We start from the raw sequence: 288,358 nt of genomic DNA, 5'->3' as shown, positions 1-288,358 counted from the left end.
ATATCAGAAATCTATTACATTTCTATTCATGAACAATGAAATATCAGAAGAAGAAATTAAGAAAACAATACCAATTACCATTGCATCACAAAAATACCAGGCAACAAACCTTCCTAAGGAGGCAAAAGGCCTATTCCCTCAAAACTGTAAGATATCGATGAAAGAAACTGAAGACAACACAAACAGATGGAAAGTTATACCATGTTCTTGGATTGGAAGAATCAATATTGTTAAAGTGACTGTACTCCCCAAGGCAATCTACAGATTCAATGCAATCCCTATCCAAATGCCAATGACATTTCACAAATGTTTTACTAGAACAAAACAATGTAAAATTTGTATGAAATTTTAAAAGACCTAGAATGCCACAGTAATCTTGAGAAAGAAGAATGGACCTGGAGGAATCAAGCTCCCTGACTTCAGACTATGCTACAAGTACATCAATCAAAACAGTATGGAACTGGCACAAAAACAGATATGTAGATCAATGGAGCCGAATAAAGAGCACCAGAAGTTAACCCACACATATTAATTTACAACACAGGAAACGAGAATATACAATAGAGAAAAAAGGCTCTGCAGTAAGTGATGCCAGGAAAACTGACAGCTGCATGTAAAAGAATGAAATTAGAACATTTTCTAATACCATATACAAAAATAAACTCAAATTGGATTAAAGCCCTAAGTATAAGGCTGAATGCTGTAAAACTTTTAGAAGAAAATAGGCAGAATGCTCTCTGACAAAAATCTCAGCAATATTTTTTTGGCTCCATCTCCTAGCATAATGGAAATCGAGACAAAAATAAACAATTGGGACCTAACTAAACTTAAAAGCTTTTGCACAGCAAAGGAAACCATAAATAAAATGAAAAAGCAACCTATGGGCTGGAAGAAAATATTTGCAAACAATGCTATCTACAAGGGATTAGTTTTTAAAATACACAAAGAGTTCTTATAATTTAAAGTTAAAAAAAAAAATCAAAAATGGGCAGAGACCTAAATAGATATTTCTCCAAAGAAAACACACAGATGGCCAACAGGCATGTAAAAAGATGCAATAGTGCTAATTATTAGAGAATTGCAGGTCAAATCTACAATAAGGTATCACCTCAGGCCAGTCAGAATGTCCATCATTAAAAAGTTTACAAATAAAATGTGTACTTTATTTATACATAGAACAGATATATTTTTATTATACATAATCTGTATTAAATTATAGACAAAGTAGATATTACATATTATGTGCAAAATATGTATATTCATTTATACATATATACATACACATGCATATATGTATGTTTATATAGGTATATATCTTTTGCCTTAAATTTTCATGTTAAAAAGAGGGTAGAAGTTTACTAAAAACACAAATAGATTGGCATTTAATTTGTAGGTTACATTATCTCTTTTTATGTTGTTATAGCATCACTTCTGCTTATTATATAGGAAAAAAGATAAAAACATAATAGGTAATAATAGACAATAGATGAATGTATGTAGATTGAATTGTTTTTCTTTAGTCTTTACCTGCCTCATTCAGCCAAATGACTCTGCTGGGCCCCAGAGTAAGTGGACTAAAATTTTATTTAATTGATTTTTGAGCTTTGCCCATAGGACTTAACTTTGATAAACAGAATATTAAGGGGCATGACTTACAGAGATCTTAAACAAGACTGAATGGTTTGGCTCAGATGGCTTGACCTGGGTAGCTGCTTGTCCAAAAATACATAGAAACACATGCAGCATGCCTGAATCCATCCTGCAGCCTCAGGCTGGAACCTAGCATGTAGCTGGTTTACCATGAGCAAAAATTAAAAGCTTGCTATTGTAAGCCATCAAATTTTGGAGAGTTTCACTATGCAAACTTATTTCTGTGTTAGCTGACCAATAGAAAATGGTATCAGAAATAGAATGGTGCCATCAACAGAACTCCAAAATATGTGCCAAGAGCTGACTTTACAATTGGGTAGTGAATGTCAAAGAAACTGTTATACTGGGCTGAGAACATGAAAATCTCCATTATACTGCAGCAAAATGTTTGGTAAAAGTGTCATCTGTGGTAACCTGGAAGTCAAAAAATGTACCCGAAGAACTTCTGGTATTGGGCAAGCTGTGAGGCAGAATGTTGATATCATGAGTGCATTATTGCTAGCAGCATGTATGTGATAAATTCCCACAAGAGAGATATACTCAGAAAAAAGAAAAAACAAAAAAAACTGGCCAGTTTGCAAGCAGAATTTAAAGGTACTATGGAGATCCCTCTTTCCCAGATAGCTTTAGAATAGACAGCCTTAAGTTGAGAGAGTCATGGAAGAGAGAACGCAAAGAAAGAGCTTATTCATGAAAACTAGTTCTAAGGAAGGACTCCTGGCTTGGTTATTCATGAGAAACAGACCAGAAGCCGAAGAAACTTTTGAGTAAAGTGTATTCCAAAGAAGCCTTGCAAGCTTGGGTTTCAAAGTCGTTTGATTATTTGAAATTTAAAGCAAACATTAGGTGCCCAGATTTACAGGACCAGGATTCCTGCTGTGAAATTCATTCAGTACCCAAGATGGAATACTTTCCAAACCCACTTCAGGAAATGATCAAAGAAGACTGTCTTAGAAGATGAATAGGACTCATGTAAAACCACAGCCAGTGGAGTTAATCCCTGAGAGCAAAATCTGTATTTAATCCCAGTCCTTTTCCCCACCTACAACAAGGGCAGAACCACAGTGTAATTGATTATTATCTATTTTCTTCAATATCTGACTAATAGTCACCTATATACGCCCTATCTTAGAAACCAAATAATACAGTAACTTTGAGTAAGATAAGGAGAAGTGGACTTTCAAGTGCTAAGTAATATTTTATTCATGTTAAGCTCTTATGTTTAATTGCATTTCCCCCTAGCCATAACTTTCAGTCTAATTTACAGTAAGCATGTAAAGGAAAACAATGTTATTTATGAGGAAGAAAGTCTAAGTAAACCCTTATTCCTAATGAATACATGTGATTTATCTAATAGCCTTCTAGAATCTATAAGTATTATAATGTAAAGAGATTTTGTTATTGGAATAAATGTATAAAATACTTAAATTTCCTAGTTTCAAAATTAACTTGGGTTTCTGAGTAAGAAAGACTGACTCGATATTCACACATGGCTTTGAAATAAAAAGTTAATAGACTTCACTTATAATTCTTTTTAAAAAGCAGGTTAATTTATTAATTATTATACAGAGATTATAGACAAGGTATTCAACAGAATGTTAATTGTCCTTTTTTGATGTTTTCTTGCAAGCTAATTTGTATCTCAATAGCTATTTTCTCCTAGAATTTCTATAGCTTTTTTTTTGTTTCACTAAGTAGATTCAAATGAGAATTGTTTTTGTATCTACTTCTGTCAAAAATAGTCTCATAATAGATATAAAAGTCAGAGAATTTTGCATAATAGGCCATAAGAGAAAGGGGTGTTTTCATTTTAGCCTGGAGAAAATTGATTTGAATGAAGTCCAGTTTTTCTCATACTGTATTCAACTAAATTGATTCTAGTTTAAATAAAATCTTATCCTTCTTGTCTCAGTTTCCTGCACATTTACATAGACTTTTATAATGCTGATTAATTTCAGTGCTTGCTAAATTCTGTGGGAATTAAAGTCCATGAAATCTCATTTTAGCTTTTATTTGTTTTGTGTGTGTGAGGAGGTGGGGGTGGATCTAAGATTCCTGTTCTGTACCCATACACATGAGTGAGTGAGTGACATTTTAAAAAAAGAAAAGTCATTTCTTTGGATAACTTTGAGATTCCTTCCTCAAATGTTTTCATATCAGGGAAAGGGGATGTGAATTTCTACACTGATAATAAAGTGCTAACTGTAGGTACATTTTGCTGCATAGTAGGCCTTTACTTTTCAGTCTAACTTCATTAAGTAGAGAATACATATCAGTGATGAAAAAAATGAGAATACTTTCTATAGATATTTTTAATATTAAGTAGCTAATTATGTATTATTTTATTATTTCCCTCTGAAATGTATTTGAACCTCAGGTTAGTAAGCTACGATAAAGGTTGTTGAAATTTTGTGCTCGAAAGTTAAGTTACAGTAAAAAGAAATGAAAAGCTTTTAAATGACTAGAGAGGAGATAGATGGCTTCAACAGAAGGAAAAAATGTATACAGTCTTACAATTTCTTATTTTCAGTATAATGTTTTCTGATAAGTCACATGCTTTTAAAAAGTTTAAAATAATGTTTTGAAATGCCTTGTAAGATATTTTAAAAAACCTACCATCTATATTATTTCATTCTAATTCATTTTATCACTGGAATGTATCGAGAAATGTTTGTCCCCTGTTAAACTATGTTATTGGTCCTGGGATTGAAAACACACTATCTGCAAGATTTTCCTTAAAAATGATCAGAAAGATGTCTTAATCTCAATTTGGGAGTGTTTATGTTTACCCAACTATTGAAGTGATTTATTTTCAGTGGTTATCAATCAAGTCTGTTCAAATTGACACTGTGTACACGCTAATGAAAGGACAATTGACAACTCTGATAACCCTTGGAAAGAGCTATCTTCTTTGGTTGTGTGGTCTTGCATTTGTCACTTGGATTGTGTTTATGATTTTGAATCTTCCATTGGTTTGAATTTCCAAATAGAAAATAGATGGGAAAACATATCCTCCCCTTTTAAAGAAGTTATTTTTGTTATCTTTCTGATCTGAATATAATTCATATTCTCTGTGTATGTATAAGTATATATAGAAAGAAATACTTTATTGATAAGAATTAATATAATCACCTGCTTATTTACTTAATTTAATTGTCTATAAATTAGAATTAACAACATTGAACTTTAAAATTTACTTTTAAATTGTTTGGAAAATAAAAGGAGACTGAATGTGTTGTAGGAAGGGGGGCCCCCCTCCGGGGCCCCAAGAGTGGGCTCTTGTCTAACAGTCAGAAAAGAATTGTCCGAGGAGACATGTGCTGACAAAGTAAGAGACTTTATTGGAAGAAGGCACCCGGGCGGAGAGCGGCAGGGTAAGGGAACCCAGGAGAACTGCTCTGCCACATGGCTCACAGTGTTGGGTTTTATGGTGATAGGATTAGTTTCCAGGTTGTCTTTGATCAGTCATTCTGATTCAGAGTGCTTCCTGTGGAATGGACATTGCTCCATGGACAATGTGGGTGCGTGTGATGGCACACGCATTGCTCAGCCGAGATGGATACTAGAGAGGGATTCTAGGAAGTGGACGGACACACTGTGTCTCCTTTTGACCTTTCCCAAACTCTTCCGGTTGGTGGCGGCTTATTAGATCTATATTCCTTACCAGGACCTCCTGTTGTAAAACAACTCATGCGAATGGTTACTAGCGAGCCTGGCCAGGGCGGGTGGTTTCAGTCAGTGTGCTTCCCCTAACAACTGAGACCAGTTCTCCTGGGTTCCCTTACCTGGCTGCTCTCTGCCTGGGTGCCTTCTTCCGAAAAAGTCTCTTGCTTTGTCAACACGTGTCTCCTCAGACAATTCTTTCCAAGTGTTAGACAAGAGCCCTCTCTTGGGGCCTTGGAGCACCGCCCCCCCACTTCCTACAACAAATGGTCTGAAAAATTTTAGTTCTACATATCAATAATACATAATACTGACCAGTAATATTCTTAAATTTCAGAATTTGTACTTAAGTAAAATCTTTTATAGTTATCTCATTATGGTATAAAATGGTGAAGGCAATGCTATAAGGTAAAAATGCAGGTGCTTATCTATAATACACCAGAAAGAAGTAAGAAAATCCCCACACTAATGTGCTTGGGATTGTGGAGGAATACCAGCAATAATTCAAGAAAGCTGCTGGAAGGTGTTATAAATCATCTTTCTATAGCATAGCTCTGACATAAATTTGAATAAAAATAGCAAAGTATTCCACTAGATAATTTTTTATGCATGAGAACCTGCTCATAGAAGGAGGTTTGTGTTAGTCAGCTCAAGCCACCATAGCAAAATAGATGGGGCAACTCTAGTCCAAGATCAAGGTTCCTTGCTAATTTGATTCCTAGTGAGATTTTTCTCCTGGCCTGCAGGCAGCTGTTCTATGTCCTCACATGAAGGAAAGCAACAGCTCTAGTCTCTCTTCCTCTTCTTTTTTTCTTTTTCCGGATTTATTAAGATAAACTTGATACATAGTATTACATAAGTTTAATGCAATACAATATATTATTGTGTAATGTTAACACACATGAACAACATATTGATTTAACATACTAATATATTACAGAATTGATCACCACCATAGCTTTCGCTAATACCTATATCACATCACATAGTTACCATCTTCTTTTGTAGTAAAAACATTTGACTTACTCTCTTAGCAACTTTCAAATATATAATACAGCGTATTAACTATAGTTACTATGCAGTATATTAAGACCCTAAAAGTTAATCACCTTATACTGTAAGTTTATGTTGTTTGATCAACAATATCCCCCCCAACAATTACCTCCTCCCAGTTTCCAGCCCTTCGTAACTACCTGGTAACTAGTTTCTGTTTTTATGAGTTTGGCTTTTTAGATTCCACCTATAAGTAATACTATAGAACATTTGTCTTTGTCTAAACTTATTTCACTTAGCATAATGCCCTCTACGTCTATCCATGTCATATCCAAATGGCAGGATTTCTTTCTTTTGTAAGGCTAATTAATATTCCATTATGTATTGACTTCATATATTAATATAATTACATGTGTTAAACTCACATCATTATAATCTGTTCATTCATTGACAGACACTTTGATTGTTTCCATATTTTGCCTATTAGGAACAATGCTGAAATGAATATGGGAGTGTGATTATCTCATAGATATCCTGTTTTCATTTTCTTTGGATATATAACCTGAAGTGGGATTGCTGGATCATATAGTAGTTCTAGTTTTAATTTTTTGAGGAATCCCCATACTGTTTTCCACAGTGGCTATACCAGTTTACATTCCCATTCTCTTCTCTTCTTATAAAGTTACTAATCCCATCATGGGGCCACACCCTCATGGGCTAAGCTAAACCTAATTACCTCCAAAAGGGTGTACCTCCAAATACCATCACATTGGGAATTGGGGCTTTAACATAAGAATTTTGGAGGACACAAATATTCAGTCCACAATAGTGTTGAAATATATTACTTGATTTTAAATATGTTCTTTTTTTCTAAATTGCTCTTGGACTATTAAAAAGTACTAACATAACAAGCTGATAAAGTTAAAATATTTTGGAGACTTTGGATTTTGTAGAAAATAGCATGAATCCCAAGCTTAAGTGTGCCATAGAGAGATTAGGGAGGTTAATTGATCTCAGTGCCATTCTTACCAACACTCTTCAGCACTAGGGAAAATCATTAGGGTGGTCCAAGGTGCTTTGGATGTGGCATGGGAGGATCTTCAGCAAACAACAAAGGGGGACAGGGTTTCAGATACAAGTGCTTTTTTATTTCCTTATGCTTGCTAAGTCGCTTCAATCGTGTCCAACTCTTTATGACCCCATGGACTGTAGCCCGTTCCTCTATCCTTGGGATTTTCTAGGCAAGAATACTGGAGTGGGACCCTGCTCCAGGGGATCTTCCTGACCCAGGGATGAACTCACATCTCTTATGTCTCCTGCATTCGTAGGTGGGTTCTTTACCACTAGTGCCACCTGGGAAGCCCTGTTTCCTTATGGCTGTTCCTCATTTGTCCTGGGAAAAGTAGAAACATGTATTAAATCCAATAGGAAAGTGAAAGTGATACAAATTCACAAGTAATCACATATGTGTAAATTAAAATAACAAATACTGCTATAAACTCAAAGTAGAAAAATGCTCCAGAATTCAGGGTATCCAAGCATTTTTACCTTTAGATATACAACACAGAGAAACTTTCAAGCAGTTCAGACAGAAACATAGACAAAGGTACTTATCCTATTGGTATTTGTGGAATAAAAAACTATCTGGGTTGTTAGGATCAGGGAAATAGGAGAATCAAGATTGTTACATGCATGTGCTGGAATACCATTGTAAAATTCACAGTCAAGGAATATGACGTATATCTCAGCATTACAGTCTCAAAATATTTTCTGTGAAAAATAGTAAGAAACGTGTGTATAATTTATGCAAAGTAAACTTGCACAGATACAATATAGTTTATACTATACAAAAACTCTAAATATGTAGAGTAGATTGGAATCATGTTCATTTAATATATTAAAATAGGCATGTGGAGTAGGTGGAGAAGTGGAAAGTTGTTTTTAAGAAGAATATAACCAAGATACCAAAAGCAATGTATCAATAGTTAGATTGTCCTCAGTGAATAGCTCTTTATTATTAGTAAATTTTAGAGGAAATTGAAAAGGAGAAATTCCTTGCAGAATTGAAATTTACTTTAATTATCTCCTTATTAATCAAGTATTGCTGCAATAAGGATGTGAAACAAACCTCTGCAGAATCTTAGTAGCTTGCAATAAGAACATTTACTTTTGCCACTCACAAGTTTTTAATTTGAATAGGATGGCTCTGCATCATTTAACATAACAGCTCAAGTTGAGCCCAGGCTTCACGCTGGATTTCATCCAGCCCACAAGTATCTAAATGCTCCTGTACCTGCAGTACTCCAGGGCATGTTTATATCATGATTATCAAGTAGAATACAAGAGGCAAAGCCATGCCATGCAAGCATTTTAAAGACCTTTTTTGCATCATATTCCAGTAAAATTTCTTTAGCCAAAACTGGTCATGTGGCCTTGCTCAGTATTAGTGGTATGAGAACATATATACCTTTATTCTAGAGACCTGAAAGATCCTATGGCAATAGGAATGTGGAGAGTTGTGTGGGAATTTCATCTACCACAGCAAAATTCACTCTCCCTGTCCAACTCCCAAATTCTTATGCAGTCACATCATCAAGCTTGAAGTCCAGGATCTAATGATTTACCTTAGAGCTAGATGAGGAGCCTCTTGATCAGATGACTGATGAACTAAAAGATAAGTAAACTGTCCTCTACATACCATTAGTACCAGAGAACAGCTGTAATAAACACTCCCATGTAAAAGGGGGAGGGATGAGAATCATACAGTAGCTATTATTTCATGGTAATTCAGCAATTCTGAAATTCTAGAGGCCAAATGTTACATGGTTCACCTTACGTAGTCACGGTATGTCCCTTCATCAGACCCTTATCTACCTCCTGGGAGTAGTTCCTTAGTTCCATTTTTCTCCATGATTGTTGCCTTACTACATGACGTGTCCTTCTTTGATGTCAGTCACCTTGGTTATATTGGAAAAGGGCATTGAGGAACAAAATCTTGGTTGAGTAACTTTCTAAGCCCACTTTGTACCTGTATAAAGTTATATTTATAAAGTTATTCATATATCTTAAATTTTAAAGTATTTTGTTGTTAATAGAGCTAACAAATTCTATAGGTAGTCTGTCTTTATGATTCATAACTAATAACTCTTTTTGACCTGTACATTTCCTCTAGACTTATTTACTAATGTTTTGGACATACCAGATTTCTGCACACTGTGAATTTCATCATTCTTAGGATTGGTTTCTTCATGTCTGACTCAAAGTATCTACCTTAATCCTTTCAGAGACCTAACAAAGGTTGTGCCAGTCACATCCTTAAGTAGATCATGTCCTGGGGCTTTGTCATAAAGGTTATACCCTGGGTTTCTTTTGAGGCATGTTTTAATGACATTGGTTTATTTTTCAAAGAAAAAAGTTTACATAGAGTTATTCTCAGTGGGATCAAAATCTGCTAGTTCCCCTCCAGCTATTACAGAAAATTTTTGCTTTGCATATGATAGATCATCAGTTTTCCAACCTTGAGTAACTATTATTTTTGCCATTTACAACTTAATGTCTTGGCCCATGACCTATAAGTTAGTTTTTTTTTTTAATGATTGTACCTTCTTCAAGGTACTAATTTCGGTATAAGTTAGGCACTGGATGCCTGAAAAGATTTCCTTAATTTGTATAGAAATGAATTTCCATTTAAGGAGCAGGAACTTGTTTTCTTGACCTTCAGTTCAATGGCTAAATGTATTGTTGCTTCTCCATGCTCTAGCATAGAACAATTCTAGATGTGGTAGCATGGTCTAAAAATATCAGAAGGCCAAATAAGGATATGATAAAATGCTTATCACTAATTACTAGGGAAATGAAAATCAAACCATAGTGAGATACCACTTCATACCTGTTCGTATAGCTGTTGTCAAAAATCAGAAAATAACCAGAGCTGGGGAGGATGTGGATGAATCGGAACACTTGCTCTTTGCTGATGGGAATGTAACAGGCTACAGCCATTATGGAGAGCAGTATGCCGGTTCCTCAAAAAGTCAAACGCAGAATTAGCACATAATCCAACAGTCTCTCTACCGCATATGCACCCAGAAAAATAGAAAGCAGGGTCTTGAACAGAGACTGTGTACCAGTGTTCATAATAGCATTATTTTACAGTACCTGAAAGGTGGAGACAACCCAAATGTCCACCGATGGGTGAATAAACAAAATATGGCCTACAAATACAGTGGAGTGTTACTCCTTTTTAAAAATAAGTGAAATTCTGGTATATGTAGCAACATGGATGATCCTTGAAGACATTATGCCAAGGAAATAGCTAGACACAATAGGACAAATGTTGTACAATGTTAGTTTTATGAAATATCTAGAGCAGTCAGATTCTTAGAGACAAAAGTAAAAGGGCACTTTTCAGGGGCTGGGTGGCAGAGAGAATGGGGAATTATTGTTTATGGGTACAGAGCTTCAGTTTGGAATGTTGAAAACCATCCGAAAATGGATTGTGTTGATGATTGTGCAATAATGTCAATGTCTTTAATACCATTGAACTGTACACCTAAGAATGGTTTAGATGGTAGGTTTTATGTACATTTTACCACAATAAAAATTATTTTTAAATGTCAGAGGGCCTGCAACAGCAAATCTAAAGGGCCAGTGGTGTGGACCAGCATGTATGAGATACTGTGAAGGGAGAACACCTTGCTGAGAAAAAAGAGAGACAACACCTATAAAGTGTGGAGGGAGAGAGATATCAGCTCTTGATATTATATCTCTAAAGTGATTGCTAAATTCAGCCCCCATTCACTAGTATCTGAGCCTTAGCAGAGAAGGAATACACTTAAAGTGTAACTTTTGTAGTTTATAGAATCCAAAAGAGTTCTTGGGAGCATTGTGAGACCCCTTCCTAACAGGAAATGCTTAAAATAGTTGGGTAGGCTTCAGTGGTGCTAGTGGCAAAGAATCTGGCTGCCAATCCAGGTGACTCGAGATGTGGGTTCAATCCCTGGGCCAGGTAGATCCCCTGGAGTAGGGAATGGCAACCCAACCAGTATTCTTGCCTGGAAAATTCCATGGACAGAAGGGCCTTGCGGGCTCCAGGACATGAGATCACAAAGTTGGACACGACTGAGCATGAGGATCTGAAGGAATCTGTAATTCTCACAGTTCTATAGTTGGGCTTGAACCTTTTTCATTATGATTATGACACTGTTGAGTCCTTAGCTTCCTGTGCTGGTCTAAAGAAATACTGGTTACACAAGCTGTTCGCATTCCAACTTGTGTAAGAGTTGTCATCAGTCATACAATACCTTCAAATTTCAACTGGAGGGGTAAACAAGAGTGGACGTGAACCTTCCTGAAACTGTTGATAACTGCAAAATTACTGGTTCCTTTCTCTCATGACACCAGTAATTTCCACCTGGAAATCATAAATTGATTCTTTTCTCCATCTGTAAATTTTGCAGAACATTATAATTGTAATGTTTTAGCAGAAACAATATAAATGTCCCTCTCTGAATTACAAGTGCTTTTAAGCTAGCTGCTGGAGGCAAATGCACTCCTTGCATCAACAAGTCAGTGAAAGTTGATTGAAAGAGAAGTAAAGCTAAGAGATTCTCTCAGTGATAACTGCAACACCTGTATTAAAGGGCTAGCCGCTAAAAATTATGAGAAGTAATGAAGCAGCAGCAAATCTTACATTTGCTCTTGATTCCTTGACAACATAATTGTGTCTTACTTGCTGTTATTTTAATCATAGTATTGGAGAACACCCCGTGAAACCAAAATCAAAGAATCGTGAAGACATCTGTGTCCATGTTTTTCACCTACAATGGTATATGTGTCTTGGTTTATAGAGAAAGTTGTAGTAACCAGTGAGAAGTATGCAACTAAATATATCTTTTGCTTCCGTCTTGTTTTAAAACCATTTCCCATGGAACTATTTTCAATAGTATCATTATAAAAACAATGAAATAAAATTTAAGGTGCCAAAGACATATGACATACAATGTAATAGAAATCATCTATTCTTGAGGTATCTTTGGGCAATAAGTAGATTGTCTTTAGCCATAAATCTTATGTTTTATTTTTACTGTAAATACACACAATGTGAGGAATGTTCAATTGCTCATGACCTATTGGATTTCCCATGCATTCAACTTCTTTTTTTTTTTTTTTTTTTGCATTCAACTTCTTGACTTTTCCTGATTTCATAAAAAAATAGACTACAAAAGCCACTGTAAATTAAAAATATTAAAAATTGCCTGTAATGTCTTCATTGAACAATTATTTTGCTGGGGACTGTAGCCATTCTCAAAATCCACTCAGATTCCACAGACACTTAATGATATAGTCAACTGCTAATAACACATCTACTTTAGTATTCCTTCAGGATGAGGGAAAAAGAGGAAATGGAACCTGCTCTCTATTTGCATATCAATAACTAGCATTGCATTTTCAAGCCAAATTTCTATCATTTATTATTCAAGATAGAAAACTTCTATAATTATCAAATTAATGGCATTTTGTGAAACCTTTTATTTTTCTAATTTCTAAACTTCATGGCCTGCAAATAATACTCCCCTAAGAATAACTTGTTGTCTTCAACAAAAGAACATATTATAGTAGCAATGAACAGTTCTACTCCTGTTTATATTTTTCTTGCCCTTATTCAAACTGAATCCCCAGTGTCTTTTTCTGTACCTCTTATAGCATTGCCAAAATGTTAACAAAGGCTTTCTGGACTATATTTTTCCCAAATGCAACACAATCCTAAATTTGGCATATAGCTGTTTGGCCATATTTTCTTTAAATACTATAAAATCCAGTTTAGCTTCATGGTGTCATTTTGAATACTGTTTCTCTCAATTGTATAATAATATGGTCCCATCAATTATATGATTAGTATTATATTCTTACTTGTGACTGTTTCTAAATCCAGTACCTTGCCAAGGTTAAATAATAATAATAATCATCTTAACTATAGCTTTCTTATTTCTATGTACCATTTGATAGACATCCAGAATTTTTCTAGTTAAAAGTGAACTTCTGTTACCTCTGTTGCCTTCAATTAAACCCAGATTTATTAATTATTGAGTGCACTCCTTATATTTTAACATACATTAACATTTGTTGGAACATTTGGGGAAAAAACTAGAAAATTTTAATGAAAAAATGTTTAAATGATAGAATATCCATCTTGTACTAATTAACTTCTTTAAGACTTCAAAATACATGGTACAAAATCAAGGTATTTTTAAACACTCTAATATTGCTTTTGAAAAAATTAAGATTCCAATTAAATTATTTTGACCCATTCAGATTATATTTCCACTTGGATACAACTAATTTTTTAATGAATTTTTATTATGTGGTCCCATGGTTGATTTGCACCCTCCTCCTGTTAAATGATGCAGCATACTTTGAAACTGAGATGTTATTATGCCTCACACAAATCCAAAACCAACTAGCCACAGGTGTCAACCATGTGAGCTGCTGAAAACAGGGCCATGAGGATTGTGGTGCATCAAAAATATGTTCATCTTAAAGTGAAGCTGGGCACTGTTTATACATCAAGGTATTTTTACTAGTAGCCTTTGAAATATTTAGGCAGGTGCCTCTGTATGATTTTGGTCTGTGGAACAGATGTGTATCTATCTATACCTAACAGATCATAAAAGCCTAAAGGTTAATAAAGGAATAAGAGGTATGACCAAGAGGAGGGCTAGGTATGAGTCCACAGTATAATTTAACTGTGAAGTTGACACAGTGTCTAGAGAGGCACACTAGAGATAGCATTTCCTTCCCTCCAAAGAGATACTTAAATGTTTCCATCTCCCTTAGACGTGGTGAGATGTAGCCCTGTGCTAGATTATTTTCAGGTGGTGTGGCGTTTTCATGAAATGAGTGGTGTGTGAGTGAAATTTAGAAGTCAATTTTTCCCTTATTAGAACAATAAAAATCTGATAACACGGAGGATTCATTCCACATCATTCTGCAGAATATAGTATTTCAAATGTAATTCAGTATGAGGGACATTTGAGTTTGCTCTTGAAAATTATAGTTTCTTTTAAAAATAAATTTATAGGAGATGAAATCCAGTTTTAGAAGGCTATAGTTTTGTGTTAATGTTATTGTCATGTGAAGTGTATAATTCTCAATTTGAGTTGCTTTAAGAATCATACTAAGTCACTAAAAGTAATTTATGGAATGCAGTTTGAGTTCATAATGTGAAAGAAGGTATTTATATTAGAATACAGGAATTATTAGGAAAGGCCTATCTCTGAAATTCTTTTAAAGTGGAATAAGCATCTGTTATTGAAGCAAGTATGATCTGATAACACGCAAAAAAGAGCCAATACAAGAAATATTATTTTATTAAAATAATTAGTAATTAGTACAGATTAGCAGGATCAATTCTGAAATTATAGATTGAGGACAGGAAGTTAAAATGATCAACATAATTCTTATGCACTTAAAATCACTTCTTTTCAAAGTTTGTGCAATAATTGAGATAAACTTACAAATATCCAGCACACACACACATATGAAACACTCAGAAATTCATGAATTTGTTAACATGTGTAAAAGTATTACACATTTTGGTGTTTTAGGAATTATTTGTAATCTTTGAAGTTTCTTTGAAAAATATCTTCTTTCAGATATTCAACAAAATATAAAGCAAGATTATAGAATTGTAACACCGGTTCAAGTCTAGGTTGGTCCTGCATAGTCTGTTGGTTTGCTTCGCTTGTAAACATAATGTTTGAATTTTGTGTAGAATTTGTATGAGTATCTCTGTACGCAAAGTGTAATATTGGGCAATCTGCTAAATGATATAAAGATTTTTCAAAAGGTAAACCTAAACTCACACTCAGTTTCAACAGTCAGTGAGGAAAATGCTTTCCACATGGCTTTTAACATGCCACAAACCAGTTCTCTGCTTTGAAGATCATTCTCAATGGCAGGAGAGGGAACACACCAAGGGCAGAGTGATTTTAGGTCCAAATCCACTGGCAGTACTCTGCAACTGCAGTCAACAAGGTTCTGGATCCACAATTCAGTCTTTCTGATCGATTTCTTAGGTACTGCATACTGTTTCTATTTTAGTCCCTCTCAATCAAGTTTTAGAATATAGATTTGCTAACATGCAACGTTCACCAAAAAACAGTTGGGGAAATTGTAATGACAGTTGGTAGGCAGAATTTGTCTGGATATTTAATTTTTAGTCTCATATTGAAAGCATGAGCTGTAGCTGTCTTTCACACAGAGTGAAACCTACAGAAAACTTATAAAGAGAACCTCATCAAACTTCAGTTTCCCCAAGTCTGAGAAATGAGATTGAAGTAAAGATTAAATGAGGTGATGCATGTAAAATACCAGTCATATGTGTGTGGTTAACAAATATAAGGTTTTAAATATTATTGTCATCATAATTTTTTAAATCTGGAGCTCTACCTTCATTTCATAATTCAAAATTGCAGTAGGCAACATATTTAAATGGTTTAAAATTTAAATTAAATGATTTAAAAATGAAGATTAACAAAGAGTATATATTGGAGACTCCTCATTCCTCCTCCTTTCCAACTAGTTGGTTTCCTGTCAGGAGAAACTCATGTGATCAATTCTTTATGTATCCTCCCAGAGATATTTTGCATATATGAAGGTAAATATAAAAATATTATTTACTTTTGTACATGTTGCTGCAGAGTATGCATAACACATTTTTGCACCCTGCTTATTGTTGGGTATATTAATCAGTAAATTTCCCCTCTCTTTACTCAACCTCCCTGGAATTGGCCACTAGTTTGTAGCATAGTTAGCCTTGTTGGCTATCTCTGGGTCAAGCAAGCTCCTACCTTGTCTTCTCTTCTGATATATACAATAGAAGTTTTGCATCCCATCCTAGAAGTTCCCACAATCTACCTTCCCTTACCTGGGGGCGGGGGTGGAGGGGGAATATATATATATTCTAAGGAAAACTTTGATAAGTAAATCATCCCATCATTTCTTTTTAATATTCAACTAACTGAATATTCATTGCAACAAAATGAGTCTGCTTTGGTTTTATTTCTCTCTTCCCAGATATATAAGGACATAACAGATAATCAGAGAAGTCCAATAAACAAACCTTTTCAGTCTAAAAATTAAGACTACATAAATCTGTGAGAAGTGGGTAAATGGGGGACTGCAACACAGTAGTCAGGCTTCCCTGGTGGCTCAGACAGTAAAGAAACCCCCTGCAATAAGGGGGACCTGGGTTCAATCCCTGGGTTGGGAAGATCCCCTGGAGGAGGTCCTGGCAACCCACTCCAGTGTTCTTACCTGGAGAATCCCATGACAGAGGAGACTGGCAGTCTACAGTCCGTGGGTTCACAAAGAGTCAGACACCACTGAGCGACTAAATACACAGTACAGTAGTGGGGGTCCTAGTTTTTCTAAGTATCTGCCAACACCCATCAACTCATCATCTTCTGTGTGTCCACAATATTATCTCTAAAATAAGGGAGTTGAGCCAAGTGATATTCTAAGTTTCTCAGTACTTACATGATGGTTCTGTTTTATGTTTGCAAAGACCTTTTTGCTCTCATCACACAATACAAATATCAGCAGAAACATGGAGAAATAATGAGAATTGTAATAAGTTCAAGACATTTTAAAGCCAACTGGTACCAGTTACCCCACATTTTTCTGAAGAATGAGGCATTATGCTTTGGGTTGAATCATTGGCATCCCTGGTTTATACAATAGAAATTGCTAAAAAGGTGCTTTAAAACCATTACAGTATTTTCTTAAGGTCAAATTCAAAGGTAGAATTTCTTTTATCTTTGAATTGTTTATAACTGGTATAAAATATCCTATGGAAATAAAATTCAAACATGGAAAGGAATGATAAGAGGATTTAAAGGAATGAGATGAAAATAAAATTTAAGTGAAAAATTTTAAATGTTAGGTTCCATCCCCATACCCAGCCACCCAGAAATATCTGCAGATCCCCTTTACTCGATGGATCACCCATCCCCCATCTTCTGTGAGTGTTAGCTGCAGAAGTTTCCCAACATTCACCAGGTCCATAGGTCAGGGAACATATGTAAGGATTCTACTAGTTACTAAGTTTGTTTATTCCAGCAAAGAATCCCAGAAGTGAATTAAAAAACAAAAACATAAACCTGGAGTGTATTTATGGACCAGCAGGACTCACCCTGAGATGGACTTGAGCCAACCCTCCATTGATCATGTAGCTTCCATATAACTCCAACTCACACTGCTGGGCTAGTGTTATTGTTTGGTGTATCCAGGAATTAGGGTCAGTTCAGAGCCAGTGCTCAGTAATCCATGAGGAGTTTGTTTATTCCCCCTTCACAAGTGCAGTCACTCTGAAAAATGACCAGAAGTTCTTTGAAAAAGGAGGAAGATTTATGGTATATTTTTGTCATTATAGCAAGGTCCTTCTTCCAGAGGTCTTGCCCTCTCATATAGGGGGTTCTGAGTCTGTGAACTGGATCAAGTATAGGAATTGGTGGAGGGATTGTAGCTCTCTATTTTGTTAATTCAAGTCAGACTTCTATTAACATTAACCAGATTTAGAACACTTTTACATATATAAATCAAGTAAGATTTTTGTAGAATGCCATCTATTTCAGTTACAGGGAAACCAGGGCCAATTAGCCAAAGGCAACAACGTCAGCTGGTAAAGCCATTTTAATTACTGCCTTGATTGTGATGCCCATCATGGTCACCACAATCACCTTTTCTGTGGTCATTAAGTGCCACTACTTGGCTTCTACCATCAGGGCACATCATCCATAGTGAATTCATGGAGTCCAGTTCAGTGGCATTCTGAAAGTATCCCTAGCCAGTGCAGAACAGCCTCCACAGAACTCCTATAGGATGCCAGGACTCTCCTCAACACCGTAGTCCTATAAAACTTTGTAAAGAGAGTGTCCACTAGACACTCCCAGGGGACATATTAAGAGGATGGTTGAAAGAAAGTGAAGTCACTCAGTTGTGTTCAACTCTTTGTGACCCCATGGACTGTAGCTTACCAGGTTCTTCCATCCATGGGATTTTCCAGGCAGGAGTACTGGAGTGGGTTGCCATTTCCTTCTCCAGGGGATCTTCCTGACCCAGGGATTGAACCCTCATCTCCTGCATTGTAGGCAGATGCTTTTACTGGTTGAGCTGACCTTAAATGATAAATCTACTCTAGGCTTCCAGTCTCTGTGAGCTTTTGCATACCTTCCTCTATAACATACCAAGAAAGATCTGCAATTTCAAATTCGTTTGGTGTAGACCAACCAAGAAAACTGTCAGGATCATTCTCTTTGCTTGAGTTAACACCTTAAATCCAGAATCTCTGCTTAATAATATGAGAAGGCAGATTACATTCCTATCAGACTAAGCTTTATTTGTTCCACTACCTTTAGACTTTAGCAAATTCTTCACGAATTCACTCCTTAGTTGGGACCTGCAAATACCCAGTTTTGTTACTGTCTCTTTCCAGCTGCTAAAAGCTTTTCTGGGATTTTCTTTCCCCTCATAAAGGCTACTTGCTAAGTCCATTCTCAGAATCACCAGATAGCATGGAAGGAAATAAGCTGCTTCTTGTTAGCTTATACGTGAATGGCGAGCATATTTCTGGAATTTTAGCCAGTCAGGACTTCTTTCATTCTACAGATCTCTCATGCCTTAAAAAGTAATATGAACTTTGTAATTTAATCAGCTTTTTCTACCTGTTGTAATGAGAAATTTGGTCTTGCCTAGACTTATTATTGGAGAAGGCAATGGCAACCCACTCCAGTACTCTTGCCTAGAAAATCCCATGGATGGAGGAGCCTGGTAGGCTGCAGTCCATGGGGTTGCTAGGAGTTGGAAATGACTGAGCGACTTCACTTTCACTTTTCACTTTCATGCATTGGAGAAGGAAACGGCAACCCACTCCAGTGTTCTTGCCTGGAGAATCCCAGGGTCGGCGGAGCCTGGTGGGCTGCTGTCTATCGGGTTGCACAGAGTCAGACACGCCTGAATTGACTTAGCAGCAGACTTAGCGGCAGGCTTATTATAACTTACACAGCAATAGAATTCCCCATTTGTTTGTGCCAATTAGAAACAGTTCATATTTATCTGGCACTCCTCAGATAAATATAGGAGGGCAGAGAGTTGGTTATTATTGTTTAAAGTTCAAAAACCCAGACCTTTCTATTTTGGGACACTAGATCCCTTAGATCGCTTGGCAAAATTCATTTAGTTTCTATAGAAAAAAAAATTTTTTTTTTCTGAGTATAGGACCATTTATTAAGGCCTTTGTGACTTCAGAGAAACATGCTTCTTCCATTCTATACTTGACTATAGTGTCCTCCACAGTGCCCATGAAGTAATTTACCTAGTCTTTTAGAAATCTACCGAGATACCTTGTCTGCTAATGCTCAGTAACCATTCTCTTCATTGACGGAAGTTCATTTTAATGAGTGGTCATGGAAAGTAGATGATGCATGTAATCAATCTACCACTGGCCCTAGATACCTCCTTCAGGATATTATGAAATATTTTAAATATTTAAAAAATTAGAATACAGTGTTCTGCTATTACATTTTTCAGTGAATATTTAACATACCTTGTTTATAGAAAGATGTGTGGTAGAAATAAATGAGGACCACCAAATGAGAACAAACAGAGGCTACTTATTCAGAGCTTGCTATTACAAAGGAGTTGGCCACCATCACCTTGGTTTGGCAGAGACCCAAAGACAGTTTTATAGTTTAAAAAGGGAGAGGGAGGCTTTATACGATTGAAAGTTGTTGGCAAGGGGAAGCTAGATGAGGTTAACTATAGTGCAGAATTCTATATGGTTTGTTGAGGAGCGCGTTTGACTTTCACTGGTTGATCACGAGTTGGAAGCAGGGATAAAAACTAGGGAGGCTGGCACTCATTGACCAACTGTTGTCTGTTCTGGGCTGCAGAGACCATGGTTTATGGATTGCCTTTCCTGCTGATCATTCGGATTATGAGTCAGGAGTCTTTGTCATATATGATCTGGCCGCTGCCCATTTGTATATCCACTTTCTTGAGATAAAAGTAGTTCCAGGTTTGTTCACTGACAGTTTGGTGAAAATATTACTTTCCTCCATATTGTATACCATTAAGCAGGTAAATTACTGCAGAGAGAGTGCCAGCTCCCACTTTTCCATAATTCAATCTTACTAGAAAGTGGCTTTCTAAATTAAAATAAATGAGAGGCTAATAACAATTCAAATATTGTTGTTGTTACTTGATTGCTATGTTGTGTTTGACTCCTTGCAGCCCCATGGACTGCAGCATGCCAGGCTCCCCTGTCCTTCACTGTCTCTGCTCACCTTCATGTCCCTTGAGTTGGCGATGCTATCTAACCATCTCATCCTCTACCAGCTCCTTCTCCTTTTGCCTTCAATCTTTCCTAGCATCAGGGTCTTTTCCAACAAGTTGGCTTTTTGCACCAGATGGCCAAAATACTCAAGCTTCACCTTCAGCATCAGTCCTTCCAATGAATATTCAGGGTTGATTTCCTTTCGGATTGAGGGGTTTGATCTCCTCAGTGTCCAAGCAAGGGCCTCTCGAGTCTTCTCCAGCACTACAGTTCAAAAGCATCAATTCTTTGGTTCTCAGCCTTCTTTATGGTCCGACTCTCACATCTGTACATGACTACTGGACATATTCAAATATCACTGACAGCTAAAGGAAAAATCCTAGTAAGTTACTGCATTAAGTTAAATATCCTTAGGGTTTTGAGTTGATGATTGACAGATGGCTTTATTTTGGAAATGTTTGATTGATAGAAAATTACTCCAACCCTTCATGCCTGGACAGGAATTTAAATCATTGGCTTTTAAATTTTGTTGTGCCTTTTATTTTTTTTCATAATTCATTGTCATTCCACCTGGCCAAACCTGCACCACACCTCTTTGTTTTCTACATGCTACATCAATAATGTGTTTATCATCCATGCACAGATGAATGTAGGCTTATTACTTTGTCACTGAAGACTTTTAAAAAATTCTGATTTATTTATATGTCAGAATAACTTTCAATTGATGTCGAACTTGGCATTGTACCAAAATATATAATGAGAAATATTGTCTGTTTATGATAATTCCCTAAGTATACTGTGTATTAAGTCAAATATAAATTAATATAATGCCTTGTCCTTCATCTAGCAAGAAGATTCATACACTCTTTCAATAGTATACTGTGCAGAAAGAATTTTTTAAAAAGATTTTGATGGTTTATGGATTCTATTTTTGGAAGTTTTTTGTGATTTTTCTTGGAGACTTTTTTTCCTCATTCTGATACAAAGACATCAACAAAAAAAACTTAGAGTCATCAGTTCAGTTCAGTTCAGTCACTCAGTTGTGTCCAACTCTTTGCAACCCCACGGACCACAGCACGCCAGGCCTCCCTGTCCATCACCAACTCCCAGAGTTTACCCAAACTCATGTCCATTGAGTCAGTGATGCCATCCAACCATCTCATCCTCTGTCGTTCCCTTCTTCTCCTGCCCTCAATCTTTTCCAGCATCAGGGTCTTTCCGAATGAGTCAGTTCTTAGCATCTGGTGGCCAAAGTATTGGAGTTTCAGCTTCAACATCAGTCACGCTTAGTAGTAAAACATTGAAAACCATAAGATGAGAATAAGGCAAGGATGAATACTGTCTTTCTTTATAGTCCCCTTTGCCTCACATCCTAGGCAGGGACACATGGGAGGTGAGGGGAAGGGTTGCAGGGAGCCAGAAGGACAAAATGGGTTGAAAAAAGACTAAAATTTGTACCAGGATTACAGAGGGGCTTAAGTTTTAGTCAAGTGATCTGTTTCTCAAATTGGTTGGTAGGTACATGAGGTTGATATTCTTATTACAGTTTAATATGTAGATGTAATGTTATAAACTATTGTTCATATCAATGTATAGTTTTGAGATAAAGTTTAATCCAGGAAAAACAACAGAGTATTTAATTTGGGTAAAGGTGAGGAAATAACCTTAGGTTATATAAACCAATTACTTTTTTAGGCAGGTGATAATTTAGTCTCATTAAAATGACCACATGTGAAACTACATCATACAGAATGTTGAGGTGTCACTTCTCCTATGTTGTCCTCAGATCTTAAAATAGCTGGAAGAGCACGCATTCCCTTCTATTTAGTGAATTCCCAAATGAAAGATTTAATTCCAAATTTCTACATTTTATGTCCCTGTCTACTCAAAACTTTTTGAGAAAGCAGTTGTGAAAAGTCTTGGACAGTTGGAAATATAAAGGGAATACTGCTGAAGGAACTGGCACCCCCATCACTATATCATTTAATGGTTTACAAATGATTGAGCAGTAATACCACCAGGCTTCTCAGAGTTCACAATTTCCATTCTCACATCTGAAAATAGATCATAGTTCTGCTAACAGGCCACGCCATTTTTCAAAATAGGTCAGCAGAGCCTTTAATATCCAGTGTTTAAAAGGCATCACCACAAATGCTGTTCCTGCCTACACTTAGATAAAGTGGGGTGATTTGTGAGGTGCAAAGGAAATCTCCCAAAACAGCATAATCACTTAAAAAATAAACTTGGATTGCGTGCTTGTCTTACAAGATGCTTAAAAACTTCATCTTCCTATTTAATTGCAAGGAAAATAAATGTAGAGAAATTCAAGTTTAAAGAGAGATGGAGAGGAGGAAACAGAATTAGAGGGAAAGAGAAAAAAAATGAGAGAGTGCAGAAAAGAGTGAAATGGAAAGGACAGAAAGCTAAAGAGACAGGAAATAAAAAAGAGAAGGGCAAAGAGAGGGAGATTCGGAGACCAAGAGAGTAAGGCAAACTAGGGAAGGGAGGAAGGACAAGAAAGTGCAACAGAACCCCAGGGAAAAAACAAATGATATGCAGCAGATAAGACACACACAGTCACAGTGTGTGAGTCACATGGCTAATTCAAATTCCAATAATCCATTCAACCATTGTTGTTGTTTGTTATTTGCTGTTTATTGCTAAGTCTAAGTTGTGTCCGATTCTGTTGCTACCTCATGGACTGTAGCCCAGCCGGATCCTCTGTCCATGGGATTTCCCAGGCAAGAACACTGGAGTGGGTTGCCATTTCCTTCTCCAGGAGATCTTTCTGATCCAGGGATCAAAGCCATGTCTCCTGCATTGACTGGTGGCTTCTTTACCACCGAGCCTCTAGGGAATTCCCAATCCATTCAAGTAATCATTGGAAGAATGATGATCCAGAGCTGACTATTGTGCTAGAACTTATAGCAGTTTTTGGACGGTGGTTGAGCAGGAGGCAGAATCTGCACGGTGAGAGTCAGGGGAGGTAGGAAGAGGAACTGAGTTGACTGGATGAGATAACAGGAATGGATGATGTTGATTTGTGAAATTTATGTTGGAACACGTAGATTGAGTGTACTAATTTTTCCAGAAGTGATTTCCACGTCCGTGATGACTGTGAAGCCCCTCTATTAGTACAGAGAGGGGAAAAAAGACAGTATTTCATATACAGGGAAGGGAATCTGTCTCTTAATCCCCATTTTCTATGAAGCTTCCTCTGAGCCTGCTGACCCTTCCTGGACTGCCCTGTTACCATCACCCTCCTCCACACTGGAAAACATGAAGACTGTTTTTGATTCTGACATGAGACTGAGCCCCTGCACTGACATGATTAATATACAGCACAGTAGAAATTACTGGAACCATACTCTGAAGTCACGCCAAACACATGCTCTGTAGACATGATAACCTTCAATAAAGATCACAAATGAATGTTTTCATTTTCAAGTGAGAGGATTAACTGCAGGATTACCACCCAGAGAGCTCCATTCACGTAGCTGAGGCATGATTATTTTGAAATATGAAAATAGAACTCCTTTCAATCATGTCTTAAATTCCATTCAACCTGGTATGAAAGCAACTATAATACACAGAAATACCTCGAAGGGTGCAAATTAAACCCACACAAAGAGGGATTTGGGCCAGATTTCTGGGAGGATATTCGAGCTTAGCTCATGTCACTGTTGTGCAAACATAAATTAAAGAAGAGAAAGTGCCAATATCCTGACCAAGTAACAGCATGAATCTAGCCTCAGGCCTAAAGTCTAAATTACCCATTAATAATATTTTCAGTTTTATTCAAACTGGGCATGATCCTTGGAGCAATTCAGAAGAGTCTAATGCATGGTGAGCATTACTAGCTCACATAAGTGAGGGAATATCAATCTCTCATGGTAGAAAAGAACAGAGGTAATTTACCAAATGGTACCCTACTGACCCCAGAAAAAATGATTTACCTCTTATGGAGGTTTCAGTTTAGAGGAGATTTTATTTACCAGGCTTCATTGTAAGACTGACATATTGTATGCTGATTAAGAATGTATTAGAATATTTTTCTTCCCTATGGTCATTTTTTGAAGTGAAGGTTGATATTTAGTTGCAGGTTACAAGGTGCTGAGTTAATATTCTAGAAAATCATTGGTGTAAAATATGAAAATCATTGGTGTGCTGAAACATATTGGGCTGTATTCTCATCTGCACTGAGTCAGGATGATACTTATTATGGAATTATTAAAAATGCAGACTGTTTAAAACCCTGAATCACAAAGGAAATTCTTTTCTCCTTGACTTATTCAAAATACACTATTTCAAATTCTGAGTTACTCTTTACTGTATGTCCTTTAGAAAATAAACGCAGTTAAATGTGATATATTAAAGGCTTCCAAGTCTGTAATTTAGGGTCAGGTTACTAAACATGATACTGTTTCTTTTACTAAATGGAAAGAGAAAGATTTTGGACAAGGATTTCAAGCAAAGAATTCATATTCTTAGATTCTTAGAAAGGTTATCACTTATAGTGCACCGTGTCACTATAATTTCTGTTTGACAGAATCATTTTCAGGATAATGTTGAGACCTCTCCAAATTTCTACCATCATAAAAACCAAATTGCTTATTAAGCCCACAAAGTGGAAAACTCAATTGCCTTGGAGGAGTAAAAGGGAGAAATAATTATTGAAACACAATTCCAAGTGCTGTGAGTATGGCATATCATATTTTGTCCTGTGGGTCTCTGAAGGACTCAACTGACAATAATGCTGTTGCTGGTCCCTATGATACTCCCATGGCATCATTTAGAGCTCACTCATCATTAAATAACAGACATTTTGTGGAGCTGATAAATATAGTCTTCAACATTAACTAAATAATCCTCCAGATAGTCTGGTAAAACAGATGGAGAAAATAAAACAGAGAAGTTGTTAAAGGGTTTAAGTCAGTCCATAGAGACAATCCCATGATTTAGTTAGTACTGGACCTCCCTAGTTTAACTTTATGACACCTTTTCCATTCTTACTTATAAATAGGAACCTAGTCTCCAAACCACAGCTACCCCAACCCCACTCCCTCATGCTTATCCTTCTTTCCATTTAATCAAGAACAGGACATAGTATTGCTGTAAAGGGAATTACAACTTTCTCATGTATACATTTTTTTGTGTATACCTTTAAGAGCCTTAAAATTGCTTTTAATAAGATATTTTTTCAAATGGATAAATATTTTATGTTTTCCTTTTTTTTAAGGAGCAAATTCATTTGAAGCACATTATTTCTATCAATTTCTGAATTATTTTTATTTCTTGTTCTTTGACATAATCAGCTCCTTTTTAATTAAGTGGAATAAGCTGATTATTGCATTTCTTCTTGATGACAAGCATTTTGTTGGCCACTTGAGGGGCATAAATGAGTATGATATGGCTGCCATCTTGAAGGAAAGCAGGATAGGGAAGGAAATTGATGACTAAACAAATATAATGGTCATAGTAATGATAATAATTCCTGGGAGTTTAGTATGTTCCAGACCCTGTGCTGAGCATGCCTTCCTTCATTTGAGCCTTTGATGTAAGAGCTATTTCTATTCTCATTTTTCAAAGACCATGCAACTGAAGCTTGCCAGGTTAATGATCTTACACATTGAACCCATGTAAAAAACAAATACTCCATTCTCCCATTCAAAGTTTATCAAACAATCTTTTAAGATTTCAATTTTTCATATAACTTTTCCACATAGAGCTTGTCTGACAGTTTTAGTTCTCAATATAATTAATACTTTTCAGTCTGGTTTATATTTTTATGATTTTTCTTGGCTTGAATTCTATCCCCAAGTCTAATCAATTCTGGGTCAGTGACAAATAGCATTTCAGAAACTGCAAAGTTGAGAACTATTTTGACAATTATTTTTAGGTCATTCTACCATGTCAGTTTTTGTGGTTAGTGGTTTTTCTCTCAAATACCAGCTAATCTTTGGAAACTTTCCTGAGTTTCAGAGGGATGTGAATATTACTTTCTCCTGCTCTTTTAAAATATCCCTACATTGCTATATTTATTTTTATACCTTATTCATATGATATTCTTTATTTTCAAGTGATAAACATCTTCTGAGCTATAAGGGAAGCCTTAAGACAAATTAAATATTCTAAATTTGGATCCTTCAGAATCTAAGTTCAAAGTCTGATATATAGTAAATCTCAGTGTTTGTTGAAGTGAATTTTGTTTTCTTGAGAAGAGACCTCTATGAGGTCTTCAGTCTTTCTTTGCATTACCTAATCAATGTCTATCTCTTTTACCTCTCTTTCATTTGTTTCTTCATGTTTCAGAGAAGTAAAGTTCTCCCCTCTTTTTCAAGTATGATCCCACCAGTTTTACATCATGGTTGTTATTGATCTATTTTTCCCCAACATCACTAGTCACTCAGTATCTATGCCTTCCTTTCAGAAACTTTCACGGCCATCTCTTCCTTCCCTTTTGATTATAAGTTTTATTTTGACTTGTCACAATACCTCCCAAAGAATACAGTATGCAAAGGAGGGGGAAAAAGAGTAACTTAATAGTGGGGAAATACTACCTGAACCAGATGATCAAGGTCAATATCAGCAGTGATAAATCATGTTGATAGTAAGTGCATTTGATACACTGTGTACTTTATCTCTGTGGTTTTCCTCCCAGGAATGCATATCCCCATTTTAACGATGAGAAAAACATCAGCCAAATTCCAATAGAGGGCATGTGAGGAAAAAAACCTGACTGGTACTGTCAAAACTGTCAAAGTCATTGTTTTAATTTCTCAGTGAATTGGCAGTGCTGTTCTCCCCAAAGAGGTTCTAGGAGATATTCTGTCCCTTGACTTTTCCAGCTTCTGCATTCCTGTGCTTGTGGTGGCGTCACTCCAATCTCTGCCTCTGCGATCACATTGCTTCTTCTTTCTCTATTTGTGTCTTCTTTGTTTGCCTTACATAAGGACACTTGTCGTTGGATTGAGGGCCTGCTCAGATGACTCAGGAAGCTCTCACCTGGGATCTTTCACTGGTGGTTGTTCAGTCACTCAGCTGTACCCAGCTCTCTGAGACCCCGTCTACTATAGCACACCAGGCCTCCCTGTCCTTCACTCTCTCCCAGATTCGCTCAAACTCACGTCCATTGAGTCGGTGATGCCACCCAACCATCTCATCCTCTGTCATCCACTTCTCCTCCTGCCCTTACTCTTTCCCAGCATCAGAGTCTTTTCTGATGTCTCTCTGCATCAGGTGGCCAAAGTATTGGCGCTTCAGCTTCAGCATCAGTCCTTCCAATAAATGTTCAGGGTTGATTTCCTTTAGGATTGACAGCTTTGACTCCATACTACCCAAGGGACTTTTAAGAGTCTTCTCCAGCATCACAGTTCGAAGGCATCCATTCTTCAGTGCTCAGCCTACTTTATGGTTCACACCTCACATTCATACATGACTACTGGAGAAACCATAGCTTTGACCATAAGGACCTTTGTCAGCAAAGTGATGTCTCTTTTTTCGTATGCTGTCTAGATTTGTCATAGCTTTTCTTCCAAGGAGCAAGTGTCTTTTAATTTCATGGCTGCAGTCATGGTCTTCAATGATTTTGGAGCCCGAGAAAGTAAAGTTTGTCACTGTTTCCATTGTTCCCCCATCTATTTGCCATGAAGTGATGGGACTGGATGCCCTGATCTTAGTTTTTTTTTGAAAGTTAAATTTTAAGCCAGCTTTCTTACTCTCTTCTTTCACTTTCATCAAGAGGCTCTTTGGTTCCTCTTCACTTTCTGTCATTAGGGTGGTGTCATCTGCATATCTGAGGTTACTGATATTTCTCCCTGCAATCGTGAGTCCAGCTTGTGCTTCATCCAGTCTGGCATTTCTCATGATGTACTCTGCATATAAGTTAAATAAGCAGGGTGACAATATACTGTCTTGATGTGCTCTTTTCCCAATTTGGAAGAAGTCTGTTTTTCCATATTCAGTTCTGACTGTTGCTTCTTGACCTGCATACAGGTTTCTTAGTAGTAAGGTGATCTGTTTAAGAATTTTCCATAGTTTGTTGTGATCCACACAGTTGAAGGCTTCAGCGAAGTCTATGAAGCAGAAGTAGAAGTTTCTCTGGAATTCCTTTGCTTTTTCTATAACCCAGTAGATGTTGGCGGTTTGATCCCTGGTTCCTCAGCTTTTGTAAATCCAGCTTGTACATCTGGAAGTGCTTGATTCATGTACTGCTAAAGCTGAGTATGAAGAATTTTGAGCATTACCTTGCTAGTAGTTGAAATGAGCACAATTGTATGGTACATTGAACACACTTTGACATTGCCTTTTTTTGGGATTTGAATGAAAATTGACCTTTTCAAGTCCTGTGGCCTCTGCTGAGATTTCCAAATTTGCTGGCATGTTGAGTACAGCACTTCAACAGCATCATCTTTTAGGGTTTTAAATAACTCAGCTGAAATTCCATCACCTCCACTAGCTTTGTTGGTAGTAATGCCTCCTAAGGCCGACTTGACTTTGCATTCCAGTATGTCTGTCTCTAGGTGAGTGATCACACCATTGTGGTTGTCTGGGTCATTAATACCTGTTATCTATAGTTTTTCTATGTATTCTTGCCACCTCTTAATCTTCTCTTCTTCTGTTAGGTTCTTACAGTCTCTGTCCTTTTTTTGTGTCCATCTTTGCAGAAAATATTCCCTTGATGTCTCTAATTTTCTTGAAGATCTCTAGTCTTTCCCATTCTATTATTTTCCTCTATTTCTTTGTATTGCTCACTTAAGAAGGGTTTCTTATCTCTCCTTGGTATTCTTTGGAACTCTACATTTGGATGGATAGATCGTTCCTTTTCTCCTTTGACTTTCACTTCTCTTCTCAGCTATTTGTAAAGCCTCCTCAGATAACCATTTTGCCTTTATTTTTCTTGGGGATGATTTTGATCACTGCCTCCTGTCCAGTGTTATGAATCTCTGTCCATAGTTCTTCTGACACTCTGTCAGCTCTAATTGCTAAAATCTATTTTTCACTTTCACTGTATAATCATAAGGGACTTGATTTAGGTCATACCTGAATGGCCTAGTGGTTTTCCCTACATTCTTCAATTTAAGTCTGAATTTTGAAATAAGGAATTCATGATCTGAGCCACAGTCAGCTCCTGGTCTTGTTTTTGCTGACTGTATAGAGCTTCTCCATCTTTGACCACAAGGAATATAACAGTCTGATTTTAGTATTGACCATTTGGTGATATTTATGTATAGGGTCAGCTCTTTGTTGTTGGAAGAGTGTGTTTGCTATGACCAGTGTGTTCTCTCGGCAAAACTCTGTTGGCTTTTGCCCTGCTTCATTTTGTACTCCAGGACCAAACTTGCCTATTACTCCAGGTATCTCTTGACTTCCTGCTTTTGCAATTCAGCCCCCTATGATAAAAAGGACATCTTTTTTTTTTTTTTTTTTGGTGTTAGTTCTAGAATGTCATGTAGGTCTTTGTAGGACCATTCAACTTCAACTTCTTTGGCACTGATGGTTGGAGTGTAGACTTGAAAAGGCTATTCTTCCAGTAAAGACACATTCACAGATTTCAGGAATTAAAACATGGAAATTTATTTTTGAGGACCACCATTTCGAGGACCACCAAGAATGTCTGAAAGACTGTGACATCCAAGAAGAACCTAAGTAGACATGAGCACTAAATATAATCTGATATCCTGAATGGGGCCCTGGAAAAGACAAGGACACTAGGAAATAACTAATGAAATCTGAATAAAGAATTAGTTTAGTTAATAATGATATACAATCATTAGTTTATCCATTGTAACAAATGAACCATTCTAATGCAAGATGTTAATAATAATGGAAATTGGGTATGGGGCATATGGGATCTAAAACTGTTCTAAAGCTCAAAGTCTACTTTAAAACAACTCTATGATTAATCCCTTATAACAATTCTGTCAAATAGAAATATAATGTAAACCACATATGTGATATTTTTTCCTAGAAGTCAGTTCAAAAAGTACAAAGAAATAAGTGAAATTAATATTAATAATACATTTCATTTTATGTAGCCTAATATATTCATGAAGCTTCCCAGGTGTCTCAGTGATAAAGAATCCACCTGCCAATGCAGGAGTCACAGAAGATACCAGTTCAATCCCTGGGTTGAGAAGTTCCCCTGGAAGAGGAAATGGCACCTCACTTCTGTATTCTTGCCTGAAAAATCTGATGGACAGAGGAGCCTAGTGGACTACAGTCCATGGAGTCACAAAGAGTCAGACATGACTGACTGAGCACATACGCTGAGCTCATACACTGAGCACATACACACACATACACACAATATATGTCCAAAATAATATCATTTCAATAATTAATTGACATAAATATTATTAGCAACATTTATCACAATCTTTTCTTGGTAATATGTGTAGTTGTAGATGACACAGGTCATGATAGAACTACAATCTAATAACAATACTACAAATAATGCTCAAAGTGAAACATCACCCTAACTAAGTGAAGTTGTGTTCAGTGGGGGAAAAAAGTACATTGCTACAGCTTTTAAGTTTAAATTAATTAGATTATAAAATTCAAAATTATCCATATTTAAGCAATATTATATGATATTTGTCTTTGTCTGACTTACTTCACTCAGTATGACACTCTCTAGATACATCTGTGTTGTTGCAAATGGCACTATTTCATTCTTTTTAATAGTCCATTGTATATATGCATCACATCTTCCATATATGTGTGTGTGTATATATATATATATACATATATATATACATACACAGAATAAAAAATGATAAGTGAACTTATTTGCAAAATAGAAACAAACTCACAGACTTAGAGAATGAACTTACAGTTATGTGTGGGAGAAGTATAGACTGAGTTTGGGACTGACATGTGCACACTGCTATATTAAAATGGACAGCCAACAAGGAAGGACCTGTTGTATAACACAGGGGACTCTGCTCGATATTATATAACAATCTAAATGGGAAAAGAACTTGAAAAATAGGTACATGTGTGTATATATATACATATACACACATATATATGTGTATGAATCACTTTGCTGTACATCTGAAATTAACATAACATTATTAATCATCTATTTGTTGTTCAGTCCAAGTCATATCCAGCTCTGCAACCCCATGGACTCCAACACACCAGGCCTCCCTGTTCCTCACTATCTCCCAGAGTTTGCCCAAGTTCACATCCATTGAATCGGTGATCCCATCCAACCATCTCATCCTCTGTCACCCTCTTCTCCTCCTGTCCTCAATCTTTCCTAGCGTCAGGATATTTTCCAATGAGTCAGCTGTTTGCATCAGGTGGTCAAGGTATTGGAGCTTCAGCTTCAACATCAGTCTGTACAATGAATATTCAGGGTTAATTTCTTTAGGATTGACTGGTCTGATCTCCTTACTGTCCAAGGGGCTCTCCAGCATCTTCTCCAGCACCACAGTCCAGAAGTATCTCTTCTTCAGCCCTGAGCCTTCTTTATGGTCCACCTCTTATATCCATACATGGCTACTGGAAAAAATATAGCTTTTACTATATGTACCTTTGTTGGCAAACTGATGTTTTTGTTTTTTAATACTGTCTCAGTTTGTCATAGCTTTCTGCCAAGAAGCAGTCGTTCTAATTTCATGGCAGCAATCACCATCCACAGTGATTTTAGAGTGCAGGTAGAGGAAGTCTGTCACAGCTTCTACCTTTTCCCCTCCTATTTGACCTGAAGTAATGGGACTGAATGCCATGATCTTAATTTTTTTAATATTGAGTTTTAAGCTGGCTTTTTCACTCTTTTCTTTCACCCTCATCAAGAGGCTCTTTCGTTCCTCTTCACTTTCTGTCATTAGAGTGGTATTGTTTGCATATCTGAGATTATTGATATTTCTCCCAGCAATCTTGATTCCATCTTGTAACTCATCCAGCCTGGCATTTGGGTGATGTTCTCTGCATGTAAGTTAAATAAGCAGGGTGACAATATATAGCCTCTTTGTACTCCTTTCTCAATTTTAAACCAGTCAGTTTTTCCATATAAGTTTTTAACTGTTGCTTCTTGACCTGCATACAGGTTTCTTAGGAGACCAATAAGGTGGCCTGGTATTCCCATCTCACTGAATTTTCTACAGTTTGTTATGATCCACATAGTCAAAGACTAGCATAATCAATGAAACAGAAGTAGACGTTTTTCTAGAATTCCTTTGCTTTGTCTATGATCCAGAAAATGTTGACAATTTCATCTCTGATTCCTCTGCCTTATCTAAACCCACCTTATACATCTGAAAGTTCTTGGTTCACTTACTGCTGAAACCTGGCTTGAAGTATTTTGCACATAACCTTACTAGCATGAGAAATGAGTACAATTGTCCAGGAGTATGAATATTCTTTAGTACTGCCCTTCTGGAAAATTGGGATAAAGGTTGCCTTTTTCCAGTCCTGTGGCCACTTCTGGTTTTTCCAAATTTGCTGACATAATGAGTGCAGCACTTTAATAGCATCATCTTTTAGGATTTTAACTCCAGCTCTGCTGGAGTTCCATCACCTCCGCTATCTTAATTGGCAGCAGTGCTTCCTAAGGCTCACTAGACTTCACACTCTAGGATGTCTGGCTCTAGGTGAGTGACAACACCTTCATGGTTTGCCAGGTCATTAAGAGTTTTTTTGTACAGTTCTTCTGTGTATTCTTGCCATCTCTTCTACTTCTATTAGGTCTTTACTGTTTCTGTCTTTTTTTCTGCCCATCTTTGCATGAAATTTTCCTTTGATATCTCCAGTTTTCTTGAAGAGATCTCTAGTCTTTCCCGTTCTGTTGTTTTCTTCTACTTCTTTGCATTTTTCATTGAAGAAGGCCTTCTGTCTCTCCTTGGTATTCTCTGGAACACAGCATTCAGTTCAGTATACCTTTCCCTGTTTTCTCTTGCTTTCTACTTCTCTTCTTTCCTCAGCTATCTGTAAAGCCTCCTCAGACAACCACTTTGCCTTCCTGCATTTCTTTTCTTTGGGGTGGTTTTGGTCAGAGTCACCTGTGCAGTGTTACTAACCTCCGTCCATAGTTCTTCAGGCACTCTTGTTTACCAATTCCTTGAATCTATTCATCACCTCCACTGCGTACTCATAGGGGATTTGATTTAGGTCGTACTTGACTGGACTAGTGGTTTTCCCTGCTTTCTTTAACTAAAGCCTGAATTTTGCTGTAAAAGCTGATGATCTGCAATCATCAGCTCATCATGTCAGATCATCAGATTATTAATCATCTATACTCCTATATAAAATAGAAAATCAAAAAGTAAAGTGAAGTGCAATTTAAAAAAATTCAAAATTTCATTTCTCAGACTTGCAAGCTACATTTCAAGTGCTTAACCTCACTGAACAGGATAACTCCAAATGTGTTCCTTGTTGTTGGTTTCTATGATCTACTGTATAACAAACTACCCCTTCCCCCCAAAATTATTGCCTTAAAATAACAATAGCTTGTTATATCTCATAATGCTTTGAGTTGACCTTGCAATAATTTTCTCTCCTTGCTTTATGTCTCTCATGCTGATGGTGTTAGAGAACCACTGGGGCTGGAATATCCAAAATGGCCTTATCACAGGTCTGGCTCTTTGGCTGGGAGAGCTGGAAGACCAGGCTGAACTAGGCCTCTCTCTCCTGCCCTGAAGCCTCAGGACCTCTGCTGTGGTCTCTCCAGTAAGATGGCCAGATTTAATATATCTGTGGTTCAGGGCTCCCCAGAGCTCAAAATAGAACCTTCTAGACCTTCTTAAGGATTAGATGTAAGACTTGCCACAGTGTCCCTTGTGTACTGTTTCAATGTTATTGTTTAAAGATTTATTATTTAATGTGAGTCATGGAGCCAGCAGATTCAAGATGGGAGGAAAATACACAATGGCATAAACACCAAGAGACTTGGAGACTAGTGTTCTTGAGTGTTGGTTCAGTCTTCAACAAGTATTTATTTCATGAGGGTTGTCACTATTAATTCTCATAATCATGTACTATCACTCCAAAGTAACAGAGATACAGAAGTTAAGAAACATGCTCAAGCAAGGGTTCCTCAGCAAGTGGGGAACATGGGCTACAAACCCAGGCACTTTGGATTCCTGAGCCCCTGCCCATTTTGTTCACTGTTTCAGTGTTAAACTTTTTTATATAAACAACTTTTAAGGACAAAAATTTAGTCCTACTAAGAAATATTTTAAATGCTTGATGTTATGCTTGTTATGCTTAAAGAAGTTCTCGTTAACTGAAACTTCTTATGGTCACAGGATTATTTACATTTGCGGTGGAAAGATCTGACTCTCTCTTCTATCTCGTGCTTGCTCTTGTTCTCTTTCTTTTCATGGATAAATTGTGATGGTTGTGTGAAAATTTCTGCTTGCTTTACACAAACTTTTCACTTAGAAATTTCAGTAAAATGCATTTTTATCTGATCACCCAGAGCTCTTTCTGCTGACCCTAAATTCTTTCTTATCCTTCATAATCACTGAAGACTCATCAGTGACATTACTATTTCCGTGTAATATAATATGTTTGCATTCCATATTTTCCTTAGGCAGAGAAATCAACTATGACAAAGTAATGACCTTAACATAACTGTCATTAACAAGAAGGTTACAGTGTTCTCACCAGAATAATAGAGCCAGAAATAATCCTCTCTTGTAATTCTACATCTTACTTTGCTCTGAGCTCTTTAAGCATAACAAATAATCATGCCTTATTAAGCACCTGCTCAGTGAAGTTGGGGAATCAGACTATGGTGACATTAAATCCTGACCTTTGACTTCTTCTGTCAGATGTCAGAATGATTATTTCTACTGGGTCTTGGTTTGACGTTAGGGAGCAATTGGCTAATCCTCAGATTCTCCAAACTTGCTCTCTGGTCTCTTGCTAATGCTCATCTTGTTCTGAGTCTTAGATTTATTATGATTTACTCACCTTGTGGAGTAACAGTATCTCCTTTTATCTTAAAGGGAGCAGCATCTATATTGTTTTGAGTCCTAGTTCTCAAGAGAACTCAGGGGAAAACTTTAAAAGCTTATAAGTGGGTTTTTATCTCTTCCCTTTGTTGACTTTCCTAATATAGGATTTGGACAAGTGGCTAAGTGAAGAGATGTGTAAAAGGAAAAGACTCTGTGCCTAATTAGTTGGAACAGCTTCCACAAGGGGTGAATATTAGAATAACATCATATCCAGAAAAAGAACTATGGATTTGATAACTTTTCCAAACAATGGGCCTAACATTTGTTTTAAAATGTAATCACTGGGCCTTTAGTATTTTAAAAGCATAGTTGAAGTTGGCATTGCCATTAAATTACAAATGTGATGAAGTCCAGAATTGTGAACAATGTCAGCCCAGATTATATACAAAAGGAAGTGTGAGGAAAAGTATGGGAAAAAATTTGGTAGACTAGATAGGAGAGAAGAACCTTGGGGAAAAGATCTACTCAAGCAGAAAATTTAAGAAAAGTGAAACTCACCTTAATTTATCATCTATTATGTGTCAGACACTGTATTGAGCATGTCATAAATAAACAGGAAAATGGGCAATAGCAGTAACATCCCACTAAAAGGAGCTAGAACAGAAAGAGTAGAATAGGAGAGAGCAGCATTGAAATAATGAATTTATATCTGGAATTTGCTAAGAACACCTGAACTTCTAGAGCACAACTTCTATTACAGAAAACCCCTAAATAGGACACAGTGCGTGTATGTTTGTATGCTTAGTTATGTCCAACTCTTTGCAACCCACTGGACTACAGCCCGCCAGGCTCCTTTGTTCAAGGAATTTTCAGGCAAGAATACTGGAGTGGGGATCTTCCTGATCCGGGTTGGACCCACATCTCATTGTGTTTCCTGCATTGGCAAGCAGAGCCTTTACCACTAGTGCCACCTGGAAGCCACAGGGCACAACAGAAATCTACATCCAGCTATAAAAATTTCAATAGGGCCAAGCAGCCCTTCTCCTACTTTAAGGCACTTTACTAAGCTTCATCAATCTGAATTTGCTTACAGTTCACTCATTCCTTTTTTACGGAAGCTATACACAGTGTTTCTCTTCTTTGCTGCCATGAGCTGATGCTTGTTTGCCAGTAACAATTTTAGGAATTTTGTGGGTTGTTCATCCATGTATCTTAATACAATCCTTTTAAGGAACTGAAGTGAAGGCTGCTAAAGAAAGAGTTCAGGGCTTCCCCGATGGCTCAGTGGTAAAGATCCTGCCTGCCAATGCAGGAGAAACAGATTTGATCCCTGATCCAGAAAGCAAAGATCCCACATGCCAAGGTGTAACTAAGCCTGTGTGCCATGTTACTGAGCCTGTGCTATAAAGCTGCTGAAGCCCATGTACCCAGAATCTGTACTCTGCAACAAGAGAAGCCACTGCAGTGAGAAGGCTGCTCACTGCAACGAAGAGTAGCACCCTTTCGCCACAACTAGAAAAAGCCCGCGCACAGCAACAGAGACCCAACACAGCCAAAATTAAATAAATAAATAAAATTATATTTATAAAGAGTCTAGGTTCCGTACCTAACAAGATTCCTGAAGAGGAGGGAGAAAAAGATAGAAGACAAGAGCTGCATGGTAGTTGGAGAGACGGTAGCAGGAGAAACAATAGGGTTTCCCTGGTGGCTCAGCAGTAAAGAATTTGCCTTCAGTGTAGAGATGCGGCTTCAATCCCTGGGTTGGGAAGATCGCCTGGAGGAGGGCATGGCAGCCCACTCCAGTACTCTTGCCTGGAGAGAATCCCATGGACAGAGGAGCCTGGTGGGCCACAGCCCATAGGGTCACAAAGAGTCAGTCACAAATGAAGCAACTGAGCACACAGGCAGGAGAGACGATAAAATTGGAAAACTTGAAGCGTCCTTAGTGGTTTTGTCCAGTTCTACAGAACTAAGTGCGCCATGATCAGTACTGGTTACTGAATAAGTCAAGTGTTCAAGGCCAGTGACTCCATATCTTTTCATGTCACAGCTGGCTCATGAAATGTATGGCAAGGAGGGATGAATAGATGTGGTTACTTGCAGCTGGAGAGGATTGACTTTCAGGGTTCCAGCCAACTCTAGATCCTAGGGGTGCCCAAAGGATGAGCAGTTGAGTTTCTGACAACCTGCATGTGTTGTGGCCCACTGCATGGGAAGCACTAACCTAAATCATGAAATATGCCTGACACATACTTTTCTTCAGGTCTGTCATTAACATATTCTAACCTTTATGTATTCTGTACAGATGGTGCTTTGAAGAGGGGGATGGTGAAAATGCTTCCCTTCTTTAGGTGGAGTCAGCTTCTTAGAACCTACTGCTTGGCACAGGTTACAGGTGCTGGATTCAATCCCTGCTCATTCATCCACTGTGTGCTTTATATCATTATGTCTGCTCAGCATTCCACTGTCTTCTTTCACTCAGCTGATTTTAGGCAATCTCCAATCTAATGGTCACTGACCACCTTTTACCTTTACTTTTGAATTTATGGATTCTGCTTCTTGTCTTCATGAAATCTACTTTTGGCTCAAATTTCTCTTTATCAATCTGCTCAGGTTTCAGAGTTCTATATTCTCTTGAATAAACTTGAAAAGGAGAAAAATAAAAGAAATCTGAAATTTTCTCTTCCCCATTATCTTTAGTGTTGCCATTTTTGTTTTGATTTGTTTTTTGTCCAACTAATTCATGTAATATCACAGCCTCTGATGAGTCAAACTGGGATCAAAGCCCACCAGCCATGACATCCAAAAACAGACTTTATTTGCCTTGCTATCAACATGTGGATTTTCTGGAGAAGTTTTGGGGGATGGGTGATGCTTATTGTAATATTAGGGTTTGGCCTATGTGATTCCACAAAAGGATGGGGAAAATGGAAGTCTATTTTGGAGTGATTACTCTCAGGAAACAGAGCAGTTCAGTTATAGTTGTCTTAGTCATTTTTATCTGGAAAGAGAAAGGATTAAAGTCAAGCTCAAGTTGTCATTGATAAAGAAGCCGTTGTCCCTTGTGATAATTAGCAGAAGGGCTGTTATTTTTATAGTTCTGGGTATCCTTGTCTCTGTTTTGTTTCAGGCATAATCACTGAGTGGCCTCATCTGTCTTGTCCACCATAGTCACCAGGTGGCCGGGTTTGAGTATTGTTTATACAGACATACCTTTGAGATATTTCAGGTTCCTTTCCAGACCACAGCAACAAAGTGAATATTGCAATAAAATGAATCATATGCAGTTTCTAGTTTTTCAGTGAATATAAAAAGGATGTCTGTACTGTACTATCGTCAGTGAAGTGTGGAATAACATTGTTTAAAAAAAGTATGTCTGTACCTTTAGTTGAAAAATACTTTGTTGCTAATCATCATCCAAGCCTTTAGCAAGTCATAGTAGTAACATCAAAGATCACTGATCACAGATCACCATAATAAATATAGTAACAATAAAAAAGTTTGAAATGTGAAAATTGACAGATTGTGACACAGAGACGTAAAGTGAGCAAATGTTGTTTGAAACATGGCACTAATAGACTTGCTTAATTGTCATGAAATTTCAATTTGTAAAAAAATGTAATATATGCTGAAGGCAATAAAGTGAATCATAATAAAATGAGGTACAGCAGTATTCTGCAAGCATAGTTTATGCACGGTTGGAGACATTAGATCTAGCTACCAGCTCATAACTGCCAGACCTCCAACTTTTTCAGTGCAGAATCCTTTTATTCATATGATTATAGTTCTTGTTCCCCTGTTATTGTTTGCCCCTCCCTTTAAGCCTCCCTTTAATCAGACTACTGATTCACAATCAAGTCAGAAGATGAGAAAATCCTGTCATATATTGATGGGTCTCTTCCTGAAATCTTCAGATCTATCTAAAGAGAAAAGGAAAACAGAGCTACTGTGAATTTACTTTGTAATGTCAGAGCTCTCACTTGGGGAATGAAGACAGAGTCAAGAGTCAGAGAAGTCACAGCATGGAATCTCCTATGAAGCTATCCTGTCCTGTGGCATAAATGAGCCTTGTAGGGTCTGCAGTCTGGCTTGGCTGTACAAATCGACAGCCTCCAATTATCTACTTTTTGGATTGATAATCCTTCCCACCTTAAATTGCACTTGTTGTTTCTATTATGTGTAGGTGATATTAGTGGAGTTTGTCAGTACTCTGAACTTCAGTAATAAAGGGAAAATCCCAAGTATTTTTACCATGCTCTCCTTTAAACTTATCCCATCTGTCTAGATAAAACAGTTTCTGAAATTTCTGGGAGGTCTTCAGTAATAGACTTCTTTAGTTTTCTATACTGATGTAACTTTTTCTTCTTTTTATATCCTGTTGGTAATTTCCATGGGAGGTGGTGGGGAGAGAAGAATAATTTCTTCAGGAGATAGTCATCACACTCTGTTATCTGGAGAAATGTTTGTGATTTCTAGAGAATGAAAGAGAAAAGATATATCTTCCAGGAGTATTTTTTTTTCACATGCAAATGGTTGTAGTTGCTGCAAAATTTCATCACCCAAACTTCTCAGGCAAATTTCCCTTTTGAAATAGGAGATGAACTGATTGTAATAAATAGACTTAAAAAAGATCTCAGTACCCTTATGGAAGCCTCAGTTGTCCTGCCATGGAGCCCAGCATTCCAACATACACTAATCTAGTGACAGCCAACTTTTAAACCTGCTGACCTGTTCTTAAGGAAGATTTTTATCAATAGAAGCTAAATCAAGTTAAAGCTAAATTGCCAACATTTGTTGGATCATCGAAAAAGTAAGAGAATACCAGAAAAGCATCTACTTCTGCTTTATTGATTACTCTAAAGCATTTGACTGTCTAGATCAGAGCAAACTGTAGAAAATTTTTCAAGAGATGGGAACACCAGAACACCTTACCTGCCTCCTGAGAAATCTGTATGCAGGTCAAGAAGCAACAGTTAGAGCTGGACATAGAACAACATACTGGTTCCAAATCGGGAAAGGAGTACATCAAGGCCGTATATTGTCACCCTGCTTATTTAACTTATATGCAGAGTACATCATGCGAAATGCTGGGCTGGATGAAGCACAAGCTGGAATCAAGATTGCCGGGAGAAATATCAGTAACCTCAGATATGCAGATGACACCACCCTTATGACAGAAAATGAAGAACTAAAGAGCCTCTTGATGAAAGTTAAACAGGAGAGTGAAAAGCTGGCTTAAAATTCACTGATTCATGTCAATGTATGGCAAACCATTACAATATTGTAAAGTAATTAGCCTCCAACTAATAAAAATAAATGAAAAAAAAATTCAACATTCAAAAAATGAAGATCATGGCATCAAGTCCCATCATTTCATGGCAAATAGATGGGGAAACAGTGGAAACAGTGAGAGACTTTATTTTTGTGGGCTCCAGATGGTGCAGATGGTGACTGTAGCCATGAAATTAAAAGATGCTTGCTCTTTGAAAGAAAAGCTGTGACCAACCTACACAGCATATTAAAAAACAGAGACATTACTCTGCCAACAAAGGTCCATCTAGTCAAAGCTATGGTTTTTCCAGTAGTCATGTACTGATGTGAGAGTTGGACTATAAAGAAAGCTGAGCCCCGAAGAATTGATGCTTTTGAACTGAGGTGTTGGAGAAGACACTTGAGAGTCCCCTGGACTGCAGGGAGATCCAACCCGTCCATCCTAAAGGAGATCAGTACTCAGTGTTCATTGGAAGGATTGATGCTGCAGCTGAAACTACAATAGTTTGGCCACCTGATGTGAAGAACTGACTTATTGGAAGTGACCCTGATGCTGGGAAAGATAGAAGGCAGGAGGAGAAGAAGATGACAGAGGATGAGATGTTTGGATGGCATCACCAATTCGATGGATGTGAGTTTGAGCAACCTCCTGGAGTTGGTGATGGACAGGGAAGCCTGGTATGCTGCAGTCCATGGGGTTTCAGAAGAGTCAGACATGACTGAGTCACTGAAATGACTGATGCTTCAAACTTCCTCCCTTCTCCCATCCCCAAAATCCTAATCACTTGTCCTTGATCCCAGTGAATGTTATTAAAAGAATGTAGGCATTTCCGTGACATGCTCAGAAAAACACAGTTTACAACTAAGATAGGGAGGCCGCAATTTCCACATCCATCAGTGCCTGATCAAAGCAAAGTACCTTAAAATCATTTCTATTCTTGTCATTGTTCACGAATTTAGATGTCATTGATAAAGACAGATTTCTTTTAACTGGCGTGTTATCTAAATGCTCTCAGAAAGGCAATCATGGACTTTAAAAAAATGAGGAAAAACTTTGAAAGTCATCTGGCTTATAAATGGGTCTAAAAATAACATGAAAGATGTGTTTCATGCTCAACTAAACTTGTTAAACACATGATCCCTGAAAGTTAAATTGCAGCCTTTATTTAGAGTCTCATTTATAAATATACACTGTGGATTTTCAAGGCCTGATATAAAATACAGTATTTCTCAAACTTATATGATCACTCACCCTCTTTCAGTTTCATACCTGTTAATATTTTTTAGAAGAATATTCTAAAAAGTACTGTTTGGAAAACTCATATTTATCCACACATTCTCATTTTTCTGAAAGAAATCTGGTAGAATTAATCTATTAGAGTCAGTTCCCAGAATAGCACCCAGGATCATGATTTCCAACCTAATTTCCACTATATCACACACTTCAAAGATGTACACATATCAACACTAGATAAGCATTGTTGAACACACTTATCTATATAAAATTATATTGTATCTTTACTATTTTCTAATTTATTAAACAGTTGTTTCATTGTCTAATGAACTTCCAGTCAAGTAAAGAGTCCAAAATTGCCAAAGCTGCTATGTTTTATTCAGCAGCTTTGTTTATATTTGACTCTCTTTTAGTATAAACCAAATGATGCAAGTGATAGGAATCAATATAAGTTGATTGATTTTGTTTAAATCTTTGATTATAGTCAGCAAAATATGGTCAAATAGCTCATGTTAGTCTATAACATGTTTCTCTTCATTCCCACAACTGTGCATTTAATCTGAGTCCAATGTTTATATATCTACTGCCTATTTGGAATAAAGCATTGATTGAAGCCCCGTTTATAAATAAGCAGTTTTGCTATTAGTCAAATTTTACATTTCAATAATATACAGACTGTATTAGTTTCTTGGAGGAAAGTATTGATGGAAAGCCATTATGAGAGCACTTAACTCATTAAACAGAACTAGGTATGTTTGTAACTGTTAAAGACTGATTCAGGGAAAAAAATAACACTGTTTTTATGCAAAGATTTTTTGGAACTTTCTTCTAAAGGCTTTTAAACTATGTGGTATATTGAATTGTAAGTGAACTTTTATCAAATTGGTAATAACACAGAAAGTAAAATATGCTTTAAAATCTGATTATTTCCATTACAGAAAATTATTTTTTCAAATCAAGATAACATTTGGATTAATATAACCATCTTGTGCAATAATTACATTGTTGTAGTGCTTTCACAGGGAATGCTTCAAGATTATTTGTTATAAAAAAGGGAGTTTTTGATTTCAGTATCACAAACACTATAGACGAAATTATCAATTTCTAGTGTACATAAAAGAAACCTATTTATTTTTCTTGCTTGTGATTCTCACACATGGATTTCTTGGTCTTCAAGAAACCTGATAACCTGTGGTGTAAAGAAACAGAAGCTTCCTCCCATCTTTCTCCATGTATGTTGCTCCTTAGCATGCTTCTCCTTTCTATGTAGTCAAAATCTTTCTTCAAGTTCCTACCTGACTCCCAGGTAAATACAATGTAAAGCTAGTTCTAGCCTTTACATGTTCTTTTTCCCTGGACTCAGTCTTTAGTTATTCATCCCTATGAAGAATCCCACAGTGAGCCATCACTGCCCGATGATTAGGATGGCCAAACTGTGGAACAGTGACACCAATGCTGGTGAAAATGTGAAGTAACAGGGAATCTTACTCATTTATGGTGGGAATATAAAATGGTACAGCCACTTTGGAAAATAGTTTGGCAGTTTCTTACAAAACTAAATATATTTTTACCGCATAATCCAGTAGTCACACTCCTTGGTATTGACACAAAACAAAGGAGTTTAAAACTTAAGTCCACACAAAACCTGCATGCAGATGTTTATAGCACCTTTATTCATAATTGCTAGAATGTAGAAGCACCCTAGATGTCCTTAAGTAGGTGAATGGATAAATAAGAGATAGTACATACAAGCAGTCAAATATTATTCAACAGTAAAATAAATGAGCTATAAAGCCATAAAAAACAAAGAAACTTAAATGCATATTACTAAGTGAAAGAAACCAATCTGAAATTAATTGAAGAATTTGCTATTTTAAGAATTCACTATTTTAGGAATTCACTATTTCAAAATTCAAATTCAAAAATGCAAAAATCAGAATTCCACACAATCTGAAATTAATTCAAGAAGAATTCACTATTAATCATCAGTGTCAGAGTTGGTAGAAAGAGTAAATAAGAAAAAATAATGAATGTATGTTGGAATTATCACCTCTTACATTACAGGTTATCATAAGAAAACTAAGTGATTTGAGGAATACAAGGAAATGGAAGAAATATATACAACAATTATAGCAACATCATCTTGAACCATGGCTGTAAAAGAAAGGAGACTTGAAGAGATGTAACCAGAGAATATAGTCAAGAAAGAAGTAATGTTGAAATTTGATGCTGTAAGTTCTTGGTGACTGGAATGCAAAAGTAGGAAGTCAAGAAATACCTGGAGTAACAGGCAAATTTGGCCTTGGCAGATTGAAGCAGGGCAAAGCCTAACAGAGTTTCGCCAAGAAAATGCACTGGTCATAGCAAACACCCTCTTCCAGTGACACAAGAGAAGACTGTATACATGGACATCACCAGATGGTCAATACTAAGATCAGATTGATTATATTCTTTGTAGCCAAAGATGGAGAAGCTCTATACAGTCAGCAAAAGCAAGACTGGGAGCTGACTGTGGCTCAGATCATGAACTCCTTATTGCCAGATTCAGACTTAAACTGAAGAAAGTAGGGAAAACCACTAGACCATTCAGGTATGACCTAAATCAAATCCCTTATGATTATACAGTGAAAGTGAGAAATAGATTCAAGGGATTAGATCTGATAGGCAGAGTGCCTGAATAACTATGAACGGAGGTTTGTGACATTGTACAGGAGACAGGATCAAGACCATCCCCAAGAAAAAGAAAGGGAAAAAGGCAAAATGGTTGTCTGAGGAGACCTTACAAAAAACTGTGAAAAGAAGGGAAGCAAAAAGCAAAGGAGAAAAGGAAAGATATTCCCATTTGAATACAGAGTTCCAAGGAATAGCAAGGTGAGATAAGAAAGCCTTCCTCGGTGATCAATGCAAAGAAATAGACAAAAACAATAGAATGTGAAAGACAAGAGATCTCTTCAAGAAAACTTGAGATACCAAGGGAACTTTTCATGCAAAGATGGGCTCGATAAAGGACAGAAGTGGTATGGACCTAACAGAAGCAAAAGATATTAAGAAGAGGTGGCAAGAAAACACAGAAGAACTGTACAAAAAAATCTTCACAACCTAGATAATCACGATGGTGTGATCACTCACCCAGAGCCAGACATCCTGGAATGTGAAGTCAAGTGGGCCTTAGGAAGCATCACTACAAACAAAGCTAGTGGAGGTGATGGAATCCCAGCTGAGTAGTTCAAATCTTAAAAGATGATACTGTGAAAGTGGTGCACTCAGTATGTCAGCAAATGTAGAAAACTCAGCAGTGGCCATAGGACTGGAAAAAGTCAGTTTTCATTCCAGTGTCAAAGAAAGGTAATGGCAAAGAATGTTTAACCTACTGCACAATTGCACTCATCTCACCTGCTAGCAAAGTAATGCTCAAAAGTCTCCAAGCATAGGCTCAACAGTACATGAACCGTGAACGTCCAGATGTTCAAGCTAGATTTAGAAAAGTCAGAGGAACCAGAGATCAAATTGCCAACATCTGTTGGATCATGAAAAAGTGAGAGAGTTCCAGAAAAACATCTATTTCTGCTTTATTGACTATGCCAAAGCCTTTGACTGTGTGGATCACAGCAAACTGTGGAAAATTCTGAAAGAGATGGAAACACCAGACCACCTGACCTGCCTCCTGGGAAATCTGTATGCAGGTCAGGAAGCAACAGTTAGAACTAGACATGGAAGAACAGACTGGTTCCAAAATAGGAAAGGATTACATCAAGGCTGTATATTGTCATCGTGTGTATTTAACTTATATGCAGGGTACATCATGAAGAAGTGCTGGACTAGATGAAGCACAAATGGAATCAATATTGCTAGGAGAAATATCAATAACCTCAGATATGCAGATGACACCACCCTTAAGGCAGAAAGTGAAGAAGAACTAAAGAGCTTCTTGATGAAAGTGCATGAGGAGAGTGAAAAGCTTAGCTTAAAACTCAACATTCAGATAGTTAAGATCATGGCATCTAGTCCCACCACTTCCTGGCAGATAGATGGGGAAATAATGGAAACAGTGATAGACTTTATGTTTGGGGGCTAAAAGTCAATGCAGATGGTGACTGCAACCCTGAAATTAAAAGACGCTTGCTCCCTGGAAGAAATATTATGATGAACCTAGACAGCATATTAAAAAGCAAAGACATTACTTTACCAACAAAGGCCCACCCAATCAAGCTATGGTTTTTCCAGTAGTCATGTATGGATGTGAGATTGGACTATAAAGAAAGGTGAGTGCCAAAGAATTGATGCTTTTGAACTGTGGTGTTGGAGAAGACTCTTGAGAGTCCCTTGGACTGCAAGGAGATCCAACCAGCCCATCCTAAAGGAGATCAGTCCTGGGTGTTCATTGGAAGGACTGATGCTGAAGCTGAAACTCCAATACTTTGGCCACCTCATGCGAAGAGTTGACTCATTGGAAAAGACCCTGATGCTGGGAGGGATTGGGGGCAGGAGGAGAAGGGGATGACAGAGGATGAGATGGCTGGATGGCATCACCGACTTGATGGACATGAGTTTGAGTAAACTCTGGGAGTTGGTGATGGACAGGGAGGCCTGGCGTGCTGTGATTCATGGAGTCGCAGAGTCGGACACAACTGAGTGACTGAACTGAATTGAACTGAATAATTATAGAAGGTAATATTTATTTAATGCAATCTTCATTAAAGTCTCTTAACAATACAATAAAGTAAATACTATTTTAACTTTATTAATGAAAAAACTAAGAATTCCAGAGATTAAGTTTTCCAATGATATTTTCTTTTACACATAATTTTATAGACACAGTTGGTACTAGTTAAAAGGACTTGAGAAATACTAATTTGTTTAACTCCCATAACCTCATGTGAAATGGACTGTTTTCATCCAGATTTTACAGATAAGGTAACTTAAGGCGCAGAGAGATGATATAACTTGTCAAAGCCACACGAAGGCAGAGATGGGGTTTAAAGCTAAGCCAATTGGGTCTAAATCATTCTGTGTTCCCTTGCAGCTGCAAGTTGATAAAAGCAAGCTAGCCCTGATGCTAAAGCCCAACTCTTAAACTATGCTCTGAGAACATCTGTATGACATTATTTCAGTGAAGAAATTATACTTAGGATAATTTAGGTAACAAAAAATTAAATAGTCATACTAATTTTCATGTTGCAGTATAAGAATTCTTATTAATTGAATTTGTTTTTTCTTTTCTTCTGAGATGATGTCCATCCTTCTCATTCTTTGGATTAATCTCAAAGATTTGGAAAATGCCTTCATGGAGTTAGGAATAAACTGGGTAGTAGCTGGGACACAGGTTAAAATATTCATGTTCATAAATTCAGTTAGTAATGTTACAGTTATTTATTCATATTTGGAAAATTAAAACCTTCCTTTTTATAAATAGTTACTTTTGTGTTTTAACATTACCCTTTCAGCTAAGATCAACTGTGGTTTTTAAAGTATCAAGTAAATATCAAATGAAGATTCCTTTTTACATCTGAGAGAGTCTGTTGGTCAAAAGTTAAGGCTCTTCTGCTTAGAAGTAGAACTTAGGTGAATTATGGCTCCATTTTAGGAGGGATATTAGACAGAAAACCTTTGCTGGAAGCTCAGAGGATTTCAATCCATTTTTCCTTTTGGCACAGATTGCTTTTTTCTCCAGGCAGCCAAGTCTGTAATCAGGATATATGTCAGTAACACTATCAGTTGGAGCAGGCTGTGCTTTTCTGCAGAACAGCGTTTGTGTATATTCTGTGCTGACCAAGGTGCAGGACTGGTTACACCCAAACATTGAGCACAGGAGAGTGGAGCGGATTCCAAAAGAAAGTTGCAGGCAATTACTATCATGACTATTTATAAAGAAAATGAACTAGAGAGAACACCTTGTCCTAAAATTTCAACTGACTAGGAACAAATATAGAAAAAAATAAAAGATAAGGGAGGGGTGAATAATAATGTTCTAAACTGTAAGTTTCTGGTGAATGAAAGCCTGACAATTTTACACCAATATTTTATGTTTTTTTTTTTTAATTTCAAATTGTCTTCTGTCATTTTTTTTAAGAAGGGTTTATTATGCGAACACATTGTGAATTAATATGTGCTACATAATCATCCAGTATTACAAATAAAGAGTAAAATAATGCAGTTTTATTAACTGTGTTTTATTAACACAGTTTTATTTGTATCTTTACTTTCCCCTTGGACCTTACTTTGAACTGGAGATATCCCGAAAGCAATAGGATTAGACATATTTCATCAGGAAAAAATCTCCTCAGAAACAGAATCTAAACTCCTCAGATGTGTGTGTGTGTGTGTCTGTGTGTGTGTGTATGTAGGGAATCTTTACTCATTATTCTGACTTATTGTGTTTCGAAGATGTGTGAGGTAAGAAATAAATCTGGCCAGGGAAAAGAAAGCAAAAAGTGCATGAAAATGTCAATGCTTTTCTAAGAGGACCTTAGTATGCTAGGATGTTAACAGATACCTCTCTCTTGCTCTTCCTGAAATCATCTCCCATATGATTTTCAGAGTTCTTTCTAGCCTAGTAAAACTCTACAATATCCTTCCTGGCGATGAGTCCACAGCTTAGCCACAGTTGTTGAACCTCATACTTATTTGACTGAGTAGACATAAAGACATGCAGTGAGTAGTAGGCATCAAGTGTATGTTTAGCTGCATATCACACTCATAGACATAAAACATGCCCACGTCCAATAGATGTTATGGGATTTTGACACAAAAAGAATTAAAAGAAGTCTAGTGATCAGAGGAAGGGCAATGGGATAAGATAATAAGGAAGATGGAATTGATGAGACAAACAATAGTAGAGATTATGGCTAGAAAATTAACATGGAATAAAACCTGGATGAGAAACCAAGTGTAAGTAAGGCCAGAAAGTGTCTCATTATATGGCCCTCAAGTTCTGAGATTGATTTGGAAGTGATGTAAACACCAGAATCTGGGGCTGTAGGTGTGAGATAGAGAGAATTACATTACATAAACTGTAGGGAAAGAATCTGCTTGCATTGCGGGAGGCATGGGTTTGATCCCTGGGTTGGCAAGATCCCCTGGAGGAGGGCATGGCAACCCACTCCAGTATTCTTGCCTGGAGAACCTCCATCGACAGGGGAGCCTGGCAGGCTACTGACCATGGGGTTGTATAGAGTTGGACACGACTAAAGTGCTAAGCACATAGTGGAGTTAGAGTGAGAAAACACTTCTTTCTTCTCCAGGAAAAGAAATAATCCTCAGCTGGAAGGATCCCAGGGATGAAAACTAATATGTAAATTAAATAATGGTACCTCTTACATCCAGGGGACAGACCTGGAGTGACTGTGCTGAAGGTGAGAAAGAAGGAAGGATGGGGCTACAGCCATGGAGATGACAGAGATCCTAAGTCCTCTCCTTCATCACTGTTAGATTCAGACTCAGTTTTTCTAGGAAAACCAATTGAAACATCTCTAGAAAGTTTGCCTAGCACTAATTTTTTTTTCCTGCAAAATAACCAGCTCTAGTCAAGTTTCCACTCATTTCCAGGTGTACTTAATGGTCTTGACAGTGTGATATGGAGTTGTTAGAAACTCTCCTCTGACAATAGACCAATTCCTGTCTTTCATCCACTATGATGTTTGACACTTCTGTTTTTAGAAATATGAAGGGTTTTCCAAGAATAAATACTTCTATCTCTTTTTAAATTAAAATATGTTTTATATATTTCTCAAAGGAAAGAGACTCAGCTGCAAATTTATTCAACCTCCCCCTTATCTATATTACACCTCTACTTATTCTTATCCATTAAAACTGTATCTTAAAATTTGAAGCTAATCTGTCCATTTATGCTCTTGACCTCATCCACTTCTGTCTTCACCAAGAAATTCAGTCACTTCAGTCGCTCAGTCGAGTCCAACTCTTTGAGACCCATGGACAGCAGCATGTGTTTGAACCACAGGTCAAAAGCATCAATTCTTGTGCACCAGCTTTCTTCACAGTCCAGCTCTCACATCCATACCTGACCACTGGAAAAACCATAGCCTTGACTAGACTGACCTTTATTGGCAAAGTAATGTCTCTGCTTTTAAACATGCTATTTAGCTTGGTCATACCTTTCCTTCCAAGGAGTAAGCATCTTTTAATTTCATGGCTGCAATCACCATCTGCAGTGATTTTGGAGCCCAAAAAATAAAGTCTGACACTGTTTCCACTGTTTTCCCATCTATTTCCCATGAAGTGATGGGACCAGATGCCATGATCTTTGTTTTCTGAATGTTGAGCTTTAAGTCAACTTTTTCACTCTCCTCTTTCACTTTCATCAAGAGGCTTTTTAGTTCCTTTTCACTTTCTTCCATAAGGGTGGTGTCATCTGCATATCTGAGGTGATTGATATTTCTCCCAGCAGTCTTGATTCCAGCTTGTGCTTCTTCCAGACCAGCATTTCTCATGATGTACTCTGCATATATGTTAAATAAGCAGGGTGACAATATACAGCCTTGACGTACTCCTTTTCCTATGTGGAACCAGTCTGTTGTTTCATGTCCAGTTCTAGCTGTTGTTTCCTGACCTGCATATATAGGTTTCTCAAGAGGCAAGTCAGGTGGTCTGGTATTCCCATCTCTTTCATAATTCTCCACAGTTTATTGTGATCCACATAGTCAAAGGCTTTGGCATAGTCAATAAAGCAGAAATAGATGTTTTTCTGGAACTCTCTTGCTTTTTCGATGATCCAGCGGATGTTGGCAATTTGATCTCTGGTTCCTCTGCCTTTTCTAAAACCAGCTCGAACATCTGGATGTTCACAGTTCACATATTGCTGAAGCCTGGCTTGGAGAATTTTGAGCATTCCTTTACTAGCGTGTGAGATGAGTGCAATTGTGCAGTAGCTTGAGCATTCTTTTGCATTGCCTTTCTTTGGGATTGGAATGAAAACGGACCTTTTCCAGTCCTGTGGCCACTGCTGAGTTTTCCAAATTTGCTGGCATATTGAATGCAGCACTTTCACAGCATCATCTTTCAGGATTTGAAATAGCTCAACTGGAATTCCATCACATCCACTAGCTGTGTTTGTAGTGATGCTTCCTAAGGCCCACTTGACTTTGCATTCCAGGATGTCTGGCTCTAGCTGAGTGATCACACCATCGTGATTATCTGGTCATGAAGATCTTTTTTGTACAGTTCTTCTGTGTATTCTTGCCACCTCTTAATATCTTTTGCTTCTGTTGGGTCCATACCATTTCTGTCCTTTATCGAGCCCATCTTTGCATGAAATGTTCCCTTGGTATCTCTAATTTTCTTGAAGAGATCTCTAGTCTTTCCCATTCTTTTGTTTTCCTTTATTTCTTTGCACTGATCACTGAGGAAGACTTTCTTATCTCACCTTGCTATTCCTTGGAACTCTGCATTCAAATGTGAATATCTTTCTTTTTCTCCTTTTCGTTTCACTTCTCTTCTTTTCACAGCTATTTGTAAGGCCTCCTCAGGCAGCCATTTTGCTTTTTTTCATTTCTTTTCCATGGGGATGATCTTGACCCCTATCTCCTGTACCCGAATCCGTCCATAGTTCATCAGACACTCTGTCTATCAGATCTAGTCCCTTAAATCTATTTCTCACTTCCACTGTATAATCATAAGGGATGTGATTTAGGTCATACCTGAATGGTCTAGTGGTTTCCCCTACTTTCTTCAATTTAAGCCTGAATTCGGCAATACGGAGTTCATGATCTGAGCCACAGTCAGCTCCCGGTCTTGTTTTTGCTGACTGTATAGAGCTTCTCCATTTTTGGCTGCAAAGAATATAATCAATCCGATTTCAGTATTGACCATCTGGTGATGTCTATAATTATTAGCTATTAATAAATAGAAACAAAGTTAAATTTCCATGTATCAATAATGAGAATACTTATTATAGACATTTTCAATTTAGAAATGGGTCAAGAGACATGACTGTTACTGTTAACAATTTGGAATTTAGAATCAGACAGAGTGGATGTAAATCTTGGTTCTGTCACGTACCAGCTTTGTAATATCTATAGTGACATCAAATCACACTTTTATTCTCTGCTAGTGTCAGCTTCTTCTTTTGAAAAATGTGAATAATAATTCTTGCATCTAAGTGTTTTTGTGAACATTAACTGAGGCCATGTTTGTAAAGTAGCTGGTACTGTGTGTGCATTTAATAATTACTTGGTATTAGTAACTTTCATATTTATTGGGTTCCACAGTTTGAAACTCAATTCACATTTTCCCCCAAAATACTATATTTTCAGGTTGTGACCAGTATTTTGGAAAAGTATAGGTAAAATATGTATATATATATATATATATATATATATATATATATACACATATTTCAAAGATTAAGTAAAAAAAATAAAAAAACTGATTAGCTAAAACAAAAGCCATATTCCAATGAAAACCTAGCAATCTCGAGAACCCTCTGAGGAAATCTGGACCACGAGTGCCTTCACAGGAGGCAGCCGTCTTCTCCAGTCACAGTCACGGCAGGGTGTTCTTGTCCATGAAGCAGCAGATGCTCTTATGGACCAGCAGGCAAGTGACTATTCTCTAGGTCTGCACAAACGCAACCCTCCTTCTCTCTCTTGTACCTTCAGCTACAGAGACTTGAGTGGGTCATACACACAGTGCATCACACATTATCATCACCGGTTCATTTAAATTCTTTCTCTTTGCTTACTCACTTGTTTATTTTATCCCCACATCTAGGCTGTGCCTGCTAAGTCATTTCAGTCATGTCCGACTCTTTGCGACCCAATGGAGCATAGCCTGCCAGGCTCCTCTGTCCATGGGATTCTCCAGGCAAGAATACGGGGATCTTCCTGACATAGGGATCAAACCCACGTTTCTTATGTCTCCTACATTGGGAGGCAGGTTCTTTACCACTTTTGCCATCAGGGAAGCCCAATATTTGCTGGGTTGGGGCAAGAGTATAAATGGAGGCCTCAGGCCCATGATTCTGTCTGCTTCCTGAATTTCAGGGAACCTCAAGCAGATGCACGTGAATGCCACAGGCTACACATATATATTCCATCCTCCTTTACTACCCCACATCCTCGGCTTGGGGATGCCACACTAATAAAAAAAAACGCTTTCCTTGAAAACCTCAGTCAGGCTCCTTGAAGGCCTCTTCTGAACTGATTTAATCTTGGACCTCAGTGTCCATCTTTGTTGGATCTGTGTCACCCTGTTTTAGCAAAGATCCTGTCAGGTCAGTTAAGCCACTGGTTTGTCTTAGTAGCTTTCTATCCCCTGAACCCAACTCTCTTGTTTCTTGGCTATAAATCCCCACTTCTTTATGTTGAACTTGAAGTGGAGCCCAGTTCTTTCTCTCTCTCTCTCTTTCTTTTAATATTTATGGAGGTTGTCCTTAAGCCAATTAATTCACTGTTACTGATTCCTTACTCTTATCAATATCTTCATTTTCTACCACTAATACAAGAATTGAGCACACTTTTATTTCCTTTTGGTCCTTTTCTTCCCTCACACCATAATATTGACGTTGAAAAGCATGAATCAAACCTGAACCAATTTGCCATCTTTTTGAGAGATGCAACAAACCACTTCATATCAGTTACTCCATTGGTGAGGTCAAGTGGAAAACAAAGGAAAATTTCTAAACGTGTTTGGTGTGGGGTTCCTATTGAGATTCCCCAGATATGCATCTGTATCATATAAAATTTCAGACAACTCTTTATATACTCAGAAAGAATTATTTTTTAATTACATTTCTTCACTAGAAATGTAAAATACTGCTATATAAATGTATTTATGAATAGCATTAATGAATACTAACTGTCCAAAAGAAAGGATTGTTGCTTGCTTCTGTTTTTATATAGTCAAAGAAAGCAAGTAGTTCCAAGCTTTGCCAGCGTCAATGCTTGTTTTTCTGCTGGTTTTCTGTTGGTTTCTGCTCTAGTTACATATATTATCCTTGGTCCAAATAAAAATCATATGTCAGTAATTCACTTTTTAAAAATATATGTATGATGCATCTTAAGCAATACATCTTAATAGTTCTAAGTCAAAGAAACTTTTGCTATTTGATTGATAAAATGTATAAATGTAACCAATATGCCTAATTCAACTATATTTTTGAGAAAATATAAACAGGATGGAAAATGGATAAACGAGGTTATAAGTTTGGTTGACTCTCATTTAATGCTGGGCTGTAAAGGTCTAGTAGAATGTTTTTCCAAGAAGATTTCACTTAGGACTTATGTGTTCTTTCATGTAAACAGTACAGGAAATGCTATGGCACAAATAAAATAATTTAAAGTATTATTATCAAAGAATATCTGTCAGGTAAATCTATATTCTTGACTCTCCCATTAATTTAAATCTTTAAGGTTTTCTTCAAAGACCTCTTCAAAGTCCTTGTGTTTAAACAAACCATCTATTACAAATTATATGGACCTTCTTTCTACCAGTTTAAATCTTGTAGATTATGGCGAGTCCACCTCACCTGAATCAAAGAAAAAGAAAAAAACCCACAACACCAGTTTGTAATCATTTTGTTTGAAACAGATGAACATTCAAAAGTGAAAATAGACCTTCTTCAATTTACCAGTTTGATTTTAAAAGAAGTACATGGGGTAGGAATTTTAGAAAATGCTTGCAGTAATGAATCATGAGAGTTTTACAGAAAAGTTGTTTCACAAGTTTCTAGAGACCACACCAGATATGAAGAATAGAGACTTTGTCTTTCAGAAATTAAGTTTCTGGTGGAAGACATAAGAAAAATTCATAAATTTTAAGCTGTTTGATACCTTAGAGACACCTCATTAGAGAAATTAATGGTAACTCACGTCAGGATACACACTAGCTTAGGCCAAGTTGACCACCAGCTCACTTACATTCACTGCACTGCCTACTACACTTCTTTCATCTGAAAGACTGTTATTGGTGGTTACCAATAACCACAAATAACCTCAGCTTTCATTTGTCCTGAGCAGCAAACCCATATATCAAACCCTCTACCGTTCACTCCTCAAATCATCTGAAACTCAGTGTTCAGTGCTGAAACTGTGATCTTCCCACCCTAACCTCCTTTCCTCACTATAATTCCTGGTTTCGTTTTGCTTTTAACTATCCAGTTGTAAAACATAGAAATTTAGGGGTCATTTATCACTTTTTTTTCCCCCTCAAATGCTAATTTGATGAAAATATCATTATATCATGTCAATTAAAAATACCAAAATGTCATTCCCTGACTCCAGGATTAGATCTTCATCTAGTCAGAATCCTAAAGTTTCTAAAAGTCAGAACTTTGCCTTCTTGGTCAGCTTTCTATAATTTCCACACTTGAGTAAGATATGGTTATTCTCACGCTTAATGTGGCCTGTGAGCACTGAAACCTAAGACTGCTTCCAAATGTCTCTAAAAACTAATTATAACACAAATTACCACAGAAGATTCGACATTTTATTTGTTTTTCAGTAGTAAAAATGACCTGTAGGAAAGGGCCTCAATTATAACTAAACTCGATAATTGGAGATAATTGCCCAATAGTAATTTGTTTCAATATATTAAAAGCTTAGAGGGATATGGCCCATGAAACAACCCCTTTCCTGATGCTAAAGGATAACTTCCTACCTGGTAAATTGGTCTCATTTTCTTCTTATTCAAGTTTATGTACTTTAAATTAATACTCTCCACTATGCCCCCTTGTACTCCTACAGTGCATATGTAAATATACTAGCCCCTCATTAACAGGGTCCATTAAAACTGAGAAATTTGCAAAGGGCAAAAATGTTGGGCCAAATTTTGGCCTTTCTCTACACATGAGCAAAACATCCACAGTAGATTAAAAATGTATATTATATTGATGTAGAACTTTTCCTAAACAAAATAATGATTTGTGGGATCATTTAAAGGCATTTTACAAGACATAAATATTTCTTCAGGTTACCTAAAAAGCATGAGTTGGTTTATAAATTTTGATATGTAAGCCAGAAAAAAGAAACTCTGTATTTTAAATATCGACCTTGAAAAGTGTTCATTCCAAGAAAGGCCAACTCAGCTGTTTGGAGTCCTTTGGCGCATTAAGCACAGGGTTCGATATCCTAGATGCCTTAGGCATTTCCATAACAATAAGGTATTGCTTTGAAAAATAGACATTATTCCAGGGTCCCTGAGGCCAAACAAGGTCCTCACTGTCACATTTTTAAAATAATCAGGGTGTCCAAGAAAGTCCATAAGTCAGTGGAACTGGAAGGTTGCATCTATTATGATGGCTGCATATCTAGTATTTCTATATGTTATTCTTTTCTCTTTCCCTCTCTTTTTAGATTTTACTATTGAGTACTTTGTTCTTTTACTGCAATTTAAATCTTTCATCTACTTTTTGTTATGAAGTATTTCAAGCATGTAGAATTATGATGAGCAATACATTTAAATTATAAATCAACACACAACTTTGTGAAATGCTAACACTTAAATTTACTAGCTACTGCAAATACATGTAGTATATAATATGGAGTTTTTATTTTTTTAGAGAAATAATACATTATTGAAATAGCCAACCTCCCTGTTTCCTCATTCTCTTATTTCTTAGAGAAAAATATATTCTGAATATAGTGTTTAACTTTTCCAGAAATGTTTTTTATATTTTTACTGCTTACATATGAATGTATGTATCCATAAGCAGTATCATTTGCTTCTTTCAACTTGAAAACCCAGTATAATTCTTTTTGTGTTCCTATACTCTGGGATTCTGTTTCTTTAACACTGTTTCTTAAATTTTTCTTTAAAGATGCACACAGCTCTTCCCCACCTCCATTTAAACTTCTGTATCCATCTAGTGACTATACTTCAGTCACTTCTGTAGAACATAGACATTGTTCTCTTTTTTCTATTTAATCTTATGATAAATATTTTTTAAAATGTCTATTACTGCACATGTGGAGAAGGTACTCAAGGATATACTCAACTGTGAAAAACTGGTTCTTGGTGTATGTGCATTTTAAAGTTCATCGAGTATTGTCAAGACACAGTTTTACCCAGTTTCCCCCTCGGGAAGACTCTCCCATCAGGAAGCTTCCATAAGCCTCTTATTCTTCTCCATCAGAGGGCATACATACTAAAAACCACAATCACAGAAAATTAACCAATCGAATCACATGGACCACAGCCTTGTCTAACTCAATGAAACTATGAGCCATGCCGTATAGGGCCACTAAGACAGAGGGTCATGGTGGCGAGTTCTGACAAAACGTGGTCCACTGGAGAAGGGAATGGCAAACCACTTCAGTATTCTTGCCTTGAGAACCCCATGAACATATGAAAAGGCAAAAAGATAGGACACTGAAAGATGAACTCCCCAGGTCTATAGGTGCCCAATATGCTACTGGATATCACTGGAGAAATAACTCCAGAAAGAATAAAGAGATGGAACCAAAGCAAAAACAACACACAGTTATGGATGTGACTAGTGACAGAAGCAAAGTCCGATGCCGTAAAGAGCAATATTGCACAGGAACCTGGAATGTTAGGTCCAAGGGTCAAGTCAAGTTGGAAGTGGTCAAACAGGAGATGTCAAGAGTGAACGTTGACATTTTAGGAAGCAGCAAACTAAAATGGACTGGAATGCGCGAATTTAACTCAGATGACCATTATATCTACTACTGTGGGCAAGAATCCCTTAGAAGAAATGGAGTAGCCATTGCGGTCAACAAAAGAGTCCAAAATGCAGTACTTGGATGCAATCTCAAAAACAACAGAATGATCTCTGTTCATTTCCAAGGCAAACCATTCAGTATCACAGTAACTCAAGTCTATGCCCTGACCATTAATGCTGAAGAAGCTGAAGTTGAATGGTTCTATGAAGACCTACAAGACCTTCTAGAACTAACACCCCAAAAAAGATGTCCCTTTCATTATAGGGGACCAGAATGCAAAAGTAGGAAGTCAAGAAATACCTGAGTAACAGGCAAATTTGGCCTTGGAGTACAGAATGAAGCAGGGCAAAGGCTAATAGAGTTTTGCCAATAAAATGCACTGACTATAGCACACACCCTACTCCAACAACAACAAGAGAAAACTCAACACTTGGACTTAACCAGATGGTCAATACTGAAATTAGATTAATTATAGTCTTTGCAGTCAAAGATGGAGAAGCTCTATACAGTCAGCAAAAGCAAGACTGGGAGCTGACTGTGGCTCAGATCATGAACTCCTTATTGCTAAATTCAGACTTAAATTGAAGAAAGTAGGGAAAACCACTAGACCATTCAGGTATGACCTAAATCAGATCCCTTACAATTATACAGTGGAAATGAGAAATAGATTCATTGGATTACATCTGATAGACAGAATGCCTGAAGAACTATGGACAGAGGTTTGTGACATTGTACAGGAGACAGGATCAAGACCATCCCCAAGCAAAAGAAAGGGAAAAAGGCAAAAGGTTGTCTGAGAAGACCTTACAAATAGCTGTGAAAAGAAATGAAGTGAAACGCAAAGGAGAAAAGGAAGTATATTCCCATTTGAATGCAGAATTCCAAAGAATAGCAAGGAGAGATAAGAAAGCCTTCCTCAGTGATCAATGCAAAGAAACAGAGGAAAACAATAGAATGGGAAAGACTAGAGATCTCTTTAAGAAAATTTGAGATACCAAGGGAACTTTACATGCAAAGATGGACACAATAAAGGACAGAAATGGTATGGACCTAACAGAAGCAGGAGATATTAAGAAGAGGAGGCAAGAATACACAGAAGAACTGTACAAAAAAGATCTTCATGACCCAGATAATCACAATGGTGTAATCACTCACCTAGAGCAAGATATCCTGGAGTGCAAAGTCAAGTGGGCCTTAGGAAGCATCATTACGAACAAAGCTAGTGGAGGTGATAGAATTCCAGTTGAGCTATTTCAAATCCTGAAAGATGATGCTGTGAAAGTGCTGCACTCAATATGCCAGCAAATTTGGAAAACTCAGCAGTGGACACAGGACTGGAAAAAGTCAGTTTTCATTCCAATCCCAAAGAAAGGCAGTGCCAAAATGTTCAACCTTACACAATTGAATTCATCTCACACACTAGCAAAGTAATGCTCAAAATTCTCCAAGGCAGGATTCAACAGTTCATGAAGCATGAACTTCCAGATGTTCAAGCTGGATATAGAAAAGGCAGAGGAACCAGAAATCAAATTGCCAACATCTGCTGGATCATCAAAAAAGTGAGAGAGTTCCAGAAAAACATCTATTTCTGCTTTATTGACTATGCCAAAGCCTTTGACTGTTTGGATCACAACAAACTGTGGAAAATTCTGAAAGAGATGGAAACACCAGACCACCTGACCTGCCTCCTGGGAAATCTGTATGCAGGTCAGGAAGCAACAGTTAGAACTAGACATGGAAGAACAGACTGGTTCCAAAATAGGAAAGGATTATATCAAGGCTGTATCTTGTCACTGTGTGTAGTTAACTTATATGCAGAGTACATCATGAGAAGTGCTGGGCTAGATGAAGCACAAATGGAATCAATATTGCCAGGAGAAATATCAATAACCTCAGATATGCAGATGTCACCACCATCATGGCAGAAATCAAAGAAGAACCAAAGAGCCTCTTGATGAAAGTGAAAGAGGAGAGTGAAAAAGCTGGCTTAGAATTCATTGTTCAGAAAACTAAGATCATGGCATCCAGTCCCATCACTTCATGGCAAATAGTGGAGAAACAGTAGAAACAATGGCTGACTTTATTTTTCTGGGCTCCAAAATCACTGCAGATGGTGACTGCAGCCATGAAATTAAAAGACACTCACTCCTTGGAAGAAAAGTTATGAACAACTTAGAAAGCCATATTAAAAAGAAGAGACATTGCTTTACCAACAAAAGTCCATCTAGTCAAAGGTATGGTTTTTCCTGTGGTCATGTATGGATGTGAGAGTTGGACTATAAAGAAAGCTGAGCACCAAAGAACTGATGCTTTTGAACTGTGGTGTTGGAGAAGACTCTTGACAGTCCCTTGGACTGCAAGGAGATCCAACCAGTCCACCCCGAAGGAAATCAGTCCTGAATATTTATTGGAAGGACTCATACTGAAGCTGAAACTGCAATAGTTTGGCCACCTGATGTGAAGAACTGACTCATTTGAAAAGACCCTGTCCTGGGAAAGATTGAAGGTGGGAGAAGGGGACGACAGAGGATGAGATGATTGGGTGGCATCACCGACTCAATGAATATGAGCTTGAGTAAACTCCAGGAGTTGGTGATGGACAGGGAGACCTGGCGTGCTGCAGTTCATGGTGTCGCAAGGAGTCGGACACAGCTGAGCGACTGAACTGAACTGAGTATTGTCAAATCCCTCTTCCAAGATCCATTTGTACTAATATATACACAAATGACAGGTGTGTGAGCTTCTGAAGCAAAAAATAGTTGCTTACATTTTCATCATCCTAGGCATGAGTTTACTGGACTAGCAAATCATATTAATGCAGGTACCAAGTTGTGTGGTTATAGATATTTTTGATTCTCAAATGCTAAACTTCTGTCTCCTTTTTTCTCAGGATCACTCCCATTTCTTACTATAGTCAAACAAATACACGTGGAATTTTTTCAGTTATTAATCTTAGGTTGTATTTTTATTTATAGTAACAGCTTGGGCGTGCTCTTTACGAGGACCCTATATAATTGTTTCTCTTTTTAAAATTTTATATATACACATTACCATAAATTCTCATGTTTGAAGCTTGTGAAAGCACTCAGAAAATGACATTTCTTTATATAACATCCCTACAAGTTATTTCATTACAGGTTTGGGATATTATAATATTATCTATTTGCAAATATAAAATATCCTACATGGGTGTACCAAATCAATAAGAAATGTAATTTTCTCTAAAAGAAATTCAAGTAAATTCTTTATAAAACAAAATCAGAAGCCTCAACTATGCCTTTAAAAATTTAAATTCATACAGCTAAGCATACAGATGACTATTTTTAATTTTCACTTATAGAATGGTAATTAGAAATCTTAAAAGTTGTTACTTGAGTAGTAATATTAATTCAGTCTACTCAAGTCTAAATTAAATCACAGTAAAGCTTAAGTATATAATTATAATGATTGGGAAGAGAAAATTATTCCTTTTTTTTAATAAGGGAAATTATCACATACTTACAGTGCAAAATATATCTACTAAAATTTTTTAGGAGATATTTTCCTTTGTATTTGATTCAGTGTGATTCTATGTGTAAAATTTGGTTATCATGTTTAGGGTATGAAAACAAAACTTGCACACAAACCAACATTCTGTTTATAACTATAAAACACTAATGTTTGTATTTTATTATAATACAACCAAAATATACATTTAGCAACTTGCAATTATTTTAGATTACAAGACTACATTTCTTTTAAAATAGCAAAACTATAAATTCAATGTAGATTGCTAACCACTTACAATTATTAAGAATTAAATTACACAATTAACTGACAGATTTTTTGCCCTTCCCCCCCAAATCACCTATTTCAAACATACCATAAATACTTTAATATGACAAAATATTTAAATGAGAGGTATAAATCATGTATATGTTCCTGTCTTTGCACTGTCAATGTGTCCAATCTTGGAATTTTAGATCTTTTTTTAACCGCAAATGTAGATTAAATTATTTAAATATTGTCATTTACTGTGAGAAAAATATTTCTATAAAAACATTTTAAATATCTCTTTTTTCTAAATTCTCCATTCCCAATAAGGCTAATGAATTCCAACATTTTGTCCAAGACAAATTGGAAAGCTGTTTCAGCTTTCATTTCCACTTTTATTTATGATTTTTCATGAGATATATTTAAGTTTTAAAATATCAGTGTTTAATGCTCTTGTTCAATTTAACATTATATAGACATCTGGAGGCTGTCTAATTGTCCTTGAAATTTTAATTTTCAATATAATGTAGAAAAGCAGGCACTGGCAACTGTAAACTTATCTTTTGCTTGAGTTTATACAATTCAGCAGAAACAAAAGTTAATAGCATATAAAGAACTGAAACATAGACCAAAGGAACAATTCAAGAGTAAACCCATTTTGCAGGCAGCATATTGTAGGTAAGCAGTATTTAGCTAACATATTTGTGAGGTATGGTGTGAGTTATAATTCTTTCACTACTGTTGTGGCTTTTGCACATTTCTAATTTTCTCTATTTTCCATTTCTTAAATAATTTGGTTGATTTTCAAAAAATTTTTTTAATAATGTGAATGTGGTGTTTTGAGCTCTTTGGGGAAAAATAGGTTCTACATTAATTATTTAGACTATCCATTTCTAAACAAACTTAAAATTCCCAATACATTGGATGTAAATGAATGCACAGTCAGGATTTAGCAGCATGAAATTCAAATTTAGCTGGAATGAAATTCAAATGATGAATATGCAAGTCAGAGACATGTATTCAAACATGGGGGAAAAAAACCCATAAAACTAAGGCTAAACACAGACATTTTAAGACCTCTCCATAAAAAGCTGATTTTTTTAGCAAATTTAAAAGTATTAACTATAATTTTATTTTGCATTATTTCAAAGAAAATTTGGTAAAAACTTTTAGTGGTGAGGAAGTATACATTGTGTCTTATCTCTAGACTTAATATATTCACACTGTTCCCCTAAGTGTTAGGGGCACTTTGCCCCTACACTTAAAGCGTAGGCAATTAAAAGATTAAAAAATTAAATGTAGCAGCTTAGATGTCTTGTTTTTATAAATATACATAAATCTTTGCCAATAAAACTTTTATTTATTACATGACTTTTTTACTAACAATATTTCAAACATATTTAAGTCATTATCATAAATTAGTAGATTTAGATTCAAAGCAGCCATTAAAATTTAGCTGTCCATCAAAATTCCTAACTTTTTTCTGAATAAGAAAGAATTAATTAAAAAAATGGCTTGGACATTCATATTTTGATGAAAACCAAATTTATGTTCACAAGCCAATCCTAACACTTGAGTTTCATATAGTTCTCTCAAAGCTGTCCATAATTTGATCATTACTGTCTAATATACACATATTTGGAAATCTTTTTAAAAAACATACTCATATGCTTTGAGCTTATTGTGAGTTCCGGGAAGATTTTAAGCCAGCAAATCAATAGTTTTAAACACTCTTGTTAGCAGTCTGATCTTTCTTGAACTATTCTTATGGATTACTTTTTAATAGAGTGACTTGTTCTGGTTCACTTTAAAAAACTATCTTCCTTAAGTTTTCCTTATAATAAAACATCTACAAATGTTTATGAGTATCCTATCAAAAGGTGACTTAACATCATAGATCAGTGTGACTTCTTTGAGTAGGTAAGCAATGCAAGTACAATGAGTGTAAGAATGTTTTGAGCATAAAGCCAGGAACAGACATGATACTGAACTCTGTAGTAAGTTGCCTTCTCAGAGGCTTTTACTTTCAAGACACGTACAATGCATGAGAAACAAGCAATGTCTGCTATTTAGTTTTCTGAAAAGCTGCCTTCTGTGTGAGGAAGTGACTAATTTTTCATTCCACACTAAAAAGGGCGTGAAAAGGCAAAACAGAAGAAGGCGAAGGGTTTTGTGTTGTGTGAAGGAAAGGTGAGTCCTAAACAGGCAGGGAGCGCCGTACACATTCGGGGGTCACGTCGGAAACCTTTGAAAGCGCTGGCAAAACGGGAAAGATGTTAACGCGAGTTTGTTTTCTTTACATGCAGTAGACTTATTTATTATTAAATTACTAAAACAGTGAGATTATACAGCATATAATCTCAGAAATGCAAAAAAGGTTGTGAAGAAAAAGATGTCAAAGAGTTAATTTAACCCTTTCCGTTGTAAAAATTTTTGCATTTCGTTATTTAACAAATACATAGTATTCCCACTCCCCACGACTGTTGTCTATCTAATTCTATCTCTCTATATATGTATATATTGTTTTTTCCTATTCACTCAAATAAAATCTAGTAATCCATTATTTAGGAGAGAATAAAGACACTAAATAGAAATAATTTATAGAGTATGATGAAATTTTTAGAAAAAAGAGAGGCAGTACACACTGAAATTCCATTGGCTGTAAATAAATTTGTGTTCTTTCTTCCCATGATCCTTTAGAAAATGTAACTTTTCCTCGGCTTTTGCTTACAGTTTCTCATATCTAAAGTTTTTTTTTTTAAACAGATGAATTACAAATTGGCAGCTACTTATACTCCAGTGCATAAAGCCACATTACCTTTCATCCACTGTATTTGTGATTGTTCTTCCTTTTCATGGGGATAGGAGTTTTCCCCAAAGCCAGAATTTATGGCTGTCTTTCTTTCTCTTAACAAATCCCATCTGTGTGCCCTTCCATTAGGATGCAGTATACTCCGTGATGTTTTCTTTTATTAAAATGCTTTCCCATATCCTATTAAAATATTTATTAAGCATTCTATCCCTATATAGCTCAGCATATATTCTAAAAACACATAACTGAGCACCAAGCTTTCTCTATGAACCTGTTATCCTGACAAGTCACAAGGAATCCTGGGAGGAACATTTATGCCCTTCAGTAAATCAATGCTGCAGGACACTAAATTGTAACCCCTGGGGTCTGAAAGGAGTAACCCACCTGTCCAAATTTCCAAACCATACACCAACAGCAAATGGCTCACTGGGAAAGTTCCTGTTGATACTGTGAGCTGTATTTTGCATCTTCCCTCCAATCTGACCACCAGGTAGCCAGTTCTAAAGTAGAATGATATATCCGTTCATAAGAACATAAAGCAACAACTGCATGGTAAACTCCATGCTTAAAGGCCATGCAAAGGACATAAAGCACCTTATTTCAATGTCAAATTTGATGCTTTCTTAGCTCAGTTATTTACATAATAAATTCAAAAACTCAGAATATAAAACATTTACAAGTGTAAAGCCCCTGTTTTGAGGATAATTCTGATACTTTGCAGGTATAAGTTTTAGTTCTTGGAAAACTGGTTCAGATGAATGATTCACCCTTACTAATGCCATATCCATCATATAGTCTTGTTCAGATTACTGTTCTTGTGCTTTAGCAAAACTCCATGGAAAGCTCTTATGAGTTAGTATAAGGATGAATAAAACAGACAACAGTGTTTTTGCAGGTAAAGAGTTCTTTTCATTAAATTAAATAGAAAACTATGTGGCCACAGCTCTGGGGAGGTCCTCCAGGTCTCTGTGATGTCTCCGATTCCGCTTCTTCTTCATTTCCTGCATGTGCTTCCACTTCGGGCTGCCCTTGTTCCGCTGTCTGCGCTTCTCCCGGTGCCACATCTGCTCACAGTACTGGTCGAGGCTGAAGTTTGGGCTGCTCAGGATTTGGATGTAGTCTTTGTATCTCAACCTTGACTCAGCCAACAGATCCTTGACCCGCCCCTCCTCATGCTCTGCCCTCTGGGTGTTTTCCATCTGCTCATTCTCAATGACATTCAAAGTCAGCTTCACTATGGTGTGGATAAAAGTGTGCTCCTGTGCTTTGCAGTAATACAGCCCAGAGTCCTTCTTCTGCAGACTTCGAATCAGTAGCCCATATTCTGTTTTGATGATCCTTTCATCGGGTTTTACCTGCAGAGTTGAAAAAAGGTAGGTAATAAATGAGAGCCAGAGAGGCTGCTTAGTTTTACTTAGATGAATCCAAAAGGTCTAGTCCCCATCTCTCTGTCATTAAGCATAATACTGTCAGCCGTCGTGGAAGAGAGTGAAAAATTCAACTCAAGTAGCTGCCCCCAGAAATGTACGGTTGCATCTGATCATATCTAACTGAGTCTTTGGAATATAATTAGTTTTTCCTCCCAATCTACAGATAGGAATAAAAAGTCATGAAAATGAGGTAAACCTGGAAACTATCAGCTGACCATCTTTACAAGAGATTCCACATACTAATTGGTATTCTAAGAATACCGATTTGTGTCTGAATTTTAGAACTAGAATGTAACATTGGTAGTCACTGTGTAGAAAAAGAGCTTTAGTGCACACTGCTACCTATCATGTAGAAGAGAATGATGATTCTGAAAGTAATTTACTCTTTTTTCTAGATATTGCCAAATAAATGAGCTGAATAGCACATGGAAACTATAAGTGGTGACTTGTTAAAAGTCAAGTCGAAAGGAACGGAGGACACAGTCTTTGGGATGTTAGAGCTGTAACTGAGCAGGACCATACAGGCAGAAGGTTAGCAACATTTAAAGCTGAGTTTCTCTGTTTACTATGAACTGAATTTTGATAGTGTGTGTCTGTATGATACTTTAGACTATGTCATCTGTGAAAATACTTCTCATACCTCAGCATACTATAACATTGTGATGTGACCTCGAGTGTGAGAAAGCTCAATGAACAGAAAGAACCTCCCCTGGAATGTGATGCTCTTTGCCCTTTGAAGCAATAGTACAGAAAGACAATTCAAATGTTTAATCTTGCCTGGCCCCCAGTCTGGTGTGAATAGTGAACCTATCTTCAATAAACTAGAGGCATGTTTACCAACACAAGAGCCTTGTTTAATGTGGAGTATTGTTGAGCGGGCTCGGCACTGAGTAGAATAACTGAGTAGAATAACAACAACAAAGAAGTCTGGAAGATTTCCCAGTTTACACATCTGCCCCTGTATTGTGGACTTTGAGCTGATGGAAATCAAAGAGGCATCAAGACGGCTAAATTAAATTTATTCACAGTGGGTAGACTATACTTTGCATCTTTATGTGAAAAATATGTAGGAAAAAATCCCCCTATTCTGGAAATATGAGAAAAGGAAAAGAAACATCTCTGGCTACCAGCCCAGTTAGCTCACAAGTATATGGCCAGCCACCCTCTGTGCCAGAGAAGTGCAGCTGGCGGGGTACCACACGAGGCCAAAGGCAGGTCACAGCTCAGATCCCTGGTTAATGAGGCTGAAGGGTCTCCAGCCCTGCCTTTGCTCTGAATCCACACCATCAGGGGTTTGCTTGTGTCCCTTACTTTGCCTATTTGGTTGAGTTGATGTGTAGTTTTTTTTTTTCCTAATGGATTTATTCTAAAGGCCCAGACATTTTAAAATGCTACTGTAATAAAACTCATGTTGAATTCATTTACATTCTTAGAAACTACAGAAATCTCCTGCCTAGGGTAAAAGTTGAATTTGAATTGGTAGAGCTCTAAAAGATTAAACAAAAATAACAATCTCAAATTTAACATGTACTATATTTTATTTTGTTTTAAATAATTTTATTGTAGGAATTATTTTTTAATTTAAATACATCTTAGATCAAGAAACTGAAATTCTGACTCCATAGCCTAGGTTCTGGTTCCTTTCTGCTCTACTTCCTATGACTACTCATTTATCTTCCCTGATTGGTCTCCCATTTATCAAGTTGGTGACACGGCATATGGTGTATTTGGGAGGGGGGTGGTTAAAAGTAAAGCTCTTTGAAGGTTAAATGTGAAGTATTATTAGAAGCATCATAGACTACTGGTATACTGCTGGAGAGGTGATGTTCTGAAGCTTTACTTCTGTGATTTAATAGAAAATGGCCTGTGGCTATTATTAATAGCAAGATGATCAAAGCGGGTGACTTCAGTTACAGTTCATCTTTGGATTTTCTTTTCTAGCTGATATTCTTGCTAATTTTTTTCTTAATTTATCTGTTTTAATTGGAGGATAATTGCTTTACAATATTATGATGGGTTTTGCCATACATCAATATAAATCGGTCATAGGTATATATGTGTCCCGTCCATCCTACCTTGCTAAACTGCATTTAATGTGACTCTTAGAGATTGTTGCAGCTCTGACTCAATACTTTTTATTCTTTTCAAGCTTCTGACAGGAAGGAATGATGACTTTGTGATTTCACACATATTACATAACACTTTATCATTATTTTTGCTATTCTTGTTTTGTGTCCTGTTTATGTTATTTTACTCTGAAGTCTGGCCCCCTTCCCTCCTTTCCAGTCTACTTCTGTTCCTACGGGATTCAGGGTTTCATAAACACCTGGCATTTCATTACCCCATAGGGGTCCTTCACTTTTCCTTTCTGTGATGGAATGCTTACATTTTCTTTGGTTTTTGACCTACAGATAAAAAGTTTGCTTTAATGAATTTCTTTTTGGATTTATCTAAATTCTATGAGATAATTTAAGGGATTTTTTTTCTCTTCCTAAAATTTCAAAAATATGCTTTAATAAAATGGTATCTCTAACAAAACATTTTTAACATAAATTTTCATAGGATTTTTGCAATCTAGAGATAGAAATCTGCGACCCAGAAATTAAGTGGTTGATTAACACTTGCCTCCTTCACATTCTCATTCTCTGTAATGCTTTCATTCCATGCTGGAACAGGATGCATTATGCAGACTACATTTTGACAGTGAAATGTCAGCACAGTCAATTTAGAAAATTCAGCTCCTCTACAAAGAGATAATGTAATCTCTGGCCACTGATTTAAACTCATAGAATTTTCTCCACTCTAGTGATATGTAAAAGCTGCTCGGCCTTACAAATCAAAACCACGCTTGAACTGGGGTCGACTATCCATTTGCCTAATGTGAACAAGGATAATATATCTGGCATTATTAAGTGTGGATCTTCAGTGAAGGGCAATTCATTTAAAATGAAAAGAGAAACATGGAATGGGACAAAGGACAGTTAGGTATTAAGCAGCAGGTAAAGGTCAGGGACTTGATTCTCTGATAATAGCAGCCTAATGGTAACTCCTTTGCAGATAATTCACCTGTCAGGTTTTTCATAGCTAAAGCATGTGTCGTCGAAGTGACTAGGGCTTCAAGAGTATTTCCCTTCAACAAACATAGAGGAAGACATTTAAAAATAGTGCTGAGGCAACTGGCTCATTATTTAAAAGAGAAAAAAATAAAATGAATACATAACTCATTCTTGATTAATATCCTGGAGTAAATGTAAATATAAAATATAAACTGTAATTGTAGAGACTTCCCTGACAGTCCAGTGGTTAAGACTCTGTGCTTCCATTTCAGGGGGCATGGGTTTATCCCTGGTTGGGGAACTGAGATCCTACATGCCATGCAGTAGGGCCAAAAAAACCCAAAAAAAACAAAAAATTGCAATTGTAAAAGTAAAATCACAAAATGATGAGAAAATATATAATGTTTTTATTGGGAAAGGAACTTATAAGCACAAGTGAGAAATCATATAAATCAACAGATGTGTCCAAATGTGTGTGTTATGAACACACAAAAGAATTTTAGAGATATAAAACATAATAAAAAGTTACTTATGCATAATGTTAAATGTTACTATCTAAATATATAAAGGGTTTATTAAAATTTTTAAATTAATGTATCAACATAAACTAAGCAAGTAATAGGTAAGGCAGTTTGCCAATATGGTGATTTTGATGAGAAATTAGCAGTATACAGTTGTTTATCCAAAGCTGTAAGAATATTAAAGTCTTTAACTCTCTTATTTTACATTTAAGAATCTGTCCTAGAAAAACAGACAAGTAGAGAAAGATTTAGCTAAAGGAAAATTGATTACTTTAAGAGGTAACACAAGCTATTTAAATAAAACATGGAACATGAGTGGATGATTGTGGCATCAGGCTGGCAAGGGTGTGGGACAGGAAGCATGTAATAAAATTGAATGGCAGGGGAACTTGCTGATAGTATAATGGTTAGTAGGAAAAAAACCTGAAATAGAGATCAAAATATATGTGTGATTATCTACACTTTGTGATCTCATAGTCTTTTATACGTTACTGTAGTTTCAAAACCATTTATATTGCTTTTATAATAAAAGCAACAAAAATAAAGACCTACAGATAGAAACATACAAACATTTGAAGGTGTTTTTAAAATATTTTTAAAATCCATGAAAGAATTGCTATCACAAATGGTATATTATTTATTCAGATCTCAAAAGTTCAATAGAAGCTTGGGGACTGTCAATTAACTTACTGGTTACAGCATAAACATCATCAATTTCAAAAACAGCTCTATAAGAAAGTCAGCAGACAACTGACTCATGACCTTCCCAACAGCACCCAACTGTGAAACAACTCGGCAAGGAAATGTTCTCCTCCTGGCAGAGAATAACCTGGTGACAGCCTCTGTGCCACAGGGGATCCTGGGCCTTCCCTCAGGCTTTTTTTCTTTTTTTGAGTGGAGGAAAGATTTCAAACTGCGACCTTCTTGGTAAAGAGCAGAGGGTATCCTGCTGGGAAAAATGCTTCAAATCTAGTCTGGATTGTGTCCCTTTCCTCAGCTCAGGAAGCAGTATTGCATATCCTGGACAATGTATAACTGCCTATTTACAAAGATAGATGAAAATATCAGTTGAAGCATTACAGCTAAAATATTTTAAGTATAATTCAATAAATACACTATTTCTGCTCCATCGAAATTTATGGTACCACCATGACTGTATGATAAACCATTAAAATGTACATTAAAGTAATGCATAGGTTTTTCTGGAAACATAAAATATATGAATGCAAACATGCATAAGCAAATGTATGTATCTATAACTGGCAGGGCACCCCAAGCAGAGTTCAACATTTTTTTAAAGTTAGATTAAATTTGTCATGGAGGAAGAACATCGTTATTAAAAAATTATATTTAACTGAAAAGAAATCATCAAACTTTATTGACTAAAATTAAAAATAGTTATTTGAAATATTCAAAAATAAAATACTGTAATGTAACTAAAAGAAAACCTGCATGTTAAAAAATTCAGATTAATGTCCTTCCAATATCTCATGGATAAATAATAAATGCTTTATATCTTGAATTTAAATCATTTGTACATCAGGTAAAACTTTACTGCATATTGATAAACAATGAGACCCTTAAACACTTGGTATAAATATGGATATGCCATATTCTTAAAACTTCTGAATGTAATAGCAAGAATCAAGTTTTATTAGAGAATTTGACATAAGGACAATTGTTTGTCATATTTGACACGAGGACAGTTAGGACATAAGGACATGAGACAATTATTCCCTTCGTATTAAATATGTGAAGGGTCAACATTTTGATAGAAAAATTATTCTTAGATGAAGAGAATAACAGCTTCTTAGTTTAACAGTGGACCATACCATAAAAGTTGGTTCTCTGGCTCCAAGGTTTCTCAGCCTCAGCACTACTGACATTTGGGTGGAGCTGGATAGTTACTTATTGTGAGGGACAGAGCACTGCACCATGATTAGCATCATCCTTGACCTCTACCTACTAGACATCAGTAGCACCCTCCCTTCATGCAGTCACAACAACCAAAAATATGAATACTTTGGGAGCAAAACTGCCTGAAGTTGAGAACCATAATTCCACAGTAATGTTTGACTGATTACATATCCTATTTAAATGTTTATAGAGTTAACAAGAAGGTTGATATTTTAGAGGACATCTGGTCCTCCTACTTATATGGCAGAGAAACTGGGTACTAGAGAAGTCACCACCTGCTCAGAAACCCTCAGCAGTCAGGGTGAACACATCATTAGTGCTACTTCCTATTTCACACATCCTCCCAGACAGAGAGTGTCTGCGATGTTATATGAATTATTTTACACTTGTGAGTAATCCTCTGCTTTGAAATTCACATTCTCAGATGGTTTTTTTTTTTTTTTTCATTTTATTTTGACAGGAACTTTTGCATTTATTTTATTTACCTTAGAAAATTTTGGCCCATGGGACTTCAGTAAATGACAAATGACAAAGAGTCATTACTCAACTCACCTAATTCTGACCCTGTGTTCATTCCATTACAATTACATTATCCTTAATTTAATACTGGGACTTTTAGAATTCTAGATTATCACTGGTTTCTCAAATACTGTCATTTAACCTGTTTCATGATGTTCAAATAATATTAATATACAATTTCTCAGACTACCCAAACTCATGTCATTAAATTCAGTAACATATATAACTTAGCTGTCTCACAAAATCTTTGTAATATGTTTTAAACACATATATGTGTTAGAAACACCGAAAGAGGGAAAAGTCAAAAGTAGAGCATCCATGTTACTTTTCCCTCTCTGTTGATTTAATTTTAATACACTAGAGTGAAAAGGTACAGTTGTCTAGATACTCATCCAATGTATTCATGTGATGATATGATAAGATATATATTTCCATTTTTGTACAAACTTGACATGTTTCATTTTTAGTCTAAACTGAATACAATGTGAGTTAGAATTTAGTCATTGTGCTACTGTGAGGGAAAAGTCTCATTCTTGATCAGGAATTGTTCTAAAATATAGAGAATCTATGAAAAACAAAAAGTTGAGGAAGAATCATGTACATTTTTTTATTTGTCTGCTTCTAAATGTATTTTATTAACACATTTGCATTAAATTGGGCTATTTGTCTCTCAAAGGCATTGTTACCTTGGATACCAGAGTATAAAATTTTACTTTCCTTGGTATCAAGTAGTGATAAGAGCTGCATTTGGCACTAAAAGTTGAACATCTTCTCTCACAACCTAAATTTGATGTAAGTTTTACACTCTTTCCCTCAAGGTGATCTTTCTTTGATGACCATAACTTACCTCCTCTCGATGTTCATCTCCTGACCGCTGGATATACCACTTAATAGACGCTTGCTGGGATTTAGGTATACATTCCAGAAAGGTTGAATTAAATTCAATGCCAAAAATCACCTTTTCATCAGCAGCTTCATGACTAATGCCTGGAAAGCAAACATGGAATAGGAGATTAACCTTGACCTGATTTTAAAAGCAATGGGAAAATAGACTGATTTAGAACAGATGCCATGAGGGAAAGATTCATATACATTATGAAAGAGAAATGAAATTCATAGCATAGTATTTGTTACCTGTGAGTAAAATACTAATAGATTAATTTTTAAAACTCTGTCCTGGCATTTCAGTTTTTATTCTTTCATCAATATATTAACTTTTGCAGTTTCTTTTTTTAAATAAGAATTCACAAGATATAACAAACATTGAGCCTCTTTGAGTTGCACTGAATAAACTTCAACATCTTTTAACTTTAAATCTTTTAATTTGTAGAAAATATAACCAATTTTGTAGATAGTTCTGCAAGAACAATTTATTTCACCTTTAAAGAGAAATTCATTATGAATTGGTCCACAGAGCTGACCACAAACCGTATGTTATGACCATATGACATTTCAGTATCAGAAAAGTAAGTGCACTTCTCTATACTTGATGAAATTCTATGATGACACTAATACATTGGATATTGTAATACTCTGAATCAGGATATTATCTACCCCCAAAATGTTCTCTTTTATTCAAAGAGGGATATTATAGCCCCACACGCATCTGCAATAAGACAGTTAACGGGAGGCTAAAGGATCAGTCTCTCAGACACCTTCTTCTCGTAAATCAACTGCACCATCTGAAATACATTCCATCCAGAGTAGCCAAAGGCTGTGTCCCATGTGTGATCTAAGATCTGTAGCCCAAATTTGATCAAATAAAAAATGACGGCTTCTCAGCCTGGCCCAAACATGCACTTTTTCAACATATATTCAGATGTCTCAATTCTGCAGATGGGCCCACTTAGCATTTTAGGCATAAACCAGAATAAGGCTTAAGGGACCTAAGTGAATCCTAAATCTAAGCACCCTGAATTATCAGCAAATGGCATGAATGCACATGCATCCAATAGTTAGGTTTTTTTCCTAGAAACTTCTTTTGAACTTATTTGTGTCTTACCAGCAAAGATTAAGTCAAGCATGCTGACCCTATTATGAATTAACCTTATCTAACCTTCAAAACGGAGAAGGTAATGGCAACCCACTCCAGTACTCCTGCCTGGAAAATCCCATGGACAGAGGAGCCTGGTGGGCTGCAGTCCATGGGGTCGCTAGGAGTCAGACACGACTGAGCGACTTCACTTTCACTTTTCACTTTCATGCATTGGAGAAGGAAATGGCAACCCACTCCAGTATTCTTGCCTGGAGAATCCCAGGGATGGGGGAGCCTGGTGGGCTGCCGTCTATGGGGTTGCACAGAGTCGGACACGACTGAAGTTACTTAGCAGCAGCAACCTTCAAAATGCATGGATTCCACTTGAAATCTGTAGCCTATCCACTCTCTCTCTGCCAATTCAACAGATTACAGCCACAATTTTCTGTTAGTAAATTCCTAATGTACAGGAAGATCACCAGTGCCAATCACAGAGGAGAAAGACATGTATCATTTCACAGTAACAGAGTAACAGACAGCATTTTCCTGAGCAAAGGGAGTTCATGAACAAAGCAGGAAGGATGCAGGCTGGTCTTAGGTGAGCGGGCAAGGGCTTGGGAGAAATTCAACTAGACAGATTCAACCAAAGAACTAGTCAATTAAGTAAACATTAAATTAGTGAAATCAACTGGAAAAGCAAAATAGTGAGCTGACTATATGAAATCCATCTTCAAATCAGTAGAAAGTGACCCTTTGACACAAAGTCATCTCCACATCAGTTTTACTACAAATTAATTTACTGAATTTTCCGATAATGTTTATCTGAGTTTAAAATTTTCTACTTGTAAATTTAAACATGTGTGTGTGTGTGTGTGTGTTCAAAAGCATCAATTCTTCAGCACTCAGCTGTCTTTATAGTCCAAATCTCACATCCATACATGACTATTGGAAAAACCAGAGCTTTGACTAGACAGACCTTTGTTGGCAAAGTAAAGTCTCTGCTTCTTAATATGCTGTCTACGTTGGTCATACTTTTCTTCCAAGGAGCAAATGTCTTTTAATTTCATGGCCTCAGTCACCATCCGCAGTGATTTTGGAGCCCCCAAAAATAAAGTCTCTCATTGTTTCCCCATCCATTGGCCATGAAGGGATGGAACCAGATGCCATGATCTTAGTTTTCTGAATGTTGAGCTTTAAGCCAACATTTTCACTCTCTTTCACTTTCATCAAGAGGCTCTTTAGTTCTTCTTCACTTTCTGCCATAAGGGTGGTGTCATCTGCATATCTGAGGTTATTGATATTTCTCCTGGCAATCTTGATTCCAGCTTGTGCTTCATTCAGCCCAGCACTTCTCATGATGTACTCTGCATATAAGTTAAATAAGCAGGGTGACAATATACAGCCTTGATGTACTCATTTTCCTATTTGGAACAAGTCTGTTGTTCCATGCCCAGTTCTAATTGTTGCTTCCTGACCTGCATACAGATTTCCCAGGAGGCAGGTCAGGTGGTCTGGTATTCCCATCTCTTTCAGAATTTTCCATAGTTTGTTGTGGTCCACACTCTCAAAGGCTTTGGCATAGTCAGTAAAGCAGAAGTAGATGTTTTTCTGGAACTCTCTTGCTTTTTCGATGAGCTCATGGATGTTGGCAATTTGATCTCTGGTTCCTCTGCCTTTTCTAAATCCAGCTTGAACATCTGGAAGTTCATGGTTCGTGAACTGTTGAAGGTTGGCTTGGAGAATTTTAAGCATTACTTTACTAGTGTGTGAGATGAGTGCAAGCTTCCCTGGTAGCTCAGATGGTAAAGCATCTGCCTACAATGCAGGAGACCCGGGTTCAATCCCTGGGTCAAGAAGATCCCCTGGAGAAGGAAATGGCAACCCACTCCAGTATTCTTGTCTGGAGAATTCCATGGACCAAGGAGCCTGGTGGGCTACAGTCCATGGGGTCACAAAGAGTTGGATACGACTGAGTGGCTTCACTTTGAGCATTCTTTGGCATTGCCTTTCTTTGGGATTAGAATGAAAACTTATCTTTTCCAGTCCTATGGCCACTGCTGAATTTTCCACATTTGCTGGCATATTGAGTGCAGCACTTTCACAAGTGTTTTATTACTATCAATTTTTAAAGGTACAAAAGTTGCATGCAGTAATGTTTTTAAAGACTAGAATATGTATCTTTCATTTAAGTGTAAAATAATTTTAAAGAATATTTTAATCTTTCAGATTGCAGGCAAGAATTTTTTTTTCACAGAGAAATATCTGGAATGTTTCTTCATAATACACTTAGGACATGTCACTGATGTCGATACAGCAAGATTATATATAGTTAACATTGTTTTAACAGTATCATTAATAACCATGCAATATCACAGTACATAACAATTGATGAACAAAAGAAGGAAGAAAGAAAATGTCTACTTGCTAGTTATTCAAAACTTGATTACCAGGTCAATGCAATGCACATTTATGGTGGGTTATAAGCAACTCATCTCCTCTCTTCTTTACCAAAGACAATTGTTCAAATGTGACTCTTTCTCTTCCTTGAGATTGAAAACCCTTAGTTTGGAAATACCCTCTTAATTTCTACTTTAATTCTCACAATTGATTCTCTATCACTGACTTCTCCTATTCCAATCACTCACCAAACTACCAAAATAAATTACTTTTATTTTTAAAAACAACTTTTCTTAGTAATATGAAAGAGTTCCTTATCACTTACAGGGTAAACACAAACGCCATAGAATAACATAGGGATCGTCACAAACTTAACCAGACCTATGTAAGTCCTTTCTGATTTTAATACCTGTTACTTAATCTACTTAGGAAAGTGTGATTGTTTCTTTAAGGAATAGCTCAAGTGCTATCCTTCTGAGTATCCCTTCCTTCCCCTAAGTATGATGCAGACATTTTTTTTTTTTTTTTTTGCCTACCACACTGGCATTACTTTCAATGTAGGGAATATATTAGTGATTATTGCAGACAAATTCACCACTTTTATATTCCAGTGACAGAGACAAAGTAATCAAGTGAATGAATTGATAATATAGTATCTTGGCTATGTTATGCAATACAAGTAAAAATAAAGCAGATTAGAGAATAATTAGGGATAGAAGGGAAGAAAGGTATTTCAGGTAGGTTGGTCAGAAAGGGTGTCTCTGAGAAATTAACACTGACCCTAACATTTCAATCATGGAATAAAGTGATGTGAGGATAGAGCCATGTGGATACCTGAAGTGAAGAGTTCTTCAGGTACAGAGGAAACAAATGCAGACAGGGCTGAGATAGGAACCAGACTAGTGCTTTTGAGAGACTAATTTCAAAAGATCATGGGCTTCCCAGGTGGCTCTTAATGGTAAAGAACCCACCTGCCAATGAAGAAAACATAAGGGATGCAGGTTCAATCCATGGGTCAGGAAAATCTCCTGGAGGTGGGCGTGGCAACCCACTCCAGTATTCTTGCTTGGAGAATCCCATGGACAGAGGAGCCTGGTGGGCTACAATCCAACCCAAAGATTCTGACATAACTGAAGCAACTTACCATACACACACACACACACTCTAAATGTTCACAGCAGCAATATTTACAACAGTCAAGACATGGAAGCAACCTAAATGCCCATCAACAGATGAATAGATAAAGAAGATTTTCATAATGTTCATACACACACACACACACATATATAATGGAATAGTACACAGCCATAAACAAAAATGCATTAATGACATGTGCAGCTGCATGGATGATCCTAGAGATTATCATACTAAGTAGGTCAGAAAGAAAAAGACATATACCACTTATATGTGGGATTTAAAATATGACACAAATGAACTTATCTATGAAACGGATTCACCCACACAGAAAAAAGACTAAGGGTTGCCAAAGGGGAAGGGGATAAGGAAGTGATGGATTGAGAAAGTGGGATTAGTGGATATAAACTATTATATATTAAAATGGATTAAAAAAAAAAACAACAAGGTCCTACTCTATAGAAGATGACCACTTTTCAGCAGGAAAGCTATGACAAACCTAGAACAGTGTGTTGAAAAGCAGAGATGTCACACTGCTGACAAAGATCTGTATAGTCAAGGCTAAGGTTTTCCCTGTGGTCACATACGGTTGTGAGAGCTGGACCGTAAAGAAGGCAGAGCACCAGAGAGAATTGATGTCTTCAAACTGTGGTGCTGGAGAAGACTCCTGAGAGTCCCTTGGACTGCAAAGAGATCAAACCAATCAATCTTAAGGGAAACCAACCCTGAATTGGAGGGACTGATGCTGAGGCTCCAGTATTTTGGTCACTCGATACGAACAGCTGACTCACTGGAAAAGTCCGTGATGCTGGGAAAGATTGAGGCAGAAGGAGAAGAGGGAGTGAGAGGATGAGACAGCTCGATGGCATCACCAGTGCGCTGGACATGAACTTGGGCAAACTCCAGGAGATGGTGAGGGACTGGGAGTTCTGGTGTGCCACAATCTATGGGGTTGCAAAGATCCAGACATGACTGGGTGACTGAACAACAACAATAACTGTATTTCACAGGGAACTATACTCAATATCCTGTTAAGCCATAATGGAAAATAATATGAAGAAGAATAAATATATACGGCTTCCCTGATGGCTCAGTAGTCAAGAATCAGCCTGCCAATGCAGGAGACGCAGGTTCGATCCCTGGGTTGGGAAGATCCCCTGCAGAAGGAAATGGCAACCCACTCCAGTGTTCTTGCCTGGAAAATCCCATGGACAGAGAAGCCTGGTGGTCTACAGTCCATGGAGTCATAGAGAGTCTGACACAACTTAGCAACTGAACAACAACAAAATAACTAAATCACTTTGCTATACACCAGAAACTAACACAACATTGTAAATCAACTATACTTCAATTAAAAAAAAAAGCCTCTGATAGTATTGAAATGGACGGTGTTAAGGAGTGAATAGACAGAGATGGAATGTTTAGGTAGTAGAATGAAAAGGAAAGTTAAGAACACTCAGAAGGAGAAGCCTATATGGTAAAGAAAAACCAGAAGTTTTCCATGTGGTGCCATGAAGCATACATGTGCTGGGAGACCATCTCTGTAAACGCAAGGCCCTGATGTGTAGTGCTGGCTGATTTTTCTGGTATAAGAACTCCCACCGTGGCTGATTCAAGGTACCAATGGTTTAAAACCAGCTCAAAAAATTCCTTCATAATAAGCAATCGGCTCTCATGGGGCCATAAGAACTAGCTTCAGCGTATCACTGCACCATTGCATGCAAGCCAAGTGAAGAAAGTGTTTCGGAGAGGAGGGAGCTAGAGAGTAAGTAATAATGAGTGCTGAAAAGTGTGCATTGGATTTGGCAAGGGAGGAAATCACTTGGTGATCTTGACAAAAACTGGACTGAGTTAGAGTGGTGATGGTACTTAGAAAACGCAATGTACAATGGAGCATAACAAGAAGGGCATGTGATGAAGTGGAGACACAGACTGTGAGTGCCTTAGACAGCAACAGTGTCTTATAAGTCCTTATAACATGGCATTTATTTTACCTGTTTTTATGTTTGTTGCTCACTCCCACCCCTCACACACACTTAAATTTAAAATCCATGAAGGTGCAGGTTGTTTTCTTTTTTGTTCATTTGTTGTCATTTAGTCGCTAAGTTGTTTTCAACTCTTTTGTGACCTGTGGACTGTAACCCTGCCAGGCTCCTCTATCCATGAGATTTCCCAGGCAAGAACACTGGAGTGGGTTGCCATTTCCTTCTCTAGGGAATCTTCCTGACCCGGGATGGAGCCGGCATCTCCTGCATTGGCAGGAGGATTCTTTTTTTTTTTTTTTTAGAAGGATTCTTTACTGCTGAGCATATCCACCATACCTAAAACAGTCCCTGCTAATCTCATATGCACATGTGAAAACAGCACAGAGTAATGATTACTAAATAAAACACAGGCTGTTATAGTGAATCACCTGCACATTGGAACAAGAAAACAAACGTCCTATTCTGGACTAGAGCTTGTTTTTCAGAAGAATGATATTTTAAATCATAAACAATTGTGTTGTTTTTAAATTAAGAAAACTCTGCCAGACCACCAGTTACAGACTATGAAATGCGGCTGTTTACTCAGTGGTTACTAACAATGTGATGACGGGAAGGCAGTTCCTTTCTTCCTCCAGTTGTGTGTGTGTGTGTGTGTGTGTGCATGCACTTGTGTGCACACATCTTCTATCTGAAGGCAGAGCTTGAGAGTGGAAAGTAACTAACGCTCTGGAATATATACGTTTACAGATTGTATTCTCTGTTACCAGAGTCACTCAACAGACTTTCTCAATTTTCTACTCCTCCCTTCTCACGCTCAGCCTTTCAAGATTCTCCTTTCTATGACATTTTCTCTGAATAATACAGCCTCTGGTGATCTCTCTCTCTTTTTTTCCCCTAAACTCCCACATCACGATTTGTACATTATGACATTTCCCCAAAGAACTGTAAGTTATCTAAGGAGTCTCTTTGTCTCAAAGTATGACCGGGTCAATTATATGCACATGGAACTCACTTAATAAATATTTACTGATTGAATGGTACATGAATTAATAAGTGAATACAAATAATGCACAGGCTACCTAAAGTTTCTTTCTAATAAGTCCAGCCCTTTTATCAAACTTTTCTTGGAGGGTCTCTTCTGGGATGGTCTAAACGTCCATATGTTTTGGACTATATTCTGCTTTATCTCTAATGGCAGTTTCAAACTTTACAAGGATGGACAAGGCAGTAAAAAAGGGCGGAAAAGGTATAGGAATTTTAAAAGCCATATGAAACAAATAACAATATAACAAAGAATTATATTCACTTAGGCATGTGAACAGGGGGCTGATTTATAAAACCTTCTATTGCTTTTCCAGAGCACAAAATGGGATCTTCCTACATAAAAGATATTTTAAGTCATATAATAAAAAAGACACACCAAGGTTAGGCTTACAGTTTTCAGTGAGAGTAAAGAATAGTAGACCTATACTTACTGTCTTCTATGTCCCAGCACTGGGTGATTGGGTCCCCATACTTGACATCTTGGCGTCTAGCTCGCCTATGGAAAAGGGATTAAACTGTTTAGAACTTCAAGCATGATATCTGGAATATGAAAAGTCTACATATAACACAAATAACAGTAGCAGAAGCAGAACTGTACTTGTTTCACTGCTTAACTTAAATGCAGGTCAGTATTCCGATTGCTGCAACATTAATCCAAGTACTACCAGTTAGGTAGAGTCCTAACAGAATGGATCTTGTTTCAGCAATAAGATGGTCTGAATTTTATTTAGCCACCACAATTTTTCTTTGATTTTGACAAATTATTCAGCACAACAGGTTGAATATAAATGTATTCCAGTTTTTATTTACACCCAGTGGGGGGGGGTAACTATTTTTATCTTCTATTTTTCAGTCAGTCAATGGAAAGTAATAAGATATAAAAAAGCTTTAGTCAGTGGGTAAGAAAGTATGCACAAATATAAAATGCTTTATCATACAAAGATTCATTATTTATGTGATTAAACAAGATAGATATTATTTGAAACAGAAGTACAAGTTTGATATGGCATGAATGGCTAGATGTTATTTCTATCTACTGACACAGTTCACAATGTTTCTCTCATAGTGGTGCTAATGATAGTAATAAAATAATAGCCTTGTACTTTATTGTCACATGTTTTCCTTAAGAGAAAATAATAACTATTGTATATTAAAGAAATCTGCTACATCTAAGTTAAATAAATTTTATACTCAGTGTGCAGTTTCATTTGCTTTGGCTATTTTATGTTGCCCCATCAGAGATCACAGATGTCACAACGAATATTCTGTGATACTAGGGTATTCCTTAAGGGGAATGTTGACTGGATGACAGTCTTGTGGAAGATTCATCTATCATACACATTTTTTGGCTCACACAAACATTATGTTAGGTAAGGGAGAACATCACAGTGGCATGTCTGCAAGATCAGAGATACAGTCCTGGGAAATACAAAAAGAAAAAATATGATGGTATAAGGTACATAAGGTCAAGAATGTTTTTAAATCTTGGCTTCATAAGGAACAGGATCAATTTATCAAACTGAAGGTTCATTACCAACTAATGAGCATGCTTGTCTTTTAGGTTCTAGAAAAGAAAAGCATTGCCCAAAGACTACCTAGGAAGAGTATATTCTTTGTCAAAAACTAACAAAAATGTTGTGACTTTTTACTTTAAGCTTGAAATAATGGTATGTGCCCACTTACATTCAATTCAGAGATTTCAGGGAATATAAAAAGGTCTTGGCATTGTGTCTGTTTTTGTACTATACATTCAATCTGAGATACTAGAATTTACAATTTAACAGATCAGTTAACTTTCAAAAAATAGAAGTGCATATGTAGTAGTAAGACTATTGTATGCTCACCTGCAATCTTGTTAAGACCTAAAGATTAAAAACATATATATATACAGTTTGCTGACATTTTACCTAGAACAAAATATACTTTGGGTGATACTTTAATAAATAGTGTTACTGTAAACCACATTTTAAAAGAATGATATTTTAATATATCAGCCACCATAACTCATATTAATGAGCACTCAGGTTGTTTCCAATAATTTTGCTATTGAAAACAGTGCTGAAATGAACAAACATATAATTTGTGGTACTTTTTTGCCCATGTGTGTATAAATAAATTCCTAGCCTGGGTACTGTTGGCCTACAATGACATTACTTTTAAGAGTACATAAAGCAATAAGTTACAAACAGTGGGACATAGTTTGATATTTAAGCATATCTGGGTGGCAGAAATTGGCCAAGTTGGAGTAAAAGCAAAATTCCACATAATCACTGGGATGTACTGTGGGCTGTATATAATCTACAGTATTACAAAAACATACATTTATACATTATTTGTAAAGTAGTAACTATGAGTATATGCATATTTATAAATAAGGGAAGAAAGGAAGAATGTACAAAGGCTATAGTAAATAAAGCAAACTTTTTGTGCTTTCTGACAAAGATGAAGGCAAAGGATATAAACAATTATCGGAATTTTTTAAAGCTCTGAAATCAAGGGTTATCAGTTAAATCCATTAAACCTGTAACCTGCCTTCATTGATCAAGCTTGCTTTAATTGCTGCTATAAAAAGGTGCATATCTCCAAGCCTCTTTGCCCAAGTTGTTGGAGTTGGTTGTGTCCCGTTTGAGCTCTAGCCAGTTAAGACACTGGCCTTCCCTCTGGGCATGTGAGGGTGTCCAGTGACCTTTTGACATCAGAGACCAAAACTCCACCCTCCGAGCATGCATCCCAGGAAGAAGCCTGTAGCTTAGTTCCCTCTGCACAGGCCATTGCTTACCTCACCTTTTCTATCTCCAATTACCTTTCCCAGGCTCCCCAGCTCTCAGCTTTATCCCATACACATCCTGAGTCCCTCACCTTTGGGGAGGCGGATTTGAGACTTGTTTCCTGTCTCCTCGCTTGACTGCCTCATGAATAAACCCCATTCTCTGCTGCAAACCTTGGCATCTCCACAACTGGCTTGCTGTGCGTCAGACAAACAAACCTGGTTTGATAAAACCTCCACAATTCTGGATTTCAGAACGTTCTATTTTATCCTCCTTAAATTTAGCTTTATGAAAAATTATAAAGCACTTAGGTTATAATATCCCTACCACAGACCATGTTTCCTGTGTGTTTTCTCTTTAAACTAACTACAAGAGAAATTGGCCAACTTTTACTCACAACTTCATGTGAGCGGTTCATCATATAAAATGGAAGACTTCCTCTTAACATGAGGTGCTGCTCACCTTTTTGAAGTGGGCGCATATCGAGAGCATGCATGTCCGTCCCAGGCACAGTAGGGGTCTCGGGCAAGACAACAGTCTGCGCACGCTTTCCCATAAGTGTCGCATCTGTGCAAGGAAAGCTGAACCAATCCGTCTCGGGAACCAACATACAATTGTTGCTGCAAATCAGGCAAAACAAATGCATTAGAAGCATCTTTCAGCCTAGTCTTAAGAACTTCCCTTTCTTGAATACCATATCATAGGTCTAAATCTGTCTCCTCGGGTGCCACAGGAAGAGTAAGATAAGTCAGTCTTCAGTCTGGCTGAATGGTGGTTTGAAGATGTTGATCCTGAATTGGACAGCATTCTATAGAGCTAGAGTAACCTTGGCAGTAATTTAAGAAGGTCAAAAACCAGCTGCTAGACTGAGGAATTAAGATGTCAAATTCTTTCTCAATAGTTGAAAATACACTTTGGTGGATTATATCAAGCACAGATGCTATAGGCAACACTGACGGTCTTCTCCTGCCATAAGAAATGACCAAAAGGAGGTTTCTAGAGCTTTTTCTGTGGTTTTAACTAACCATTTCATTTGCTAATGAAGTACAGATCCCTGAAGGAAAATGAGTTATAAATGAAAGAGAAAGTATTTGGTATCACTGTGAAGAAAGTATTAAGGAGGCTTGTAGGATGCTATATCACACGTGAAAGCCTGCAGGATTCCAACAACTCAGCAAAAAAAAATTACATTTTGAAAATAAGTCCTAAAAATAAGGTACCACATCCTCACATCCTTAAATGAATCTGAGGACATGTGGTGGTGGCAGAGAGGAGGGATCATCCAAGTGAACAAGCCATTGTCTGTGCCTTCAAATGACATGTGGTCAAGTCTAGCAGACATACCAAACTTTAAATGGAGGGGAAAGAAATCTGGAAATAGACACTGGCACAAATAACAGATGTGTACTCTACCTATAGCAACCTGTCTTATAACCCTACCAGCCACTAATCTGCCAATTAAGACCTCCAAGAGGCTAAATGCATATATTGTTTAGTATTTATTTTACTATATAATTCTCTATAATGTCCTTGAAACTCTTCCTTTTCTCCTGTTCTCCTGCTTTATTTCTGTCTCAGATTTGTTTCGTTTGATGACTCCTTTCTCTGCAGTGAATGTTGGGTTTCCTTCCTTTTCAGTTCTCTTCTTTACTCTTCTTCCTGTACAAAGACTCAGTGGTATCTTGAAAACAACATAAATATGCGCATACTGATTCCCAAAATCTATGCTTCCTACCCTACCTTTCTTTTATTTTAGCTGTGTGGCATGTGGAATTCTCAGTTCCCCGATCAGGGATAGAACCTGTGCTCCTTGAAGTAGAAGCATGGAGTCTTAGCCACTGGACCCCCAGAGAAGTCACTTCCTACCCTACCTGACCAAGAGACAGCATCCCAGTCACCCAAGGCACAAATCTGGGAGTTGTCTCTGAATCCTCTTTCACTCTCATTCCATCTGCCACCTTATCTCTCCATTCTCTCATGCAGAACTCTCTAATCTACTTCCTCCTCCCTCTCCCCTGCCTTTGTCTCAAGTCCTTATCATTTCTTTCCAGGATCACTTGTAAGTGTCCTACTATTACCCCAGGACTCAATCCATCTTCCACACTGCCACACCAGACTGCTCTCTGTAAGAGGAAAATCTTACCATGACACCCTCCTGCTTAAAATCTTTCAAGGTTTTCACTGTCTTGGATAAACATGTTAAACTTCTCAGGAGGGCATCCATGCAAAGATGTGTCTACTCTTCTGCTGTTTTACTTCCCCAGGTTCCTTTCTAGCATCCTTGCTCCATAAGCACAGGTATGCTCTTTGCTCCAACTGTACACAAACTTACTAGGATAAGTTACAATCTTTCACTCTTTATACCTTTTCAAATGTTCCCCACTTCTACTTGGCTTCTCCATCCCATCCTTCTTTCTATCTGATTAACTGCAAGAGCTGTCATAGCTCAAGTTGTCTTTCTCTTAGCGTCCTCTCCCTGCTCCCCTGGTCCCCTTTTCCATCAGTTCCTCTCTTTTCCATCTCCCTAGTACATGGTTCCATTTTTGCACTACTGTGTTTGCATGTGCCTTTGCCTTTCAGCTCCACAAGAGTTTCTAGAGATGAAGACTTATGCCATTCATCCATTTCTGTACCCTCCAAGGGCAGTAGTAGGCCTTCAGGAACTAAATGTTGAATGAATGAACAAATTAACAGAAAAGACTGAAGAAGAAATCTATTTGGATATTTTCCTAATAATCCTTGTATCATACTAAGTGTACTTACTCTACGGATTAAGACAATTTTAGCAACACCTTAATTATCTATCATGTGTTTTACTTACATATCAAGAGTATGTATAGAAATGGCAATGCAAGTCTGAACCTCTTGAATCAACTGGGGTTTGGAGTATCATATCCAAGAACTGTGACATCATATTAAATATTATTATTGTTATTATTAGCTACCATCTATTTTACACTTAGGAAGTACCAGCTCTCTGTCTAGAATTTTGCATATAGCATCCAATTTATTAGGAGGTAGATATTATTCTTCTAACTTTACTGTTGAGGAAATTGACTCCTGGAGTAAGATATTAAATGGAAGGTTGGAGGTTAACTATTGGGCTGTTTGCCACTGCAGTCTAACTCCTACACTCCCTGATTAAAAACCATTTTTAATGTTTAGTTCTAGTATTCTATTGTTACATGAATTACTTCACAGCCTTGACAGAATGGCATTCTCATGAGACTAGAAAAGTGAGCTCAATTTTCAAGAGCCAAAGAAAGGGAGAATGTATTATTCAATTAATGAAATTGGGTTCCATGTCTCCTAAGGCAAGGCTGAAACAATGCCCAATAATCAGTTACAAAAGAAACAATCTAAAGCTTTTTATAGATTTATAATTTAACTTCCTGCCTCAGTGGATTTTCCCTAAAATAAACTTTGATTCAAACAGTCTTCCTTTTGTGGCTAATTTTTACAAAAAATATTAGAAAGTACCTGCTTCAGAGACAACTCCATGTTCAAGATGATTGAGGAATGCTGAAAATAGAAGTTAACCGTTAGTAATCATGAACAGTCTTTTATAGTAGCCAAGATTTTATCTTGTGCCATAGATAACTGGGGTAAATTTCAAGGCTCTGTTATGCAGAGGAGAAAAAGATCTTAATGTTTGCTATTTCCTTCCCATGTGCAGTGATTCAACCTTAATAAAAATTATCAAAATAGTTTCTTATTAAAGAGAAATTACCTAAATATATGTGGAGGAATTCTGCATTGGAAATTGTTCCCAGTTACCCATAAGTTTTCTCCCTCTTCTGACTCTGCTTATCTTAACTGCTTCCATATAATTCAAACTAGTGTTGACAAGAACATCTCCATAATTATTTATTGCCTCTTTCTGCTCTCACTTAGATCAGTAGTTCAAAACTTGTTCAAGTAGCAGAATTCTAAAGAGTTATAATGCTCCTTGTGAATGAGCATATTCTTTATAGACCCCTACAAAACATGATGTGTATAATTTCATGGGGGGAAAGTTTTATTTGTAGGAAATACATCTCTATGCAAGCAATATAAAATTTAAAATATGAACAGAAAAGTCCCCAAACTAAGAAAGATGGGATGTTTAAAATTCTTTTCCTCTATCATCAATCTTTCTCTATATATTTATTTCTCAAAATTGATACACAAAATTTAAGAAAGTATATGAAAAAAATGAAAAGAAAATGTTAAATGAGGAAGTTCTGTCAAATAACTTTTTTTTAATGAATTAAGCAGACAGGTTCATTGTTTAATCTTAAGAGTGGAATCCAAACAATTTCTTTTGACCACTAATAACCACTGAACAGACTCAGTCTAACATGCCTATATGTGTTGTGGGGGCTTTATTTTTGGCCTCTGGGTTCACACTTATATTTGACATTGACTTTTCCCTCAGGAACTACGCAAGGCTTTGTTTTCAGTAGATAGCAGACAGCAGGTCTTGTTCTTGTTAACTCCTGGACCACTAGTATCATCACGGTGTAAACAGGAACCAATGAAGCTCGGCACGTTAATTAACTTGGGCCCTTCACAGTGGAGGGTTCTACTCTATTTTATGACAATAGATGTTCACATGGAAACAGTATATTTTAATAAACTGTCTCAACAAAAATGTTACAAAAGACGCAGCATATTTTTCAAAAGCTCTTCTAAGAAATGCAATTTTATTTCTAATTTCATTTTTAGAAAATAACTTTGAACTGAATCTCACTGAACATCTACAAAGAATGCCACAATTCAGATTTACTCTTAAAAGTCTAAGGATATTCCCCAAATCTGGAGAAATATTATTTTAGATCTACTAACTTTTTGGGTGATTGAGAGGAACTTAGCATACACAAAGATTTACTATCATGCAACTTAAAAAAAAATTTCCTTATAGAAATGCAGGGAAACATGATTTATACACTTTTCAGTTTTCTCAAATTCAACTGAGGAAAAACTGAAAAGTAAAATTTATTCAGCAGAAAAGCATCTGGATAGTAAAAGAGATCCCAGGCTTTCATCTACTGTAGTGATTTGTCTGAGCATACGCTTGGAAAACTCAGTCATGAGGGGTAGTCCCAGGAGTCCCAAGCTAAGTTATATTCTACAGGGGAAAGTGAGTCCCACTCTTGGTTGCTTTTTAAACTTTTTTTCCTTCACTTAAGGAAATAAAAAGTAAAGGAGTTAATTGCAAAGACTTCTCCAGAAAAAGTGATGATATATTGAGACAAACATGTCCCATATCTTCTCACGGAACTCTGGCCTAAGTCTTACCTTGAATATCTGTAACTCCTCCAGTACTACCTCTTCCATATTCCACTTCTCCTTTGAAATGCTGACAACTTTTAGGACCGTTCCAATGTCTGAAAAAACACATTACCCATGATCCTTCTGCTTCTACTTCAATGTTTAAACATTTTCTTAGCAACCTGCACACTGCTCCCCTCATTTTTTTTCTCAATGCCTTTCAAGAAATCAGGTTAAATAAAGCATGCAAGAAATGAAGCTTAATGTATTAATATATGACTCTCCTCTTCTGAAATATTATAGCTTTCAGCTCATAGAACACATGTTTATAAAGAAAATATTAAAAGACACATACTTGGAGTGTATTCCTAGCACAGGAATATCTATGTCTCCTTTAAAACAGTTGAAATGATAACAAAAGAGAAACAACATTTTTGGAATTTAAAGGGTTAAAATATATTAACACTTTTTCTTTCTTTCTAAATGTAAGAAATACTTTTTCAGTACTTATCCAATTCACTATGAAAGACAAATATATTTTAATACTTTTATTAATATTTTTAATAATATTTTAAAAGCTATTTTTAATAATCTTAACAAATGGAGGAGAAATCATTGAGGTATCTATATGAGAAAAGTGGCCACTACTAATCAAATGTATTTAACTGACAGAAACATTAATGGGATAGAAAGTAAAGTTTTTATCTAAAATTATTTTAGAATTTAAAAAAAATTATCACAAGATTAATAATAGATTGCAGTTCCACAAGGTGGCATGTTATTACAGAAAGATGATCAAAAGAACATTTTAGAAAAAGAAAAAAAATTTCCATTTGGAGATTAATGTCTAGACTGACCTATATAAAAATAAATTAAAAATAGTTGCTTATAAACTTCTGAGCACTGTGGTTGGAGTATGTAAACATGTATGGTAATAATCCTGTTAGCACAAAACAGTGTGAATTGTTTTTAAATGATTCTAGAATCTTTGAAAAATATTAAACATACATTTTCCAAATACCATATTTGGAAATCAGTCTACCTCAGTATCCTTACAATTTTCTCAATAAAAGTTAGGTAGTACCACCTAGTGGCTAAATGGCTTTTCTGACCCAGAAATGTTGAAGAGCTAGGAATGAGCTTTGGGTGGGCCATGCAATTAAGAGGCAAACTCGTTAGAATTCATGGCAAACTAATTATTTCATGTTTTGATGCTTCAGTAGTAATCTCCATAGTCTGGAAAGCATCATTTTTTTTTTTCCCCTGGGCCTTGGTACCGCCATCTGCAGCATAATCAGGTTTGACAACTGGAGTTCTTGAAAGTCCTTTGAGTCTGTCACACAGATGCTTCCTAATATACCTAACTTTTGTAAAACCAATACACATTTAGAAATAAAATTATCCTAAAATTGCTTTGTAGTCCTAAAAACATTTTTTGGTAAAAGTGTCAATTTCTTCAAAACTCATCAAATTTCTATTTTTTTTAATGCAATGCTTGATCCATCAAATTATAATTATCCAGGATGCAGTGCTTTTGTTTTAATGATACAAGTTATTTTTATTGCCATTAAAATTCACAGTACACTATTAGATATTACTTTTTTGAAATACACCAAATAATATTTCTTTTCCTATAAAAAGTAATCATTTTAATGAGTTGGCAATCAAAAAGTAAGTAAAATGGGTTCTAATAATGAATAATTAATCCACAAAATTCAAAGGCAGGAAAAATAATTACCAAGAAGTTTTTACTTTAAGTTCTTTACAAATTAATGATTAACTTTTTTGAAAAGCCATCTTATGTCAGCTAAGTCAGAGATTCTCAAAATTGGGTGAAAGGTTCCTTTGGGGTAAAATTGTCAAATATCTCTGTAGAAAGAAGGAAATGTGAAGTTTGAAGATAGAGAAACTTTTCTTTGCCTACTTGTTTTAGTCCATAGCCATTCAGCAAATATGTATTGAGCACCTCATCTATAGCAGGAACACTGCAGTTATAATATAGAAATATGTTTTGAAATCTCACACAACTCTAATGGAGACTGGGAGATAGGTATGATAGTCAATTAAAAGCACTTGTTATGCAAGTTAAAAAAAAATATTGACGAGGTATGAACTAATAATTACTCATTTTGATTTTGACCAGTAGACTTTTCTGAATTTTTTGTTTGTCTAATAATGAAAAACTCATGTGAAAGAAAGCGTAACCTGGCTCTAGCGTACCTGTTCCAAGAAACATCACGTCGTACTGGCCATCTTCTGCAACGACGTGATCCACCACGATCTGTGTCAGTCTGTAATCCACATTGATTCGCTTGAACGTTGGTCCTCCCACAACTGGATATACTGATTTATACATCACAGGGTGCCGCTTTATGAAACTGATGACATCGTCTGGAAAATCTCGGGTGGATTTGACCAGTGGGTCATAGGTTTTGCTTGGACACTGAAAAGAAATGAGGCGGGGAGTAAAGACATTGTTCTTGCACCTGAGAAATTATCATTTACTTCCAAAGTTTTTAAAGCTTATTACTGGTAATATTAAAGGAATGGTCAATAGGATCAACATGAAGTCACATCTAGATATAAATAAATACAGTTTGCCATGAGTGTATTTAAATCAAGTTTTTGCTTTCAAAAATATTCTAAAATATTACAAAGAAATATTATTCAGCTACACAAAAAATGAAATCTTACCTTTTGCAACAACATAGATGGACCTTAAGGGCATTATGCTAAGTGAAATAAATCAAAGAAAGAAAGAAAAATACTGTATGATCTCACTTATATATGTGTAATCTAAACAATGGAACAAACAGAAGAGTTCATAGATACAGAGAACAGATTGGTGGCTGCCAGAAGTTGGGGTGAGATATGGGCAAAATGGGTGAAATGGGTCAAAAGGTATAAACCTCTACCTATAAAATAAGTCCTGGTGATGTATGGTGGCTATTAGTTACAGACACTGTATTACATATTTGAAAGTTGCTAAGAAAGTAAATTTTAAAAGTTCTCATCACAAGAAAAAAAAAGTAACTATGGATGGCAGCTGATGCTAACTAGACCTATTGCGATCATCTTTCAGTTCAGTTCAGTCGCTCAGTCATGTCTGACTCTTTGCAGCCCCATGAACTGCAGCATGCCAGGCCTCCCTGTCCATCACCAACTCCCAGAGTCCACCCAAACCAATGTCCATTTAGTTGGTGATGCCATCCAACCATCTCATCCTCTGTCATCCCCTTCTCCTCCCGCCCTCAATCTTTCCCAGCATCAGGGTCTTTTCAAATGAGTCAGCTCTTCACATCAGGTGGTCAAAGTATTAGATTTCAGCTTCAACATCAGTCATTCCAATGAACACCCAGGACTGATCTCCTTTAGGATGGACTGGTTGGATCTCCTTGCAGTCCAACGGACTCTCAAGAGTCTTTTCCAACACCACAGTTCAAAAGCACCAATTCTTTGGTGCTCAGTTTCTTCACGGTCCAACTCTCACATCCATACATGACTACTGGAAAAACCATAGTCTTGACTAGACAGACCTTTGTTGACAAAGTAATGTCTATGCTTTTTAAAATGCTGTCTAGGTTGGTCATAACTTTCCTTCCAAGGAGTAAGTATCTTTTAATTTCACGGCTGCAGTCACCATCTGCAGTGATTTTGGAGCTCTCAAAAATAAAGTCAGCCACTGTTTCCCCATCTATTTGCCATGAAATGATGGGACAGGATGCCATGATCTTAGTTTTCTGAATGTTGAGCTTTAAGCCAACTTTTCCACTCACCTCTTTCACTTTCATCAAGAGGCTCTTTAGTTCTTCTTCACTTTCTGCCATAAGGGTGGTGTCATCTGCATATCTGAGGTGATTGATATTTCTGCTGGCAATCTTGATTCCAGCTTGTGCTTCCTTTCCTCCAGCTCAGCATTTCTCATGATATACTCTGCATATAAGTTAAATAAGCAGGTGACAATATACAGCCTTGACGTACTCCTTTTCCTATTTGGAACCAGTCTTTTGTTCCATGTTCAGTTCTAACTGTTGCTTCCTGACCTGCATACAGGTTTCTCAAGAGGCAGGTCAGGTGGTCTGGTACTCCCATCTCCTTCAGAATTTTCCAGTTTATTGTGATCCACATAGTCAAAGGCTTTGGCATAGTCAATAAAGCAGAAACAGATGTTTTTCTGAAACTCTCTTGCTTTTCTGAAGATCCAGAGGATGTTTGCATTTTGATCTCTGGTTCCTCTGCTTTTTCTAAAACCAGCTTGAACATCGGGAAGTTCACGGTTCACATATTGCTGAAGCCTGGTTTAGAGAATTTTGAGCATTACTTTACTAGCCTGTGAGATGAGTGCAATTGTGCAGTAGTTTGAGCATTCTTTGGCATTGCCTTTCTTTGGGATTGGAATGAAAACTGACCTTTTCCAGTCCTGTGGCCACTGCTGAGTTTTCCACATTTGCTGACATATTGAGTGCAGCACTTTCACAGCATCATCTTTTAGGATTTGAAATAGCTCAACTGGAATTCCATTACCTCCACTAGCTTTGTTCATAGTGATGCTTTCTAAGGCCCACTTGACTTCACATTCCAGGATGTCTGGCTCTAGCTGAGTGATCACACCATTGTGATTATCTGGGTCATGAAGATCTTTTTTGTACAGTCTTCTGTGTATTTTTGCCACCTCTTCTAAATATCTTCTGCTTCTGTTAGGTCCATTTCTTTCAGTGTATACAAATATCAAATTATGTTATACACATGAGACTAATATGCTATATGTCAATTATACCTCAATGAAACATTAATAGTGCACACATTTTAAATCTTTTATCCATGTCCATTCGGGCTCCAGTTTTTGAAATAGTCTTTTTCAGTTGTGTTAGCATAAGTGAAAATTGGTAATTCCCATCCATATCTTTTCTTCCAGGAAGTATAACTTCAGAAAACTGACTATAAAACCCCTGTGATAGATATTTCTATTGTCTTTTATACTGTTCTCTTCTTGAATTAACCTCAGATCTCAAAAGACAACTGTCTTAACTTGTTGGCAGGTGGAATGGCTAATGGTCATCAAAGATATCCTTACAAAACAAAGTATCCTGCTTATTAAAGCTCAAAAGAAATGTCTAAATTCTATCCATTTATCTGTATTTTCTAAAGTTTCCAAAATGAACTCTATTTTTTACAAAGGTGCATGGAATTTGAGTGGAAAGAAAGTGATCTATAAACACCATTATTTTCAACTTCCTTTAATTAATGTAAAATTTCAGTTTTAAATTAAAACCATGATTGTTAAAAAATAAAATGGAACAAATCAACATGTCACAAAATTACTTGTAAAAGAGCTTTAATAGTTTGACGTTATAATCATTTAGCTTTTCATAACTGGTGTGAGAATTTACTGTGAACAATTCAACAATTCAGCAGCTCTTTCCCTAAAGGATCTGTGGAGAAACCCTCAGGGAGATTGATTTTTCACTTGTCTAACATCTCTTCATGTGTGCCTCTTGGCATCCACTAATTCAATAGTTAGTATACACTGCCCCCTGGTGGTAAAAGTAAAAAATTTACACTGCTACAAATTAAATGAATTCAATATGCCTCTATCCAAAAATATGAAAAGGGAATTACTTCATATTTGACTTTTTTTCCATCAAATATCTCCCCTCCCACAAACTAAATCTACTTTATTTATCATAGTTTAGTAATTTATCTCAGAATAATGTTGTTATCACATTTGAATTCTTAATTGGCTAATACATATTTTTTGGGAATGAAAAAATTTAGCTATATGATGAAAGCATCAAAAAGAAAATGAGCAATATTAAGGAAAGTTTATAAGAAAGTCCTGCTTTCTCCCTATTTTAGCTCTTCAACAAGTTGGAATCATAATCTGCACTGAACTGAGTTGTTTATACCCAGCACTAATTAGAATCTTGTCAAGGCTGAAATTGTACTTCTCAGTCAAAGCATTCACCATGGTTATTCTATGGAACTAAACATACTAAAGTTAGTTACAATAAATGACGCTGACCTTAAATTTACAGCAATAAAATTGTAATAGCTCACCAAATTATAAGAAATATCAAAGAAGTTGTAATTAAAAAAAAATCTGTTAATGATTTCCATATTTATCTGTCATAAAAATCTTGCATGTGAAAAGAAACTGATCTTTTCTTGATCAGTTTTATTGTCTTGTCCCAGATCTGCACCAAAGAGGTTAGAAATGTCCTAGAATGTTAGCCATTTGGTACTTACTGAGCATATTCTTAGCTGGTTGTTGGTCTGAACCTATATCTGTATTGTTAGTCACTGTTTCTAGCACTTTGCTCTTAGCCAAGTGAAATCTGTCAACTAGATAATGGAAGAAACCCTGTATTAAGCAGATTAAGCTGTAACTCAAAGTGGATATGGAGCTCAAATGATACAAAGCTCTTGCCCAATTACAGGCTGCATGTTTGAGTCAAAGGCCATTCATAGAGGGCTTATAGCTTAAAACTCCCGTGGTGCCTTCTGGTGGGTCTATCATTAAAATCAAAGCAAATGCTCAAGATTTCTGCCTGCATTACATCTTTGAGACAGCTCTCTAAGTTAAGAAAATCAGCTCTTTTGACTGTGTAGTTACAATCACACAGTAGCCAATATTTCAAAAGCTATATCGTACCATTCAAGCCAGATTTTACATCATATTTTCAAATTATAAGAAATTTTAATGTGAGAAAGTATAGGTGAATGAAGCTATGACCACTTATCAAAAAACAAGTATAAATTTTCCTCCTTGCTCACCTTATGACAAAAAGGTTTAAGTATATTAAAATCTAAGAAAAAATAAAAAGAAAGGAAATCTGATTTCTATTGCCTATTATAAAATGATCTTTGAAAATGTATTTTTTTCATATGGCAGCTTTTCCTCATGGCATGCAGCCAGTGTTTGGACAAGATCTTTATCCTCTAGGTTGCTGTGTGTGACCTCTGGTCTGCGTCTCCACTCTGCTTTCACAAATGAAAGTGATTTGGTAGAGACACTCCCTGAGGTTTAAGACAGTACAGTTTGAACCAAATATTGTTATTTTAGTATGTTAAAAACCAGGGGAATTTTCCCCTTTGATATCATATACCTGCATCACACAGAGATCTAAAAATAACTTGAGATGCCAAGCATCTTATGCAGGTAAATAGAAACTAGGGAAGAATTCCATAAAGGAGAAAGAGAATGTGTGGGGAAATGCTCCATCTAAATAACCAACTTCAATTATCTTCCTTCCACAAGTCCTAGAAGATTTTCCGTTTGCAACCATACATCCCAGGTATTTACAATCTAGTTAAGTTTTCTCTGTACGTATGTACTTTAAGTTCCACCTGTTGACTCAGTGCATCTGGATATACTGTACAGGGCAATTTATTTCTGCCCCAGCTTTCTAACATTTGCCTGACTTCCATCACTTTAGCTCCTGTGACTGTAAGAAATAAATCAAGGAACTTATCTGTGTCTCCACCTACTGTTTAGAAAAACTCTAAGTTTAAAATTTGAAGGGTGAAAAAGAGGAGAGCTAGTCCCAAAACTCTCAAATGTCCGTATCTTGCTGGAAACAATACCAGCACAAGCGCAGAAGAGAAATGGACCTGGTAGGCAGCTCTGAGATGAAAGGGTAAACCCAGCATCAGTGAACCCTGGTTCCACGCCTATCTATCTTCCCTGGAAGGCTGCCACCCGGACTAGGTGTGATCATGTTATGCTTGGCACATCTGCATGTTTGTAGAGGGCCTTCAATAGTGCAGTGGGAAGCAATGGATAAGAGGAGAAAAATGGGTCTTATCCAATGAGAGAACTTGGCCCCTTGGTGGGCCCCAGACAGCTGTTACAAGTTTTCTCCCCCTGCTGCTTAGAGCTTTTCTCTACAGGTTGCAATTTCCTTTTAAACAAACCAGAGGGATGACCCCGTGCAAGGGAAGACATGGCATGGGGAACAACTGAACCGGGCTTTCATTTTTTGCAAAACGGGAAAAACAAGCTAAATGTGTAAAGCAGTCTGATTTTTATTTATAAAGTAAAACATGCAAATTTAATAGGTGTCATCCTAGCCCCTTTATTCCTCTGAGAGTTAGTTTATAACATATATGGGCAACAAAGATGCTATATTCAATTTAAGAGTTAGAAGAGCTGGAGGTAAAGACAGGTAAATCTCTCGTTTTTGAAGTTTGTCTTTTAGAGAGAATTCTATACCAGAAAAATGAAAACATGATTGAACACAGTCAATGGTCTGGGATTTGGAGAATCTTATTTTAAAAGCGAATGCTAGTCCTTTGGAAAGGAAAGCTGAAAGCCAGTTGAACAGATTGACTTGTTACAATCAGCTAGAACTGACTTGTTAGAATCTGACCCTGTCAGAGAAACATGTCCTATATACAGTTAAAGGAAAAAGAGAGAGATGTTTTGTCATATGCTCGCCTCAGTGTATCAGATTAAGGAACCAGGAGTCAGGAGGCCCAGGTTCTAGTTCTGCCTCCGCTTCTCCCTTCCAGAATCAAAAACCTAGAAGGATTAGAATTAAAGATATTCTTGGTAATTTAGAAGTGGTAGCTCAGTCGGTAAAGAATCTGTCTGCAGTGCAGGAGACCTGGGTTCGATCCCTGGGTTGGGAAGATCCCCTGGAGAAGGAAATGGCAACCCACTCCAGTATCCTTGCCTGGAAAATCTCATGAACAGAGGAGCCTGGTGGGCTGCAGTCCATGGGGTCCCAAAGAGTCCGGCCGACTGAGCGACTAACGACACTTAATAAAGTAACAGTTTGTTATCCAGTAAGTGGAAAACCATACTGTGGACAAATAATAGGGAAAAAGTGAAACTGTGAATTTAACATGATAGAGAGGCATCTATGAGGTAGTGACACACAAAATTAATTTCCCCAAAGATTTCCACATACTGTAAATTAATTAGGAACTCTCAAAGGAAATGGCAGCCAAATTTGAGACATTTATCAGATGCATAAATGAAAAGACAGGGCAACACTGTGAGGGGATTCTTCCATTATTTTTTTCATCTCGTGTGGTAAGATTCAAAGTCTATGGTTTTCCTGGTAGCTCAAGTGGTAAAGAATCGGCCTGCAATGGAGGAGACTCGGGAAACACAGAAGAATCAAGTTTGATCCCTGGGTAGGGAAGATCCCCAGGAGAAGGAAATGGCAACCCACTGCAGTATTCTTGCCTGGGAAATCCAATGGATAGAGGAGCTTGGCGGGCTACAGTCCAAAGGGTCACAAAGAGTTGGACATGGACGTGACTGAGCAACTGAGCACACATGCACTCCAAGTCTAAGACAGAAAGGAAGTTTAGAATACTTTTTGGAAGTATTTCTCTTTTTGTACCCTTATCTTTGAATCAATCTTAAAACCTTTTTTTCTCTGAAGATAATCAGAAAATCCTTATGAGGCCAGTCTACATTACAACTCAGATCTAATTTAGGAGATTCATGAAGACATCTAATTTAGGAAATTCGTGAAGATAATACAATTCTAAGAATCACCAGCTCTATAAAAACAATGTTTTGCAGAAATATGTCATTGCTCAGGTCAAATATTTTAGGTAGATCAGGAAGAGAAAATAGGGTGAGTTTTGGAACTCATGAATTCCATGTTTTATTTCAAACCCCTGCTGTTGAGGACATGGACCAATGTAAAAGTTGGAATTTCTCAGCAAGCATTCTAATAATAAGTGAAGCACCAATGCATATATCCTGTCTGCTCTAAAAACTGAATTACTGTCATTATGTATTACTATCCTATGATATGATAACAACATCTCTTTGAAACAAGGAATTCAGATATTTTCAGGGTCACCATTTGCATCAACTCTTTCTAATATTTATACACAAAGGAAGAATGGGTTTTGCTGATGTGTAAGGTATTCATGGGAATTTTACTGTATTTCTCAGTCACCAAAATACACATAATAAAAATAAGTTATGAAATTAAAAGGCAATATGGATAATTACATCTTATTGCTCCCTACCAAAAAATGAAGCCTTAGTTGGGAAATTCACATGTAAGTTTGATCTTTAAAATTAAAGCTGAAACATTTAGCAATAAAAATGGTAACTATTTGGGAGAAAATGTAATTTAAAAATGAATTGTTATTTTTATAAAATTAGAGGTTTAGAAATTGTTTAAAAACTATAGGAGAATGGTTCAAAAGTAGTGAAACATACAGTCCTTAAGTGTTTTAAGTTCAAAAACTTCGTACATTTTAGTTATTGTGAATAATGCTGCAAATGAACATGGGAGTGCTAATCTCTCTTTAAGATTCCAATTTTAATTCTTTTGGATAAATATCCAGAAGTGGGGTTGCCGGATCATGTGTTAGTTTTACTTTTTAATTTTTTGACAACCCTTCAGATCTTATGTGAAAACAACCTAATGTTCATTAACTGATGAATGGATTTTTTAAAGTGGTACATATATAGGGCAGAATATTATTCAGTGTTAAACGGAAGGAAACCCTACAACTTGTAGATAAACCTGGAGAACATTACACTAAGTGAAATAAGTCAGTCATGAAGGACAAAAATTGCTTAATTACACACACACACACACACACACATATATATATATATATAAAACATGTTCATGCATGCTAACTGGCTTCAGTTGTGTCCAGCTCTTTGCAACCCTATGGACTGTAGCCCACCAGGCTCCTCTGTCCATGGGATTCTCCAGCAAGAATACTGGAGTGGTTGTCATGCTCTCCTCCAGGGGATCTTTCTGACCTAGGGACTGAACCCACATCTCCTGCGGCTCCTGCATTGCAGGTAGATTGTTTACCATTGAGCCCCTGGAGAAGCCCCATACATATAACACAGTCAGAAGTATAGAAGCACAGAATAGAACAGTGGTTGCCAGGGGTTTGGGGAAGCGAAGAATGGTAAGTCACCAATTAGTGGGTATACAATTTCAGTTACACAGGGTAAATTCTAGAGAGCTGCTCTACGACATTACAGCCTGTAGATAATAATACAGTACTGTACACTTAGAAATCTGATAAGAAGTGTTCTGACCACAGTAAATTGTTTTCAAAAAGTCCTTTCTTCTCACCTTTTTGATAAGAGACTGTTTTAAAAACTGAAGCTCACATTGAAACAAACATGTATTAATAGTTAACATTTATGCATAAATCATTGGGGCTTCCCAGGTGGTGCTAGTGCAGGAGACATTAGAGATGCAAGTTCTACCCCAGGGTTTGAAAGATCCCTTGGAGCAGGAAATCGCACTCCACTTCAGTATTCCTGCCTGGGAAATTCCACGGACAGAGGAGTTTGGCAGGTTACAGTCCATGGGACCACAAAGAGTCAGACACAGCTGAGCAACCGAGCACACACACAAAGAAACACATAAAAACTTATCAACACAGAATAAAACTACAGAGTAAAATTCTAATAATAAAAGTAAGAAACAAAATCTCCTGCTATGACAAATCTTTCCCAGATTCTGCTGTTTTTTGGCCTGATCTCAATCTGATTTCTATATCTGACCTATTATCACTCACTGTTTGGTGGATTCTTTCATACTGTATTTCACTTTGAACTTATTACCAAGACCCAGCAGTTCAATAATGGCTGAAAAGGCCCATTTATTCAGAGATTTTGTTTGGACACCAGAGGGCAGAAGAATCACTTGAAGTGAAGGAATTCCATTAGCGAATTTTGTGCATTCTTGAGTTGCCAGGCTCATTAACATTGTAGAGCAGTGATATCACTGTAAGGCTAGGAGTTTAGGTTTGACTTTTTATCACAGGAAGTACAAAAGTCTGTTAAACTAAAAAAAAAGAAAAAATAAGTAGCTACGGCACACAGGAAGTCCCGTGTGTATTTACTGGAGTGATAATGTCAACAGAAGGTGCTGTTGAGAGAACAACTTGGAATTCAATCGTAATTGCAACATGGTTGAGAAAATATAAGTTGCAAAAGTAGTTTTAAAAATAATCTATTTAAAATTTTTAACTTAAGTGAAAAAGCCACTTTTCTGACATTTCATAGAAAGAAAATTATTCAGCCATGCTTTTGATTAAAGTAAGCTGTGTTCCCTGAATTACAATAAAAGAAATGACAAGTGAAACAAGGCTTCAACAATTCATTATTTTTGTAGAGAACAGATTGATCCCTGGAGAAACAATGTAATGTTCTGTTGGGTTGTTTGATTTTATCACTTTCAAGGCAGAATGGCATGGAGGTTAATGACATTTGATTTAGAATTATGTGAATCTAAATTTAATCATAGTCTCACTTTACAAACTATGAGACCATGAGCATATGTCATATTTCTCAACTAGAGGAAATTTAGTTTAACTATCCTCCTCTAAATAAATAAAACCCTCAAACTCCATGGACTGTAGCCCATTAGGCTCCTCTGTCCATGGGATTTCTCAAACAAGAATACTGGACTGGGTAGCCATTCCCTTCTCCAGGGGATCTTCCCCACCCAGGGATCAAACCCAGATCTCCTGCATTGCAGGTGGATTCTTTACCATCTGATCCACAAAGGAAGCCCTATACATATGGGGCTTTATATATATGTGTGTGTGTGTGTGTGTGTAGTCACTCAGTCGTGTCTGACTCTTTGTGTCCCCGTGTCTCCTGCACTGGCATGTGGATTCTTTACCACTGGGCCACCTGGGAAGCCCTATAACTGTACATATATATAGCATGTATATCCAGTAAAAGATCTCCCATGCAAGAGGAAAACAGATATAATTTAACATGACAAGTTTTTAATATAGTGTCAAAGTACAAGGACTAAGAGCTTGGAGTCTGCCGACAAGCTTATCTAAGTTCAAAACTCAGCTGCACCTCTCACCAACTTTGTGACCTTGGGCAAGTTTGCACCTACCTGTGTCTGATATATCTCGTCTGTAAAATGACATTAATAACAACAGAACTTGCTTCACAGAGTCATCATAAAGATGGCATTAAGATTTGTAAAGCCTTTAGAAGAGTACCTGCACACCCTGAGTGCCTACACCCTATGTTACTGTCTAAAAAATAAGTAAATAACAGAACAAGCAAGTGCAACTATGATGTTCAAAGAAAATTAAAAAGTGAACACTGAAAACCATAATGTTGCATGCAAAACTTCATTTCCAAAGTTGTGACTACTCTTATCAGTCCAGAAAACATCCGTGAAATAAATTTATGTTAAGGAATTTTGAAATTGAAAATAGTCATGGTAGTAAACTATGTTTCCCCAATTTAATTAGGTTATATAACAGGAAGATGAAAAGAGAACTCAGAAAGCCTGGCTACCAGATGTTTCCTCTTTAGGAACAAACATATGAAAAGATAAAACTCATTAGAATTAGATGGGTTAAATCAGTAACTTTTCCGAGATTTTGATGATTATTTTAGTGCTCTTCGTAGAAATAGTTATAATGAATTAATCTTTTTTAAAAGGCATTTTCTCTTTCTATTAGATCAATCAACCAGTCCTAAAATAGTAACATAACAAACTGTTTTAATCACATCAACAAAACAAAAGCCTTCCATTTATCATGTACAGATTTTAAACTACAAAGGTTTTTTTTTTTTTTTTAAACAGATGCATAAACTCTAAATCACATTTCTTACTTTTTTCACCTCTGTTCCAAACATGATTTATGCTGTCTGAATAGAATTTTGGACTCAGTGCTTCCTAGGTATTTTCCACATCTAAAATAAATTCCAAGGTGCAACATAATAAAAATGAATGCAGAATAAAAGAAAATATAAGTTAAATGAACAATTATAAGTGATGTATAGTCTTTTTAAAATAGAAATAGGGACTAGAAGCCTCTAGCTACATGCAGAGTTGTATGTGAGGAATAAATACTTATTTGGCATTTCCTTCTAACTTGGAATATTTGTCATTCTAGATATTAAATCATTTTGACAATTCTATAGACAATTTGAGGATAAATACTATATTCTCAGGGTAGTCTGCTCCTTACCATACAGCCCATTATTTTCTGTAGTACTTATAATTCTTACTCAAAAGAAAAATGTTAAATTCCAGTAAAGGTCAGACATTTTAACACATCGCTGTAAATAATTAGTTATTTTAAAACCACAGTGCATGTTGCTGTGGTGAGTAACATAGTTTCTTAGAATTAGGAAGAGAACATGGGCCTAAAATAATATTTTGATTATTAAGTTGAATACATACTGTGCCAGGTCGGGGATAAGGAATCCTTCCATCATACTGTACCCAGCGATGGTCTGCACTTTCCTTATGAGCATAGGGACCATTAAAAACTGCTCTGATGTCAGCCATGCTATACACACACACGGCGGAGCCTTTGAAGATGGAGCTGAAAGAAAGCAACAGGATCCAGTCATTCGCTGGTCCATTCTATCCGGCGGTGCTGCAGACAAAATGGGCCTATGTCCTAAAGGAGCTTATAGCCAAATAATCCTGAATAAGGTTTGATAACAGTTACTTTACAGGTAATTATAGTAAACTATAGTATAACTATAGTAATTATAGTAAACTATACACGCAGATGGGTACCCAGTACAAGGGTTTCTAGTAAATTTTCAGGGAGTGGACAGCGCCTATATTGATATCTGATGGACAAATAGGAATCACCTAGAAAAACTGGAGGATAGACAGGACTATGAAAGAAATAGTATCATTTACTCACATACTCTTGAATTTTATTTGAAGTTATTATAGCATAATGCCTCCTAAGGAACTTACAAAATTAAGAGTTACATTACCTACTTTTATAAAAAGGAATATTTAGGTATGGAAATATCTTGTTTATCTGCTTTCTTAAAAAAGAATGTCCATAAATACTGGCTATTAATAATTTCCTCATATAATTTTTATTAATTAAAAAACACTGAAATAATCTCTTTAATCCCTTTTTGGATTTCTGAGTTTATGTAATTTATCTGATGCTTAAAATTCATCACGATTACACAGGAAGGGGACACGTCCAATTCAGGAGCAGAAAAGCTCCATGGGAATTCAACAGATGTCTCAAACTGATGATGAAAATTGTTAGCACTGGCAGACATTTCATTTTTGTTTTATTTCTAGAAATTAAAAGACATTTTTCTGAATCTAAAACTTACAGTGATTTGTGTTCTTAAAAATAAGATCACCATTTACACTCTAAAAGGCTCAGCTTGGCACTACACAAATGAGCTTAGGATTCTCTAACATAAGTAACTCAATTATTAATAATTCTTGGAACGACATTAATGGGAAGCATTGGGATCTGACGGTAAGCAAGCAGCTGGGAGAAAACTAACTGCTACGAAGGGAAATGATGACCCCCATAAAGATCACATGATCTGTCTTTGATACTTTAAAGGAATTATGCTTAATGGTATTGGTGTTATTGAGGATTAATTACATCTTGTCATTGGACCAAGGATGTGACTTGCATCCGACATTACCTCACTCGTCAGGGCAGCATTAAAAATAAAATAATCAAGTACACCAAGAACAAAGAGCTCACTTGTAACTTCACACTCTGGGTGGGCAAAAACTTGGTAGTAGAAAAAGAGAACTATCTTGGGGCTATATTTCCCTGGCACATATCTATGCCTTGTGTGTGAAATGCACAGTGACTTCAAAGCAAGTTCTGTGAATGAAAGGATGTCAAGAGAACCAGGGCTCAAATACTTGAATAACTACAGGCACATGCTCTTCCTGCACCTTTTTAGTTAAGATATAAATTATTATAATAGCAGAAAAATGGAGTTCAAAATAGCAGCTTCCGAGCATATCCTCTCTATCCTTGTATTTAAATATTTCCACCCTATATTTTATAATTAACTAAATAGTATTTTGTTTTCTGATATATTCTGAACCAATAGTCCATTTGAGTTTATTCATAAGGTATTGTGAACTAAATGACAGCAAATTCTCAGAAGACATAAGTTGCCCACAAAATATTTTAATAATTTATTCAAAAGGAGGCAGGAACACCACTTGTCCAATGCTAGTGCCAACACTGACAATTCCTCCAATACTGCAATCAATATACATTCATAATGATTGATAGCAGTACTATGGAAAAAGTGAAAAGTATTTCAAAGAATGTAATATAGGCAGTAATAAGTAACAAGAATAAAAGTGCATTTGGAACGGAGTCAAATGTGAGTTACTGAGTTAAATAAAGTTATCATTAAATAAGATTAAGTGAGGTCCAAATATTCTTTGAGAATGCTTCATGGCTAGCTAGGAGAACTTTTAAGGAAGTCACAGAGCCTCAATGACAATTATAGGACAGCATTATGCAGAAGGAAGATAAGAATACAAGTGCAGAAGTTAGGAAAACAACTTCAGTTCTTGTCCTAGTAATTACCTACTCTTCTTCAGTCAAACACACATAATACCAACTTCCTTTGCTTAAGTTAGTAGAGCAGTGATGATGTGGCGATAGTAATAGCCACTCTCCCATCTTTGTAAAGGGGAAGTGCAAATAAATCCATGCGAAGACATTCTAAAAGTCGAGTGTCATCTCCTGATTAGAGCCTAGACAGTATTTTGTTAATGTTACCTCTATGTCATGCAGTTCGACCAATTTATTATGATTAATATATGCATGCGCCCTTGTATCCAGTAATTTTAGTCTAGCTCACAGAGATATACTCACTCCTACAGGGAATAGCATATGTACAAAGTTAGTCACCAACACATTATGTGCATTAGCAAAGGACTGGAAACAATGGAAATGTCTGTACAGGGGGCTGATTAAATAAATTGTGGTAGTCAGTATAAGGGATGTTCTGCTGATGTAAAGAGAACAGAGACATTTTATGGATTGATATCTAGGAAACACTATATGAAAAAGTAAAATGAAAAAAATGTATATATTTTTATACGAAAGAAAGGGGCAAAGAGAACATATAACTATTTTCTTACATACTTAGATCAATTCTCTGGAAAAATTACAGCCTTTTTTTTTTAACTTACCTGGTTGTGGTAAAGACTCCATATACTACAGGATTTCTTTCATCTCTTGTGGGGAGTAAGTAAATGTCTTCTATTAATGGGAAAAAATAACAATTCACTGTAATTTGTATTTCTCAATATCACATTTGCTTTTTTCTTAAAAATGCAATATTTCTGAGATTCTAAATAGTATGTAAAATTAAGATAACAGTGGCAGTCATTACCTTATGACAAAATAAATTAAGGGGAAAGGTCCAGTTCTCACTAGCTATCTGGCATTGTGTTGAACATTTAACCTCTGAGGTGTTTACTTCAATCACCTGTAAATGCGATGGTTCACTTGATAAGCTCCATGTCTGTTTCCTATTAGGTGTATGTGACTTCATGGAGAATTGAAAATAAAAATGGGTTATTTTTACCCTCCAGTGTTAAAACAAGGCGTTTTCTTATAACTGCACCAGCTTGTTAGTAATTCAATTACCTATTTGGTAACAATATGAAAACAGCTGGAGTAGTGCATTTCTTGTGCAGTATTACTTGTGTAATTACTTGTTCAACACATACTAAAGCAGTGCAAATAATATACCTTAAAATATTATTTAAGAGGCGTGCATGCTTATATACAGCAAGAGAAATCATCCATGAATATTGGACATAGACTTTAATATTGTAAATGCAATGCTGACAAAAATTATTCAATGATAGAATTTTTACATTGCATGACAAAACCAAAAAAAAAAAAAAACTTCAAAAGGTAAAAGCTAATGATACTAACTTTATATACAACTGACAAATTCTTTCTAGCATCACACTCAGAGGAGTAGAGAGGGGAAATGAAAGAGAAGAATCTAATGCTTCTTGGCATATCCTTTTTACTAGCAAGTCAGAAGGGACAGAGTTCACCAGATCTGCAGGGCATCTCCAGCAGAGGGCATCTATAGAACGAGGAGCCCATCTACAGCTGGTGGCTTCTTCCAGATAAAAGACTGCATGAAGAATGGATGGACTGTGGGATCCCAGAGCTCATAAGTGTCCATTTCTGACCACAGTTTAGTTTCCATCATAACTTTGAGGGCGCTTACAAAGAAGGGAATTGCTTCATTACAATGTGCACCCATGTTCTTTTGTGTGTGGGAATTTAGTAAGTACCACTCCGGCAAGCTGTCCTGGGCTTTATAATCAGGTATTTGGGGCTAAAATAAAATATATGCTAAATTACTTAATTAGGCAGTAAGACTCCTTTTTTTTTTTTTTTTAAGAGAAAAGAAACATGTGACTTACGAAGCTCATCAAAATGAGTATCTGCCCCATCACTTCCAGGAATTGAGCAAATCAATCTGGCCTTGAGAAAAGTGGTCCATTTGTTTATCAGGCTGCGTTGTCCTCCTACATCATTCTGAAAAAAGAAAAAGAAAAAATAAGATACAGATTTACCAACATGATTTTATCACCAACTAAAACTGGTGGTTACTATCAGTTCAGTTCATTCGCTGAGTCGTGTCCAACTCTTTGCAACCCCATGAATCACAGCACACCAGGCTTCCCTGTCCATCAACCAACTCCCGGAGATTACTCAAACTCATGCCCATCGAGTCGGTGATGCCATCCAGCCATCTCATCTTCTGTCGTCCCCTTTTTCTCCTGTCCCCAATCCCTCCCAGCATCAGGGTCTTTTCCAATGAGTCAACTCTTCCCATGAGGTGGCCAAAGTATTGGAGTTTCAGCTTCAGCATCAGTCCTTCCAATGAACACCCAGGACTGGTGGTTACTATAAGCAGTGTCTTATTGATGTCATTGCTTACTCTGTTTGTAAGCGATTCAAGAGCTTTCCTCCTTGAATTTTCTAAGGAGGGAAAAGGCAGTTTTGTCCTTCAACATTAAATGCTTTTTTCACAGTTAAATGTACAGTGTAAACACCATAGCTCTGCTGAATGAGCAGACGCGTGCAAGCCAACAGTAAATAATACAGGCTTGGAATCAACTCCTATCTGTCAATTTTCTCTCTATGACTTACAAAAGGCAATTTAATTCTCCAAGTCTCTGTTTTCTCATTGACAAAATATGATAAATGCCTTGAGATATCATTATTTTGATGATTAAATGGAAAACATTTTGTCAAGTGCTTAGCAAAGGCCAGAAAACTTGTATTCAATAAATGTTAGCACTGATTTGTACATTAGTCATATGATTTAGATGAATTATTTGCATTCTTTAGAAATATGCTTTGGTATGACCTAAAAATAGCCTTTTCCAAATTTAATACTCTACTAATTAAATGCAAGACAACACAACATACACATAATAGGATAAAAGCAATCTTGTTTTAAATACTAATTGATTTTTTTCCACACTATTTTATTCTGAAAGATTTCATTAACCGTGTTCTTTAGTGGTAGGTGAGTGAAATGGGGAAGGGGGTCAAAAGGGACCAACTTCCAGTTATAAAATAAGACATGGAGATATACCAGACAGCATGGTGACTATAAATAATACTGTATTTCATATTTGAAAGTTGCTAAGAGTAAAAAACGTTGCAACTATATATGATAATGGACATTAAGTAGACTTACTGTGGTGATCCTTTTACAGTATATACAAATATGAAATCATTACATTATCTACCTGTGACTAATGTTATATGCCAACTATACCTCAGAAAAAAATTGAAAAAATATATTCTTTAGACATTTAGCAAGATGTAGGCATTTAAATCAATTAGGTAGAATAAACAGGGTTATGCTGTTTAATAATTCACCATAAAAAGATATTTTTCTTATTTTTAACTTAATGTCCCTGTGAACACTAAATTAATATGATTTTTTTATTTGGGTCTGCTAAATCTGCTATGCTTATAATAAATAAATAAAACTTTCATGGTATAAATGAATTCAGTACTTAATTTTGACTTTCAAAAATTATGAAGCCATGATTTCCATTACTATATTTCCATGTAAAGATAAATTATATAAAAAAAATTGTCCTTCATGCTGTGTTACTATGAAGTTAATAAATAGTTCACTATCAAATTTCAGGTCTGAATATCTAGAACTAATTTCTCTGTGATTCTTTAATGTCTGAAAATTAATTCAGAGAAAAGCATCTAAATGACAACTCCGAACAGGAGAATTCAAAATCATACACAATAAATAGTTGCTTTTTTTGAAGAAAGAAAAGGAGAGGAGGAGAGAGAAGGGAGAACAGGAGAAAGAGATCAGTTTGAGTTTTAACATGGGTAATATGGAAATCTAGATTCTCAGATGATGTCCTAATAGACCAGAGCAAATCTCAGAGGGCTACTGAATCTGTGGCAGAGCTAACAGGGCAAGCAAGGTCCTTGAGACTGGAGACCAGAGCTATCTTTATAACCAACACCAAGGGTGTATTGTGACACCCAGAGTGAGTGAATGGTGTTTCACATCCATCTCTGCTAAACAACAGAAGTAGTTCAAGTATAGCTCCATATAGAGGAGTAATTATTATTTGCTTGAATTCTTTAGGTTTATAACAAACTACTTAAAAAAATAATTTAAAATTTTAAATACATTCAAAATCAATAAGCAGTATGAACTCAAGTTTGCCCTTAATGAACAAAATGTCACACCTCACAGCTTGCATTGTCTCAATGTTATAAGTTTTAAATAACTCCAGTGAGTGTGAACCTACCCTTTCCTTTTTATTTTTGGCCTCATGGTGAAACTTGTGGCATCTTAGGTCCCTGACCAGGGATCAAACCTGGGCCCACAGCAATGGAAGTGTGGAGTTTTAACCACTGGACCACGAGGGCATTCCCTCAATGTGAGCTTACCCTTGAAATGTGTGTAGCTGAGTTCATTTGTGTTGGGAGTTGATTATACATATACATGTAAATATGCATAATAGAAACACAATGGTAACCACAGCAATTGTTTAGAACTTTGACAAACAGAAGATATTTCTGGCAATAATATTCTGCCACTGACACTGTATAGAACTGTTAACACATGGCAATAATAAAAAGCAAAATAACTTCTAGTTGATTTTTCTGAGAGTTTTTAATTCTCATCAGAAAATGTATTCTTATTCTTTTTATCCAACATCTACTCCAAATATACCACTAACATTCTGATTGTCAGGTATTTATTAAAATATATTGAATAATTAGTGAATAAAAATACAAGATAAAGTTGACAGAAGTCTTTAGAAAACATACAGATAAAAATAGAGATAAATGCCAAAAAATCTGAGTCTTCTCTGAAATTTGTTGGGAAAACGAGGACAGAACTCACTAAGATTTAATATTGTCTAAGATTATGGGTGGATTCACACATTCAGAGATTGGTTCAGGAAATATACTAGATGCAAAGAACAACTGGGGAAACAGAGATGGGTAAGGTGAACCAGGACAAATCTGGTTTAGATGAAGACTGGGATAAACTGAAATAGAGGAAAATATTACAAAGTAAACTGGGGTTAAGACCAAAGCATCTGTATATAATTTAGTACATAATGAAGAATTACTAAAAGATTTAGTAATTAGCAAAGAAGTGAAAGAAAATGAATACATAATATATTTTATATAATAACCCTCTAGAAGCAAACATGACTGTAATTGCTCTTAAATTTATATTTTGTATGTTGTGCCTCTATTACCTGAGTTGTTGTTGTTGTTTAGTTGCTAAGTTGTATCTAACTCTTTGTAACCTCGTGGACTGTAGCCCACTAGGCTCCTTTGTCCATGAGATTTCCCAGACAAGAATACTGGAGTGGGTTACCATTTCCTTCTCCAAGGGATCTTCCCAACACAGGGATCGAACCCACATCTATTATTTCAGTATTACTGCTCAATAATAAAAATATTTCAGCTAGCTATTAAATGATTACCAATGTCTGCAGATACAAAGGCAGATTTTCTAGACATAGTTTTTACTTATACTGCTAATAGCCTCAGATCACTTAACGTAAATCTAGATGTTAATACTAATGCTTCCTCCTAAGGTAACAATGAATTCTGTATAATGTACTGTATAATGCCTATGAAAAAAATATGTTATCTGTAATTATTCAGAAAGAAAGATTTTAAATAAATTTAAAAATAAGTTATCTCCTCATTTTTCTAATGACCTTTAGTCTTTTAAAATTCTCACACCTAGCCTTTATATATTTTATTTTAGCAGAGCCTAGATTGTACTAAGCAGAACTCTAAAGTCTATTTTAATGCATTCTTCTTACATATTTATAATATTTATAAAATTGTCATCACTTATTTTTGTACATTTTGGGAGTCAGTAATAAATACTAAAAATAGCACTAACTCAATGTTCATGAAGAAACAGACCAACTATCATAACTACAATACTAGGGATCATGTTTGGTTCACTGATTTACCACCTAGCATTTATCCAAATGATTTGGCTAAATGAATAAGCAGATAGTATCAAGTACTTGCTCCATGACATTCCGTTAATACTATACACATTACTATGTCATCATAACAATGAGCAATCACATTTTCTTTTCAACATACTATTAGATAAAAGTGACAAGAAATGGCTCATTTTCAAACACCATCCCTCTGTATATTTGCAATTATCACCCATATTTTAAGATAAACCATCAAAAACTCTACCTATTCTCTTAGCTCCAAATTTGTTGAAAAGAGATTTATACTGTACCTGAATATTTTTTTTTTCAATCTGACAAATAGAAACTGAAGTCCTTTGAGCAAAAGAATCTTTAAAGGCTCTCGCCTACCCATTGAGCCGCCATGCGTGGCCTCTCAAGGAATAAAAGATAAAAACAAACACAAAAATCCAGGTCAAAGATGAAAGCCACCTGCTGTCAACGGGAAAACAAGTATAGTTTCTGGGATAATAGCTCAGGAATGGATTATAAGCATTTAATGACTGGATAGTAACTCTTACAGACATCCAGAAGCATGACCTGGGATGGCAAAGTTCAGTTCACAAGGAGTTGAATTTCTCCTGCAGAGAAGTGTCAGTTGACTGATTTTGTGGGCCAGCTCTCAGTCCCTGGATTTGTTTGCAAATCCACAAAATCCCCTCTGAGAACTTTAAGCCCAGAAGAGGGCTAAAAGGGAAGTAGCCACTTTTGTACTAAACTGTCACCTCCTTGCTTATTTTTTTGAGGTTCTAAAGAACACAACTATCTCACTAACACTGTAGATTTATTATTGAGATGTCAAAATCAGCAGCTTTTAGTCACTGGTCAATTCTGTGTGTCTCCGCTCCACAGCTTCTTTGTGGTCAGACTGCTAAGAGCCTTGCCATCCTCTCCACAAAGATGCAGATGAAGTAGCAATGAAATTAAATGTAAACAAGCCCAACCACATGTGTACAATGTGGGTAGTGAGTGTAGAAGGTGCCTGTTTTTTCATTCTCTATAGTTTTTTATATGTTTGCCATATTTCTTAATTTTAAAGTGATTAATGAAAACCAAAAATTTTAAAAATGAGAAACAATTCACAATCTTTGTGCAGTTTAAAATAGAGTATCTCTGAATCATCTGATTGGATGATAGCTGCATATTATAAAACACCATGATCTTCTAATCCTGGACTCTCCCAATGGGGAGATCAGTCAGGAGGCAGGTTAACGGTGACTCCATCTTCCTTCTTCTGTCACAGCAAACTCAAGTCCTTATAAATCTTACATGGACACATAGAGTAGCTACAAGCTGTCACACATGAACTTTTATTGAGTGTATCTTTTGACCTCTAGGTCACTATGCTGGGTTCATCTGTTAAACATGATTTTATCTCTGTATAGCATCCTCTCCAAGGATCTCTCAACACTTTATAAATATTGTCATGTTCACCTTTATACTGAGAAACAGAAGCTCTTAGAAAGTGTATTAACTGCTGTTCAGCTCCTGTGCTCTTAAATCTTGAAGATTCTGTAAATCAATGAAATCTCCAAGACATTTGTGAACATTGAACCAGTGTATTCAATTAAAATACAGATGTGCATTCAGAAATCTGTAACCATATTAATTATTTAAAATTGAAGGAGACCAGACTTTTCAAATAAATAAACATCTTAAACACTTAAGAAAAACAGTTTGATGGTTAAGTCAGAGGTTATAAATTCTCCCTTGCTTAAAAGTTATTTTGCCTAATGGAACTCTCCTGCATCTTTGTGCAGACAAGAGAATGCAATTCCCTGAAGCACTTTAAAAACCATAATCCATGCATATTTGTGCACCCCTCTCCCCCATTCTAGCTGTCAATAACATTTATACTCAGATATTTTATCTTGAGCTAACACTACCCACTTTCTTCTGAAGTATGATCTAAATATTAAAATACAAGACACTTGTTTTTCTATAACTGACACTATCACATTGAGACAAATATATAGGCTTTCTATTGATCCTTTTTACAAATATAAAAATATCAAGGCAAGTTAATACTTCTGTGTCTTTAATGCCTGTTGAATAATATTTTAAAACATCATCACTCATATTCTGTATCTGATTTGTCATTTATAATAACAGCTGTACCTTGCAGGTTTTAAATAATCTTGTGTTGAGATATAGCTTCAAATCACCCATTTGTGCCAGGAAATTCTGGAGATAAGATCAGAGTAACTAACATTGCAGAGCAATTGTTCAATGTATTTCTCTCTGGGTGCCTCACTCTTCACTGAATTATTCTAGGGGCAAAATTTAGAAACTCTGTAAACGTAATATAGATGATCTATATAGGCTATATATGTCAATAATGATAAGGGTAATCCAAATGCAGGATGGCCTATTTAGAAGCTTGAAACTATGATCATCATGTGGTAGAAATAAAAAGTCAAACCCAGAGTAAGATTCCCAGGAGACTAATTAGAAAGACATACCATATATATTAAAATACACTGTTATACTGCAAGGAAGAGCTTAAATGAGGACATTCCGATACATTAAAGAACTCATGGAAAATAGTGACATGAAAGACACTGAATCAAATGAAAGAACTTTATGTTTTACTTTCCTTTTCAGCATTTGACTTCTTCAACAATATGTCCTAACTATGTTTCCTTTAACTATTTTATTGAGATGCAAAACAAGTTATGATCACTAAAAATAAAATCAGAAAAGGAAAATAATAATGAGTCTTCTATTTATCTACTAATAATCTTGAAATACTTTAGTAGTAAAAGAAGCAAAACTAGGGAAATTCGAATATCTCAAAGGGGAGAGGGAAAAACAAACAAAAAACTTGGATGACAGGTATTAAACACAGTGGTTTTTAAGCGATAATTTCTGAATAGGCTTTCAAGACAAAAATTTCTTTTCTTTTTTTATTTTGAAAAGAACTCTAGTGTTTAGAGATGATTGTTTTTGATTTGTTGTTGGAGAACCAAAATGGAGAACATGTTTTTCTAACTACTTCATAAAGATTATTAGAAATGCAGGACTCGGGTAATACACTGTGTTCAAAAAATCACTGTCTAAGAAGATTTAACAGATTAAATTTAGGCAAATCTAGGCACATTCAGCAGTCTTTTTCAGGTAGGATCAGAGTTCATTAAATTAAAAAAAAGCAAAAAAAGCTATAGCCAACAGTATAAACCCTTGCCTAGGAATTTCTCACAGGAAGACAGATGGAAGTGAAGCAAAAGCCCATCTGTAACTCTGGGCTCTAAATCTCTCATTTAGGTTGTAAGCGACAAGCTGTAAGTAAGCAAAAAAAAAAAAAAAAAAACTACAACAAGGGGGAGATCGATAAATACAAAAGTGTCATCAGCCTAAAAACACAAATCTTCAAAGGCAGTAATTGTCCAAATAGGACCATATATCAAAATAGACAATGCAAGTAGAATCGAAGCAAAAGGGCTATTAATTAGACCCCCAGGCAAGTTATGTGAAAGGTCCATCCAAGCTGAATTCCTGGCGTGGACAAAAGGAAATACCGGAGGACAAAAAGAGAACTGGCACAACCTGCAGCTGGAATCCGGAGTGGGCTAGCATAAGTAAGCTAATAGACATTTCCAAAAATGAATAGAATCCAAAAATAATGCAAAACAAACTTGAGGCAGAAAGTTGCGAGCAAGCTCCACTAACATGGCTGGTATCTCCACACATTACAGGGTGGGTTTTGAAAAGAAACACAGACAGACAGACAGATACACACAATAATAAACATCACATCAGAAAGGACTAGCTTGCAAAGTAAATAGACATAAATCTTTTCAGAAGGTTTATTTCATGCAGTTTCACCTACTCTTCCAGTTAGCATTTATTATCTCACCACAAAGACCTGTGTAATTTACCATCATGAGAGCAGTCTAGGGTATAAAGTGTACCATTTAGTACTTGAAAATACTGACTGTTCAAATCCAAGAATTATAGAGCCTGGCAAAGACTTTAGAAAACACTCTAGGCCAAACACCTTATTTTAAATTTGAGAAAACTGAAGTAATTTGACTAGAAAGTAGTGACACTACTGGAAAACAATTCATTAGATTTACTGTCGTTTATAATGATAATTATACTCTGAAAGAGATTCTTTGGATGAAGGTACTTACTCTCCTGAGGCTGTCACTGATCAATTGCACCCTAAGAAATTATATTCTAGGTGAGTTTCTTTACTATTTACTGAATCTCTCTGTTCCTATTTTTTGTCCAAAATTTGCATTGTTTAAATTGTTCACATAATTTTCACCAGTGGGTGTTAGATGCTCAGTCATGTTTGACTCTTTGTGACCCCATGGACTGTACTCCACCAAGCTCCTCTGTCTATGAGATTTTCCAGGCAAGAATACTGGAGCAGGTTGCCATTCCCTTCTCCAGGGGAACTTTCCAACCCAAGGATTGAACCCAGGTCTACCGCATTGCAGGCAGATTCTTTACCATCTGAGCCACCAGGAGATGTCTGCACATTCTTTGACTCTATGCAGAAATAAGATCCATCCTCAAAGCACAAATATTGCTAAAAATGATGGGAAAGTAATAATAGTAATTTTAACATTTAAAACTAGTAAAATACCATCTCTTCTCAGTAACTAATCTGCCTCTCACCACCACCAAACCCCCCACAATAAACACACACTATTATCTTACACTCCTAAGCAGTTAATTGATCTGACTCCAAAAATGTGTACATACGACATGTGTGTGTATACATGATTTTTGACATGTAACTCAAGACAGTATGATCATGTACTCACATTATTTACATGTCAGTCTCTTAGATGGTTAACTGCTTGAACACTGGATAAGTAGCCCTTGTTTTCTAGTACTTTCCTCTGTATCTGTCATATCCAAATTCATGTGATCCCATTAAGCCTTTCATTTGTGTGGTAAACCAGTCATGGGAGAGTTGAGTGTCCTCATTATCTAGGCTAAGAAACTGAGCTAGAAAAAGTGCAGCAGAGGTGTAAGCCTAGATTTCACTTTAAATTGGGCAAATGATACGTATCATTTGGGCAAAAGTTACTGGATATATTCTTACTGCCAAAACTAGTACCTGAATTTTAGTCATAATTACACCTGACAATGTCAGATATGTCGGTGTCTGACATTACTGACAACTGCTTTCTTCTTGAAACAGTTTTTATCCCTGACTTGTGACAACATTCTTGTCCAGTTCTCTACATGCTATCAAACTATTTTTTCTCAATGCCTTTGTGGACATTTCACTCTGCTCTTTCTCAAATGTTATTGTCCCTCAGGATTTTGTCCTTGCCCGTTGATCTTGTACTACAAATCTTCCTGGGTAATTTCAGACATTTCCATGACTTCAAGAACTACCAATACACTGGTGATTTCCACATTCATGAATCTAAACACTACTGAGTCTCAAGTTTTATATTTTCAATTGGTTATTATGGCAGCACAACTGAGAACATCAACTTCAATATGTTCAAATAAACTTTTCTTGGTGTTTCTTATCTTAAATATCAGAATGTATCTCTTTGTGCATTTTCCTAATATCTGCCTTATCTTCTGGAAACCACAATTACTAAGAGTATAGGAGTCTCTTGTCTACACGACTAGAATCAAGGTCTCCGGAACAGCAGTAAGGGAGAATTAAAATGCATGGAGGATCTAGTAAGATAGGAAGTTATTGCAGCCTTTCATATACATCATGGAGTCAATACCTGCAGTATCAGTCAGTTCTAATTATGGTCAGGGGAAATAAGACTTCTGAAGACTGGTGAAATTTTATACATGGTTTAAAAGGCAATGACCACTATCCTGCTCATTTTCAATGCATCTGTTTTGCTCCAATCACAGTAAACCTCTTTTTACTTAAGTGCTTTTTCCCACCTCTGAGATTTCACATGTGCTTTTCCTTCTGCCTGTGATGTTCATCATCCCTGTCATCTTTGCCCTGCAACTTCCTAATCATTTTTATCATCTGATTCAAAGTCAATTTCTCAGAAAGACCCTCCATTTCCAATCTAGTTTACTTATTTTTCCTAATTGCACCCTGTGATTTTTCTATTATAGCATTTATCACACCTTACAGTTATGTGTTAATCTGTGTGCTTTCTTGTTTCATTCAGATATCATGCACTAGGTTATAAGCTCCGTGAGTCCAAGTGTGATTTTTTTTAAACTTCTATCAGACTATTGCTTAGAAATGTAGAGGGCTGTAGAGGGCTGTTTACCAATAAATGTGTTAAGTAAAAAATGTTTTGATAGTCTATATTTATATTGTAGCCACTAGACATACAAGGCTATTTAAATTGCAATTAATTAAAATTAAATAACACCAAAAATTAAGTTCCTTAGCTATATTAGTCATATTAGGTGTATGTGATCACCAATAGCCACATGGCTACTATGCTGTAGAGTTTAGATACAGAACATTCCTATCATTGCAGAAAGTTCTACTGGACAACCCTTTTCCACACCAGGCAATTAATAAAAGAGTGGTAGTAAATTTAGGACCTTTTAGAAATTAACATACACTCTATTTTAGAAATATCTCTTGAACTTACCTGTATCTCTTCATTCCTACTTTCTTTGGGAAACTACCTAACAGGTCTCTCAGTCACAAATATTTCTCAATGCAGATACATTCCTCAAAGAACTGCTAAATACCTAGAGGTCACTTCTCTTCCTAAAAACATTGTCTGCATGATAGAATTGAAACTCCTTTTTTTTTTTTTTTTTTTTATTATTTTTTTATTTTTTCCAGTGGGTTTTGTCATACATTGATATGAATCAGCCATGGATTTACATGTATTCCCAATCATGAAAATAATACTGTTTATCTTCCAATTAACCACAATTTAAGAAATAACATTGCTACCCACCATCTCTCAACTTCCACTGACAACAAGATATCATTGTTTTGTAAACAAAATGTATTTTGTCACAAGGCTGCCTGAAATGCCTATCCTCCTCTCCTGCCCTTGGTGTAGTCCTTCTACCCCTCAATTATTAGGCTTCATGGAGTGCATAGAGTTCTCAGTCTGACCTTGATCACATTGCATTGTGATTATCTGCTTGTATCTCAATTACCCTCAACTGTATTGTAAGGTGTTAAAGAAGATGGACAGTAATTTACTTACCTCCCAGCATCTAGTGTACTGCAGTTTGCACAGAACTTACGTTTTGTTGTTGAAATAATGAAATGATAAAATAATAAAGGAATGGGTTAAAAAATATTCACCCTTATCCTGTAAACAGTCCTTTGTTCATTTTTGTATAATTTTGCCTATTTCCAAAACCTCCTTCCTGCCAATCACAATATACCACTCAGTCAGTTAAGTCGCTCAGTCATACAAGGCTAATTAAATTGCAATTAATTAAAATTAAATAACACCCAAAATTAAGTTCCTTAGCTATATTAGTCATATTAGGCATATGTGATCACTAATAGGCACATGAACCACAGCACGCCATCCCTCCCTGTCCATCACCAACTCCCGGAGTCTACCCAAAGCCATGTCTATTGGGTCGGTGATGCCATCCAACCATCTCATCCTCTGTCGTCCCCTTCTCCTCCCTCCCTCAATCTTTCCCAGCAACAGGGTCTTTTCCAATGAGTCAGTTCGCATCAGGTGGTCAAAGGATTGGAGTTTCAGCTTCAGCATCAGTCCTTCCAATGAACACCCAGGACTGATCTCCTTTAGGATGGACTGGTTGGCTCTCCTTGCAGCCCAAGGGACTCTCAAGAGTCTTCTTTAACACCACAGTTCAGAAGCATCAATTCTTCTGTGCTCAGCTTTCTTTATAGTCCAACTCTCACATCCACACATGACTACTGGAAAAACCATAGCCTTGACTAGACGGACGAACTTTTGTTGACAAAATAATGTCTCTGCTTTTTAATATGCTATCTAGTTTGGTCAAAACTTTCCTTCCAAGGAGTAAGTGTTTTTTAATTTCATAGCTGTAGTCACCATCTGCAGTGATTTTGGAACCCCCCAAAATAAAGTCTGTCACTGTTTCCACTGCTTCCCCATCTATTTGCCATGAAGTGATGGCCATGATCTTAGTTTCCTCAATGTTCCTCAAGCCAACTTTTTCACTCTCCTCTTCCACTTTCATCAAGAGGCTCTTTAGTTCTTCTTCACTTTCTGCCATAAGGGTGGTGTCATCTGCATATCTGAGGTGATTGATATTTCTGCTGGCAATCTTGATTCTAGCCTGTGCTTCATCCAGCCCAGCATTTCTCATGATGTACTCTGCATATAAGCTAAATAAGCAGGGTGGCAATATACAGCCTTGACGTACTCCTTTTCCTATTTGGAACCAGTCTGTTGTTCCATGTCCAGTTCTAACTGTTGCTTCCTGACCTGCATACAGGTTTCTCAAGAGGCAGGTCATGTGGTCTGGTATTCCCATCTCTTTCAGAATTTTCCACAGTTTATTATGATCCACACTGTCAAAGGCTTTGGCATAGTCAATAAAGCAGAAATAGATGTTTTTCTGGAACTCTCTTGCTTTTTCAATGATCCAGCGGATGTTGGCAATTTGATCTCTGGTTCCTCTGCCACTCAGTCTAGTAGTAATTCCTTTGTCAGGTCAGTAAACAACTTTTACTTTAGTAGCTGTAGAGGTAGGGAGCTCTTAAATTGTCGACAGTTTTTCACTGGGCTGAAGGTTCTCAGGTAAAACTGAAAATGAAAGTCTCTCAGTCGTGTCTGACTCTTTGTGATCTGTATAGTCCATGGAATTATCTAGGCCAGAATACTGGAGTAGGTAGCCATTCCGTTCTCCAGGGGATCTGCCTGCATTATTGTGGGCAGATTCTTTACCACCTGAGCTTCCAGGGAAAACCAAGAATACTGGAGTGGGTAGCCTATCCCTTCTCCAGCAGATCTTCCCAACCCAGGAATCGAACTGGGGTCTCCTGCATTGCAGGCAGACTCTTGACCAGCTGAGCTACCAAGGAAGCCCCCCCAAAAGAAAGCAAAACAATAACAGCAAGAACAACAAAAGCTTAATATTTCCCAAAAAATATCCTTGTGGAATAAGGATATCCTAGTGGAACAAATAGTATAAAGGACTCTCATGTTACTGAAAAGCTTTGAAAATTCAGCACAGAGGACACAGTTCCTCTTAACTCTCTCTAGCATGCCCTCTTCCTTCTTAGATATTTGTTAACTGAACATCATTTTGTTTTACAGCATAGGCATACATTATGTTACTATTTGTTGAAAATAGAAAAACAGTATTATAATAACCTCATGGAGTAAAAAAAAAAAAAGAAACAGAGAAATACATATATTCCCAAAAATGTCACAAAAATATTTTGTATGTGAAAATAATGTATAACAGCAACAATGATGATGCTCAGTAGTTTTTTTTTTTTTTTTAATTAAACTTGTTATTCTTTTGCAGGACTTTTTTTTTTCAAGATTTCAAATCATTTTTAATCTTGTCAGTGAAATATTTACTTAGGAGTGCTCAATTTTTACTAAGCTAATCTTAAATTATTAGGTAAATTAGTAGAAACTTGGACAGGGCAGGAAAGAAATTAAGAAATTACAAAGATGCATTTAGAACCAAATATTGTAAACACTGACCAGTGGATCATATGTGTAGCAGGAAATTCTGAAGAAGGTGCTAACTGAAGACAGGGATTGAGTAAAGAGATGCATCAATTTAAGAATAACCTCTATTATCTCTTTATTTTTTTTTTAAGGAAATCATCCATCACACGTCCTTATTTGATCTCACAATTTGTTAGCTTTTTTTTATTGAAACACAATAGCATGGTAAAATCTCGCTGTGTGGTCGGGGAAGTTTTTTGTGATGGAAAGACTCATATTTCAGTCTGTTTTTTCAGTTCTATAGGAGTTTGTTCATAAATAAAATAACCCATGCTGATACTTAAAGTCTAGATTATGTTTTTATAATACAAATTTATAAATGGGGCAACCTGTGTATTTCTCCACCTCTAAAGTTAACTTTCAATATATTTAATATGAGGGTAAAAACCTGACTTTGTTATAAACAAATTTCTATCAAATAGAATCGACCTAAGTATTGGACTGGTTCACAAAGCTAATACTTTTTATATGTGTTCATCACAAAGTGACTCTTAAAATACATCTAACTGTTGTAAATCTCTTATGACATACTTCTTGTGGTTCATTTACACAAATGATGTCCATCCACAGCACAGCCTCCAGGCTGGGGTACTGTTGTTCTAAGGCATGCTTCAGTACACTCACACACTACGACTACTCCAAGCAATGGCCATTCATCTCCAGGAGAGAGACTTCAAGAGAAATGACTGTGAATTCTTAAGACTCTGAAAGAATGAGGATGCTTTTCAGAGACTGTCCCCTGGGGGTGAAGGGATCAATGGGAGACAGCATTACTGGCTAGAACACTAGATAAAGAATGATCTGCACTCACAAGTTTGGCTTCTTTCAAAAACCGTGTTTTCATTAGCACTGTTAAGGGCAATGAAGGTTTGTATTTCAGTCCCTGGAAGTGTTCAAAAGCCCGAGGGCACAGGTTGAGAAAAAAAGTGATAGGCTCAGATGGAAGAAAATGAAAAGTTTGTACAAGACCAAAGAAACCTTCCCGCTGAGAGTATTTATTAAGTTAACAGCTCTTCCTCTTAATAACTGAGTTAATGCTGAAGGTGTCTGGATATTTAAGTGATTTTAGGGAAGATAAATCCAACTAACAAAAGAATATGCTGTAAAGTATGACTGCAGTAGTATTTTTATTTTATAAAGCTTGTATTTATTTACATGACAGCTTTGATGGCACAAAATGGAAGTGTTTCATAGAGTTTCTGTTTTCTTGTAATTTTCACAAAATGGTAGTATTAAAAATTTCAGTTTTCTTCAAAATAAATGTTTTGCTTTTTGGTTTATTTGTGTTTCCTTCTTATCCTGTTTTTCTCTCAGAACCTAATTTAGATTAATGCTCTAGAAAATATCTAAATAGTAAGATTATAACCACATTTTCAACTTATTATGTAAAAATATATAATTTTACATGTGATGTGTTTTGATAAAAAATATGGGATATGATTCTGCTAGTGATACTGTTACTTTCTGTTTCAAAATGAGATTATTTGATGTACAAAACATTTTAACGTCCATGGATCAGGACAATGCAGTGGTCTTACTGGGAATAGTGACAACTGGCAGAGGGATAGCCCACCAATAAAAGGAGCAAACTGCCAAGCAGAGCTAACTCAAACCTGCAAACAGCTCAGGAGTTGGAAAAAATAATTTTTAACATTGGACAATTTTTAATTCTTTTGGATCTCAAAAATTATATGTATAAGATACCATGAATTTACTCTGTCATTTATGAATAATGGGATCAACTTCAAAATTACATGGTTAATTATTCATACATATATACATATGCCTAAAGTAAAATAAATATATCTTACCTTACAAACTCTTCCAACTCGAGAAAGGATGGTCTTATCAGAAGTACTCCCTTCTTGAGATGATTCACGAAAAAAGAAATATACTTTATCATCATCTGGATTATAGGTGTCTGGGATGGGGAAAGTTCCAATAAATTTTGCTCCTGTTTGGAAGAAAAGAAGCTCTACATTAAAATACTGAAATAATTCAGCCACAATAATACTGGTATCTTTTGTATGTAAAACAATTAGCAGCAGAATAAAAAATATGAATGAAATGTGGAAGTGAGGCATATGCACAAATAAACATGACACAAAGTAGGAACAGGTATTAGTACATAGAAGTCTTGAACAAGTTCTTTAGGACTCCGGAGACAGGTGAGAACATGACTGGCTGAGATTCATGATTATCTCAATTCAGCTGAATTACACATAAAGTCCTTTTTTCAAACCTGGAGAGTCAATCTGATTTTATATTTTCCTTTTTTATGATTACTTTTTTAACCACAGTTTCCATTATGAAGAGATTAGGAAAAACTATAAACATATCTCAGATTTTGATATATTATGATGTTGTTTGCTATAGTTTGTGTAACTGCCAAAAAAATGCAACCAACCAGTAAAATGCTTGGGTTGACTTCAGTGTTGGCTCTGAGGACACCCTTTCCAAGTTTATATCCTGTCTCTGACACTTACTGGAAAGGTGACCTTATGCAAAAAATTTTTTACTTCTCTATTCCTCAATTTTCTCATACCTAATATGAGGTTATCGATATCATCATATCTAGGCTCACTAATACGATAATCAAGTAAATTAATACATGTAAAGCATTTACCATCTAGTAGTGCCTGACACATAATAAGGATTTAATAAATGTTATTCATTATTAAAATGACTGGGATGATAATAATAATGATTATTAGGGCCACAAACAAGAGAATGATGGAAAATTGAGCATATTCACACAATTTTTATCAATAGTATAACATTTAGTTATTAAAAATGAAGCAGTTCTAAATGTACTGGCAGGGAAAACTGTCCATGATGCATATCAAGCAAAAAAAAATAATGGTAATACAATTAATTCCTTTGCAGTTGCATCAATGACAAGTCAATTTGGGTTACTAATGCCTTGTTTAAAAAGTACTTGGCCTTTTAAGTCTTAGTTTTATATAAATGGGAGTTAACCAAGTAACAGATCTGTAACTGGATGATACTAGTTCAGAAATAAACATTTTGATTAATAATAATCATTTGATTAAAACAAAGACAAAAATTGGTTAAGGAGGAATAAAGGACTTCAATTAAGTAGAATATACAAGATGCCTGGAGGAAAACACAGAGCACTCTTTAGAAAGTAGAAGCAGGAGTGAGAGAAAACCAAGCTTCCCAAAAAATAAATATAACAAGTAGGAGGTGAAAAAGTAACACTGCCTTTGTTTTGATCAGGGCGCTGATTGCTGGGTACCCCACAGTATTAAAAACCATGTCCCTGCAAATATAGAACAGTTGATCAATAGCCCAGCAAACAAGACTTCACAATAGATTCCTTCAAAAGACAAAAGTTAATGTTTGATTCTAAGTGATGAGTAGTTCAGTCTTTATCATCCCAGGCTCTCTGGGTCAACCCTGGGTTTCCCATCCAGTCTCTTCTCTGCTTAAATGTGAAACCTTAAGAGAAAAAGACTGGAGTGGGTGGGTGGGAAGTATGTGCATGAACTTTCTCCCTTTTATTCTTTATTTCCCTGTTCTTTCCCTGGAACTTAGAACTCCAGTGGATTTTTATGTTCTCAATAATCTCACTTTGATATGGTTCTAAATTACACAAAAATTAAATTTTAGAAAATCATGTAGTTTTAAACATTTTCTTTTTTAATTAATCTTAAGTTAGCCAGGTCCATTAACAATTCTACTGAAGGCTTTTTGTTTTTAAAAAAACAGCCCTGCTTTTAAATTGTTGATACATCACAAACAGTTTTGAATCCCTGAGCAAAGTTAAAATTCTTTTGTAGTCACAAATTAATTTTTGATTTAAATATATCATATTTTCTTTAAAAAAAATTCTCTGTGGAAACAAAATTTCTTATAAGTGTACCATTAGGATTTTAGCATATTCATGAAAAGTAAGGATATATTTGATTACTACTATATGCAAAGGCACTTAGAACAAGAAAAACTTCTAGGATCAAAGAACACAAAGTGAGCAAGAATTGACTCTCTGCTTCAGTTACAACCTGGATTAAGAACATACTGACATAAGGCCAAGATATGGCTAAGAAGAAGGCCCAGTCTTGATGTTTCCTATGACGTGAAAAGAGATTGCAACAATGAGTAGAGAAAAGGACAACCAATTGTGGGTTTCCACAGGCACAGATCAGGTATTGATAATAATATATATCACCTTTTTGAATTTACAGATGCCTCAATTAAATGCGATTGACCTGAATACAAATCTCCTGCTGCACTTGCATGTGTATTTTTAAAATATATAAATAAACAAATAAAACCCTATTGGTGATTTTTACAAGGATTTGGGTTTAAGAGTCACTGCCATAGATTGCCATTTCATATACAGGAAAAGGACATAGACAGAGCTCATTAACCCTAGGTCAGTCATGCAGATGCATGGATGGACAGGAGGAGTGAAGACTTTAATACAAATTATTCATATTTAGATTGGGACGAAAAAGGGATAAAATGGAAACTATACAGAAAGATGAACTCCCCAGGTTGTTAGGTGCCCAATATGCTACTGGAGATCAGTGGAGAAATAACTCCAGAAAGAATGAAGGGATGGAGCCAAAGCAAAAACAACACCCAGCTCTGGATGTGACTGGTGATAGAAGCAAAGTCCAATGCTGTAAATAGCAATATAGCATAGGAACCTGGAATGTTAGGTCCATGAATCAAGGCAAATTGGAAGGGGTCAAATAGGAGATGGCAAGAGTAAACGTCGACATTTTAGGAATCAGCAAACTAAAATGAACTGTAATGGGTGAATTTAATTCAGATGACCGTTATATCTACTACTGTGGACAAAAATCTCTTAGAAGAAATGGAGTAGCCACCATAGTCAACAAAAGACTCCAAAATGCAGTACTTGGGTGCAATCTCAAAAATGACAGAATGATCTCTGTTTGTTTCCAAGACAAACCATTCAATATTTTGGTAATCCAAGTCTATGCCCCGACCAGTAATGCTGAAGAAGCTGAACGGTTCTCTGAAGACGTATAAGACCTTTTAGAACTAACACCCAAAAAAGATGTCCTTTTCATTATAGGGGACTGGAATGCAAAAGTAGGAAGTCAAGAAACACCTGGAGTAACAGGCAAATTTGGCCTTGGAGTAGAGAATGAAGCAGGGCAAAGGCTAATAAAGTTTTGCCAAGAGAATGCACTTGTCATAGCAAACACCCTCTTCCAACAACACAAGAGAAGACTCTACACATGGACATCACCAGATAGATGGTCAATACTGAAATCAGATTGATTATATTCTTTGCAGCCAAAGATGGAGAAGCTCTATACAGTCAGCAAAAACAAGACCAGGAGCTGACTGTGGCTCAGATCATGAACTCCTTATTGCCAAATTCAGACTTAAATTGAAGAAAGTAGGGAAAACCACTAGACCATTCAGGTATGGCCTAAATCAAATCCCTTACGATTATACAGTGGAAGTGACAAATAGATTCAAGGGATTAGATCTGATAGACAGAATGCCTGATGAACTATGGACGGAGGTTCGTGACATTGTACAGGAGACAGGGATCAAGACCATCCCCAAGAAAAGGAAATGCAAAAAAGCAAAATGGCTGTCTGAAGAGGCCTTACAAATAGCTGTGAAAAGAAGAGAAGTAAAAAGCAAAGGAGAAAAGGAAAGGTATACCCATTTGAATGCAGAGTTCCAAAGAATAGCCAGGAGAGAGAAGAAAGCCTTCCTCAGTGATCAGTGCAAAGAAATAAAGGAAAACTAAAGAACGGGAAAGATGAGAGATCTCTTCAAGAAAATTAGAGATACCAAGGGAACATTTCATGCAAAGATGGGCTCAACAAAGGGCAGAAATTGTATGGATCTAACAGAAGCAGAAAATATTAAGAAGAGGTGGCAAGAATACACAGAAGAACTATACAGAAAAGATCTTCATGACCCAGATAATCACAATGGTGTGATCATTCACCTAGAGCCAGACATCCTGGAGTGCAAAGTCAAGTGGGCCTTAGGAAGCATCACTACGAACAAAGCTAGTAGAGGTGATGGAATTCCAGTTGAGCTATTTCAAATCCTGAAAGATGATGCTGTGAAAGTGCTGCACTCAATATGCCAGCAAATTTGGAAAACTCAGCAGTGGCCACAGGACTGGAAAAGGTCAATTTTCACTCCAATCCCTAAGAAAGGCAATGCCAAAGAATGCTCAAACTACCACACAAGTGCACTCATCTCACACACTTGTAAAGAATGCTCAGATTCTCCAAGCCAAGCTTCAACAGTGCATGAACTGTGAACTTCCAGATGTTCAAGCTGGATTTAGAAAAGGCAGAGGAACCAGAGATCAAATTGCCAACATTCACTGGATTATCAAGAAAGCAAGAGAGTTCCAGAAAAATATCTATTTCTTCTTTATTGACTATGCCAAAACCTTTGACTGTGTGGAACACAACAACCTGTGGAAAGTTCTGAAAGAGATGGGAATACCAAACTATCTTACCTGCTTCTTTAGAAATCTGTATGTAGGTCTGAAAGCAACTGTTAGAACTGGACATGGAAGAACATACTGGTTCCAAATAGGGAAAGGAATACGTCAAGGCTGTATATCGTTACCCTGCTTATTTAACTTGAGTACATCATGAGAAATGCTGGGCTGGATAAAGTGCAAGCTGGAATCAAGATTGCCAGCAGAAATATCAATAACCTGAGATATCCAGATGACACCACCCTTAAAGCAGAAAGTGAAGAAGTAAAGACCCTCTTAATGAAAGTGAATGAGGAGAGTGAAAAATTTGGCTTAAAGCTCAACATTCAGAAAACTAAGATCATAGCATCTGATCCCATCACTTCATGGCAAGCAGATGGGGAAACAGTGGAAACAGTGGCAGACTTTATTTTGGGGGGCTCCAAAATCACTGCAGATGGTGACTGCAACCATGAAATTAAAGACGCTTGGAAGAAAAGTCATGACCAATCTAGATGGCATATTAAAAAGCAGAGACATTACTTTGCCAACAAAGATCCATCTAGTTAAAGTTATGGCTTTTCCAGTGATCATGTATGGATGTGAGAGTTGGACTATAAAGAAAGCTGAGCACCGAAGAATTGATGCTTTTGAACTGTGGTGTTGGAGAAGACTCTTGAGAGTCCCTTGGACAGCTAGGATATCTAACCATTACATCCTAAAGTAGATCAGTCCTGAATATTCATTGGAAGGACTGATGCTGAAGCTGAAACTCCAATCCTTTGGCCACCTGATGTGAAGAACTGACTCAGTTGAAAAATCCCTGATGCTGGGAAAGACTGAAGGCGGGAGGAGAAGGGGACGACAGAGGATGAGATGGTTGCATGGCACCACTGACTCAATGGACATGAGTTTGGGTAAACTCCGGGAGTTGGTGATGGACAGGGAGGCCTGGCATGCTGCAGTCCATGGGGTGGCAAAGAGTTGGATACAACTGAGTGACTGAACTGAGCTTATATAGAAATTATAGGAATACAATTGGCTTGTTTTATCTCAACAAATACATAAGCTTAAAATGGAGATCACACAAGTAGAATTTATCATAGTGCTTAAATATAATTTAAGTAGAAGTTATCTCCATGCAGCCTGATGATGCTTTGTAATTTCAGTATCAGAACTACTGCCATGATTGAGTTGAATTTATACTATTAAAAATAACATAGTAAGTGTTAGTCGCTCAGTTATGTCCTATTCTTTGCAACCCCATGGACTGTACAGGCTCTTCTATCCGTGGGATTCTCCAGGCAAGAATACTGGAGTGGGTTTCCATTCCCTTCTCCAGGGGATCTTCCTGATGCAAGGCTCAAACCCGGCCATTCCACCTCACAGGTAGATTCTTTACTCTCTGAGCCACCGTGGAAGCCCATGATTGAGTTAAATTTATAGTTTTAAAAATAACATAGTGGTACAAAATTTGCAGTCTTCTCTCTTCAGAGAGAAAATGAGACAGTGATTTAAAACAGAAAATCATTACAGGTAAAAGGATTTTACTGTGAGAGAGAAAGCTGTTTGTAAAACTTTCCTCAGACACACAGATGGAAGCAGCAGTTACATGGGTTGATTGGTGGTCTCTTGTTTGCAGATTTCAACAAACAAAACACAGCTCTACAACAGAATGGAATGTACTCTGCCTAAAAGCAATACAAATAAACATGTTAATTCATATTATATTGCAGAAATGCACGGAAGAGTCTCTTTGGCTATGCAAAACATTTTCCAGGTGTTGTTGCCAGGTATTGCCATTTGAAAAGGTCAAAAGTTAGAGTATGGTACTAGTCCCCATTTCAGAAATTTCATTATAATATTAGTGGGGCAAAATAGAGTAGGTATTTTTTCCAAGTTATATTTCTTTTAAATTTCAACTAATATATAACATAGATGATCTTACTGTGTTTATTCAGTGACTGTGGTTTTATTGGACTCTTAAATATTGGTTCTTTTTCAAGTAAAAAATTATTACTGTAAGAAAATTATTTTGGAGTACTGTAAACAAATTAAGTGGTGGAAGTATTTAAGCCAAATATTTATTATGTGAAGAAATCTAATTATGAAAAAAAGCATTAGTATCCAACAGTACACTATTCTGTGATTTAAATAATAAGTAATTTTGAGTTAAAAATAAATACCAGTTTTAAGAAAGAGACTTTTCTTTCTCACAGATTCAATTGAAGTCCTGTGTCTTAGAATATTGATATTAGTATTTTATGATAGAAACTCTTTTCTGACTTGCTGCCAAGCTTATGTAAAAATAGATATTATTTCACCAGTATATGACATGCATAATTGGATTAAATAATTTAAAATCATACCAAGAGACACCTGTGCTTTATTAGAGTACATTTTTCCCATTTGAAACACATGCCTTAATAGGGATGGTGTTTGAAATCGTGCATTTTCACAAATGAACTTTTAGCATGACATCAAGAGACACTGCCAAGTGAAAATGGCATAAACCCATATGGCCTGCTGAAATGCACATCACTCTCATTTCTCCTTGTGTACATTGTTTCATCCAGATGAGCACACCTACTCCAGGACTTAAGACATAGTGAGTTCCTTATTTTCCTTTATTTCTTCTTGTAGTATCTTTTTCCTACCACTTTTGAAAAATGTTATCCTTCTGTGTGGAAAAACAATTTATAGACAACAGTACTCCAAGAGAAACTTCAAATGAAAACTGCCTCCACATGTTGGAAATAAAAATTTTAAAACAAAAGTTCTCATCTACTCCAGGAAAGAAAACAGAAACATATGCAACTGAGGCGTCATTGTTTGTTTTCATTATCCAAATGGTCATACTTCTTACTTTTATCTCAAAATTCTCATTAAAAACGTCAAATGTGTTTGAGTAACCCTCTGACTTGTATCTTTCCTTATGTGTTCTAAGATTAAGTTGATAAAAGTGTGGAAGTATCTAAGACTTTGTGTAGAAAAGCCATAGCGTTCACTTTCACAAGTTTTCACCCTCCTGGTGAGGGATTTAATAGATGGATTCATTTCTCAAAGAAGGAATCAGGATTCATACTTCTTATATCTTTTGGCATTGGATTAGATAAAGTAATCAATGATGCAATAATATATAGAGGAAAGTATTTAGACATTGACACTGGCCCCATTACTTGAAATATCAAGTACCTATCAGTTCTTAGTAATTGAACAAAACCCCAGAGTGAGTTTCACATCTACATGCTAAATAAGTAGTCACGAAAATTTACACGTTGCATTATATGATTGTGGATTGCACTGTGATACATGACAGGTATTGCACTATCTGATTATGCTATGTACATAATTAATAAAAAGTACACTTCAGACCAGTGCTGTCCAATAGAAATTTCTGTGATGATGGAAATATTTTATATCTGTGTTGTCCAATAAAGTAGCCTCCAGCCCACAGGGCTATTCTTGAAACATGATTAGAGTGACTAAGAAACTAAATTTTATTTAATTTTAATTAGTTTAAATTTAAATAGCCATGAGTGGCTACTGTCTACCATATTGGACAGAACAGCTTTGGAACAAGTAGCCTATATCAGCAACTCTGCTGTGTCAGGTCCAGTTTAAAGAGGAAACAGTTTTTATCTCCATAACTGCCACCAAAATGCAGGAGACATGATATGATACTTCTGTCAGAAGTTTGATATTGTAAGGGAAGGATGGACCTGGCAGTTAGGAGACCTGAACATATCCCTTCTTCACACTGAGTCTCAATTTGTGGAATGTAAGGTTGAATAAGATAATGTCTAACCCCCCAAAACAGCTCCTTTAACAACCATTGCTTTTTTGTCTCTCTGTATTCCTGACACTATCCAGATGACTCCTCTGACCTCTATCTTTGGATACTGCTGCTGCTGCTGCTGCTGCTGCTGCTAAGTCACTTCAGTCGTGTCCGACTCTGTGCGACCCCACAGACGGCAGCCCATTGGGCTTCCCCCGTCCCTGGGATTCTCCAGGCAAGAACACTGGAGTGGGTTGCCATTTCCTTCTCCAATGCATGAAAGTGAAAAGTGAAAGTGAAGTCGCTCAGTCACGTCTGACTCTTAGCGATCCCGTGGACCGCAGCCTAATAGGCTCTCCGTCCATGGGATTTTCCAGGCGAGAATATGGAGTGGGGTGCCATTGCCTTCTCCGATCTTTGGATACTAGGCTGACTATATCTGGAAAATAGCCACTTCTCAAAATGTAGAATAGAAATGTCCCCCCAAAAGTCAGTCTTTTCCCTTAGCATGTCTTTACAAGAATCTCATATAGTTTCTATCATTCTTTGCTCTGCCATAGTTTCCTTGGACCAGGAAGCTTCTAACAGACTGAGTCTCCTGACGCATTGTGCTCTTCTGATTCTGGCCAGCCTATCCCTTAGCAAATGTTCACAACATTGGCTACAGCTGTGTAGGGCTTCCACATCGCTTGCCTAACACACATGTTCTCTATTTGCTGTGGCCTCCACAAGCAGACACACATCTTCAGTTTGCTGTTGCTCAACATGGCATGGAGATGTGGACCCTGACTGCAGTGAGGCTGCAAGAGCAGAGGATGGGCAATCACGAGATCAGAATTGAGGTTGATGGGCTGTATCGTACAACGGAAAGAATAAAGTGTCTAGAGCTAGAGACACCTACCTGAGTTTCAATCGCACAATAACTGTCTCACCACAGACTATTAATCTGATTTCTAATCTACCCCCAACTATAAAGTGGAAATAGTAATTCTCTCAAAATTATACCACTAACTGAGATAATACTTTAAAAGTGCCTAATAACAGTAAGTGGATGGAAGCTATATAAAATTAATTTGAAGCAGAAGAGACCAGAGATAGGGAAACGGGTTAACAAACAATAAAATAGTGGCAATAAAACAGAGACAAGGTGATGGAGACCTAAAGAAAGATGGTGGCCATGGAAAAAACAAGGTCAACAGATATTTTGAAGGAAGTAAAGGCTCTTAGTGATAGATTAGATAAAGGGAGATAAAGGAGAGGAAGAAATTAAAGATAACTTCAAGGTTACTGGGTGGATGAAATTAAGAACCTTATGATAGATTAAAATCAGGAAATAGGTATTGAAGGGCAGTTTAGAAAGGGAAAACAAGAAAATTTTGAATTAGATTCCCAGGGTTTTAGATTTTAAATCCAATTATTGTTTTCTACATCTATTTACTATTCAAAGAAACTCAGGCAAAAGGTCACTAAGCAACCTGTATAAATCTCAAATGATTTCAATGGCACAATCAAGGCCAAGGCTAAGGTATCTTTATTCCCATATTAAACAACTAGTTCCTTTTGTTTAAACTGAGATGAAAATGTAAGACATTCAAATAAATATTTTTAAGAGAACTTAGTTACAAAAAGGGGCTTCCCTGGTAGCTCAGCTGGTAAAGAATCCTACTGTCATGCAGGAGACCCCAGTTTGGTTCCTGGGTTGGAAGATCCTCTGGAGAAGGGATAGGCTACACACTCCAATATTTTTGGGCTTCCCTGGTGGCTCAGATGGTAGAGAATCCACCTGCAATGCAGGAGACCTGCATTCAGTCCCTGGGTGGGAAGATCCCCTGGAGGAGGGCATGACAATCCGCTCCAGTATTCTTGCCTGGACAATCCCCATGGACAGAGGAGCCTGGCGGGCTACAGTCCATGCGGTCAAAAAGAGTCGGACATGACTAAGTGACTAAGCACAGCACAGTTACAGGAAAAGGTTGGAAATACAGTTTGAGAAAACACTAAAACAGAGAAAACATTTAAAGCTATTAGAATAGATAAGATCACAGAATTACAGAGACAGAGGAAGAACAGATGGTTATTATCTAAAAATGCTAAGTATTAAACAGATGTCAGAGAATCAGAGCACCCAGGTCTTTAGTCCCACCTGCTGCTTCTCTCACCTTCAGGAATAATGACAATGAGGGTGATGATAATATTGACACTGAACTGCTTTTACAGTTGTCTTTAATCAGACTTCCCTATACAATTTAATTTTTGCAACACCCTGGGAACAGATACTATTATTATGCCAAATTGTTATTTTTATTTTTAAAATGTATTATTTATTTATTTTGGCTGTACTACGTAGCATGTGAGATCTTAGTTTCCTGGCCAGGGATTGAATTTGGGCCCTCAGCAGTGAAAGCACTGGGCTCCCAGAGAATTCCCCAGAGAATTTATGCCAAATTTTTAGACAAAAAATTTAAATGCTCAGAAAGGTTTGACCAAAGTCACAAATAAGTGATAGTCAAGATTCAAACTTCGGTAATTAAGTTACACAGAAACAGAGCTGTAATTTGTGTCTAAACTCGGACACCTCAGGGTTACAGAACAGCAGGGGTGAACTGGAAATGTCCAGGGCAGACTAGGTTATGCCATCCCTCTTAAATCAAAAGATGCTTGAAATTAAAAGATGCTTGCTCCTTGAAGAAAAGCTATGACAAACCTAGACAGCATATTAAAAAGCAAAGACATTACTTTGCCAACAAAGGCCCATGTAGTCAAAGCTATTGTTTTTACAGTAGTCATGTACAGTTGTGAGAGTTGGACCATAAAAAGGCTGCTGCTGCTGCTAAATCGCTTCAGTTGTGTCCGACTCTGTGCGACCCCATAAACAGCAGCCCACCAGGCTCTGCCGTCCCTGGGATTCTCCAGGCAAGAACACTGGAGTGGGCTGCCATTTCCTTCTCCAATGCATGAAAGTGAAAAGTGAAAGTGAAGTCACTCAGTATGCAACTCTTTGCGACCCCATGGACTGCAGCCTACCAGGCCCCTCCATCCATGAATCTTCCAGGCAAGAGTATTGGAGTGGGTTGCCATTGCCTTCTCCAATAAAAAGGCTGAGTGCCGAAGAATTGATGCTTTCTAACTGTGGTTTTGGAGAAGACTCTTGAGAGTCCCTTGGATTGCAAGGAGATCAAACCAATCAGTCCTAAAGGAAACAACCCTGAATATTCATTGAAAGGGCTGATGCTGAAGCTGAAATTCCAATATTTTGGCCACCTGATACGAAAAACTGACTCATTTGAAAAGACCTTGATGCTGGGAAAGATTGAAGGCAGGAGAAGAAGGGGACAACAGAGGATGAGATGGTTGGATGGCATCACTGACTCAATGGACATGAGTTTGGGCAAGCTCAGGGAGATGGTGAAGGAGAGGGAAGCCTGGTGTGCCGCAGTGCATGGGGTCACAAAGAGTCAGTCACAACTGAGCAATTGCACAACAACAAGGACAAAGAAATCTGCCTTAAACATTCTACAAGTATAAATGGTTAATTCTTCATCAGTTTCCTGCATTCAATTCAGTGAGACTTCTACTTTTTCCTTCCAATTACTTCCTTTCCACTGACTTCCAGTACCCCAAATCTCTTGCATTCTTGCTCATATCCTTGGTTTCCTCTATCCCCAAACAATATCTTCTGTTTCAATTATTTGTTGCTGTATATTCCCACATCCACCTCCATTGCCACCACTTTTGTTCTGTTCCAACCTTATTTTACTATCTTTGGTGTAATGGCCCTCTCTCTCTGTCCTCCTCCTTACCTCCCTTACTGTAAATTATCAGTTATCTCTATAAAAGACGAAGATCTGATTCTCTGGTTAAGATTAGGGAATTAGTAAAGGGAGTCCAAAAGATACAACTTTCCAGTTATAAAATAAGTAACTTTTGGAGATGTAACGTACATCATGAAGACCATAATTAATAACAGTTTATTGAATATTTGAAAGTTGCTAAGAGTAAATGTTTTTCTTTTTTTTTTTTTGAAAGTTGCTAAGAGTAAATCTTAAGTTCTCATCACAAGAAGGAAAATTCTCTATAGGTGTTGACAGAAGCTAGCTAGATTTATTATGGTGATCATTTTACAATTTATACAAGTTATCAACTATTATGTAATACACCTGAAACTAGTGAAATGTTATTTGTCAATTATAGCTTAAAAAAAAGACACACAGAAAAAGAATTAAACCCATCAACAGATGAATGGATAAAGAAAATAAAGAAGATGTGGTATATTTATATACAATGGGATAATATTCATCCATAAAAAAAAAGAAATAATGTCATTTGCAACATTATGGATAGAACTACAGATTATTATATGAAGCAAAATAAGTCAGAAAGAGAAAGACAAATACCATATGATATCACTTATATGTGGAATCTAAAATACGACACAAATGAACAAATCTGTGAAACAGAAACAGATTCGCAGACATAGAGAACAGGTTGCCAAGGGCAAGAGGGGTGGGGGATGAAAGGACTGGGAGTCTGGGATTAGGAGATGCAAACCAGTATAAACAGGATGGATAAACAACAAATTCCAACTATATAGCACGGAGAGCTATATTCAATATCTATATTGAATATATCTGATTCATTTTGCTATATAGCATAAATTAATGCAACACTGTAAATCAATTATACTTCAATAAAATAAAAAACTGAAATAAAAAATTAAATAATATATAACTTCACAATAGTTTCAGGAAAACATTCACAGCTTTTCAGCCCCATCAACCATCTCTTCTGATGCTTTGGGCATCCATCATCCAGGAGGTTGGCAACCTTCCCCTATAATCCCTGCAGGCCCAATGGGCTGAACCGCATTCAGTATATCATAGGACCGTAAAAGCTGCTCATCAATAACAAGTTAAACCAACACAAGTTTCTTACTTTGTAATTCTCTTCTCATAGCACTAAGAACAGCATGCTAGACAAATAAAAGCTGAATACATATTTCTCACATTTATTGTCTTAGCAATACTGCTGTCTTCTACTGGACATGCCACTGGTAAGGAAAAAATAGAATAATCTCTTAAATGAGTGGCAATATGATGACATTTGCCATCCCAAGACTGGGAAATACAATTTATACTTCACTTTAAAGCCATACTATTTTGTTACCTGAACAGATAACTAAGCTTTTCTTCTGGTAAAATCTATGAAGTCATTCTCGAACCAAGTTATTGCCACAAAAACCTCACAATAGTCAAGGATGTGGTCCTGCTTTGCGCAAGTGTTAAGAAGTTAACAGTTATCACTTAGTTGGGGATATTCTAAGTTTGTTTACTCTATTAATAGGGTTCTCTCTTGGTCAATGGATCACATTGTTGTATAAACAAATGGATCTGGAGGTTTTGACTAAAGAAATGTTTTAAAAGTGTTTTTCCCTTTTGTTTATATTGTCACTGCTTGAATGATACTGAGAGATACAGAGATAGCCCCAAGGAAATCTCTACCCAGTCCTCCTCTACTAAAACCTAATATTTATGGGTTTTAGTTGGAATGGGAAATGCTGTGTGCCTGCTTAAATAGCGGTATTATTCTGCTATATGGTGAAATAAGTTCCTATGTTAACTAGAAAACTGTAGAAAATCATGATAAAAACCTGACCTGTTGGAAGGCAGTAAGGCAAAAGGAAAAAAAAGGGGGGGGGGGGGGCTTTCACCATTCCTTCCATTAAATAAATTCATTTAGGAGGTCTTTTTTGTTGTTAAAAACTCTAAACGCTGTATGACCTTAAACACAAAAGTAATCAAATTAATATCAATATGCTTAAAATTTTGGAGAGACATGTTTTAACCAAAAGAAAAATTATTTTTTTAAGCAAAAGAAGTCAGCATTACAATCTAACCCCTTTCTATTATGTTCGTAGACAGTATTTGGCTTAGTCATTAAAAAAACAGGCTATAGGAGAAAAACTGCCAACTTGAACTCCAGCTCAGCAACTGACAAGTTCTAAGATCTTGACCAAATTACTCAACTTCTTTCTACGTCAGTTTATTCGTCTTTAAAAAGCACATAACAATAATAACACATCCCTCACACTAAAACATTGTGAATATTTTAAAAAATCAAGTAGAGGATGGAACAATGTCAAGGACCACAGCACAATAAACGTCAGCTATTATTATTATTATTATTATTATATACGCAACAAGTCCTGGAGATCTGTCTAATACAGTGAGGAACTCTTTCAAATGTATTTTATATATTGAGCTAAATAACTTCCAAAACACATCTGAATGAATAATCCTGAGTTTCTTATCTACCCAAAAGCAAAGGCAAAAAAAATCAAAAGTGCAAAAATCACTAACCATTGAGCCAGTGGTGCTCTGAAATGTCAGTTCTGATGTAATGGTGGTCATGAGTAGGCCCCAGGGACCGCGTGAACGCAGTATCCTTGCCAAGGAAATCAGAAGCTGTTCCAGAGTAGAGGTACTCATCTGCAAGGGAGGAAAGAATACACAGGACTTCAAGAGTTTACCAGCAGACACTGCTGACAACAGACCAATTTCACGACACGAAACCCAAGATGTTTACTGCATACATCAGAATATATTGTTTTGTAAATTTCCCCTTCAGATTTTGAAAAATCTGCTCAGCTGAAGAAAAAATAACTCAATAAACTTTGGTAAGCTGATTACAAATACTTGAATATAAAAAAGGCCAAAGTCTCCTGAATTAATAATTGCACGTGCATTTAGCTTCTGTTATGGAGGCGCTCCTCTTCTTTCCCTTTCCTCACAAATAATTCAAAGATATGTCATAATTAGGAGTCCCTCTTTGTAACAACACACACACAAAAAATTAAAAAGTAAACGCCATAACGAGGAATGGATTGTGTAATTAGTATTTACTTAACCGACACAACCTCAGTGACCACAACTTTTCTTTGCCTAACCTCTGCTGAAAGGGAGCTTTCAGCACTGAAGTCATACTTTGTAATTATAACATGTTGCATTCCTTGTAGCTAATCATGTTTCTAATAGTTCTGATAAACAGGAATTTCTGAAAAGGGAAAGATGTGGCCATTACCGCATACCAAACTTCTTTGTCCTGTTATTTGTGTAAAGTAAATATCCATGTCTTACCAGAGACAGGAGAGAGAGAAGAGAAGAGACGGGGGTGCCAGAGGCAGAAAGAGGTGGGGAAGGAGGAGGAGGGTGGAAAGAATGAGGAAGAGAGGGCAGAGGAGTTTACGATGAGGGAGAGGAGAGGAAGAAAGGACGGAGGGGAGACAGGTGGGAGAAGGGGAAAGAAAAGGACGCAAGGGGCAAGAGAGGGGAAATGCGAGTGGTGGTCCGCGTTCCTGATGCACATTGTTAGAAGCGGGGTATGGCAGCAAGAATGCAGTCCCCACAGTAGAACATGTTGCCCCTTTGAGAGCTAAGCCTCTGTTTCAAGAAATCTTTATATTCAACTACTTTGAGTTACACTTAATAGACTAAAATTTTAAAAAATAGCTAAATCTCTACAGAGCATTTAGATTTTTTAAAGCCAATATAAGAACAACTACAATCACTAAAATTCAATTTTCTCAGAAACATATCTTTAAAATTCTGCCTTTGCATAAATAAGTGATTCAGATATTTTAAAAAATCCTCCAATTACATCCACTGAAATAAGACTTTTAGTGAACAGTGTGAGACAACCAACCTAACTATTCATGACAATAGTCAACTTCCAAAGGTGGGGGGGCAGGGGGAATACACACGCACATGCACATAAAAGAGAGAAATCCAGTCATGTAAAGTACAACTATTTTTTCGGGGCGGGGTGGGGGGGGGGCACACAGCGCAACATATGGGATCTTATTCCCTGACCAGGTATTGAACCTATGCCCTCTGCAATAGAAAGGCAGAGTGGTACCACTGGACCACCAGGGAAGTTCCCAGTTATATAAAGTAAATGTAGACATCTTACTGATTCCATCTCTTAAAAACATATGGTGCAAGACAATATTTCATTGTGGAGCAAATTTTTAAAAATAGAAGAACCAAACAACAGCATCAGTAGAGACATAAAGGAAATACACCATTAATTTGAAACATAAAACTGCAAACATTCATTTTGCCAGGAAAAAAAATGTATATTTCAACATAAAAGTTGGATCTCTATATCCAGGTTTTAAAAGCGTCTTCTTTGTATTTAAATTACTTAGGGGTTCAGGGGTCACCAATGTCTACAGTCTATTGTTAAAGCTGTGTCAACTCCATTTGACAGATCAGTCACAAATCATCGACCTCATTTTCTGAGGATAATGACTGAACATTAGTCACATAATTTTCAAAACACACACACTTTCACTTCAAAGAAGAGCACTGGTTCTCACAAGGTGAAAATTAAAATGTCATGGTGTGTCACTCTTGATAGTCTATTCAAACACCTGATGGACAAGTTAAATAAAAAGAGACTAAAGTCATGAACAAAACCAAGACAAAAGCAGTTCTTAAAATGGCTGAAACTTAGAGGTCAGAGGTCATGTCGACATTCCACAGAAAAGACTTCAGACCACACAGTACTACCTTCTTTAAACACGATGTTCCTCCTATAAGAGAATTTATGATGTATGTAAGCAAGAGAAAACTGAATGTGCCAGCAAAAATGTCACATTTCTATTAATTCAATCAGGTTATGGTGAAATTGAGGGGAGAGGAGTTACAACATTCTATTGTTTGTGTTCCATAGTTTGATTTGTTTGTTTTATTAATTTATCCACTTACATCTTCTTATTACTTCTCCCACTCAAATCTTCAATATTTTGTAATATATTATGTTCAAGGAATTGCTAAATTTAACTGCCATAATGAACCAAATAGGGGCATATAAGCTAAATATAAGAAAATCTGAGTTGTCTATATGTAAAATTATAGCACATATGAATGTCTTTTGCCTTAAACACATTTCAGCCTTTTCAACCTGAAGTTCATTTACAATGTAACTGTGCAGACAGTAAGGATTACTGGAGACTCACTTTATGGATAAGGAGCTGAGTACAGAGAGATGTGACACTAAAAAATTACCATCAGTCAGTGGATGATTAATCCAAAATAATCTTTAACTCACTAAGACAGTGTGGTTGAATCTACACACATCTTTTTAGAAAAACACCTAAAACCAAGAAATATCCTTTGCTGCTCTTACCTGTCATTACTGAAGCAAAAGGCTGCTGAGGATCAAAGGGACATTTCAGTCTGCCAGACTCCAAATGGTGTGTGTCTAGTTTGAAAATAACTTCCTGTTAAGAGAAATATTAACAGAAGAGTGATTTTTTTTTTAATATCAGAATCAGTAAGAACATAGGAGATAAGAACTAAATTCTAACTCATTAATTCAACAAAAACTGAGCATATAGCATGCCCATCAAGCTGTGCTTCTTATTTCTTCCACAAATATTATTTCTGGCAAGACTCAGTTCCCATGTTTTGGTCTCCATTTGCCCTAAGTAGTAATTATAATAATGAATGAATTTTTCAATGCCTTCATCAATTCATTTAGCCTGGACCACTATCATCATCAAAGTCACTATCAAGCAATCCTATATCTGAAGCCTAATAACTAATTTACTGAGTCTAATAAGCCAGTTTCCTCCTCTAAGAAATAAGATTATTAATCATACTTTCAGAACTATGATGGTCTATCTACCTAAGCATCTGCAACTATACCATATTACTTAAGCCTTATGATACTTTGTAATTTTAGTGACATAAAAGTGTTGTAAGGCAGGCAGTTCATTTTCAGAGCTATTGATACATGTGGGCAAAAAAAATTCCAATGTAGTATTTTCACTATTATGAAAACACTATGCACATTAAAGCCACACAGTTATTTTGGCAGAAACATTTATTTTTACAATAGTGGCCACAGACAGAATGGCATTGGCAGACTTCTAATATTCAGGGGAAAAAAAAAACCATCTTAAGTTGAACTTTCCAAGAAAAATATGAATGTATAATGAATATGGCCCCATGAGTTTGAGTGTTTCATAACAATGACAACACTGCATCCAGCAGAAAGACTGGTGATTCAGCCTGCAGACGCGCCAGTGAAATCCAGCATTTCTGACATTCTCTCTAGACGGCATGTCTACAGAGTTATATCAGAACACACATGCAATTAAAAGGAATCATTCAGTGCCGCTTATCTGGAAAGCAGGCAAAGAAGCAAAAGGGAGAGAAAAAATTGATTATTTGGATTATTATTCTTGTATGATGTGACATTTCACATCTTTTTCTTTTAAACAGTACTAACAGTAACTACTGCCTTATTAAAAAATAGCAATACTAATTTAAATAGCATGATTAACAATTGCTATTTAATAGTTTTAAGAAAATAAGCTCTAATACTAAGAGTGATGGTATTTAACAGTTAATACATACTAATCATGAGCAGGAATTTCATGTACATTATCTCACTGAATCATCACCATAAATGTAAAGATGTGGCTACTTTATGAATTCCAGCTTTACGAGAGGAATATTGAGAGTAAAAGGGAGAAGGCTCTTGTTCAGCATCACATAATGAATAAGATGCAGAGGAGGAGCTTGAACTCAGGGCTGTCTCCAAAGTTCATGCTCTTAACAAATCTAATCTCAGGATTTCAAATTCACGGATTTAAAAATGTGCTGAAATTAATTTATAGACTCACCATGACCATGTAACATGATCAAGCTCAAGTATGTTTAGTTAGAACAGTTCAGCTAATGATAAGTTGTGATAGTGGCGCCTAGGCATGAAAAAAGTCCAATGAGAACACTTTTAGGGCATGTTTCCCAACCGTGGATGGGGCTATAGATATGTCAGGAAAAAACACCTACAGATCACAGCCCTTAAGAATGTTTAAATATCATTAAGGGCACATTATTCTCCACAGGTCAAACAGAACTGTTGACTCTAAAGCCTATAATGGGACGCTGTAAAGGGAAAAAGTAAACTGAATTCTGGTGTGCCAGAAGATTATCGTAAAAAGCTCAAAAAGAAAACCTAAGAAAGTATCTGGGACAATGTCATAGTTGATGCAAAGTCCTAGATAAATCCTTATAACTGTACAGACTCCTGTTGTCAAAATGTAATATTTCATGAAATTCTCAAGATAAGCCCATAAAAGTGTTATCTGTGGAGGCTAAGGACAAGGTCTGCCTTACAATCTCCTGGAGAAAGGAGAGAGCAGGAAAGCAGGCTTCCTTGGCTGCAGTCAAGGACACCAGCAGGAAAACGATGTCAAAAATAAAGGCTGACACAATGGACTTCCTGAGATAAACTGAATTACATGACATTTTAACTTTTGAGACAAGTTTAATTTTATAAGATTGGCCCCACCTAATTCATTACACAAAAAGCACCTGTCCAAACTACACACAGAGAAATACTGTTGAAGGGAAGACAGAAGAAGATAAGAATGGGAAATTTTAATCATCACAACAACTAGGCAAAGTTATTGTTAATATCATATTAATTATGAACATTATTAATATTTAATATGAGGTTTGCAGTAGCAAAGGGAGATTCCAGAGGAAAGAACATGCTCCCAAGCTAACCCTTAAAAAACTATCAGGCACCCCCAGTATTGTGGATAGATAGATGGCAGACATTATTCTTAAATAAAGTTTATATACATACTTTGCAAATACTCGCCTTTTTACCTTTCTGTGTTCTTGTTGCCTAATACAGCTGAGTATTAAGAGCCCAGAATGGAGAAGTGATATGCCAAAGCCCACGCAATCATTTTCTCATTTTATTCTTAAAATAACTCTGTGAGTTACTATTACTATCATCATCCTTTTGCTGAATAAACAGAAGCTTAGAAAGTATATGCAGAAGGCCATGGAGCTGGTAAATGACCGGGGCCATAATTCAAACTCTGGCTCCCCATGTTCAAATTCTCAGTTGTTGTCAACAGCCCTGACTTCTATCCTGAAATCCAGATCCAACTGCCCATTTGGCATGACCTACAGAGCATTTCTCAAAAGCAGAATGTATAAAACTAACTCACCATTTTCCCCACAAATTTGTTACTTGTCTCAGCTCAATAAATAACACTATTCTCCAGCTCACTGCCAAAGATAGAAATCTGGAATTCATTTCAGTTGTTTCCTCTTTCTTCTCGTTGCCCCCGACACAAAAGAGTGTCCCCCAAGAAGGGGGACTCTACACACTTCTCTCCTCCATCTCTGTGTTACTATTCCCTCTTCCAAGTCATCTTAAAAGCAACCTTATCTATTTCAGAATGTCGTGCCTTCCCTCTGAGCTGGACAGTGAATCCTGGGACTAATAATTCATTTCAGAAGTGGACAGTCTTCAGGCAGTGTTGCCATATAATTACCTGTCTTCCAGACTAGTGAGAAATTCACAAGGCTCAATACCCCTGTTCACCTATAAGCTCCCATTCACAGAACCTGTAAGTTTGACGGCCCCAGGGCTTTTTGACAGTTTCAAGCTAAGTAATTAGCTCCTTCTAAATTCCTTTTCAGTACTTTCCACTTTTAGGAGTTAAAGAACACTATTTGCATCCCTCAGCAGGTTGTGAGTTTGGCCTTTAGCCCCAGGCCTCAAAATATATCCAAGTTGTGGGGCTATCTCATATAATTACACCCTATGCTATGAGCCACTGTTATATATTACCCTTCATCAAAGCCAGGCAACAGAACATTACACCAGCAACAAAGAATGATGGATTCAAGTTGCCAAGTCTCCTAGTGGTTCAGAGATTTAACTATCAGGGTTGCTTTTCTTTCAAACCATTGAGTCTGGGCTGGTTAGACAAGTTGGTTAGAGAGAAAAATTTATCCAGCCACAGTTATGGGTTTGATCTCTGCTTGAATCAGTTAAATCAATGCAAAGAAACCTGTACTATGAGCCCATTCTTTACTTTCAAACACACAGCCAAATACCCTTAAAATATGTGTGGTTAGTCACAAGAAGTATATAAATAAACATAAGGATGACAGTGTAACCCATCAACATAAACCCATACAAAGTAATGCTTTAGAGTACAGACTCTAAAGCTCAGCTGGGCATGCTCGCTCTAGAGACAGACTACTTGGGTTCAATTCCTTGCTAGACCATTTATCAGCTGGGTAATCTTAGGCATGTTATTTCATTCCACTGAGATTCCATTTTCACTAATTTGCAAACTGGGAGTTATAAAGGTATAAAGGTACAAAAGACCCTGGTGCTGGGAAAGATTGAGAGCAGGAGGAGAAGGAGACGACAGAGGATGAGATGGTTGGATGGCATCACCAACTCAATGGACATGGGTTTGGGTGGACTCCGGGAGTTGGTGATGAACAGGGAGGCCTGGCGTGCTGCGGTTCATGGGGTCGCAAAGAGGCAGACACGACTGAGTGACTGAACTGGACTGAGAGGTACAAACTTCATTAAGAGTGTTGCAAAATTCCAAAACACAATCCATGCAAAGTGCCTGGCACAGGCCATGACACAAATAAAGCACTGTAACAAATTAATATTGATTAAATTATTGCAGTATGTATGTTTCTCATTTATTGAAATGCTCATTGATAGATGGAAAGCATTACTCCTAATTAATACTTCCTACATTTCCACTATGCCAATTTGGTCTGGCAGAAATAAGTCCAGTATGATAATAAGTATGATAACAACTAACTATACAATTTTAAGAAAATCATTAAGATTATCTGTATTTAGTGTCTGCTATTGTAAACATATGCAACAGGTCAAATTTGTTGGATGGAAAAAATTAAGTTATTTAGAAGATACCATTCTGTCACAAGGTCTTACAGGAAACGAATTTTTACCGACAGCAACATCATAAACAGATCTAGTTATATAGGAAGCTCAAGAGAAAATAAAGCTGTACATAGAGCCTAGAAAACAAGCACGTTCAACATTTTACACTATTAATTTTAATCATGTCACTAAAAAACTTTTGATAGAAGAAGTTTTTATTAGGTGGATAAAGCAGATAATCAAAATGGTAATAATCTATAAAGTGGTTGGGAACACAAGTTCTTAGTTCATACAGAAAGTGATTCAACTTTTATATTCAAATCTACTTATTTTATGTCATAGGCAGTAAATAATATGCTATTATAGTAAATTGTTTTCATGCTATTTCACAATATTACCTCCTTGTAAATTCCAAGATCAATATATCCACATATTGGATGAAATGCTCCAGTTCCACAGACATAAACGTGAGTTTTGTTATAGGGTTGAAGTACTCTGATGAAATTTGCACATTCTGTCTATTGGGCATAAAAAACATAAAAGCATTAGCATATAATTCAGGTATTTCAAAGTATCATTCATACCACCTGCTTTTCAAGTAGATTGATCATCAAAAATAAGTGCTAAAATAAAAAAGATTTATGAGAAATGCTTAACACTTGACTTAGCAAAGGAGGCAAAACAAATTAGAAACTATGACTTGAAGCTTTTTTTTTGAAGTTTTATGGTTTTGAAGTAACCAGAGTACTAGAATGCACATTTCTACTGTAGGACTCAGTGGGACCTACAGAATGAATATATACAGAGTATGAAAGAGGTATTTATACTTACTTTCAAGAATTACCTACAGAACCAAACCCAAACCAAACATTATGTTCTGATGTTCCTACATTTTCTGTCCCATACAGATCATACTGTGTGCAGTTTCAACTGAATCAGCTACACTAAACATAACACATAATACAGACGTCTTCCTATATATTATTCCATTCTTATTTTCCAGAATGCCCTACCACTTTATTTCCATTTTTTTCCAATGTTACAGAGCCTTTAAGACTTAGCTTAATTCCAGCTTATTTTAAGAACTTGTTTCTTCCATAAATATTTTTTATGCCAAGTCAAAATTTTAAGATACTTATATTTTTGCCTCTTTTCCAAATGCTTGAGCCTAAAAGTATTCTTTGAAATGTGTATCTTTATAACTTAATTATTTTCTATCCCCGAACTGCTTGTAAATAGTGACTCCATTTTTCAGAATAGTCATTCTTATTATTTTCAATTCATCTCCTCTAAGCCATCCCTTATCTTTACATAATTACTGGAAACAATTTTTAACTAACTTCATAATCCCTGGACCCAAAGACTCCAAGAAAACACTGGGCAATAGTATACTTTTATTTTAAATAAAAATAAAAGGAGATGGACAAGTGTTTAAATCAAAATAAAAGGAGATGGACAAGTGTTTACTAAGGAGGTTGGAAAACTATGAAATCACTGAGATTCAGAGAAAAGGTCCATTTTCTCTTGCCTGAGTGGCCACAGGTCCCTCACCTGTCAGGTCACTGTTGTCATTAGGGTTGTTAGGAGGAGAATATTAAAAAATAAAAAAGACAAAAACCAACTGGTAGGATGATTTTTTAAATTAAATAAATATTTTTAACAGCAGATGATAACTTAGCTGATAGGATTATGATTGTTATGTGGATGAAAATAAAGAATATAACACTTAATAATTGCTTATCACATACTCTGATTTTGATCTATACAAAATAATCAGTTTCTCAGTGGCTGTTCTGATTTCCGGGGAAATAGCTATTTCTGCATAGCTGTGGTACAGAGGTTCTAGTACCTAGTTCTTTTTTGTCCAGCTGGCCTGGCAATCTCATGTCTCAAGAATTTGTAGATCCCAGTGAATAAAATCTGCACATTCTACTACAGAAAAAAAGTTAGTTCTATAAAGAACTAACTTACTGAGTTTTCTGCTCTCTGCTTCTATACAAACAAAGCAGTTGCTTAAGACTAAATGAGAGGACAGTATCAGCCAGTCCCTCAGTTAGCCATAGAAGAGAAGGATGTTCATCATGTAGGAAGAGTCAGAATTCTCTAATAGCAGCAGGACAACTACATATGGTTACACGTTTGTGCTGCAAAAAAAGAAAGCCCTATTTTACCATATGCAAATCATACTGTAGAATCCTTAATATCCTGAATATTTTCATACATTTAATATATGTTCTCATATAAGTATTATATGTAGACTCCTAAGAAAGGAAAATTTTATATTCATTGAGACAATTTATCTGGCAGACAATCTTAACAAAATCATATCATATGTTTTTCACCCTTCCATCAAGGTATCTGATGAAGAGAATTTATTTTTTATTGACACAAAAGCACTGTAGAAAACTAGCTTCATGTTCTTTTATATACTGTTAGACAATCACAAATGAAAACTTAATTCAGAGAAAAAATTCGCCCTACTACTGGTTTTGAACAAATGGCTCAGTAACATGAGATAAGCTAGGGCAAGAAAGAGTAAAAATGTAGGTGATCATCAGATAAATTCTAATGATGGCTTCACTGGTAGGGTAAGAGATTCTAATATTCTCCAGCCTTCATCTTGCTCACTCATGTTCAGTGAAGGGACTTCTACTTATCAGTCTTTTCCCCACAAAGAGGTTTATGCAAGGGTAAAATCTATACAAGAAATAGTACACAGGTTGGGGAAGAGTGTAGCGGGATATGCCTGGAGGGAGGTGGGATTGCCTCACTGCTGGTAGTTACATCATGTTTCAAAAGTTGTTTTACCAGAGTCATAGAATTTAGAGAAAAATGGTTATGGAGTGAATATTTATGTCCTCCCCAAATTCATAGGTTGAAACCCTAACGCCCCCAGGGTGATGGTGGTCAGAGGTCAGGTTTTTAGGAAGTAAGTAGCTAGAAGACTTCTGGGAGTCCCTTGGAAAGTAGAGAGATCAAACTAGTCAATCTTAAAGGAAATCAACCAGAATACTTTTTGGAATGACTGATGCTGAATCTCCAATACTTTGGCCACCTGATGTGAACAGCTGATTCATTGGAAAAAAAACCCTAATGCTGGGAAAGATTGAAGGAAGAAGGAGAAGAGGGAGACGGAGGATGAGATGGTTGGATGGTACCACCAATATAATGAACATGAACTTGGGAAAACTCCAGGAGATGGTGAGGGACAGGCAAGCCTTGTGTGCTGCAGTCCATGGGGGTCGCAAAGAGTCAGACACAACTTGGCAACTGAACAATAACAACAGCCTTAGAAGAGGTCAGGAGGCTGGAATCCTCCTAATAGGATTCATGCCTTTATAAGAAGAGACCAGGGTAATAATAAATAAAAAATGAAAATAAACACAAGAAGAGACCAGGGCACTTGCTCTCACTTTCTCTGCCCTGTACAGATACCACCGGAAGACGGCCACCTATGAGCCAAGAAGAGAATTTTCCCTAGAAACTAAGTCAGCCTGCACTTTGATATTGGACTTCCCAGGCTCCAGAATTGTCAGAAATAAATGGCTGTTGTTAAAGCAGCCTAGTTTATGGTATTTTGTTATGGTAGCTCAAGCCGACTAACACAGTAATTTTACAAGACTTTGAAATAAATATTTGTATAAAGAAATAAAACAACTGCCTTTCCAGATTATAAATTATAAAGTCCAAATGATTAGAGACTGAGACACAGCACTGTTTAAAAAGGCAAATAAGGCCCAGAGTGAAACATCACACACAAAGGAGATATAATTTGAGTGATGATAAAGAAAAAGCTCTGAATCACACCTAAAACATTCCACATCCTTTAACTTTTCTGGGAGTACTTAGTAAGATGCAGCAAGCCCTGGAAAGTAACCCATTATGCTAGTTCCTGACTTGGTGAGATATTACCAAGGATTTATTTATGAAATTCCTCCCTTCTCTAAGATTGGGCTGCCATGGAACAGAACACTGTAGGGACAGTCCTGAATTTTCCGACTCAATTTACCCTAAAGTCAGTTCTGCCCAAAGTTTCCTGTCGACGAAGTTGATGGCAGACAGTTCTCTAAGAAGACTGGAGGCAATGAAAAGGCATTGGTTACCAGAAGGAAAGAAACCTGGGAAGAGATTCTAAAAGATAAAGTCTCTTATTTTAAATTTTGCCTAGGGTGGTCATTTCAGCCAAACACTAGTGCCTCAAGTGAAACAAAAGTCTTTCTCTTTTAATTTATAACATTTGTTAAGGCTCAAAGATTCTGTGTTTTCTTTTTGTGCACAAGTTTCATTAAGTTTTGCTTAAATAGCACGAGCAATAATTAACTTGATTTAATTCACTTAGCAACCTGCATAGCTATTATAAGGGTGGTGTAATTCTGTGGGGCATGAAGAAAGAAAACTCTGAGAAGCAGCTTTTTTAATTTTCCCTGAAAGCTGACTAATTTATAGCTATTGCCACAATGGTAAGGGTTGCTGCACATGATCAAACAATTCAACTCAGTGAGTGATATACTCAACCTTGGAAGAGAACTGAATTTCTCCTTCCTTCCTATGCTTCCTACCTACTCTCTTTCCCACCTCCTCAACTCTCCACTATAAGACAGACTGAAAAAGACAGAATTAAAAACAAGTACCAACCTCTGGGCTTCCCAGGTGGCACTAGCGGTAAAGAACACACCTGCCAATGCAGGACACTTAAGAGAAATCGGGAAGATCCCCTGGAGAAGGCACAGCAACCCACTCCAGTATTCTTGCCAGGAGAATCCCATGGACAGAGGATCCTGGAGGGCCACAGTCCACGGGGTCGCACAGAGTCGGACAGGACTGAAGCGACTTAGCATGCATGCACACATAGTAGTAACGGCTCAGTGATAAAGGAATCCCCCTGCTAATGCAGGAGTCCCAGGTTGGGTAAATGGGTTGGGAAGATCCGATGGAGAAGGAAATGGCAACTCACTTCAGTATTCTTGCCTGGGAAATCCCATGAACAGAGAATCCCATGGGAGGCTGCAGTCCATAGCGTTGCACAGAGTTGGACACGACTGAAGCGACTTAGCATGCACACACAGACACCGACTTGCTGATTTTTTCAAGTAATATTGCTCGTTTCAATATCTACCTTTGTACATATTTCTTTCTGTTGCTGTTCAGTCACTAAGTCCTATCTAACTCCTTGTGACCCCATGGACTGTAGCCTGCCAGGCTCCTTATACTATGAGAGTGCCAGGGCAAGAATACTGGAGTGGGTTGCCATTTCCTTCTCCAGGGAATCTTTCCAACCCAGGGATTGAACCCATGTCTCCTGCATTGGCAGGTGGATTCTTTACGACTGAGCCAGCAGGGAAGCCCCAAACACATCCTTACACACATATATAAATGGATATATAGCTAAATAAATAAAACAAATATAAAACTCAATACTTAGAGAAAAGACAAATACCTATTAGTCTATGTTTTAACATCTAGAACTTGTTTCCCCCTAATATTGGAAAAATATTAGCAAAACAGAAGTACTTGTAAGTCTCTAATTTTACATGTAGTTCGATTAAATCCAATACAGCTTTATATGTGTTTCTGATAACTGACTTATAATCATTAATTTTAATTTATTTAGGTAATACATGAAAAGACACTTATGACTAAGAATCTGGTCAGTTTTTGTGTTTAGTATATTTCGCAGAATACTGTGATCTTCAATTTGTTTGATCCTGTGCCACATGCCTATCATTGTGGTACATCTTAGGTTTGTCAGGTAGACCTCTGCTAAAATTCAGTCTGCAAAGATATCTGTTTAGGTCTTATAATATTGAAAACATTTTAATAAGTTGTCAACACTTCAGAATAAGTATATGAAAATCCAAATATCACATTTCTCGCAAAAATGAAATATCTAACAGGTTTCTACCACTTATGGTAGAAGAGGAAAAAAAAAATTAAAGGAAAAAAATTGAGAGATGTGCCTATGAAAGTCTAAACACCAAATAGGAAAACTAGGAAAGGATATTTTTTACATGAGTGGGACACAAAGCAATCATATATGAATATAAATCTTAATTTTACAAATACATAGGATATTTAGTGTTTATAGTAATGAACAAATTTCAAGCTAAAAACAAAAATAATTTTGTTGGCAAAAATTAAATATATTTATTTCATTCATTAATATATTAATATTAAGCATTAAGTACATGTTGTATACAACATTAGCAAGGGTATGGGGAAATATACCCTCTTAAGAGCATATACTGCTAGTTGAAGTATAAGAAGCTTAAACTTTCTGGAGGGCCATTTTACAATGCATAAAATATTTTATATCCTTTGACCAGTAATTATACCCAATAACCAAAGATGCTCACAATATTTATATATAAGGTTTTTCATGTGTGGCATCATTTACAATAGTAAAAACTGGATATAAACCAAAACTCTAACAATAGGGGATTGGTGAAATAATATATAAAGGAATGCAGTGCAGCTATTAAAAGTAGTGTTATAAAAAGGAATTTAATGATATGGGAAAATGCTCATGGCAGTCTGTGAAGTGAAAAAAAAATGTTTTAAGGGACTATGTATACAATGATTTCATTCTGAAAAATAGTAAATAGATAAGATAGAAGAATAAACATCAAAATGTCACCAGCTATCTCTGGGTAATGTTCATGGGGAAAGGAATATTTACAGATGAATCTATATAATTTGCAGACTTTCTGCAATGAACACTTTGCTTTACTTTTAGATGTTCTTTAAAATGGAAAATAAACGTAATCAGAGAACTTTAGAGACGGAAGATCCTTTAACTCTATGCAGTGTCTCTACTGACAAGGTTGTGTGCCCTGATAGTTAAGCTGATGAACAGCCCAGGCTGCCCACACCCCATCCATTCTTTTGCCAGGACTGAGCTGTTTACCCCACTGTTCTATCGCGGGACCATCTATTTCTATAGTGACTTTCTGTTGAATAACATTCTAAACAGAAACAAAACAGACCAAAGAGCTTCCTGTCACCTCTTCCTTCCCTGGATTAAAACTGGGGACTGTCCTCAAACAAGAGGACTAGTTCTCTTCGGTATCCTGTTCTTCCACCCTCTCTGCACACCAACTAGCTAACTTTCATTATGGTAAATAATTCACTATTTTTCAGTTATACAGTACCTCTGTGTAAAGGGATAGTCTTTCTAAACACTTGTTAATTCTCAATACACTCTTGGGAAGTAGGTAAAAATTACTAGAGAAGGGAGAGAGAGGGTAACACCAAAGGTGGTAAGAGATGATAATAAAGCCACACACTAGTCTCAGTTTTCTGTTGACCAAAATCTATGTAATGATGTAAAATGAGGATCTGTGTTATGGTGACAGTGAAGAGAGAAATGGTTTGAGGGATTCAGTTTGTAGACCTTACACATAAAACTCAAATCTTGATGTGTAGATTATAGTATTTCATAAGAGCACAGATTGTGGGGCAAGCCTTCTGGATTTAATTCCTGGCTTCGCTATTTACTGAATATGTAATATTGGGCAAGGCAGTTAATTGTTCTGGTTTCAGTCTTCTCATCTGGAGAATGAGGAATAATAATAAAATCTAACATATTGTTTTAAGGATTAATCAAGATTATAAGTATAAAGCATTGAAAGCAGTTCCTAGAACATGGTAAGTACTATAAATATGTTACCTATTCTTAGTAACTCTAAAATATTATTTTAAAGGGTCAAATTAAAAAAGGAGACAGACACTTTCATTATTCCTACATACTTCAACAGCAAACTTTACAGACTTCAGTAAAAAGAGAAAAGTTCCCCAAAACTCTAATCCTAAGTTAATAGTAGGTGTTAGAGGTGACTATCAGCTCTCAAATACAATTGAATTGGAAGAATAGATTCCATATACTGGTTCTTATGTGCTGTCTAGGACACTACCTTCAAAACAGTTTATCACTCTTTGCTTTAACTTAATAAAAGGGGCAACTGAGTTACTATGTAACTGGAATTAGTGAACATACTGAAATGAGAACACTGACACAATTAAAACCTTCACTGACTGTCTGGCCTTGAGAGCTTATCCTCATGTATTCCATGGGAAAATTGACACTATTTCATTGCAGTACATTTAAAACAGCCTTTTCCTCCTTGCCTCTTCATCAGACACTCAATACTAGTGATATACAAAACATTAAAATGTTCACACTGTTTATGATATACTTCTATTGTTATGCAACAAAATAATTTTGAAAAATCATAACCAAAGCATCTATTTTCCCCATGAGTTCAAAAAAGTACTGTTGCTTTTTCAGACCTGGGCACTTACTCCCAGGGTACCTGACACTGAACAGGGTGAAGAGATTAGAGACATGAAAAGAAGAATATATTCTAAATTAGTTTAATCTCTTTCATTTCTAGTAAAATAAATATAAAAACGTTCTCCTGTTGCATCTGAAACAAACACTCCCTGATATATTTCTGCTAACATTAGGTGCCCGAAAATATCACATTTAACACTGACTGAATACAAAATCAGGCATAATCAAAAGTTTCTTTCTTTAGTTTTGATTATTTTGTTTTGCAGGACAATCGTCCTTCAGTATCCTTAGGGAATTGGCTCCAAAACCCTGACAGATATCAAAATCTGAAGATGCTGAAGTCCTTTATATAAAAAGGCAGAAAAACCTCTACATGTCTTCCCATATACTTTATCTCTAGATTACTTATAATACTTAATACTATGTAAATGATACATAAACAACTGTAATATAAACAGTTGTAAATACAATGTAAACACTATATAAAGGTTCCCAGAGGCAGTACATTCAAGTTTGTTTTTTGAGACTGTCTGGAATTTCTTTTTTGAAATATTTGTGATCCATAATTGGATATATGGGTCAATATAACTCAAGAATATAGCTATACATATTTAGGCTCTTAATAAATATTTGTTGAGTAAATGAATGAACAAATGAGTGAATAAATCAGTTGTTATGAGGCTTCCCTGCTGGCTCAGATGGTAAAGAATCTGCCTTTAGTGTAGGAGACCTGGGTTCAGTCCCTGGGTCAGAAAGATGCCCTGGAGAAGGAAATGGCAACCCACTCCAGTATTCTTGCCTGGGAAATTTCACAGACAGAGGAGCCTGGTGGGCTACAGTCCATGGGGTCGCAAAGAGTTGGACACAACTGAGCGACTTTCACTTTCAATTTTCACTTTGGACTGGTAGGCTTCTAAGCTTCCCCTTAAATTTATTAAGCAACATGTCATGTTGCTTTACCTTTATCACAATATTAAAGTGAGAATTTTTTAATCCAGTTATGCTTTCACACAACACACACTATTTGCTGTTATTAAAGATAAGGGCACTGCTCAGCTTAATATTCTTGGGTTATAGTGGTTGGACATGAGTTTGAGTAAACTCCGGGAGTTGGTGATGGACAGGGAGGCCTGGCGTGCTGCGATTCATGGGGTCGCAAAGAGTCGGTCACAACTGAGCGACTGAACTGACTGAACTGAACTGATAGTGGTTAGGGGAAATATTCCAGGATGATGCAAAGGAAGCCTCATGATATCCATGCTTTTGCCCAAAGTTGGAACTTTGTCATCTTGAGTTATATTCAGGGGGTGACTTATTTTTCCAAAGAAGAGCAATTCTCCCTATCATTACAGTGCAAGAAGTCAGGGCAGAATACAGAGCATCTGACCTGAATCAGAACTTTCAGATGAGAAGAGGTGGTCAAAGCCTTAGCATCACAGGAGATTAAACAGGCAACACAGTTGGACAGAGCAAGCAGGACAACCGATCTTTCTTATTATCTCTATAATGCCTACTTTTGAAAGAATTCTTGTAGTTATAAATTTAGCTTCACCCAAAAGTAAATGTCAAGTGTGTGTTTGTAATGCTACAACAACTGATGATTTTGTGTGCATTCAAAAAATACACAGATTAGATAAAAATACACAATTCTAGAAATATAGTATTTCCTGATAGTTTATTTTTAAATATTTTAAATGTATTTTTGGTATTTTTTTGTGAAGAAAATACAATCAGAATTAACACTTTAGAAAGTGTAGTATTTCTAAATTTCTGAGAATAATGTCATTCATTTTGGCAAAGTAGAAATATTTTATACCATATTAATCTTTACACAGACTATTAGTGTGGTTGTAAAAATAATATACTAATGCCATTCATTCAATAAAATTTAATATAAATATTTGCTATCATATCAGTACCAGTTTAACAAAGATATTTTTGAAAGTCTCATACTTACATTGGCATCTTTCCCAGCTAATTTACACAATTCCACCCGTTCCTTTGCAGCAGGCCAATAAATCTGTAAAACATTTCAAGGTGTGTTAGAATCTGAATATTTAAAAGACCCTACAATTCTAATTAGGAAAGGGTGTGAAACTGAAGAGTGGGTATCAAGCCAAAAGCATGTTGTTAGCTATGATTTAAGAATTTTGAGATTTAAATATTTTCTAAAATCATTCTAAAAAGATATTAGAAAAAACTGGCAGAAACATCCATTTCTATCTGTCAATATTATAATTTCTTTTGAAATGTATTTAATCATAGATAAATCATGTGGTATAATTTCTTATTGTGACTTCAACAGAACTTCAGGTTAGCATTTGCTTTAGGTAAGAGATTCTTTTTACCCTGTTTTTTCTGTGTTTGCTCAGAGCAGTAGTGCACTATAAACGTTCAATGAGGTGTGAGAAACAGCTCTCTGTCAGAAGCATAAGTTATCACTCCAATTCAAAGACCAGTGTGAAACTGTTCATAATATTTAACACATATAGAGCTGAGACACATCTTTCATTTAGTTAAACATTAAAATAGGATGATAAGCATTATCTTATTCAAATCTTTCAGTGACCTTTAAAATAGCTATACTTATTCTCACCGTTTTGGGGTCAGAAAATTTCTTCATATAGTCATTAAACAACAAGTTGAGGGCCACCAGACTGGTTTGCAACAGAGCCAAAGCATGACCCAAAGTCTATGCCTTGAACTGGGAGGGGTGGGGGGCGGTCTCAAACACTACATAATAAATATTATTTGGGCAAATGTATACAGACAAAGGCAGGAGGCTCCTTGATTGATCACTTTTAATCAGCTTGAACAGTCCTGAATTTACCACAAATAATTTGTCTTGTTTTTAATGAACTTTAGAAGTTCTTCCAGGAAGTTTTTCAAAACAAAGCCTAAAACTGTTGTAATACTCCATTAGCTTACAGAAAGAATTGCTCTTTGTTAAGCTATAGGCAAGAAGAAACAAGAAAGTCAAGCTCTGAGCAGCTTATATGTTTCAAGAGTTCCTGACAAACTTTTATTATGTTTCTCACCAATGTTAGCAGAAAATATTTTAATAGGTGAGGAAGAGGGAAAATATCCTGAGGGAATACACTGAGAGAGACTTGTTAAACCTGGAATTGAACAAATGATTTAGAAGTCACTAATGTTTATATGATATTATATTCATAGTCAAATATTAGGGTTTTATGTTTCTGAACAAAGAGAACATAGAATAGCACTTACATTCTTTGAATAGATGTATATCAGGTAATTACTGTGATTTTTAAATTAAGCAAGGTTGTTCATTTAAAGCACTTTTTAAAAAAATTTTGGCCACATCGCATGGCATGTGGGATCTTAGTTCCCTGACAACGGATTGAACCCAAGCCCTCTGCACTGGAAGGCCAGTCTTAACCACTGGACCACCAGGGAAGTCCTAGAGCATACTTTAACAACTACAAATCTAACCAAAGAGAGTACACAGATATGGTTGTTGATCCAGCAGCAGGCTCAGGTGACCAGCTAACATGGATGTGGCTCACAATAAAGACATAAAGATGCTATTTGTCCAGAAATGGTCTAAAACACATTCACGTGACTTTGAACGATTGTTCAGTTGCCCAGTTGTGGCCAACCCTTTGCAACCCCGTGGACTGCAGCATGTCAAGCCTCCCTGTCCCTCACCATCTCCCAAAGTTTGCCCAAGTTCATGTCCATTGCATCCATGATGCCATCCAGCCATCTCATCCTCGGACACCCTCTTCCCCTTCTGCCCTCAATCTTTCCCAGCATCAGGAGCTTTTCCAATGAGCCAACTGTTCACATCAGATGACCAAAATACTGGAGCTTCAGCTTCATCATCAGCCCTTCCAATGAGTATTAAAGGTTGACTTCCCTTAAGATTGACTGGTTTGATCTCCTTGCTGTCCAAAAGACTCTCAGGAGTCTTCTCCAGCACTACAATTCAAAGGCATCAATCTTTGCCTTCTTTATGGTTCAGCTCTCACAACTGTACATGACCACTGGGAAGACCATAGCCTTGATTATTCGGATCTTTGTTGACAGAGTAATGGCTCTGCTTTTCAATACACTGTCTAGGTTTGTCATAGCTTTCCTGCCCAGAAGCAATTGTTTTCTGATTTCATGGCTGCAGTCACCATCTGCAGTTATTTTAGAGCCCAAGAGGAGAAAATCTGTCACTACTTCTACTTTTCCCCCTTCTATTTGCCATCAAGCAGTGGTGCCAGAAGCCATGATCTTAGTTTTTTTAATATTTAGTTTTAAGCCGGTTTTTTTTCACTCTCCTACTTCACCCTCATCAAGAGGCTCTTTAGTTCCTCTTCGTTTTCTGCCATTAGAGTGGTATCATCTGCATATCTGAGGTTTTGAACAACAGTCAGCAATAAAATATGAACGGACTACAGCAATGAAAACAGTATGGATGGACCTCAGTAATTCATTATTAGTGAAAAAAGTATATTCCTCAAAATGACCAACAGCACAGTCTCCTTAGAATAATGTTAAAAACAACCAAAATAAAAGGCACTTTTTAGGTATGTATGTACGTACAATAAATACATAAAAAGAAAAGCAAAAGAGTGATGAATACAGGATTCAGAAAGATGGTTATCCAAGATTAGTAAAAAGAAAAAGATTAAATTAACAGTAAAAAAAAAAAAAGGTTATTAACAGATTTTAGCTTTTGTTCTGGATAGTGTGTTTTCAGATGTTTATTTCTTAGCTGTTTTTAATTATGTAAATTAGTAAATGAATCAAAATGGGCCATGCATAATCCAGATGACAGGCAACAGTCTGTCATCAACCTGAAATCAAGAAGTCCTAAATCAACTAAATTATGAATAGCAAAAATGAAGCACTGTAGCTATCAGGAAGTTTGAGAATTCCTTCGAGTTGTTTTATCTTATTGTTTATTTTTACTTTTAGTCACTGGAAGCAACAACACTGAACTGACTGTACTTCTTGCCCCTTTAAAAATAACACCTTGAATTTATGGAATCTTTGCTTCATACATGAATTTACGAGCTCAAGATATCATCTTTTATCTTCCTGTTTATTTATTATTATTTTTATTGTGATAAAATATGCATAACATCAAAGGTATCACCTTAGTTATTTTAAGCATATAGCTCAGTATTGTTACATATATTCACTTTGTGTAATCTCAAGAATTCTTTCATCTTGCAATACTGCAAAGCTATATTTGCTGATTCTTTTGTGTAACAGTGATTTTACAAAGGATAACTTTGTATCATTGGAATAAAAATAAATGGTACAGGGAATGCATATCCACAATGTGTCAACTTGTTTAATCACTAGCTCATTTTGTTTGGTCTCTAATCTAGATTAATATTTCTTTGAATCCTTTCAGTATGTCAGATCTTGCTCTTTTCTGTTTTATATGATGGTCAGATTTAATCATATTTCAGAGAAAAATTTAGAATAAATATTGTAGATTTGTTCAGACCTGAATAGCTTACTGGTGTTAGTACTATACCAAAAAAAAAAAAGAAATACAAAGGAAATACAGAACTTTTTTCATATTAAGTGTGACTTAAAAAAAAAAAGAAAAAGAACATCAATGGGTTCTTTCTTTTACCTTAAACCAATGTACTGGGTGCTTGAGTTGAAGTAAATTATGAGATAAATGTTGTTTCTAAAATTGATTTTTAATATATTTATAGGAGCTTCAAAAAGGGGTTATCTAAAGATTGACAAAATGTGAAAGCAATTTATTTTTTTTATCATTTTTGAAGTCTAAATCAAAGTTCCAAGGTTGGCACAGATTACTTACTGCTCATTACTTATTTGTTCATTAGACACATAACTATGAAAGGGCTTCTGTATACCTGGTAAGGTGTGGACTGAGGTCTACGATGTGAGTCGGGGGACAGCCCTGCAAACAGGGCAATGGCATTTCCAGCAGAGATATAAACCAGAGAAGGGAGCACAGGCGATGGAGTCAGGATGCTCAGGGAGCCCCAGAAGCACTGTGTGGGAAAAAAGTCCCTACCAGCCCTGACTTCTGAGCCATTGTTTTAAATTATTTGATCTTATAGTTTCAACTCTAATATAATAGTTTAGTTTAGTTTAATAGTTTCAACTCTAATTGTGTCTTAAAGACTTGACAGTAAAATAGTAATTGAATATTCTTTTTTCTCTTTGTAAAGGGGCACACATTTTAAAAGATGTTTAAATGGTTTTGTTGTACATTTTTAGTTATTAACTTTAAGTAATACAATTTTAAACTGAATTAAAATGTCACCCTAGTAAATGAAGCAATTAATACTAAAATGACAAGCTTCCAAGAACTGAGTTTCTGATTAGTGGGTAAATGCTATACAAAGATATTCAAGCACTGAAAATTTGTTGGACTTCAAAAACCAATATTAATAAATCTTCTACTAATGTCTGTTTACAAAGCAGAATTTTTCCCCAAAATGTTATCTCACTTTTAATAATTCACTTTCAATCCCATAAAGTCTAAAACTTGTTAAAAACAGAAATTATCCCTAGGTCATTATTGTTATTCCAAAAGAATTCTAAGATAGTACCATAAAGACAGTTTTACTTCTTAAGGAAACATTCAAGTCGTAAAAATAAAGTTGTTGAGATTATATTGGCTTATTTTGACATACTGCTGTCAAGAATTTAGGAATCACAAATAGAATTATCTTAAGAATAACAATCTAGGAGATATCTGATTATCTTCCAGACTCTAAACATTTACTTAAAAGGAAAAAAAGATCACTGAAGTTGTGCCAATATTTAAAAGCAATCATTTTAATTATCATTTATGGTGAAATTTTCTTTTACTTGCTACCTAGTCATTAGAATAAGGTTTTTTTTATTTGTTTGTTTGTTTTTTAAATACTCCCTTTGATCCCTTGTTGATAAACAATGTGCTGTGCTGGGCTCAGTCGCTCAGTCACATCCAACTCTTTGCAACCCCATGGACTGTATGTAGCCCGCCAGGCTCCTCTGTCCATGGGGCTTCTCCAGGCAAGAACACTGGAGTGGGTTGCCATGCCCTCCTTCAGGATAAAGCAGCAAAATTTCATGCAATTCAATATAAAAATAAAGCCAAAGAAACAAAATTTCCATACGTACTTACATAGAGTTGGCAGAAATATGTTCAAATAACGTATTTGTTTTTCAATTATCTTTTGAAGTAATGTATATAATGTGACAAATTTAATATGTTTGTGTGTGTATGTGTGTGTGTAGACAGATACAGAGGGGACAAAACTGTAAGAAAAAAAAGAGCTACAGACAGAAAGACTCACAGACACATAGAGGGAGAGACAGAGATTTTAATTCTGATTGGAGATAGAGTATTTCACAAATAGTTTCAAGTATCAGTATGGTTTACACAAAAGCCCAGGAAGTACCTGAGTTCTTGAGATTATTTCAGTAGCCCAGGTAGTATACTTTGAGACTGCCTCATGCTCAGACAAAAATCACACCTCATACTTGAAGATACACAGTCCACAATACCTACAAAAGGCTCTCTTGATCATTAGGTAATGGGAAGGTTTTAAGGCAGTGATTATTAGTACTCTCACCGCCTTCACTGAATCTATCAGCAGTGAAATGACACACACATTCTCGTGCACTTTGGTGCTTCGCACATGCAGCAGTCATACCATATTAAGGGCGGCACGTGCAAGGCAAACAAAACACATACCCTTCTTTCTACAAGTTGATGCAGTTGTCATTACTCCTTTAGAAAATTACCCATAGACAGTGCTCTTTCACTTATCAAGAGGCATACCAGAAGCTGTTACTTGCATAACTGCCTTATTTCAGTTGTCCTGAAATATTCCCGCAGAACACTAGTTCTTAACTAACATTGTATGATGTACCAGGCACAGATCTTAAGGCTCTCATTTCGGTGGGAGTACTCTTCCAGACCTTGGAGCCTAGACATGAAAGACCTCAAATATGTACAAAGCTGATCTTTCCATTCATGTGCAGGGCAGACATCAGAAATCAAACAGATTTTTTCTGTGGATCCAGATGAGACCAAGAATTTTTCTCAACATAATTACCTAGGGTGAAGCTACTAATTAAACCACTACAAAATAATTAGGGGTTGCAAATTGGTTTTAATTTGAGTGCTAATCTTAGAGATCAAGTCGATAACAGAAAACTACATGGGAAAGAAGAGAAGTAAATAACTGTATAAAATGTCTCCACTTGAAAATGATAATTTATGAGTTAATGTTTTAAAACAAGTATGTCTGATAAGTCAGTTTCCATATTCAACAATTTACTGACTTACCATGTTAGTATGCTTGTCTTCAAAGTATTTCATAATTGAAATTGATCACTTCCAAAAGATTCATCTCTGTCTGTTACATTTGAAAGGATTGGATGCTAACTTCTAAATAGATATATGTAGTGCTCACTTTGTCAGCACCAAATGTCAACCTATTCCAGTATTCTTGCCTGGAAAATCCTATGAACAGAGGAGCCTTGATCCATGGGGTTGCAGAGTTGGACATGACTGAACAATTTAGCACAGAGGCTATGCAGTGACTTAAGAATTTTTACTAAGGAAGGAAAATAATCGAGTTGCTAGGAGATGGGGAATAGATGAATACATGGATATGTATGGCTGAGCCTGTTGTTGTTCACCTGACACTGAAATACTAAAGTTGAAAGGATATAGAAAAGATTAGTAGGCTCCCTGCACAAGGATGCCATGTAACTTTGTGAAGAGCTACATATTTCTTTAAAAAACGAGTACAAACAGGTATGTATCTGTTTCTTTCAGATTTACAGAATGTAGATTACTAGTCTGAAGAGAGAAAATACAACCTATGAACTATTAGTCTTATGTTGATTTTATTTGCTTTGTTGTTCAGTCACAGAGTTGTGTCCAACTCTGCAATTCCACGGACTGCAGCACGCCAGGCTTCCCTCTCTTCCTGTCCTTCACTATCTCCCACAGTTTGTTTAAACTCATGTCCATTGAGACAGTGATGCCATCTATCTATCTTATCCCCTGTTGCCCCCTTCTCCTCCTGCCCTCAATCTTTCCCAGCATCAGTTCTTCCAATGAATATTTAGGGTTGATTTCCTTTAGGATTGACTGGTTTGATCTCCTTGCTGTTCAAGGGAATCTCGAGTCTTTTCCAACACCACAGGTCAAGAGCATCAATTCTTTGGCACTCAGCCTTCTTTATGGTCCAACTCTCACATCCATACACGACTACTGGAAAAACTATAGCTTTGAGTAGACGAACCTTTGTCAGTAAAGTGTTTTCTCTACTTCTTAATACACTGTCTAGGTTTGCCACAGCTTTTCTTCCAAGGAGCAAGTGTCTTTTAATTTTGTGGCTGCAGTCACTGTACACAGTGATTTTGGAGCTCAAGAAAATAAAATCTGCCACTGTTTCTACTTTTCCCCTATCTATTTGCCATGAAGTGATGGGACTGGATGCCATGATATTAGTTTTTGAATGTTCAGTTTTAGGCCAGCTTTTCCACTCTCTTCTTTCACTCTCATCAAGAGGCTCTTTAACTACTCTTTGCTTTCTGCCATTAGAAGGGTATCATCTGCATATCTGAGGTTGTTGATATTTCTCCCTGCAATCTTGATTCCAGTTTGTGATTCATCCAGCCTTGCATTTAGCATGTTGCACTCTGCATACAAGTTAAACAAGCAGGATGAGAATATACATCCTTGATAAACTCCTTTCCCAATTTTGAACCAATCCGTGTTCCATGTCTGGTTCTAACTGTTGCTTCTTGTCCTGTATACAGGTTTCTCAGGCAGGTAATGTGGTCTGGTAAAGTGGTCTGGTATTCCCATCTATGTAAGAATTTTCCACAGTTTGTTGTGATCCACAGTCAAAGGCTTTAGTGTAGTCAATGAAGCAGAAGTAGATGTTTTTCTGGAATTCCCTTGCTTTTTATATGATCCAACAGATGTTGGCAATTTGATCTCTGTTTCTTCTACCCTTTCTAAATCCACCTTGTACATCTGGAAGTTCATGGTTCATGTACTGCTGAAGCCTAGCTTGGAGGATTTTGAGCATTACCTTGCTAGCATGTGAGATGAGCACACTTGTACACAATCATAAGCAAACTACATTTGCTTATCTCTTTCTAAAACCCAAAATGATTTGCTTTTTTTTTGAAGCCTATTTACTTCACTTTGAATATGAATAGGCAAGAGGAGCTCACAGTAAAATGCTGCAATGTCTCTAACAATTACAGTTTCATTTATAAGCTATATAATTTATTAAGAGTTATCACTTAGTAAGGTGAAATGTCAGGCACTTTATTTTTAATTATTTAATCCTAGGCAAGTTACAGAAACATTCAAATAATGATAAGCCCTTATAACAACATCCTAAGGAAATGCTAATTATATCTGCTGTTTGTTCCATCTTTGGAGAAGCAATTTAATTGACTCAAGTTAGCAAGTGTTAAGGTCAGTCAAATACCCTTTGGCCTAATTCAGAGATGTCAAAACAACTGAATGGAATACCAAGAGGAAGTTACAACTTGTTCATAAAATCTAATTAAAGACAAAATTTCAGTCTTAAAAATTCAAGTGGCCATCTCTGTTAAAGAACAGGAGTCAAGTTTTTGAATGGTTGTAAAAAAGTTGGGAAAATGCCATTCTAAATGCTGTGTGACACAAGGATATGAACAATCGAGGGAGCAGCGACTGCTCAAGTCTGGGTTCCCAGGACGTAAGAGAGGTAGGCGACCTAAGCCGAGAGAACAAAGTACTGGAAATAAAGACAGGAGGGCCAGCGGTGAAGCTTGTAGAACTCAAACTGGCTAGGATAGAAACTGTAACAGAAGGGGGAGTTTAAATTCTTAAGTTTGGGGTCTAATCTGGGCACACAGCTTTCCTCATGAAGTCAGTCTTGGGTAAGAACTGTCTTTCCCTTTCCTGTTTTAGGACTCAGCTCAAAGCCTCTCTTACCAACACATTTAGTTTTCTTCTACTGCCTACTTCTGAATTCCAATACACTCATGTTTATCCCACCCATCTGCCCCTTTCTTTCTGCAAGCAGATTAAGCTTGGGACCTTTGCCTGGCATAAAGAGCAATTAACTGCAGTGGACTCGCAAGACAGGGGTTCAAGTCTCTACTGTACCACTTGTTAGCAGCTAATGCTGTGCTTTCAACTGTTTTCTTAGCATTATCTGCAGAATTAGCTTTTGTATTATACAAATTAAAAGGAAATTTAAGAAATCCACAGATAGGCTGGTAATTTTGAATTTGTGGTGCAATTACAACTGTGGATAGATTCCAAAATTTTGTAAGGAATACAAGTCACAGACTCCATTATCTTCTTCAACAAGTATATGACTCATTAAAGTTAAGTAACCACTGATACTGAGTGACCAGGGACATCACTTTTCCTTTCTACCCTCTTTAGCACCTGGCACAGCTTCGCATATAGAATAAGGACTTGAAAATTACTGAAACGTGATCTACACAGTTTCCTGTAAAGTGGAGACAGAGAAAGAGCTCTTGTCAGAGTTCTGGCAGAGGTCTGAGCAGTCTGACAACATCCTGACAGTCCATTACAGTGACCAGATGGGACCTGCGCATCAGCACCCGGGCGGGGGAGCCAGCCCATCCATGAACGAGGCAATTGTTCCACCTCTGATGACCAGACAGCATGTGTTCTGCAGGCAACAGGGGCAGATTAATCACCATGAAACTAAGCAGGGGGCCTTATACCAAAACTTAATTTATTGGGATGTCCACATGGTTTCCAAGGGTTTATATTTTCTTTATTTCAAGTATTAACTAAGAAAAGAGTGGCAATTTTCTTTCATCAATAACTTGATTTTAAATGAGAAGTTATTTATTCTGAGTCTTTCCCCCTACATAATAGACTTCCAGGGTCACACATTAGATGAGAATGTCTTATTCAGCCATGAAATGAGTTAATGAAAGAGAGTCAGAAGGTCACTCTGATTTATAAAAGCATTTCTGCTTATACTCAATATAAAGCAAGCAAGTACAGGATTCCCATGTATGAGAAACCCTCTTGTTTTAGGCTTCCCTAAGGAAAGGGAAATAAATTCCTTTCATGCTATACAAAAAAAGGGTGTTTAAATATTCCACTGAAAATTGCTGTAGTAAAAAATTATAAACTAATTATTACTTTTCTAATCAAAGTGCTTAAAAACAGGAGCATAATTTGATAAATTTCAAGTAATCTAACTAATTTTCATAATTACATAACTCGTTTTCATGTTACATAAGGAAAAAATAATACAAAATTACATTATGGTTGTTAGGAAGAAGAAAAAACTGTCACATTTATAAACATGGAATGACTATGAACAATAAACTAAAAAAGAAAGTCAAGCTTCTTAGAGTGTCTGAGTTCTAGCTTTTAAGGGTTTTATCTTTATCCAATGTTTCCTTTTAAATAGTTTTGATTATTTTTTGGTTAAATAACTGAAAGAATCTAAAGTTCATAACTGTGGGGATCTAACTTTAGCAAGGTGAAATGAAACTGTCTCAAGTTATTCCATAAAAATATGAAGTCCTCTTAGGTAGGCTATAAAATTTATATTGCTTTGATATATTGCTTTCTCATTTTAAAACCCATAGGAAAAATTCCTTCTGTTCTGCCAGAAATTTATTTAGTGCTTTTTACATTAAAAACAAACATCAACTACCTTGATCATAAAAAAATTTTCAGTATTAAACAGCTTCTGCCTTCAACTCTGTAAATTTAGCTAATAGGTTTCTGTTGGGGCCTGGTTAACAATCTTCACTTTTGATTAGATAACATAGCAATTCTTCGAACATTTTATGTACAGCATTTAATTTTGACACATGTCAGTTTCAAGATAAAATCTTTTTAATTAATTAAATAACAAGGGAAAAAGATAAGTACTGTCTCAAAGTGAAATTAAACTATTTGAAGATTAATGTTTAGATTATTTAAAAATGAATCATTGCATGTCCTACACTCTCATTTATTAGCTTCTCGGTTATGGCTTAGCTTTGCTAGAACCCAACAGAAATACTATTGAAAAACGGGAAACAAGATGTAAAACAGCAAATGTTTTGAATAAGGCTATTACTAGCCAAAGCGTAAATTCTAATAAGGATACTGACATTCTCCATTGTTCCTATAATTCTAGAGTGTATACATCAGGAATGATATACAATGAGCTTGCCTGTTTCATTTGGAGGTAAAGCAACATTCTTTTGAAAGCTCATTTTATGACTTAGTAGAGCAAGATGTTAAAAAAGAAATTTTAGCTGATAAAAAATTGAAAATGATATGTTAGCTCAGGATGCAAAAATCTTCAAAGTAGGTGGCCAAGAATCATATAGAACATCTATGTTCAAGCTATAAAATAGTTGGATCCTAGAAATTAGAAAGCTTTTTCTTTTCCCTTGAGAAGGATATTTTCTCCAAGATAGTTGTATCATGTGTCTTACAAGCCCCAGGGTGAGGAGTAGATGCCAGGGAATCAGCTTTGATGGCACGTCAAGATGCACTAGGGGCTTCCCAGGTGGCACTAGTGGTACAGAATCCACCAGTCAATGCAGGAGACGTAAGAGACACAGGTTCAATCCTTGGGTCTGGAAGACCCCGTGGAGGAGGAAACAGCAAACCACTCCAGTATCCCTACCTGAAGAATCCCATGGACAGAAGAGACTGGCAGGTCACAAGAGTCGAACACGACTGAAGATGCACTAGCTGTTAAACACGCTCCTGTGGGACATTGTGGATGAATGCGTAAAGAATGAGAGAGAGGCTGCAGCAAAAACAGAGGCCAGGCTCAGGGGCCGTACTGATTATCAACCTGAAATTCCAGAGTGTGTCCAGGAGAATACACATGACAGTTTCCTAGGGGACAGGTGGGAGCCATGCTCATGCAAAAATAGGAGGGCATGAGGTCCCCTTGGATCCTATCCAAGACTATAGATTGAAAAGACTAGAAGTTAACACTTGATGAACCTGCAACCCACTTCAGGAAAAAGAATCAGGACATACTGGTTAGAGCAGAAACACAGTCACGTGTATCCAGAGAACTGCAAGAGAAGAAACTCCAGAAAGAGGACTTTCCAGCCACTCACAATGGTGCTTCTGAAAGAAAAGTCACCCTTTAACGTCTGACAAGGCCAGACAGATGAGAACCAGGCTCTCTCTGGTGATGGCAAAAGGTACTTCCCTGAACCCTTTCCTCTCCCCTCCTCCTGATATGACACTAGAGGGTCAGACATTGAGTGTAACAGCTCACAAAAGAGGAGGGGCGCTAAGTAGAGTCAGGAGTGAAGAAGCCTCTAAATTTCTCCCTACTTGAGAGCCTGCCTTGCCTCCTATGGCATGCCCAAACCGGGAGAATTTTAAATGAGGTTGAATGCTCTGTTATATGAGAATGGACCTTTCAGCTGCTGGATAACAACTGTGTACTACCCAGGAGTGACCGGGAAAGTGACGGGGTCTGCTGAAGTCAGACAGGTCCAGGGAGAAAACCAAGGCCCACAGAGTAGATTGAAATGGACTGTGGGAGGTAAAATAAAGTTGTTTATTATTACACTCCAAGAGTTGACATAATGGTTGCTGTTAGATTAGCAGGTGAAATAAATAATAACTGTAGTTTCAGAGTAAGCTTCTTTCTCATTGGTCTATTCATTGGCCTCTATAGCCTACTTGAAAAAAAAAAAAGAGAAAGCAAAAGAAAACCAAGAAAAAAATGCTTCATTAATAGATACAAAGGCAGTACTTAGTTTAATAAATCATTCCCTTTGTGACCTTTTTGCTACATCCTGGTTTAGGATGGTTTAGGATACTCTACCCAAGCATGGTTTGAACTTCTTCCAAAATGAGTTACATTTTCAGATAGAAGGATCCCAACAATTCATTAAGTCAAGAAGCCAACTAAATAACATAACCAAACAGAGTATTGGATTTTTTTTTTTTTTTTTACTGTCAACTATGATTCCATTAAAAAGAAAGAGTGAGAAGAGAGAGTGAGAGATTTTTAGCTTGTATATATTACTGCTAAAGTTTACATAGAGAGAGCTCTGGATTTTACATGAATTATTGCTAGGACTACTTAAGGCTGGCTGAGGTGGAGAATGTTCATTTGTAGTCAAAGTGACAGATGCTGTGTAGTTTGGGATAATTTGCTTAGAAGCCACAGGTCCTTAAACCATATAGTACAACTGTCAAACACTTTCATTATTATGATGTCTACACTGAACAAGTTTCTCACACATCACTTATAAATGAGTGATAAATGGATATAAACGTCTGTCTGCCGTTGACCACCTTTTTCAAGGACTATATTAAAATTCCTCTGACTCTAGAGATGGGATAGGTTAAGGGTTCAGTTCAGTCAGTTCAGTCGCTCGGTTGTGTCCGACTCTTTGCGACCCCATGAATCGCAGCACGCCAGGCCTCCCTGTCCAATACAAACTCCCAGAGTCTACTCAAACTCATGCCCATCAAGTTGGTGATGCCATCCAGCCATCTCATCCCCTGTCGTCCCCTTCTCCTCCTGCCCTCAATCCCTCCAAGCATCAGGATCTTTTCCAATGAGTCAACTCTTCACATGAGGTGGCCAAAGTATTGGAGTTTCAGCTTCAGCATCAGTCCTTCCAGTGAACACCCAGGACTGATCTCCTTCAGGATGGACTGGTTGGGTCTCCTTGCAGTCCAACGGACTCTCAAGAGTCTTCTCCAACACCACTGTTCAAAAGCATCAATTTTTCAGCATTAGGGCATGGAAATCTAGTTTAACTGAGGCCACAGGTGGCGCTAGTGGTAAAGAACCCAGCTGCCAATGCATATGTTAAGAGAGGAAGGTTTGATTCCTGGGTTGGGAAGACCCCCAGAAAGAGGGCATGGCAACCCACTCCAATATTCTTGCCTAGAGAACCCCATGGACAGAGGAGTCTGGTGGGCTACAGTCCATGGGATCAGAGTTTGGCATGACTGAAGTAACTTAGCATGGACACATGAGAAATGTACATGTGGAGGGAAGAGATGATTTTTTTCTACCCCATTTCTCAAACACGTTTTTCCCATCCTATGGCTGTAGTCCATAAGGTCGCAAAGAGTCGGACACAACAGAAGCAACTTAGCATGCATTCACACCACGTTCTTAGCACCAATAATAGACACTCAAATTTTTCTATGAAAAAGATTTTAAAAAACTGACTTAGGTAGAAGGCCAAAAGAAAAAATTATTCAAAGTTCAGTTAAAAAAAAATTATTCCAAGTTTTACTTCTACAAATACATATAATAGGTTTCAACCCCAAATCATTCAAGGCAAATTAGTTTAGATATAATTCTGTTAGGTAATATTCCCAAGGATTCTTAGGTTAAGTCTACTTACTTGATTTGTTAAAAAATATGTTATCTGTACATTAAATATTTAGTGTATAATGTGAAAATCTAGTACTACACAATAATGACATAGTCTTTAATTCTCTGAGTTAAATTGTAATGTAGTCCTTACTGACTGTATCACCTGAACAACAACTAACAATATTGAAGGGAAAAAACTTACAGGATATCAGCAGATTTGAAAAAAACCTGCAGCAGATTAGATTTTAAAAGCTTAGATTAAATAATCATAGAGAAGTTTTATAGAGGCAAATGAACTCTTACATAAGCAAGAGAAGTATTTGTAAAGGTTAGCAGGTTTTTCATTTTTTACCATACAGTGTGGAGAAAAATAAATTATTTCAAGGATTTTTACTTGCAGTGAATATTTTCCAAGCTATCTCCTGAAAGAAAAATAAATCCTTCCAGATAATTTCCTTGTAGAACTAGCTAATCTTTATAACTTCCTCCAAAGAGAAAATACACAGTCTTTTTTGATTATCTGAGAAAACTTTCATGTTTGCCTCAGGAAATCTGTTAATAGTAAGAAAAAGTTCCCTAAGAAAATCATTTTTTTCAGAAAACTTGCTTCCTCCTCCATGTCTGTAAAGTGACTGATTTGTGAACACTTCTTCCATCTAAAGCAGCTGACTGATGTAAGCAAATCATAGTTTCCCCAACCCTCTTTCAAGTATAAGATTTAGAATTGACATGCTTAGGCCAAGGAGATGCAAGGCAGAATTCTTTAAAAGATTTTCTTGCTCCTAAGAATGAGACATAGTAAGTAACGGTTTTTCATTCCTCTGTATTCCCTTGTCTGGATGTGGCCCATGAAACTGCTACAGCCACCTTTTTACAAACCTAAGGATAATGCCAACACCAGTGACGGCAGACAGAAGACACAGAAAGAACCGGATCATTCATATCATTGCTAAGTAGGTGATATTACCTTTTATATAGCCACTCAAACTCTAGACACTCTTATTCTATAATTTAATAAGTCATCTTCTTTTTTTTTTAACCAGCCCAGTTAAGGTGTCTTTTAAGCTGAAAGCACACTAATTGATTAAAGAGTAATATACTGGTCTCACACTGAAAAGAAGATAACAAAATTACCAACTCAAAAAAAAAAAAAAAAAAAGAGGAAACATTATTTAGTGTTCTTTATGAGTAAGACACTGTACAACGTTTAAAGGAGAATCAGAAGTACATGTAAAATAGTTCCCCCACTTAAGGAGTGTATTACTAAAAGGGGGATATATTTACACAAATGGATGATAATAACTTTATCAGATAGAACATTTGACACTGTGTGGATCACAACAAAACTTTGGAGAATTCTTAAGGAGATAGGAATATCAGATCACCCTACCTGCCTCTTGCAAAACCTTTATGCAGGTAAAAAACCATCAGTTAGACCTGGACATGGAAAAACAGATTGGTTCAAAATTGGGAAAGGAGTACATCAAGGCTGTACATTGTCACCCTGCCTATCTAACTTATATGCAGAGTACATCATGGGACATGCCAGGTTGGATGAAACATAAGCTGGTATCAAGATTGCTGGGAGAAACATCAATAACCTCAGATATGCAGATAACACCATCCTTATGGCAGAAAGCGAAGAGGAACAAAAGAGTCTCTTAATGAAGATGAAAGAGGAAAGTGAAAAAGCTGGCTTCAAAAAGTTTTTCAAATGAAAAACTAAGATCATGGTATCCGGTCTCATCACTTCATGGCAAATAGATGGAGAAACAATGGAAACAGTGACAGACTTCATTTTCTTGGACTGCAAAATCACTACAGATGGTGACTACAATCATGAAATTAAAAGATGCTTGCTCCTTGGAAGAAAAGCTATGACAAACCTAGACAGTATATTAAAAGCAGAGACATCACTTTGCTGACAAACCTCTGTATAGTCAAAGCTCTGGTTTTTCCAGTAGTCATGTATGGATGGGAGAGCTGGAACATAAAGAAGGCTAAGCACCAAAGAAGGGATGCTTTTTGAACTGTGGTGTTGGAGAAGACTCTTGAGAGTTGCTTGGACTGCAAGGAGATCAAACCAGTCAATCCTTAAGGAAATCAGTCCTGAAACATCATTGGAAGGACTGATGCTGAAGCTGAAGCTCTAATACTTTGGCCACCTAATGTGAAGAGCCAACTCATTAGAAAAGACCCTGATGCTGGGAAAGTTTGAAGGCAGGAGGAAAAGAGGATGACAGAGGATGAGATGGTTGGATGGCATCACCAACTCAACAGACATGAGTTTGAGCAAGTGCCAGGAGATGGTGAACGACAGGGAAGCCTAGCATGCTGCAGTCCATGGGGCTGCAAAGAGTTGGACACTATTGGGCGGCTAAACAACAACAACAAGTATATAAAATGTTCTAGTAAACACAAAGATAGTTATGTCTCCTGAGGATGAGGAATCCTTGGAGAACAGGATGCGGTAAAAGAGTAAAATCAGATATATGCCTTCAAAAATGAAGAGTGAGATGAGCAAGAAAGTGAATGGCAATTTCAGGAAATTGTAGCAAAGTACAAAACTTGAATTATTTTGGAAGGAACCAACATGGCAGTTAGAGTAAAGAAAGAGAAAGAGGCAAACAAAGTAAAATGCTAGTGAGGGAACAAGGAAGACTGGGTAAAAAGGAGACTGGAAACAGGGTGGAAATGGACAGGAAGGACTTAGAGGTTCAACAGGATCCTGAAGTTTATGCAAGTTCCTGGAAATCGAGAACTGCCAGAAGTCTAAACAGAGAAAAAATATGATCAGATTTTTATTTTTCTAAGAGATAACACAAAAGGTCATGATGAATGGATGAGATGTGGAGAAAATGGATATTCTCTTTTACAAGATAAATGAAGCTGAAAAATGGTATTATCACTTATACTAGAGGAAAATATTGAAACGTTTGCTACCTTATCAGCATGGGCTGTCAGCTGAGGCTTTTGTTCAGACTGCATCAGAGCTCATTTCTCCCTTTGTCTAATGCTACTTCCTTAGTGATGCCCTCACATGTGTTGATCCCAAGAAACCCTCCCTTGTAAATACTCTATAAGCTATTCGTCATCTCACAGTCAGCCTCTGGGGGAACTCAACTTACAACAAACTAGTGGGAGTGATTAAATACAGATCCAGATCTCTGCCCTTGGAATGGGATCCCTTCTAAATGGATCTGATTGCTCCATTTTGATCTAGTGTTGGGGGAGTGAAGTTGCTCAGTCGTGTCTGACTCTTTGCGACCCCATGGACTGTAGACTACCATGCCCCTCTGTCCATGGGATTTTCCAGGCAAGAGTACTGGAGTGGCAAATCAATGCACATTATCTGTCTCAAACCTTCTGAGGGAAATTCACAGAAATTCACATTTCTGAACTAAATAGAGGACTAACAGACCAACTCTAAAGGCTTCCCGGGTGGCTCAATGGTAAAGAAGCCACCTGCCAATGAAGGAGATGTGGGTTCAATCCCTGGGTCGGGAAGATCCTCTAGAGAAGGAAATGGCAACCCATTCCAGTATTCTTTGCCTGGGCTTTCCCATGGTCAGAGGAGCCTGGTGAGCTACAGTCCATGGGGTTTCAAAGAGTCAGACACAACTTAGCAACTAAATAAGAACTGATCAATTCTAGAAAAAGCCTCCTTAAATTCTGGGATATCATGTCCCTGGTAATGCTTATACTTGCCTTTAAGTCTATTATGTCCCTGTAGAAATTAAAAAAAAAAAAAAGGGATCAGAGTCTTATCCCTCTTATCTAAATGTCAGAATTTGAAAACAATTCAGTCCACTTAATTTTGACTTTCTAGATAGAGGAAATGCCCTGAAAGGTCTAATTTTGACTTTTTCCTTCTATGGCCATTTTTTCAAAGGTTATTGATCATATATCTGTCCTGTTCATATACCTGCCTCATTTATTATATAAGACTCAAAAAATCTAGCCTGAACAGAGTTAAGATCATAAGAAGAATATTATTAAATATTTATGATGAAATGACTTTTTGCTATTACTTTTAGTGATTCCACTCTAAATGCTTGTGGCAAATATGAAATGACAATGGCTATTATTTCAGTAGGCACAGCCTTGTTTGTACAAAAACTTCAAATAAACAGATATCCTAAATTTTGATACTCCAATTAGGTACTTTCTACACAATTTCTTTTTAAATTTCTCAGAGGAAAAAATTCCCAACCAGTCACTCACAGCTCAATTATGTGTTGTAGACTGCTTTACTCTATAAAGAATACAAAGGAAATCCTTCAGCCCCACAGAGTCCCAGCATGTGTGGTTTCTTCCACAGAGGAGTCTGGATTTTTGCTGAGGGGCACTGAGCCAACGCAAACCACGTAGGTCTAAACACTGCTCAACTACTACATCTTGACACTTATTTGCTACTGTGAAGTAAGAACCTTTTAGAATTGACATGATTTATATAAATTTTGAAGGTGGATACCTATAAAAACATAAGTTCTTACCTTTGCATACCTAACCTCTTTATGAATTGTTCATTTTACAAAGATAAATGTCAGTTAAACAGAAAGTTTCTAGTATAGACCCTACTTTTATAGTATGTTCAAATGACCATTTATTTCAATAACATCATAAGGGAAATCAATATTTCATAAACATTTATTTTATTAGATATTAGCACATTTCAAGCATGGAATATAGCCAAAGAGAGATTTGCTTAAAATAGCCAGAGGAGGAAGTTAGCTATCAGAATTTATTTTAAGCAATGATCTAATACACTCAGTTCAGATAAATGGACTTATTCTTCCAATCCTTTCCAATCTCTGAAGGCAGAGAACAGCACCAGAACAAATTCCCTTAAAAGTATGAATCGCTTTTTGTTATTATTCTAAGACTGAGACATATTTGGAAAAATGCTTTGTTAGCTATGTAGTGTCTTTTAAAGCAAAACCACAAAGTTGGAGAAGATTTTCTTTGGCCTCTTTTGTAAGAAGAGCCATAAAGATATTTACTGATGATTGAGATACTAGTTGATATTATCTATAGCCTCTCCTAGGAATTTTTTTAAGTACTCATACTTCTGAGGAAAAAATATATCCTTAAGAGGAACTGGGGGACTTCCCAGTTATTATATAAGGGAATTCCCTTAGCATGGAGCTAAGACTCCATGCTATCAATGCAGGAGGTCCAGGTTCAATCCCAATGTTGGGGAATTAGATCCCACATGTCGCAACTAAGAGTTCGCACACCACAACTAAAGATTACATGTGCCACAGCTAAGACCTGGACAGCCAAATAAATAAATAAATATTTTTTAAAAAGGAATAAATAGAATGGAGCTTTAATGGCAGAATGAAAGATAAGTTTTTTCAAATTCTACCACACAACTGTTTATTTTATCTTACTGTAAACAATATCTAGGCTATAGAATAATACTCATCTTAAAAAATAAGATAACCTTATGAGTTTGTGTGTTTGGACTGACACAAGTCGAGAACTACTGGCAATACTGTAGCACTCATTCTTCTAGAAACACAGATTACACAAAAGGCACACATATACATTTGCAATCAAAGAGTATTTCTTTACCATACCTGAGCATGTATTAAAAAAGTATTCCTTTTCCTTTGGTGGGCCTGAAAATGTGTGCAAGTACTACTTAAAAATTAAATGATTAAAAGAGCAAAAACAATATTTCTAATGCAGGTGCTCATTAAGCAATAGTAACCCATGTGGTGACAAATATTTTGCCTATGTAGACTAAAACTCTTAGTGCTGACAATATTCAATTAGTGGAACAACTGATATTTAGTTATTAAAAGTGCCTCATAATTAGAGGGTTAAGTTAAAGTGGTCATTGTAGGTGAAAGCTATGTGAAGTTTCAAAGTCCAAGAGTGACCTATAAATAACTCTTTCTGAATGGGATGAAATCTCTATTAACTCAGCGTGCACATGCTAAGTCGCTTCAGTTGTGTTCAACTCTTTGCATCCCTGTGGACTGTAGCCTACCAGGCTCCTCTGTCCATGGACTTCTCCATGCAAGAATACAGTGTTGGGAACTATTGACCTGAAACCTTGCAATGGTTCCTAGTATTTCTTTTGTAATAGTATTTCTTATGGAAAAGAAGAGAAGGAAAAAAACAACCAAATATAACTTACAGATGTAGAATAGATCATATGTCTTCTGATTAGTCATTCAACTTCTCTAGTCTTGGTATCCATTTTTGTTTGCATAGATATTGATATTTACTAAGTTACAATACTAGTTAATAATAATTAAGACAATGTGGCCGTCCTTGCTTTGCGTATCACAATGCTAGCTGAAAATGTAGGATACAATAGTAATTGCTTTTCAGTTTTGAGTATATATTTCTTTTAAGTGGTAAGATTGTTGTTAATGAGCCCATAATTGAGGCATTGTTCACCCTTACTATCTAAATGTGAGTAACTCATAGAAGAAACCTTTTAAAATGTAAAATTACAGTGTGGAGAAGACAGTGTGGTTTAAAATGCTACCAGAGTCATACTATCATTTTAAAGTATGCCTATGTGTTCACTGAAAATTAATTTAAAAATTTATAATAATTGCTACAGATATATAAATGTTAATACTTCATGAATAACTCATTTTCCAGTTTTTAAATCTAAAACTTTGCATTTCTGTTAGCATTCATTTATTAACTTTTCATACCTTTCATTCATATTTTCAAAGATTTTAGTATTACACTCAGTGTTAACAAAAAGCATGCATATGTGCTTAAATCCATAAAATCCAGAAGTATGTATCAGAGGCAATGCATTCTTTTAATATGTTCTTTTTTGGCATGCACATGACCTACTGCATTTGATGCTGAATCACTTAAAACAGAAGAGAAGGAAAGGAACACAGAAGACAATAAATGCATCCAATCAACTAGACAGAAATAAACTGACCTTCTTAAAATTTTTGTTTAAGTCAACCAGACTGAGCAAGAAGATGTGGTCCTTGGCTCCCAGGAGCAGCCTGCCCCTCTCCTCATCTAACAGAATAGTTTGGAAATCCAGTCCTTCTGATGAGCCCAAAAAGGGAATACAGCTATTTGAAAGCAGCAAGTCTATGGGAAAAAAAAAGGATAGAAAGAAAAAATTCTTATTAAGCAAAATATTTATTTGCTTCCATCCACAAGCCGTTCCACTTTGTAAATGCATATATACATCATGAAAATTCCAATTTAGATATATGCAAACCACAGACAGATTTTAGCACACACTTGTTTAGAAAGATTCAACTTATACTTTTATTTTATTGATACATTTATATTATTATCAAAGTAAATATAAAACATGTTAAAAGCAATAAATACAAAATTTTTTACAACCCTGTTTGCTTTCTTAAGTTATAAATTAATGCATCTAGCTACAGTAAGATTTGCAAACTGATCAAATGATCAATATGCACAAAGGAAGCAGCCAACTAAGTATATGATAAATCTCAACCATTTTTTTTCCTCCTTCTACTTTTTATGATATCCATGTTTGGAAGATTACACACTGCCTAGTTCCCAGTGGCTCAGTGGTAAAGAATCCGCCTGCAACGCAGGAAATGCAGGAGATACTGGTGCGATCCCTGGGTCATAAAGACCTTCGGGGTCAGAAAGATGCCCTGGAGGAGGGCATGGCAACCCACTCCAGTATTCTTGCCTGGAGAATTCCATGAACAGGGAGCCTGACAGGCTACAGTCCATAGGGTACAAAGAGTTGGACATGACTGAGCAGGCACAAAGTTCACGTATACAGGAAGATGCAAATGTAGAAGTAATGAATTCTAAGGAGATGTGATCCTGAACCAGTGATGGAATCGGAATTATAAAGTGAGAAGGGACCTTAAAAGTTAATTTATGCCAATTCATGATTTTATAAATGAAGGTGTTTAATTCCATCAAGATGAAGCCACATGCCCTAAAGTCACAAAACAACAGTGGCAAAGCTGATAATATAACCTCAGTTCCAGACTCCATTTATTCTGGGCTGTTACAAGGCCTAAGTCTTGCAGTTACGATTGTGATGCAGACAGATTTCTATTCAAATTTAGGTCTGAAGCCTAGTGGTTAGGATGAGGGCCTCACTGCTGAGGGCCTGGGCTCAATCCCTGGTCAGAGAACTAAGATTCCGTAAGCCATGTGATATGGCCAAACAAAACAAACAAAAAAGGAAATAAATTTAAATTTAGGTCTGAGTTTACAGGAACCCTAATCTTTTCAATATATTTTACTCCAAGTAATAATCATGCCTTCTCATTTTCTGCAACCCTAGACTATTAAATAACAAGAAGAAAATAACATCACTCGTCACTCATTAAAGTCCATTACATTTTACTGGACTTTGCAATTCTGGCTGTATGATCTAGGGCAAGAAAGTTAACCTCTCTGTGCCTTCATTTTCTCATCTATAAAATGGGAATAATGATGGACAGAAACAATGTAATAAATCATGAAAGTGTGAAGAATAATGAGTAAACATATGACCAGCATTAGAATAGTGCCTGGCAGTGCTGTGTAACTATTAGCTATTATAATAATGATTTTTTAAAGACTCTATAAAATCTATAAAAAGGAAGTCATATTTCCAAACTCAAAATTCCCATGATTAAAGGAGGTAACTTATAATGAAGTTCTTAGAACAATGTCTTGAAGATAGGAAAAGTTCAATAGTGTAACTTTGAATATTAAACTCTGGTTTGGACCAAATGAATTCTATTAAGGAGTATCACCTCATCTTCCATTAAATCTGACTCATGAAGATTAGAACATCTCTGTTGTTTTTAAAATAATTTTGGAATAACATTAAAAAGCTATTTTGTCTACAAATATTTATAAGCTGAGAAAGTATTAAGTATTAAGCATGCAAACAAGGTTGTGGGATGGCTGGGCCTTGCTGTCAAGGGGCTCACGGATCCATATGCAAATAGATAGGCATAGACAATACAATATAAGTAAAATAAATTCTAATAGAAGTATACACAAAATGTTAACAGATCTTTCAAGTAATTAATTATGTATCACCTTACAGAAGGAGGTGATATTTATAAACATTCCTGAAGGGTAGACAGAAGCTTTACAGGAAAAATATAAAAAAACATTTTACTCCAAGCAGAGGACCACTAGAATGTATTGTACCAGGGTATATACCATCTTATATTATGCTTACATGTTGCATGTTTAATGCATTTCCTACTATGGGGTATGAGTTCTTTCGGGTCAAAGACCAGGTCTTACTTATCTTGGAATCCCCAGCACACTGCTCAGAGTCTGAGACAAATTGAGCACTTAATAAATATGTGTGGAACTGCAGTAGTTCAGTATGCTGGAACAGAGAGAAGAGGTAGGGGCAGTGAAAAGTGAGGTTGTCTCGAAGTAGTCAGGGTGTAAGCCGTCAGGCTGCAGAGGTTAGGTATTATATAGGTAACTGAAAGCCAATAAAATATTTTATGCAGAGAAAGTGACAAAGAGTATAGCTGAGCGTTACAAAAATAAGTCTAGCTGCTGTGTTCAAGATGAATGAGAATCAGGAAAGATGGGGGCAGAGAGACTATCCAGAAGTTTCTAAAAGATGGTAAGTCCCTGAATTATGGTGGTACTAAGGGGAGGAGGAAGATGTTTAAGGATATTGTATCTCATTTTCTGTCTCTACTTAAATGAGGAAAATAAAGGACATCATCATTTGCTTTATTTTCTTTTACCATAACCAATTTTATCGGGTTTAGTTTCAAACAAATTTGACAAGCAAACACAGCTGCAAAAATATTGACTAACCTTAAGTATTATCATTTCAAAATGATTTAATGTTGCCTTGTGACAGTGTTAGCATCAAACCGATTAGAGCATGCTTTACTGATGCTTCGTAGCCAAACTAAATAATTAGATTCAGACATTACATATGAAAATTTCTCAGGTTGACACATTTTGAAAAGACCTTGGGACAGGGAATGGAACAGGTTCCCTCTCCCCCAGGCAGCTTATCTTTCTTGCATTTCTGCCAAACCAAGCAAATTCACTTTTGTTTCCACGGGATCATCAACAAAAGCCTAGGAAAAAAAAGTTAAATCCAGAGTCTGTATCTTAACACCTAAAGCTGATATACTCTCAGGATTTCAGGAATCAGATATGAATACTAGCTCTGCAGGCTGAAAACTCATGCAAGTTAAAGACTAATAATTTGGCAATATATTTTCAAGCTTTATTTTTCCTTTCCTTAAACCAGCAAGTCTTAGGCATATGATTTTTTAAATTGTCCACAGTTTATAATTCTTTTTAACAGAGACTTCATCTTGTTTCCCCCCTCCCCCCACTTTGGTGGTAGATTGAATGGGTTGCTTCATAAATGCCATTCAGAGGGGGTCTGCTCTGTACTTACCTAACCAGCCCCACCTTTCTGCGGACCTCTCGGTCCTAAATGCATTCTTTGTTCTTCCTACCTAAACCTTTGACCTAAGCCACCATAATCACTTCTTCTGTTCTCTTAGCAGTTCATTTTCCTATCACCTTGTTCTCAGGTTGTAATCTCAATCAACCAAGGCCTCAAATTCCCATTCTTGTTCTATCAATAGATTTTTAAAAAACCTACAGTTGATTACTTCTGAAATAAATACATCAAAGTTATGATTAATCATTTACTAGTTTAACTGTGGAAATCCTGCACAGGATGGATTGTAATTGAATGATGACACAGACAAGATATTCAGAATCCATGACCAAGAAACCACTACAGAGCAATTGGATGGTTCTGCGGTTCAAAACTCCAATAAAGAGCATAGTATTTTCCTATATTTGTATTCACGTGCCTGCATGATAAGTTACTTCAGTCGTATCCGATTCTTAGCAACCTGATGGACTGTAGCCCAGCAGGTTCCTCTGTCCATGGGATTCTCCAGGCAAGAATACTGGAGTGGGTTGCCATGCCCTCCTCCAGATGATCTTCGTGACCCAGGGATGGAACCCACAAGTCTCTTAGATCCCCTGCATTGGCAGGTGGGTTCTTTACCACTAGCACCATCTGGGAATCCCCTTGTATGTATGTGTGCATTGCTAAAGAGTACATCCAGAGTTCATCAACATCTCCTGTTATCTTACCAAAAGGCACAGATAAATTATATGTCTCTCACATATAGTTAATAGCATACTTAAAATAATTTCTCATCTCTAACACAACAAAGTGAGTCTCTACCCTCATAAAACTAGATTTCTGAAGGCAAACAACTGACTCATCTAAGATCACCAGGTTCTCTGCATACGCTGCAAAAACTCTGCTAACAAGTTCCCCTCTTATGGACCTCACAGCCTAATGCAGAGAAAATACTCATCCACAACAAAAAATGAGAATACATCTTTTTTATTTAACTCCTAGTGGCTGAACACCTTATTTATTTTGGCTATACCACAGGGCATATACTATCTTAGTTCCCCAAGCAGGGATAGAATCCGTGTTCCTTGCATTGGAAGCATGGAGTCTTAACCACTGGAACACCAGGAAAGTCTTGAGAACATACTTGTGACAAAGGACAATGGTACTTACAGTAGTAGATTGTTAAATACTTTTAATGGTAAAATAGAAAGAGCTTCCTGTCTGTCTTCATTAGCAAGCCAAATAACACAGCTCTTGCCAATATGGTGGATAGAGAAACCAAATGGTCTCTGATCACCTTCCAACACTGAAGTTCTGTGGCATTAGAACCATACATTGAACTCTGTTAAAACAGACACATATCAAATAACAAACTTAAATGGACACATATCAAGTAACTCATTCATCTGTTTGCTCCAGGCCATTGCTCTATTCCCTGGAGCCGGTAGTCTCTAACCTTTGGGAAGAACAGAAATACAGTATAACGTAATTAGAGCTAAAGGGAGATCTTGACAATGCTGTTTGAATTCTCTATTACCAATTCAATGAAGTTCAGAATGGTTAAGTGGGCTTCACAAAACCAATTTGTTCTTCATGGCAGACTATGGCAGCAATGAACCCCCTGACTCACAGCCACATACCCCTCTATGTGAGGGGAAGGCTGAAGATCTCACAGTTCCTGCTCCTATTTGAAACAATAGCTTGTTCTATAAAGAATTCTTTATATCTCCTTGTAGTGTCCCTTCATATAATTGTTCTTTCAGCCTGAAGAAACATTTGACCTGATGTTCTACATTCTTCCTCTTCACCCCAGAAAGGAAAGGAGTGGTCAAGTCACACTGAATCTAACAAATTTAGGAGTAGTCAATACAGACTTCCTCAACTGTTCACTATTAAATGAACAAAATTCCAAACTCTTGAAATCCTGCATTTATTGCCAGAAATTCTAAACTGGGTGGAGTTGACAATCTCTCTCTTGAGAAGACTACATAGCTAAAAAATGGCTTCCCACATCCTTTAAAGAACACTTAACAGGAAACTCTTTTTTAAAAGAAGAAAATCAAAGTTATTAAGGGAAGATTTTCATGGGGTAAAAATAAAATCACCTTTGAGCAAAGTCAGTTCCCAGTCAAATTCCTCAGCAGAAAAAGATTATAGCCAAAAATGAATCCAGATCAAAACCCTTCACCCTGGGGATTTCCTGGTGGTCCATTGGTTAGGACTCGGCACTTGCCCAAAAAAAAGAAAGAATGAAAGAAAAAACATATATACACACATCTCTGTTACTCTTCCCTACCATTCAGGGTACTCCACACAAAAGCACAAATTCTTACCCTACCCACTCGTCTTTTTCCTCAAGGAAATAACCATTATATCGTTAGGGCTATTCTGACATTTCTTGAACACAGTCACATCTCCAGTGTGTTCTCTGCAACACCGTCTACATAAAGAGGTAAAGGAGTTTTCATTCCTGCCTTCTCCATAAATTCAGCTTCTCCCTCTTGACTTCTGAATTCCCTGGGCTTCCATGACTGTCAGTCTCCCAAGACTCCTTCTATGGAACCCCTTGATCCCACAGTTCCCAGAAATGTTTTGGCTATCAAACCAACCTCACTACCTTCCATCCCCAAAGCCTATTCTCAGTTTGGGTCAGGGGTTGAGTAAAGAGAGCAAACTGTTCATTCCAAAATGAAAATCAGTCCCTAATTTTGTGACTCACTCAGTCTCTTTGGCCCTCCATGAACCTGTATTTATTTCCCTGCTTTTGGTCCAAGGCAAGGCAAGAATTCTTTCTTGGATTTAACCTTTGGAAAGAGAGCTCATCTTAAATTGGCCCCACCAGACTTTCAGTTGGTTTTCTGAGGCCTAAGACTATATGAAAAGATTTTGGTGACCAAGATAGCTCACCTTCACCTATCAAACATACCACTTATTCTCTATATATGAAGCTTAAGTCTCCCATAGCTAACTGCTCAAAATATATAAAGAATGTTATTCAAACTTAAAATCCCAACAAAAAGACTAAATTATAAGAATATATTACTGTTCTATTTTCCTAGATGGAAAGTCTAACTCTACTTTGCAAAATAATGCAAGTTCAAATCAGAAAGAAAAAGAAATCAAATTCTCATTTGCTCATCTGCAATGGAATGCTGGAAACCGTTCTGTTCATTAGGTCTCAGACAGACCATTATCTATATCAACAATAAATCAGGTGACACCACATAGAGAAACATACACTAGGAACAAGCAAAGTCTATTATATCATCAGAGCTACATTCTTTCCAGGACAGGGTGTGGAATAGGAGTGCGGTAATTTTACACCATCACATTTTCATCTACATCCACGCTTTTAAATCACAGGTTTATTCTTATTTGGCCAGCTTTCAACAATAGATGCCTTTTATAATCCATCACATGTGAGATTCATAATTTATGATTATGGATCCCTTTTAAATTCTTACTTTGGGTAAGACTGAATTGTTTTAAATTCTCAAAAGCTTAGCCATAATAAATTTTGCTACTGACCTATAAAAAAGGCTAACATTATAAATAACTGATACATTTCCAGAAGAACAACGCAATAACAGAATAAACTGCCTCAGAAATACTTGACAGGATAATTCTAGGAAAGATACATTCTACTTTGACAATTATTTTCTTAACTCCCTTTAAGGTATTGAGGATATCTTCCTTCTCAAATTTCAAGGAATACTTAAAATCGAAACACCATGTCACAAGTGAGCATAAATTTGTTTTCAATTTAGAATGTGAATTTAATTAAAAAAAAACTCAAAAATGTCAAACCTTAATACATCACTTATTGATTCCATATAGCAAGACAAATACGACAAGAGCAAATAATTCCTCAAGATGCATACAAGTTAATTTACAGAGCAAAGTTATGAGATTAACATAATATTTTATAATAATATTTTTAAATTACATTAATCAAAGTTAAGCATATATATATATGTATAATTATAAGTAATATTAAGAGTCATATATAAGCCCATCATTGTCTCCAATTCTCTGTCCACCTCCAATCTAGACTCTATTAACATATTTACTAGTTTATTTTCTATTTATTTTCATATTTACAAATAATATGTATGCACTACAATCTTTTCAATCACTCAGACATTTCCACTGAATTATTGTTTACAGATACTGAGAATGTTAGATTTCTTATGCCAATTCTTTCCCTCCAACCAAGTCCCTAACATTATAGAATGTCCATTTTTATGAAAACTATATTTAATCATTCCATTAATAGTGCAAGGTAAATATTCTTCCCTACTTAGAAAAACAGTGTTCTTTAATGATCCTTACTTTCTAGAACAATATGTTGCTTTTGTTAACACTTTCTCAATTTTGACATTTGCTTTGACTTCCTTAAGATCATGGTCAAAACTTTCCATACCTTCTGAAAACTGTGTCCATAAAATTTTCAAATGAAATTGTCATATGTTTTTGTTTCTCTCCAGGAAAACCCACTCCTAGGCCCTTTCTTCCTCCTGCTCCAATCTGAACTGTCTGTTCTCTGGCCTGAGTAATACTTTCTCAGACTTTTTTCAACTTCTCTCCTAGTATGACTCCCATCTTTCCTGGATTTCATGTCTTTATTCTTTGATTTATTTTCTTATTTTGGTGAACCCATCTCCAGAAGTGTCTGTGACTTAAATTTTTGAAATTTTCCATATATCCAAAGTTACAGTTTAGAAGTCTCATGCCATCAGTGCCCCAAGGTTTTGAATGTCTTTTTTTTTTCTTTCTTTTTCCCTCCTCACTCTGCTATTATAAAATAAAATGATTGGCCTGAATATGTCTTTTTTGTTTTTTATTTCTTATGCGGGGCTTTCAGCATGACATCTGATCTGAAAATTTCCACTGATTCAGGAAAACGTCCATTTGGTTTTTCATTTAGAACAAACAGATGTCAGTTATCCATGGAACATTTCTCTAGGATTTGTCCAGAAAGGGTCCTCTCTCTTACCTAAGGAAGATAATTCTATAGAGACGTGCATGGAATTTGAATCACAATATGCTTATGGACTTGCAAGAGGGAGATTCAAAATACAGGCATAGAATAATGGCCTCCTTAATCTAAGCATGCGTGCATGCTAAGTCACTTCAGTCGTGTCTGACTCTTTGCATCCCTATGAACTGTAGCCTGCCAGGCTCCTATGTCTATGGAATGCTCCAGGCAAGAATACTGGAGTGAGTTACCATTTCCTACTTCAGGGGATCTTCCCAAACCAGGAATCAAACTTGTGTCTTTTATGTCTCCTGTATTGGCAGGCAGGTTCTTTACCACTAGCGCTACCTGGGAAGTCCCCGTGATTCAAGCAGTAGGGCATAAACAATGAAATAAGCTTTTCCATTTACAGTTTCCCATAAACTGTTTTCTCATAAAGTGTTAGTTCTCTACTGATGATTTCAAAACAGACACCTAAAACCCCACTGCATCTCCCAAGTCATAGTTCAGAATTTCCAATAGCTAGCTTGATATTGTCATTTTCCCCTCAGCCAGCTCATCCTACCAATTATAATGACTTTAATAACATGACTGAGTTCTCAGGCTCAGGATAGCAGAATCGTTTTTAGTTCTTCTTCCTTATTCTCTTACTCTTTTATTCCCCTATTTAAATAATTAGTACCTCTAAGTCTATTGCATTTCCCTCACATCAACATCCAGGTAAATTTAAAGCCTTATAGATTTTCTCATGTAAATCTTCCATTCTTCTTCCTCAAATATTTATTCCTTTTGTCAGCTAGGCAAACAGCCATATTACTACTTCTCAAAACTGCTGTAACAGGTTCCTAAACAACCTTGTTCTCTGCTCCCATCCCTCACCAATCCCTCCCCAATCCACATGAAGTTATCTATTCTGTTTTTTCCCCTAATTAGAATTGTTAGAATTTCATGATCAAATTATCTAATGCCAACAAAGAGTTAAATTCAATAAACTAAATTTCTTCCAATTTTCCAAGTTCAATATCACACTCAACCTCCTCTGAAATTCTTTTAAGTGTTTTGATTTATTTACCATAATACTATGGCATCAATCTTTTTGCAGTTATTTCATCCTTTAAAAAGACTAGAAGCCCTTGCAGATAAAAATAAGTCTAAATCATCACTGCAATTCATCACCTCTTTTTTCACAGAAGAAGTCTAATAAACATTTAACTGATTTTTTCAAAGGAGTGATTCTTGTTTGTGTTGGTTTTTCTACCTTCCATTTAAATCAGAATTTATTGCAAGCTTATTAATAATTCAGAGAGGTCAATGTGCCATTTGGAGACCCCACTGTGGCTCTAATGCTCTGTAATCATGAGAGATTCCTGTTGTGACATCCAAGTACCCCTGTTTGTGTGTGCGTGTCAGGGGTGGTTTCAGAAATAAGGCACTGTAAAGCAGTGCTTCTCAGAATTAACATGCATTCAAATCAGCTCAGATTCTTGCTAAAATAATGGATTCTCACTGAGGCATCTGTGAGAGGCCCTAAGATTCTGCATTTCTAACAAGTTCCTCATTTATGCTGGTGCTACTGGTCCTTACACTGCAGTGGAGTAGAAACACTAAAGGAAGCCATGGGCCCAACTGCCCTGAAGCGCTGGACTCTTGCTTTCTTCCCCACACTAGAGTTTCTCTCAAACCCTTACATGATGGTGTGTCAATTTACGCAAAATAGCCAAATTATTATTTTCCCTGTACAATACTACAGTGTTAGAATAAGTTAGGGATGGACAGATTTGACCAATGTGATTAACTTACAACTAGCTTAATTGCTATAAGTGATAAATGACCTACTTAGTTTCAACCAATGACATATAAAACTTTTTCCCCTCAGTTTTCTCATACAAAGAAGAGAAGTAATCCATTTAACCTGGAAGGTAAATGTAAAGACAAGTTATGATTTATTATTGACCTAAGTGAATTTCCTATTATTTGTGGCAGAAGAAACCATATCCATGATGCCTAAAGATAATTATATTTTTAAAGATCTTGAATTTTCTTCACACCTTATTTCAATTAATTCAATAATATATTTGGTTTCTCTCTGAAGTCTATCATAATATCCATTTTGTGCTTTATTACATCGAAGGAGCTTCTCCTCTAGTATTTAATTTGATCCTTAAGGAGAACCAGAAGGATTATCAATAATTTTCAGATGAGAAAACTTAAACTCAGAAAGAGCAAACAACTATTTTAATGGCGTAAGAACAATACATGCCAAAGAGAGAGTTAAAACATATCTAGGTCTTCTAACTCTAAGCCCTATCACCCATTACAACTATATTTTGTATTTTAAGATCAATGAGTGCACCTCTATCACTTCCTCCACTTCACCATTCCATTGGGATTACTGAAATATTTGTCCATTTTCTAGACTGTGCCTGGCTCACTGTGGCTTTAGTGAAATAAACCTCTTTATGAGTATCTTTCTAAGTAAAAAGCACTTTAGTTTTAATTTATGCCTCTTTTGAATTAATAGGATTAAAATAGCATGTTTAAAGGACTCTTAGGAAAATGCAAAAGGTATATTACAAGTTCTTGAGAGGCATTTATCAAATTTTGTTAAAAAGACCCAATGACATTCATTTTTTAAATATCCATAAATGTATATTTTACACATATATTGAAAGACCCTCACTGTAAGCAGTCTTTAATAAGACCTAAGGAATTAGAGCCAAATTTTAGGTTAGTGAAGTCATACAAAAAGCAATTGCATATAAAAACTTCTATCTTCTCAATAATTTATAGATAGTAAACCTACTATTTAAAAGAAAAAAAAAAATCTATTTTAACCAAAAAAACAGGTTGACTGGGTTTAATACCAGAAAAATTTGCCTTTACTTAAGCTATACTCTTAAAAGTTCCTTCCATATTTATGCACAACCAGGACACAATCAGAGTGTCTCATAATATAGCTCTCCTTCACCCCACCCTGCTGGGGGAGTGACGCTGCTGACTGCACAGACTTCAGTGATTCTCATATGTTCTTAATTCCAGAACACTTTTTATGTGATACCTTTGTATGGTGATATTAGTAATTTCTACCACTCTGTGAGCCTCTACAGATCAATTACCTTTAGAAGAGTGCTTTACATATATTGCTAAATAGATTTTGTGTGTTGTGTGTGCTCAGTAGTGCCTGACTCTTTGCAACCTATTGGATTGTAGCCTGCCAGGCTCCTCTGTCTATGGGATTTCCCAGGCAAGAATACTGGAGTGGGTTGCCATTCCCTACTCCAGAAAATAGATTTTAATTATTACTAAATAAATTTTTTGGATACAGGCAAGTTGTAATACAGATACTATTGAACTGAAATGCAGGAGACAGATCAGTTTTTTAATCATCTACTTACGTGACTCTGATGTTATCATTTAGTCTTTTTGAGTTATTTCCAAATCCTTACATATAAATTTGCTAAACAAATCTACATATGTTTAGATACTTACAATCTGTATCATTATATCAAACAATATATTTTCATATCTATTTAATTTCTCTTTCCAACTAGACAACAATTGACACTGATAATGAACCAGGTAATAGTTTATTATGCAAAATAAGCCACTTTTATTAACTTATGTTCTAAAAGGAGCCTGATTTTAGAGAAAAAAATTGAGTCTTATCATTATTTTCTTCAATAGGGTATGGATTATCCCATATTGCTCCTGAATCATTAATTATTCCTCACCTAGATTATTTCGATTAACACAAAAATATGTTATTGTTTTACTCATAAAAGAAAAAAAAAAACAGTTTATTGATCTCATTGTCCTTTCAGTTACTACTACCCATGTCTCCATTATAGGAAAACCCCTTGAAAGAATTATCTACACTTATCTCCAGTTTCTGAGTCCACACTCCAGAATGCATCCTTGTGCTCTGGCTCCCATACTTGAAGATACTACTCTTATCAAGGTCAACAATAGACTTTTGTTGTTAAATTTAACATTAATTTTTACTTATCTTTCATGACAGAGCTAAATAGGGCACTGCTGATGAGTCCTCTTCTTACTTTCTTCCTATAACTTCCTCTACACCACAACTTCTGATTTTGCTCCTCCACACCTGAGCACTTCTTTTAGTTCATGTTGATGCTCATTCTTCCTTTCTCTAATTGCCTGACTTAAGGAATTAAAATTTATATGTGCTAACTGCCAAGTTCATATCTCCAAAATTGACACTGCCCATAAACTCCAGAAATTATATACTCAATGCTTTCTTGGCATTTCACTTAGATATCTAATAGACTTCTCAAATAAATATGTCCACTTGATCTTCCCACACAGCAGTCTTTCACAATCTCCACCATCTCAATTAATATTAACCCCATCCTTAGATCAAAAAACAAACACACCCCATGGGATTAGGCTTGACTTTTCTCTTACTTCACATCCACCCATCCAACCCATCATTCACTTCCAATCCATCAACAAACCGTATTGACTCTACCTTCCCATCTTCTTCTACCTCCACAGAAGGAGTCTGATTCACAGACCATCATTTCCCACTTGGATTATTACAATCCTCTCAGACTTAGCTCCCTAGTTTCTTGATCTCTCCTTTTTATTGCACACAATACAGAAGCCAGAGTGATCCTATAATAACGAAAGTCTGATCCTATCACCTCTGTGTTCAAAATTCTCCAGGGGACTCCCATAACATTCAGACTAAAAGTCAGTGTTTTAATAATGGCAACAGTGAAAGAATCTGATCATCCTTCCCTCCTATTAACTCTGATTTAATCATTCTTCTTATTTCTCCCATTCCATATCTTTTTAGCCATACTGTCAGTTATTATTTTTTGTGAAACATTATTATCTTGCTAGGTATTAATAGTTGTTCCTTTAACTGTCTTCTTTAGGATCCTTGAACATGCCAGACAAAAGCCCAATCCCACACACAGCCTCGGTTTAGAGAAAATATATCTGGGAAAACAAATGAGTTCATTAGAAATTAAAGTATCAATGACTTGCTCCATATGGGGGAAAAATATATACCTACATATGTGAGGATTCTTCCTATAAGATTGATTATGCTTGTTTGCTATGTACTTAAGGGGAGATATTAAGAGCAAATCATTGCTTTGACAACAAAAATGTCCACTTTCGAAAGGAGGGCCTGAATGATTTTACGATTCCTTTTAACCCACTCTGAAGGTTACCAACCACTCAAAGACACTCCTCTTATCAAGGTCCATAATGATCCAAAGTCTTGTTAACTACTAGAATATGATGAAGATAAAAATACTGGAAAGTACCTTCTATAAATTCACAATCTGTGGGTGGTACTGGACTGAGAAACTAACTCTAGTAGAAAATCTCTGAGAATAAACAGAGGCAATTTTACTATATGCTGTAAATCCCCAGGAGGAAACTATATAATATTTTTCAAACTTGTTTACACAGGGGAAACTGTGGTCTAGGAACAACCATTAATACCTAGCAAGATAATAATGATTTGCAAAAAATAAATGACAGCTAAATACTTATTACGTCAAACACTGTTTTTCATGCTTTACATGAATCAAGATACCTTCACAATAACCTTATTAAATACATTAATGCATTTAGAAAACTTCAACACAGAAAATAAACATCCAAATATCTCACAGACCTAAGACGTAAGCAGTTTGGCTTCAGAATCTGCCTTCTTCATTGCTATACTCAATCGAGATGAACAGAATCAATATTAGACTAGTAAAATCAAGTAAGTTAGATGCCTCAAATTGTTATCTCTACTTGAGACACGCCACATTTCACAGTTAAACAGATTTCTTTGCAAATAATAAACAACATATAGACTTATCCATTCATTCCTCAGAATATTCAACAAAATTACTATTCTATCAAATACACTAATGTTTATATAACAGCAGATGAAAATTTTAAAGGTGACATCAAGCTATTTTTCTACAGAAACACAAATAAATTTGGGAGGAGCAAAAAATAATACTCTCGGTAGTTACTGAAAAGAGCATATTGTCAAAGATGTAATAATGAAACCTTGTTTTCTTCTTCTTTTATATATCTTGATATTTCTATTTCTGAACATGCAATATCTCTCTCAAGGGCATAAAGTGGCAAGAACATGGGCCTGAGAGATGGAAACACGCTGTTCTTTCACTTAACAGCTTCATGCTTTAGGGCAAGGCCTTCAAGCTCTGACCTCGTGTTTCTTATCTATAAAATGGGTATAAAAACAATGTTCTTCATAGTGTCCTAAAACTTAGACATGATAAAGTCTAACTAGGGTCCTGGATCCAGTCTTTTGCCTTATATCCTGGATGGCACATCCCATGGTTTGAAATAACCTTCACTCGTTTGTTTGCCTGTTTATTGTTTACCTTCCTATCTGGAAAAGACATTCAAAGGACACAGTGGCTTTTCCTTTTCCAAAGCTTTTGTACATTCTCTCTTTAGCTGCATTACCTATCTCATCTGTAGTTTTCCAAACACCACTGCAGATACTACTGATTCCTGGGTACAAATATCCCTAACTTGTATAAATTTCTTCATCAGGAGAACAATATACAAAATGTTTATACTAATTTCAAGATTGAAGTTGGTCATTTTTCAAAAACTTTATCTACTACATCTGCAGTATAAAGTATACAAGTCACTGTGAGAAGCCCACCTTGTAAGGCCATATATGTATCTATATTTTATCCTTATTACACAAAATACAGAAACCCAGATCATCCTGACCTCCAGGTTCCTTACTTACTACTCTAGAAACTGACTTAGCATGCATAAATGTGTAAGAATTCAAAATATTCAACTGAGAGGGAATCTCTTTACACAACAAAAGAACCAAACAAGCTCCTGTGGATTCAGAGGTTCAAAACTAAGTCTATCAAAGGGCATTCTTTGGATAAAATGGTTATTATATTTCTGTTGACCTTTAAGAAATCCCACAAAATAATCTTGCAGCTGTTCAAAGTAGCTAACTCTACTGATATGGGCTGTGTCTCTAGTCTGCACATAAGGAAGCTTGATTATGGAAAGTAAAGCTGATTTTGTGCTCATAAAAATGAATGATTTTTGAAAATTACAATCGACTTTTCATTTGGACTGAATTTTCTAGCCTCGTATCCTGGAAGTGAATAACTAACAGCAGCCACAGGGCACTGTTGGAGGGTGGTGGACGGAGGAGGTGCGGGGGAGAGGGAGTGTGTGTGTGTAACACGGGTGAGTTCAGAGATTTTTAAAATTCCTTCACTGCATTCAATCTTTGCTACTGCCTTTGAAATGCAGATAAACTACTTGTAAATAAATACCTAAAAAATATAACATTTGAAAAGTATACTAAATATAAGAACCATAAAAAGAAGAGTTCTTATTGCATTGAATCCAACATTTATACTGGTTCTTTTATATAAGTACTAGGTGCTGGGAGAAGTGAGAATATATAGAATATATAGAGAGATAAATAAAACAAGATTTTAAACTCTTACACGCTTTTGTACTTTGTATTCCAAGTACAAAAACAGATTCAGCTCCCCAAAACTTTCTTGTTAAGAATAAGCTAATTAGCAGCAGTTACCTAAAATTAATGTTTTTAATTCTTTTTAATTTTTAGAACCTGATCCGTTATTTTCAAATGATCAAGTTACCACATTTGAGTTAACATTTTACAATTAATCGTATAAAATTTTGATTATGACTACAAATTAGCACAATGACAATCTTTACTTCCTGTAAGACTATCGGGGGGATGAAATCCCACAAGTCTATAAATCTCTTTTGGTCCCTGAGTAATCTTAAATGGAGACTGCGGTCTTCTTCAACCCCATTTGATTTTGACAACTGAAATCATACAATCAGGCAGGTAGGTAAGTGCCTCAGGGAAGAAAAGCTCTTGTCCAGGGTGTGAGAAATATGAACAGGTACACAGGCTCCCTGCAGCATGGGGCTGACTCAGGAGTTGAGCCACCAACTAATTTGAGACCTTAATTTCTCAGTATGTCGGTACCCTCATTTACAGGAAGATGGTAATAATCTCCACCTCCCAGGGTGGTGATGTGGATAACATAATTCACACACAGTCCTTATTCCAATGCTTTGCTCATGAGGAATCCCAGAGAGTAATCATTAACTATTATTAAAGTTTCTTTCCAAGTCTATTTTTCATGTTTATATTCATCAATGCAATGTTCTGGCATTATTCACTGTTTCACAGAAACCAGGTAATATTTCCTCTTTTTTCCCTTCAATCTATTTTCAAATTTTCTATTTTTTTTAACTGTTTGACTTTTAATATTCGTTTTCTGTTCTATGAAGAAGTGAAGTGAAAGTTGCTCAGTCGTGTCTGATTCTTTGCAACCCCAGGGACTGTCAGTTCAGTTCAGTTGCTCAGTCGCGACTCTTTGCGACCCCACGAATCATGTCCACGGAATTCTCCAGGCTAGTATACTGGAGTAGGTAACCTTTCCCGTCTCCAGGGGATCTTCCTAACCCAGGGATGGAACACAGGTCTCCCACTTTGCAAGCGGATTCTTTACCAGCTGAGCCACAAGGGAACCCCAGGAATACCGGAGTGGGTAGCCAATCTCTTCTCCAGCAGATCCTCCCAAACCAGTAATTGAACAGGGATCTCCTGCATTGCAGGAGGATTCTTTACCAACTTAGCTATCAGGGAACATAAGGTAAATGAAAAGGCATTTGCCTTAAAAACAGGCAAACAAACGGACACGTGCAATATGACGGGTTGTGGAAAGCCCATATTATGTATCCATATCCCTATTAGGATAGAAAACATTTCCATAATTCAAGGAACTTTCCTCTCGCATTCCTTTCCATATGATCATCCTTCAACCATGCAAAAGCAATGTCTAGATTTTTTTTTTAAATCATAGGTTAGTTTTACCCGTTCTAGCAATTTGAGAAGAATGTAAAAACTCAAAGACAATGATGCTACCTTAACTTTTTTGTTCATGAGATATAAATTCAAAACAAATACCAACATATGAAATGTGTAATGGATGTAATAAAATAATTCCACTTATGCTTACATTAAGCATAAAATTAGCTTTTACTATTGATATTTAATTTGAGCTAAAAAGTTATCTTTTAAAAGATTATTTAAAAGATTACCTTTTAATCTTTAAGATAAAAAGTTATCTTAAAGATTAAAACTGCCAGCATTATTTTTACCTGTCAAGTTCAGAATAAAGGAGTCTGAATCCCCTATATTCCTCTCATTAGTAAAGGTATTAAAGAAGCCAAGGGGATACCAGGAAAAAAAAGAAATCTTTGAGCACAAAACTTGGCACATCCTCTCTCTCTCTCTCTCGATATATATATTTATATATTACACTTACATATAAACATGATGGTTAAATACTAGCATATAAACTTTGCTTTTAAATGTTTAAATTAATATAAAAGCTATTAGATTTCACTTCTTGTTTTCTCATCTCTGTTTTAAGCCTTTCACACTTCTTAAACAATAAAATATGTATATGCTTGAGATATTCAAGATATGTTTGTTAGTATTTTGAAGATATCTTACTGTTTTTAAAAAATGCCGAGGATAAGCTAATTAGTAGCAGCTGTATGGAATTAACCATTTTTCTATTTTTAGGGTGTTGGGTTGCTCACTGCAGGCCTAGGAGGCCTCTACTTGCCCAGCTTCAAGACCAAAGAAGGAGCCCAAGGTCAGCCACAGAAATAGCTGTTTAACAGAAGGGGAGCTTACATGTCTGAAGCAAGATCTTAGAGTAATACCCCACAGAGGTTATGACTGACCCCAACGCAGAACATGGCAGCAGGCTTCACTCCCAGAGGCCTGGGGTTGGGGTGGGGGGTGGGGGGAGGCGGGGCGATGTTACCATTTATAGAAAGAATTGACAGGTTGGCTCTTCAGTTCCCGGGGAAATCAGCAGAGGCCCCTTCCTCCGCTTTAATAGGGAGCAATCATTAGCTGGAGCCTAAGCAAGCATGTAGGAATGTCTGGCAGATGTAGGTGAAGCAGATACTGGTTGAGCAGGAGACTTACAGAGAGCAAGAGAAAAACCATCTTGAGTGGCCTGACCATATGTAGGGATTGGTTTGTTTTGATACAAGCTGACTGTAACTTGAGGATAAAAATTTCCTAATTACGCTAATCAATAGTTAATACTTGTAAATAATGAACTGAAAAGTACACATGGGCAGTTTTTACATCTATTTTCTTCACTGAGAAAAATAAATAATTGGACTTTGTGTTCTATAATAATATTATTATTAACTGATTACAAACATTTCACTGAACTCAGCATGCGTTTCTAAATAAAAGAAGAGATGCTGAAAAACACTGACACATTTACCTTTGTAGGTTAGCTTGAGTCGTGGAATATTTTGCTTAGAAGTTCCAATGACTGGAAGAAACAGCATGGTCATGCTTATCATCATCAAGGCATGAAAAAGGTGAAAATTGTGGCTTCTGGACTTTGGCCTCTCATCTTTAGTAACAATCATGATGAAAACAATGTTCTCTTTCAAACAGTGTTAACTGAATCTAAAAAGAAGAAAAAAAACTATTAATATAGCAGTTTGCAGATTTCTCTATACTTAGTAAATTATAATTTTCTGAATGTATGTTTTTAAAAAAAATAATTTCTCCTCTCTTGTTCTGCTCTTACAAATTGTTGCAGGGGGGATGAATCAGAACTGAGTAATAAAAGTGTAATAAATAAACAGCTGGCTTTATTCAGACATGGAGATGAGTGCAAAACAAAAACTTAAACTACTTAGGTTAATTAGCATCTCTTCTTCTACTAAAGTGTTTCTCTTGTTTTATGCAAATATAGGAGGAACCAGTTCTTTCTGTATCTTGATGGATTTGTGATCAGAAAAGAATACTGGTAGAAGCCTACTCTTGCCTCATACCATCCTCAAACTTTTACTCAAGTAAAACTGAATAAAAGCTATCATTTTGAAAGAGTTCTTTTGTTTCTGACCAAAGAATATTTACAAGTCTACCTATAATTGGGACAATTAAACATGATCTGGTCAGGGCCACCAGTACAGATTTTAGACCTGGGACAAGGCAATCTTACCTGCAACCTATATTACTCCACACAGGGTGGCACAGGATATAAAATACTGTAGGATAAAAAAGTTTATAAGAGGAGATAGTTATTAAGTAGGTTGCCACAATAAAGCTGCCTAGGCTGTCTTTGTTAAGACATGGAATAAATCAAAACTCACATATTTTCAACTAAGCCTTGTACTAATAATTATAAAATGATATTTATTGAGTATTTACATGAACCAGGTACTTTTTTAAAAAGTGGTGTAAAAATCTTATGCTACTGTTCACTGTTTGTTTTTTTACTTTGTTTAAGAATCCATATCTGTTTAATTGCATTGACCAGCTTCAGCTGCATGCAACAAATTCTGATAACTTCCCTTTTCATTTTTATTCTGTTACAAATATTTTCTAATTTTCCTTGTTATGGCTTTTCAAACATATCCATCATTTAAAAGTGGACATTTGATTTCCAAATATATGGAGTTTTTAAAATATCTTTGATATTACTCTCTCATTTTGATATTAATTTCTCATTTAAATGCTTTCTTCTCTACAATCACCCTCTGTGTTTTTTTTCAGTCTTTTAACTTTAGTGAGGCTTTAAATGGCTAAGTCAAATATCTCCTTGCAGTTGAAATTATGTGGGTAATTTTCAAATATCTTTTGATACTGATTTCTAACATAATTCCACAGTAATAAGAGAACAGACTCTATATGACTTCAATACCTTTAAATCATGAAATTTTTGCACCTTCTTTTATGTTCTTGGATATGTTCCAGTGTCTCCTAGTTTATACTCGATGGGAACTTGGACAAAATTTGTATCCTACTATTTTGTGAAAATTGTATAATTCTTAATTACATTGAATTGGTTCATGGTGCTTTTCACATCTACTACATACTTCTACTTTTCTGTATATTCATTCTATTAATTTTTGTGAGTTTGGTATTGAAACTCCAACTAAAAATCTTAATTTATCTACTTAAAAAATAATTGTAATATATAGTGGAGCTATATGTAACTTTGTTCTATATTTTCCAAGTATTCTATAACCTGTTATCTTACTTTCATAATTTAGAAAATAAAAAAGAAAGAGAAGAAAAAAGCTGGTTTACATAAATTAAATGACCTAATGCTGATAAATTAATTAAACAAGTATGTCATTAGACTGAGGTTTCTCTAATGCCATGATAGCCTATCTAATTGAACAAAGCCTAAGCCTGTAAATGCCTCAAAAGTACAAACTTAGAACACTAAGAACAACCAATCAAATGATTAACTAGGCTTTAAGGTATAGACAATCAAATAATCTTCCCTGTTTTGGAAATTTTCTTTAGGTAAGTATTTCCCCTTATATCCATCTATCAGTGGAGTGCTCCTAACCACTTTCAGTTTCAATTCAGTTCAGTTACTCAGTTGTGTCAGACTCTTTGCGACCCCATGGACTGCAGCATGCCAGGCTTCCATCTCCATCACCAAATGCCAGAGCTTGCTCAAATTCATGTCCATTGAGTTGTTGATGCCATGGAACCATCTCATCCTCTGTCCGGCCTTCAGTCTTTCCCTGCATAGGAGTCTTTTCTAATGAGTCAGTTCTTCACCAGGTGGCCAAAGTATTGGAGCTTCAGCTTCAGTATCAGTCCTTCCAATGAATATTAAGGGCTCATTTCCTTTAGTATTGACTGGTTTGATCTCCCTGCAGTCAAGGGAATCTCAAGAGTCTTCTCCAACACCACAACTCAAAAGCATCAGTTCTTCAGTTCTCAACTTTCTTTATGGTCCAACTCTCACATCCATGCATGACTACTGAAAAAACCATAGCTTTGACTAGATGGACCTTTGTTGGCAAATTGACATCTCTGCTTTTTAATATGCTGTCTAGGTGTGTCATAGCTTTTCTTCTAAGAAGCAAGCATATTTTAATTTCATGGCTGCAGTCACCATCTGCAATGATTTTGGAGCCCAAGAAAATAAGTCTGTCACTATTTCCATTGTTTCCCCATCTATTTGCCATGCAGTGATGGGACCAGATGCCATGATCTTAGTTTTTTGAATGTTGATTTTTAAGTCACCATTTTCACTCTCCTCTTTCACCTTCATTAAGAGACTCTTTAGTTCCTTTTCACTTTCTGCCTAAGGGTGGTGCCATCTGCATATCTGAAGTTATTGATATTTCTCCCAGCAATCTTGATTCCAGCTTGTGTTTCATCCAGCCAGCATTTAGCATGATATACTCTGCATATAAGTTAAATAAGCAGAGTGACAATATACAGCCTTGATGTACTCCTTTCCCAACTTGGAACCAGTCCGTTGAAACAGTTGCTTCCAAATTTACTAGCATATTGAGTGCAGTGCTTTAACAGCATCATCTTTTGGAATTTGAAATAGTTCAGCCAGAATTCCATCAGTCCAATAGCTTTGTTCATAGTGATGCTTCCTAATGCCCACTTGACTTCAGACTCCAGGATGTCTGGCTCTAGGTCGGTGATCACACCACTGTCATTATCTGGGTCATGAAGAACTTTTTGTATAGTTAGTTCTTCTGTGAATTCTTACCACCACTTCTTCCTATCCGCTGCTTCTGTTAGGTCTGTACCATTCTTGTCCTTTATTGTTCCCATCTTTGCATGAAAAGTTCCCTTGGTATCTCTAATTTTCTTGAAGAGATCTCTAGTCTTTCCCACTCTATTGTTTTCCTCTCTTTCTTTTCATTGTTCATTGAGGAAGGCTTTCTTATCTCTCCTTGCTATTTTTTGGAGCTCTGCATCAAATGGGTGTATCTTTCCTTTCTTCTTTGCCTTTTGCATCTCTTCTTTTCTCAGCTATTTGTAAGGCCTCCTCAGACAACCATTCTGCCTCTTGCATTTCTTCTTCTTGGGGATGGTCTTGATCACGGCCTCCTGTACAATGTTACAAACCTTCATTCATAGTTCTTCAGGCACTCTATCAGATCTAGTCCCTTGAATCTATTTCTCACTTCCACTGTACAGTCGTGAGGGATTTGATTTAGGTCATGCCTGAATGGTCTGGTGGTTTTCCCTACTTTCGTCAATTGAAGTCGGAGTTTTGCAATAAGGAGTTCATGTCTGAGCCACAGTCAGATTCTGGTCTTATTTTTGCTGACTGTATAGAGCTTCTCCATCTTTGGCTGCAAAGAATATAATCAATCTGATTTCGGTATTGACCATCTGGGGATGTCCATGTGTAGAGTCGTCTCTTGTGCTGTTGGTAGAGAGTGTTTGCTAAGATCAGTGCAGTCCCTTGGAAAAACTCTGTTAGCCTATGCCCTGCTTCATTTTGTACTCCAAGGCCAAACTTGTCTGTTACTTCAGTTATCTCTTCACTTTCCACTTTTGAATTCAACTCCCCTTGTTGAAAAGGACATCTTTTTTTGTTGTTAGTTCTAGAAAGTCTTTTAGGGCTTCATAGAACCTTTCAACTTCAGCTTCTTTGGTATTAGTGGTTGATACTTCCAGTTTGGTATCACAAAATATAGTTTGATTTTTGCTCAAATAAACTCTTAAAATTTTTAACATGCCTTCATTTATTTTTTATCAATGCTACTGACATCCAAGAAAGACAGGTAATTATATATTTTCTTCATTTTACAGATGAGGAAACTGAAGTACACATTTGGATAATTCTCTCAAGGTCATATGGCAAATAAGAGATGAATTAAAACATTTGTTCCAGACTTTAGTAAATCAGCCTCCTTAGCCCCAAAGTATTTTATGTGCTTTTTATTATGTCACAATCAAGTTATTTTCAACTCTTGAAAAAAGTCTTCCTTCTCCTCGATATTTTCTAAGGCATAACTCATAGGAATGATATTGCTTTGCCTGCTTCTGGGAAGGATTCCAGATGTGGTACCTGCTTCAAGTATCAATACTTTCTGTATTTACTTAGTGACAGTTGAGCAATAATGAAAAAACATTATACTTTAGTAATTATATAATTATTTAATATCAAAATAAATACTTTATGCCTATATGGTTAATTTTAAGAGAAAGTTTATTAAGAATATTTTTCTTATGGAAGATCAACTCTTTATTAAAATGCTTTTATTAGAATGACTTTGAATCAAGATTCCTTAAATTTATCTTAAATTTCAGAAGTCAAAATCAGTCTTGGAAGGTGAAATAAAGCAAATTATATATGTATTAATTTTATACATAAGACAAATATTCTAAGAATACATTACAGATTGTATGTTGTTCATTCATGAAGTGTTCAACATGAATGCTTAATACAGTATGTTTTCTCAGTTACTTTAACTACCTGTAGGAAGTACCAAACTATTCTATCTTTGTGTAATCTGTGCCTATTTAATTCTTTGATTTAGAAGATTACTACAAATGAAAAGAATCAAGTTGATTTAGATACTCATTTAAGAATAATGTACCAAATAGGCCACACATATTTTCTTCACATTTGCTTGAAATTTTGTGATGATTCCAGAGATCTAATTGCCAACATCTGTTGGATCATAGAAAAAGCAAGAAATTCTAGAAAAACATCTACTTCTGCTGTATTGACTACAGCAAAGCCTTCGACTGTGTGGATTACAAAAAACTGTGGAAAATTCTTCAAGAGATGGGAATACCAGGCCACCTTACCTGCCTCCTGTGAGATCTGTATGCAGGTCAAGAAGCAACAGTTCCAACCATACATGGAACAACAGACTGGTTCCAAATTGGGAAAGGAGTATGTCAAGGCTGTATAATGTCACCCTGCTTATTTAACTTATATGCAGAGTACCGCATGGGACATGTCAGGCTGGATGAAACACAAGCTAGAATCAAGATTGCCAGGAGAAATATAATAACCTCAGATATGCAGATGACACCACCCTTATTGCAGAAAGTGAAGAGGAACTAAAGAGCATATTAATGAAACTGAACGAGGAGAGTAAAAAAACTGGCTTAAAAGTCAACATTCAGAAAATCAAATGGCATCTGGTCTCATCACTGCATGGCAAATAGATGGGGAAACAATGGGAACAGTGAGAGATTTATTTTCTTGGGCTCCAAAATCACTGCAGATGGTGACTGCAGCCGTGAAATTAAAAGACTTGGAAGAAAATTTATGACCAACCTATATACAGCATATTAAAAAGCAGAGATGTCAATTTGCCAACAAAGGTCTATCTAGTCAAGATATGGTTTTTCCAGTAGTCATGCATGGATGTGAGAGTTGGACCATAAAGAAAGTTGAGCACTGAAGAATTGATGCTTTTGAGTTGTGGTGTTGGAGAAGTCTCTTGAGATTCCCTTGGACTGCAGGGAGATCAAACCAGTCGATCCTAAAGGAAATGAGCCCTTAATATTCATTGGAAGGACTGATACTGAAGCTGAAGCTCCAATACTTTGGCCACCTGGTGAAAAACTGACTTATTAGAAAAGACCCCAATCCTGGGAAAAATTGAAGGCAAGAGGAGAAAGTGATGACAGAGGATGAGATGATTCAATGCCATCAGTGGACATGAGTTTGAGCAAGCTCCAGGAGTTGGTGATGGATAGGTAAGCCTAGTGGGCTACAAAGTCCAAGCGGCTGCAAAGAGTCAGAAATGACTAAGCAACTAAACTGAACTGAATGATATAATTTAAGAGAAAACAGAAATTTCAGTCTGATGTAAAAGATCTATATTATCAGCAGTCCTTAATAAAAATTCTAGCTTTAATAATGTAAGTAAAAATATATATTTTAGAATAAAATACTAATGAAGTCCCTCAGTAAAAATATTTTTAAAACAAACTCTAAAAGACTAAAGTTTTGTATTATATAAAAACTATTAGGACAACACATATACTGTTGGCACAAAACAGTCACTTAATTGATGTACAGAAAAATTTATAGGAATTAGTTTTAAATTATGTGAGCTTTCAATTGCTTGATGTCTTAAAAAATTTATTTCTGCACCTTTTTAATTTTACATTTATGCCTGTAAAACACAGATACATTCTTTGTGTTATAGATTCTCCTTAAAAACTTGTTTTTTTAAATGAAATATTTTTAAGGAATATACACCTAAGAATATATATTACACACATACTCCTGGTCACTAACACCATAACTCATCTCCAAACATTTATTAAGGTGAGAAGAAAGATAAGATTCTTTTCTAAAAAGAGCAGTTGATTAGATACAAGAAATAAACTCTCAAGAAATAACTGCTAATATCAAGATATTAAGATGCTATGGAAGATAATCAAAGGAGTTTAATATAGGTTTAAGTAAGACAAAGCTAGTTTCATAGAGAAAGAGAATAAAAAAGGAGAGGGGGGAAAAAAAAAAAAGGAGAGACAGTTCCAGATGACAATGATACCTAGTGAAGGGTTCCAAAAAAGCTGGAAGCATGATAAAAATAAAACGGGTAAGGGAGGTAGCATGATTCAGTGGGTGAAGGAGAGGAAACCAAAGAGGAATTCAGCCTAACACTTAAATGTGCCTCATGCCTGTTCTGGTATCTAACACAGGAGAACTCAAATGATGCAGTTATTCCACACTGCCTTTGGTCTTAGACCATGAGTGCTGTTATCATTCATTTTCATCAGTGCTTTTTTGATCCCACTTGCCTGTTATTTTCAATTTCCCCAACATCCTCATGTTAGCAGAACATGGGTATCTGATCACAGCAGATCCACGGCTTTGCCATACAAACATGCATTCTTCCACCTACCCATAGTCTCCAAAAAGAGTGAAAGGTTAGTTGAATGTCAGGATTAAACTAGGGCTTCCCTGGTGGTTCAGGGGTAAAGAACCTGACTACCGAAGCAGGAGACGCGGGTTTGATCCCTGAATGGGGAAGAGACCCTGGAGAATGAGATGGCAACCCACTCCAGTATTCTTGCCTGGGAAACCCCATGGACAGAGGAACCTGGAGGGCTACAGTCCATGGGGTCAGAAAAGAGTTGAACATGACTTAGTGACCAAACAACAACAACAACAAAGAGTTTAAGTATGTTAAATTTCTCGTTAGGTTTTGTTTTCCTGTGCTTCTGGACATGTGTAATACTACTCTTTATTGACATGTAACTGTGCATGTAGTGTGAATAGCATGTTTATGTACACAGGCAAAAGAGAGGAAACTTTCTGTGTGTGCACTTTATTAGCAATAATGACCTCAGTACAGGACATTTCCTGTGAATTAATGACCAGTTGGGGTTAATGGCCCTTAGCTGTGTATTGAGATATCTACTCCTCCAACTGGTCATTAATCGCTGACATGCCCTGTTCCTCTAACACTAGGTTAAGAAGATTGATGTTTTGGTTTTCAATGAACAGTAGTCATACTGTTCGCTGTTACCTAACTCATTAATATTGTTAAATAAGTTAAAAATCAAAGCACTGCTTTCCTTGCTACTGCGACATTCCAGTAAGTGCCCACACGTGCTGAAACATTTGTTAAGGGTGACGGACAAAATAAATCAAAAATTCTGAACCTCCTGAAACGTTTTTTAAAACTTCATATATGTTTCTCATATAAAACAGTCACTCTCTATAATCTGCTGTTCCTAATTCTTTGTTTCTCCTCCCAACCATCCTTTAAATTCAACAGTTAAACTTTTAACTGACATCATTTATAGGTTAAATGTATTGCCAACAACCTCTCCACTAATCAATTGATACTCTGCTATCTTCCAGTGTATGTTAGTGTGTGTGTGTATGTGTTTTGTACCCACAAGAGTGTGTGTCCTGCATCTGGGAAGAATTACAGAAGTAGGTGTGATTTAACCTAAAGTGGTGGATTTGGTGAATTGCATAGGTTATACTGCATGCTACTGTCTGTAACAAGCTCGACCTGGAGCCAATTAACTGCACATAATCTGTTCCAGATGTGCACTGGGACAAACAGCACTCTTGGGGATCTTCAGATGTGAAGCCAATAGGGAGTATTCTGATTATGAGAGAGTTTTACACACTGTTCCACTAAATCAGAGATTCAAATGCATAATCTCACACTCAAGAAGCCTTGTGCCATTTCCCAAAGGAATACACAGTCCAGAACTTATTAGATGGATGGTAAATTGTCAAAGATATTATTTGAGGAGCAAGGGATATAAAATTTCACATTTGAACTTCATTAATTTGTCTTATTTATATCTATTTGCTCCAAAAGTCACTGAGGTAAGAATGTATAATTATGGTGAAAAACTATATTCTATGCTTAGGATAAGAATTAAAATACAATATAACTCTTCATACCTGAAAACCCTGAACTTAGAATCCTTTCTCAGGGGTGTGTGTGTGTGTGTGTGTGTGTGTGTAGGTTTGGGAAAGGAGGAAAAGAATCCTTGATTTCTTAATTTTTAAATAGCTATTTATTCTTCATGGGTGTCCCTGGTGGCTCAGATGGTAAAGAATCTGCCTGCAATGCAGGAGACCTGGGTTTGATCCCTGGGTCATGAAGATCCCCTGGAGGAGGAAATGGCAACCAACTCCAGTATTCTTGCCTGGCAAATTCCATGGACAGTGGGGTGGCAAAAAGTTGGACATGACTGAGCAACTGAACAGCAACAACTGCCTTCAGATGTCATGAATTCCTCATCGATTCATATATCCAGGGAGTATGACAGATTACCTGATTTTTCAGAAATAATGAAAAAGGAAACTTACATGCTAAACTCAGTAAGAATAAATTATAGTAGTTCCACTTTTATTTTGCAGTGGTTTAAACATAATGTTTCTATTTCTAAACTACACTGAAAGTATATTGTTGAATAAACCTGTGCTCAACAAAGAACCACTGTTACATGTTACTTGAGTTTGCATGCCTTATATAGCCTTGCACTTAAAGCCTGATTAAATCCTCTAGGATCTTACCCCAGCTGAATCCAACTCAATAAAAAAAGAATAGTGAGATTTCAGAACATACACATGTAACCTGTTAGGTTTAATATTGTGGGTTACATTTTTTTCTTGAACATGACAGTAACAGCAAAACCACACTTACACTGTTAGAAGTTAAGAAATCAAGTGCCTCCAAGGTCCAAACTGTTCAAATAATAAACACAGAAAAAATGAATAGAATATGACTGTAAATGGCTTTGCTAGTCTTCTTTCTTAGCCTTAAATCTCATATTAACTGGCTACTCAAAGTACTAATGGTTATCAATTTGTAGGTTCAGAAAAAGTAACAAAGCATAATCATAGTCAGTTTGTCTTTAAATTTGATTAATCCTCAATTCAAAAGCTTAAGATTTTCCTTTCCATATTCTCATTTTCCAGAGAGCATTCTGATCCATGCATCTTTTCAGGACCAAGATAATCTTATTCCTTACCCTTTGGAATTCTGATACACTTTATGAGAATTCTAGGATATTTTGTCAAATGTCTGCATTTTGTATTCAAAGTATAAATGTACATTATTTAAACTGAATGTTGTTTAAAACTTAACATCCTACACCTCAAATATTCTGATATGTGCCCCCTGCAGTTTAAAAGGAGATTTTTAAATTAATAAAATATTGAATAAAGCAGAGTAGAAATTACTGTAATTAAGAAGGCAAAACAATTATATTTTCTTGAAATTAAAAAAAAAGTTATCCATGTGTTTATTATTGAAAGGTTCCTTGATTTTATTACTTTTAAGAATATCATTATCATCAAAAACTGACTGATATTTTGGTAAATAATAGAAAGTTTTAGCTTTCTTTCCTAAAGTACACATTTACTTATTCATTTAGATATTGAGTTATATGCCCGATATTTTCTCATACTTTACAATACTGATCTACTATTTCTGCTACATGGACAATAAATGGATTTAAACCTTTAAAAAACTGACCTTTCAATGAAAATACATAAATTTTCTATAAACAAACTAATTTATTTATTGACCCAATGGTCTCTGTATCAGCTAAAATAATCGTGCACCTCAAGTTCCTTGTCTTTCAAAGCAATGGAGGTATCTTATATTCTCCTGATGCTTACTTAAGCAGCACTTGCAGTAAGGATGGGCTTCCCAGATGATGCTAGTGGTGAAGAACCTGCCTGCCAATGCAGGAGATGTAAGAGATGTGGGTTCCATCCCTGGGTGGGAAAGATCCCCTGGATTAAGAAATGGCAACCCACTCCAGTATTCTCCTCTAGGGAATCTCATGGACTGAGGAGCCTGGACGGCTACAGTCCATAGAGTTGCAAAGAGCCGCACGCAACCAAAGCGACTTAGCACGCAGCCATCAATATCTAAAAGCAAACTTCTTACTCTGAAAAACAGCATATGGCAGGAAAAATGTGACCCTGAACTTCGTATTCACAAAAATTCTCTAGGAATGTAGGTACTTTTGAGATCAAAATACTTAACAAGTTAAATGACTTTTTTAAAAAGCAAAAGCATGTGCCAAACACATTAACACAATTTATTTATTTCTTCACTATTTAATGAAATGCATAAGGGAAATAAACATTTCTAACAATGTAAGGCATCCACCTGCATAGTAAGAAAAGTTTAAATAATTAACTTCATAAACATAACACTATCTGGGAGTAAAAATAGGCAGTGTGTGAAAGGAACTAGGAGTCATATGCAGAATTTAGAAACTCAGTCTTCATATCATATTTTAATTTCATGATAACTGACCCAACTGTGCTAAAAAGAAATAACAATTTTAATGTAATAAAATATGGAAGTACTAACATTTTAAAATTTATCTTTAGCAAACTGAATTCAACAACTGATGACTATCAAGTCTTTCTTAGGTGAATATTACAAGATAAGTCTGCACATGCTCATAGTAGGGGCTACTAGCCCAGAAAAGGGCTGGGTCTCTGAAGACAGTTATCTGCAATAGAACTCTGAATTTTGCCATAGCTGATCTACCAGCTACTACCAGAAATTCAAAAGTTCCCAAGACTCTGACCCAGTCAATACTTTCCTATTTGGTTTAGTTCTGCTATTAAAACACCAAAAATAATTTTAAAGTAATGTTATAACTTGAATGTATAAGCTAGTATTATAATTTTCATTTTTTTATCCTTACATGCTTGCTTGTTAAATTTCTTCTACCTACAGTTCTAAACACCCCCAGTTACACCTTCCATAATTCCTCTGGAAGTAGACTGACATGGTGCTTGAACACGCAGGTGCAAAGCCTAGGTCTGCCACTTGCCTCCTGATTATTGATAGGAAAGTTACTGAACCTCACTGTGTCTCACTTGTCACATCTGAAATAGTAGATTACATAAGTATTTAACTCTTTCGTTTAAGGATTAAGGTATGTACACCATGCCCAGTACATTGTAAGTGATCAATGTGTATTAGCCATTTTTCAATTACTATTTGATTTGTCTTAATTTTCTATTAAGGTTATTTTTAACTACAAAAGCAAATTATGTTTCTAAAGACATTTAGTAATGATCTTAACATATGCCTACAGTTTATAAGGCCTGTAAAATAAAGAGATCTCAGGAAACTATTGTATAACCTTCAAGAATTTGAAGACAAATGAAAAAAATAATCACAGGGTGCCACCAAAACAAACAAATGACCACACAAGTAAATAAACTCCATTTCTATGGCTTAAGCAGGTATGGTCTGAATTTTGTTATATAAGGATAAGATAAAATTGTGTCTGGAGTGCTTCCAAAGTTACTCATTTAAATTAAATGATGTACAAAACTACAATGAGGCACCACCTCACACCAGTAAGAATGGAAAAAAAAAAAAAGTGAAATTGCTCAGTCGTGTCTTAACTCTTTGCAACCCCATGGACTGTAACCCACCAGGCTCTTCTCCGCATGGAATTCTCCAGGCAAATGGCCAACATTAAAAAGTGTACAAATAACAAATGCTGGAGAGGATGTGGCGAAAAGGGAACCCTCCTACACTGTTGGCAGGAATGTAAGTTGGTGAAGCCATTGTGGGAAACAATATGGAAGTTGCTCAGAAAACATATGATACAATGATCTCACCCCTGAGCATACAGGCAGACAAAACTATAATTCAAAAAGATATATGCACCCCATGCTCACTGCAGCACTATTCATAATAGCCAACACATGGAAACAGCCTAAATGTCCAACAGATGAATGGATAAAGAAGACTTTGTTTATGTATGCAAGTTTCAGCACAAAAAGAGCAAAATGCCATTTGCAGCAACATGGATGCAACTAGAGATTATCACACTAAGTGAAGTAAGTCAGAAAGAGAAATATAAATACCACATGATATCACTTAAATGTGGAATCTAAAATGTGACACAAATGAATCTATATATGAAACAAAAACAGAATCATGGACATAAAGAATAGACTGGTGGCTGCCAAGGCAGAGGGGTTGGGGAAGGAATGGAGTGGGAGGTTGGGGTGAGCAGATGTAAGCCATTATATGTAGAATAAATAAACAACAAGCTCCTACTGTATAGCACAGAGAACTATATTCAATATCCTATGATATACTATAACAGAATATTAAAAATATACATACATATATGAATAACCCAATCATTTTATTGTACAGCAATAATTTATACAACATTGTTTAAATCAACTATATGTCAATAAAAAATTAAATGATGTTGTTTTTAAAGAAAGATAATATAACTACCCAATCAAATAATGACATCATATAAATCCTTAAAATCAAAATGGAATAAACATTGGTGAATATGTATAATACTTGACCTTAAGATTTTCACTTGTACTAAAAGATTAGATTAAAGGGACTTCCCTGATGATCCAGTGGTTAAGACACCATGCTCCCAATGCAGGGGGCCCAGGTTTGATCCCTGGTCAGGGAACTAGATCCCACACACGTCAAAGACCCAGTGCAGCCAAATTAATGTGGGAGCTTCCCCAATGACTCAGCAGGTAAAAAATCTGCCTTCCTGAACATGGGTTCAATCCCTGGGTTGGGAAGATCCCCTGGAGAAGAGAATGGCAACCCACTCCACTATTCTTGCCTGGGAAATCCTGTGGACAGAGCAGCCCGGCAGGCTGCTGTCCACAGGGTTGTGAGGAGTTGGACATGACTACTAAGCAAACACAAGAGATTAAAAGGATTAGGCTTCTCTTGGTCTCTTTTCCAGAAACAGTACTAGTTTCAAAGGAAAAAACAGAATTTAAATAACCTTGTGGGATACTTGTAATTGAACAATATACTATACTCAATGGTATATTCAAAATATAGCAATGACATATGCTATAATTAAATATATCCTTTGCATTGGAGCTTAATACCTTACATATATGTTTTAATTTTTATACATCTATCCATCTTGCCTATTTAATTCAGTGTACTGTTTTCTATTTTACCCCTCATCTTTGTTTTTAAAATGGGTAGAATGATCTTGCACAAATGGTTAGCAATGTCCTTTGCTTCTCACCTTCTTTAAAAAAATTACTCTAATTATGATGCCACTTAAGTTTACATATTTTATAAGATGGTGACACTCTTTGACATATATAAAGTATTAAGTAGTTAATTAAAAGAATTTTCCTTCACAAAATAGTAGTCATTTAAAAAGGTGTATTTTGGGAATTCTCTGGCAGTCCAGTGGTTAGGATTCTGTTTTCTCTACCAAGGGCCTGAGTTTGATTCCTGGTTGAGGAACTAAGATCCCACAAGCCACATGGTGTGGTGAAAGTGTAAAATAAACATAAATTTAAAAAATAAGTTATATTTTATCCAGGATCAATTTTACAAGCCTTTTTTCACTTACCTAAATTGTTCTTTTATTATAAAGCATATTTTCAAATTCATAACAGCTTACAAATCATGGCTGATCTAACTTCATTCCCACTAGCTATCTGTTTTACATGTGCTCATGTATACATTTCCATACTTCTCTCTCCGTTTATCCCACACTCTCCTCCCCTTCCCGTGTCCACAAGTCCGTTCTTCTATGTCTATGTCTCCAACACAATACTGATATTTTTTAAGTATACTGATTCATTATTTTGTAGAACGTTCCTCATTTGCAACACACTCATTTTCAAGCCTAAGTAACCAATCATAGTGATTCCCTGAGATCTCACAGAAATTAGTGGCAGAGCAACTTGTACACAAATAAAAGACAGCTAACTGTAAAATAAATAAATAAATAACCACCCTAAATCTTTTCTGCCTCAATTAGAATAAACAGGAGATTCCTGAGTTGAGCAGCCAGCTACAGATGGACATTTACTCATTTTATTTTTTATATATTTCTCTCTTAGAGAAAATATCATATCACCTCTTACTTCTGAGGTTGACTCACAAGTGAAAAGAACACTGGAGTCTGAATTTTATAATACAGAATTCACAGGACTTCCCTGGTGGTCCAGTGGTTAAGAATCTTCCTTGCAATGCAGGGGACATGGGTTCGATCCCTGGTCAGGGAACTAAGATCCCACATGCTCTGGGGGCAACTAAGCCCCTGCCACAACTACTAAGCCTGACAGCCACAACTAGAGAACGCTTGTGCCACAACTACTGAAGCCCGAAAGCTCTGGCGGCTGCATGCCACAGCTAGAGAGACTGTGCTCCACAACAAAAGATGCCACATGACACAACAGAGGTCTCATACGCCACAACTAAGACCCAAGGAACCCAAATAAATAAATACTCTAAAATAAAATACAGAACTTGCCTCAGACATAATCTCTCAGCATCCTCAATAATTACCCTCATTTATTTTTATCAAGTGTTACAGCAACTATAACTTTCTTGACTCTCCCAAGGGTAACATAGCCTAGTGATGGTTTGGGTTGCAATCCATTTTGCTACTTATCAGCTTTATGTCCTGAAAGAATTAACTTAATTTCTCTGATCTCAGTTTCCTCATCTATAAAATAGGATTGTCGGTTCTTGTTAACTATGGTTGAGATCACTCATGGAAAGCACTTATGACCTTGCGAAGCACACAGTTAGCTCTCAGAGATGGCTGGTTCGCAGTCCCTCCACTTCTGCATTAACTATCATAGCAACTATTTTTCCAAAGATATTAAGTGGGGATGAAACTTAAAAGGAAACCTGGAAACTCCCATGTTCCCCTATCATGCTTGTAAATGTGTTTTGTGTAATTTGGCATTAAAGTTCCCAACTTTCATCCCACAATGTAAGCTTTTTTCCAGGCACAATTAGATAAGATCCCATAATACAGAAATAATAATACATTATTTTCTCTGAACTTCCAGTTTGTTGACCACTAGCAATGTGCACTGCCAAAATTAAGTCCTAACCAAAAGAACACACTTGCGTTATTGGATGTGGAACTTGTTAGAAAATAATAATAAAGGCCAAGTGAAAAACAAATGCTTTTTATTTTAGAAGACTCAATTTGGGGTTACTAAATATGTTTGACAAAAGTCTTGGAACTTACAAACAGTTTTGAGGATAAATCAACCTAAAGATACTTCTGAAAGCTTTTACATGTTGCGAACTTTAGTTTTAATTATAACTGCTGTGGTTTTTCAAAGTATTCTTATCAGTAATCTGTTATAGTATGGTAAAATGGTAAAATCACAGTTTAAAAAATGTTTCCAAATGATATTTAGGCCATTCCCTACATCTCAAAAGATTTGCATTTGTACCTTTCAGAACAAGTGTAATTTTCAACAGCAGACACGTTTCTTTCAAGCTACATGAAGGCAGACATGAATCACATACATAGCTATATCTCCAAAGCCTAGCACAGTGTCTGGCATGGAGTATGTAGGAGAGGAGCATAAATGTGTTAAATAAATGAAAGAAGCAGCCAACCTCTTTCTTTATCCTTTAGCAGCCCACTTATATGATGCATGGTGATGAAGCAGCCAGAATGTCCATATGTCATCTCTGTGTGTGATATCATGAAAAATTGAAAAGTCTATGCAAACTTAAGAGTACCAGAAACATATGGAAGCTTTCAGATGGAACAAGAACCTCAAGTCTGCTACAAAGATTCATACCTAGAAAACAGGAGAAATAACTGAGTAGGTCAGGAATATTCTTGGTATTTCTGGGTATCTTTTTTTCAAAGAATTTTCAGAATCACGTTTTTCTCACTTCACCTGAGAATGTTGCAGAAAACTCCTATATGTAGATGGAACATGAAATAGTAAAAAGTTTGAAATCTAGAGTCAGGTGGGCCTGTGTGTGAGTTCTAACTTAACCACTCTCTGGACAAGAATTTCTTCAAAATTTAGGAAAAACTGGCAACTTCTGTTATATTCTTTGATTTGAAATACTAAACATTAAATTCCCTTTCTACATAGTACGTGTATAATAAACCTTAGCCATTATGATGAATATTCCTCAGTACAGACTAAGATAGTTCTATTCCCCAAAGGGGTATGGTCTGCCAATGAATGCTGTTGCTACCTATGACTGGGAAGTGAGTGAATGCCCATTAGCTATTTGGAAAATATTATTGTTTCACTCCCCCCATATCCCAGTTGGTCTCAGTGGAAAAACTTTTGTAATGAGATAATAATATTTTAATGTGATTCTTTTACTATCACCTTTATACTGACCCCTTGTATCCTTATGTTAATGGTTGTTTTATCTAGAAGGCAAAGCACAAAATTGAGCTTGGCAGAAATTAAGCACATATTTAAGTACTCATTCTGTTTTTACAACCACCATAGTCCTAAAACATTCACAGCACAAACATTTTCCTGAGTAAAGCCATATCCAGATGAAAAAGGAATAGGAATGGTAAAATAGGCAAACCACTCGGAAAAAAAAGTGGAAATGTAGAGATTATTGCTGTCTTGGGCAGGAAAGAATGTGAAGTTCAAATGCAATAGTGCATGCATGCATCTTTTGGAATGTCAAAGAACAACAAATAATTCTTGATCATAAAATGATGAGAAAAAAGATACCTTCCTATCCTTGGCACATCAAAAAATCAGTTTTTCAGGCACTCTTTGATGAAACTCTTGTATTGCATTACTCTAATAAGGAGTTCTCTTTTTTGAAAGTTACTGTATAACTTACTATTTTAAGTTTAAGTAAATAAAGTACTATTTTACTTATTCACTCAAAAAGGGTTGACAGCCAGGGACTCTGATAAGCATCAGTGTAAAGTAGGCATGCAACTTTCATTTTTCAAATATTGCATCTGAACCATTTAAAACAGACACATATATCATCCATCTACTTAGAGCATACTTGTAAATTCATATATTTTAAGAAAAATGATTATCTATAAATGGTATTTTATGATAAAGTTTAAAGCAGTTAAAGTACACAACTGTCTAGAAGCAAGTTTTTAACTTCAAATGCTATAAAAAGGGCTAAAATCATCACCATTGAAAGGCAAATTATGCCTTCACGCATGCGTACTGTCACTCAGTCATGTAGTTGTGTCTGACTCTTTGTGACCCCATGGACTATAGCCTGCCAGGTTCCTCAGTCCATGGGATTTCCCAACCAAGAATACTGGAGTGGGTTGCCATTTCCTTTTCCAGGGGATCTTCCCAACTTAGTGATCAAACCCATGCCTCCTGCATCTCCTGCACTGATACCTGGGAAGCTCTATTATTGCTAAAACGAATGTGCATTAACTGGGAGATTTTCAACTGGGAGAAACATTCTCGATAATTTGTTATTTAGAGATTTTGCTATATAACTTTTACTATTAAAATCTGACGTTTTAGTATGTCAGTTTCTCCAGCTATTATTTTATAAAGGACACAGAGAACATGAACAAGGATGAATCACGCTGTAGCAGAAAGAGCAACAAAGCCCTAAGGCCTCACAGAAGTCCTGGCTGCACCTCCAACTGAACATCTTATCTTCAGGAATTTAATTAACCACTCAGAGTGCTAGAGTTCTCTTATGTAAATATAGTATACCAATATGTTTTCAACCTAACAGGGATACTACATAGTTCTAGTAAAGTGCACATAAATATTATGAAAATAATTAACAAGCAACATACACAAACCTATTTCTTAAAAGATGTTAATTTTTTCAACTTACTTCAATCTTGTTTGCTCCAGGATTAGGGTTATTGGATCATATCTAGGATAGAGTCAGTTACCAGAAAACCTGCTTTGAGATCTATTCTATTTCTCTTTAACAAATAGAGAAGAAACATATGTACAGGAAGAAAAGGGAAAGGTATGTCTGTTCTTTACTTAGCAAACAAGCCTGTCATCAGTGCCAGTTGTGTCACCTAGTGATATACAAGTTATTTTATGTCTAGGATTTATTTTTTCTACTCCATTTTCAAAAGGGACCCCTGAGTAGCTGTTGCTATATGCCTGGGTTACTACAATTGGTATTCTGAACTCCAGCTGTAGACTCCAATCTTGGGAGTGACTGATATTTCCAGATGTGTTTGTTTTTATAAAGTGTTTTCTTTTATAATGCCATCTCAAATTTAAAATATAAACTCCCTCTCCCAGTTCCTTCCTCACATAAATTACTCTCTCTCTCTTCCTCAGTGTGTACTCCCTGTTCCAGTCAAGATGGTCAAGAAACACATGCCATCCAAATCATGTTCATTTCCTCCGCCCTGTGCTTGATATCCTGCTCTCCCAGATCCAGTCTCATCCAAAAAGCATTTATGGATAAATTCCAAGGCAAAACATTCACTCTCTATCATGATCACTATAGCACATTTTTTTCTAACACACTAAGTTACAGTCAAGTTATCTTGTATATGGCCTAAGCTGTACACACCTCCTATCACACCAAAACTGTTAAAAAGTGCTTAAACACAAAAAATGTGCATTCTTTTAAATCTACCTTAAATATCCCATAGAAGTTGACTAAGCTCAAAGTAGAAGCCTAATAAATATTTATTAGATTGATTAGAAATGAACAAATTAAAGGGAAAACATAAAAAGTGCTCTTCTGATTTATAAAACACTAAATGAATTTGGAAGATATAAGGGTCTATAAATTTTCTAAGACATAAATGATAGTCTTTAATAACCTAAAAACATAGGTAAATTTGTGACAGAGAACCTAAGTATTATGAGGAACTAGAGAAATAGATAGGTTATGTTTTACAAATAAGAGAAAATATTGACGTGTAGATGAAGAAAGAAAGGAAAGATATACCCATTTGAATGCAGAGTTCCAAAGACTAGCAAGGAGAGATAAGAAAGGCTTCCTCAGTGATCAATACAAAGAGATAGAGGAAAGCAATAGAATGGGAAAGACTAGTGATCTCTTCAAGGAAATTAGAGATACCAAGAGAACACTTCATGCAAAAATGGGCACAATAAAGGACAGAAATGGTATGGACCTAACAGAAGCAGAAGATATTAAGTAAAGGTGGCAAGAATACACAGAAGAACTATAAAAAAGATCTTCATGACCTAGATAACCACGATGGTGTGATCACTCAGCTAGAGCCCGACATCCTGGAATGTGAAGTCAAGTGGGCCTTAGGAAGCATCACTATGAACAAAGCTAGTAGAGGTGATGGAATTCCACTTGAGCTAGTTCAAATCCTAAAAGATGATGCTGTTACAGTGCTGCACTCAATATGCCAGCAAATTTGGAAAACTCAGCAGTGGCCACAGGACTGGAAAAGGTCAGTTTTCATTCCAATCCCAAAGAAAGGCAATCCCAAAGAATGTTCAAATTACCACACAAGTGCACTTGTCTCACAAGCTAGCAAAGTAATGCTCAAAATTCTCCAAGCCAGGTTCTTCAATAGTACGTGAACCTTGAACTTCCAGATGTTCAAGCTGGATTTAGAAAAGGCAGAGGAACCAGAGATCAAATTGCCAGCACCCGCTGGATCATCAAAAAAGCAAGAGAGTTCCAGAAAAACATCTACTTCTGCTTTATTGACTATGCCAAAGCCTTTGACTGTGTGGATCACAACAAACTGTGGATAATTCTGAAAAAGATGGGAATACCAGACTACCTGACCTGCCTCCTGAGAAACCTGTATGCAGGTCAGGAAGCAACAGTTAGAACTGGACATGGAACAACAGACTGGTTCCAAGTAGGAAAAGGAGTACGTAAAGGCTGTATATTGTCACCTGCTTATTTAATGTATATGCAGAGTACATCACGAGAAATGCTGGGCTGGATGAAACACAAGCTGGAATCAAGATTGCCAGGAGAAATATCCATAACCTCAGATATGCACCCTTATGGCAGAAAGTGAAGTAGAACTAAAGAGCCTTTTAATCAAAGTGAAAGAGGAGAGTGAAAAAATTGGCTTAAAACTCAACATTCAGAAAACTAAGATCATGGCATTTGGTCCCATCACTTCATGGCAAATAGATGGGGAGACAGCAGAAAGTGACAGACTTTATTCTTGGGGGGCTCCAAAATCACTGCAGATGGTGACTGCAGCCATGAAATTAGAAGATGCTTGCTCCTTGGAAGGAAAGTTATGACCAATGTAGATAGCATATTAAAAAGCAGATACATTACTTTGCTAACAAAGGTCCATCTAGTCAAAGCCATGATTTTTCCAGTAGTCATGTATGAATGTGAGAGTTGGACTATAAAGAAAGCTGAGTGCTGCAGAATTGATACTTTTGAAGTGTGGTGTTGGAGAAGACTTTTGAGAGTCCCTTGGACTGCAAGGATATCCAACCAGTCCATCCTAAAGGAAATCAGTCCTGAATTTTCATTGGAAGGACTGATGCTGAAGCTGAAACTCTAATCCTTTAGCCATCTGATGCGAAGAACTGACTCCATGGAAAATATTCTGATACTGGGAAAGACTGAAGGCAGAAGGAAAAGGGGACGACAGAGGATGAGATGGTTGGATGGCATCACCGCCGAATGGACAGGAGTTTGAGTAAACTCTGGGAATTGGTGATGGACAGGTAAGCCGCGTGCTGCAGTCCATGGGGTCGCAGAGAGTTGGACATGACTGAGCTACTGAACTGACTAACTGAGATGAAGAAACATAATGCTATCCCTTAAGCACTAGTTAATAAACTGTTAACAAAGGTGGATCAAAAAGTCTGATAATACAATCACCCTGGAATTGATTAGAAGTTTAAAAAGAAAAATGGGCAAACATAAAATATGATTTCATTTCATGGCTGACAGACAATGTATCTGTAAATACAACAAATGCAGTGTAACTCTAATCAGAGACAAGAAAAGTATATCGTGGAGTTAGTTTACGAGTTAACCTGAGATGACAATACTCATATTCTTAAAACCATAGGATATGCTACCACTCAACACTCTTGTACCAAAATATCATAGCAGTTATAATATTTTGTGTTCACTTATTTATACAGATGACATTAGGTTAGAAGATCTATGTAATACATAAAGACTATGGACTAAACATGTAAACTGGTGTTTAAAGCATTTAACATTAAAATATATGTTAATTTACACATATCAAATCTAATATAATTAAGATATATTAGAAGCTAATATCATACTATATGATTAACACTCACATTGTTTGAATGACTCCATTACTTTAAATCACATTTCGAGCAATCAACACAAAAGGCAAAACCAAGATATTCCATTGTCACCCACTCAGAATTTTTCACTCTTTTTAACAGCAACCATAGCTGACCAATATCTTCTTTTAATAATGGAAGGGTCTTCAACAGAAAACATCATGGTGTAAAAAAATATTTGACTATCAGTTTGAAGAAAGACATATCATCATGGATTCCCGATATTAATTTAAGGCCAGTTTCTGCCACCAGCAAGCTTTTTCTCCTCAGATAATTGATACGACTTTGCTATGGTCTGAATGTTTCCACCCCCATAAAATTCATATGTTGAAATCTTAACCTTCAAAGATGATGGTGTTTGTAAATGGAGCCTTTCATAGGTGGTTAAGTCATGAGGGTTCACCCTCATGAATCAGATTGTTGTTGTTTAGTCGTTCAGTTGTGTCTGACTCTTCTGAAACCCCATGGACTGTAGCCTACCAGGCTCCCCTGTCCATAGGATTTCCCAGGCAAGAATACTAGTGTGGGCTGCCATTTCCTTCTCCAGGGGATCTTCCCAATGAGATATCAAACCTATGTCTCGTACATTGGCAGGCAGGTTCTTCACCACTGAGCCACCAGGGAAGTCTATGAATGGGATTAGTGTCTTATAAAAAGAGGCTCTAAAAAGACCCCCTAGCTCTTCCCACCATGAAAGGCCACAAGAAAAAAGCACTGGCTATGAGCCAGGAAGAGGGCTTTCATCAGAAGGGAACCATGCTGACACCTTGGTCCTGTATTTCTAGCCTCCAAAATAGACAGCAATAAATTTCTGGTATTTGTAAGTTACCCAGTCGGCAGCATTTTGTTTCAGCAGTTCAAACAAACAAAGACAGACCTCTCTAGTCTATCTATACTTTTTTCTTCAAAACATGGAAGCTGGAACCATTGGAATTTTAAGGTATTTTCTAGGTCTAAAATTCCAGTATGGTAGATCTAGTCATGACGAATTGCTTCCAATTTCCCAAAATTAAAAAGCTATACAGACAGTTGCTAACAGACATACAGACATTGCTAATTTCATTAGCAATAAGAACACTAACCTTTATTTTTAGATTGTATCCTAATATCCATACATATAGTAAGTATAATATTGACTATCATTTTGTGAAAACGTTTCAGTGATTTAAAAAATCAGCTTTACTCAAGAAAATACAAGCGTATCACAGATATAATCATTCAAGAATTCCAAGACAGGAACAAAGACCCATGAAAAGTTTCAATATAGATGCATAAAATACAAAAAGGCTATGATTCAAATTAACTGTTTTTCTACAAAGTTTTGAAATTTTGCTTCACCAAATGCTTTAAATTTAAAGCTACAATAACATGACACTAATATAACAAGATAGCTATACTACTTGGATTTTGAAAATATTTTTGTCTTTCTCACAAAAAAACCTATAGATTGCAAAGTCAAAAAAGAGTAATTCATTTTAATAATTATTATCATCAGGATAGCTTCTAATTATATTTGAAATGGTTGGACATTTATAGAAAAGAAAATGAAGAGGCATCTTAAAATAGCTAGGCTGCTTTTGTTGAAACATACTATAAATATAAACAAGAGTGTTAGAGAAATTTATAATAAATTTACTTATGGCAAGGGAACAATATGGCAATATTTTTGATATTAAATGTCACTACATAAACTTGTAAGTAAAATGAACAACAGAATTTAGTAATAAAGCAGTTGTTAGAGATCTAAAACAGTTATTAAAAACACTAGAAAAGTCATATGTTCACACATGGTATATTTTTCTGTTAGAGCACATTAAACAATTGTGAAATGAATGAGAGGAACAAAATTATTAAGAAAAAAATGTTGCCAATCAAACTATAATATGGCATTGTTTGTATGATCCATCTCGATTTTAGAGATGGTAAAACAGGAAAAAATATTCATCTTAGAACTCACGAAATGCTACAGAATTATCTCATTTTTTTGTGGCTAGACTAAGGAATACATTCTATTTCTTTATAAGAAATGAGAAAAATGATAAACATTGTAACTTAAAATGCTTTTGCAGAATAAGCAATTATTCCCACTATGGAACAATAACAAAGAACTTAATCATTGCTTTTTTCTTCTCTGGGTGAAGGTTAAAATCATAGAGTTAAATTATCAGCACAGCAGAAAAAGTAAGAATTATCAAAATGGATAAAATTAATTTTTTATCTGCTGAAATTATTGAGCAGTTAAAATACTACTGGCAGGCTACTATTAATGTATCCTATAATTTTAATGCACATATATGAAAAATATTTACTGATATACTAGTAAAGTTAAATGTCTGATGTGAATTATAACATATAATGGATATAAAATATTTGTTAACATAAGGAGATAAATATTCTATTTTATCTGATTTAAAATAATAATTGAACTACCGTGGATGACTATTAATTGACTTTTTCATCCAGGAGAATATTTATTGAGCACATTCTAAGTGTCGAAGTGTCAAGCACCTTTCCAGGCACTGCAGATACCAACTGAATATAGAAAAATATCACCCTTGGTGATCAGATCAATGGTATCTAAAATACAAGCACCAGTATTTTAGAAAACCGAACAGGAAATAAACACAAAGGAAATATACAATAAGTCACATTGTGGGAACTGCTATAGAGAAAAACAGAATAGAGAAAGACCTGGGATGGGGAAGTTACCATATAAATGGGACAGCTTAAGTGACATTAAGTGGGCTTAACTGTGAACATTTAAAACATTTCCATTCTTCAAAAAAGTTACTGCAGTCAAAGCAATGACAATTCTCATTTGGAGATTTGTACTTACTGGGCATAGAGGGTTAGGAAAAAACTCATGTTTCCTCTACCTTAACTAGGAGAATGATTTTCTTTTTAGTGTAAAGAAATAGCCTCTGACCTTTCTTCTTCTTCTTTTTTTTTTTTAAACATGGCATTTTTCCTCTCTCAATATACCAGGTGGGATGATAAAAATGTCCAAATGCATTTTCATGATATGGTTATAAACCATAATATCTCAGTTGACATGAAAATTGAAAAGAGAAATTCAAAACAAGTTTTTGAAGAATGCAATTATTTCTTCTTGAAATCCAAATCAGATTAAAAATAAAATCAACTTAAGTCATATTCAGTCAATCTTGAATAAGACATGACTTCTTGAACTTCATAATTCTTACTATAGTTACGTGTTCCCTAAACATGAGAATTAATTAAATTGAATGATAGTATATGACACTATATGTTATATAATGGGCTAAAATAAAAACACCACATCAACAGAATTGAACTAATGTGTTTGATGTTACTGTCCTTAAATTTTTAGAGAGAGATATCTGATCCTCCAAGTCAGTTTAATATTAAACTTTCATTTGTAACTTCAATATGATTTTCTACAATGTGTATTAATTTTTGCATTTTCCTCCCTTCCTCAAATAGGGAAAACTTTTTAATGTGACAGAGTAAAAGTGCACAATAGTGTAAGTCACATAAATTAAGTTCTGATTTAAGCTCTGCCAGTAAATGTCAGTGTGACTGTTGACAAATTATTTTATCTTTGTGAAATTCAGTTTCTTCATCTTTAAATGAAGGGATTAGTGAAGATGGTCTTTAAAGTGTCTTTCTGTTCTAATACGTACAAAGACACATTAAAAGAAAATAGTTGAGACATTCTTCATCATGGTGTTACTTCAAACATCAGCACACAGTTTGGTGCTATAAGTTACAATAGAGTCCTTCTAACTTATTTCCTAATTCTGTCATTTGTCATTTACTCTACACAATCTATAGTCTACAACTTGCAAGACATGAGCACATTACTAACAGTTTCTGATTACCACAGAGTCCTTATTAAGAGCCAAGCCTTCTTGATCTAAGTTTCAAGAAGTTGCCCTGAGGGAATGGCCTCATGTTGAATGAATGAATGCATAACATGATCAGGGATGGGAGTGAAAGGAGTTTGAAAAAGTTTTATTAGAGCAATAGCCTGTTTTATAATTTGTTTTGTTACTCTAAAACTTCAAAATGCATTTATAATTCTCAGAAGAACATACCTGTTTTAGTCTTCTTACTGTAGAGAAAGAGACTTGATGATTATTTCTTAGCAAAGTTCTAGTGTTGCTCTTTGTAAAACCAGTTTATTATCAAGAAAAACAAATTTAATATCATTAAAACAACCTGTGGTATTCTACACCGCAAAACAAAAACATAACCCAATGAAATGACTGATGTCTAGGGGTTTTTTTACATTTTCACAATACACAATATTTTAGTATAAGTATCAGGGCAAATTTTACTGCTGGTTAATTGTTTTATTAATAATAGATTGTAATTATTACTTAAGTTGCACATTTGCACTCTATACAGTTAAACTACAGACAAGCAAAAAGATGAAAATAAAAACATCTCTATTTCTATTCACACTCCACTCAGAGATTACCACTGTTAAAATCTTGTTTATCTTTCCATTTATCCTATATTTTTTATCACAAGGAGATCATATCAAATATTCTATTTTGTATAAGCTAATTACCTCCATTTTCCTGTCAATAAAATTTCATTTTATTTAATATCCAGTCCTTTTTAAAATTTTCAGGATTGTCCCCAAATTGTTCTTTACAATTACTTTGTCCAACTTAGGATCCAATTCCATGTGACACATTCTACCTAGTTGTTGTGTTGCTCTCATTTTAAACTAGCATGCAGATCATCCCTCCCTTTTTCTATGACATTAATTGTTGACAATTAATAGAGAGAAAGATTCAAGTTATACTTTTAAAAATGCTTTAACCTATTCATAAATTTCAATGTTATCAAGTTATTTAAAACCCATGTGTTAACTAACTGCACAGGATGCCTATTTCCCAAAGCCTTTGTTGGAATTCAGAGAAAATTAATCATTGTGCTATCAGGGATTTTGTGCTAATCTTAAAAAGATTGTGTGTTCTCCTGACCCTTCTCCACTGGGACAAGAGCATGATGCATGTCTCCCTGGCAGAGGAGCACTGCCCTTCATGAATGAGCATGAAGGTATGCTAAGAACTGTCTTAGCCATCACTCAAATTAATGTCCTTTCTTTGTGATCTTCTACAAAGCAATTTCCCCTCTTATATTCTTTCACCCATCAGAATGAAATCTAACTAAGAGCATTTTCCTCTTGGACTGAGTAGTACCAGTTTACCTAAATGAATGTTTATTTAGTATCTAATAATGTTTTCTATTGAGAGAAGTGAGGTTTTGTTTTCTCAAGATTTGTGCCAAGTCTCATAAATCTGGGAAAAGGCATTCAGTGTAACTCCTACTAATAACCAAAGTGGCCACACACAGAATAAACAAGGGCCTGGTTTATAAAGTCACCACTAAGAGACCCTATTTGGGGTCTCTCATATTAATTTATGATGTGTGCAATGCACTTTGCACTCAAAAACAGAGAATAGGAAAAGAGTTAAAAAATGCATTTAAACGGAGCTTTAATACATTGATGTACTATTTAAATATAACAGCCACCCCACCCCCAAAACAAGGAAAAAAAAAAACACCAATATGTTTCTGTGAATTATATGGAAGTTGGCAATGAATTTTAGTTGGTTTGGGTATATAAGAATTTCTAAACTATGATATGTCAACATCACTAAAAAACACAATTTGCTGGATGTTTGTCTCTCAATTTTTAAATTATTCAATGTTTTAACTTAAAGCTTAAAAAGTCATTTCTTTACAAACATATTTTTGAGCCAAAAACACCTAGCAGAATGTTGAGACAGTGCTTAGTTTCATCTACAATTTCAGTATCAGTTAGTTACTTCCATATGAATTTTATTACTTTAAAAGGCAAAATTTATTTCAAGACATGAAATTACAACCTTATTTAAAATTCCACAATAAAAACTTTCTGAAGATGTCATAATTTATTTATAAAATACACAGACTATATCAGGGAAATAAGAAATCTATCTCATGGTGGTCCTATTTTTATTTAATTGTTCTCCATGGTAATACAGCATTTTCCCAATTTGCATTCGTCATGGATCTCAGAGAACAGGATGTAGACAACTTTTAGAAAGAAGAATAAAGCCTTTTGATATTTGTTTGGTTTCACAGATCCCAGAGAGTCATCATAAGAAAGGAAAGAAGGGCTGCTATTTCTTAATATCTGAAAAAACCCTGTCAATATTTTCTTTAATTTTATGGCTCTGTTCATTTTCTCACTAAAAAGTTTCCCAGACAAGCAATATGATGTGAATGTAATAACCTTTTCTCTTTTTGGTTGAGTGATAGTTTCTTAAAATAAATATAACCCATCTTACACATTTTTTTCCTCAATATTTCTCTCTTGAGCCATGAAGTGAAAAGACTTTCTCTTTCAACAGCAAATCCTAAGACATTGCCACCTTAATTAGCAAAAGTAACATTAAGAGGAAAAGAAGTCTACCTCCCGTAATTTACTAAAGCTTTTTTTCTTTTACCCCTCTTTTCAATAGCTCTGTCTCTCATACCTTTACCCATGAAGCAAAAATTACTTCCAAGAAGAGCATCTTAAAAATCACTCATTCATAAGAATGATAATGGGTACCTACTACACACCAATCACAATGCTACATGCAATTAGGTATGAAAATGAAATGACATGGCACACTCATATAGTCAGCTATAGAAGTAAGGTGACCTCTCGGTCCCATATTGAACTCGAGTTGGAAGAGGCGAGTCCGGTCTCAAAATGGAGGGTCACGATCCCAAGGAACCAGAGCAGTTGAGAAAGCTGTTTATCGGTGGTCTGAGCTTTGAAACTACAGATGATAGCTTAAGAGAACATTTTGAGAAATGGGGCACACTCACAGATTGTGTGGTGATGAGAGACCCCCAAACAAAACGTTCCAGGGGCTTTGGTTTTGTGACTTACTCTTGTGTTGAAGAAGTGGATGCAGCAATGTGTGCTCGACCACACAAGGTTGATGGGCGTGTAGTGGAACCAAAGAGAGCTGTTTCTAGAGAGGATTCTGTAAAGCCTGGTGCCCATCTAACAGTGAAGAAAATTTTTGTTGGTGGTATTAAAGAAGATACAGAAGAATATAATTTGAGAGACTACTTTGAAAAGTATGGCAAGATTGAAACCATAGAAGTTATGGAAGACAGGCAGAGTGGAAAAAAGAGAGGATTTGCTTTTGTAACTTTTGATGATCATGATACAGTTGATAAAATTGTTGTTCAGAAATACCACACTATTAATGGGCATAATTGTGAAGTGAAAAAGGCCCTTTCTAAACAAGAGATGCAATCTGCTGGATCACAAAGAGGCCGTGGAGGTGGATCTGGCAACTTTATGGGTCGTGGCGGAAACTTTGGAGGTGGTGGAGGTAACTTTGGCCGTGGTGGAAACTTTGGTGGAAGAGGAGGCTATGGTGGTGGAGGTGGTGGCAGCCGAGGGAGTTATGGAGGAGGTGATGGTGGATACAATGGATTTGGAGGTGATAGTGGCAACTATGGCGGTGGTCCTGGTTATAGTAGTAGAGGAGGTTACGGTGGTGGTGGACCAGGATATGGAAACCAAGGTGGTGGATATGGTGGCGGTGGTGGAGGATATGATGGTTACAATGAAGGAGGAAATTTTGGAGGTAACTATGGTGGTGGTGGAAACTATAATGATTTTGGAAATTATAGTGGACAACAGCAATCAAATTATGGACCCATGAAGGGGTAGTTTTGGTGGAAGAAGCTCGGGCAGTCCCTATGGTGGTGGTTATGGATCTGGTGGTGGAAGTGGTGGATATGGTAGCAGAAGGTTCTAAAAACTCAGAAGAAAAGGGCTACAGTTCTTAGCAGGAGAGAGAGCGAGGAGTTGTCAGGAAAGCTGCAGGTTACTTTGAGACAGTCGTCCCAAATGCGTTAGAGGAACTGTAAAAATCTGCCACAGAAGGAATGATGATCCATAGTCAGAAAAGTTACTGCAGCTTAAACAGGAAACCCTTCTTGTTCAGGACTGTCATAGCCACAGTTTGCAAAAAGTGCAGCTATTGATTAATGCAATGTAGTGTCAATTAGATGTACATTCCTGAGGTCTTTTATCTGTTGTAGCTTTGTCTTTTTCTTTTTCTTTTCATTACATCAGGTATATTGCCCTGTAAATTGTGGTAGTGGTACCAGGAATAAAAAATTAAGGAATTTTTAACTTTTCAATGATATGAAGGAGAATTCAAAAGCTTTACAGACAAGCAAAGGCTGAGAGAATTCAGCACCACCAAACCAGCTCTGCAACAAATGCTAAAGGATCTTCTCTAGATAGGAAATGCAGAAAGGTTGTATAAACGTGAACCCAAAACAACAAAGTAAATGGCAACGGGACCACACCTATCAATAATTACCTTAAATGTAAATGGGTTGAATGCCCCAACCAAAAGACAAAGATTGGCTGAATGGATACAAAAATAAGACCCCTATATATGCTGTCTACAAGAGACCCACCTCAAAGCAAGAGACACATACAGACTAAAAGTGAAGGGCTGGAAAAAAATATTTCATGCAAACGGAGACCAAAAGAAAGCAGGAGTCGCTATACTCATATCAGATAAAATAGACTTTCAAATAAAGGATGTGAAAAGAGACAAAGAAGGACACTACATAATGATCAAAGGATTAATGCAAGAAGAAGATATAACAATTATAAATATATATGCACCCAACATAGGAGCACCACAATATGTGCGGCAAATGCTAACAAGTATGAAAGAGGAAATGAATACTAACACAATAATAGTGGGAGACTTTAATACCCCACTCACAACTATGGATAAATCAACTAAACAGAAAATTAACAAGGAAACACAAACCTTGAATGACACAATGGACCAGCTAGACCTGATTGATATCTATAGGACATTTCACCCCAAAACAATCAACTTCACCTTTTTCTCAAGTGCACACGGAACCTTCTCCAGAATAGACCACATCCTGGGCCATAAATCTGGTCTTGGAAAATTCAAAAAAATTGAAATCATTCCAGTCATCTTTTCTGACCACAGTGCAGTAAGATTACATCTCAATTACAGGAAAAAAATTGTTAAAAATGCAAACATATGGAGGCTAAATAACACGCTTCTGAATAACCAACAAATCATAGAAGAAATCAAAAAAGAAATCAAAATATGCATATAAATGAATGAAAATGAAAACACAACAACCCAAAACCTATGGGACACTGTAAAAGCAGTGCTAAGGGGAAGGTTCATAGCATTACAGGCTCACATCAAGAAACAAGAAAAAAGCCAAATAAATAACCTAACTCTACACCTAAAGCAATTAGAGAAGGAAGAAATGAAGAACCCCAGGGTTAGCAGAAGGAAAGAAATCCTAAAAATTAGGGCAGAAATAAATGCAAAAGAAACTAAAGAGACCATAGCAAAAATCAACAAAGCTAAAAGCTGGTTTTTTGAAAAAATAAACAAAATTGACAAGCCATTAGCAAGACTCATTAAGAAGCAAAGAGAGAAGAACCAAATTAACAAAATTAGAAATGAAAATGGAGAGATCACAACAGACAACACTGAAATACAAAGGATCATAAGAGACTACTACCAGCAGCTCTATGCCAATGAAATGGACAACTTGGATGAAATGGACAAATTCTTAGAAAAGTATAACCTTCCAAAACTGAACCAGGAAGAAATAGAAGATCTTAACAGACCCATCACAAGCAAGGAAATTGAAACTGTCATCAAAAATCTACCAGCAAACAAAAGCCCAGGACCAGATGGCTTCACAGCTGAATTCTACCAAAAATTTAGAGAAGAGCTAACACCTATCTTACTCAAACTCTTCCAGAAAATTGCAGAGGAAGGTAAACTTCCAAACTCATTCTATGAGGCCACCATCACCCTAATTCCAAAACCAGACAAAGATGCCACAAAAAAAGAAAAGTACAGGCCAATATCACTGATGAACATAGATGCAAAAATCCTTAACAAAATTCTAGCAAACAGAATCCAACAACATATTAAAAAAATCATACACCACGACCAAGTGGGCTTTATCCCAGGAATGCAAGGATTCTTTAATATCCGCAAATCAATCAATGTAATACACCACATTAACAAATTGAAAGATAAAAACCATATGATTATCTCAATAGATGCAGAGAAAGCCTTTGACAAAATTCAACACCCATTCATGATTAAAACTCTCCAGAAAGCAGGAATAGAAGGAACATTCCTCAACATAATAAAAGCTATATATGACAAACCCACAGCAAGTATCACCCTCAATGGTGAAAAATTGAAAGCATTTCCCCTGAAATCAGGAACAAGACAAGGGTGCCCACTCTCACCACTACTATTCAACATAGTGTTGGAAGTTTTGGCCACAGCAATCAGAGCAGAAAAAGAAGTAAAAGGAATCCAGATAGGAAAAGAAGAAGTGAAACTCTCACTGTTTGCAGACGACATGATCCTCTACATAGAAAACCCTAAAGACTCTTCCAGAAAATTACTAGAGCTAATCAATGAATATAGTAGTTTCAGGATATAAAATCAACACACAAAAATCCCTTGCATTCCTATATACTAACAATGAAAAAACAGAAAGAGAAATTAAGGAAACAATACCATTCACCATTGCAACAAAAAGAATAAAATACTTAGGAATATATCTACCTAAAGAAACAAAAGACCTATACATAGAAAACTATAAAACACTGATGAAAGAAATCAAAGAGGACACAAACAGATGGAGAAACATACCATGCTCATGGATTGGAAGAATCAATATTGTCAAAATGGCTATTCTACCCAAAGCAATCTATAGATTCAATGCAATCCCTATCAAGCTACCAACGGTATTTTTCACAGAACTAGAACAAATAATTTCACAATTTGTATGGAAATACAAAAAACCTCGAATAGCCAAAGTAATCTTGAGAAAGAAGAATGGAACTGGAGGAATCAACCTGTCTGACTTCAGACTATACTACAAAGCCACAGTCATCAAGACAGTATGGTACTGGCACAAAGACAGAAATATAGATCAATGGAACAGAATAGAAAGCCCAGAGATAAATCCACGAACCTATGGACACCTTATCTTTGACAAAGGAGGCAAGGATACACAATGGAAAAAAGACAACCTCTTTAACAAGTGGTGCTGGGAAAGCTGGTCAACCACTTGTAAAAGAATGAAACTAGAACACTTTCTAACACCATACACAAAAATAAACTCAAAATGGATTAAAGATCTAAATGTAAGACCAGAAACCATAAAACTCCTAGAGGAGAACATAGGCAAAACACTCTCCAACATAAATCACAGCAAGATCCTCTATGACCCACCTCCTAGAATATTGGAAATAAAAGCAAAACTAAACAAATGGGACCTAATGAAACTTAAAAGCTTTTGCACTACAAAGGACACTATAAGTAAGGTGAAAAGACAGCCCTCAGACTGGGAGAAAATAATAGCAAATGAAGAAACAGACAAAGGATTAATCTCAAAAATATACAAGCAACTCCTGAAGCTCAATTCCAGAAAAATAAATGACCCGATCAAAAAATGGGCCAAAGAACTAAACAGACATTTCTCCAAAGAAGACATACAGATGGCTAACAAACACATGAAAAGATGCTCAACATCACTCATTATCAGAGAAATGCAAATCAAAACCACAATGAGGTACCATTACACGCCAGTCAGGATGGCTGCTACCCAAAAGTCTACAAGCAATAAATGCTGGAGAGGCTGTGGAGAAAAGGGAACCCTCTTACACTGTTGGTGGGAATGCAAACTAGTACAGCCGCTATGGAGAACAGTGTGGAGATTTCTTGAAAAACTGGAAATAGAACTGCCATATGACCCAGCAATACCACTCCTGGGCATACACACTGAGGAAACCAGATCTGAAAGAGACACGTGCACCCCAATGTTCATCACAGCACTGTTTATAATAGCCAGGACATGGAAGCAACCTAGATGCCCATCAGCAGATGAATGGATAAAGAAGCTGTGGTACATATACACCATGGAATATTACTCAGCCATTAAAAAGAATTCATTTGAACCAGTTCTAATGAGATGGATGAAACTGGAGCCCATTATACAGAGTGAAGTAAGCCAGAAAGATAAAGAACATTACAGCATACTAACACATATATATGGAATTTAGAAAGATGGTAACGACAACCCTATATGCAAAACAGAAAAAGAGACACAGAAATACAGAACAGACTTTTGAACTCTGTGGGAGAAGGTGAGGGTGGGATGTTGCGAAAGAAAAGCATGTATATTATCTATGGTGAAACAGGTCACCAGCCCAGGTGGGATGCATGAGACAAGTGCTCGAACCTGGTGCACTGGGAAGACCCAGAGGAATCGGGTGGAGAGGGAGGTGGGAGGGGGGATCGGGATGGGGAATACGTGTAAATCTATTGCTGATTCATGTCAATGTATGACAAAACCCACTGAAAAAAATAAATAAATAAATTAAAAAAAAAAAAAAAGAAGTAAGGTGATTACTAGAGTACCTGACATGTAAGTTCTGAAGTTAATGTTAATAGTTTTATTATCACAGTAATTTCAAGATAGTCAGAGATAAAAATAACATAAAAACAAGTTACTATATGTAATATTATAATGAATTGTGGTGCTGGAGAACACTCTTGAGAGTCCCTTGGACTGCATGGAGATCAAGTGTTAATCAAACACTTGATGTTTTTCATTCTAAGTCTTCCAAACCAGATGCACATTTTACACGTGTAGCATTTTTCTATTTGAATGTTAGATTTTCATCAGAAATACTTAGTCTGTATTCAGATTTCACAGAATTTACAATTGAAAAAGGAAACTGAATGTGCCCTGTTTCGCCAAAGAAAAGTTTTCGAATAAGTGAATTGAGAACCACTTTTAAAATTTAGATTAATTAAAATTAAATAAATAAAAGGTGAAATTAAAGCTAGCTTTGAAACTTCTGTAAAAGATGTGGAGATCTGAACCCTTTATGCTTGTCCCCAGATGAGGAAAACATGCTTTGCTATAAGATAGAGGCGAAGGGATTCCCAGCATAGAGATATATTTTTCACCTCAGATTTGACATGACAGAAAAATGAACACAATTTACACAAACACCAGAATTTCTGTGAGGATCCTTATCAAGATTTCCAAGCATTTATACATAGTCTTTTTTTTTTTTTTTAAAGTCATTCTGCAGTATTTGGGCTTGCCAGGTGGAGTTAGTGGTAAAGTACCTGACTGCCAATGCAGGAGACTTAAGAGGCACAGTTTCAATCCCTGGATTAGGAAGATCCCCTGGAGGAGGGCATGGCAACCCACTCCAGTATTCTTGCCTGGAGAATCCCCATGGACCGAGGAGCCTGGGGGACTATGGTTCGTAGGTTTGCACAGAGTTGGACACAACTGAAGTGACTTAGCACGCATGCAAGCACACACAAACATTCAATACTTCTATGTGAGTCTAGAGCCCAAAAAAAAAGTTGTGTCCATGCTTATCTCCCTTATGCCCTTCACCACTTACTTTGAAACACATTATTAACATAAAGCAGATATTAATATCTCATAGGATTTGATTAGGATTCACCATGGATTCTTACTTTTATGCCAATCCATTGATTAACATCTCAAAGGTGGGAAAATTTTCATTTCATAACAACCTGGCTTTGGTGACCATTGTACTTAACTAAGGAGAACAAATAAGTTTTGGAGGGTAATCCTGGAGCAGCTGAACAATATACACAGTTCCAGCTTGGCTTTTATTAGTGTTTAGTTTGGTTTAATTTATTTGTTTAGAAGGCAAGGAAGAAAAATATAATCCTTGAAACCTCATTAAGAATGCTTCAAGGCTCTGAATTGTTCAATATAAATGACAGAGTCACAATAATCTATCTTCCAAATTTTTAACCTCTTCCAAGAATGGTTCTGTTGAAGTATAGGAATTAGGAGGTTAGATGCTTCTACTTTTTATCCTTTATTTTATTCCTATTCTAGTATAATACTTGGTATATAAGACATATTCAACTTATTATGGAGAATGAAAGAAACCACGAGTAAGTGAATGAATGGAGCCAAATAAAAATTGTAAAGTATTGATACAGATGTGATGATCTGAACAACATATTACTGTTTTGGGAGGGTATAGACAAAAGTACGTTTCTTAAATCAAACAAGTATGACAAAAACCACTAGAATATTGTAAAGTAATTAGCCTCCAACTATTAAAAATAAATGAAAAAAATAATAATAATATAATCAGAAAATATTAATGCATTTTATGCTATTGTTGTTATCTTTAGTTCTAAATGTATTTAAGAACTGAATGACAAATTAGGAAACTGCATTTCTCTCCTTGCCATTTTATAGACAGTTTAAATCTCAATCTGTCCAACATATCAGAGAAACTTGACATTTGAAAAGCTACCTTGGCTACTTTGCTGGACACTTGGAGTACTGAAAATACAACTCTTAGGAAAGAACCTGCATAAAAGAACAGGAAACTTTCATGAGTCAATCTCATCGAGCAAGATAATACAGACTAAAAATTATAAAATATCTGGTGGAGAGAAGGACCTATACTGGGGAGAAATTATAGTATATTTGCAAAATGAAGTTATTTTTGATGACCCAAATACAAAACAAACAGAGATTCAAAACACACACATAAAGAAAAACTGGTTGGTATAAAAAGATAATGAAGTCTACCTTATATTTGTATTGTATTCCAAAATTTTACAGTATATATATGTATACCTGCACACATGATATCACATTTCACATACTATTTTTAAATCCGTTACTTAATTCTGCATTTAACATAGCATGTCATTATATTTATAAAAATAAATTAGTCATATTTTCAAAAGGAAAAACAGCATAGTGGCAGACTTCATAGATGAAAGAAATAGAGGAATGACAAGAACCAGTCTTTTTGTATATTATATATTTGTGTGTGTGTGTGTGTATGAACAGCAAAATCTTCAGATACTTTTGGTAATAAGGCAGCAACCTTTTGAAGCAGGCTAAAAAACTATGTTGCAAATCTGGATGGGTACTCAGAGGTGTAGCTAATTTAACATGAACACTGCAAGAAAAGAGCCTCAGGAATAGAAGTACAAAAGAAGGCACTCTGATCCAGCAGTTAGGACGAAGTGAGTGAAGCAAGTAAACATTTTCATTCCTCCAGGGAGGGGCTCATTGTGCTGCATACAACAATGTTAACATTATTCACTCATAGTTGTAGGCAAAGGGGTAAAGATTCTGTCCCTCTTTCTAATCACCCCTACTTCCAACTATCTGTAAATCTGTCTCTATCTACAGACCTGTGACTAGTTACCTAGCTAGAAAACAATACCAATCATGAAAAATATAATGCCATGATCCATTTAGATGTAACATCTGGAAACACATGTACACACATACACATATGTAAGTATGTATATGTATGTACACATATAGATACACACACTGTATTTCTAACATTTTGGTGACAGAATTTTATGAAGTTAGAAATATCAAATTATTGTTTCTTCCAGTACCATATTATTTACATATTGTCATTTTCTCCTACAGTTCACTTCACTGTGTGCATGCTCAGTCACTTCAGTCATGTCTGACTCTTTGCAACCCCACAGACTGTCACCCACCAGACTCTTCTGTCCAAGGAATTATCCCAAGTAAGAATACTGGAGTGGGTTGCCAGTTCCTCCTCCAGAGGATCTGCCCAATCCAGGGATTGAACTGGCATCTCCTATGTCTTCTGCATTGACCGGCAGATTCTTCACCACTGAGCTAACTGGGAAGTCCTTCACTTACCTAGATACTGCACATCAGGCTGTTATTGCTTTCTGCTCTTGTAGTTAGACATGGAACAACCAGAGTCAGCCTTGCATATATAACACAGGTTAAATGCCCTTCCTACTACCCTCCATACAGCCATATAGCCTTCATTTATACGACCAATTTCCTGCTACTTACCTCTAGATTTTTAAAAGTTTTTTAGCTGAGAGAATTCACAAGGTCCCAAACAAACCAGCCTGCCAGCACCAGTTCTGGGTTTCATTCCTTCAAACACTGATTATCTAGTATATAAGAAATGATTTCAGTCACTGAATAAAAATTAAACCAGTTATCCCTGCTACAAAAGCCAGCTAATTGTTACCATAGCAGAGATTATAATGATTAAATCTACTCATAGGTATGGAAACTTTATTAACAAAGTAGGTGGTAGGAAATTAGGATTTAAAAAAAAAAATAAATCTAGATCTACCAAAAGAAATGATTCCAGCTAACTGTTACCATAGCAGAGATTATGATGACTAAATCTACTTAGAGGTATGGAAACTTTATTAACAAAGTAGGTGGTAGGAAATTAGGATTAAAAAAATAAATAAATCTAGATCTACCAAAAGAAATGAACAGATGAGAAAAAAAATAATTCAAAATTTGAATTCAAAATCATGAGGATGTCAGTGATAGGAATGAGGTATCTTCATGAATGATCAGTATTAGCCCCCTGTGAGAGACATGGAAGAAGAGCTCTACATTATTATATTTTGTGTTTCACTTTTCACTTAAAAATTGATCTATATTCTTGATAATTCACTTTAATATAATTTGCTTTAGTTTTTGATTCTGAGCCTTCAGTTGGGGACACCGATAGTTCTCATAGTTTATTGTTCAGGAAACAGATAACATCATCTAGTTTAAAAATTCTCATATTTGATTTCTTCTAATAATCCAAATAAGATCCACTGAGTTCCTTAGCTAAGATTAAATACACATTTCTATAAGATATTTGTTTTTAAAAGGAAACAATGTTTATATAGTTAACTGGGTTACTGAAATGCAAAAATGAGATAAAATGGAAAATTAGTTCAAATCCCCTGACTTACAGCACCCCAGGGTTTATTTGCAGTTAGGACACACACATGAGAAGATAGAAAGTCTCCTCTCATACATCTCATAGACTGTTGAGAAAAGGTAGTTGGAAAAATGTGTAGTTGGAAACTTTGAAAAACATTTAGTCTAACCCTTAAAATGCCATATCAAAATTTAAAATGTCCTAATAGACTCTGATAATATTATTTTGTTAAAATATATAAGCAACATCTGTGCCAAACAACTGCAGGCACAGTCGTTTGATTTGCTAACATCAAACTTTCAAAGCCACAGAAAATTATACCGTGAATCTTGAGAAATACCTGCAATAACTAGACTAAAAAATCTAGAAAACTGAGATTAAAGAATAATACACGTTAAAGAATAAAAAATGCTTGCTTTACAGTGCTTTCCATTTACTTTCACTCAGCAGAGGTTTTCTGAGTTCTCAATTTTAAGATTCAGGGCCTATGATTCACATTAGCATCTAATAGTCTACATGATTCCAAAACTGTGTGCCAAGACATCCTGGAGTGCTAAGAGCACTTACAGGATGTGCTGAGGGATATTTTAAAATGTCAAGGTAAACAACAGCATTCAACATCTGTCAGACACAGATGTTGCATCCTTACAAATTACTAGTCAAGGTATTTCACAGTTTCCACGTTAGAGAGTGCAACATTCCTTTCAAGGGCAGCATAGCTGTGCAAAGCCGGGTTTTCAGCAGGTCATATGATAAAGAGCAAGTGTCTCCTGAAAATCCATGTGGAACGGGTAATGAAGATGACAGTGTTCGATTTGTTTCCAAGGTTTGAGAAGTTGTGCAGTGCCCAACACACACACACACACACACACACCCCCATCAATAAGTAATTATGGTTATTTAAGAATAAAACTATTAATTTTATTTTTTCTTTCAATTTAGGCTGTCAGAACATAAATACTTGTTAAGTGGCTTGTGTTAGTCGCTGAGTTGTGTCTGACTCTTTGTAACACCATGGACTATAGCCTGCCAGGCTCCTCTGTCCATGGAATTCTCCAGGCAAGAATACTGGAGTGGATTGCCATTGCCATCTCTAGGGGATCCTCCTGACCCAGGGATCAAACCCAGGTCTCCTACACTGAGGGCAGATTCTTCACTGTCTGAGTCACCGGAACTAATAAGCTGCATGACTGGAACTATTTAATAAACAGAATTCTTGCTTTTTGTTCATTTGTTGGCCTAATGGTGCCATGGAAATGTTACTGAGCCAAGGTACTATGAACTGAAAAGCTTTGGAAATTTTCATTCTAAGTGCTTTTCTAGGAAATTTTAAAATGTACCACTACAAGTAGCATCACCCACCAAGTTATATCTGCAGAAGAATTTGCTAATACAACATACAAATCAATTTACTGCTTGACTCTTCAAGCTTTACTTTAATATCTCCTTCATTCTTCTGTATTTTCTAGCTTTTGCCAGATTTGTAGCCAGAAGATTATAGTCAATGAAGCTTTTCTATGTTGTTGTTTTCAAGTTTATGTCTAAGTTCACCAGGTAGATAGTAGCCTGGTCTAACAATGTCCTTATTGTGGTATCAAAATTAAGCCCCACTGGAGACAATCCAAAGCTGACTTTCTTCACATTGACTTCCATTCATGGTGACAGTGTTATTTTGTTTGCTTGTTTGTTTCCTGTTGAGCTCCTTTCATTGTAAATGTGAAATAAAATAATATTTCAAAACAATGTTTCCAGAGTCTTAAAAGATAATTTAACCAAGTTATAATATTGAGAAGTTTAATATCAACTTGCTGCTACTGCTGCTGCTAAGTCCCTTCAGTCGTGTCTGACTCTGTGCGACCCCATAGACGGCAGCCCACCAGGCTCCGCCATCCCTGGGATTCTCCAGGCAAGAATACTGGAGTGGGTTGCTATTTCCTTCTCCAATGCATGAAAGTGAAAAGTGAAAGTGAAGTTGCTCAGTCGTGTCTGACTCTTACCACCCCATGGACTGCAGCCTACCAGGCTCCTCCGTCCATGGGATTTTCCAGGCAAGAGTACTGGAGTGGGGTGCCATCACCTTCTCCAAATATCAGCTTGAACTTCCTTCAATTGCCAAGCATTACAAATGTTTAAGTAGCAATACAAATGTTGCAGTGAACATTGGGATGTATGTATTATTTTGAATCATATTTTTCTCCATATATATGCCCAGGAATGGGACTGCTGGATTATATGGTATCTCTGTTTTTAGCTTTTTAAGAAATCTCCATTGCAGTGCTATTTGCAATAGCCAAGACATGGAAGCAACCTAAATGTCCCTCGACAGATAAATGGATGAAGATGTGGTACATACATACAATGCGAGATTACTCAGCCATTAAAAAGAACAAAATAATGTCATTGGCAGCAGCATAGATGGACTTAGAGATTAACATACTAAGTCAGAAACACAAATATCATAGGATATTGCTTAAAACTGGATGTTTTTTTAAAAAAATGATACAAATGAACTGATTAACAAAACAAAATCAGACTCACTGACTTAGAGAACAAGCATACAGTTACCAGAGAGGAGAGGGAGCAGCAAGGGATAAATTGGGGGTCTGGAACTGACATGCACACACTGCTATATTTAAAACAGATAACCAACAAGGGCCTACTGTATAGCACAGGAAACTCTGCTCAATATCATGTAATAATCTAAATGGGGAAAAAGAATTTGAAAAAGAACAGATACAGGTACTTGTATAACTGAATCACTTTGCTATACACCTGAAACTAACACAGCATTATTAACCCACTATACGCCAATACAAAATGAAAATAAATAGCACTATTACCTACAATAAAGAAATAAACACACATTTAGGAAATTAGAAGTTATCTAATATTATTGAGACTAAAAGTAAAGTAAAGCCACATAAGTAAATTGCTACAGAAAGTCTATGCAAAAATTGAATACAGAAATGATTATTCATGAAGTTTGTTTATTTTCTCCTTCCTTCTCTTGGTTCTGTACAGTCTGTCTTTTTTCCCTCCTTAATTTTTTACTTTGAAAATCGTCAATAAAACCAGGTAAATTTCTCTACATTTACACATATATAAACAATTTCTGGAAATCTCGTAATCCCAAACTAAAGCAAAACTGAACAAAACAAACATACAGACAAAACAGTGTGATGTTCTTAACAAACAGTAATAGATCATTTTCAAAATCAACTCCAGAAAGTATACAGTTTTTCATCAGAAGATTTAACAATCAGAGTAGAACATATTTCAATATTGAAATTGAGCTTAAATTGAGCTTGAGCTTTAAAATCTAGCTTTACTATCGATTTGTGTATATGCGTGATGATCATTCAAGCATGCCATTTTTAATTTAATTATTATACTTTATTTGAATACCATTCTTTTCTACGGGCTTTTCAGGTGGCGCTAGTGGTAAAGAACCTGCCTGCCAGTGCAGGAAACATGAGACAAGTTCGATCCCTGGGTCGGTAAGATCCTTGGAGGAGGGCATGGCAACCCGCCCCAGTATTCTTGCCTGGAGAATCCATGGACAAAGGAGCCTGGTGGGCTACAGTCCATGTGGTCACAAAGAGTCAGACACGACTGAATGACCAAGCACACCTTCTTTCTACATCCTCAAAGCATCTCATATAATGCTTTTTGCATTAATATTTCATATTCAGTTATATTGAATTGAAGCTTCTAGGCTATCTTCAGGTTTTATGCTATAGTTTTCTTAAAAGATGTTAAATAACTTGTAATACAAATTATAAACTGACAAATTTTAGAACCCCTCTAAAAAGAATCAAATTTTCTAGCTCACTTGGATTAAAACAATGAAAATGTCCAGAAAACTAATTTTCAAAATAAATCCATTACAAATATGTCCTGAGTGGTTTTATTTACTTTCTAGTTATATTGTTAGGTAGGAAGTTAGGCATGAGCGAAAAGGGGTGGCCTCACTGAAATGGATTCAAGCTGACCTCTAAACCCCATCCCAGACACACTCAGGAGAGCTCACAGATATGCTACAAAAATAACCACAGAGACTTTCCAACTCCTGCGCACATATCCTAGGCACACAGTGGGTGAAAACTAACTACAAGGGCTTCCTCAAGTAACCTTAGGAAGCTAGCAGTCCACTAAGGGTTCATAAATATTTGACACATATACACATCTGATTATAGCATACTGAATTATGGGAAGACATACACAACAGAGCCTGTTGTTATATAACTTGCAGCTGCCCATTTGCATCTCCTTTCTTGACTGGTGGTGGGTACAAGCCCTATTTTGCACAGGGCACAACCAAATGGAAAAGATGGGAAGTATAAAAAGGAGGAAGTCAAGAGAGACTGGGAGAACTACTCCTTTGGGGTTAGACTGCTCCCACGTCATAGGAATGTCTGTTTAATAAAAGATCTATCTGCCTGAAATGTTAACTGAGCCATAACTAGTCTGGTTTGGGTTTTTTTCTTTTTCTTTTGTTCTTTTTTTTATTCTTTGTAGCCAAAGATGGAGAAGCTCTATACAGTCAGCAAAAACAAGACTGAGAGCTGACTGTAGCTCAGATCAGTTCAGTTCAGTTCAGTCGCTCAGTCGTGTCTGACTCTTTGTGACTCCATGGACTGCAGTATGCCAGGCCTCCATATCAATCAATAATCATGAACTCCTTATTGCAAAATTCAGACTTAAATTGAAGAAAGTAGGGAAAATCACTATATCATTCAGGTATGACCTAAATCAAATCCCTTATAATTATATAGTGGAAGTGACAAATAGATTCAAGGGATTAGATCTGACAGAGTGCCTGAAGAACTATGGACAGAGGTTTGTAACATTGTACAGGAGGCAGTAATCAAGACCATCCCCAATAAAAAAAAATACAAAAAGGCAAAATGATTGTCTAAGGAGGCCTTACAAATAGCTGAGAAAAGAAGAGAAGCAAAAGGCAAACGAGAAAAGGAAAGATATACCCATCTGAATGCAGAGTTTCAAAGAATAGCCAGGAGAGATAAGAAAGCCTTCCTCAGTGATCAGAACAAAGAAATAGAGGAAAACAACAGAATGGAAAAGACTAGAGATCTCTTCAAGAAAATTAGAGATACCAAGGGAATATTTCATGCAAAGATGGGCTCAATAAAGGACAGAAATGGCATGGACCTAACAGAAGCAGAAGATATTAAGAAGAGGTGGCAAGAATACACAGAAGAACTGCACAAAAAAGATCTTCATGACCCAGATAACCACAATGGTATGATCACTCACCTAGAGCCAGACATCCTGGAATGTGAAGTCAAGTGGGCCTTGGAAGCATCACTATGAACAAAGCTAGTAGAGGTGATGGAATTCCACTTGAGCTAGTTCAAATCCTAAAAGATGATGCTGTTACAGTGCTGCACTCAATATGCCAGCAAATTTAGAAAACTTAGCAATGGCCACAGGACTGGAAAAGGTCAGTTTTCATTCCAATCTCAAAGAATGCTCAAACTACCGCACAAGTGCGCTCATCTCACAAGCTAGTAAAGTAATGCTCAAAATTCTCCAAGCCAGGTTCTTCAATAGTACGTGAACCGTGAACATCCAGATGTTCAAGCTAGATTTAGAAAAGGCAGAGAAACTGGAGATCAAATTGCCAGCATCTGTTGGATCATCGAAAAAGCAAGAGAGTTCCAGAAAAACATCTGCTTTTGCTTTATTGACTATGCCAAAGCCTTTGACTGTGTGGATCACAATAAACTGTGGAAAATTCTGAAAAAGATGGGAATGTCAGACCACCTGACCTGCCTGCCTCCTAAGAAATCTGTATGCAGGTCAGGAAGCAATATTTGTAACTGGACATGGGACAACAGACTGGTTCCAAATTGGGAAAGGAGTACGTCAAAGCTGTTCATTGTCACCATGCTTATTTAACTTACATGCAGAGTATATCATGAGAAATGCTGGGCTAGATGAAGCACAAGCTGGAATCAAGATTGCTGGGAGAAATATCAATAATCTCAGATATGCAGATGACACCACCCTTATGGCAGAAAGTAAAGAACTAAAGAGCCTCTTGATGAAAATGAAAGAGGAGTGTGAAAAAGTTGGCTTAAAACTCAACATTCAGAAAACTAAAGATCATGGCATCCAGTCCCATCACTTCATGGCAAAGAGATGGGGAAACAGTGGAAACAGTGAGAGACTTTATTTTGGGGGGTTCCAAAATCACGGCAGATGGTGAGCAGCCATGAAATTAAAAGACACTTGCTCCTTGGAAGAAAAGCTATGACCAAACTAGACAGCTTATTAAAAAGCAGAGATATTAGTTTGCCAGCAAAGATCCGTCTAGTCAAAGATATGGTTTTTCCAGTAATCATGTATGGATGTGAGAGTTGGACTATAAGGAAAGCTGAGCACTGAAGAATTGATGCTTTTGAACTGTGGTGTTGGAGAAGACTCTTGGGAGTCCCTTGGACAGCTAGGATATCCAAACATTCCATCCTAAAGGAGATCAGTCCTGAATATTCTTTGGAAGGATTGATGCTGAAGCTGAAACTCCAATCCTTTGGCCACCTGATGTGAAGAACTGACTCATTGGAAAAGATTCTGATACTGGGAAAGATTGAAGGCAGGAGGAGAAGGGGACAACAGAGGATGAGATGGTTGGATGGCATTACCAACTCTATGGACATGAGTTTGAGTAAACTCCGGGAGTTGGTGATGGACAGGGAGGCCTGGTGTGCTCAAGTCCATGAGGTCGCAAAGAGTTGAACATGACTGAGGGACTGAACTGAACTGAACTGAACTAGTCTGTTGTTTTAAACCCTTTATTCTGTCATTCCAAATTTTTGTTGTGATGGGACAAAAACTGAGGGAGGGAAATAAAACAACCTGACAATATCAAACGTGCATTATGGATGGTTGCTATGGCCTGATAATAAAATATAGGAAAATAGCATCACCCTAAAATTTCCTGCTTCCCTCACTTTGATCTCTTTCTTGTTACATTTTATGTTTTATTTTACACCTACACTTATTTGTAGGTAAGTATTTGTTTACACAGAGGGTGCTGTTTGATCTTAGGTTTGATTATTTCAAACACCTGATGGGCAAATTTTACTGAAACATGCAATAATGAGTGAATTGACCTCTTGCTGATTATTAAACTAAATCAAAGCTGCATACGAAAGGATAATTGCTAACCACAAGCAAATGACAGAGATTTCAATGTTCACAACTAAATTTGATCTCAGATGAACAAATTAAATTTGGTAGTCAAAAGACAGCTATATTCTTGCCTAAAAAGAGGACTAGCGGTACAGTATGAGGACAACACAAACCTATGTTTTGTTTGTGGAGAAGACAAATTGACAAGGATGAAAATGATCTCAAACTGAAGAAGTGTGTAAAATGTCTTACAGTAAAAAAAATGAGAGCTATTGATGACACCTGGAAAACAGTGAAACAATAGAGCATTACAGAGCTAATAATAATTTAATAATAAAAGAACATTTCTAAGATTAGGTACTAGTGATATGCCTTCAAATATACATTGATAATCTCATTATGAAAGTAAGTTCTATAGAAAGTAAAGCTTAGAAAACAGATACAAATATTGATTCAGGTGATAAACTGACCAAATGCTTGCTAGCCACATGGTAAATTTTGTTATTCTATAAACCTAATTAAATAATAAAAAGCCCTATCATATCAATCTTTTGCTATTAGTGCCCGTGCAAATCAAATTCAAGTAGCCTCAGAAATTAAGACACTTACACTTGTTCATACTGGAATATTAACAGAGAGCTATGACCCTGATTCTAAGACAGATAACTAAGTATTGACAGGTAATTTCTAATCTTGATGATATTAAAAGTTAGGTGATTAGTAGGAGCTAAAGCCGGAGAAGGCAATGGCACCCCACTCCAGCACTCTTGTCTGGAAAATCCCATGAACAGAGGAGCCTGGTGGCCTGCAGTCCATGGGGTCGCGAAGAGTCGGGCACGACTGAGTGACTTCACTTTCACTTTTCACTTTCATGCACTGGAGAAGGAAATGGCAACCCACTCCAGTGTTCTTGCCTGGAGAATCCCAGGGACAGAGGAGCCTAGTGGGCTGCTGTCTATGGGGTCGCACAGAGTCGCACACGACTGAAACGACTTAGCAGCAGCAGCAGCAGGAGCCAAAGCATCATAATGACTTTATATTCAAATTGTTTCAGTGAAAAATACCAGTAGAATTTCATGGCAGAGATTCAATCATCATTTGTATCCAAGATCTTTTTGAACTGACCACAGTTATAAAGAATACTGCATGTGGAATGGCCATATATTATCCACAGACTGTTAGCTGTGGCCAAGTGTCATGCAGACACTCTCCCTCTATCTACTCAGCCCAAGGAGGCCCTTATCTCCTCCTCCTTCCCAGCACACAGTGCTAAAGCTTGCTACTGAGCACCTGGACCCCTATCTCCCCTGTGCCTGCTCAACTGAGAAGTGTTCAGATGTTACAGACCTCTACGTTCCAATCTCTCCCTATGCTCCATTTTCTTAGGATATATAGTAATTAAAGCTCCCAATTAAAGTCAAATAGTAATAATTCATAGTGGCTGATAACACGTGCTGTAAACAGACTGTTAAATATTTTTTTAACTTAAGCTTTTTCTTTTGTGTCAGAGTATGGCTGATTAACAATGTTGTGATAGTTTAAGTTAAATATTTTATTTAAAATAGAAAAAAAAGATGAAACAAAACCCAGAAGGACTAATAGATGAGAGGGAGGGGATGGAAAGATAGGTACACAAATCCTACTACCATGTGGGGGGTCTGCCACTTCTGTGCCAACACTGATCAGGCATTTACTTATTAACACTTTAGAAATAAACATGTATGAAATGCACTTGCCCAGTTTTTTTGTGCTTTTTATTGCAAATGAAGTAATGGTTGGGATGGCAATGGCTTGAAATACAGTAGTACAGATTGTTTCCTTGGTTATAGGAAAGTAGAAGTGCAGTATAAAGTGCACTTTATAAATGCACCAGAGAGAACTATAAAAGTGAATAAGCCCATTGATGAAAATATAACACAAAGTGATAACTTTAGGTTAGCCCCAAATAATAGATGACCATAAAAATTAATTAGGTTTAAACACATAATCTGGAGAAAGAGTAAAATCTTTTTCAAGAAATACATACATCTGAAAGGAATTTAGCTAAAATTCAGATTTACTTTAAAAACATACTTCATATTTTAAAATATAGCATAGCTTGTCTTTCTACTTATAAGGAATTATATAATGTTATTATTGGCAGCTCCCTTCATATTTTATCACACTGATTGCATTTCAAAAATGATGTAATAGTCTATGTTGCAAATGATTTTCCAAATTTGTGATAAAAAATTTTAAATATTTATAAAATATAAAGTGTACAGCAACATCCACAGACTTACACCCAGATTCAATGATTAATAGTTTTCTATATTAGCTTTATCACATAACTACACATCCTGCCAATCCACTTGATTTTTTAAAAAGATGATTTTAATTGTGAGATGAAGCTATCGATACACTTCACCTCTAAACACTTCAGCATGATAGAAATACTTTTAATTTCTCTTTTAAGTTAAAAACATGTTGCTAAGAGATAATAATAACTAATAAAATATATTTATTACTACACACTAAATTACTAGAAGGTTAGATAATTTGTCCATTAGAGCTCAGTAATCATTAGGTGATAGTGTTAATGTTAAACTCCTTGATGGGTCAACTAGTTATTTCTTTTCCATGGAAACACATTAAATCTATAGTAACACTTAGTCATACTGAAGCCTAATATATTTTCAACAAGACAGCAATAGGTAAGAGTACATGAATCTTTAGTTATAGACAAATCAGTAAGCAGCCCCTACTGATGGTGTTAAAGACATTTTGTAAATGATTGATTTATATATTTAGTGACTGTGAAACATTATTTGAAACAGCATAATAATATAATTGTAGCTTTTTTACCTTCTGGGTGTACCATATTTACAGATATTAATGTTTTATTTTTTAAAACTTTTTATTTTATATTAGAGTATAGCTGATTAATAATGTTGTGATAGTTTCAGGTGGACAGAAAAGGAACTCAGCCATACATATACATGTATCCATTCTCCCTCAAACTCCCCTCCCACTCAGGCTGCCACATAACATTTAGCAGAATTTCCTGTGTGATACAGTAGGACCTTGTTGGTTATCCATTTTAGATATTTTGATAGTTTATTGCTTTATTTTATTTTGATATTTATTTATAATGCAGGTTAGCTCTTTAATATTCATAGAATGCAAATTATTAAAGAGTCTGACATGAACAAAGTGGTTTTTGCATCTATCAGAGAACAAGTAAGCAGTCTTTGATTTCTCATTTAAAAACTGAGAAATCTGTTTTAATCTCATTTAAAAACTGAGCATCTTAATAAACAATTTAATGCTGAGCTGTTGCAATCATGAGTGAACAATATGACTCATCACATATTTTACCTGATATGCTTTTAAGTTCAAATTTATTTGAATTTATTCAATCACATTGGTTTTTCTTCTAAAGATTAGTAGTTTTGAATCATCAACTTCTCATATATAATGTTTATATATATTAGCTTGGGAATGCTACATGTAGACAAAATAAGGTGTTACTATGTTTATATCTCATACTATTCCATAAGATAAAAAAAGTCCTAATACAGCAAAGCAGTCTCCAACTTTTATGTATTTCATAGAATGTTAGAGCTTGATTCTACCACCTAAAAGAACAAGTGGATTTTCAAATGTAACAAAGTTCCAAAATTTTCTCTTAAGAAAATCAAGTCTCTTTAGTTCTTATGGTCTTGCTGGCATTCTAATTCAATACCAAAAAATTTTAAGATGTTTACCAACTTATCAGCAAACTCCATCTCTTCATGTGTTTGTTTAAATTTCCCTCCAAATATATCACTAATATACCACCCATATTCAATCAGTATAAATGATACATTAAAAAAGACAGGCATCAGAGGTTAAGAAATTGACATTTCTTTACTAAAGGGCCAATCTGTCTACCCTGCAAATCATTAGCATAATAGATACTGTAAAGAAAATAGTTATGCCATGTGGCTATATTATAGACTATAAAATATAAACCCTGCATGGAAATTCCCACACGAAATCCATAACAAAAAAGTAATGTTTCTAACACATTTTGTTTGAAAATAATGATGCTATTAACACTTGGCACTATGGTTCTCAAATGGAAGTGAGTCTGCATAATAGTTTACTTTCTTCTTTATAAACACAGTAAGTCACTGTGCTGATAGGCTGGCATGCTTCAGGAATAAATGCCATTTTGAGATATAGAAAGCCTCATTATCCCTGACACAAACCTACTTTGTAAGTCAGATATTTTTAAAGATCTGGGTTTTGATTTTTTTTTCCTCCATTTTATGAAGCTTTTGGTGGTTCAGACCAACTACTCTGTATTTATTTGGTAATAATAAATAATCTGCCTGCAGAAAAAAATAGTAAATAATCTACCTGCAGAAAAAAATAGTAAATAATCTACCTGCAATGTAGGAGACCTAGGTTCAATCCCTGGATCGGGAAGATCCCCTGTAGAAGGGAATGGCAACCCACTACAGTATTCTTGCCTGGAAAATCCCATGGACAGAGGAGACTGGCGGGCTACACAGTCCATGAAGTCGAAAAGAGTCAGATGGGACTAAGCGACTAACACAACAAAATTTTATGAAATAACGATTCATTCTTATTTGCTTAGATGGCTAAATAAGTCAATACTAAAAATGTGGAAGTAAATAAATTACATCACCATCAAACAAGGTAACAATTTTGAAGTTAATGTTGAAATACCGGCATGTGTGTATGTGTGTGCTCTGATAACTTCAATAGTGTCTGACTCTTTGCAACCCTATGGACTGTAGCCGCCAGGCTCCTCTGTCCATGGAATTCTCCAGGCAAGAATGCTGGAGTGGGTTGCCATTCCCTTTTCCAGGGGATCTTCCTCTCTTAGGGATCAAACCTGCATCTCCCACATTGCAGGCAAATTGTTTACCATCTGAGCCACCAGGGAAGCCCAAAATAAATAAAAAGCATTAATTTATAGCTTTACATGTGTCATCAGTCTTCGGGGAAAACAAAAGAGAACAAAACAACAAAACATTTAGATACTTTGGATATTTTTCCCCAACAATATTCTGTTGGCAATTTTTGCTTAAAATCAGTGTGAGCACACTGATTTTCAATTCCATTCAGAACTTTTTCTGTTCTACTAAAAGCAGAAGCTCAGAATTCCTATCTCATGAACTCCTTAATTAAACTTTTCCAACCATTCCCACTAACTACGCCTAATGTGTCTATTGCTTGGTTAACCACATCACTCATTCATCACAGCCACTGATCTTTCCCTCCATGATCCTAATCTCTTGGTCCATTAACCTCCTTCAGGTACTCCTTTTCCTAGTAACACTAGACCTAAAATTAACTGATAGTGACAATGACAACTCTTTCACCTGAAGATTTTGTAACCACTTATAAGCATATGAAGCAATTCAGGGGATTGTAACACTTAACAGTTTCCATAACACCATCTCCAAGTACTCCATTTCAGCAAGTCACAGAGGGATATTCAGGAGTCTGGATTAACCATGAAAACACTCCAGGTGGAAAGACTCTGACCAGCCACTGACTGTAAAATTGTTTCCCAAAAGCATAATACCAGATTCAAATTTTCCTCCAAGCTCTAATCCTCATCTGCTTTTACCACCTAATTCCTAGATTATTAAAATACTTCCCTAGTATCTTTTCTTAGCCTTCCTCACATCAATTCTTCCTTCATACACAAACACATTCATACTGTAGAAGGTTTTGATGGAATTCATTTGGCAGGAAGCCTTCTGTTGTTTCACATACAATTTTTTGAGGCTCTTCTCAGTCCAATCCTAAACCTTACTTAGGATTTCTGTCTCACTATTCCTACACTTTGTGAATAAAATGCTGCTTTATTCTCAGTCATCATGCTTGGGAACCTTACTCTTGTTATACATGAGGACCAAGTGACAATGTAAGTGGTTTGATGTGGCTGCACAATTCAACACTCTGAGAACAGGGTCTAGAATCACAGGTACAACAGTCTCCCCCTCATACCATCCTGCAGATGCCAGGACTTCAGACCATTGTGTGAAGGAAGGAAGGAAGTAGGAGAGACAGGGAAGAATGCAGTGAAGAAAGGAAGGACTAACCAGTACTGAAGAAACACAAACCACGATTTACACTGTAACTGTTCCAGAGTGAAACCTATCATATCTTTCTCCAAAATATACAATTTATGGGCTAAAAACTGAACTAAATGGCATTTTCTTAAGTTCCACACAGTAGTCTTAAACAGAATGTATAGCGTCATTCTCTGAGAAACTGATAAAACTAAGTTTTCAAACCTAGTAAAATAATGCCAAGCTACTATTTGATTTGTCTAAAAATGACAAGGTAGGATATTAGATAAACATAAGGAAATAAGAGTATCTTTTCCAATAGAAGAGTGAAGGAAGTCAATTTGACTAAGAGATGGATGATTTGTTGTAAGCACTAACTGGAAAATGGTGGGGCTGGGAAGATGTTGAGTTAACCAAGAAATGGAGAGAAAAAGGGAAATAAAGCAAATTAATTAGATCATGGGGCAGGCAGGATGAGTAAAATAAACAGTAAAGAATGATATGCACAGACATAGTGAGAGCTAGAAGCAAGAAAATGGAGAGTGAGGAGAGAAATTGGGATTTTCACTCTGGAAAAAGGATAAGCCAGAAGAGAGCTGCAGGAGAGTAAGGGAGATGAAGCTGTGCTTGACTCTACCTGTAGAGACAGGCATCATATCTCTAATGAGCACCTAAGAGAACAAGAAAACATCATCCTGGAGATGACGGGACCCTCCTAGACAGGACTGATGGGAGGACCTCAACTGGTGCTCAGATCCAGGCACCTCATTATCCAAAAGGTGCAGAGAAGCTGGAAGGAGTTCAGAGACATGATGGAAGAGTGATTAAGATGCAGAAAAAAAAATGATTTATGATAAAAGATTAAAGCACTAAACAAGCACTTCTTGGCAGAGCAACAAGTGGATGGGCAAAGCAGCTATCTACAAACAGGCAAAGGACATAAATAATCTAGAGGAAAACCATTATTATTTAAGCTGGTACCAAGGGGAGAGGTTCACAGAGAACAATTTCAAGAAGGCAGAAAAGAAGACAACCCTAAAATTAGAAAGGGAAGTATTAACATACAAATGACAAATCTGTTCACCTGATGTGGAGCCAGGCACGTCCTAGGAAACGGCTGCTATCAGTCTGTGTGCATAAGATCCAAGCAACTTGACCACTCAGTTGGTTACCACGATTCTAGAAGACAAAGCAATCAACAGAATAAAAAACTTTAAAAAAAAAATGAGAATCCTGTTAACAGTTGAAGCTCATTTTCAAAAGAACTGAAAAACTTAGTTTTATCCTCCATATTTTGTTCATACAAAGGTCTTCATTAATGACTTGAAATAGTATATAATAATTCAGTAGTTTTCATAAGGGAATAAAATGGGATAATAGATCTTTTTAATATGGCTTCCAGTGAGTCTATGTGTTGGTTTGCAATATGGTATTTTTAAAGATTAAACTGTAAATGAATCACTTGTATAATTAGACATGTGGGTAGATATAAAACCTTGAAATCGCCAATCCTGTGGGAGTAAGATGACTCCTCACAGAAGGAAGCAAAGGGTTTCCAGGTGGAACTTCACCCATAATAACACACGCCAATGCATGTCCTTGACACCCATCTGTGTTATCCCTACGAACTACACTGGAACAGCCACCCTATCACATGAAGAAATTGTGAACTACACAATACACATGGGATTATTTTTGGATTATGATATTCAGATCAGCAAAGCATGTTACCTACCACCCTCACACACTCAAATATTCATAAGCCTATGTAGAAATTTTATTTTATTAAATAAAATCTTAAATGAAGATGTCAATATTTTAAGAAAACTTCTGATGCTAGAGAGAAAATTGTATAAATAAATGAAATCCTTATACAGTTCTAGTCATATTTGCCTTTCATTTTTATTTACATTGGTATGTGCTTGACAAACTTTTATCTCTGTGCTTTGAAAGCCAATATAATAATAATTTGTACCTGGTTTATGGCAATTTCCAAATTATAAAATATGTGTGTGCTTTTTGTCTCACTTGAATCTCCCCTTTGGAGTTAGGTATTATTAATCCTTCACTTGACAAATAAAGCTGAGAGTAAGAGGAAATATTGTACAAGCTCAAATCAGGTTGACAAGAACCACCAACGGCAAAGACTCGAATCCTCTGACTGCATGCCCTGTGATCTTTTCACTGCCCTGGATTTCTTATGATTCGTGTCCTCAATCACGGCACCAATAAGCACTTAGAGTTCACTTAATAGTGATTACTGTGTAAAGCCAGGTCCTCATCATGAGCTTCTTGCAAATTACTGAAGCACGATTCTCAAGAGAGGAATGAAGGAAGCAGATAAAGTAGATCAGGCTAAAAAAAAAGGAATAAAGAATCTTAGTTGCTGAAGTTTCCAGAATGTGTAGCCATTGGTTTTCACAGAATGACATGGCATAGTTGATTAAAATACAACTCTTGCCACAATAAAAAAGACAGTGGAAGGTTTGGGTAGACTGAAGCATTCAGAACAAGAGGATATTCTGAAGTGAACTGGGATGGAGAGAAAATAATATGGCAGATGCATACTAGGTGAGTGAGGTGAAACTCGAAGAAGAAAAATGTAGAAAAAGAGAGGAAACTCTGTGGAGTTTCCAGGGACAGAAAAGCAGGCATATGTACAAAAAGAAATTTGGCAGCTTCATTCCAAATGCACTAAGGAGCAATCTGCAGAACAGAAGGTTCCAGTAGCTTAGAGGAAATACACTCAGCAGAGGCAAACATCATCTTGGAACTGAATGAAAGGAAAATAACATTCAAAAGCTCAGACTCCTTGGAAGACAGAAGTAAAAGAATGGAGTTAGCAACTGAATGTCACAGGGCAAAGAGGCCAAGGACATCCCCAGCAGTGAGTCTGTGAGCTGGCAGAACAGAGGTGCAGTAAGAAATGCAGGAGCACACAGGGGACACATTACATCCTAAAATGTTGATCTACATTTTGAAGGGAAGGGGGATATTCGTTAAAGAAATGAGTAGGACTGTAAAATATATAGAGAATAAAGGAAAGGAGAAAAACAGAGGCAGCTTTTGAAAGTGCATCTCTGAGAAAATGAGGTAATATTTGTGCAGCTCTGGAAAGCCTGAGCTCTGAAATCAAACCACCTGGGTCCATGTCCCATTCTTCACACTTTGTGGGTGGGAACTTGGACAAGTTATGTAATCTATGTCTCAGTTTCCTTATCTGTGTAAAGTAGAAAATATCACTCACCACACAACAGAATCATAATTTAGTTAAGAAAATTCTTGCCAAGCAAAGAACATAGTGCTTGTGAGAAAGTAAACAGTAAAACAAAGCTAAATTTCTAAAAATTCATGAGAGTATATTTATCACACTTGAAAAATAGAAACGGGATCTGAAAAAAACAAAGACTTTAAAAATAGTCACAGGATAGAAAACTAAATATAGAAAGAATCAAATATCCAGCAGAAAGGATATTAAGGAGAGTAAGAAAGATTAAGATTATTTAGGGCTGCATTTTTTAAAGTAATGAAAAAATAAGAGAGGTTACTTAAAATTTATCTGATCCAAGACAATTTTCTATGAAAAATGTAAATTCATGGAAAATGGGCAAAGAATCCCATTATTTTTGAAAGATCCAGTTCAGAAACCCAGCTTCAATCACTCAAAGAGGGGCCCTTTTTCTCATTCCCAGAATTGCCTTCAACTAGCCAAGTATTTCAGTCCTTATTCAAGTAAATAATCAAGCATTTCATGTCTGAATGCCTTTTCAAAAATAGTAGGAAGAAAAAAAAAAGTACAGCCTATCTTTCAAGTATAAATTGAAATGAACAAAGTCACAGATGCCTTTTCTAACAAAGAAGCCTTGAATTTGCACTGTAAGTTAAAAATAATTATTTTTTAAATGGAATCATCAATAATAATAAACAACCTCTTTTGAATGCTTACTGTATGCTGAACTTCAATGCATTTCAAATTTCTGCAGGTAGATAACTATTTTTAATCCAAATTAGCATATGATGAAACTGATGCTCAGAAAAATTAAGCCAGTGTTTTAGTCAGCAGCAGAGCATGGATTTGAACAAAGTTCTATCTGAGTAAAAATTTGTTCTTTTAACAATGTTTTTATTGCAAAGCCTTTCCTGAAAAATAATTTGAACTGAGCCACTACATCGTATAAAGCCAAGCATCCTAGATTTAAACTAGTTATTTAAGTTAGTATTCTTTAGCCATTTTTAGTTTTGGTTAAAAAAAAAAAAAGTAACATGAAATTTATTATCTTAACATTGTTAAGTGTAAAACTCAGTATTATTATGTATATGTACACTGTTGTGAAACAGACCTCCAGAACTTTTTCATCTTACAAAACTGAAACTCCAGTACCCATTGAACAACTCCCCATTTCTCCCGGCCCCCAGCAGCTGAAACCACCATTCTACTTTCTGGTTTCTGATAGCTCACTGAGGCGCAATGATGTAACCATTTGTCTTTTGTGACTAGGTTATTTCACTTAGCACAATGTCTTTAAGGTTTATCCATGTTTGCCATGTGACAGGACTTCCTTCTTTTTTAAGTCTGACTCACTTTCCATTGCTGTTGCTGTTGCTCAGTCACTCAGTCGTGTCCGACTCTCTGCAACCCTGTGGGTGGCAGCACGCCAGGCGTCCCCGTCCATCACCATCTCCCGGAGTTTGCTCAAACTCATGTCCATTGAGTTGGTGATGCCATCCAACCATCTCATCCTGTCGCCCCCATCTCATACCACATTTTGTCTGTCCATTTATCCAGTGACGGACATTTGGGTTGTTTCCACATCATGGTTATTATGGATAATGCCACAATAAGCTTGCATATGCAAATAGTTCTTTGATATCCTGCTTTCAAGTTTTTGCAATGTATACCCAGAGGTGGGATTGCTAGATGATGTGGTAATTATATTTTCAGTTTCTTGATGAAAACTCAGTACTGTTTTCCTAAGCTGCTAGATCATTTTACATTGCCACCAACAGTGCAACACAGGATTCCAATTTCTTTACATCTTTACCAACCCATGTTATTTCTGTTGTTTGGACAGTAGCCATCTTAATAGATGTAAAGTGATAACTCACTATGGTTTTGATTTGCACTTATCTAATGATTAGCGATTCTGAATATCTTTTCATACCCTTATTGGCTACTTTAAATATTCTTTGAATAAGCATCTATTCAATCCTTGCTCATTTTTCAATTAGTTTTTTGTTGTTGTGTTGAGTTGTAGGAGTCCTTTATATATTCTGGATATTAACCTTTTTCAGATATATTATTTTCAATTATCTCTTCTATTTCATGGGTTTACTTTTCACTCTGTTGTTTGTTCTGATGCACGGAAGTTTTAAAATTTGACATAGTCCTTCTCTCCTAACACAGTTAGTAAAGAATCTGTCTGCAATGCAGGAATCTGCCTGCAAGGCAGGAGACCCAGGTTCGATTTCTGGGTCTGGAAGACCCCTGGAGAAGGAAATGGCAACCCACTCCAGTATTCTTGACTGGAAAACCCCATGGATAGAGGAGCCTGTCTGGCTACAGTCCATAGGGTCACAAGAATTGGACACAACTTGGCAACTAAACCACCATAGTCTCCAAAATAGTATATTTTTACCCAAACCTCCATTTATCTATCTTTCTTTCTATCTGTCTACTTACTTACCCAAACCTTTAGGAAAGTATGCAACCAAATGTCATGAAAATCTAGATGATAGGAAGAATTTTTGGATAGTTTATCTTTTTAAAAATAATTTTGAGGGGAAGAAAAAAGAAATCCCCTTTGTCATTCTCAGTTCTCATAGTCTAAACATCTCATCAAGCTGTATTTGATATTCATGTTTAAAGAGGCATGGAATTTTTTCATACAACACAGACTCTAAATACAAGCCAATTACTTCATCTGTGCTGAAGTGAAGAAACAGTGACTTGATCCAACGTAGAAGGAAAACTTTCAGTGTTCTATATTATTGACAGACTGAATGTCAACTCCTAATGTGGCACACAAATGCTGTATAATACATTTTACATATAAACTTAATGACTTTTCAGGGGAACATTCACAAGATGTGATTTTAAATATTGATCTTATAACCTGTATAAGATTCAACTCCACTATATTTTGTTTGTAATTTAGGCAGAATATAAGTGCTATAAAAGAGATATAAAATATGAACTTAATTGTTAAAAATTACTTCTTGACTGAGATAGGAGGGCAATGGAGTAGAATCTGAAAATTTCATAGTAGGGATATCATTTAAGCTGGAACTTGAGAATGGGTATTATTTTAAGAGACATATAAGATATGACACGAGAAAAGAGGTGATATTATAATTCTGTGTGGCTAAAATGAGTGTGAACTAAGCAGCAAAGTTAGATTAAAGCCAGCTCATACCAACTGAAGGCATTTGAATTGGATTTTGCCATCACTCTGGACAAGAAATGAAAGACAACAGTGACATGAGAGTACAGCTGATGATGAAAGAATAACATCATCAGGAGAAAACTGTGCCTTACGCACAATGATTTCATCATTTGTGATTTTTCAGTAACTTGATGCATATGTACAATTTTTTAAAATTCACAGCCTTTAAGTCCACTTCTGGCCATTCCCTTTAAACAAGAGCATCGACTATTCATGATTCTTGTTAATTAAATTGAGATTACTAGTTGGTGACAACAAAAATAAAGAGGTTATAAAGTAAAACCCTGTTTTATTTTACACATTTTGTGACATAGAGGGAAAGAAATATGCAGTGGCATTTATGTACGGGAGGGTATAACAGATAACAGGCTACAGCCAAAACAACTGATCATATCATCGTATGAATGATGGCTTATAGGTGTTGTGAGTTCAGATCAGTTGCCGACTTTGCAACCACATGGACTGTACCAAGCCAGGTTTCCCTGTCCATCACCAACTCCTGGAGCTTGCTCAATCTCATGTCCATCATGTCGGTGATGCCATCCAACCATCACATCCTCTGATATCCCCTTCTCCTCCTGCCTGCACACTTTCCCAGCATCAGAGCCTTTTCCAATGAGTCAGTTCTTCACACCAGGTGGCCAAAGTATTGGAGTTTCAGTTTCAGCATTGGTCCTTCAAATGAATATTCAGGATATTCATTCAAGTCTCTCACTGTTTCCATTGTCTCCCCATCTATTTCCCATGAAGTGATAGGACTGGATGCCATGATCTTCGTTTTTTGAATGTTGAATTTTAAGCCAACTTTTTCACTCTCCTCTTTCATTTTCATCAAGAGGCTCTTTAGTTCCTCTTCACTTTCTGCCATAAGGGTGGTGTCATCTGCATATCTGAGGTTATTGATATTTCTCCCGGCAATCTTAATTCCAGCTTGTGCCTCATCCAGCCCAGTACTTCACATGATGTACTCTGCATATAAGTTAAATGAGTAGGATGACAATATACAGCCTTGAAATACTCCTTTCTTGATTTGGAATCAGTCTGTTGTTCCATGTCTGGGTCTAACTGTTGCTTCTTGACCTGCATACAGGTTTCTCAGGAGGCAGGTAAGGTGGTCTGGTATTTCCATCTCTCTAAGAATTTTCCACATTTTGTTGTGATCCACACAGTCAAAGGCTTTGGTGTAGTCAATAAAGCCGAAGTAAATGTTTTTCTGGAACTCTCTTGCTCTTTCGATGATCCAATGGATGTTGGCAATTTGACAAATAGGTGTTGTGAATGTGAATATAAATTACCAAATTTGTCCAAAGTTGTCTGAACATTGTTCTGAGACAACACAAATTACTTGGCCCAGAGAAATACACATCAGCAAGGATGGCTGATGAACCAGAAGATAAATCACTGGACTCAGGTGAATAGAAACCCATGTGGAAATCAAAGAGTCCAAAAAATATATGCACCATTATATAGGAAAATACATCAACTATGTCAGCATATGAGATGTTATAGTAAGCTGAAAATTTTTCTTTGAAATGCCTGTTCTGGAGATCTAGGCTGTATATATAGATAAGTGAAACCAAGAGATTCTGGAAAGATGGAGGACAGTCAAGGCTGGGATGTTCTGATGGAGACATAAATCATTTCAGCACAAGTGAACAAAAGAAAGAGCTAGAATAATAGGAGGTTGAGTTATTATAAATTTCCATCTTTAGATGATACTGTAATTTTCCAGGAAGATACTGTGGGAGATTCATTTGTTTGTATTTTAGTAGGAATATGATTATTTTCCCCTAAAATCCCCTGTACCTCTTTTTTCTTTGGGGGGGGTAGAGTTTCTGATAACAGAAATATCCTCAGGAAGAGTCACAAGCACTGGAGCTCTATCTGTAAAGAGATACACTCAAAAGACCAATACATTTAAGGAGGGAGAGTGTATTTTCACATCAACTCATCAGTTTTTTTTTTTTTAAATACATAAAAATCTTAGGAAATTATTATTCCAGGAAGGATGGAATTTCCCTCTACAGGAAAATATACACGACTGAAAGATGTAATGCAATAAATAAATACACGATTAAGAGAAAAATAAGACTGCACATCTGCTTCCTGGTAGAATTATGATGAATACATTGGGAAATGTTTCTTTTGGTTTCTATTATTAAAGGTGACCACATCAAGAAAGTATGATATTGTGTAAAAGTGTTATCTCTTTTTCTTTGTTCACACCCAGATGATGAGTGGAACGTGGCAGCATTTTACATAAGGCTACCTCCCACAGACAAAGAACTATAAACAACATACCAGTAACTGCAAAGGATACCATTAACATGAATACTTTTGATAAGGACATTTATTTTGGATTAAAGTCTACATTATTGTTGAATGTTCTGACAGCATTTTGTAACAGAGTTTCATGTTTTAAAATGTGGAAAAGACCTATAACTTACCTGCTGCTGCTAAGTCGCTTCAGTCGAGTCCAACTCTGTGCTACCCCATAGACGGCAGCCCACCAGCCTCCGCAGTCCCTGGGATTCTCCAGGCAAGAACACTGGAGTGGGTTGCTGTTTCCTTCTCTAATGCATGAAAGTGAAAAGTGAAAGTGAAGTCGCTCAGTCGTGTCCCACTCTTAGCGACCCCATGGACTGCAGCCTACTGGGCCCCCCCATCCATGGGATTTTCCAGGCAAGAGTACTGGAGTGGGGTGCCATTGCCTTCTCCCATAACTTAACTACTACTTAGCATTTTGGAGGGCCAAGATGTGCAGTTAGACACTAGTCCTCAGAAAGCTTTCTCCTTTCTACCAATACAAGCTGGTCAGAACAAACTGTTCAGAGTAATGAACAGAAAATACTACTGAATAACTTTTAACAATGTTTAAGAGTGACCTATTTTTATTTTTTATTTAAAAATAGCTGAGTTACTATTGAAAACCTCTCTTTACAAATTAGTTACAGAATGTGCATGAGTGCAAGTTGCCTTCCAATTAGCCTATCTATGGTTTAGGTTTCTTGGATGATGGGGTTATTCCAAAATTTAGAGGTAACAATGGAAGTCACAGTGTAAACTTGAATAAAGGAAAAAGAAAACAAATCAAAGACTTCCAGGTTGTCTGGAAGAACCTTCTTGAGTGCCATAAACCAAAGACAGCATCACAACAAACACTTCACATACATTCATCCTATACAAGAATCACTCCTTCCTCTAATGAAGGAGAAAGCAGACAGAACAGCGTCATCTTGAAAGCAGGACTCCATCTTGAGCCTGACTGTGGACTTTGAGCTATATGCCCAGTACTTATGGAAACGACACACCAACTGGAAAACCAGACCCCACCCCTGATGGAAGAGCCCCAGGGCTCGTACCTAGACTCTCTATCGCCTAAAAGAACACCCTCATTATCTGGGTAACAGAATAGAATCATAAATTCTATTATGCTTATTGGGGTAGGACCACAGGCCTATTGATAACTGTCTACTGTATGCCAGCAAATTTGGAAAACTCAGCAGTGGCCACAGGACTGGAAAAGGTCAGTTTTCATTTCAATCCCTAAGAAAGGCAATCCCAAAGAATGTTCAAGCTACTGCACAATTGCACTCATCTCACATGCTAGTAAAGTAATGCTCAAAATTCTCCAAGCCAGGCTTCTGCAATACGTGAACCGTGAACTTCCAGATATTCAAGTTGGTTTCAGAAAAGGCAGAGGAACCAGAGATCAAATTGCCAATATCTGCTGGATCATCAAAAAAGCAAGAGAGTGCCAGAAAAACATCTATTTCTGCTTTATTGACTATGCCAAAGCCTTCGACTGTGTGGATCACAATAAACTGTGGAAAATTCTGGAAGAGATGGGAACACCAGACCACCTGACCTGCCTCTTGAGAAACCTATATGCAGGTCAGGAAGCAACAGTTAGAACTGGACATGGAACAAAAGACTGGTTCCAAATAGGAAAAGGAGTATGTCAAGGCTGTATATTGTCACCCTGCTTATTTAACTTATATGCAGAGTACATCATGAGAAATGCTGGGCTGGAAGAAGCACAAGCTGGAATCAAGACTGCCGGGAGAAATATCTTTAACCTCAGATATGCAGATGACACCACCCTTATGGCAGAAAGTGAAGAGGAACTAAAAAGCCTCTTGATGAAAGTGAAAGAGGAGATTGAAAAACTTGGCTTAAAGCTTAACATTCAGAAAATGAAGATCATGGTATCTGGTCTCATCACCTCATGGGAAATAGATGGGGAGACAGTGGAAACAGTGTCAGACTTTATTTTGGGGGGCTCCAAAATCACTGCAGGTGGTGATTGCAGCCATGAAATTAAAAGACACTTACTCCTTGGAAGGAAAGTTATGACCAACCTAGATAGCATATTAAAAAGCAGAGACATTAATTTGCCAACAAAGGTCCGTCTGGTCAAGGCTATGGTTTTTCCAGTGGTCATGTATGGGTGTGAGAGTTGGACTGTGAAGAAAGCTGAGTGCCGAAAAATTGATGTTTTTGAACTATGGTGTTGGAGAAGACTCTTGAGTCCCTTGGACTTCAAGGAGATCCAACCAGTCCATCCTAAAGGAGATAAGTCCTGGGTGTTCATTGGAAGGACTGATGCTGAAGCTGAAACTCCAATACTTTGTCCACCTAATGTGAAGAGTTGACTCATTGGAAAAGACCCTGATGCTGGGAGGGATTGGGGGCAAGAGGAGAAGGGGACAACAGAGGATGAGATGGCTAGATGGCATTACTGACTCTATGGGCATGAGTTTGAGTAAACTCTGGGATTTGGTGATGGACAGGGAGGCCTGGCGTGCTGCGATTCAAGGGGTTGCAAAGAGTCAGACACGACTGAGCAACTGAACTGAACTGAAATGAACTACCTAGCCTTAAGGTATAGGAATCACGGGTTTAAGGCATAGGAATCACAGGCTAACTTTGATTGTATCTTTCTTTTCCTTTGTTCAGACTAGTTTCAGAGAATTTGGGGAGGTGGTTTTGAACATGTACACTTAGAGTATATAAGGTTTTTACAAAAACTGGTCGGGGTCCTTGGCTAAGAGGAGACTCTGCCTTGTGCCCGCTGGTGTAATAAACTGCACTCCACTATCTCCATTGTCCTTCTGAGTGAGTTTGTTTCCCAGAACACATGGCTACAACATTTAGTGCCCTGGCCGGGAAACTTCTCACTTTGAGGAGACAAGTCCCATTTGGGACTACTCTGAGGCCTTGCGGCTCAAATCTAGAAGGGGGAAGGCGCCTCGCCCTTCTGGAAAGATTTTGCTTCTCAATGCCAGGACCTTTCATGTTAGCAGGTAGTGGATGGCAGCAGGGGAACTAAGCGCTCAGGTGAGGAGGAACCCACCCGGCAGGGTGGAAGAGGGGGCCTGATCACCCCCCTGGGAGGGACTAGAAGGAACACGGACCCACAGGAGCCTGGAATAGGCAGGTAGCAGCGATTGCTTGGTACACAGGTCGACAAGTGTGCTAGGGCTTAGGAAGGAAATTTGTGAAGGTCATTTAGGAGGTGGTGTCCATGCCATCTTGGGGAAAATTATTTCCAAGTGATCACCAGGGGATTTTTAGGATAGGCAGGTGGCAGCGATTGCTTGGTACACAGGTTGATAAGCATGTTAGGGCTTAGGAAGGAAATTTGTGAAGGTCATTCAGGAGGTGGTGTCCATGCCTCGGGGAAAATTATTACCGAGCAATCGCCAAGGGATTTTCAGGAGTAGAAACTTGGTCCTTGTGTGCTTGTATTCTGCCCTCCCCCAGGAGGTGTCCCATCTGCTCTGAAATTCTTGACCCCCTCAGAATTGTCAGGCTAGAAGGAGAGGGATACATAAGTGAGTATGAATTGGCTTTTCCGGAGATGGCCGAGGATGTGGGATATTTAACCCATCAGGTGCAGTTTTCATCTGCACCTGATCAAGTCCACTAAGGCAGCTGCTGCTGCTAAGTCACTTCAGTCATGTCCAACTCTGTGTGATCCCATAGACGGCAGCCCACCAGGCTCCCCATCCCTGGGATTCTCCAGGCAAGAACACTGGAGTGGGTTGCCATTTCCTTCTCCAGTGTGTGTACGTGAAAAGTGAAAGTGAAGTCACTCAGTCGTGTCCGACTCTTAGAGACCCCATGGCCACAGCCTACCAGGCTCCTCCATCCATGGGATTTTCCAGGCATACTGGAGTGGGGTGCCATTGCCTTCTCCCTACTAAGGCAGAATGGACTTTAAAAGTTAAGGGAGAAACAGTCTTGGACCATGTGGTGTTCTGGTTCGGCTGTGCTGACCGGCAGGTGAAGACATGCCGATCCTCCTTCTCCCTCTGGGATCTAGCAGGTAAGGCTCTTCTCACCCCAATTAGGAAGGAGGGGGAATGGCAATTTAAGTGTTTCATTGAGTGGAAATATCAGAAGTACAAAGGGTCCCCAGAACTTCGTAGACAGAAGGAAAAGTAGAAGGTCCAAGAAGGTAAGCAAGATGAGGGGAAGTGAATCTAAGGTAACTGTATTGGAGTGCATGATTAAAAATTTAAAGAAGGGATTAGGAGGAGACTATGGGGTGAAGATGATGCCTAACCGCCTCCACATACTCTGTGAGGTCGAATGGCCCCCTATGGGAGTAGGATGGCCACCAGAGAACAACGTGAACTTAAAAATAGTGGAAGCAGTCTATACAGTAGTCACAGGAGAGCCAGGACACCTGGATCAAAATCCACATATTGACTCATGGCTAGGGTTAAGTCAAGACCCTCCTACTTGGACAAGGTTCTGTATTACAGAAGGGGAAAATATTAATGGCACAAAAACTGACTGATGATAAAAAAGCAAACTCTACAGGATTTGGACAGGGATGACCTGACCCCTCCCCCACACTGGATAATGACACACCTGCCTCCCAGAGCTCCACCAGGACCGGAGGCCACCTTAATGCCCAACCCAGGGCCAGGTGAAGTTCCTGCAGCAGCCGCTGCTCTTCCTCCAGCTCTCCCAGAGATCATAGAGCCGCCATTTCAGCAGGCTCCGATCCCAGCGATGGAGACCTCTGGTCAACACCCCCAGAATTACATCTCAGCCGGACCTCCTAGATTGTATCCGCCTCTCTCGGTGAGTACAGGAATTAGACAGAGGCTGTGCTCCGCCAAGGAACAGGGGGAAAGAACCCCACTACAGATGCCCCTCAGAGAGCTACAACAGCCTCCGGTTCATGACGCATGTGGGCACTACCATCAGCTCCCTGTAGCCTATTATTACCAGCCATTTTCCTCTACGGATACATTAAACTGGCAGAGACACACTCCACCATACCCAGGGGAGCCACAAGCCATGATTAGCCTAATGGAGACTATTTTTTGAACCCACCACCCTACATGGGATGACATAATCCACCTACTAGTCTCCCTTTCCAGCACTGAGGAAGGACACAGGATCCTAACTGAGGCCAGAAAATGGTTCAGAGAAATGGCATCTGAGGGCACTGCAAACCCGCAGCGGTGGGGTGGGCAGAACCAGCCACCCCTGATGAAGGGCCCAACTGGGGCTGTGACACAGAGGAAGGGCGGGGCCACCTGGAGAGATCTCAGGCGGCTATTTTACAAGGCCTCAAGAGGGGGGCCTGAAAAGCTATGAGTATCGCAAAACCCTCCGAAGCGATTCAAAGGGAAAGCGAATCACCCTCTGAGTTTTTTGAAAGACTGTGCAAGGCCTGTAGACTTTATACGCCAATAGACCCAGCCAGAGGCTGCTCAGGTCTCAGATGGTGATAAATGCAGCCTTTGTGTCTCAAGCCTACCCCAAAAATGTCAGATGGGGGGACACCAAGCGACTCATGAATTTTTATACATCCCTGAATGCCCAGTACCTTTGTTGGGAAGAGACTTGCTAAATTGGAGGCACAGGTGACCTTCCCCCCCTTGAAAGACTGACTCTTCAAGTGGGATCAACCACCTATTTACTCTTCCTCTCAGTAACCTCTCAAGATGAATGGAGGTTGCACGATCTCCCAGAAGGGAAACCGGATGGGCTAAACAGTCAAGAGAGCATTAACTCAACAATTCCCTGACGTCTGAGAGGAAGACAACACCACCACCACCCAACAACCACCACCACCACCCTCCCCAGGCTTGCAAAACAAGTCCCACTGGTAATAGAACTCAAACCCAGTACAATTACATCAGCACCCACCTTGGGCCTGCCAGACCTGTTTACTCTTTACCTGACTGAAAACGACAAGGTGGCTATGGGAGTATTGTCCCAGACCATGGGGACATGGGACAGACCCGTGGCTTATCTCCCAAAATGGCTGGACAATATTGCCATTGGGTGACTGGGATGCTTACGGGCAGTTGCTGCAGTTGCCTTATTGGTCCAGGAGGCAACAAGATGACCTTGGGCCAAGATTTGATCACAAAAGTCCCACATGAGGTCAACACTCCCCTGCAAGGGGACCCTCATAAATGGCTGTCAACATCCCAGATTACTTAATACCAGGGACTGTTATGTGAGAATCCCCATATTACTATTAAGCCTTGTCATGCCCTGAATCTGAGAGACCAGCCAATCCTGGACCCAGATTTGGTCCTGAACACCAATGGCACCAGCCTGGTGAAACAAGGACGACTGTCGGGACATGCAGTAGTCATGGAAGAAACCATCACTGAGGCTAGCTCTCTGCCGTCACACTGGTCGCTCAATGGGCTGAACTATATGCTCTAATCCAGGCCCTCCAGCTGTCAAAAGGTAAGAAGACAAACATGTACACAGACTCCAGGTATGCTTCTGCCACACTACAGGGCTCTGTATAAGGAGAGAGGCCTTTTGACAGCTCGTGAAAAAGATATTAAGTAAGGAAGAAATTAAGACCTATTAGAAGCTGCCTGGGAACCAGAAAGGGTTGCAGTCATACACTGTCGAGGACATCAAAAAGAGGATACCCCCCGGGCTCAGGGAAACAGACTGGCAGATGAGACCGCTAAATAAGCAGCTGAGGGCTTGGAGGTGACAAGTGAAGCCCCTATTAAAGCTCTCGTGTTGGTGGAGATGCCTGAGCTAATGCTGGACTCTCCAAAATACACTGAAGCCCAAAACCAACTAGTCAAAGCAGAAGGGGCCATCAAGACTGAAAAGGAATGGTGGGAATTGCCAAGTGGCAAATTATTGGTACCGGAGGAGCTGGCACCCATTCTGATAAGCCAAACACACCAAGCAACCCACCTAGGCAATGATAAACTGGGAGAGCTAATTCGAAAATATTTCTTGGTTCCCCGCCTCTCTTCTCTATGCAGGACAGAATCTCAGAACTGCACTGCCTGTTCACAGGTCAATGCTGCCTCTGGCACAGACAGAAACCTCTGGGGATTCAGCTAAAAGGCACACCTTTGAACACCTTGGAGTGGACTTCACTGAAATGAAACCTCACCGACACTACCGTTACCTGCTGGTCATGGTATGTACATTCTTGGGATGGGTAGAAGCTTTTCCTACCCAGACTGAAAGAGCATCAGAAGTAGCCCGGTGTCTGCTTAGGGAGATAGTTCCCAGATTTGAATTTCCTACCAGCACTGGATCGGACAACGGTCCAGCTTTCGCAGCTGATTCAGTACAACAAGTAAGCAAAACTTTAAACGTCAAGTGGAAATTACATACAGCATATATGCCGCAGAGTTCTGGGACGGTGGAAGGAACCAACCAGACACTTAAAGAGACGCTCTCCAACTGGATCATAGAGACTCACTGCTCTTGGGTGGACTTGCTTCCGACGGGTCTGCTCAGACTCAGGATGACCCCACAGTCCCAAGGCTACTCTCCATACGAAATTGTGTATGGGAGGCCCCCTCCCATAATAAAACAGGCGTCAACAAATTTGCCTCAGGTAAGGGGAGATGAGATTTCACAGCAGATGGAACAACTGGGTAAGGTAATAAATCAGGTAACTAAGTTTGTACAAGAAAGGGTGCCACTCCCCCTTGGGGAATAGATTCACAAATTTGTGCCCAGGACTCAGGTGTGGGTCAAACATGACTCCTTGGCCCCACATTGGAAGGGTCTATTTACTGTTCTAAGCACCCCTACAGCAGTTAAAGTTGCAGGTGTCACTCCCTGGATCCACATGAGGATGAAGAGAACATACCACGCAGACATAGAAAATGCTGAGTGGACTGCACAGAGGGACCCCACTGACCCTCGAGAGACTAAGATCATCCAAGAAGAAGAAGGAAAAGAAGATCCTGGATGAGCCCCTTCAGGATGAAGCTGCATAATCAACTCCTGCTCCTTGGCCTCATCAACGTGATTTTGAATTTAACTTCCATTTCAACTCAGGAAAATGTTTTCATCTCATGGGCACATTCCTACGCGGACTTCCACAACACTTCCAACTGCTGGGTATGTGGGGCTATGCCTCTGTCAGTGATGAATGGACTTCCTTGGTGGGTGTCACTGCTCTGCCAAGGAAATTTTAAACCACTCTTCTCTTTTCTGGGATGACAAAAAGAGACTTTTCTTTCTCTTGTCAATCATAATCTCTCCCTTCTCTCTTGGTAAGCCAGACTTACAGTCAATAGACTTGGGTCATGAGGTTATGTTTGATGTAAACACCAGTTTCATAGAAGTAACAAAAGCCTAACCTACAGCAAGCCCCAGTAAATCTACCTTATTTACATGCCAGGTGGACAAGGTCTGTGTTTCAGTGGTATGAGTATATTGCTGCCTTATTCATACCTTCTATAGGAACAGCAGATACTATGATTAAATTAGAAGCCTTGACTAATTTCACAAAACAGGCCCTCCTAGATAGTGCTAAAGCCATCCAAGCCTTAAATGAAGAACAAATCCAAATAAGAAAAGTGGTAATTCAAAATAGAATGGCTTTGGACATGCTCACAGCTGCTCAAGAAGGGACCTGTGCTATAATTAAGGTTGGATGTTGTGTATATATTCCTCGTTTATCTGACAATGTATCAGCTGCTTTAGATGACATGAAAAACCAGGTAAAAGCAATGTCGAATGGAAATATTCCTTTCTGGACTTCAGTCCTATCTTGGGTGAAGGGTGATTTGTGAAAAACTATATTTACCATTGTTACAGTTGCCTTGATAGTTCTGCTTTGTGGACCCTGCATTTTACAATGTATTATGAACTTTGTAACCCAAAGGTCTGTGTCGTTCTCCCAGACTGGCGATCAGAGAGCCAGGGTGCAATATATCCCTATGAGTGATGCTCATACTATGAGTTAAGAGCACCAAGAGGTGGGAATGAAGGAGGAAACAGACAGAACAGGCTCCACCTTGAAAGCAGGACTCCATCTTGGGCCAGACTGTGGACTTTGAGCTAAATGCCTAGTATTTATGGAAACCACATGCCAACTGGAAAACCAGACCCCACCCCTCCTCCAGAAGGAAGAGCCCCAGGGTTCATATCTAGACTCTCTATCACCTAAAAGAATACACTAATTATCTGTGTAACCAAATAGAATCATAATTCTATTATGCTTATTGGGGTATGACCACAGGCCTACTGATAATTGTCCACTGTTAACTATCTAGGCTTAAGGCATATGAATCATGGGTTAACTTTGATTGTATCTTTCTTTTCTTTTGTTCAGACTAGTTTCAGAGAATTTGGGGAGGTGGGTTTGAACATGTACACTTAGAGTATATAAGGTTTTCACAAAAACTGGTTGGGGTCCTTGACTAAGAGAGTTCAGAGAATTTGGGGAGGTGGGTTTGAACATGTACACTTAGAGTATATAAGGTTTTCACAAAAACTGGTTGGGGTCCTTGACTAAGAGAGTTCAGAGAATTTGGGGAGGTGGGTTTGAACATGTACACTTAGAGTATATAAGGTTTTCACAAAAACTGGTTGGGGTCCTTGACTAAGAGGAGACTCTGCCTTGAGCCTGCCGGTGTAATAAACTGTACTCCACTATCTCCATTGTCCTTCTGAGTGAGTTTGTTTCCCAGAATGCGTGGCTACAACATTAATACTTACTTATTATCATCATGATGAAAACATGGTGATCAAGATAAATTCCTGACTTCATTCCTGCCTTCATCAATTTCAAGAGAGGAGTGTTACAAAAGGAGAGTTTGAGTTAGCATGTGCTTTCATGTTGTTTATTGTCATAAACACTACTTTATACAAGAAAGTAGGATATGAATCTTCTGCCTCAGTGCTCTGATTCTTTCTTATCATGTTTGAAAAAATATATTTAATAACTCCAAAACTTTATTGTCACTTTATGTCTTATTTTGTAACATGTTAATCATATAATATACATATGCACATATACACATAAAATTGTATCCTATATAGACTATAATGATATATATATACTATAACCACATATGGTGTATATATAATATATATCCTAAAGGAGTAACATGTTGCATGATAGACATACATGCATATAAATATATATATATGTATGTGTGTGTATATATATATACATATACACACGCATTGTAAAGGAGGAAAAATAATTTCTCTTTATCCTTCTACATTCTTGGCTGAGATGATCCCCTTCCCCTGTAATAAAAAGACTAACAGGAGAAAAACAAGTTTAATAACATGCATACCTCCTGTATACATGGAAGATATCCAGGAAAATTGAGGTAACTCAACAGAACAGGCCAAGGTCACACCTTAAATACTTTCTTCAACTAATGACAGAAGAAAGACAAAGGGCATTGGGGAGCCATCTATGGGAGGTCACCAGGTAAAGTGCAGTAAACAAAGGTATTGTTAGGCAGATTTAAGTTGGGGCCTTCTCCAGCAAGGAGTGTGAGATTCAGGCATCTTTCCTGGTACAGAGTAATAAAAACCCTTACAAATGGAGATTTCCTTTATAAATATTAATTGCTTTTACAAAAGGGTAGCTTCTGCAAGATTTTCAAAGCTTCTCCTACAGCTGTTGTCTCTTCAGAACAACCAGCAAGATAACCCTTATGCTAAAAAGGCAGTTTTGGAGGATAACACATTTGCTCTCCTTCAGGCATATGCATATATATGTATATATGAGTGTGTATTCATGGATCTATAAATTAAAAATTCTATAATAGTAATATAAGGTACACATTTGTAAATGTACCCTTTTTTAATAATTAAAGTAGACAGAGATCAGGTCAAGAGCAGCTGTATAGCATCGATGATCATAACCAGAGCAGAGTTTATGATTATCAGATAAGAAAATTAATGTATTATTTCAGAACTGGTCATCATTATGTGACTAGCAGCCTTTACTTTGCCTGGGTATAAGTGTCAACAGTTCTCACAGCATGCATTAAATTTATTTTCTAAATCATCTGTCACATTAGTGAAAAGTAGCATGTCTGCCCTTTTAGGAGGGACAAGACTTCAATTATAATCTCAGCTTTGTGATGACTCAATCGTGTGCCTATGAACACACTACAACTAGTGTCTTATATACATGGTTCATGAATTACTCAAGCCTGAGGACATTTCTCTTCAAACATTCAGCATCAATCTGTGAATATAGAAGCTGTACTTCCATGTTTAGGGAAGGAAGAGAGAGAGGGAGGGAAGGAAGAACTCACATTACTTCATCCTCAGTCCTCTCTGTAAAATTAAGAAGATGGACTAGACATTCAATTAGGCTGTTTTTTTTTTTTTTTTTTAATTCTGAAATATCACAAGTCTATGAAACAAAAATTGTCTTACTCTTTATATATTTTTTAATAATAGGAATTTCAAAATAGGTATCAGAAGACTGATGATTTGTCAGGCTTACACTCTATTTCCTAGGTTGGAATTCAAACAAACCGAACAAAAGTCCTCAGGTACTAGTTCTTTTAAATAAGTTTTAACAAAATATACCCATGTTAAACAAATGCCAAAATACCATATTGGATAAACACAAATTCAATGTATTTACTTGGAATGTAAAACTGCACTTTAGGAGCACTATTTCTTAAACTAACAGGTTGTCTGCTACTTTCACATAGTAACTTTTGTCCTTAACATTCTTTTGAATGCAGGTAATCTAAAGTCAAAATAAACTGATAGTAAAGATCGCAAAGAGTCAGACACGACTGAGTGACTGAACTGAACTGAACTGAACTGAAGGATGTAAAATAGAGTACCTGGACCATTTCCATAGGTTATTATCTTAATGGTACAGAAGGTTCATGTATCACTTAAACATTTTTTTAATTAAACAACAACTGCTATCTGTGAGAATTATTTTAGATGTTTTTGATTGAGAGAGGGATAATCATTCTATGATCCCCGGATTTAACTAAAACTGAAAAAGAATAACCAAAGCATCTATTTAACTATTTATTTAAACAAAATAACAGTTTGCCAATGCTGACTCAGGATCTTATTTTCAACTCTCACAACTCTACTTGATTTTATTTTTTCACTTGTAATTACAAATCCACAAAGACTGATTGCTATGCTAGATGTCAAGGAGAATGAACCAGATATGGTTATACATTTTCACCCTAGGAGCTGGTGATTTGCCAGAGGTATAAAATGAATTTTAAATTAAAATAATTTATTACAAAATACAAATATGTCTGATGGGGAAAATAAGTTACTGAACTTATTTATGTTTTATAAATTGTTATTTGGAGGAAGAATATGAGTTTGCATTAGTTTTTGAAAGATAAGAGTATCAAGAGAATTTTAAAAAAAGACAAAAGGATGAACAGCATGAGAAATACTGGATGCTAAACATTAAACATACATGAAAGCAAAATAAGAAAGCACTTTTATTTCACAAACTAAATATTTAGCTAAGATTTTCACCGGTTTTTCTTTCCAGTTCTGTGATATCTGCTTGAAAGTTGCTGTCTACACAGCCTCTCCATCCTCTACATCTAAGGATTATTTTCTTAACCTGAAATACTTAAAACTTCCTTTAGCAGGAAAAAAATTCATGAGATATTTTATATCCTGCTGGGATCAAGTGTGACCTCAGACTTTATATGTGGTAAGACATTACTTGTTGCACTGTGAGTTCTAGGAACAATATATATCTGTTTCAAAAAGTATAACATCAATGAGACATTTTTAATGTTAACACATCTATGTTCTGAGAGGAATATAAAATAGTTCTGAGTCAGACTGAGAGCAAAGTTCACATTACAATAATAATGCTTTGACTATATAACAGTGAAACATCATGAAATACACAAATAACAAAGAGTAAAAGTCTGATAAGATAGCCCTGTATTTCTCTAGCACCCTTATTTCTATTCTCAACACCGCTGTGTTAGTCCAGCCCTTATTTTACCTACAAAGTGTCTCTTAGTTGGTCTCCCTGTAAATTATTCCTAGGCTCATCTTCCTAAAATACTAATTCTTAGGTTATTTCATGGTTCAAAAACTTTCAGTGGCTCCCATGTGCCTCCAGTATAAAACCTAAAGTCTGTACTCTGTCATTTCAAAGCTTTGGTAACCAGTTAAATATGCTTAATGTATATTGCCGAGAAGAAATAAAACTATCAGTGTTGACTTATTAAATAGCCATGGTGTCAGGCACTGGGAGAAATTTACTTACATTTTCTCAATTAATACTCACATGTGTTTTGTATACAGAGCTGTCATTTACCCCACTTCAGTATATGAGTAAAACAAGACTGACAGACTTAAATAACAAGTGTTCCCAGATAATAAATTGTGACTCCAAACTGTGCTGCCTTTCCACCACAAGATCAACATTTGTGTGTACAAAATCACAACTACATTGCAAGAAAGTACATGATGAGATCATAGTAAGAATTTAAACTGCTTATTAAATGATGATTACTTGCCTTAGACTAGAGTCTACTGGAAAAAGCACTGGCAGAGGGATCAAGACTACAAGAGAGGTCAGGGTTAATAATTTATATGTCTTTCTCATCTAAATAATAACAGAAATGAGGAGAATGAGTGGATCAGGGAGAAAAGTCTGTAGACAGAAAAGAACAGAACTGTGGCAAAAAGCAGTAAGTGGGAGGAAGAGAAAGGGGAACCAGTGAAACAGCAAGAGGAGAGAGCCATCGGACACAATCCAGGAATTATAGGGCCCCCAAAGAAGAATATAGATGAGAACCCCTAGACTGTTCCACCTTCTCTGTCTTCAGTCCTAAACTACAGACCTGGAATAGGTGTTACCTTGGCCCTGGTCACACTTTTTTAATGACCCTGAAACCACCCAGAAAACCACTATTAGCCTGGCTAGTCCTCATAAACACCTAAAAGGAATCATTTGAAAATGGAACTCCTCTGCCCCAGCAAAATACTTAGAAAAGTAATGTAAATTATCTCCCTTACTTAAAATTTCATCAAGAAACAAGCCAGGAGATTTATAAATATTTACTCACTAAAGTCATAAAAAGCCAACAGAAGTAAGAGTGAATTTATAAAAACAGAACAAACAAACTAAATTGACTCTGGGTTCTAGTTTTTAAAATTGTTTCCTTCTTTTAATTTGCTCTAATAAAATTATCCTTAAGATTCATGGAATAGAAAATGCCACACACTAAAGATATATATATTAATATATATTTGAAATATTTTACATTGATTTACATCTATCTATTTGCAACTACAGGAAATCACTTTACATTCCTGGGATTAGCACTGTGAGAGGCTTTTTAATTATTTAAAAAATATTTAGAAATTATTTCAAGTAAATCTTACTTATCCTATCTCTGAAGCATTTCATTTTCTGTGAAGTAGAACTAGGGTATTACATATAGTTATTAATATGATATATATGTGGTTCATAATTAATTTAAGATATAGAAAATAATTTATTAATTATTAATTATATAAAATATATTGATGAACATTCATAAGCCAACTATGAGAATAGACTAATCTGAAACAATACCAAAAACAGCATTAGAAAAGTATTTTCCCATAAAATAACTAGAACATTATTCAGTTTCACTTCCACTTGCTCAGAAGCTGAAGTGACCTTTAAGTTCAATTCCTGGAAAATATCATTGATTAACATACTTGATGCTTCCACTAGTTATATTTCAGAGAAGGGCCAAGAAGGTGAGTCAACCTGAGACAAAGGTTTTCCTTGCATATTAGATTGCTTATATCTAGATGTGGGAGCTACTCATTTGTCTCTGGATTCTTCCTAAACTTACATCTTGGGAGATGCTTCTCTTAGGCAACTTTATTCCATAAGTGCTGTACTGCAGGTTCCTTCAGCATCCCCTGAAGCTCAACCTTTAGAGAGCAAGAATCCAGGGACCTCTTGGTAGCTAGATCATGGCATCAAGTTCAGGGTCTAGAAAAAGTCCAGTCCTTGGGCATGAGACTGCACTACAAGAGATTGTCACTGGGCCAATTTCCAAATCCTCTAGTGGATGGAGAGTGAATTAGGTCACTCTGTTTTCTTTCACTCCTTATAAACGGGACTGAAATAGAATATTCTGAAACCACAAAGTAGTGAGAACATTTAATAAGAAGTTTCAAGCGCAATAACTGGTTAGCAGACATACAGGGACAAGGTAGTGATCAAACAAGGGAAGGAAGCTGAGGGCAGGGGATTAGAATGACAGTAGGCCCACACTGGAGGGCTAAAGAAATATCTGCGTACTGGGTTAAAAAAAAAAAAAAGTCAGAAGCTGGGGGATATGAAGGCTGTTGAACAAATTTGTGTTGTTTATTTGGGAATGAATGTGCAGTGTTATAAATCCAGTAGTAGATGGCTAAGGAATGGTGAACTGCTACAAAATAAACCTGGAAATTTAGATGGGGCACCAAAGGATTTTATTACTTGCTGTTTAGTTTCTACAAGTAGCTCCTGCTTCTGTGACAGCTAGTATTAAAGGGTTCCTTTGCCCTGGATTCTCCCTCACATCCCTATAGCATAGTCAGTCGCAGTGTGCCCCAAATGATGTTTCTTTAAACACACTATTGTGCAAAATAAGGAGGTGGTAATAGTCAATCCTAAAATGTCATTCTCTTATCCAGGAATATACCTGAAGGAGGTCACCAAAGGACCTTTTTCTGAATGAGATTAATGGAATCCATCAGATAAAGAACAAGAAGGCAGCAGAACAGTGTGGAAATGTGTGAGAATCTGATCTATATGTAATTTGCATCATCTTATAAGGATAATGGAAAGATAACACACAGTATAATACAACATTTAATCGTCCTATATTAACCCATTTATATCTCACAATAATCCTATGAGATTAGTGCTTTCATGAACCTCCAGTTAAAAGATGGAAAATGGACATAAAAAGGTCAAGTAACTTGTCTAATCACATAGTTCAGAGGTGACAGAACCAGGATCTGAATTCAAGCTGTCTGCTTCCATAGGGCATAACCTTAACCACAGCACCACATTTTCCCCCACACTTGAAAGCCTCAGTTTAAAGTTCCACTAATCAAAGACTCTTTCAGTTTCCAGAGTGATCTCCTTTTTACACATAATGTAGAGCAATGAAGACTAACCCACAGGGGTTGTAGTGGTGTGGTGACGTACCTGGGACCTGAGAGAGAAGTCAGGGATGGAGATAATGCTCTGGAAATAATCTCCATAAAGATAAAAGAGGTTAAGGTGAGAAGATGACATCATTAAAGAAAAGGCTGCAGAGAGAAAAGGCCAAGACTATGAATAGAACTCTCTGCTTTTTGGATTTAATATCATAATATTTTATTTGACCCTTGATGGTCATGAATTATTTTACAGTCACCTGCTTCAGGGTTGCAGCCATGGTTTCTCATCTGTATTTTGTCAGTGACTCATACAGTGCCCAGCATATAGCAGGCACTCAATAAATACTTCTTGAATTAAAGAAAAGATGAAAAGGGAATTCAAGATGGACAGGCATCAAGAGTAATATGAATATGTGAAATAACCTTTACAATGAAGGAATGTGTGTGTGAAAATAACTTCATGAGGAATTATACATCTAGAGTAGTTAAAAGAGGAAAAAACAAAAACGGGGTTCTGAATAGAATAATTTATATTCCAGTGTTAGAGACTGTGTACTTATTACACACAAGACTTGGTGATGTGCAACTACTTGGTCCTTATTCTTGAGAAACTTAGTCCAAGTAAGAGAGAAATAGTTATTGGAACTGAAAAAGATCTATGGACAGGAGGGCAGAATTTAAGTGAAAAGCACTTTTTCAAGCAAGATTCAATGGCCATGCATGAGGGTGCCTAGGGGAGTGGGCACTGGTTGGGGGCCAGGAGAAGTGATGGCAGTAAGAGACAAAACTATCCAAGTGAAAGAAGAAATCAGCGCAAAGTCCCAGGAGGAAAGAGCAGAGGAACTGTGAGCCATGTGGTTGATGCTAGTCTGTCCTGTTCACTAATTTAGGGGATTTATAAGACTTTTTTGTTTTTGCTCATTTTATATCACCCACATAAAGCACACTTTTAAACCCTGTTTGTATAAAATAAAGTAATGGAAAAAAGAGAAAGTCAAAATTGTCATTTCTGATTATCAGAAATAACCAAAGGTTACAAAAATACAAAAAGAATGATTGGTGACCATCATGAAGATGATGGTTACATGTTTGATAAATATTAAGGAAAACCGGATCTGAATGCAATTCTTATTTTTAATGTTTCAAGTGAAAGTGCACAGAATATGAATGACCATTCCTTGTTCTCTAAAAAGTTTTGAAATATGGATCAAAAGTACCATTTTCTCGAATGTGAAAGGCCTATGTGATAATGACAAAACAAAAGAGCTCTAAGCAATCAACATCCAGAGACTTGGAGTAGGGTGAAGTAAGGAATCCAAGGATCTTAGCCCAAGCTCTCTGAAGGGTCTATTGAGTGCACATGTGTAAGCACAGCATTCCTCTTCTATGTAAGTACTTCTGCCAAAAACTTGCCCTTTTAAAAACCTGAACAATGAACACTCTCTGCCAAAACTCATCACAGTGTAGTCTAAGACAACAATCCCCACGGCGCCGAGAAATGTGAATCAAGTCAAAGAAAGGGAAATTTTATCCTCTCATCTGTTATCCAGTACAAATGCTTTTGAACAGCTACTTTACAGGTGATAAAAGTCTTCATAAGTTGATACAATAATTTCTTGACTTATACTTATTTCCTATTTTATAATTATACATAACTCATCTTAACACTATTTCATCATGCAAATCCTTTTACAGATAGAACAGTCTGGCTACTTCAACCTTCTACCAAACTGCTTGGAAAGCAACTTAACACCCCAATTTGATCATGATAAGGAAATATTTGAAGCTATAAGACAGAGGCTAGTGTGGCCAAAATAGTGAATTTTGAATCATAAAATATGTGAAGGATAAAGTTAGTAAGTATACAATTTCACAACTGTCTTAAAAACCTGTCTTCTGATAAGGAGAGTCAAACCTCACAATTGATGAGATTTGAGATGATTATTTTCATCTGAAAAGATTTTTTGAAAATAGTACCCTAGTTATAATTATGTATTCATAAGTCACCAATTACTTGAAAATACATTGATAGGAAATAAAAAAGGAGTCAATGATAGTCCATACAAAAGTATCAATTTCACATCTCTATTATGCAAATTATGCAAACCATTTCTAAAGGTTTTGGTCAGAATTTGTATTTCTGCATTCTTCTTTTTGAATGAGTTGAATTACCATAGACAGGCTCTTTTTAAAAATTGCATTCAATCCTTTCATGTAACAAAAATGAAAACCTTGTACCTAAGATTTCAATGGAAGCCCAGAGCACACTAGTCATATTTGATCTGGGTCTTTTTCAGACGTTGTCCCTGGAATCTCTGGAAGTTCAGTGGGGTATCACCAAAAAAAAAAAAAAAAAGGCCCTTTAGCCACATATTCTGGGACTGGATTCCATGACTTTCCCCAAACAACTTCTTGAAATGTGTTTCTTTGTGTGCTATGACTCATACAAACTAAAAACAAAAAAATTTTAAAAAGCATGTTTAAACTTTTCAACCACTGCCACAGTAAAGCACAAATTCAACAGAAAGTTGACTAAAAAGCACAGTCAGGTAATTATTAAATAATTATAAATATGAGATAATAAAAAAATAAGACATCAACATGTATAAAGGTGAAATGAAAGGACTTTGGGTCAAACTATAAGCAAGAGATTTTCCACGTGGCACAGTGGTAAAGAATTAACCTGCCAATGCAGGAGACACAGGTTTGATCCCTGGGTTGGGAAGATCCCCAGGAGCAGAAAACAGCAAACCACTCTAGTCTTCTTGCCTGGAAAATTCCATGGAGAGAGGAGCCTGGGGGGTTACAGTCCATGGAGTCATAAAGAGTCAAGATATGACTGCGTGACGAAGCACATAAGCAAGAAAACTTATTAAAAGGGAAAAAATCCTTGGACTTTCAAAACATATGCAACCATTTGTAACGCAGAGAATAGAAGGAATAATGTGAGTTTTATAATAGAAAGTATATATGTAAAGTGAGGGAAAGAATTGAAAACACACACAGATAAAAATGGAAATGGCAACACATATCTACATTTCTGGAATATATTTGAGTCTCAATTTCTAGGAATTTGAAGGGATATAAAAGTCTCTTTAGGTAAATTTTTAATTTTTAAAATAAGCAATGATACACATATTATATATATAACATTTGATATGAAATAATCTTTAACATATTTAATGTAGTAGATGTCCTTGAGATTCAAAGAAGAGAAATAAGAACATAGTCATTGAGCCATTTTGGCAAGAATTGAAAGCACAATCATCATGTAGAACTGAAGACATCTGGCACAGAAGATGGATCTTGTCAATATCAATAAAAGAGCAAAGACTAAAGTATGAAAAAAGTGTGCCTTCTCTTTTAATATTTAAGGCTGATTTATGGAACATGACTGATACATAGTTTTCTTTGCACGAGAACCTATCACAATGGTGATGTTAAATTTTTTATTAATCCAAGTAATACATTTTATTTTGAAAAATAAGTAATTACAAGAACACTTAATTCAAAATATGCATTTATTATGATATCTATTATATTTAGCATCAATAGAAAAAAAAACAGTAGGATAGTTCCACCTTGAACTAGGGGAATAAAGTAAGCATTTAATTGAACAACATTAACCTTTCTGACCAGAGAATGGTTCACCTTTTATATAGTTTCTCACCATGGTTAATCTATATGCTTTCAAGTATAATTTTTACAAATAGATGTTATTTTGTCATTTTTCAGAATGATTTTAGATGTGCAAAAACTGAGAAGATAGTACAGAAAGTTTCCTTACACCCACATCCAGTTTTCCCTATTATTTTACATCTTATGATAGGTAGAATGGACATTTGTTATAATGAATAAAATCAATATTGACATTTTGTTATTAACTAAAGTCCAAGTCTATTCTGATTTTCTTAGTGTTTATCTAATGTTCTTTTTCTTTCCATGGGTCTCACCCAGGACACCACATTACATTTATTTCGTGTCTCTCTGACTTCTTGCTTATAACAGTTTCTCAGACTTACTTTGGTTTTTTACGACCTTGACCGGTTTGAGGACTGCTGGTCAAATATATTGTAGACTGCCCCTCTTTTGGAATTTGTCTGATGTTTTTCTCATGGTTTTATTGGGGTTACAGGACATATCAATGGAGAGGTTGAGAGGGGGAGTATTCCTCTCATCCTTCATATCAAAGGCACATACTACCAATACGCTTTAGGACTGTTGAGGCTGACCCTGATCACTTGGCTGAGACAGGCTCTGCTCGGCTTACTTACTGTACTTTCCCCTCCATTCCATGAGGAGTACTCTTTGGAGGAAGTAACCATGCACAGCTCACTTCAGAAGTAAGGAGTTATATGTTCACCTTCCTTGAGGGCCAGATACCTGCATAAACCATTTGAAGTTCTACTAGATGAAAGATTTGTCTCTTCTCCTTTATTTATTCATCATTCAATTATATTAGCATGGTCCCATGGATATGTATTTTATACCTTGGGTTATAGTCAATAATAGGTTTTTTTTTTTTTTTTTTTGCTCAAATTATTCTAGTGTTGGCCATTGGGAACTTTTTCAGCTGGTTCCTAGATCTCTTTGACATACCCCTATCATTGTGCATATTTGGTATGGTGAGTGTATGTGTATGTTTGGGACACTTGTTTATTTTTTGCCACAAGATGATCCAGGCTCACATACATTTCCTGCCTCGATCCTAGAATCAGCCATTTCTCTGAAGATCCCTGGTTCCTTTTATGGGACAGTAATGCTAGAAAATGAGATCTAGGCCCTTGCTGTCACATATAACTTTTATTTTAAAAATAAATTTCATGTTTAACCTAAGAATTAACATATATATTTATGTGTAGCAGATTTATGGGTAACTTTTTATTACACTTCCTTACTTTATGCTTATCTGTATTTACTGATTTTTCAATAATGATCATGAATGTGTATCTGTAATGAAAATCATTAATATAAAAATAAAAGTTCTTTTAGATGTACACCCCATTTCAACAAGAAAACACAAATTACTGTCAACTTCTACTGACCTCGTACTTAGCACTGTAAGAAAACTGAGAATTTTGAGGGTTCCAAATTGTTCCGTGAAATGAAGTGTTACATTTCAAAATTGAAACTGCTCCTCCAAGTAAAAAAAAAAAGTATTCATTTTTTACCTTAGAACACAATTCTTTCTTTCGTAGAACAATTATTTCAGATATAAACAGCAAATATTTATCTGAAAGCAACAATAGCAAATACCAAAATACAAGAAATGCCTGAATGTCATATTTGTGGACTGGGCTTTAGAAGGAGAGAAAACAAAAAAGAAGTAAATGCCTCACACTGATTTTATACATTCCATCAAAGAAAACTAAATTATTTAGGTATAATTTGAGATTCAACCAGTCCACCCTAAAGGAGACCAGTCCTGGGTGTTCATTGGAAGGACTGATGTTGAAGCTGAAACTCCAATACTTTGGCCACCTGATGCGAAGAGCTGACTCATTTGAAAAGACCCCGATGCTGGGCAAGATTGAGGGCAGGAAAAGGGGACGACAGAAGATAAGACGGTTGGATGGCATCGCCGACTCAATGGACATGGGTTTGGGTGGACTCCAAGAGTTGGTGATGGACAGGGAGGCCTGGCGTGCTGCGGTTCATGGGGTCACAAAGAGTCGGACACGACTGAGCGACTGAACTGAACTGACTGAATTTGAGACTATGAAGTCATTAGGCAGAGGTTCAGCTGTCAATATTTTTTTTTTTAAAGGCTTCTATAGGACTATTTAAGCAACTTAAGAGGATACTTTTTTCCTGGACATTGCTTTTATGCCGTTCATACATGCTGATGTTAAAAACATAGACTATACTATTTCTCTGTCTCTTCACTAACATAACTCCAGACAATATCTCTACTGAGAAATTGTATTAGTCTAAGTTCTGCTAATCTAATATGCTTGAAACTATATATATTTATCTCAGTCACTAGGTACCAGCTATATAGGCTCTGGACCAGCTATATATTTCTGGACCAAATATAATACTATAATCCTTAAAACTGTTTAAGATATACAAAAGACTGATTAAAACAAAAGACCAAGTAAAGTGCATAATTAGTATAGGAAAATAAATAAGACATTTATCTGATGGCAGAGTAATAACATCACCTCTCTGTATAATTTTATTTATTTTCCCTGAAAGTAATAATATTATATTTCTTCTGCTCAATAGCCTAGACTTTTTGGCTTGTTTTATTTGACTTTGTTCTTAGTAGTTATGGCCCCATTTAATAATGCTTAACTCTATTTCATTAGAAAAATGCATCAAGTGTTCCCATTTTTCTATGATTTACTACAAGATACTTGAGATGTTGAAGTTACAACATAAAATGTTGAAGTTACAGTATTATGTTAAATGCCCTATAGAAGAAACAAGGGACATAAAGTACATCATTTCTAATTTCTGAAGCAGAAGACCCCATATATTTAAATGGATAACAGATCCAGAGAAACACAAACTCTTCTGTGAATACTTGATCACTCAATTCTACTTATTTTACACATTTTTATAGAAGGGTAATATGTGTGGCTGACTGAGCATGGCAAAAGAATCAGCAAACTGTCTAAATTTACCAGCAAAAGATTAGAAGGTTGGTTAAAGAAGTCCTGGTTCATGACTATTAGAAATAATTAAACATTATTATTTACATGGAGATAAAAGATCAAATATTAATGATAAATTAAAAGTCACCAAAATCATTTAAAATTTAAATATGAACAATCTATCTTATTACATATTCCAACTTTTTGAAACATTTAACTGTCTTGAATAATTTGTATTTGTAAATGTCCAATAATGTAAGTATACCTCATTATTATTACTTAAATTTCAAAATCCAAGGTGCTGCAGTTTCTTATCAGTGCATTTCTTGTTTGCAGTGAATTTACTTTAGCTTTATATTTCTTGGGCTTCCCTGGTGGTTTAGCAGTAAAGAATCCACCTGCCAAGGCAGGAAACGTGGGTTCGATCCCTGAGTCAGGAAGAGCCCTGGAGAAGGAAACGTCAGCCTACTCCAGTGTTCTTGCCTGGGAAAGTCCATGGACAGAGAAGCCTGGAGGACTACAGTCCATAGGATCATAAAGAGTCAGACAAAACTTAGTAACTAAACAACAACAACAATTTAAGGTGAAATAATGTGGACACAGATGATGCAGATTCTCATTTCTTAATTGGATACTTCTAAAAAATATAATAAATTCAAAAATAAAATAACTTTTTGTAATATGCAACCTTTTACTAAGTATTCTTATAAACCCTATTTCATATGATCATTACACTGCTCCTATATGTTATGCATTATGATAAAACACTCAGCATCTCAACTTTTTTTTCTATGAAAGGTTAAAACTCATATAAAAGAGAAAACTCTCCTTTCTAAAATCTCAGAGAAAGTAAAGTATAAAACCAAAGATCTTTAAGCTGATCTTTTATAGGGGACAAAGTGATTCAAAATCATTCTATTAACTGCTTGGTAATTAATTAGATTTCAATATTTGTTAAGTATCTAAATATGTTTAGCATTGTACTAACCTAAAGTTATAAAAAGTTAGAGAAGACAAATCCTAATTTCCAGTCTTTATGATCCAGTTAGGAACTATAAAGAAATTTGTAAGAAAACAAATGACTGAAAAACTCAGAACATTAGCTTGAAAGGTAAGATGAAGGTATAAAAATAAAAAGGAATTCTGGCCAAGAATTTAGATTTCCTAGAGTAAAGAAGTATTTTTTAACTAAGTTTTGAGGTAACAAGGTGTGGGATTAACAAATTTTTCCCATGGTCAGTCATTATTACTGTTGTTATTACTACTTATTTCACAAATATAAATGTATTTTTCCTTCAAGGAATATGTTATCGAGTCTTGAAATATTTATTGATTAATATTTTACTTAGGTTATCTATATAGCTCCAAGTACATATAAAAATAGCTTTTCAAACAGAGCTATGGTTACTTCTGTTTATTAAATAAATCATTTATTAATTGACAAGAGTTCTACCCAAAAAACATATATCATCAAATTATTATGTCTCCCAGACAGAACAGTAAAGTTCAGTCACGTTTCTTTTCCATAATGAAGTTGTAACAAACAATCTGAAGACATACTAATATTCATTAAATCACCACCAATTGGAACATTTTCTCCTTGAGATTGATAAGTTGATATTCTAAATAATAAAAATGGGGATGACTTAACCCAGTAACTCTGTCCAAGCAGAAAACAGAGGGCAACAGAGGTACCTGCCAATTCCAGAGGACATCTTCAGATAACTTTCAGGTCTGTGATAAACCTTCTGATAGTTAACAAATACCCACGCAATGCAAAAAGACCCCAGTATGAGGAATAAGAACTGAGCACCATGAAACATATAGTTTTAATTTAACTCCAACTCCAAACAATATATTTCCTAGTTTTGGAAAAGACTTGAGAGTAATTCAGCCTGGTGACTCAAGTTCAAACCTATATTTAATGTGTTAGCCTGTCACTGGAAACAGTACATGTGCTTCCTCTGCCTTTGTAATTGTTTATATTCCAGACCCTCCCTGACACCAAAAATAATTCCCACTCCCACCCTTACAAGCTCCCTCCACACACAATGGAGATTGAAAACACAGTTTATCTTTGTGCATTTTCCCATGCAAAATTATAGAGCAAATTATCTAAGACTAAGTACAAAGTCTGCAAAAAGGCAAAAGAAAAGATACATAATTATTTCTTTACCTTTTACCCTTAGTTTCTGCTGGTGTTGGTTATAGTTCTCTGAAAATTTCAAAACATTTTGTATTGTGAGGCACTTTTCCTTAATCTCCCCTCTCAGAGAGTCAGCAGGAGGGTAACAGGAGTCAAATGATTACTTCTTGCAAGCAAATGGGCCACAGACACAAAGGTGAAATGGTGGTGCCAAAATATGAAGTAAGTTTGTAGGTATCAGGTCCTGAAGGCAGTAAGTTGGCTAAGGAAAACTTCATTAACCTCAGAGAATTTTCTCAACACAGCCAAGGGGTTACTATTTGATAAAATGTTTCTTTTCTTTCTGTTTTTCCTATATAAACATTACTAAATAATTCCCTATAAGGCACAATAACCTGTATAAATGTTATTAATATCATGTACATAAGATTCTTGTTCTACACACTTGTTGTGGCCTATACCCATCTTTAATCCTGAATCCCATTTAAATTCTTGGGGTTTTTTCCCGGTAACCTATAATATACAGATACTGCATCAAACTGATCTTAGAAAGGTCCTTTAAGTGGCGTCATGGAAAGCTGCCTTAAGTTCTTAAAAGGTTACCTACATCCAGGTAAAACAGTTCCAGTCTCAGCTCCACCTCTTACTAGCTTATATTTGAACAGAGTAGCTAACACCTTCATATCTCACGATTCTCATCTCTAAAAGGAAAGTGACTGCTTTGTTTACTCCCTTAACCACCAATACCATTTTTAAGAATTATGTTTCTTAAAATTGAAAAAACCAAAATGGGACACCCCACATTTCTAACTCTGTTTTTTTTTTTTTTTCATTGTAAAGAAAATGAAAAACTAATTAAACATGGCATGTTCATGGCTTAACTAGCACCTTTCCAAAACATCACGTTTTTGACCTACAGTTTAAATTCAATGCATGCTAAGTTGCTTCAGTCGTGTCAGACTCTTTGAGACCCTACGGATTGTAACCCTCCAGGCTTCTCTGTCCATGGGGATTCTTCAGACAAGAATACTGGAGTGGGTTGCCACACCCTCCTCCAGGGGATCTTCCAGACCCAGGGATCGAACCCTCCTCTCACAATTCCCACATTAGCAGGCGGGTTCTTTACCACTAGCGCCACTTGGGAAGCCCTTAAATGCAACACTTTAACCCTAATTACTGGCTGTGAGGGAGAAAAATCTGGTCACAGTAACCGGATAAAGGGGCACGAGACCTTGCTGAGGTTTCAGACAATGGCAGTCACACAATATAGGTTACTGACTGAAACTAATACAAAGCCTAATAAAATTGTGTGTACAAAAAGAGGAAAAAAGAAACGTACTGCTGTTAAGAATATTAATGGTGATAATGTACAAAATACCTAGGATGCAATGTATGTCCTTTCCCTTTTCCACCAGTTTTCCACTTCATAAATGGGCAGATTTCATTGGAAATGTTGGCAGTCCAGATCAGTACCCTTTTATTGTCTCTCAGCTACCTCTTTGACCCTATTCTTATCTCTTCCCACATCACCTTCCTGTATTTCCTGGCCTTTTCTCTTCCAAAGGCCAAGGCCTTTTCCCATCTCCCTGACCTGAACCATCACTTCATAGCGGTAAGCCTATCAGCGACCGCTTCTCTGGCCAGCTTTAGCTGCTAGTACAGGCCTCAGTGATTGTGAGGCGGGACAGAGTTAAAGTAACTGCTGGCTGGGGCTGCTCACCTCCAACCCAGCCCTTTCCTGCTCATCCTCCTAGCTGTCTGGCTCAGCACAGCTGGAGAAGCAAAGGCAACACAGGAGTGATGACATGTGATTCTCTCCCTTCCCCACCCTTCACATTTTTCTTTCCACGTGCAGAACCCGGAAGGCTCTGACCGCTCTTGCCCCGGCGGTTGCCATGGTTACACAATAGCGGCCCCAGACCCCGGAAGGGGGTCTCATCTCGCCCTCAACCCTTTCCATCCGTTAGGGACACCCCCCTCAACACACACCCACGGGAGGAGAATCTTTCCGGCTAAATTTGACTTTCAGTCCCCTCGCCCCTTCTCTGGCAAATGGCACTGACAGGCTAAGGAAGGATGGGAGGGGCTTTGGTGGGGAAAGAAGAGTGCTCGCGGAGACATTTGCCTTTCATTACAGCTTCACTCGGGGCTAAACAGCGGAAAGTTCGCCTATTTAACTCCAGTCTCGGTAACTTAGAATTGGGGACCTCGGCGGCCGCAGCTGCCGGGCGCGCGGCTCCGGTCCAGTCCCTTCGAGTCCAGCCTGGTCGCGGGAGCGCGGCGCCTCCTCCTTCTCCTGTCAGGTCCCCTCCGCGCGCCGGGAAGCAAGCAAAGCAACTCAGCCCACGAGGCTGAACGCCAGTCGTGAGGGAAGGAGAATCAGCTGATGCCGAAAACCGCCCGGGCGCTTCCAGGGCGGACCATTAACGCCTGAACTCCCGGCGCGCGGGGAGGGGCTGGGGAACACCCGGCGGGGTTAAATCAGCCGGGTTAAATTCCCGGCAGGAGTCAGATCCGGGCCTTTTCTGAGCGAGCCCAGCCGAGGCTACCGGGGGATGCCCGGCTCCCTCAAGAGTGCGTTTGGCAAGAACCGCCTTTCCCAGTCAGCCAGCTTTGAGGCTGGTGTCGGCTTCCAACTTTGCCCTCCGAGTCTGGGAAGATGCAGGCTCCCGTCAGAAGGAGCGTCACGGTTCCCTCACAGATTAAAAGGCGTCGCCCATCCCTCGCCAAAAGCACCACAACGCAAACAACCGCCACGGTCTCCCCGTCCCCTCCCCCACCCGTCGGGGAAAGGAGCAAGCGAGGGCGCAGACGCCCCAAGTCAAGTCCTCCTCAGACGGTCCCCACCGACGCGTCCGTGAATGAACCTGCAGCCGGCGGAGCCAGGGGGCACGTTCAGACGCGCTCCCGGCCGCCAGCGTCCCGGAGGGAACGAGAGAGAGAGCGAAGTGCCGGGGCGCGTCCGGGAGGAAAACTTTTGCCCGACTCGGGCTGAGGAGGCTGCGGCGGTGGCGGCGAGTGTGGGGGCTGCGCCCGCCGCCACGCTGTCCCTGTGCCGCGCGCCTGGGCCGTCCCCGCCTCAGCGCCGGATTCTCCGTCTGGCCCCCGGCGCACCCACTCCTGTCAGCTTCGGAGAGCTCTATCCATCCCGTAACGTTCCGTATCTCCCAGCCGCTCGGCATCCTCACTTCAGACCCTCGGCCACCCCCGAATCCAGTCACCCCTACTGAACACCGCGGTCCCCAGAGCACCCTCCCACAGGAGCAGCAGGTGACCCGAAACCTGCCTTACCTGCTGCGACCTCTTCTCTGCCTCCCTCGCTGCCCGCTGTCTCTTTAGGAAGAAAGGAAGGGGATGCAGGCGGTGCGCGAGCGAGGCGGCGACCGGGACACCGACGCGACCTCCTCCGAGCGGCAGCGCTGGCGGAGCCGCGGAGCCGCGGGCGGCCCTGGTGGAGCGCGGAGGCTGCGGCCGCAGAGGGCTGGCCGGGAGGCAGGGGGCGCTGCTGACCCCCGCGCGCCCTGTCGGAGCGGCGCGGAGCCAGGCACCAGCTGGAGCTGAGGGCAGGCGAGGGTGGCGAGGAAAGGCACGCTCGGAGCGGGAGGCCGGCTTTTAAGTTTGTGGTGTGACCGCAGCAGCTGTCCCGGGAGAGACTCAGTCTTTCTAAAAAGGGGATGCTCAAAACGCCGGGGATTACCTCTCCCCTTCCGATCTCCTCCCCCAGCCCTTGGCCCCCCTTCTCGGTGCGCACGCCAGCCCTCCCCAGCGTGCAGAAGTCCATCCCCGTCGGCGCGCGGGCTGTCAGCAGCGTGGATTAAATGTAGCCCCAGCCGCGCTGGGGGATGTTTTTCCGGACAGGGCACTGTGTATGTGAAGGACCTTCTGACGTTTGAGCCCTCGCCTCCGTGAATTTAGGGCCTGTTTATTCTATACCATGAAGTCTCCAAAGACTCCCTGCGGAAGAAACAGGACAAACCTTGTCTCAGAAACTCTAGGACTCTAAAAGAGTACCTGTGTTGCAGTCTGTAAAATTACGATCCACTGTTGCTGTTAGTGGCCTGGAAAGAACTGGCCTTGAAAGATGAGCGACAGAAATCAGCCCACCAATAAAGGGCTGGCACCGAGGGAGGACCAAGCAGAAGGAAAACAAAAACACACACACACACACATAGAAGGTGTAAGTCTTTTTTCCTCTTTACCTCACACCAGACCAACAGTTAATGTCACTTATTCCTGTCTTCGTTTCCCTTTGTAGATTTGTACACACTTTGGTCACGCAACAGAAAACTTGGAAGTGTATGAGAGATAGGCTGAATTCACATTTTGTGGAGCCTGGAACTCACACGATTTGGAGAATTTGGGATCCTCTTTAAGAAAACGAATACAGAAATATTAATGACTTGATTCCACAGATTTTAGAAATGAATTCGTTATCAGGCTGACCTCAGGGACATGGAGAAGGGCTGTGCAAATGATGAGTCCTGAAACTTTGGGTCTTATTGGCTAACGTGGCTATTATGAGAACTCTAGGTCCGTGGTCACACACCTTGCACTTATTAGTCTGAAACATAAAACCGACTTGGGGTGGAACCTCTGAAAAAAAGCAGCCACGGGGTCCTGCATTTGTCAGCTTGATTTAAGAGCACGGCTTGTAAGGTCTCAGAGCTCCCTTGGCAAATGACAAGGCGGGTTTTGGTTTGGGGGCAATGAGCAGACAATGGCAACAATGGAAGAACTGGTCTGGGGGAGGAGGCTCTTCATTCAGCCTTCCTCTGCAGCAGAGAGCTGAGGGCTACCAGAGCTAAATGAGTCATTTTAAGTTACAGATGGTTGGTGGCAGAGCCAGCTTAGGAGGGACTCAAGTTTCCTAACTCTAACCAAGGTTCTTTCCTGTGTCTCATACTGCCGCATCCCTGTAACCTTGGTTTTGACTGTCAACCAACCAACCCCATAATTTTCCTCTTTGGATACAGGAAAATTTACAGACTATTCCAACATATAGCCATGTTTTCTGCTGCATGCTTTCTATTCAGTGTCGTACCACTCATTTTATAGTTAACCATATGCTTGATATGTTTGCTGCATTTTAAAATATTTTTATGTTGTTTTTATTTGTTTAGGTCATTGCCCCCAGACCAAATTGCAAGCTCACTGTGATGACAAAATACCTCTTTTGTCTCCCCCAGCATAGCTTAGGGTTTTGCTCATGGTGGGTTTGTGATAAGTAGCTTTTGATTTTTACTCTGTTAATTTTCTAGTATTTTGTCAGTTTGTTGGCCAGAATGTTGTATTTAACTAGAATTGCGGTTAACGCTGGATTTCCCCTTTTCCCCTCCTGTCTCAAATCCTAGTTTAATATACTAAAGCCAAATGACATCTCCCTTTTGCTACTGTCTCAACCTTTTCTACAAAACCCCCCAAAGAAATAGTCACTCCCTCCTGTTTTTCCAAAGCACTTTGATTTCACTACCAAATACATCTCTTTCACATTATATCATACTAAGTTATGCATTTGTCTGCATCCCATACAAGAGTATCACCTGTTTTTGTGTTCTTGTTTCTCTAGCTCCTAAAACAATGAATGCCTATGAATTTGTATTAAGCTGATTTAGTTTGAAGTACCCTGACTTCAAATTTAGACTGCATTTTCTAGGGCATCCTGAACATACCATGAGAAGACAACATCTGGAAACTGGGTTCTGTGCTTTCTTTCCTTTTAATTACTCTGAGCACGCAGCAGGCAGAGTCAACCACACAGCTCAGCTGTGATGAATGGCCTCAGCTGTGTCCAGGGCTTTATGATCCTCACGATACTTCTCTGAGTGTCTCGCATATGGTGGGTGCTTAACAAATATTTGGGGGTTAAATGAGTTAATGAAAACAGTGGATGTGATGACAATAATTAGTCACTGAATTTATTTCTGAAATTTCTACTAACTCTACAGGATCCCACATAGTATGGCTCCCACATATCCCTAGTATGGTTTTACAACTGTTTTTAAGACTTTGAAATTTACTGTTATCTAAAGCAGTTTGGTAATCTGGCCTGCAATGTTGGTTAATGCCCAATCTGGATTCTTAGAATAACATCCAGTAGGAAAAGACTGAGCACACACACACTCACACACACACACATGAAAAGTATTTTATAGAAAGTTTTTCTTAAAATGTAAGGTGTGTTATATAGTTTAGCTTATCTTCAAGGGTGACTGGTCGAGTCTCAGCAAACGATCCTTAATTTCACTGAAAGAGATGTCTCTCATCATGCGTGTGTGCTCAGTCGCTTGTGTCTGACTCTTTGCAACCCTATGGACTGTAGCCAGCCAGGCTCCTCTGTCCATGGGAATCTCCAGGCAAGAATACTGGAGTGGGTTGCTGTGCCCTCTTCAAGGGAATCTTCCTGACCCAGAGATGGAACCTGCATCTCCTGCATCGCAGGCAGATTCTTTACCGCTGAGCCACCAGGGAAGCCAGTGTGTGTCATCAGCACTACCTAATTGGTGCTGCTATATCTGTTCTAGACCGAGGGGGAAAAGAAAAGAAAAAAAGGAAAAACAAAATTCCTTCCAGGTGCTTGGAAACTTTATTGAATGAGTAAACTTGTCTTGAGTGTCCAGTTTCTTCCTCTGTGACACACCACTCATCTTCATTAGGGCTCACAGATTGGATCAAAGTCATTTTCACTCTATGGTAGTAGATATACATTAGATAATGTGAAATACAGTATTTCTTAAGATTACATTTTGATACTGAATAATGCTAAAGAATAAAATTCTAATTGTAGAATTTCAAGAATCGTTAATCTATGTTGGAACCCATAAAGGAAGGTAGCAGGGATGGAAAAGGATAGAATAGGTATATTCTAGGCTTTTCCAGTTCCACATATAGCCACCTCTGCCCAGAAGACAGGAGAAAGATAATTACTGGCTCCAGAGTTTAAATCTAGCAGAATCTCAGAGGACTTGACTATACTTTCAGCAGAAAGTACTTTTCTATACAATCTTCTATTGACAAAGCCATGGAAATTAAAAGGAAAAAGACAGACAAAAGAGACTGCAAAATTCTGTGCACAGAGACAAGGAAAGGGAGATGAAACCCAAGCCATTTAGTGCTCACCTCTATAAAACTAATTGTACCTTGGTCAGACATAAAATCTCTCTGCCTTATAAATTAAAATACTATTTTATGAATGTTTTCTCATGTATTAGCACATCAGTACCAACAGATAAAAGATATTGTTATACTCGTATAAGAAAACTGAGGTATGTGTTAGTTTATGTCTAATTGAAACAAGTGATGACATGAATTGAAAGCAGCTCACCCAACTCCTAATCTTCTATCAGATACTTTCCCTTTATAAACTGCAGATATTTTTTCACATCTGTTTCATTTGATCATGACAATTCACTCATCACTGGATCATTAGGTAGTAACATATTAAGATCATTATATCATGTTTAGTAGTGGAAAAGAACACACCTGACTTTTACCTTTAATGCAGCATTAATTACACAGACATAGAACTCTCAGAAGTAAATGGATCCCTGTTTCTTATCATCAAAAAAGGACAGAAGATAGTTTATAGTTAGTTAATAGGAATGTGAAACTGTAATGTCTTTGTGTTTTAAACTCTTACAACATCGTAATCATAAACATTTAGAGTTAGGAGAGACTTCAAAGGCCCTGTAGTCTTCATGTTATACATGAGGAAATGAAGGACAAGAAGATGAAGTGATCACCTAGCTTCTTGTGACTTGCCTTGATGCCCCCTGCAAAATAGCACCCTGCTATGTAGCCCTTTTTTTTTTTTTTGGAAAAAATAAAAATCAGTTATTTTTCAAACCCTTTCTAAGCCAGAATCTTAAGGTTATATTTACTTAGCTGGTTTGGGGTGTGGTGAATAATTAAATTCAGCAGGAATGCACTTCAAAACAAAAATAAAAACACAGCCCAACCCCTTTGGCCCAAGTCCTGAGACCTCAGAAAAGAAAACCTCCTTGACTATGAACATTCACTAGAAGCTGGAAAGACTTTCTGTGTCTGATATAGGACTCCACAGAGCTATTGCAGAATGGAGGAGTTTAAAATAAAATAAATGACTCTTTTTTTAAATTTTTTTTTTTTTTAACAATGCTCTTATATAAACAAACCATCCCCAAAGAAA

At 36.8% G+C, this 288,358-nt stretch overlaps 1 protein-coding gene, 1 non-coding gene and 1 pseudogene across 5 annotated transcripts; 2 read left to right on the top strand and 1 right to left on the bottom strand.

Annotated features, from left to right (window-relative positions):
* Positions 1-61,318: 61,318 nt before the first annotated feature.
* Positions 61,319-283,858, bottom strand: SEMA3D (semaphorin 3D). 3 transcript variants are annotated; one of them, XM_043871915.1, is made up of 20 exons: positions 283,486-283,858; positions 247,686-247,780; positions 204,138-204,178; positions 194,477-194,667; positions 175,703-175,863; positions 154,404-154,466; positions 144,555-144,674; positions 139,594-139,687; positions 136,764-136,892; positions 121,981-122,123; positions 106,452-106,566; positions 105,192-105,261; positions 102,426-102,570; positions 90,472-90,694; positions 88,279-88,367; positions 86,479-86,520; positions 83,461-83,618; positions 80,662-80,726; positions 72,543-72,682; positions 61,319-65,607 (listed from the first exon to the last, which is right to left on the bottom strand). In XM_043871915.1, exons 4-20 carry the CDS (start codon positions 194,625-194,627, stop codon positions 65,182-65,184), a joined length of 2,334 nt encoding a protein of 777 aa, XP_043727850.1. In that variant the 5' UTR covers positions 194,628-194,667; positions 204,138-204,178; positions 247,686-247,780; positions 283,486-283,858; the 3' UTR covers positions 61,319-65,181. The 3 variants fall into 3 exon arrangements, with proteins under 3 accessions (XP_043727850.1, XP_043727851.1, XP_043727849.1); XM_043871916.1 differs by lacking the exon at positions 204,138-204,178 and having other exon boundaries at positions 247,667-247,780; XM_043871914.1 differs by lacking the exon at positions 204,138-204,178.
* Positions 161,085-161,189, top strand: LOC122674969. Its single transcript, XR_006335130.1, has one exon. It is a non-coding gene; the product is annotated as a U6 spliceosomal RNA (small nuclear RNA).
* Positions 223,196-224,695, top strand: LOC122673983 (annotated as a pseudogene). The gene has a single exon (XR_006334860.1). The product of XR_006334860.1 is annotated as a heterogeneous nuclear ribonucleoprotein A3-like (transcript).
* Positions 283,859-288,358: the final 4,500 nt, after the last annotated feature.

This window comes from Cervus elaphus, chromosome 18 (assembly GCF_910594005.1).
Source record: "Cervus elaphus chromosome 18, mCerEla1.1, whole genome shotgun sequence".
Taxonomy (NCBI): domain Eukaryota; kingdom Metazoa; phylum Chordata; class Mammalia; order Artiodactyla; family Cervidae; genus Cervus; species Cervus elaphus.
This window is presented reverse-complemented; position numbering and strand designations above follow the sequence as displayed.

Coding starts and splice junctions, on each gene's coding strand:
- SEMA3D (XM_043871916.1), bottom strand. CDS start 194,627: ATGATTGTTACTAAAGATGAGAGGCCAAAGTCCAGAAGCCACAATTTT. Junction 102,571..105,191: donor GGAGTCTTTACCACAACCAG/GTAAGTTAAAAA, acceptor GCTTTCTTTCAG/CTCCATCTTCAAAGGCTCCG. Junction 80,727..83,460: donor TATGCGCCCACTTCAAAAAG/GTGAGCAGCACC, acceptor CCTTTTCCATAG/GCGAGCTAGACGCCAAGATG.